At 53.1% G+C, this 278,107-nt stretch overlaps 9 protein-coding genes and 2 long non-coding RNA genes across 26 annotated transcripts in view; 6 read left to right on the forward strand and 5 right to left on the reverse strand.

Annotated features, from left to right (window-relative positions):
* The first annotated feature begins 395 nt into the window (after nt 1–395).
* POLR3H (RNA polymerase III subunit H) lies at nt 396–12,588 on the forward strand. Of its 6 annotated transcripts, none has more exons than XM_045779864.2 (8): nt 396–445; nt 721–850; nt 3,155–3,251; nt 7,334–7,444; nt 9,013–9,099; nt 9,551–9,614; nt 11,056–11,257; nt 12,271–12,588. In XM_045779864.2, exons 2-8 carry the CDS (start codon nt 740–742, stop codon nt 12,322–12,324), a joined length of 726 nt encoding a protein of 241 aa, XP_045635820.2. In that variant the 5' UTR covers nt 396–445; nt 721–739; the 3' UTR covers nt 12,325–12,588. The 6 variants fall into 6 exon arrangements, with proteins under 6 accessions (XP_045635820.2, XP_045635821.2, XP_045635822.2 ...); XM_045779865.2 differs by lacking the exon at nt 396–445 and adding an exon at nt 452–647; XM_045779866.2 differs by lacking the exon at nt 396–445 and adding an exon at nt 452–573.
* Nucleotides 12,589–13,673: 1,085 nt separating this feature from the next.
* Nucleotides 13,674–67,380, reverse strand: ACO2 (aconitase 2). Of its 2 annotated transcripts, XM_045779860.1 has the most exons (19): nt 67,233–67,283; nt 65,038–65,100; nt 36,535–36,671; nt 32,270–32,528; nt 29,154–29,246; nt 25,440–25,598; nt 25,056–25,206; nt 22,826–22,930; nt 21,785–21,876; nt 20,653–20,758; nt 19,332–19,489; nt 19,038–19,111; nt 18,442–18,553; nt 17,335–17,457; nt 16,936–17,091; nt 15,810–16,001; nt 15,263–15,395; nt 14,609–14,730; nt 13,674–14,194 (listed from the first exon to the last, which is right to left on the reverse strand). In XM_045779860.1, exons 1-19 carry the CDS (start codon nt 67,266–67,268, stop codon nt 14,057–14,059), a joined length of 2,409 nt encoding a protein of 802 aa, XP_045635816.1. In that variant the 5' UTR covers nt 67,269–67,283; the 3' UTR covers nt 13,674–14,056. The 2 variants fall into 2 exon arrangements, with proteins under 2 accessions (XP_045635816.1, XP_045635817.1); XM_045779861.2 differs by lacking the exon at nt 65,038–65,100 and having other exon boundaries at nt 67,233–67,380.
* Nucleotides 67,381–67,655: 275 nt separating this feature from the next.
* PHF5A (PHD finger protein 5A) lies at nt 67,656–78,779 on the forward strand. Its single transcript, XM_045779871.2, has 4 exons — nt 67,656–67,809; nt 68,224–68,247; nt 68,764–68,930; nt 78,129–78,779. The coding sequence occupies exons 1-4, from the start codon at nt 67,758–67,760 to the stop codon at nt 78,216–78,218; spliced, it is 333 nt and encodes a 110-aa protein (XP_045635827.1). The 5' UTR covers nt 67,656–67,757; the 3' UTR covers nt 78,219–78,779.
* LOC148108622 (uncharacterized) lies at nt 70,425–88,691 on the reverse strand. 4 transcript variants are annotated; one of them, XR_015727079.1, is made up of 5 exons: nt 88,416–88,691; nt 83,217–83,366; nt 82,490–82,893; nt 72,429–72,533; nt 70,425–72,313 (listed from the first exon to the last, which is right to left on the reverse strand). It is a non-coding gene; the product is annotated as an uncharacterized LOC148108622 (long non-coding RNA). The 4 variants fall into 4 exon arrangements; XR_015727080.1 differs by having other exon boundaries at nt 72,400–72,533; XR_015727078.1 differs by adding an exon at nt 84,293–84,397 and having other exon boundaries at nt 70,425–72,533.
* TOB2 (transducer of ERBB2, 2) lies at nt 86,108–97,769 on the forward strand. The gene is made up of 2 exons (XM_045779863.2): nt 86,108–87,828; nt 93,773–97,769. Exon 2 carries the CDS (start codon nt 93,872–93,874, stop codon nt 94,880–94,882), a length of 1,011 nt encoding a protein of 336 aa, XP_045635819.1. The 5' UTR covers nt 86,108–87,828; nt 93,773–93,871; the 3' UTR covers nt 94,883–97,769.
* A 9,363-nt stretch (nt 97,770–107,132) lies between these two features.
* On the forward strand, nt 107,133–115,969 carry LOC123780768 (uncharacterized). Its single transcript, XR_006776503.2, has 3 exons — nt 107,133–109,571; nt 110,018–110,220; nt 115,002–115,969. It is a non-coding gene; the product is annotated as an uncharacterized LOC123780768 (long non-coding RNA).
* A 2,301-nt stretch (nt 115,970–118,270) lies between these two features.
* On the reverse strand, nt 118,271–143,519 carry TEF (TEF transcription factor, PAR bZIP family member). Of its 4 annotated transcripts, none has more exons than XM_045779575.2 (4): nt 143,286–143,519; nt 128,846–129,163; nt 123,086–123,306; nt 118,271–121,901 (listed from the first exon to the last, which is right to left on the reverse strand). In XM_045779575.2, exons 1-4 carry the CDS (start codon nt 143,350–143,352, stop codon nt 121,686–121,688), a joined length of 822 nt encoding a protein of 273 aa, XP_045635531.1. In that variant the 5' UTR covers nt 143,353–143,519; the 3' UTR covers nt 118,271–121,685. The 4 variants fall into 4 exon arrangements, with proteins under 4 accessions (XP_045635531.1, XP_087724797.1, XP_087724798.1 ...); XM_087868671.1 differs by lacking the exon at nt 143,286–143,519 and adding an exon at nt 133,438–133,591; XM_087868672.1 differs by lacking the exon at nt 143,286–143,519 and adding an exon at nt 133,495–133,586.
* A 4,263-nt stretch (nt 143,520–147,782) lies between these two features.
* ZC3H7B (zinc finger CCCH-type containing 7B) lies at nt 147,783–203,682 on the reverse strand. 3 transcript variants are annotated; one of them, XM_087868674.1, is made up of 24 exons: nt 203,422–203,682; nt 200,868–201,040; nt 181,465–181,523; nt 178,608–178,641; nt 178,277–178,474; nt 177,214–177,372; nt 174,493–174,573; nt 173,622–173,678; nt 167,793–167,835; nt 167,053–167,246; nt 166,386–166,707; nt 165,329–165,387; nt 164,417–164,516; nt 162,827–162,988; nt 160,889–161,094; nt 159,838–159,938; nt 158,260–158,441; nt 155,811–155,896; nt 152,188–152,321; nt 151,941–152,046; nt 151,706–151,814; nt 151,333–151,466; nt 151,037–151,200; nt 147,783–150,671 (listed from the first exon to the last, which is right to left on the reverse strand). In XM_087868674.1, the coding sequence occupies exons 2-24, from the start codon at nt 200,997–200,999 to the stop codon at nt 150,425–150,427; spliced, it is 3,069 nt and encodes a 1,022-aa protein (XP_087724800.1). In that variant the 5' UTR covers nt 201,000–201,040; nt 203,422–203,682; the 3' UTR covers nt 147,783–150,424. The 3 variants fall into 3 exon arrangements, with proteins under 3 accessions (XP_087724800.1, XP_087724799.1, XP_087724801.1); XM_087868673.1 differs by having other exon boundaries at nt 165,329–165,417; XM_087868675.1 differs by lacking the exon at nt 200,868–201,040 and having other exon boundaries at nt 165,329–165,417.
* Nucleotides 203,683–212,653: 8,971 nt separating this feature from the next.
* RANGAP1 (Ran GTPase activating protein 1) lies at nt 212,654–242,475 on the forward strand. Its single transcript, XM_045779725.2, has 16 exons — nt 212,654–212,942; nt 215,672–215,821; nt 220,139–220,266; nt 223,414–223,473; nt 225,940–226,119; nt 228,805–228,939; nt 231,327–231,485; nt 232,486–232,599; nt 233,250–233,349; nt 233,448–233,532; nt 234,530–234,722; nt 235,653–235,772; nt 237,660–237,762; nt 238,945–239,033; nt 239,278–239,399; nt 241,433–242,475. Exons 2-16 carry the CDS (start codon nt 215,710–215,712, stop codon nt 241,500–241,502), a joined length of 1,770 nt encoding a protein of 589 aa, XP_045635681.2. The 5' UTR covers nt 212,654–212,942; nt 215,672–215,709; the 3' UTR covers nt 241,503–242,475.
* A 7,017-nt stretch (nt 242,476–249,492) lies between these two features.
* Nucleotides 249,493–257,173, forward strand: CHADL (chondroadherin like). The gene is made up of 8 exons (XM_087869095.1): nt 249,493–249,513; nt 249,843–249,917; nt 250,008–250,120; nt 251,423–251,600; nt 252,323–254,017; nt 254,542–254,708; nt 255,424–255,622; nt 257,087–257,173. The coding sequence occupies exons 1-8, from the start codon at nt 249,493–249,495 to the stop codon at nt 257,171–257,173; spliced, it is 2,535 nt and encodes an 844-aa protein (XP_087725221.1).
* A 2,742-nt stretch (nt 257,174–259,915) lies between these two features.
* Nucleotides 259,916–278,107, reverse strand: part of L3MBTL2 (L3MBTL histone methyl-lysine binding protein 2) — an 18,328-nt gene continuing 136 nt past the window's right edge. The window contains exons 2-18 of one of the 2 annotated variants that reach the window (XM_045779845.2): nt 276,803–276,887; nt 276,048–276,291; nt 274,628–274,761; nt 271,669–271,792; nt 270,899–270,978; nt 269,282–269,399; nt 268,704–268,838; nt 268,341–268,429; nt 265,066–265,297; nt 264,603–264,679; nt 264,325–264,429; nt 263,465–263,612; nt 262,979–263,061; nt 262,419–262,653; nt 261,866–261,931; nt 260,784–260,903; nt 259,916–260,402 (exon numbers count right to left, since the gene is read on the reverse strand). In XM_045779845.2, coding sequence (XP_045635801.1) covers nt 260,290–260,402; nt 260,784–260,903; nt 261,866–261,931; nt 262,419–262,653; nt 262,979–263,061; nt 263,465–263,612; nt 264,325–264,429; nt 264,603–264,679; nt 265,066–265,297; nt 268,341–268,429; nt 268,704–268,838; nt 269,282–269,399; nt 270,899–270,978; nt 271,669–271,792; nt 274,628–274,761; nt 276,048–276,291; nt 276,803–276,805 — 2,106 coding nt within the window. In that variant the 5' untranslated portion in view covers nt 276,806–276,887 and the 3' untranslated portion in view covers nt 259,916–260,289. The remainder of the gene's footprint in view (nt 260,403–260,783; nt 260,904–261,865; nt 261,932–262,418; nt 262,654–262,978; nt 263,062–263,464; nt 263,613–264,324; nt 264,430–264,602; nt 264,680–265,065; nt 265,298–268,340; nt 268,430–268,703; nt 268,839–269,281; nt 269,400–270,898; nt 270,979–271,668; nt 271,793–274,627; nt 274,762–276,047; nt 276,292–276,802; nt 276,888–278,107) is intronic. The other variant, XM_045779844.2, reaches the window with a different exon arrangement.

A 278,107-nucleotide genomic window follows, 5' to 3' on the forward strand; every position in this document is an offset into this window, starting at 1 on the left:
CAGGATCATGACCTCAGCTGAGGGCAGCCGCTTAACCCACTGAGCCACCCCGGTGCCCCCATACGAAATATTTCTATCACCCCATAAAGGTCCCGCCTGCCCCTTTCCAGTTAATTCTCCCGCCTCCAGGGTACTGAGGGGTCTAAGCATCTTGCGCCGGCTTTTGAGAGGATCCCTCTGGCTGCGGGGCGCAGGGCACACCTGAGACCGGGAAGAAGAGAGTATAGCACTCGCCAGGCGGGTGAAGTCTGGAATGCACCCAGGTCGCCTAGCAACCAGGAAGCGCGGTTGGAGGATTGACGGCTCCGCCCAGGCAGAAGGGGAGGCCCCGCACCTCACCGCTCCGCGTCACGTCAGGGGGCGGGCAAAGGCTTCTTATTGGTCTGTTCTCCGGAAGCGACGGGATTCGGAATCTCGCCCTAAGTCAGCTGCGCGTGGGAGCGTGGTGCGTGGCCCCGGCGCGTGGAGCGCGGCGCGAGGCAGGGCAGCGCGCGGTCGTGCGGCGGGTGCTCTCACCCCTCCCACTGGAGCGAGGGCCTCTCCCGCTGAGCCTCAGTTTCCTCACTTTGCAGGGTCTGAGCACACCCCGCACGGGGTACCCGGCGCCCTACCGCGCAGCCCTGTTCCCGGCCTTGGTGGTGGTGGAGGTGTTTCAGCGATTGGGACGGGGCGGAGGGGGTTCGGCCCCAGACGGTGCGTGACTGACCCTCACATTCCCAGGGCCCCAACGCCGGCCGGGATGTTCGTCCTGGTGGAGATGGTGGACACTGTGCGGATCCCCCCATGGCAGTTTGAGAGGAAGCTCAACGACTCCATTGCCGAGGAGCTGAACAAAAAGTTGGCCAACAAGGTACTGGGCCGACGGGCTCGCTGACAGGCGTTGGCACTGGAGGGCCCAGCACAGCCCATCTGCCCGCTGCAGGCCTGGCCTTGGTCGTGCCAAACCTTGGCCTTGGGCAAGTAGCTTAACGTCTCGGAACTCAGTTTCTTCACCTGTACATGGGATGGGGGTAATCCTCCTGGCCATGGGATGTTAGAGGGAGTTAAAAAAGAAACTGGGTTTGAAAAAGGCCATGGTAACTGGGAAATGCTAGATCCCACACTGCCGGATTACTTTGCAATCTGGGGCAGGTCACTTACCCCCTCTGGGCCTCAGTTTCCATTTGTAAAATGGAAGTAATAATGGCTGTCCAACCGCACACTGTTCTTGTGAAGATGGACAGTGGTTTAGATTAACCTTCAGAAGGTTGATTCATTCATTCCAGCAGAAAAGTATTTGTGCGCTTTTTATATGCTAGCCCTGCATGCCTTAGTGACAGCTAGTCTGTGGTCTTCCCACTGCCTTTTCTATAGTAACCCTCCCTCAGTTACTCTATGTCATATTAGTCTTTCCTTCTTAGATGGTTATGGTTTTTCTTTCCAGCTCCATCATGGCAGGGACCTTTGTCTTCTTCCCCACATGGTACCCTCATATTTAGCCAGAGCCTGGCACACAGCAGATGTTCCATAATTGTTGAATGAATGAAGCAGACAAGGTTCTGCCCTGTAGTGCAGGGGAAAGCAAATATGAATGAGAGGGAGCCGTAGTTGAGTATGTGATGACAAGTTAGGTAGGTGCTGTGAAGGACAGGCATTCACAAGTCTGTGGAATGAAGGAGATCTCTGTCTACAATGAGGTAGAAAGCAGTTTTGTTAGGGATGTGGCATTTGAGCTTGAGCTGAGAGATGATGCTTAAGAGTAACTAGGGGATTCATTTTTGAGGGTGAGAGAGGGCTGTGCAGGGAGAAAAGTGGGTAGGCAAAGGAAACAGCATGTGCAAAGGCCCTGTGGCAGGAGGGAATATTTCACCCATCATAACATGGAAGAAGCTGGCAGAGGAAGAGAGGGGAGGGCAGACTGGAAAGGTGGCAGGAGCCAAGCTGCACGGGGCCTGCAGGATGTCATGGCTGTATTGGTCTTCATCTGTAGAATAGCAGGAGGTGATAGGCTGAGAAGGAGCCAACAAGAGGAAGGTTGGTTGGCTTTAGACAGGAGGCCAGTCCCTTCCATAGAGGCTGAGGTCATAGAAGGGAGGTGTATGGATCTGGGGAGTTGTTGGGTTGTTGGTGGAGAGAATTCATAAAGTCCTTAGTGGATGGCTTCCGGTTACTTTGTGAGGTAGAAGGTCAGGGGGTCTGTGGAGGAATGAAGTGTGAGCATCGTGGAGAAGGTGTGAAAAGTCCAAGAAGGGAATGTAGTCCCTTTGGGTCCTTCAGTGACCTGTTGAGACGAGTTTTCTGTATTTGAGTCATTTGAGAGGAGGCTGCACAGAAGAGGTCCATGGTCCGGCCAAGGGCACAGATCTTGTGCTGCCAAAGCCACCAGACTCTGTGCCTCATTGTGGTGAGGTCTGGCCTGGACCCTGAGTTCTCTGAGCTTCTTGCTAATCCTTGAACAGTCCTGCAGGGTCTGTAATTGGTTGGTGATGACACGGGTGGCAGATAAGGTGACACCATGCAGGCCAGTGTTTGGAGCACTGTGGGGTGGGGATGGGGGCATGGGATGCTGTCTGCCTAGTCTGAGGGCCTTGGCCATGTGTCACTCTGCCAGCCTCAGTCCCTGTGGCCACGGCTGTGTGTCTCAAACTTTGTGAGCAGAATGGGGATTAGCTGGGACTCTGACACTCACTGAGCTGTGATCTCTAGCGTGGACCTGGAGACTCTGCGAAGTGGAGGTTTAAACCAGGGTTCCCTGGTTGTCAATGATCCTGACTAATAGTGATCCATGGTTGACTGTTATTACTTCTAGCATTTGAGCCAGACACTGGCAAGGGACTTCACATCCATTTTCTGTCTTTATTTAACAAACCTGCAGCCTGTTAGGTCCATTTTTGCATAAGAGGGAAACTGAGGCTCGAAGACGCGACCTTGGAGGTCACGCAGTGGATGTTGAAACTGGCACTGTAACCTGGGTCTGCCTTGTCACAAAGGCCCTGCTCTTTCCAGAGCTCCAGATCCTTCAGGGGCCCTGTACGGTGGTTACCTCAGACAGTGCCCCAACTCATTTCTGGCTGTCAGATGGGGATAATTACACCTGCCCTGGGCGGTGAGGGTCTCAGGAGAGCATGCTGGGAAGCCGGGCCTCAGTGTCATGGTGGGGGGGGGGTGCACACAGGTCGTGTACAACGTTGGGCTTTGCATCTGTCTGTTTGACATCACCAAGCTGGAGGATGCCTACGTGTTCCCAGGGGACGGCGCATCGCACACGAAAGGTGGGTGCCCTTTCCTCTTTTTTTATTTTAACATATTTTTATTTATTCATTCGAATAATTTATTCATTGGAGAGAGAATTTATTCATTTGAGAGACAGCACATGTGTGAGCAAAAGCACAGCGGGGGGTGGGGGTCAGAGGGAGAGGGAGAAGCAGCCTGATGCGGGGCTCCATCCCAGGACCCCAAGACCATGACCTGAGCCAAAGGCAGATGCTTAACTGACTAAGCCACCCAGGCGGCCTGCCCTTTCCTCTTTGGCATTGGGTTTCTTGGGGTTTGGTTTTTGGTTGTGGGAATCTTGGTCTAGGGATTGGGAGACCAGAGGCCTAGTCCTGACTCTGCCAGGAATTGACTGGGTGGCAGTGAGCAGAATCTTCCCCCGTCTGGGCCTTGGTTTCCTCATCTATAAGAAACGTGGATGAGGTGATTCTTTTTTTTTTTAACGATTATATTTGTTCATCTATTTGAGAAAGAGCTCGGGAGAGTGTGCATGTGCGAATGCGGGGAGGGGCAAAGGGAGAGGGAAAGGGAGAAAATCTCAGGCCAACTCCTTGCCAAGTGTGGAGCCCGACGCAGGGCTCACTCTCACGACCCTGAGATGAAGAGCTGATTTCAGAGTCTGTCACTACATGACAGGGCCAGGTGCCCTGGACAAGGTGAATCTGGAGGCCTCTCCGGCTCTGAGATTGTGGCAGTCTCGTTTATTGCTGAGCTCTGCTCTGCCTGGCCCTCAGATTGCTCAGTCTGGTTGGGGGGTGGCCAGACAGGTAAGGGCACTTGGAGTCGTCATTGCTGGGTTAAAAGTGGAGAGCAGGGGTGCCTGGCTGGCTCAGTCGGTAGAGTGTGTGACTCTTGATCTCAGGGTTGTGAGCTCAAGACCCCTGTTGGGTGTAGGAATTACTTAAAAATAAAATATTTTGGGGGGTCGTCTGGGTGGCACAGTGGTTAAGCATCTGCCTTCGGCTCAGGGCGTGATCCCGGTGTTCTGGGATCGAGCCCCATATCAGGCTCCTCCACTGTGAGCCTGCTTCTTCCTCTCCCACTCCCCCTGCTTGTGTTCCCTCTCTCTCTGGCTGTCTCTCTCACTGTCAAATAAATAAATAAATAAAATCTTTAAAAAAATTTTTTAAATAAAAATAAAATATTTTTAAGTGTGGAGAGCAGAAGGGAAGTGCATCTGTCGCTTGGGGAGGAGGCTGGTTGAGGGTGGGGGACTTGGAGGGGCACTAGGACATAATGATTAAGTATAGCCTCTGGATTCAAACCCCAGCTTGGCCACTTACTTGCCGTGCCCTGTGCAGAATATGTAATCTCCCCGTGCCTGTTTCCTTGCCTATAAAATGTAGTTAACAGTAGATTTTATATTATAGGACTATTGCGAGAATACTAAACTAATACCTGTGAAGGTCTTAGGATGGGTCCTTGGCACATAGCGAGGGCTCAGTGGCTCGTTGATTTGAACTGTTTCTCCTAATTCTGTGCATCCACTGAACGGGTTCTTTGGGGCTGGCCTATCCAGGGCTGGGTGGGGTCGGATGGCCTCATGTGTCGGGTGGTTGGGAGACTGGTTAGTGGGGAGGAGGGGTCCTCACGGGACGGCTCATCTCTGCTGCACGTGGTCTCATCTCCGCTGGGGAGAGTGGGCACCACAGTGCCGACAGCGTACATGCAACTTTACAAGCCTCTGCTTATATCCCATTGGCCAGAGCAGGTCACATGGCTGAGGCTGGCCTCAAGGGATGGGAAAATAGACTCCCCCTTTTCATGGGAGGAGCTGCAGTCTTCATAGCAAAGGGGTGTGCACCCTGGGAAGAGAAGGGAAGGTTGGTTACCAGACCTGGATGTTTAGAGGGCCGGTCACCTTGGCTAGGATTCTCCGGGAGGGAGTGGGGCATTCTCTCTCCTCCCTGGACCCAGCCAAATCAGAAGCAGAGGGTGGGGGGCGCCTGGGTAGGGCAGTCGTTAAGTGTCTGCCTTTGGCTCAGGGCGTGATCCCGGCATTCCGGGATCGAGTCCCACATCGGGCTCCTCCGCTGGGAGCCTGCTTCTTCCTCTCCCACTCCCCTGCTGTGTTCCCTCTCTCGCTGGCTGTCTCTCTGTCACATAAATAAATAAAATCTTAAAAAAAAAAGAAGAAGAAGCAGAGGGTGGGGTGAGGGGGCACTGAGGTGGTTCAGGGCTAATCAGAGTGTAGGCCTGCAGCTTGCCATCGGCTAGGCACTCAGAGCTGCTGAATCACAGTCTCTGGAGGTGAGCCCGCAGACTGCACTTTAACAAGGAGCCAGGTGCTTCTCGCACAAGGCCAAGTGTGAGGAGCCCTGCGCTAGCCCGTCCTGGTCAGCCTCTGGATACAGAGATGTCGAGCATTCCAGAAGGTGCCACGAGGCTGCCTGGTGTCTGTGTCCAGGAATCCAGAGACTTAATTAGTTCACGGAGATGTTACCACGCTCTGTGGACAGCCCTAGGAAACAGGCTGAATCTGTACGCACTAGGAGCATTTAGCAGAAAAATAAAACGGTGACATGAAAACAAGACCACAGGGCCTCTGTTTACGGAGAAGGTTGCCCTTGAGCTGAGCCCAGTCCCTGCCTTCAGACGGTTGTCCAGAGGACGACTGGTAAGAGGCAGCAGAGCTTCAAGGAAAGCTGGGAGGAAAAAGTTAAAATTAAGGAAATTCCGTTCTTTCATTTGGTTGTTTCTGCCGGTTGGTGTAAGATTTCCACTGTTGGTTTTCATTGTCCCCACATCCCCAGTCCATCCTGGGCCCCTGTTTCCTTGGGAATGAGGTGTGAGGATTAGAGCCCTGGGTGAGGCATGTCACGTGGACCCGGATTTGAATTCTGGCTCTGCCCACCCCCCACCCCCCTGCCAGGGTTTGGACCTTGAGCAGGTAACTCCGCCTGTCTTGGCCTCAGGTTCCTCTTCTGTAAAATGGGGTCAGCACTTGGAGCTGTGAAGCTCGTTGTGGTCTGCAAAGCGCCGTGCAGGCGCGGTGTTCTGTCGTGGGGTTCCATCGCCACGCTTCAAGGCTGATCCTCCACCCTGGGCTCCTCTCCTGCCTCCCCCCTCACCCCACTGCCTCACCCAGGGCTGCGGCCAGGGCGTGCGAAAGGAGGCCTCAGCACCAGGCCTCCCCCTTTGCGATGAGGGCTCTTCGCTTGCTGCACTTCCTTCTCCCCAGGCCGGATCCCTTCACCTCTCTCAGGCATAAGTGCTCTCAAGATGTCAGCTCTGTGACTTGTGACACTGCGCCCAGGTGTCCAGCCTCAGCTCTTGTCACTTAGGGTACTTGGACGTGACACCAGTCCCATGATCCCCTTGCCCCGCAAGCCGGCCGGACCTGGCCTCTCTGGGGAAGCCCCTCTTGATCTGTGCCACCACCCCTGCCCTGCTCGGAGCTCCAGAGCGGACTCTTCATGCCCACCGTTTGCTTTGCTCTGTTTTCATTTTTTTGGTTGCAATAAAATACATGTAACATGAGACTTACCATGTTAACCATTTTTAGTGCCCAGTTCAGTGGCATCAAGTACGGTCATTGCTGTGTAACGCCACCAACCTTTTCATCTTCCCAAACTGAAACTCTGCCCCTCTTAAGCACTCACGCCCCATCTCCGCTGCTCCAGGGCCCTGGAAACCACCGTTGTACTTTCTGTCTCTGAGTGTGATGACTCTGGGTACTTCATATAGGTGGGACCATCTAGCGTCCACCCTTTGTGGAAACTCACTACATCCCGAGGCAGCGCTGCTTCTCCTGGGACAGGTTTGGCCCGAGCCTGCCCCTGAGAGCAGGTCTTCCTCTTACTGGTCCTGCAGACGCATCCTCGTTGGCTTTCCCGGCTCCCGTCTGCCCACCACACACCCCGGAACTTGAGGTGGGGCTCTTGGAAGGTGGCTGCAAATACGGCCCTGGCCTGGCTGGCCCTCCCGCTGGTCTGTGGCCTCCTTTTCGTTTTTAATGGAGATCTCATTTACATGCCATAAAATTCACCCTTTTAAAGCTTACCATTCAGTAGCTTTTAGGATATTCACAGCTCTGCAACTGTCACCACGATCTAATTCCAGAACATTTTCCCCACCTCAGAAGAGCAACCCTGTACCTGTCAGCAGTCGCTCCTCATGCTCCCCGCCCCCAGCCCCTGGCAGCTACCGATCTACTTTCTGGCTCTGGATTTGCCTATTCTAGACATCTTGTGTAAGTGGAATCACACGGTGTGTGGTCCTGTGTAACTGGCTTATTTTACGTAGCGTCCCGTCCCTGAGCTTCGTCCATATTGTGGCGGTGTCTGTACTCCCTTCCTTTTTAAGCCTGCATAATATTCCGTTCCGCGGGCAGACTACGTCGTGCTGACGCATCATCTGCCGATAGCGCCTGCGTTGGCCGCCATGTGTGGTGGTTCCAGACCGGAGCTCCCTGGGAACGAGCCCGCGTGCTATCTGCCCTGGAAGCCCGCTGCCCACACCGGCCCTGGCGCAGACTCGGTAGAGGCTCTGCGGGGATTTGTTAAGTTGAACTGAGCGTTGGGTCATATGGGGGACAGGGTTTTTCCATCCTGTGGATGAGTGACCCTTGGCTGCCCTCATCTGCTCTCCGCAAGGTCAGCATGAGGCTCTGGCCACAGGGAGGGAGGGGATACCAGCTGCCCCCTCTTCCTGCCTCACGCTTCCTGCCCAGTGGGGCCACGGAGAGGCAGCCTGGCAGGGCGCTGGGGGCCCCGTCGGCCCTCCTGGCCGTAGGGCAGTGTTGGCAGAGCAAGCAGCTGAGGGTGCTGGTGACGGAAGCCTGTGTCTAGGGACGACACCTGTCCGAGGAAGGCAGAGTCCACCCTGTGGCCCTGCTTGGGTGTCCAGAAAGACCTGGAGTCTTCCCGTGAGAAAACAGGGCCGAAGAGCTGTGTGGCTGTGAGCAGGTTACGCAGTCCCTCTGAGCCGCTTCCCCATCCTCACAGCTGGGAGGCGTGACGACTGACACGAGTGGGTCGCCATGGGCACCGTGTGACCGGCAGGACGTAGCCTCACGGTTATTTTCTAGCTCTGGCGGTGTTCAGGCCAGTGCTGGTCACCCCTTTGGGGCTGTCAGGGGCAGGAGTGATGAGGTAATGGCTTCTGCCAGGTCTGGGGGTCCATGTGTGATGGGGGCACAAACCTTACCTGATATTTTCCTGGGGGTCTGCTGAGTGGGGACCACCTAGGGCAGGGCCTGAGAATCACAGAGGCATTTTTATTGGCTTCTTGCCTCTGCCTCTCCATGGCCCCCCTCCATTTCAGGACGTTTTTAACATCCTGTTCCAGGTCAGAGCTCTGCCTGGGGCAAACTTTCCCATCAGGGGGAGACGGGCAACTTGTTTCCGAACTGGCTCCCTTTTGCGTTACTTCTGCCCTTTCTAGAACTTAAGGGAGTGAGTCTAGAGGAAGGGTGGAATTGACTTTGGAGTCATCCGTGGCCCAGAATCTGGGTTCAGGAGTGACTTGTCGGGTGGGCTTGGGGGCGAGCCCTCCGTTCCAGGGCCACTGCTGTTGGCCTGTTATGGGGGCTGTGCTGTGGCCTTGCAGGGGACGGGGTGTGGGTCCCTCCAGCTCCGCTGGTGGGTCTGGACCCACGGGGGACTGCGTATGGAGTGCCCAGCAGACTCGGGGGGATAGCTGCAGGGCCTCCGGGTCAGCGGGCTGGCGAGTGCGGTCAACACTGGGAAGCTGGGGCTGCCCCAGAGCAGCCGTCCCTCACGTGCCTGCTCGTCGCTGACTTTCTTCCTTCGCTTCCAGTCCATTTTCGCTATGTGGTGTTCCATCCCTTCCTGGATGAGATTCTGATTGGCAAGATCAAAGGCTGCAGCCCGGAGGGAGTACACGGTAATGGTGGCCCCAGCTCCTCACACGAAGCCTGGGAGCACGTTGGGGCAAGTGGCCAGGCCAGCAGGCCTCCCTTCAGCTTCTGTGCTCGGCCACATGGTCAGGGGAGGGGTCAGATACAGAAGCAGAAGGCCCTGAGCTGTCAGGGAAGCTGGTGAGTGAGGGCAACACACAGCCCCCTCGTGCTCACGGAACAGTGAAGGCCGTGGCCAGCTGTGGGGTTCCCCGGGAGGCCTTAACTCGGGACCTCGGGGCGGGCACAGCAGCTGGTGAGGGGGCTCGGGGTCCCAGGCACCCTCTGGTCCCTGTTTTGTGTGGTGTCCACCCCAGGTTTTGGTGGCTGAGTGGCATAGGCAGAGGTGTGGGGCTCCGAGGTGGGGGTTGGGGGACTCAGATTTCCACGGCGACAACTGCCCTTGTCCCATGCTCTCACTTTCTTCATGTGTTCCAGTCTCTCTAGGGTTCTTCGATGACATTCTCATCCCCCCAGAGTCGCTGCAGCAGCCGGCCAAGTTGTATCCTCCCAAGGTTAAAGTGGGTCACAGGGGAGCTAGGTCTTTCCAAAGGGCAGTCCCTGCTCCTTGGGGTGACCCTGGGGCCTGTGATCTGAAACTGACCTCTGGGTCCGGTCCCCCCCGCCCCCCCGCCTGCACTTGTGCTTCAGAAGTGCTGAGCTGCCCATGCTCCCATGCTGACCGGGGCGTCCCCACGCCTGTGCCTATGTCTGGGTTCTCGTGCTCTGTAGGTGGTGTGCTGTTCACTTTGCTTCGGTTGTCCTCTCAGGGGTCATCTCAGAGATCCCCTCCTTGGAGAGGTTTGCCCTGATTGGCTCGCCTCCCTGCTTCCCTGCTATGCAGACAATACCATTGGCTGACATCTGAGGGCTTGACTGTGCCTGGTCCTGGGCTGGGTTGTTTCCCTCTGCTGGCTATCCCCATTGCCCTGCCCCAGCCCTTGCCTGGTTGCATTGGGGTTGTCTGTTTCTGGGGGTCCTCGCTGAGACTGCTCCCTGGAAGGGACCCTGTCTTGTCAGGACCGTGTCCACGGGGACCAGTGGGGGACGTGGCTCACTGGGTTGAGGCCAGACCCTGCGCGGGAGCGCCACTAGAGGGCGCTGTGCTCCTCAGTGTGGGCTGCTGGAGACTTCCAGAGTGCTGCCCTCACTGGTTCATCAGAGCGCGCTGGCGGGGCCTGTCCCTGGCGCCAGGGCTTGTCAGAAAGCCTGGTCCTGCCCCGCTGGCCTCTCGCTGGCCATGGGCCCTCAGGCAGGTGACCTTGCATCTGCCGGGTCTGTCCTCCTGAACACCGGGCAAGTCCTTGCGCTGCGTGCTGGCCATTTTCATGGGGCACAGGTGGAAGGGGGTGTGGAGTCGCGCTGTGCGGAGAACAGAGCATAGTGTTAGCTAGCCCTCCAGGACCAACGGTGCGGCCCCATGCAGTCCCATGGAAAGCACTTTCCGGGGGCGCTGCTTTAGTACCTCCTCACCACAGCCCTGCAAGGGCAAGGGGACCCGAGACGCAGAGGTTGGGCCTGGCCTGGGTCACGACCGGTGGAGCGGAAGTCTGACCGTGGCAGTTGGCCTGAGAGGACACACAGGCCCAGTCAGAGCTGGCAGGGAGGGGACCCTGGGCAGCAAGAGGCCTTCATCATTCCTGCCTCAGGAGGTGGGGCTCGCTGTGTTCGTGAGCCTTCTTCCTGTTCTGGTGCCCCGAGGATGTGTGTGCCCGCCTGGCTGCCGTGCCAGGCTGGGGGGGGCCTGTGGTCCCCAGCGTTCCCGCTTTTCCCGGTGGGGCCCAGATCTTGCCCGGCCTTGCCTCTTGCACATGGTGGGCTGCTTCTTGACACCCCAGCCAAGGTGATCTCATCCTAGGATCGGATTTTCCTGGGGGCAGGTGCCGGGGGAGGAACCCCCGCCAACCCACTCGGTTGTTGCCTTGACCCCGCGCCCCGCCCAGCGACGAGGCAGAGCAGGTGTGGGTGTGGGAGTACGAGACAGAGGAAGGAGCGCACGACCTGTACATGGACACCGGCGAGGAGATCCGCTTCCGGGTGGTGGATGAGAGCTTTGTGGACACGTCCCCCACGGGGCCCAGCTCGGCCGAGGCCACGTCTTCCAGCGAGGAGCTGCCGAAGAAGGAGGCTCCATACACGCTCGTGGTGAGTTGCGCTGACGCCGCGGCCGAAACCAGGGGCAGCGATGTGGTGGGAGAACTCAGGCAGGGGAGCGGGGGGGGGGGGGCAGCTTCCTAGGGTGTTGACTTGGGCTTCCCTGCCTGGAGCCCCTCATCCCGCAGGTCAGGGCGCATGTCCCTGATGTGTTCTTAGGCCGTCACTTCTCCCTGGGGGGCCTGTTTCGGAGGCCGGGGCATGACAGCGGGCGCTGGGGAGGGAGGGAGTCAGCCTGCTGGCGGCAAGAGGCCTGGAGCCCACGCGGGGGGACCCGGCTGCCAATAAGGGGCTGAGAGAGAAAGCAAGGAAGGGGCTTGGGAGCGGGTCGAAGCCCCGAGCACAAGGATGGGGCTTCGGGGAGGGGCGACCCTTCATCAGGGCTGCTCCCATACCTGATCGGGCGGCGTGTGGGGTGGCAGGGGAGCTGCGACCAGATCTGACTGGGGTTGCCTCTGTCTTCTACCCTCATGAAGGGACTGCGATGCAGGGCAAAGTAGGACACGTTTCCGGGGCTGCTAGTAGGGTCTCCTGGTATAATGTGTGCTGCAGGTGGTGTGCGTGGGGCCGCTGTGCTTTGTCAAAAACCTGCGGCCAAGGGCATCCCCCCTGCATGTATTTGGAGGCTGCGGTGCAGGCACTAGGCCTTCCTGGCAGGACAGAGAGCGTTACCAGCCCTGGCCTGCCGGTGCCCGTGTTTGGGCAGGCCTGGGGGTGAGGAAGGGAACCTGACCTGGCTGAGGCCTTGAGGCAAGGGGCCATGCCCTTAGAGAACCAGCGCTTTCCTCAGAGGCCTCGGGAGAGGGGAGCTGGGCCGTGTGTTCCAGGTGCCAGCTGGGACACTGCTGGGGTGACCCCTGGATTTCCCCACATCCTCTTGGCTGGCGTGTTCTTGCTCCACTATTCCCTTTGCGGGGGGCCCGGAGGGGTGGGCCCCTCTGCCTCCCCAAGATGGCTCAAGCCCTGAAGGCAGATGGAATGTGCTTGTTCTCTCCCCCTGGCAGGGATCCATCAGTGAGCCAGGCCTGGGCCTTCTCTCCTGGTGGACCAGCAGCTAGCCCTGGGCCTCGACGGCGGACCTGGGCCAGTCCAGCAGACCCCACCCCAGCCCTGGGGAAGGTGGTGCAGCTGTCCACGAGGACCACAGCCGCTTCCACAGATGCCGAGGAGCAGAGCGTGTGCCCCACCAGACTGTCCCCTCCTTGCCATCCTGGGCTTGCTCCTGCTGGAGCCACCCCCGAGTCCCAGTGTCCCTCCAGACTTCTGCGTTTCAGCAACAGCACAGACATTGAATAAAGGCAGCATCAGTCAGGGAGGAGCCACCCTTGTCTCCGTGATCTAAGGTCACCGACCTGCCACAGCTGGGACTGCATGTCCTTTCTCTCCCCAGTTCGCTCCTGCAGGTGACCTCCCCCCGTGGCAGGACTTGGAGGCTGAGAGAGTGTTGGCCTCAGGCTGGGCTCTGGGCTAAGCTTGGTGGCTCCCTAAAGTAACTGAGAGTGAGAGGCTGGCCTGGGGTAGCTGCTAGTTGTTGTCAAGTCTTGACTTGACCTTTTAGGGACAACTGCCTTTTTCCCCACCAGCACTTGGAAGGTGGGGCCTGGACTCAGCCAGGCCAGCGCCGTCAGGAAAGTGGAGACGGTGGGCTTAGGTGGCCCAAGGTCTGGGCTGGTGACCAGCTGTGGTGTTCTCCTCCCGTTCCCGGCCCCCAGCAGGACAGTGGTCCCTTTCAGACCCCGGCCACTCCAGGAACACTCTGTGGGCCTGCTGGTGACGTCAGATCCTGGACGAGGGCAAACACCACCTTGCTGATTCAGCAGAAGGGCTTTGCCAGATTCCTCCTGCCTCTTCTTCACTCACTTCCGCAGAACCCGCGGGCTTGTTTTAGGGCGCCCACTGGACACGGTGTTTCTGTCAGGCAAGTCTTGTGCTGAGGAAGGGCCCTCCTCGGAGCCCGCCTCCTGCTCTGGCCTTTTCTGCTCGCACAGGCCCCGGGGCACAGGAGGTGGCGGGGGTAGGTCCTGCCCATGGAGGGTGCTCCAGGGGGAGGGGGCAGCTGCAGGACGATGTGGGCTGTGGGGCAGGGGACGGTGCTCGTCCGGGACAAGCCATGGCCTTGAGCGAGGTGGACTCTAAGAAGCCGTCTGCCCCCCTCCCAGGGTGCCTGGAGGGCTAACTCCATGCCCAGAGGAAGGGAGGTGCCACACGAGGGGAGCTGTGCAGCTGCTGGGGAGCAATGGGGGGGGGCTGCCCTGGGGGCAGGAAGGTGGGGCTGGTAAGATGTGGGAAGGCCACCATCTCACGTGTCCTTCCCGGCGTGGCTAGCGGGAGCCTCTGCCCACTGGCTACAGAGACCCACCCTGAGCCCTGGAGTCGGTAACGGTACAGACACCACCACTCACACAGGGACAGTGACGGAGTTTGGATTCTTATTTTCCTCGCAAGAGCAAAAGTTTCTTTAAAATCCTTGAACCACCAGTGAAATGAGGTGGGAGAAAAACTTTAGATGGGAGTCTTGTCATCAAAAATAAATACAGTTGAATGGAGCTGCTCAAGATCTGAATCAGACTAAAAGTGGGAAGGCAGGGGGCTGGAACATTCTTTTCAGAACCCCCCCCACCCCACCGTGGGTCACTCGGCGGGCTGGGGGCAGGGCGGCCAGGAGGCCCGACGGCACCGTCTCGGAGCAGGAAGCCATGGCTGGATGGGGCGGATCCAGGTCTGACGACGCGCAGACTGCACGGGGACGGGGCGGTCCGAGGAGCAGGCCGCAGGGTGTGGAGCTGGACCCTAGTGCTGCTGCAGCTCCTTCATTCTGTTCAGAGCGCTGCCGGCACGGAACCACTCGATCTGGGTCTCATTGAAGGTGTGGTTCAGGAGGATGGTCTCCTGGGTCCCGTTGGGGTGCTTGATGATGCATTTCAGGGGCTGCAGGGGGTGGGGGGAGGGGAGAGGCTCTTAGGAACATGGTCACGAAGGTGGGGCCCGCTCAGGGTGAAGGTCAGGCCAGCAGGCAAACCAAGCTCTAGCCCAGGTCTGGGCATGGGCGGTCGCAATAAGACCCGGATGGCCTAACTCCAGGGCCAAGAGGGTCCTGCTCTGCATGGGCTGTTGGCCTGAGTGCTAAGCCTGAGCTAATGAGTGGGGCCTGAGCTGGCTCCACCCTTGTCTCTGGGAAGGCACTTCCTTCCCTCCAAGGGGGCTGCCTAGAGAATTTAAGGGCCCTTCCAGCTGAAACAAAGGCTCATGGGAGGAGGAGCAAGTGGGACCAGAAGTGGGTGTAGAAAGAGGGGAAGCAAGGTGGCTGTCCCTGACCCGCCCTCCTTCCCTGGCCCCCCCGACCTTGCCAGGAGTGAAGTCTTGCAGGCCCTGGATGGTCAGTTTGTCCACGGGGTGAATCTTATTGTAGTCGGCTGGGTCAGCGAAGGTGAGGGGCAGCAAGCCCTGCTTCTTCAAGTTGGTTTCTAGAAGGCAGAGGGCACACTGAGTCCCTAGAGGGCAGGGCCAGTACCCCTTTCTCTGCACAGGGAGCCTCATCAGCCTAAGAGCTTCCTTTTCTAAGCCCAGCGAGGGCTCTGGGAGAGGCACCCTGGTCCTGCCTTCTGGAGACAACTCTGAGCAGAACTACAAGGACCAGGGTGGCTACACTCCCAGTAACGGGCTACCTTCTGCCTGAGCCTATGCAAGCATGCTGGTTTGGGTCTCCACTGGCCTTCCCGACAGACATTCACAGTGAGAAAATCCTCTGAGCATGTGCCCTGGATTTCGGCTGCTTAGGTCTGCAAGTTTGGAAGCAAGTTCCCATCTTGGGAAGCTGTGGGCCTCGGACTCAAAGCAACTCAGAAGGGGCAGAGACTGTGGTGGAAAACGGGAGCTGTGGACACGGCCTGGGAGCCAGGCGTGTGGCTCCAGGCCTGACTCGGCCACCAGCAGGTTGGGTGACCGTGGACTGCCAGTGAGGGGAAGTGGATGTGGCTGGACCCGGCTCCACCTTACCATGGATCCTGGCAAAGCTCTTGGTGATGATGGCCCGGCCCCCGAGGTGGCGAGGCTCCAGTGCTGCGTGCTCCCGGCTCGAGCCCTCCCCGTAGTTCTCGTCTCCGATCACCACCCACCGGATGCCGTGTTTCTGTCAGGCAAGTGAGGAGGCTATGAGGGAGAGGACAGTGGCCCCCTGCCTGCTGTCCCTGGGCTTCCTGAGGTTCACAGGTCAAGGGGCTAGAGAGGCCCCTCCTTACCTGTTCCCCAAGGGCTGGTGAAATCAGAGGTGAATCAGGCCCAAATCAGGCCCTGAGGGGATGGAGGGGATCAGACGAGGGCCCTGACTCTCTGCAAGGGGCATGGGGAGCTGCCACCTACCTACCAGTGCTCAGGACAGAGGCAGGCATTGGGGGAAGGCCAGAGTGGGATCAGAACAGGGTATGAGGAGGGTGATACAGGACTGCCCCCATGGCACCAGGGCACCCTTCAACTGCAGAGCTACTGGTGTGGGCTCCTGGGGGGAGAGCACCCCTTCCCTGCGTCCCCACCAACTGGAACCCACCTTGTAGTAGCGGGCAGTGTCGGGCACAGGACCAAACTCCTGAGTGACGGCATTGCGCACGGAGTTGGCCTTGCCATTTTCAATGTTGATGGCGCCAATGAGCAGGTTATTGGAGATGTTGTCCAGGTGCCCACGGAACTTGAGCCAGGGGCCGGCGGCTGAGATGTGGTCGGTGGTACACTTCCCTTTGACCTTGGGTAGGTGAGAGAGGACGGAGGTCAGGGCACAGTGCAGGAAAGGCAGACGAAGGGAGAAGTCCTCTAGAGGCTGGCAGCAGGCCCAGCAACTGCGACCCAGGAAAGGTGACAAGGGCAGCAGGTCTGGCTTTGGACACATAGTCCGCTGCCCCGGCCCTGCCACACTTTGACCACAAGGGCTCAGGCAAGACCGTCCCGCGCCCCTCAAGGGCCCTGGGCTGCTCAGTAAGTTGTCCGGGACAGGACACTCATGGGGCAGAGGCTGGACAGGCAGGTCTGCTCACTCACCCTTCAGAACTAGGCCCCCAGGCTAGTGACGCCCGGGCAGGAAGACCAGCTACAGGCCTCATGCGGAACCCAGAGGAGCCCGAGGATGGGTCCTGATCCTGGCTGGTGACCAGTTTTATCTATCACGTGGGCTTAATACTGGCTGCCACTGCCTGAAAACCCTTAGAAAACAGCAATTCATGCCTGACATGGGTCTGAGGCCTCTGGCCACACCACAAAGGCTGGTTGTTCTAGTCAGCTCCCAAACACGGGCCAGACCAACCAATGCCCAACCGTGGGAGCAGGGGAACCCATGGCTTCTGGAGCCTGTGTGGTCAAGCCAGAGGCGTGGAGACCTGGTGCCCTTCTTGCCCTCCCTGTGCTGCATGCACGGCCCGTGGCCACTGCAGGTGGCCCTCACCAGCAGCTGCCGATGGCCGAGAGCCCCAAACACAGCTGGCCAGATCCAGCTCGGCCTGGCACGGGGCGGAGGCAAAAGGGACACTGGGCTGTGCCTGCCCCGGCTCCTCTACAGCCAGACCTCCCTCCCTGCCCCCGCCGCAGGCCTGACCTTCCCCACTGGCGCCCCAGCCCTTCCTGCTGCTGAGGGCGGGGCCCTGGCAGTCCGGGCAGTTCCGCCCCCCCGCCCCCCGGCTGCTGACCTTGATGAGGATTTGCAGGTCCTCCAGGTCTTTGCCATCCCACTTGTCAAAAGGCTCCAGGAGCTGCAGGCGTTGGCTGGTGGGGCTCACATCTACTCGCTGCCCGCTGCTGTCCTTGGGAGGGTGCTGGTAGGTGTCCTGCCCAGGGTCGAACTCCTGCAGGAGGAGATCGGGACATGCTGGGTGCCCAGTCCTCAGTCCCCACGAGGACAGGCTCTTGTAGAAGGAAGCCCCCCTCCCCCCCACCCCCGCCTTCCTCCAGTGCACGGAGCTGCCTCATTCCCATTCCCAGTGCCATCCCACCTGCCCAGGAGGGGCAGGGGCCGGCCGCGGGCATGCCGGGCAGGAGTGTCGTAGCGCCACAGCGGCTCAGAGCACAGGGTGGCAGCGCCTGCTCACCGCTCGGGGAAGCTCGTCTGCGTCCGGAGCCTCCAGCTTGAATTTCTTGCCATCCTTGCCTGTCAGGAAGTCAGTCTCTGGGTTGAACTTGAGGGTGCCCGCAATGGCCAGGGCTGTGACAATCTGGAATGGAGGTGGCCACTGCTGGTTAGGAGCAAACACCACTCCCATCCCTGCCCCCCACCCCCCAGCAGAAGCCTAGATGGAAACGGACAATGGAGCAGAGGTACAGCTAAGTTCTCCACACGCAAGTCCCCCCCACAGAGGCCAAAGCTGTAAGAACGTCTCTGGGGGTGCAGGCCACTGGCCTAGACCCCCGTGCCTTCCTCAGGGTAGTCTCCTCCCTTCACAGGCATGCGCTGCGGCCCGGCACAGAAACGCTGCTGTGACAAAAATGTTCCTAAATGGGCAGCTGAAGACATGGGAGGAAGCGCCACCTCTTCAGTCATTTTTAGCAAACAAAAGTATTTCTGGAACACTCATTTAAAGTCAAGAAACGGCGCCTGGCCAGCTCAGCAGAAGAGCATGTAACTCTGTCTCGGGGTTGTGAGTTCGAGCCCTGCGCTGCATGTAGAGATTACTTAAAAATAAAAGGTCAAGAAAGACTGGCCGTGTGCTGACAATGGCTGAGGCGGAATCCCCACTGAGCCCCAGAGCACTTGGCACGGGGGGTGTTCCTAACGGAGGCCGCCTTCCGGGCTGAGACGGCGCAAGTGCTTTCCGCCCTCGCTCATGCAATCCTGACAGGATCCTGGGGCACAGAGGAGGACAGGGACTTGGCCAAGCCCATACGACTGGCTAGAGGCAGAGCTGCCCTTTGTCTCGGGCGGAGATTCCAAGCTCCGGCTCGTGACCTAACTGTGGCCAACAAACACCTCAGACTCCTGGGCCGTGAGGGGGCCAGACAGGGAGCACCGAGGGGGCGTGACGCTTGAGGCCTGTGGCTCTTGGTTTCCACCCAGACAACCCCTTGCTCTGCGACACCAACCCTCCCTCAGGAGCCCCATAGAGTCAGACGCCTGCCCCAGGCTCCATTTTCCCCACCGACCAGCCAGGGGCAGGACCCCAGAGGCAGTCCTGGGCCACGGCCTGGCCAGGCAGGCTCACCTCTGGGGACGTAACAAAGGCGTGGGTCTCAGGGTTTGCGTCGTTGCGGCCTGTGAAGTTCCTGTTGTAGGAGGTGACGATTGTGTTCTTCTCCCCCTTCTTGATGTCCTTTCTGCCAGGTCAGAGGAGACAAGGTTAAGCGTGTCTGCCCTTGTCACCAAGCCCGTCCTGCCTGGCTTATGACAGAGGAGGGGGAAATGGAAAGACCCTGGAACAGCCACCTCCTCCCTGGGACTCACGCATACAGAGCAGGAGGGAGCCTGGGAGATCACGAAGGTTTGCTTGGACCGCACATAAGGCAGGTAGAGCCCAGCCCAAGGCCTGAGTTTCCTGACCTGGGGCCACTGCCTCCGTTCAAATGGCTCCATCAGAGCCCCTGGCTGCATCTGGCTTCAGCCAGTTGGCTGCTCCTTCCTCTTTACTTCCAGCCCCACTTTCCAGTCCGTCCTAGAAAAGTCTTCTAGTGTGCAGCAGCCCCTGAAGCTGGAGGCCTGGGGCTGAATCTCTTCTCTCCACCCAGTAACAGTTCCCCTCAATATCTGGGGCTCTGGACCCCAGGCCACAACGGGCTGTCCTATCAAAGGTGCACCTCTTACCTGTCCCACTGGCCAATGCAGGGGCCACAGGCATTGGCCAGGACGATGCCGCCCACTTCCCTTAGGACTTGTGCCTGCAGAGAGGAGGACAGGGAAAGGTCAGGGGTAGGCTGGTGGCTGACTGGCAAGGGTGGGTCAGCAGCTTGAGTGATGAAGAGCCGTTCTGGAACCCTGGGGCAGCTGCGGGGGATCTTGTACCCGCCCCAGCTGACAAGGCTATGGCTTGTCCTGCCCGAAGCCACGTTGCTCAGCGGTGGGGAGGGGGAGCCAGGGGCAGGGCGTGTGGGCACTCACATAGCCGTCCCGCTCAATGGTGGCACGGATCTGCTCAGAGCCTGGTGTGATGGTGAACTGAGACTTGCACTTAAGTCCATGGGCCAGCGCCTGCTTGGCCACGGCTGCCGAGCGCCCCATGTCCTCATAGCTGGAGTTGGTGCAGCTGCCGATCAGACCTGGTGCATTGTGGGCGGTGGGGCCAGGGGTCAGGACCAGAGGTCTCCACCTGACCTCAACTACCCAGACCTGGTCAAGAGTTTGCCAACCGTGCTGGGCCTGGGGCTGTTCTTAACGGACACCAGTTGGAAGCAGTCCAACCTCCTCACAACACAAGATGGGCTGCTCCATGGCCCAGCCGTTCAGGGGAAGACGATGTGGCCAGTGGAGTGAGTCGGAGGGCTCACTCCAGAACACCGACAGTGACCACGGCTGGCTCAGGCCTATTACGAGACAGTAAGTTTCTTCTTTTATACTTTTGAGTATTCTCTCTTTTTTTGACTGCTTTATCATCAGGGAGAAAAAGAATTGTTTTTTTAAAGTCTCTGATACTTATGCAAAACATCAATAAAGACTGGATGACATATTATTGATAGACCTCAAGACAGTCTCACTCATCAGTAGAGCAATTTGCTTCTGATGAAACCACCACCGTTTTTTCACATTTGCTTCAACTGTGGAGGGTGACACACTACGCAGCACTGTTCATGCCGGACACTGCGGAAAGCTCTTTGCGTGCGTTAACTCGCCCCCACCCCCAACATTTACAGGTAAACACAGTATTGCCCTCATTTTCCAGACAGGGAACTGACGCACAGGTGGGTAACGTAACTTGCTCAGGGTCCCCCAGCTCTGTGGTACCCGAGCCAGATTCAAGCCGAGGCCACCTGGCTGCATGGTCCACGTCCAGTCACACTATCCGGTGACAAGAGCGGGTGCCAGTCATAATGACATGTCAGCGTGCCCGTATACGTAAAGCATGTGAACGGAAATCAGGCGACGGGGCTGGGCTGAGGAAATGTTTGTAAAACAAAAGTACCCACGTCAACATGTACACATCCGCAGAAAGAACCCTCCAGGCGCTCCTCGAGCTGGTTTCTGGCTGGGGGTTAAGAAGAGCTTTAAAAATTCATTTGTGAATATTTGCTACAATGAGCACATATTTATTTTTACCAAGAAAAAGTGACTTTTTTAAAAAGCCACAAAGAAGAAACAAACTATTTCAGAAAGCGCCTGGTACCTTTAGGAAGTGGCCCACTGTGAGCGCGGGCAGGCGTGTACAGCCCTGGGCAGGCCCCCCGGTCCCGCAGCCTGTGAAGCCGACAGGGTGGAAGGTACTCACCCACTCGGATGTCCAGAGGCCATCCTTCCTTCTCGGCCACGGCGCCGACTTCTGCCACAGGGTGAGCCAGGTCAGGGGTGAAGGGCCCATTGATGTGCGGCTTCAGCTGAAGAAACAGAAAGGGGAGAGAACAAATTGTAGAGCGTGGAAATCTTAGACTGTTCTCCAGAGGCTCCATGGCTCCCACTCCCCCAGGTCCTCACAGAGGACCCGGGAAGCCAACTTCTAGCTCAAACCCATGAAAGACGTGAGCGGTGGGCACTGTACATGCACCAGCCCCAGGATCCCCCCGACCCCGTGAGGCTCCTGTTGTCTCCACTGTGCAGATGGAGGAGATGGCGTGCCTCGCTCGAGGTCACAGAGTAGGAGATGGCAAGAGCATGGAATGCATGAAGCACATCAGCGTCAAGAGTCCACAGTCTCTGACGCTGTGATGCTCTGTAATCAATCTTAGGACAAAAATAAACTTAAAGCCAGGTGCTTCGTCTGTGGTCATACTTACCAATAAATGCAAAGCACTTAGCAAAGCGCCTGCACACAGCTCTCAACACAAGTGCCCAATTGTTACACGTGAATTAGCACATTCAAGTCCCACGGCCACCTGAGATTTTCCACTTGATGAAGTGAGGCTAAAAGAGGCTGAGGAACTTGCTCAAGGTCACAGGCTTAAGTTGGCAGGGTCAGGAATTAGGATTTGAACTCATGAAGACTGGCTTCAGGGACTAAACCCTCAACCAGTCTACTCGGCTGCTTCCTTTCCTCCAGCCTGCCTTTCCTCCGGCCTTCCAGACACTCACTCTGGTCTGCAGGTCTCAGGGTGCCAAACCCTGCCCAGGCCTGGGAATCTTGGGCCATGACCTCTGAACTCAGACAACAAAGCAAACTCCAGGGCAAAATCTTGGCTTCGGCTAACGCCGAGGTGGAGGCAAACTGCGCCAGTTTCTGAATGACCAGCCCCAGCCGCGTCTCCCACCCAACTGCAACCTGATTTGGGCAGCAGTTTGCAGGAGCACTGGGGAACCAAAGGCCCAACTACCCTGCTGGGTGTGCAGGCAGAGCCCCCTAGAAGTCCCCAAATGCGAACTGGACACCCCACCCTCAGAAATTCCTTGGACCCAACTGCCTTCCTCACCTCGTTGAGGTTAATTTCAATCAGCTGGTCATAATGGCAGCCAGGGTCAGGTACCAAGTGATCCTTATATTCATCAGCTAGTTTGGCAATGTCTGAAACCAATAAGGGAGGGAGATTAAAGCATGTGGGACAGAAATTGGTCATGATACCGACCATCTGACCATCCATCCATCCATCCATCCATCCATCCATCCATCCATCCATCCACACAGCCATCCATCCGAGTCAGTTCCCTGGCACCTGATAAGCTGGGCCATGGGCACTGACCGAGCAAACAAAGGAACAATGGAAACAGCTGCCCTCCGGGAGCACGCAATCTAACGAAGGAGCTATCAAGGAGCTGGAAGTGACAATATGCTACAGGAACAACTGACGTTCAGAGCCAGGGAGGGCTTCCTGAAGGTGAGAAGCACTGCATTTTCAAGGAGAAGGTACCTGACAGAGAGAGGGACGGGACTGCCAGGTAGGACTCCATGTGCTCAGCGCTTGGAAGCTACTGGATAAACTCTCCCCATGACCCCTGGCCTCTGGTTCCACCACCCACCCCTGTTCACCTCCCTTCAGAGGCTCCAATGATCCCTCCCACAGGCCCTGTTTCTTCCTCTGAGCTTCGAAGAAGCCAAGCTGGAACCTCAGGGAAATTGTGGGGGAGAAAGTGGTTCTGGTTCCAAATGTTTTCCTCCTACTGGGCAGGAATAAACAGAAGAACCGTGTCCTTTCTGGAGTTTCCTGTAGGGGGCACCAGGGACCAGACCACAAAAACCCTTTCAGGTGGAACTAAATTCCAATCCCAAGGCAGAAGTATCTCAAACTTAGATGCCAGGCCCTTCGAGAAGCTGTTGGAGCCGCAGACACCCTACTCAGAAACAGTACCACACACACACACACACACGCACACACACACATAACTTTTCACACCCCTTTGGGGGCTTCTCAGGGCCTTTGAAGTCAGTCTGGAAACACGAGATTAAAGACCCCTGCCCCGAAGGGAAAGGTCTAGCTCAAGGGTCTCCACGCAACACGACTGTCCTGCCGGCTCACCCTCCCGGCCTGTCTTGCTCAGGTACTTCTTCATCCTGTGGTTGTAAGGGAACACTGACGTCGTGGCGCCGATTTCTGCCCCCATGTTGCAGATCGTCGCCATACCTGTAGAGAAACAGAGCCTGTGAGGTGGCCAGAGCGGCTGGGCATGGGTCCCACACACACACCCAATGTGTGTGCACACACACCTTCACCCGGCTCACGCAGTCCTCTAGTGGCAGCAGGCAGGCTCGTCCCTCATGGCCCAGGGTTAAAACCAAGGCGGGCAGAGAGAACGCAAGATTCAGCCCCTCCCAGCCCGGTTCCAGTTCTGGGCCTGCGGTCCCGCTCAGCAGACCAGACGGCCACCGTGTACTGAAGGCTGACCCGGCCAGACTGCCCAGCCATTACTATGGCCATTTTGCAGGTGAGCGAACCGGCTCAGGTCCAAGGTCATGCCATAAAGCAAATGCAGGTGCTGGCATTCAGGTCTAGGTCCACCTGCCTGGTGTCCAGGTCTGCCCTCCTTTCAGCCACACCACGGTGCTATGTGGAAATGTTTCTGGGTCTCAGGTTTTCCAGCAATAAGACTGGAAGGACATCCACTGTCTGGACCACAGAGCCTCACACAGAACTGGTAAGGCTTACAGCTGTCCTGACTGTATCGGGACACTAGCTCATGGGGTTGCTGGCGCATGGGACTAGGACTGTTATCAACTTCCAAACTGAGCTGTCCAAAGGTAGTAGGTAAGAGACTGAGCCCCCACCTCTGGAGAGGTACAAGGGCCAGCTGGACAGGGGCCCTGTGGGGCTGCTGTGGAACTGAGGCAGCACCTAGGGAAGCCGGGACTGGACCACCTGGAAGGTTTGTTCCAAGTCTGCACTCCTGAGGGCCCAGGCATTGAAGCCAGGTCACCTGGAGTGATGAGTAGAAGGGGCCGGCTCCTTAACAGACACATGAAAAAATGTTCAAAATCATTAGCCATCAAGGAAATTCAAATCAAAACCACACTGAGATACCACCTTACGCCAGTTAGAATGGCAAAAATAGACAAGGCAAGAAACAACAATTGTTGGAGAGGATGTGGAGAAAGGGGATCCCTCCTACATTGTTGGTGGGAATGCAAGTTGGTACAGCCACTCTGGAAAACAGTGTGGAGGTCCCTTAAAAAGTTAAAAATTGAGCTACCCTATGATCCAGCCATTGCACTACTGGGTGTTTACCCCAAAGATACAGACGTAGTGAAGAGAAGGGCCATATGCACCCCAATGTTCATAGCAGCAATGTCCACAATAGCTAAATCATGGAAGGAGCCGAGATGCCCTTCAACAGATGACTGGATTAAGAAGTTGTGGTCCATATATACAATGGAATATTACTCAGCTATCAGAAAGAACGAGTTCTCAACATTTGCTACAACATGGACGGCACTGGAGGAGATAATGCTAAGTGAAATAAGTCAAGCAGAGAAAGACAACTATCATATGATTTCTCTCATCTATGGAACATAAGAACTAGGATGATCAGTAGGGGAAGAAAGGGATAAGAAAGGGGGGGTAATCAGAAGGGGGAATGAAACATGAGAGACTATGGACTATGAGAAACAAACTGAGGACTTCAGAGGGGAGGGGGGTGGGGGAATGGGATAGACCGGTGATGGGTAGTAAGGAGGGCACGTATTGCACGGTGCACTGGGTGTTATACACAACTAATGAATCATCGAGCCTTACATCGGAAACCGGGGATGTACTGTATGGTGACTAACATAATATAATAAAAAATCATAAAAAAAAAAAAAAAAAAAAGAAGGGGCCGGCTCCTACTTACTTGGTCTTGGAGCCTAGCAGGTGGTGATAAGACTAATTCAAGTGAAATGAGTGAGGTTCTAGGGAAGATGTGGGAATGGGGCTGCTTTGTGAAGGAAGCCCGATTCCCACCACTGCCTCTGTCCTCTCTGGCGTATTCCCTTTCTGGATCACCCAAGGCAGCCCAGTGCCATGACAGCCGAAGCTGGTGCAGCCCCTAACTCTGCATGGCCACAGAGAAGGCACACACCTCCTAGAGGAAGCCACCATCTCTTCCTCTGTTTACTGAGGGCCTTGACTAGATTAATACCCGCCCCCCACCTTTAGGTGTCCATCCAAGCCCCAAACTGCATGGATTCTCAGGGGAAGGCCATTCACTGCTTCCATGGCTCAACTACAGGCCCAGCACAGGCCGAGTGCCACATCACATGCCCGCCCTCCTCACCGGTGCAGGAGATGGAGTCGACACCAGGCCCGTGGTACTCCACGATGGCGCCCGTGCCACCTTTCACCGTGAGGATACCCGCCACCTTTAGGATCACGTCTTTGGGGGAGGTCCAACCGGACAGCGAGCCCGTCAGCTTCACGCCAATCACCTGCAGAGGTGGAGCGAGAGCAATTACAGGCACCGTGTGTCCCGCTCCAACCAGGCAGCCGAAGGGTCTGCCCGCTGGGATTCCCATGCCTGCTTACTCACCCCTGCCTCTCTCTCAAAGAGATCGGAGCCTGAACTATTCCATCATCCCTTCTGGGTCTCGCAGGCTCCCATGTCTCCCCACCAACCACCCCTCTGCAGCCACCCCTGAAAAAGCCCTTCCCTACTCCTCACCTTGGGGCACTTCAGCTCCCAGGGGATCCCGGCCATGACGTCCACTGCATCAGCACCCCCGACTCCAATGCAGATGCCCCCCAGGCCACCGCCATTGGGGGTGTGGGAATCAGTGCCAATCAGAAGAACCCCAGGGTATGCATAGTTTTCCAGAATGATCTGAAAAAGAACCCAAGATCTTCAGCCTGAAAGCCCTCATCAGAGAACGGAGGTAGGGACCAAAAGGGGTCGGCAAAGTTGCTCCCTGGGCCATTCCCAGGCACCCCTCCAGGACAGGGCCTCTCAAGTGTGGCTGGAAGAGAGACAGGGAGCCTGGGCTCCGGACCAGCTCCGACAGTCCTCGACTGTCTGACTTGGGCTTGCAAGTGCTTCCTCGTGCCCCAGTGTCCGTGTCTGCAGCACAGTACTGAGAACACCGGCACTGCCTTGACCCCAGGATCACGGTGAGAACTGGACGAGCAGGCATACAGCGATGTGTCCTGTGACATGTGTGACTGTCTACAGTGCTCACACCACTCCCCATCTCACGTGGCCAACTGCCTAAGGCATGGCACGTGCCTACTGGGCTTCTCAGGGGGGACGAGAGGACCCGGCTCCAGTGTCCGCAAGGAAGCACTGGGGACCCGACAGGAGCACAGGCCGAGCTCTTCTGCTGCTGCACTGAGAGAAGTATGGACGACGCTCCCCCACCCCAGAGGCCTGCAATGGCTCTGAGAACTGAAGTGACTTGCTCGTGTAGATGCGGCCCTGCCTCCTCCTCCCCTTTCCGGTTTCACAGTGGCTCCTTCATCGAGGGCCTCCTCCCAGCTTGGGAAGGTGCTGGCAGTGAGCATTTCCCCAAAACATCTGATTCCGGAGGTACCGCTATCCCAGTGCAGCCCTGCCCCCCATCCAGGTGCCAGAGGCTGCAGGATGTTACTGGAAAAGCTCCGGCCAAGAGGCCCTCAGTCTGAGCCGCAGCCCGACCGCCTGCTAGTAGGTGTGAGACCTCAGGCAAGTCACTTCACCTTCCAGGCCTGTTTCCTCATCGACAGAAGTAGCCAACAGCGCTCACAGTGATAACTCAACGAGATCATGTGTATTAAGCTGTAATCGTGCCCGGGGGAGGCAGTATTTCTGTTTATTATTTTGTAGCACACACTCGGATGTTGGGAAGGGCAAAGGAGGACAGGGAGGTGAAAGGCTCCACGGATGGTCGGGTCTGCCCCTGGTGGACAGGATCCACGGAATATTACAGAAACCCCAGGGCCCCTGCCCTGGGACACACGCCTCTCAGCAGACTCAGCAAGGTGTGAGGGGTCTTGCCTCTCAGGACTGCCCTCAGCTAGAAGGCTGGTTCCTTTGCCAGGAAGACGGCAGCTGGCGGGGAGAAAAGGCCAACAGAGAGGAAATCCTGGACAAACAACTGTTGGACAGGATATTGCTCAACTGTCTCAGTTCTCTGGCCTCCTTGCCCCAGCCACAAACAGAAGTTTAAAACTAGTTAACAGAAGGCTCCTCAAAGTTCTGAAAGTTTGATCCATGAGGACTAGACACACAGAATTCAGTGTAGTCCACACAATGTAGACCACCAATATGGTCCATGTCCAAAAGGAAGGGGTTAGTGCAGACCCGAGGACTGCAGAAAGTGTCACAAAGAAGCTGGGTGACAGTGACCTCCACAGTCAGCTGGATGTGGATAGGGGAGGGGAGGAGAAGTGTACGTTAGCCACCCACCCACCTGACACGTGTACACTGAGGACCTAGTCTGTACCCACCTGCCCCTAGCCCAGAACTACAGAGGAATCAGTAAAGTACGGTCTCTGTCCCCAGAGCACACGGTCTGGTGCAGAAGCACCTGGCACATACGGCGGTCACAATGTGAAGGGGCCCCACAGACGATCACACAAGGGGGCTCTAATGCCCGGCACAAGGGAGGGCAGGGGGGCTTCACAGGGGTAACCAAAAGGCAGAGATGTGGAGGAGGAAGGATATGCCAGGCCTGGGCACAGGACACTCAAGGCAGAGGGAAAGGGGTTAAGGTTTGGTTTGGACATGGTGGATGAAAGCTGCTGATGGCCTGACATCAAGGGGGAGAGAAAATCAAAGTTGCACAGAGATGAGAGGCTTCATGGGAATTTTCTTTTTAAAGGAAACAATAGGAGCACCTGGGTGGCTCAATCAGTTAAGCATCTGACTTCGGCTTAGGTCATGATCCTGGGGTCCTGGGATGGAGCCCCGTGTCGGGCTCCCTGCTCAGTGGGGAGCCTACCTCTCCCTCTCCCCCGCCTCTCCCCCCACGTGTGCGCTTGCTCTCTCTCAAATAAATAAATAAAATCATTTAAAAAATAAAAATAGGGGCACCTGGGTGGCACAGTTAGGCGACCGACTCTTGGTTTTGGCTCAGGTCATGATCTCAGGGTCCTGGGATCAAGCCCCACATTGGGATCCGCACTCAGTGTGGCCTCTGCTTGAGACTCTCTTCTCCCTCTGCCCCTCCCCCCACACTCTCTAAAATAAATAAGATCTTTTAATTAAAAAATAAAAATTAAAAATAATAAAAATAATAAAATAATAATTTAAAATAAAGGAAAAAAGATATCACCCTATACACTTGGCTGGCGGCCAGGGGCAGCTGTGAGCTGCCATCACTCATAGCCCCAAACTTTGGCCCAAGAGCTGCCCAAAAGGCCTGGGTATTTGTAATGGGGTAGAAAGGGAGACACTTAGATTGGGGTGCCCTTTGCAATGGAAGTCCAAAGTTGGGTCTACCTGCCTCCCTACCCTGCCGCTGAGAGAGGCTTTCTACACCCTGCAGACAGATGCGACCTGCCATTCCCAAGCAGTCCCTTCCTGGCAAGGGCAAAGGCTCGAAAGGGCAGAGCAGTGATCCGTGGGCTCTGGTTTCGGAGCGGGGCAGTGCGGGAGCCCATGCAGGGTCAGATTACAGCCTGACTCAGCTCATCGTGAAGGAGGCCTGGGATGGAGGTGGGGGAAGGGTCACCTTGGAGAGGTGCAAAGAGGCAGGTCTCGCACATACAGGATGGACGGCAAATGGACACATGAACCAGTGCACAGCCCACAAACGAGTCACCTTGGATGAAAGTGAAGCACCCATCTCCCTAGAAACACACGCACACACACACACGCACGCACGCGCACTTGCACAGACAAACATCGCCCATCAAAAGATCATCCATCCTTCAGGAGACCCCAGAAGAACTCCTGGCTGACACAGCCATGTGACCCAGGGTACCTCCATCCTACAGAATAAGGTGCCAAAAGGGGCCAGAAAGACCCTGAGGAGTGCTACGTGCACTGAGCGGGGGAGAACCCCTGGTGGGACGGGAGGCGCGCCAGCAGCACACGGTGCAGAGGACTGGCTCTGGGGCCAGACTCCTGGATGCAAACCCTGCCTGTTGTCGTTGAGCAAGTGGATTAACTTCTCTGTGCCTCAGTTTCTTCATCTGTAAGGACAGATAATGAAACCAGCTGCCCCGCAGAGTTGCAGTGAACAACGAGTAGTTGTTATCTGTCAAGTGCTCGGTCTAGTGCCTGCACACAGAACGCGCCCGTCCAATGTCAGCTATCCATGCGACAAGGGGTAACACTATACAAAACAACACAAGCCCTCCACCCTTCTGAGCCTCTGGCTTTCCCCTCCTGTAGGCCAGGAGCTGCTCTCTGGTTCCCTAAGGGCCCTGCCCCAGAAAGGCAGGCCAAGCCCTGCTTTACCTGGTGAATGATTCCAGAGCCAGGCCTCCAGAAGCCCACGCCATACTTGGCACCCGCGGTTGCCAGGAAATTATACACTTCCTGGTTTATGTCCTATTAAGACAAATCAATAACCAGAGCATTAGTAACACAGTGTGTGTCTGGAACGACCCTTGCTCACCCCCCCGCCCCCCCGACTCTGAAATGCTGGCGCTCTCCCGGAGGCCTTCTACAAATAATTCCAAAAGGACCTGGATGTTGGCCCAGTCTCAGCCGGCTAACCTAGGGAGAAAGGCAAGGGAGCAGAGACAGAGCCTCAGTTCCGTGACACCGGGCCAGGGAGTGGGTCTGGCACAAGTCCCTTCTCTACCCTGACCTCAGTTTCCTTATTTGTAGAAGGAGCTTGGCTACATCATCTCCAAGGGTCTCTCTGGCACTCAAGTCCTCAGCCAAGGCCAGCGGTGAGGGGCACACCACCACAGGACCGTCTAACTGGGATATGGTGTTGGGGGAAGGGCGCTGTCAAGGGGAAGCAGTGGGATCAGGCGGGCGCTCCAGTCCCCCTGCAGCTCACGCAAGTTCTGATTCTCCACCTAAGCCTCGACGCTCATCTAAGGATGTCAGTAACCCAGGCTGCTGTTTACGGAACGCCCACTGCACTGCACACCCGCACAATCCGTCCCACGAAAGAGGGAAGGTACTGACATCAAGGTCACCTTACAGAGGCAAAAACAGAGGCTCAAAGGTGAAATAACTTGCTGGAGATCCAGAATTGAATCCCAGGGTTTGACACCAGGCCTGTGCAGCCACATAACCCAAGAGTTACATTCTAGAACAAAACAGAGCTACCTCCCTTATAAGGAAGAGGACATCTGGGAACACCAGCGTCTGGCACGTTCTAGGTGCTCAATATTTGTAATACGTTTCATGGGCCCCAAATGAAAGACCATGTTCTAAAATGCAGACTTCAACAACACAACAGGACGGGCTGTGCCCACTCTAACTGGAATTGGAAGGTGGCTTCCTCAGTGGGCAGGGAAGGCTTCCTAGCACAGCTGATGTGAGGTCAAAGTTTATCTGGAAGACATGGGATCTTCCTGGACAGGGGAGACTCCAGTGACAAAAGGGATGGGGCCAGGGAAGACTACACAGACTCCCAAAGGACGAACCAGGCAGTGAGACGTGCTGGCCTCTGGGCATGGGAGACCCATGCTCCAAGGCAGAGGGGGCTCACTGCCAGCTCCCTGCCCTCAATAAATCACCCTCAAGACCACGCAGACTCCTTCATTTAAACTCCAGATCAACCGTGCGTCCTTCTGAGGCCCACTGGGTACCCCCAGGCAAAAGAAGAGCACACAAAACACTCGGGCCCCCGGAGCGGTCTCTCTGACTAATAATTACTGAGACCGCTCCTTCATTCAGTCAGTCGCTTACAACTTGGCACCAAGGGCAGGGGGCAGTGGTTGTGTGTCTGGGTGTGTGTTCCCGTGTCTGGGCAAGCGGTGGCAGTGGCAGAGGGTGACAGAATGGTGCAGCAGAGTCTCGGCCTGAAGTCAGCCTAGAGCCTTCTCTGGCTATGTGACCCTGGACAGGTCACTCTGCCTCTATGGTCCCCAACCAGAGGGACTCTACAAATATACGTAAATCCGACCATAACCTTCCTCTGCTTAAGCCCTTTGGGGACTCCCAGGATGGTGCCCATGGCCCTTAGGGCCCTGCCTGGGCCTGCCCCCCGTCCACCTCATACCACCCTCTTCCACAGGCCCCCTTTCAACTCCACAAATGCATCAAGTTGCTTCCTGCCTTGGGGTTTTTATATACACTGTTCTGCCTAGAATGTTCTTCCTCCAGTTACTATCAGCTTATCTGCGCCTGTTTCAGCTTACATGTCACATCCTCAAATGGCTGTCCCTCCCCGCCCCGGTCTAAATTAGACGTCTTTCTTATACTCTCACAGAGTCCTACGTCTCCCCTTCATAAGATCTATCCGAATCGGCAACTACCTGCTTGTGCGATGGTTTAGCGTCTGTCTCCTACAGACCCGTCTTGTTCACACTGCGTCCCCAGCGTCCAGCACAGTGCCTAGCACATGATCAGTGTTCAGTAAACACTGAAATCTTACGATCCTGTGAATCTCATCTCCAGAAGGTAGATTCTGAATCCATAAAGTCAAGGGAGGGCGAGACCCTGAAAACGGTGGCCCAGCAGTGGGCAGTCAAGTCACCCGCAGGCCTGGAGAGGACCCTGTTCCTGGCCACGCCCTGCTCCCGGCAGCGCAGGGGCCCCTGTAACACTGCCGCTGCTAACAGGGAAACCTCTGGCCAGCAGGCCGGGCTCTTTCAGCAGAGTAGACAAAAGCTACTGGCAGCCAGGACCCAGACTGACAGGCCAGGGTGGGAAGTGAGGGCTCGAGTGGGAAAACGGAGTGTTTCCCATGGGTCTGAGAGGCTCTGGGAGCTCTGCTGACCCTGGGAGCTGGAGCACGTTCAGTGGCAGCCCAGCCAGCGTTCAGCTCCTGCCAACGGCCCCCCCAAGAGGGGTGCCCACTTCCACGGCAGGGGGTGGAAAGGGCGGAGGTCCCGAGCTGGCCGAGACCCACTGTGGTCGAGAGCAGGCACAAAGGTACCACAGGCAGAGGCTGGGGGAAGGAGCAGGAATCATTTCATAAGGAAGGCTGGGCGGAATTCAAGGAAGAAAACGATTCCACGTGGCACACGGCCACTTCTACCTCATGAAGCAAACTCCCAGAAGAAAGCCCCCCACGGAGGCCAGTCAGTAAGAGAGAGCACTTAAGACAGGGGTCGGCCAACAGCGCGGGTGAGGCAGGCAGGAGGGGAAATTTAAGCTACCCTCTTGTACCGGAACCTGGTGTCTGCATCATTTTTCTAACAGAACAGAAAAATGACCACCAAAAAATGCCTTCAATGTGAGAAGATTAAGGATGATTTGGGGGGTTTTGTTTTGTTTTTAGCCTTTCTCTGTATTTTCTAACATCCTCACAATAGGCAAATGGTATTTTCAAAGTTAGGAAAGAGCAAAAATGTTTAAAACAAGACTACACCAAGAAGCCTAGCTTAAGGCCTCTGCCTCTCGTCCCACGTCACACACACTATAGCCCGATGCCCCCTTCAGCTCACCTTGGCCCGGCGCAGGTCCTTCTCACCCCCGAGCTGGGCCTCGATCAGGTGGTCGCAGTGGATGGTGGACGGCACGGCCACCTTGGGCAGTCCGCTGCTGATGAACTGCAGCATGGCCATCTGGGCCGTGGCGTCCTGCATGGCCACGCGGTCGGGCCGCAGCCGCAGGTACGTCTTGCCCCGCTCGATTTCCTGTTTGGCTGGGTCATCCAGGTGTCCGTATACGATCTTCTCTGAGAGGGTCAGCGGCCGGTTCAATCTGGGGGGAGAGGGAGGGGTGCCGGCTGCAGGATCCCCTGCCCACCCACAGCCACGCCCTCTCCGTCCCACGGCAACCCCGACAGTGGGCAGGGATGGGGGCGCCTGCGTTCCACGAGGGTGGGCACGCATCAGTCCTGCTCGCTGTGGTCCTTCCGGCACGCGGCACTCACCAGGTGCTCCAAAATTACCTGATGAGTAAGTGACAACATCCCAAGAGGTGGGCGGGGTTGTTTTTTCCTAAAGGAAAGCTGCTTCTCCAGCATACTGCCCACTGCCTGAGGGGCAGCTATCGCGCGCACACCTCACGATTTAACCCTCGTCGCACCCTTGTCATTTCATCAAACAAGCAAGAGGGAAGGGAGACAGCAGAGTGGTGGTGACAGCTCGCAGCCAGAGCCTTGCTTTGGATCCTCTAATTCTCTCTGTCCACGGCCACCTCCCCTGTGCCCTCAGCCCCAGGAAGACACAGAGGACCCCACCAGCATGCCCCTCACCCAGCCTGCCCCGCCACCACCCACAACCCTCTGCTGCTCCCACTGTGGTGCTACAGCATTTTCCATCAGCCCTACTTGCTCTCGCCCCCTTCAGACAGGCCTGGCTGTCAGCTCTGAGAACAGAAACCCAGTCACCGCCTCCAGCCCCTCAACGAGACCCTCTTCCCCAGACCCCCTCTCCCTGCAGGTCCCACCCCCTTTCCTCCTCACGGCCAAAGGGGCAGTCCAACCCCAGCTCCTGGGGAGGTGCACCCCTGCCGGGCCTTTGGGGGCCTCCTCCTCACCAGCTGCCCCTCCCCCGCCAGACTGCGCTTGGCACAGCTCACCCCCCAACCGCCCACCCGGAGGCCCCCTGCTGCCACCCACTCACCCTGGCGCCCCCCCCCCCCAGCAGGCTCCCCTCTGTCGGCCGAGACAGCCCGGGCTGGGCCCCACCTGCGCCTCCCAAACCCGAGGCCTCCTGGGAAGGGGTGCAGCGCTCTCACACCCAACCAGCCAGGAAAGAAAAGAAGTACGAAACTAAGGAGCCGGAGGCCCTGCCCCTATCGCTAGCCCCCGGGTGCAGCCGTCCCAGCCGCTGCTCGCTCTCCTCGGGGAGCGCGGCCCCCCACCTCTCAAGCCCGGCGCTCGCACGGGAACGAGGGGACAGCTGGCACTTACATGGCACTTGTTTTTAAACATCTTTGCCGAGGTGTCAGTGGCAGGCCATCAACCGCGCATATCTAACGTACACACTGAGTCCTCACATTGTGTATACACCCGTGACTCAGCGCCGCGCGCAGGACAGTGAACACGTCCGTCAGCCCCGAGAGTTTTCCTGTGCCCCTCGGTCATCCCCCCGCCTGTCCCCATCCCCGGAGCAACCGGTGACCGGCCTTCTGTCACCACAGATTCATTTCCTCACAGCTCGTGCTTTTAGCTCAGCGGGGCTCTAAGCGCTTTAATGTACGCGGGCCCCCGGCTCCTCAGGACACGGACGAGGAGACCGAAGCGAGGTGAAGGGACCCGGCCGGGTCACCAGCCAGCGAGGGGCAGAGCCAGCCTGCGTTCCAGCCCCTCACTCCCCCACGGATCCAATCCCGGGAGCAAGAGCTGCCTGGGCTGCTGGCTCTGCGGACAAGAGCGGAGCAACGGGCAGTTCCGAAAAGCTCTACAGTTCTGCTGTCGTGAGAACCTCGCATAAAAATAGCCCCGGCCTGAGGGACAGCCTGCCCCCTTTCGGGGCCTGCTAGGCGGTGTAGGGGCAGTGACTCACTGCAGAGCCAGCCCCTTTCCCGGCCCCAGGGGAGACGAAAAATAGCACAAAGACCTTGACAGCAAATGCCTGAAGTTGGACCAAAAAGCCTGACAATGACAAAAGCCTCAGGACGAGTTCAGCACCACATTTCCTTCAGGATAAACTGGGGGTGGCAAAATGGGTCCTCTGTGTCCAACTGTCCCTCTGCTTTACTGGATGACAGAGACCTAATTTCCCAAGAACAGAATCGGGCCCCTTCTGTCACGAACACGAGGCGGAGGAAGAGTCCCTCTGCAAGTCCCCTGGCCTTCCACAACATTCTTACATTTTCATCCACTCGTCTCTGTTTTGAAGAGCCTCCCCTGTAACCAGCTCCCAGGGTGCTGCTGACTCATGGACCACATTTTGAGGAGTAAGGCCTACACCAACCGAAATGGAATCGGGGCCCAAGTATTGGTAGTTCTAAAAGTTTCCGAGGTGGGGCGCCTGGCTGGCTCAGTCGGGGGGGGGGGCATGTGACTCTTGATCTCAGAGCTGTGAGCTCAAGCCCCATGTTGGGTGAAGAAATTACTTAAAAATAAAATCTTTTAGGGGCGCCTGGATGGCTCAGTCGGTTAAGCGTCCGACTCCTGGTTTTGGCTCAGGTCCCTATCTCAGGGTCTTAAGATCCAGCCACACATCGGGGTCCCAGCTCAGGGTGGAATCTGCTTGAAATTCTTCCCCCTCTGCTCCTCCCCCTGCTCGTGCATGCGCTCTCTTGCTCTCTCTCTCTCTAAAAATAAAATACATAAATAAAACCTTTAAAAAAATAATAAAATCTTTTAAAAATAGATGAATAAGAGCTTCCAAGGTGGGGCGCCTGGGTGGTTCAGTCGGTTATGCATCTGCCTTCGGCTCAGGGTCCTGGGATCAAGCCCCGCATTGGGCTCCCTGCTCAGCAGGGAGCCTGCTTCTTCCTCTCCCTCTGCCCCAGCTAATGCTCTCTCTCACTCAAATAAATAAATAAAATCTTAAAAAAAAAAAAAAAGCTTCCAAGGTGATTCTAATGTGCAGCCTAGACAAAACCCCCAAGAACGCCAGAACAAACAGTGGGAGGCAATGCAGCCAGACAGACCTGGCTGGAGTTTGTGTCCAACCACTCAACAGATGTGTGACCTCAGACTGGGTACTTTCCCAATCTGACACTCGATTTCCTTGTCTGCAAAATGGGGAGGCAGATATAATAACAACCTACAGGAGTTGCTGAGAAGAAAAGAAACGTGTGTGAAGTGTCTAGCACAAACTGGACACTCAGGCAGCTCCTATCATTAGAGCCACCCTCAACGAACGGACGTCAGTTCTTACTGTAATGAGGTGATGCCAGGCCGGAGGCTGCTGGAGATAAGCCTACGATAGTCCCTCCCCCCTCAAAACTGAAGCAAGGATACCAGTAAAGAGGAAGCCAACTGGCAGCACAGAGGGAGTGTGGGACGAGGGCTAGAGCCCTGGATGAGCGCAGGGAGACAAGGTCCTACTACTTGCTCAGTGTGTAACCTTGGACAAGTTGCTTCTCCACCTGAGCCTGCTCTTTGGCAAAAATGGTATACTGATATTTATTCTTATTCCCAGGGTCATGGTCACCAGGAGGGCAAGTACCCTGTCCAGTCTATAGCCATTCGAGCTCTGGGGGCAGTGCTGGTTGCTATGTACCACTAGCGCCCCCTTCATCCTCCTGTGGCATCCCAGGCATCCCTCCAATGCTAGCATCTAGCCCAGGACCTGGCACACAGGAGAGCAATGCAAAAATGGTCACCATTTTATCAAATGAGGAAAGAGAGGCCCAGAAAAAAAGATATGCTTGAGATCCCACCTGAGCTTTCTTCTGGGTCTCAAGCCTGAGCTCTCCTCTAGGCCTACACACTGAAGAGCAAACACAGCTATTTCTCTAGCCTTTGGGCCTGGTGGATCCCAGGGGGCTGCCTCAGGGTCAGTGGTCTGTCCTGGACAGGGCTGTTGGGAAGTTCAGGCCACAGCACTAAAGAGCATCTGAGACCTTCCCTATGGCCCAAATCACCAGGCTTCTTGATGGTAGATTCTTCCTTGGCAGAGAAGGCCACGGCCCATCACCAATCTGCAGTGCCTTTCCTCGTCAGGGAACTTCGTAGCCCAAAGGCCTTGATCCTACCACCATCACTAGCCATCCTTTGCCAAGCACCTCCTGCGTTGGCTGAAACGGGGCAGGAAGCAGAAGCAGGACCCTGGGGCAGTCTCTACAGCTCCCCCCACAGCCTTACCGTTTGCGGACAATGTCAATGTTCTTCTCTAGCAGGTCATAGCGGATGTACTCATGGGGCTCAAAGTGGCTCATGGCCACCTTGGCCCGTTGGCACAGGACTGAGGCCACATGGTACTGCCGCACACCCAGGGCTTTCTGCAAGAAGAAAGACAACAGCGACTGTCAATGGAGTATTTAGGGTGGTCCTCCCTGGAGGACAGCTCAGTGTGGTGAAAAAAGCGAGGAAGTATCGAGAGCTCCCCAGTGACTGCAGCCTCAGTGTCCTCCCCTGAGGCAGGGGATGATCCAGCAGCCACAGAATACAGCCCGTGGCAGGAGAAAGTGCAAGGGATTTGCAGTTAGAACTGCCGGGATCAAAGTCAAGTTCTATAACTTAAGAAAATCCCCCACATGTGCCCCGGAGGAGACGGGCGGTGGGGCTGCCACTGGCCACAGTAGTCACCCCAGCTTACCGGGAGGGTTAAATACGAACATATGTGGAAGTGCTCATGAGGCGGTCAAGCTCTCATTCTACCTGCACAACACGTTCCTCGAGGGTTGAGATCAGGCCTTATTTGTCTTACATTTCTGTATCTGGACTCCTGGGACTTAGCAGACTTGATGAATAATTACTGAATGGATGGAAAAATGAGGAAAACCCTGTGCACGAGCTCTGAAGTTTCCTCATCCCTTCAAAGGCGGCCCCCTTAAATGTGCAGCACACGGACTTATTTCTAATGACTAGAACGGGCCGTGAGGCAATGTGACCTCCAAGACTGATCATAAAGGATAAAGGATAAAGCCATCATAAAGGATAGCTTCTGGGGGCACCTGAGCTTCTTGGCTCAGTCGGTGAAGTGTCTGCCTTCGGCTCAGGTCATGATCAGGTCCTGGGATCGAGCCCCGTATCGGCTCCCTGCTCCGTGGAGAGCCTGCTTCTCCCCCCGCTCTGCTGCTCCCCCTGCTTGTGCTCTCTTGCTGTCAAATAAATAAATAAAATCTTTAAAAAAAAATAAAGGGTAGCTTCTGCCCAGCCCTCTCTGACTGCTCTGGGAGAAGGCAGTCACGGTGTTGTTAAGGCATTTACGCGGTGCGAGGAGAGTTCCACTCAGAGAGGATCTGAGGCTTCTGGCCAATAACCAGCACCACCTTGCACGTGGTGCTCGAGCCCAAGAGCAAGCCCTCAGGTAACCGCAACCCTGACCAACACCTGAATGCGATTTCTTGAGTGATCCCCAGCGAGAAGCAGCCAGCTAAGCTGCTCCCAAGTTCCCGGTCCACAGAAACTGTGAGTGAGAAATCTTTATTGTTTTAAGTCTTTAAATGAGGGGGCAATTTGTTTTGCAGTAATAGGTAAGTGATTGTTACGATGGGGTCTGTATTAGTTCATTTTAAACTGCGACAACCTTCACAGAGTGCACTGTGATCGGGGAAGAATAAATAACCCCAGAAATGAGAGGGAAAGGGATGGCTGCTTCCGTTCTAGGTGATGCTCCCCGTCTAGAGGGTCATACTGATGGGGAAGGGAAGAGGCAGAGCTCAAGCCACTACCCCAGGTCCCCTCCTTTACATCCCCGGAACATTTAAATCCAAACCCTGCTAACCCCAGCATCTGAACCAGGACGGATGCACTCATTAGTGAGAGCCCACCCTATTAGGAAACGGCGCCCCAACCACCATCCACCTGTCCACCCCAGCAGGCGGGTCCTCCCCAGCGCAGACTGCAGACCCCTTGCCCTCTCCCAGGGGATCCTCACTATCTGCCTCGGGGGGTAGGTGTGAAGAATCCACCAATGGCGCATCAGGACTTCCAGCCGCTGTGCACAGGCAGAACACGGCGGACAGCAGCCGCAGCTCTGCCCACGCCCCTGCAGCCGGGGGCCCATGACAGCAAAGGAACGGGGCTGAAGCCTGGCGGCCAGTGACTATCAAGTCCTCTCGGTCCATTTATCCTAAGCACTTGTCTCCTCACAGAGCTGTTGTGGGGATTAGCAGTTACATAAAGTACTGGCACAGTTTCTATTATTACCCCCGTAAGAGAAACCACACAAGCTGTTCTGCAACTTGCTCTTCTCATTTATCGACACACCTTAGACGCCTTTCCAATGTCCATACGCAGAGCTATCTTGCTTTCTATAAATTAACTGTCCCTAAGCTTCAGGTTCCTTAGAAATAAAAATAAAGGGGCGCCTGGGTGGCTCAATCGGTTAAGCATACAACTCGATTTCAGCTCAGGTTATGATCACAGGGTGATGGGATCGACAAGCCCTATGAGCCCTGCACCGGGTTCTAGGCTCAGTGCGAAGTCTGTTTGTCCCTCTCCCTTTGCCCCTCCCCCTGCTTGCTCTCTAAATAAATAAATAAATAGCAATACCTAGTGTCTGGTCTAGGAAGCTAAACAATTAACTGTAATTATAATTATAGTGTAGAAAAAAGGTAAAGTCCCAAATTCCCTACAGCAAGCAAACACTTAATCCATGGACACACATCAATGTCTAAAAAATAGATTCAGGACGCCTGACTGGCTCAGTCAGTAGAGCAGGTAACTCTTGATGTCCAGGTCGTGAGTTCAAGCTCGACGTTGGGCAGGGAACCTACTTAAAATAAAAAAATAAATAAAAATAAAAAGCTTTAACTACAAAAATAATAATAATAAATAATAGGGTTTTTTAAAGATTTTATTTGAGAGAGAGAGATAGCAAGCAAGCACGTGCACAAGCAGGGGGAGCGGGAGAGAGAGAAGCAAGCTTCTCACTGAGCAGGGAGCCCGTTGTGGGGCTCGATTCCAGGAGCCCAGGATCATGACCTGAGCCGAAAACAGACGCTTAATCAAATGAGCCACCCAGGTGCCCCAATAAATAATAGGTTTAAGAAAGAACGCCAGTTAGGGGGAAAGGGACAAAATAAGATGTTCTCAACTAGACTACAACTTATAGATAAGAGAAAATTATTTATTAACACCCAGTGATGCCAACACTCTGCTAAGTATTTTGCAAGCGTTACATCGTCTCATCCTCACAGCCACCCAGGGAGGGGTCTCCCATGATTAGCCCATTTTCCAGGTGAGAAAACCGAGGCTTGCAGTGAGTGACTAAGGCCAGCGTAGCACGCAGCACTGGAATCCAGCCTGACTGACCCACTTACCTGCCATTGCTCTGGGCATGTTACGTAACTCCCTAAGCTTTCCCTCCGAAACGGAAACAAACTCCGTTGTTAGTAACAGATGAAATCACTGCGTGCTCAACCCTTGATCACCACGCGCTCTGCTTTCCAAACATCTGTGCACAACAGCCAGCACTGGCCAGGAGGACCTCCAGGCACGACGGACGCGTTCTAGAGCTGCACAACCACCACCCTGGCCGCCAGCCACGTGTAGCAGCAGGGCACCCTGGAGTGTGCCGAGTGCGGCTAAGGAGTGTTCAATGTTGTTCAATTTTAATGACCAAAAAATGAAGCTGCCACAGGAGACGGCTCAGGTTTATATACTAATAAGGAGGACAAGTGTTTTTCGGAAGCCCGAACAACTCGCATGTTCATGGGAGCCCTTTTTCTATAAAGGTGCCTTTGTGCTTTCAAGTTCGGAGCACCACCCACACACCTCCCCACGCCAGGAGCTCGTCATCCCGCACCACCACCCAACCCACTTGGGCACGATTTCAGAACTTCTCCTGCACGCTCAGCCACGCTCTGCTTCCCTGCACAGTCTGCTTTCCAGCTGGGGTCCCCCCTCGGGGACACAGCTCTCTTCCTCAGGACAACGGCTCCCAGACCTCAGATACATCACCATCCCCTGAGTCTGTTAAAAATACATAATCCTACACGCTACCCACGTCAGTGACTCTGTCTCCAGGGTGGGGTCCCTCACCTACTTCAAGTCAGCCATGCTCTGTCACCTTCTCTCAAATCCCCTCTCGGCCAAGGGCGTCTCAGAGTTATTTTCAACCATCCCTTTACATGGCAGGCTCCCCAATTCCACAACAGGCCGACGATGCCCTGGGCTGAGGGCAAAGGGATCATCACCTCCTTTGTTTAAGGCTGTTATCAGCCTATGACAGCCCACCTCACCGCGGACATACACGCCACTTCCAGATACCCTAACACCTGCCCAGCCATCTTCCTCATCGACTGTTCTGGAGCCACACTGTACTTGTAGGCTTGGTTTTCTGTGCTAAGCTCTACATTAATCTTGATTTAATCTCATCATTGGTTTCTGTCTGCCTCCTGCCCCTGGAGTCTACAGGAGCCCTGGTCAGTCACCCCCCGTCCTGACAGGCTCGCCCTCCCAGCGTGTGTCAGCCACAAACACAGCACAATTCCCAGGTTGTTCACACCTCAACACCGATGTGACCCATTCCAGGCCGGGCTCCCCAGGGCTGACGTTTGGTCAGGTCAGCAGTGGTCTATTCAGCAACACTCCTGAGGCCCAGGTCTTTCATCTACTGCAACAGCCACCTAACTGTATTTTCTTTCAATTAGGCTCCATGCCCAATGTCGGGCTTGAATTCACGACTTGAGATCAAGTCCATGTTCTATGGACTGAGCCAGCGAGGCACCCCAACAGCCATCTCAGTGCATCGTCATTAAGGGCTTGTCTGTCTTGTTGTTAGGGACAGCCTGACTGACCGGTCGAATGCCCTGCAGAAATCAGTACTCACTCTCACTAATCTAACTACTAATCCCAACAAAAAGTAAAAGATGTGGGGCACCTGGGTGGCTCAGTGGGTTAAGCATCTGCCTTTGGCTCAGGTTGTGATCCCAGGGTCCTGGGATCGAGTCCCACATCTGGCAGACTGCTCAGCGTGGAAACTGCTTCTCCCTCTGCTTGCCATTTCCTCTACTTGTGCCCTCTCTCTTTCTCTGACAAATAGATAAAATCTTAAAAAAAAAAAAGGTAGAAGATGTTAGTTTTGCCGTGAGACCTCAGGCAATTCACTTCATCCCTCAAGGCTTTAGTTTTTCACACCTAGAACAGGTGAAATCTCAGCCTTCCTCCCCCTTCAGTGCTGTGAGAGGCTGACATGCATGAAATGTCCTGTGTAAACTCTGGAGAGTTCCACCACATTATAATATGCTTACCCCAGAGATAGACTTCAAAGGCAAGGACATCATGTATCACTCATTCACGACCCCACAAATCTCACATGTAAAATGAAGACATTATGGGTGATCTCCATACACACCCCCCCAATAAGAATAAAACAGCGGTTACTTATTAAACACCTGCTCTGTGCCAAGCACTTTCTGTGCCTAATTTTGAATTCTGATGACAACAGGGCCAGGTCACTGTTCCGGTCTCACAGATGCGGGAACTGCAGAGCAGGGAGGTTAAGTCAGAAGTCACATACTGGTAAGTGGTGAGCAGGGAATCCAGGATGCAAGTTCAGGTCCGTCTCCTTCTGAGATGGGTCAGTTCCCCTGGCTTCTGCTGCTCTCTCCCTCTCACAGCCCACCCTTTCTCACTGAAGGTGGCACGGTGTGATGGTTGGTCCGGACTGAAGATCTGTACTCAGAGTGCCCCACCCTGCAACACCACTAAGCTGCTATGGCCCTGGACAAGTTATTTAGCCTCCCCGAGCCTTAGTTTCTCCAGAGAGAAAATGGAGATAAACATCACAGTTACTATTCAATAAAATAACCTACGCTGGGTTTTGGCACAGAGCCGGTTCATTACATGTTGTTTTCTGTTATCTTCCTTCACAGAGGAGACAGATGCAGAATGAGATGTGAAGCCATGGTCCTTCTCTGGATGCTGGCAGAAGCAGCAGTTCTCATCTTTTGCTTATTGCAAACACAGCTGGAGACTTAGCTTATCTGGGCCTTTGGCATTCTTGACCCTCTTCTAATGTATTTCAGTGGCTGTATAATTTCTCCTGGTTACTCGCCCTCCAGCCTTCGCCAACTTATTCTAAAAATCTAAGCTGATGTCTTTCGGTGCATCTCTTCCTTCTCTCCTGCAGATGACTTTCAATTTTTCAGAATTTGCCTCAGAAAGCCCCTCATCCCTCTGAAATCCTTCCTGCTTAACCCTTACATTGGGGTCCTGGTGGTGGGATCTCATCTATTTGGTCTCTCAGTCATTCAGAATTTGCCTTTCTCAAAGGTGCCAAACATGCTGAACATCATTGGCCAGTAAAAATTCTAAAGTGATCTGTCACAGGGCCTTTGTACATGCTGTTTGTGCTGCTCAGAATGTTCTCTGCCTACCTTCATTCCCAATCTGCTCTTTGTCTACGTCACTCCTATTGATCCTTCAAATCCTCCCAGCCCAACCAAAGCCTATTATCTATGCCTACTTACTACTTCTTGACATTGATTTGTCAGATGGCATCAGTCTCCACTAGTCTCTAAGTTCCACCCGGGAGGGACGTGGAGGTGCTACGTAAGTACCAACTGAACTAATGACTCCTGCTTCTGCTTGACCAACTAGCTCTTCCATACTGAACAGGGTTAAATACAGAGCAGGTTTGGTTAATCTTGTGAGAGCAAACAGTTAACAAGACAAATCAATAATTTACCAGTCTTGGACGCTCTTGGTTAGAGTATAAACAGGTTCAACATTTCTTTGTCTTAAGTAGGCTCTATGCCCAGCGTGGAGCCCAACACAGGGCTTAAACTCAGGACCCTGAGATCAAGACCTGAGCCAAGATCAAGAGTCAGGTGCTTAGCTGCTTAACCAAGGGAGCCACCCAGGTGCCCCCAGGTTCAACATTTTTGAAAGACAATTAGGTAATATCTATTGAAATGTAAAATATTTGTGCCCTTTAACCAGCTTTCCTCAATTCCAGAAAGCTAGCTCACAAAAAGGCCCACACAAATGAGCACCGAGACACGCAAGGACTCTCTCCGCAGCACCATTCTTAAGAGAACAGCCCAGCTGTCCAAAAATAGGGCACTGACTGGATAAATTCTGGTTCATCTACCAAGGAATGCCATCTTATAGCTGTTTAAAAAGATTAACTCAAAGGGCGCCTGGCGGGCTTGCAACTCTTGATCTCCAGGTTGTGAGTTCAAGCTCCATCCCGGGTGTAGAGCTTACTTAGATAATTAAAAACCAAAAAAAAAAAAAAATTAGAGGTGGTGGTCCCATAACATTGTGAATGTAATTAATGCCACTGAACTGAAAAACATGGTTAAGATGTCAACATTTATGTTATATGTATTTTACCATAATTAAAAAAAAAAAAAAGAAGGTAGATCTTACCTTTAATGGCAGAGAAAAACTTCCATACACATTCAGGGAAAAAAGTAAGTAGCAAGACAGTAGTATAAGAGCTCATTTCTTTCTTTCTTTTTTTTTTTTTTTTAAGATTTTATTTATTTATTTGACAGAGAGAGAGACAGCCAGCGAGAGAGGAAACACAAGCAGGGGGAGTGGGAGAGGAAGAAGCAGGCTTCCAGCAGTGGAGCCTGATGTGGGGCTCGATCCCAGAACGCCGGGATCACGCCCTGAGCCGAAGGCAGACGCTTAACCGCTGTGCCACCCAGGCGCCCCTATAAGAGCTCATTTCTATATAATAATAAATAATAATTCACACATGTAGATATGTTAAAAAATGAAATGATATGTCTGAACTGTGCATAGCAATTATCTCTTGGGATTAGAATTATGGGCACTTTTACTTTCTAGGCCAAGTATTTGTTACTTTTAAATGTGACATGATATACAGGTGTTCCTTTTGTAACCAGGAAAAAAGAATGCGCAAGGCAAACAGGTGCAGAAAGCATGCTGACTGTGCAGTGGTGTAGCACAATTATTTACTGGCAATTTGACGATCAACAATGTTCTGATTTTAAATGTGCAAACTCTTTGTTTCAGCAATTTACAGGAATCTGTCATTAATAAGGAAGAGGGAGGGCCACCTGGGTGGCTCAGTTGGTTAAGCATCTGCCTTCCGCTCAGGTCATGATCCCAGGGTCCTGGGTTCGAGCCCCACATCAGGTTCAATGCTCAGCGGGGAGTCTGCTTCTCCCCCTCCCTCTTCCCCTCCTCCCCATGCTCTCTCTCTCTCTCTCAAATAATAAAATCTTTCTTAAAAAAATAACTTTATACTAGAAGGACCACCATTATCTTAACCCAGAGATCAAACTAGCATCACCAAGAGCAAGACTACCTGACACTCGTGCCCCTGATGGGACAGCATCACCTAGGAAGAATTCTTGTTGGGGCCCCTGGTGGGCTCAGTCAGTGGAGCATGTGAACTTGAACCTGGGGTCGTGAGTTCAAGTCCCACATTGGGTAGAGTTTACTTTAAAAATTAAGAAGGAAAAAAAAAAAGAAGAATTCTTGTCAAAAAATGTTTAACCAGCGTCTAAGCCAGCTTTGGGACCTTAGCCCCAGCTTAAGGGAAAATCATGGAATAAAAGAACAATCAATCAATCTAGGATGTGGATATTCTACAAGAAAACTGGCCTGGTCTCTTTGAAAAGTCAACATGAGGGGAAAACAAGGCGTATGGGGGGTGGGGAATGGAGAGTGTTCCAGAGTAAGAAAGACTAAAAAAGTAAAATCAATGCAATGTGTAAATTTTTTATTACACCCTGATTTGGAAAAAGACCACTACCAAAGACACTTTTGGAAAAACAGGTAATGACACTGCAGTTACACAGCTAAATGACTTATTCTTAAGAAACCAAGTTTTTAGGAATGAGGTGTCACAACGCCTTCAATTTCTTTTCAAATAGTCCAGAAAAAAATAACAATAAATACAAAAAAATAATACATAATAAAGCAAGACAAAAATAAATAATACATAGTAAAGCAAGTAAGACAAAACATTCAGTCTAGATGGTAGGTATATTTATGGATGTTCTTGCTACTATTTTCAACTTTTTATTTTTTTTAAGATTTATTTATTTGAGATAGAGCGAGAGTGAGCGAGAGAGCACACAAGCAGGGGAGGGACAGACGAAGAGAGAGAAGCAGACCCCCCACTGAGCAGTAAGCCTGACACAGGGCTCGATCCCAAGACCCCAGGATCATGACCTGAGACAAAGGCAGGTGTTTAGGCACCCCCAACTTTTCCTTAGGTGTAAAAATTTATAACAAAAAAAATATTTTGAGAAAGACACCAATTATGGTTTAAATTTTTTTTTATAAGTAATCTCTACCCCCCAACTTGGGGCTCGAACTCACGACCCCGAGATCAAGAGTCATGCTCTACCTACTGAGCCAGGCACCCCAATACTTCTTCTAATTAGAAAAAATATAACCAACATTAATTTTTGATTGAAAATTAAATGCTCAAAACTAAAGATTAACACTCTTGCAGACTGCTTGCTGTGGAGTAAAAGCAAGCTGGTCTTTTTGTAAAGCAGCTTATCAATACGAAACCCACATCTATCCTTGAGAAATAATTCTAAACATGAAAATGATACTGTATGTACTGAACAGTTCACTGCATTACTACTTAGAGCCCCCAAAACTAAAAGCAACATGTATAATTTCCACTCCGTAGGAATCATAGTTTTAAGTACTATGTAGCAACGCAGGAAACGGTCTATGATACAATAATATATGAAAAAGCAGGTTAGAAGTTACCTACACGCTGACTACAATGCTATAAAACTCATGTTCACAGGGGGGAAAAGACCAAAAGGAAATGGACTAACAACATAAAAAAATGGGTTAAGACGGAAAATTATTTTCCCCTGTAATCCCCCAAATCTGTATTAAGGTGGTGTATGGCTGAAAAGAGACGGATAGCAAGCTGTTTTCAGAGGGTGTAGAGAGAGCTGAAGTCCCCTAGTGTCGCTGTATTTTTGTCCTTGAACTCCAATTTTGCAATCCAACATTCCGGTGAGGGCACCACGCTCAGATGGCTAAAGAGCCAGGGTGAGCCTGCCCTATGGGCCACTTCCCTTGTGCAGATCGAACAGTGAATGCCCCCATGTGACAAAAGGGAACACTGCGGGCATGGGAGTCCAGAGATCTGACCTGCTAGCTCGGTCACTAGGTACCCTTACAGTAATCTCACCTTTCTGTGCCTCCCTCTCCACTTTCATGAAATGGGACAAGTGGCTCATTCCAGCTGCATCGAAGTCACCTGAGAGGTTCCGGCTTCTAGGCCCTCCCCCTCCCGGACCCTCCACCAGAACCACCCCGGGGGGAGCCTAAGCGTCGGTAAAGACTACCGTGTCACTCTGATGATACGGCCATGCCTGGGAACCGCTGGACTAGATATTCTCCAAAATTCTTTCTCGGAGATTCTATAAATACTCCTCCCCAGCAAGCAGGCTCTCAGATAAACCCGTGTACTCCCCAAAGGCCAGAGGAAAATGTAGCAATGTCAGAACAGACTTATCTGTACCAGGGAAGAAAACCCCCAGAGCTGAGGCTTTTCTGAGCTGGCCGTAGCCTTCGCCTTCGTTTACGCACGGCTGAGGACGCAACGCCCCGTAGGCACGCGCACGTTAAACGCAGCCCCGTGTGGAGACGCAGAAAGCGCAACAGACTCAGAACACTAGCAGCTTATTATAGGCCCCCTGAGCGGCCCAACTGCTTACTCTATTCCAATATATTAATAAAATAAGGGAGAATAACCTCATTTATTATTAAGAACAAAGAGTGCCTCATTTAACAAACGAACACCTTCCTAGGTGCCAAACACGTTACCGCATGGTTCCCAAACCTTTTCAAGTTAAGGCCCCTGAACAAAAGAACTCATTTTGGACATCACAGCTAGGCAGCCAGACCAGGCTGCTGCCGGTCAGGATCTCGGCACACCCGTGTCCCATCTGCTACAGCGCGCCGGAGGACAGCTTAGCTGTACCCACTGAACTCCAGAACACCACCGCGCTGTCCCTACAGGCAGGATCACAGTCTGGTGGGATAAGGCAGACATGGAAACCAAAAGTGTGGTAGTGTCAAAGCTGCTCCTGTAGACATTAGGTCCAAGGTTCAGCGAAGGCATGGAAATAGGAGTGGTCAAGTGAAAAAGAGGCCAAGACTTCAAGATCATGTTTGAGTTCAAGTTCAAAAACATTGGCTATAGATGCAAAAGCCAAATAGAACAACTCGCTTAAAACTGCGTGGCATTTGTGGAGTCATCATGGAAGGAGGAAGTCATTCAAAGCCCACTGTACCCTGGTGTAGCCCCTCAGAGGGACGGTCCTAGCAACTTCCAAATACTGGCCGTAGGATGGTCTGAGCTAACAGGAGCCTTAGAGGGGGCTTTCACATTTTGACTGAGTGCACGCACCCCCCCCCCAACACACACGCAACACTTTTATGTTGTGATCCAGCCCAAAGATACTGCCAGGGTAGTGTAACTAAAACAAGCTTCACTAAACGATACTTGCCATGTGCAATGTACGCTTTTTTTTTTTTTTTAAGCAGGCTCCATGCTCAACGTGGGGTTCAAACTCACAACCCTGTGATCAAAAGTCACATGCTCTACTGATTGAGTCCTAATACTTTGTATTCTATTATTGTCTACACTGTGGTAAGATACACGTAAAATTTACCACCATAACTATCAAAGTGGCCAGCTGGACACATGCACAGTGGAATCACCACTATCTCTAGCCGCAGAATGTCTCATCACCCCAAAGCAAAGCCCATACGCACCCAGCAGTTGCTCCTTATTCCCTTCACTCTCCTTGTCCCAGCTTCTGGCAACCACTAACCTGCTATCTTTCTCTTTTTTTTTTTTTTAAGATTTTATTTATTTATTTGTCAGGGAGAGAGCGCGCAAGCGAGCGAGCACAAGCAGGGGGAGTGGCAGGCTGAGGGAGAAGCAGACTCCCCACTAAGCAAGAAGCCCAAGGCGGGCATGACCCGAGCCGAAGGCAGATGCTTAACCAACTGAGCCACCCCGGCATCCTTAATCTGCTGTTTCTACAGATCTGCCTATTTTAGCTAGTTCATAAAAGTCATACAATAGGTGGCTCTTTATGTCTGGCTTTTTTCCTTTAACATTCTAGATTATCTTTCTTGAAGGCACGTTGCACCCCGTTAATTTCATGATCCGATGATGGGTTAGGACAGGCCATCTGAACAACACCTTACAGAATTTACAATTTAAAAAAAGAGTTACAAATGTCAGAGCCAAACAGCCGTAAGGAATGATTCCCCGCTCACAATCGCCCTGGGCCTTTGCTGAGCAGTATCAGGTCTCTGCAGGTTCAGTTCAGTCCAAGGCGCCAGAGGCACCCAAACCTCAGCCAAGCTTTGGTGCCTCTCTGCACACAGCTGTCCACCAAGAAAACTGGAAAAATAAAGACAACATAGCAAGTTCTTTAAAAAAGTCAAATTTATTAAATTTAAAACATGTCCTTTGTTCTGAATCTTGCCTTCCTATACCTTTCATGTTAAAAAGGCCCTCCTTTCTTTTAAGCAATGATGCTGATAGTGGATAATGGTTTGTGGGACAAGCGGGTTGGGGAGGTGTTGCTCCGGTACCCTTACTTGGAGAGATTTAACACCTGCAACCCCACGGCGATCCGTCAACTCTGTGTGCACATTCTGGTGCTCTCTACCATGCGACTCCTCGAGAACACAACTGTCTGTGCGCGGGAAGGTACAGTCACTGGAGAAGATACGTGGAAGAAAAACTAAGATTTTAGTTTTACCTTTAGAATCTCAGTAGCAGCCAGAAATATGAGAAGTGATGAGCACAGCTGACTGGGGAAAAGCATCTGTCTCCACTGCCGTTCTCTGTCCCTTTTCCCTCCTACCACCTTACTCACTCATCTATTCATTCATCCGTCTGTCCATCAAATAGTTATCGAGTGACTATAGGTCCCAGGCACTGTTCTAGGCAATGGGGATAGAGCAATAACAAAATGATCCTCTTGGGACTGACATTCCCGGGCCTGAGAGGAAGTTGGACAGAGAGACAGACAAACAGAGACAGAGAAAAGAGTAAAACCTCAGCCAGATGTTGATAAGTGTCATGTGAGATAACGAAGGAGGAGCAATGGGGAAAAGAGCCTGGGCAGTGGGAGGAGGTGCCATTTAAAATAGGATAGTTGGGGGGGGGGGGCGTCTGGGTGGCTCAGTCGGTTAAGTGTCTGCCTTCGGCTCAGGTCAGGGTCCTGGAGTCCCGGGATCAAGTCCCCGCATGGGGTTCCCTGCTCAGCGGGGAGCCTGCTTCTCCCTCTGACCCTCCCTCTCTCTCACGGTTTCTCTCTCATTCTCTCTCAAATACATAAATAAAATCTTAAAAAAATATATAGGATAGCTGGGAAAGGCTTCTATGAGAATGAGACATTGAACAATGACCTGACAAAAGGTACAGGCCAACCTACAAAATGAAGAAAAAGCATCCCCTACAGAAAATCTAAGGGGCCTCTAAAGTGAGGTGGTAACTGCTGTGTTCAAAGAACAGCAGAGAGAGAGATCTGTACACCCACACTGATAACAGCACTGTTCACAACAGCCAGACGTGCGAGCAATCCAAGTGTCTACTGACAGCTGAACGGGTAAGCAAAGTGTGATGTACATACAACGGACTATTCCTTGAAAAGGAATTTTGGGGTGCTTGGCTAGCTCAGTGGAATAAATAAAAGATTTTATTTTTTAAGTAATCGCTCCACTCAACGTGGTGCTCGAACTCACAACCCTGAGATTGAGAGTCGCACGCTCCACCGACTGAGCCAGCCAGGCATCCCTGAAAAAGAATTTTAAAAGCCTGAAAAATTCTGACACCTGCTACAACATAGATGAACCTTGAAGGCATGATGCTACGTGGGATAAATCAGTCACAAAATGTCACATACCGTATGAATTCCAGTGATATGTGGTACCGGGAATAATCAAGTTGACAGAGTGGAAAGTAGATGGTGGGGGCGCCTGGGTGGCGCAGTCGTTAAGCGTCTGCCTTCAGCTCAGGTCATGATCCCAGGGTCCTGGGATCGAGCCCCACATCAGGCTCCCTGCTTGGAGGGAAGCCTGCTTCTCCCTCTCTCACTCCCCCTGCTGGTGTTCCCTCTCTCGCTGTGTCTCTATCCAATAAATAAATAAAATCTAAAAAAAAAAAAAAAAAAAAAAAAGGAAAGTAGATGGTAGCTGCCAGGGGCTGGGGGGAGAGGGAAACAGGGAGTTAGTGTCTCACTGACGACAGCTGCAGTATGGGATGAGGAAAATGCTCTGGACATGGATGTGATGGTTGCACGACCATGTGAATGTACTTGATGCCACTGAACTATGTACTGAAAATGGTTAAAATGATAATTTTAAAATTAAAAAAACAAAGAGCAAAGAAGCCAGTGTGGTCAAAGCAGAATAAACAAAGGGGAGTGTGGTAAGAGATAAGATCAAGAGGTAGCAAGGATTCAAACTGTACAGGACCTTGCAGAATTTAGTACAGATTCTGACTTTACTCTAAATAAAAACAGGATTGATTTCTGTCCCTTTTCCCTCCTACCACCTTACCCACTCATCTATTCATTCATCCGTCTGTCCATCAAATAGTTATTGAGTGACTATAGGTGCCAGGTACAAACACAGGAAAAAACAGGAATCAATGCTCCGACTTCTTCACAAGGATCCTCTGGCTGCTCCACGTAGAACAGAAGGCAGCAGGGAGACCAGGGCGTAGGTTAGCGCAACAGCCCGTGAAAGATGGCGGTAATGTGGACCGGAGTCAGTGTGGTGGAGTTAGTGAGAAGGGGCTGGAGTCTGCACATATTCAGAAGGTAGTAACAGTTAAGACTTGTAGACAGATTGGCCAAGGGGTGTCAGAGGAAAGTCAAGAAGGTCACTGGGTTTGGGCCTGGGTACTGGAAGAATGGAGTTGCTACACACTGAAATGGGGAAGGCAACAGAAGAGCAGGTTTGAGGGGTGCCTGGAGGGCTCAAATGGTCAAGCATCTGCCTTCGACTAGGGTCATGATCCCAGGGTCCTGGGATCGAGCCCCACATCAGGGAGTCTGCTTCTCCCTCTCCCTCTACTGCTCCCCTTGCTTGTGCTCTCTCACTCTGTTAAATAAATAAAACCTTAAAAAAAAAAAAGATTTAAAAGAAGAGCAGGCTTGAGGGTGAGATCAGGAGTTTGCTTACAGAGGGGACACTTGGGTGGAGATGTCAACTAGGCACTGGGATTCTTATCTTAGGCCCCACCCCTCTAGAACCCTAATTAAATAATTCATCTAGAATCACAGATTATCAGAAGCCCAGGTAAGCCCAGATCACCAAGTATTTTACTTCATTTGGCGGAGGAAGAAATGAAAGCTCGAAGTCACATACCTAGTTAAGAGCAGTTAGGAGCAGAACTCAAGTTCTCAAGTCAGTGCTTTTTCCACCACACTACTTCCCTAATTTAAACTGTGATACTGATTCATTCAATGAATATTTATCAAGCCCCGGAATTTGTGCTGCTTGAATTAATGAGATAAGAAAGATAGGCACCTCCCTGCCCATGTGGAGTTTACAGTTGGGTGGAGAAGACCGATAAAAAGTAATCAATCGAGGGACCATATATGCAGCTACATCAGAAGGACTATGAAGGGCTATGAAAGAAAAGTTAAATCAGTTACAACAGTGGAAAGCAGGAGAACCTAAGCTAGACTGGGAGAAGGGCTTCTCCAAGAAAGTGGTATTTAATATGAGAACTGAAACATTATAGGGTTAGCCAGGCAAATAAAATGGGGTTTAGGGGAGGGAGTCTAAGGAAACTTGCAGGCACAGAGCAGCATGAATGAAGACAGAGAAGAAGCCAGCTTGGCTGGAGCAAAGTGAGCAAAGTGCAACAGAAATGGCAGAAAATAAGGCTAAGAGGTAAGAGGGAGCCAGGTATCATGAGGGACCTTGTAGGGGTAGGAGAAAAGTACCCTAGCAGCCTTGAACCACAGCTCATCTGAGTCTTGCTGGAACACCTTGCGATCCCCCTGGAACACTAGATGGGAGGCCTCTAAAGGAGCTGCTGTGAGGGTTGCCTCCTCATTTCCCCTGGGAGGCTGCCATGAGACAGTTTCTCCTGTCTCCCAGAATCTGATGTGGTGTGAAGCTTTCTGCCCCCGACCCTTCAGACTAGAGCTGCAGAATGCAAACCCACTGAGCGGCAACAGGGTACCCACAACGTGTACGCAGTCATCAGCTTCTTTAGCTCTGGAGTAGTCCATTTGGTGCGTGGGACTAGGACCGGGGAGCTGGCACCTTTGGCTTGTTCTTCTCGTTGTCTGTGTCAGTAATGAACGGTCTACATATGAAAGCGCCTCACTGTACCTTTACCGATCCAATCATTCAGGCCTTGACCTTGTCTTCTAAGTGTGTGTGAGCTTTACAGCAGGACATATTAAATGTTTAACTTGATCCTAAAAGCAGTGGGAAGCCACAGAAAATTTAAGCAGGATGTGACTGGATCAGATTTGCATTTAAAAAAACAATCACTGTGGCTGCTAAGTAGATAATGCACTCCAGAGCGGCCAAGGGACAACAGGCTGATGGTGGCTTAGGTGTAACCCCTTTCCTTTAGGAAAGCGGTCTGTGTGCACTGTAACACGTGAGCACCTACTAGGTGCCAAGCAATAGCACACAGACACTAAGAAGAGGAAGACAGTCCCTAAGCTAATGTACCTTAGTCTGACCAAGATCAGCACGTAAATGCAACCAACTGTCGCCTGTGCAAAAAGGAAGCACAGGCCAGAGGCGGGAGAGCTGCAGAGGGAACAGGGACCTCGGTTTGGGAGGCCAGGGCAGGGTTTCACTGAGCAGGGCTGTGGAGGATGAACAGGAGGTTGCAAGGCACTCGAAGAGGCCACAGAGTATGTAAAGATACAGAATCATCAAGTCAAGTGTGCAAGAGCTACTGAGCTCTCAGGATGGTGGGACGTAACAGACAAAGCAGGAAACGGGATGGTCAGGCTGGGTGTAGCTCACTACCCTAAACCTGGAATCATAACCTGTGGTTTACAAACAGCACAGTGAAAAGAACTTAGATCTCGCTCCAAAGCCCAGCTCCACCATTTACTAGCTGCGTGACCTCAAGCAGGCTTCACCTTTGAACCCAGTTTCCTCATTTGGAAAAAGGGAATGTAGCTGCAGTATTATGTGAGCTAAGAAGGGGCATGAATGGGCTCCTCTCAAATAGCAATTATTATGTGAAATGCTACAAACAGGTTTTGTAAAAAATAGCATTTACTAGGGTTTTTCCAGCAATTTTAAAGAGCAGAACACATTTCAGAGAGAAAATTTACGAAACACATAAAACACAATTTTACAGACTCCCTGAAGCTCACCCAGGGATATCCACCACTACCACCACTGCTCCCCCCAGACTCCCTGGCCTGACAGCAGGTACCCAGTGGTATTTAATACACGGTGACTCCAAGAGAGGCAGCAAACACCCATTCCATGCCAAATCTACTCCTCCTCACAGTCCCTGATACCACAGTACCCACTATACCCACACTGAACAGGTGTCATGGCTGAGGTTTCTAAGCAGAGACCATTATTAGTAATATCTGTACCAAGTTGCAAGTGCTTTACGTGGATAAAGAGCCCTCTTGCAGTAACACCAGCCCCACATAACAGATGAGGAAACTGAGAGCTGGAGAAGGGTGACAACTCGCCCAAGTTCTCACGGATAACAAATGATATCACCAGCATTCAAACACAGCCTGGCTCTGAAGCCCAAGCACTGAACCCTCCACCCTCCAGGGCCTCCTGGCGATTCTAAGTACAGAGCTGGACACAAATGAATTAAAGACACCAAACAAAATGGAATACAGGCCAAACTGTTACCCGCAGCTCTCCCTGGAGGGCGAAATTATGGAGACATTTTAAGTTTTTTAATTTATGTAAGTCTGAACCTTTAATACTGTATGGACTTTAGTTTTAGGATCAGAAAAATATTTTTAAAGAAACAAATCATTTGTGTATAAGCACCATGCTGTTTCCTACAACTGGCAGTCTACTTTGGATTGTTAAAAAGCAGAAGGAGGCAAATGATTTTAAAGAACATGACCGCTTCCCTCCACCCCCATTATACAAAAGTAATTGGCAAAACTCTCAAAGGCTTACAACATAAAGTGTTGGCAAGGGGTTTGGGGGAAAGAATAACCTTGAATTTTGCTACTAGAGAACACCAGTGAAGTCTTCTCAATGGGAACTGGCAATAGCTACTAAGACTCAGTTCGCTTGTGACTGAGCAAGTCCGCTTCCCCAGACACCCCTGTACCACACACGCACACGTGCGAAGGCAGCTACATGAACGGCCACTGCACCATGAAGCAAAATATTTAAAAAATTAGAAACAGGGGCGCCTGGGTGGCACAGCGGTTAAGCATCTGCCTTCGGCTCAGGGCGTGATCCTGGTGTTATGGGATCGAGCCCCACATCAGGCTCTCCCTCTATGAGCCTGCTTCTTCCTCTCCCACTCCCCCTGCTTGTGTTCCCTCTCTCGCTGGCTGTCTCTATCTCTGTCGAATAAATAAATAAATAAAATCTTTTAAAAAAAAAAAATTAGAAACAACCTAAGGGCGCCTGGCTGGCTCAGGTGGTGGAGCATGAGACTCTGGATCTCCCGGTTGTGAGTTCGAGCCCCACACAGGGTGAAGAGATTACTTCAAAATAAAATCTTTTAAAAATTAGAAACAGTTTAAATGTTCTTTTTTTAAAGTTACATTTTATCCATTTTGTGGAATACTGTAACGCTTTACGAAAAATCTCTAAGCTTCGCTGGTAAATTACAGATAAAACACACAACATACTGCTTTAACACGCTTTCTGTATGTACTGGATGTTCACAGATACACACCTTAGACCACATACCCTGATTTGCTGTTACTCCCAGGAAAGGAGATAAGTTTAGGAAAGGGCTGGTAGAAAAGAAAGATTTTAGCTTTATCAAGAGTGTTCAGGGATGCCTGGCTGGCTCCCTCGGTGGAGCACGCGACTCTTGATCTCTGCGTTCTGAGACTGAGTCCCACGCTGGGTGTAGAGATTACTTGAAAAAAAAAAAGCGTTCAAATGCTTATAAGAATGTCCTCATTATTGGGGCTCCTGGGTGGCTCAGGTCATGATCTCAGGGTCCTGGGATAGAGCCCTACATCAGGGTCCCTACTCAGCGGGGAGTCTGCTTGTCCTTTTCCCTCCCCCCCCCCAGCTCCTGCACTCATGCTCTCTCTCTCAAATAAATAAAATCTCTAGGGAAAAAAAGAATATCCTCATTGTTGCTTTTATGATTATAAATACACTTATTATTATACATGTTTTTAATCTGGATTGTAAAAATTTAAAAATATTGGAAGCAGATACACCAAAATGTTAATGGTAGTTATCTCTGGGTAAAGGTGGAGTATTATATATAATTATAGGTAACTTTTATGATATTCTCTATACCTCTGTATTTTCCAAGTTTCCTACAATGGATAATTACCTTCATAAACAAGAAAAAAGTTAAGAAATTAATTTTACCTTAAAAACAGGTATTACTGAGTCGTATAATATGCCGACCACTGTGGTTGGGGGTTCAGTCTGGATCAGTGTTATTTAAAGAAGGATGATGATTTGTGGGCATACTAAAAAAAAATAACCTTCTAAGATTTTGTTTTTATCTCTTAAATCCGAAAGTAAAACATACTCAGTGCTCAGTTCTACCTGGCCCTGGGACCCAGAAACATTCCTGAGATCACTCGTAAAGCCTACCAACCCAGATGTCGCAACAACTAGGAAATAGGACAATATTTTCCCATACCTGGAGCCCAAGTCTCAGGTCTTGTGAAATTCTCATGGGTCCATACCAGGACCTTATCTAGAAGGGGTACTTTCACTAAGCCCTCACCCTCCACTTCCTCTGGAACAAAGGAGCCTAGAGCAGGGCTGAGCAGAAACCTCTCTTGGGCAACCTCCCTAAGCCCTTGATTCAACAGGATGGGGCCAGGAAGCTCAGTTTCTTCCAGAAAGCCTATTCCGCTCCTGGACAGTTCTGATACTTTCCAACCGCAACAAACGCTTCTTATATTGAACTGAAACATGCGCCCATCACACCAGAACACGAATTCCAGCAGCACCGGAGACTCTGCCCCCAACAAGCCATGGAACCTCGTGCGGCCGCATTTAGCCTACACATCGCCTTCTCTTCTCTAAGGGGGATAACCTTCCCAGGCCGTAGGAAGGGCTCAAAGAGAGCACCTATGGGAAGTACCCAGTCCAGTGCCTGACACACGACAGGCCTCACTCGCTAGCCCTGTCCTTTGGGAACCAGATCAAACGAGCCTAGTCACTCTTCCACACTTCAGCCTTTCAAATCCTTGAAAACCCGAATCTTGTCTTCAACAGTCTAAGCATCCACACGGCATTTCCTCTGCTACAAAACAGCTCCCTAATTTTACACTTGGGTGGGAGTCTCCCATAGTAGCCAGACGCCCACAGATCTGTTTTGGAGTAAACAGCTGTTAGCTGTCACCCTGCTCCGTGCCAGCTACTCTGCTAAACCTTGCTGTACAAAGCTCAGCCTCCCTAACCGGCCTGAAGATGCGCAGGCCCAGAGACAGGAAGTCGCCTGCCCAAGGTCACACAGCTGGGAACCCACAGAGCCCACGGTCTTCTCACTGTGCTACAGAAGGTGTCTCCCAGCCTCGGCTCTGGCCCAACAGCCAGGCGGGCTCAGCCCTCAATGCGGGGCTCTTGGTCCCAACTGCTGAACCAAAGTGTCTTTGTTGGAGTCTGGCTCCCGGGTCCTGGTAGTGCCCCCTCCCTGACTGGATGAGATCCAAATCTCCAGGGCTCCAAGGGAGTAAGGGAGGCTCTGCTGACCCTGTGTTTACTGACACAGAACAAATTCTGAAGGAGGAAACATACCCAAAGTGGACCCCACTGGGGAGCCTGGCGAGAAATGAAAAGAAACAAAACTGTACCAGGCAAGATCACAAAGATTATGTCACGTTCCCAACAAGTGTGCCAAGTGGTATTGTTACAGGTCAGCTTGTCCCTTGTACAGAGAGCCAATCGAGACTCAGGCAGATGAGAAAGTAAATTCCACCACGGTATAAGCTCCCTGAAGGCAGAAAACCCGTCCAGTCAGTTACCAGGCATACTCAGAGCCTAGAACAATGTCTGACACACACAAGTGCAAGAAATATTTGGTGATGAAAGAGATGAAGGCAGAGCTGAAATGTGAACACATGCCTCTTCATCGTGCTTTCAAAGTCACATTGTGAGAGCCTCTAGCGGGGGTGCAGAGCTAGCCGCACCCCTTCACAGAGGCAAAGCACATGGAAAGGGGAACCACCGTGTAGCATGGGTGCGCACCCACTCGAAACTCTGGCCTCCCCAACTGGCCAAGGTCAGACATGCCACTCTGTCTTCCCAAAAGGACACAAGTCTTCCCTTGGGACCACTTGTATCGAGAGAACAGCCCAAACCAAAGAGACTGACATACTCGCGGGCAGGAGGCCAGCCTGACCTTCTGTCCACCCTGTGAGGCATGGCACATGCCAGCACTGCCTTAGGGAACCACGTGTCGCAGAGCACCAGAACTTGGAGCGTGCCAAGCAGCAGAAGTGCCTGAGCTGTCCCAACAGGCGGGGCTCCTGGAAGAGGCCTGGTCTCTTGAGGCAGCTGCTTCAGCAAGAGACAAAGAAGCCACCAGCCCCATTTGGACCTGTCCAGTGCCACTGTGGAAACCTGTCCAGTGCCACTCCAACCCGTGCCAAGTCAAAGAAAGGACATCCGCTCTAGAGCTGGATGGATCTGGCTTACAATCTCAGCTCCCCTAGCCACAGGACCTCAGACAAGATTTTTCACCTCTCTGAGCCTCAGTTTCCTGTTCTGTAAAATGAGGGTAAAAGAGTAGAGATTTTTGTGAGGATTACAAAGAATTTATTGCTTGTAAATGTAGAGAAAAAAAGCACCTAGAATGAAAAAACAGAAAATTCCTATCAGTGTTTGCCTTTGGGGACTGGAATGGAGAGAAAGAGAGTTTTCATGAATACACTACATTCTTTAGGGAAAAAAATATAAGAAAAGCAGAGTTCAGTCTGGATTCCTGAGAGGCATTCAATAAATGTAAGCTATTACTCAGTTCTCCTGGGAGGATATGTTGCTACTAACACCCTGCCTGCCTGTGTGTAACAGGAAGGACTAAGGGGTGCTGTTTCCCACCATGTCTTCTACCCCCTTCCTAGGTCACAAAGACCAGAGGCCCCAGAGCAGCAGGTCCGAAGCACCAGGGCAGCACACTGCAGAACTGAAATGGGACTGAAAAGGTCCCATCTACCCTCTCACGCTACCCGAGCATGCCTAATAACGAAGCCATCTAACCTGTGCCCCCGGGATGGGGGACACGCTACCTTCCGGGGCAGCCCATTTCACCAGCAGGATGACTTCAAGGTCTCAGCAGGGTAAGACCCCTGGTTCCTCTGACCATGACCCCCAGCAGCCTTCAGGCTCACAGCTGTTAGCTTGCAGCTGCCCAGCTATTCCCGGCAGGGAAGCCTCAGGCAGGCTCTGGCTAGGTGGGCCACAAGGAATGCCTGTCAGTCAGCACCCTCCTAAGAAGCAGTATCTTCCCACACCTCGGCTGCTTGGAACAATTCTCTCCCACCCCTGGGAGGCAATGCCTGGCACCTCTCCCGAGAATCCAAAACTAAACAATTCTCTCCCACCAGGAGGCAATCAGCTAGCTTCGTTGCTACGCAACTGGCAGGCACAAAAGGTGATGCAGTCCTTTTCAGAGACTTGGGAAAGGGGGAGGGAGCTGTGTCTCTCCAAGTCAGCCTCTAAATGGGCTCCAAGGCAGTGGGGAGGGGGGGGAGCGGTTCTTTAAGGAATTGGTTAACAGATTCACTCATCTGCCTACTCGTCCTCTGCTGCTGATGTCAGCGCAGAGACCCCAGGCGCGCTGTGAACCGCACAGGAGTCCTGAGCCCTACTCCCGCCCCCGGGGGCAGAGCTCGGCACTAACACACTCAGGAAAGACCGCTTCTGCAAGCTGTGAGGCTGACCCACAGCTCGGACAAGGGATAAAGCTGCCTCTGTGGGACTCAGCCCTCTAGCCTCTCCCTCTCAAATCTGGCTGGTATTTGGGGCAGGAGGCAATCAAGGTCCCAAATAAACATACAACCAAACAGGGCAGGGAGGCAACTGAACTGTGTCCCCTATATCCAGCCTACTCCACAGAGGTCTACTTTCTCCTCTCTACCCCCCGGGGAAGTACTCTGGAGAAACAGCTCAGCTGAGTGGTAAAAACCCTGGGTTCTGCAATCAAACAAATCTGCATTCAAAATCTGGCCCTGCTGCGTGCTAGCTGTGACCTCAGACAAGCCATGTGGCCTCTCTGGTTCTCAGGCTAATGATATCTTAGGGGTGCTGTGAAGGGCAAATGAGGCAGTCTTTGTAAAATAAGACCTAGTTCAGTGACTGGTATCTCTAACACCAGCGATGGTGTGGCACAGACCAAACACGTCCCCAGCACGCCCCTTCCCTCCTTGCTCAGCCCAGCGTATTGTGTAGTTATGCTATAAGCTCATCCACAGGCAGGGCCCGTCTTAAACCAGCTCTACAGCTCTCTCAATGAACAATAAGAACAACAACATAAATGTCCAGCAGAGGTGAAGGAACCCAGCTATGCAGCAGCGAAGTGTTGGGAATAAGAGGGGCTTCTGAGACCTCTTTGGTTCCTCCTGCAACTGGCCTCAGAATTCAAGCTCCCAGTCTCTGCAGGATGGAAGCAGAAATACTCCCACTGGGCCCACTCTCCCCCCAGGACCCAGACTTTGATGATGAAAATACAAATGTGGGGCGCCTGGGTGGCTCAGTCATTTAAGCATCTGACTTCAGCTCGGGTCATGATCTGTGGGGTCCTGGGATCAAGCTCCGCATGGGGCTCCCTGCTCAATGGGGAGTCTGCTTGTCGCTCTCCCTCTGCCCTGCCTTTGCCCCCTCGTGCTCCCATGCTTGCTCTTGCTCTCAAATAAATTAAATCTTAAAAAAAAAAAATACTACAAATGTAATTCTAAAGCTCATTTTCCCAATGTTGCCCTTCAACTTAGAGAATAAAATCAGGATGCCAACAGATTCATTTCTGCCTCTTCTCCCAACTCTTACAGCAGCACACGAAAGGTTTTCCTGAACTACTACACACCCGAAGTCCACGGAGATTAGGGGAGGAACAAGCAGTTTCACCAGAGCCTTTTTCTTTTTTTTTTTTAAATAAAGATTTTATTTATTTACTTGTCAGAGACAGAGAGAGAGCAAGCACAAGCAGGGGGAGCAGCAGACAGAGGGAACAGCAGGCAGGAGAAGCAGGCAGAAGGAAAAGTAGGCAGGGGGAGAAGCAGGCTTCCCGCTGAGCAAGGAGCCCCATAAGGGACTTGATCCCAGTACCCTAGGATCACGACCTGAGCAGATGCTTTATAAGCCAGTCTTTTTTAAACATAAGAGCTCAGGATAGGGGCGCCTGGGTGGCACAGTGGTTAAGCGTCTCCCTTCGGCTCAGGGCGTGATCCCGGGGTTCCGGGATCGAGCCCCACATCAGGCTCCTCCGCTATGAGCCTGCTTCTTCCTCTCCCACTTCCTCTGCTTGTGTTCCCTCTCTTGCTGGCTGTCTCTCTCTCTGTCGAATAAATAAATAAAATCTTTAAAAAAAAAAAAAAAGAGCTCAGGATAAATGCCAAGGCAATGGAGGCTGGAAGCCATCTCCAAGAAGGGAGACCGAGACTAATATTCACCAAGCGCCTGTACCCCTGTACCGCGCACGCACCAGATTTGCCCTGGGCATTTTACATACACAGTCCTACTTAATACAACTATCCTGGGAGGCAAAAGATACTAAGCTCATCTTACAGATGAGGACACTGAGGCTCTAGAATGTTAACTATGTTGTCCATGGCCTCACAGCTAAGGTGGAATTCCAGACCTGGCTCCAAAACTGGTGCCCTTTCCTTTGATCCAAGTTTTGCAGAATGAACCCAAGAAAACCATTATCGATGCCTTTTGGGACCCCCCAAAATAAAGAACAGTGTCTACAGGTCCATTCAGAAACAATCTGAGGAAAAAAATTTGCCCCTGGGGCGCCTGGGTGGCTCAGTCGTTAAGCTCTGCCTTTGGCTCAGGGCGTGATCCCAGGGTCCTGGAATCGAGCCCCACATCGGGCTCCCTGCTCTGCTGGGAGCCTACTTCTTCCTCTCCCATTCCCCCTGCTTGTGTTCCCTCTCTCGCTGGCTGTCTCTCTCTCTGTCAAATAAATAAATAAAATCTTAAAAAAAAAAAAAATTTGCCCCTATTCTCAATGTCAGAAAGGGCCTATTCCTTAAAATAAATAAATAAATAAATAATTCTTTTAAAGGGCCTATTCCTACAATAACATCAAAAACTAATTACAAATTTTTACAGTGTATTAGAGCTTAAAGAACTTTTCAAATATTATTAGGCCTTCAGAACCCTTAATGGGAGGGTAGCAATAGTCCTGTTTTTCAAATGTGTAACCTGAGGGCCACAGAGGGCTGACACCTTGCTTGAAGCCATAAACTAGGATAAGGATAGCTAAGTCCGTAGCAGAGGAAGTCTCTCTCAGGGTCCTGATATTCTTTCTGCTTTTTAAAGGATGCAAGCAGTCTCCCTGTAGTTCCTCCCATCTTGCGTACTAAGAGGCCCAGGGCCTACCACTGCCTTTCAAACCAGGTATAGGAAAAAACAAGTGTGTCAAAGAAAGCTGGAGCCAATGAAGACAGACGGCTCAAGCATCAACACTCACTTGAAGTACTAACCAGATGGCCCTCTGGGAGTTACCAAGTAACAGAAAAAGGCCACAAACAGAAAAGGGCTCAATTCGGAAACGACGTTCATACTCAGTTGAGGGATCCCTGGGCAACACACCTGACCCCATCCAGCTTCCTCACCTGTGAAATACAGGTAGTTGTTGAGAGTTGTTGGAAGGATCAAGAATTTATGAACAGGGGCGCCTGGGTAGCACAGCGGTTAAGCACCTGCCTTCGGCTCAGGGCATGATCCCGGCATTACGGGATCGAGCCCCACATCAGGCTCCTCTGCTATGAGCCTGCTTCTTCCTCTCCCACTCCCCCTGCTTGTGTTCCCTCTCTCGCTGGCTGTCTCTCTCTCTCTGTCAAATAAATAAATAAAATCTTAAAAAAAAAAAATTTATGAACAAACTTTGGCCATGTTACAAGTACTATCCAAACATGTAACTACCAAATTCAAGTTCACCCATCCCTCAGTTGCTTAGGTTTCATCCTTAATTATTCCCTAACCCTCACACTCCATGTCCAACTGATCTGCCTCCAAACTATCTCCACTACCAGAACCCTAGTTCCGGACATCACCACCACTCCCTGGATGATTCCAACAGCCCCCACCGGCCTCCCTACCTCCTCATTTGTCCCACTGTGGTTCATCATCCATGCGGCAACCAGAATGATTTTCTTCAACCATAAATTAGATCCTGTCACTCCCTGGCTTAAAACCTTCCCTTTGGGGGCTAGAGGGACAAAACCTTCCAAGGGATTTTCATTCCACTAGGGGTAAAACCCAAGCCTACACGACCTTGGCCCCCACCTCTTGCTCAGAACTTCCTCTCAATACCTCAGCCACACTAGCCTTATTTTTTCTTTTTTTAAAGATTTTACTTTTAAGGGGTGCCTGGGTGGCTCAGTAGGTTAAGCATCTGCCTTTGGCTCATCAGGTCATGTTCCCAGGGTCCTGGGACTGAGCCCTTGCTTCTCCCTCTCCCTCTGCCTGCCACTTCCCCTGCTTGTCCTCTCTCTGTCAATAACATCTTTAAAAAAAAAAAAAAAAGATTTTAAAGTAATCTCTCTCTCCACCCAACATGAAGCTTGAACCCACAACCCTGAGATCAAGAGTCACACATTCCATCAACTGAGCCAGCCAGGTGCCACAATATGGGCCTTATTTCTTATCTTCGACACACTGAGCTCATACCTACCTACATCCGGTGCTTTGCACATGCTGCTCCTACTTGAAATCTCTCCTCCCAAACACTGAAGGGCTGGGGCGCCTGGGTGGCTCAGTCGGTTGAGCGTCTGCCTATGGCTCAGGTCATGTTCTCAGGGTCCTGGGATGGAGTCCCACATCAGGCCTCTCTGCTCAGGAGGGAGTTGGCTTCCCCCTCTCCCTCTGCCCCTCCCCCACCAGCTCATGCTCTCTCTTTGAAATAAATCAAATCTTTAAAAAAATATATTGAAGGGCTCCCTTCTTATCATTTAAGTATCAGCTCAAATGTCACCTTTTCTGAAGGGCCTTCCCCTACCACCCCAGATGTCACACACACACCCTTCCTCTCTCTACCACAGGATCCTATTTTACCCTTCTCCTAGCACTTAGTAGCTACAATGTTGTCTACTTGTTTATTTTCTGTTTGCCCAGAACTACAATATAAGATCCACTACTTTTGTTCACTGTTGCACTGGTAGGGTCTAGAACAGTGTTAGGCATATAGTAAAGCATTCAATGAACATTCTGGAAACAGCTAGTTCAAAAGGCAACAATGTACTCCCCTAGTTCTCAAGATGGTGACTCTACTCCCTCTGCCAAATTTTAGATTGAAGTTTGTTTACTCATCCATTCAATCATCCATTCATTTACTCAATTCCATTCAACAGCTGACTACAGGATCCCGGAGATGGTACTACAGTGACATGCAACCAGAATGACCCGTTTCCTAATTCCCAAGGTGGTTGCTGTTGTTTTAACATGGCACTTTATAGAGAACTTAACTTCTGCCAAATTTGTCAGACTCCTTTGTAGTTAAGGCCATCTCAGATTTACATGTGAGGTTACAGGACTTCCCCAAGGTCACATGAGAACTCAGCAACCCAGTACCTCAAGGCAAAACCAAAGACCTAAGAAACATATCCGCAAGTGCCCAACCCCTTTTATCTACCATCCAGAGTCATGTGCACACAAATAAAAAATAAACACCAGAGAGTAAATGGGGCTTTTCAAAATGTTCATCTCCATTTTTTTTCACTGTTTCTAATCTTACTAGCTGGTGGCAGGCACTGTTAAACAGTGGAACACTTTCAACTTAAGGAGATCTGTTCTCAGGTTATGAAGCATTAATGGTGCCCTGGTTGATAGGCTGAGTCTTGATGCCAAAGGGAAGCAGTATAGTGCAGGTGCTAGGATCTCAGACTCTGGAATCAAAAAGGTACAGATTCAAATCACACCCACTTATGACTAGTGATAAGGCCCTAGGCAAGTTTATTTCATGTTACTTAACTTAATTATACTTAATTATACAGCACTTATTAGGTATAGGCAGGGCTCTAAATAGTTTGCAGCTGTAATACAATAATTAGATAAGCCAGATGTACTGTCATTATCTGTATCTTACAGATGAGGGAACAGGTACAGAGAGGTCAAGTAATCTGCCCAGTCACAGCTCGGGAATATTAGAGTCAGCTTTCAAGTCCAGATAGTGTGATGCCAGAATCCAGGTTCTTAACCATCATACTGTGTTTCTTCTCTAATCCTGTTTGTCTATTAGACAGAGCCAATAGGTCTGCCTTATCTCACAGGATCATGTGGGATTATTGGCACACAGTAAGGTAAATGTCAGCTACTCTTGATGGCAGTAGTAATTGTCATCATTTTATTACTTACCTTCACCTTTGGTCCAGCCAAGGGTAGAAGAAAAATATTTTGGCTGAGAAAGACTCCAAGGCTCTGCAGTAAAACACATTAGAATATAGTAGAAGTTCCACGAGGATGGGAACTGTCAGCTTTGCTTACCATTGAATTCGAAGCAAGTGGTGGTTACTCAATAAACATGCAGTGAATGAGGTAGGAATAAACTGAACGCATGGACAGGGTTCTGCAGAGATGACAACTAAGGCAGTACCATCACTTCTCAAATGTAGCTAAACACAAAAGAGGTAAATTTACAAGGTTCTCAGAGGACAGTATTAGCTGGCCATTACTTAAGACAGCCTGGCTGTTGTGGAGGCAGTGTGGTATACTGCTATTCATTCATCTTAGCTGCATGAACAAACGAGGACACCTGGATTTTAACCATGACTCTGCTACTGGAAGTCACCCAGGCTCCCAAGGTCTTAGACTATCCATCTGTAAAAGAGGAGGTTGGACCACACGATGATCGAAACAAATATATTCCATTTTCTTATCACTTCATAACAATCTGAATGGAAGCCTACTACCAAGTACTCAGTAAGCATTTATTGGTATCCCTAACTGACAGATGAGGAAACTAGAATCCAAAATAATTTGCTCAAGGTCACAGGGTCAGGGAAGATCATGAACTATGGCCCAGATCTCTTTCTATACTAGTCTAACACTACTGCTTTCCAAAATCCTTTTTCAGTTCAAAAATACTGTGATATTAGTCCTCTCTTCCAAGATCACTAAATCTGTAATCATTTAACCATCAAATAATATTGCCTGACTTCACTAGATCATGGGACAGCAGAATTAGGAAAAAACAACTACCTTTCTTTCTACATTATTAACCTAGAAAATCAAAATTTTAAAGAGATAATTAGGGCAAACCCCTTATCTTTGCACAGAATTGAAGGATCAGAAGTATTTAAGACAAATGATGATTTCATTTTAAACCATATGGTCTAAATTTAAGCAACGTGATTAAAAAAAAAAACAAAACCCTAGTAACACAATGTTTCCTGAGAGTATAGCACATAACTTCTTTAATTTTATAATCAAAGCTGTGCCACTTGATTCAAAGCAGATTCACAAAGTGAAATATAAAAGGTTGTCAGAGATGTCTACTTTATTGCTTGCTTTATTTTTATTAACAAAATACATGCTTGACATTGAAACCTTCCATATAACACCTTCCTAGTGTTGTCAAGTTAAAAGTGAAGAAAACCATCTGGCAGTCACAGTCAATTTTCTAGATGGTTCATAACAGGAGAGTCAAGGTCAAACTGTTGAGTCTCTTTAACCTCCCACCTAGTAATTGAAAAGCAACTAACTGAGCTCAAAATACTCTATACTGGTACCCTCACAAATACAAATGTCAGCTCAAGGATCACACGCTGGCTCGCAGAAGACAGGATGACATGAACAAGAACAAAAGGGTAAGTAGGGCAGATGCTCTGGCCACAGGACCTCGGTGACACTCAAGAGAGCACAAACTTTCATCTACTTTCTAGCAGTTTTGTCACCTATAGAATGAGAATTATCATCTCACCAAATGATTACATGAATCAAATGACATGATGAGAAATTAGGAGTCTTGCAATCTTGCAAAGATGAGAGACTACTGTTATGATTACTATTTACTATGTCTAGGCCAGGAAAGTCCCCTTGCTTTCTTGGCTCTATGTTCCGCAGGATACTTTTAAAATGGAACAGGGTACTAATCTCTTCTACAGTCTCCAGGCCTGTCAATCGTAGATGCACCTGGCTAGCAGGACTCTGCTGCCGAGAGATGAGAAGTGAGGCCTTCAGATTCTGGGCCTAGCGGGCTCCACAACGACCGCGCCCCCCAGTCACCTTGTCCTCACCTTGAGGAACGGAAAGACACCCTACAAGAAAGGGGAGGGCAGTCCTCAGAACGGGGTGCCTTCACGCTTCACCTGACAACCGCTGCTTGGACCTACGCTTCCCACGGGGAGGGGACAGGACTAGGAGAGCCGAGCCGGGGACGCCTTGACCTCGGGCGCGGGAGGAGCGGGCACCGGCGCTGGGCCCGCGGCCGGGACAGGTACACGAAAAGTCGGCGGGAGGTCGGGCCCGCCTCGCCTTGCCTCGCCCACAGCCGCAGGCACAGCAGGAGGCACCCCGCCCTCGTGAACCCAGAGGGCCCTGAGCTCGCTCACCTGCAGCCGGGTCACCAGTAGGCTGTAAGGCGCCATTTTGTGCACTGACAAAGATGAGGTCGCGTGAAAATGACGTGAACCACTGCGCATTTAAAGCTTTGGGGCAGAGGCGTGGCCTGAAGAGAAACGCATAACGGTGAAGGCGGGGCCTTGGTAGAGAGGCCGGAGCCCGGCGAGCGCAGTGGGCGGAGCTCCCGTGTTAGAAACGGAAACCTGAAAGGAAAAGAGCTCCATAAAAACACTTGCGGAAGTAAATACGGGACACACAGGTGTGTTATCGAAGGGCAAATTTCAGTTGTCTCTTCCATCCAAATCTGGCAAAGGCATTTCTTTTTAATGACTTCCATGCATCTGCCAGGACCTGGCTCCCAAGCCACGACGGAAACACCTATTTTTTCACGCGAGAGCGAGCGGGTCTTGTTGAAGCCTGGAGGACCAATCACGACGACCGGGAGGCTGGGAAATGGAGGTTAAAGGTCGAACGGAAGTTCTTTAAGCTTCCGGTGGCCGGCCTGCGTTGGAACTATGGCTAAACATCATCCGGATTTAATCTTTTGCCGCAAGCAGGCTGGTGTTGGTGAGGCAGCTTCCTGCTCCCAGCTCTGGGTGGGGATGGTATTAGGAGCTGGGGGGTGGTCAGAGGTTCCCATCTAATTCTTAGGGTTTTGCCTGGGAGGCGCCACGTTTCCCGCCTTACGGTTGGTAGCACGGGAGCGCGCGGGTTTGTGGGCTCTGATGCAAAGAGGGCGGGGGCGCGCGTCCTGGGAGCCAGAGACTGGCGGCCAAAGTGATGTCCGGAGAAACTCAGATTGCCCAGGACCTGGGAGTGGCCTCAGAAGGGTGTGGGTTTGCTTTGGATGGAAGCTTATGTTGAGGGTAAAATGGATAAGAACCTTTAGAGCTCACTGCAGTCCCTGCTGTGTCGCCACCCCAAACTGCTCATCGTCAGAACCAATTCTAATTGTACTCTTTACTATCTTTGATCTTGCAGCCATCGGAAGACTGTGTGAAAAATGTGAGTGGAACATGCCCTCCAAACACCCCACACCTTCCCTTCACTTTTTGTGTAAAGCCAGCAATCGGGCATCCAGCAGTGCCACAAAGAGGGCTTTGAATAGGTGTGCCTGGAAGTATGTGAGTTGAGTACCAGGCTGCAACCAAAGCCCTCTGCATCTCCCCGCTCCAACTTGCACATTTTAAACATTATGTTTAGGTTTCGAGAAAATCTCTAGCTTTGGGCAGGAGATAGCCTGCCCCTGTCCCCAAAACACACATACACAGTTCTTTACCAGTAATGATATAGACTTCTCGTCTATAAGGCAATGTTCTAAGCTCTTTATATATTCGTTGGTTAACTTGCGTGTTGAGGGGATTGAGATGGACACTGGGTTAGCTGAGTTTTGTGATACCAAAATAGAGGGTCCTAAAGTCACTATCAGGTGGAGACCACTGTATTTCCCCATAGCAGAAAGAGGGCAGTAGACTTAAGGAGGTACTTGCATATGGGAATAATGCCAGTCTCTCTTCACAGGTGATGGCAAATGTGTGATCTGTGACTCCTACGTGCGTCCCTGCACTCTGGTGCGCATATGTGATGAGTGTAATTATGGCTCTTACCAGGGGCGCTGTGTGATCTGTGGAGGCCCTGGAGTCTCTGATGCCTATTATTGTAAGGAGTGCACCATCCAGGAGAAGGATGTGAGTGTGTACTAAGCTTTCCATCTGATCTTTGCTGCTTTTATTGAGTAACTCTTCGCCAACCACGGCAAAGAGTGGCCTGTGGAGATTACTATGTTCAGCTAGTCACATAGGTTGTAATTTCCTCAAGTTCTGTGAGGTGAGCTGGGTGTAGTCCAATAAAAGGCAGTTATTTTGCATCAAGGACTAAAATGCAAAAGAAGCAAATCTTTGTCTACGTCAGCAATTTGGAGAGCCCTCTCTCTACTCCTTTGATGTTTCTCTCTGATTCTTCTTACTCAGAAACAACATCCTGCACTTTGTGAGTCCTGGCTCAGTGCGTAGTATGTAATAGCTACTCAGTCATTTTCTCTACCATCATTAAAGATTGTTTGAGTGGATGTGGTGACAGTTGAATCTGGGACAACTCAAGTTGATTCCCACTTTAACTGGCTAAAGAATGCCTTTGGTCTGATATTGCAGGATTGCGATTCTGTCTCGTGACATTTTTGCCCCTGACATCGTGTGGTGGCAGTGGCTAGTTATTCAGTTCCTGTAGTCAAATGCCAGGATGGAGGGCTTGTAGATCTCCAGCAAAAGCAGGTTTTACTGTTTTTGTTTAGGTTGGAAGCAGGAGCCTTCTTAGGGGGTGGGGACTGTGAATCTGCTTGTTTTCTTCTCCTTATGTATGACACAGTAAAAAGAAGTGTCAGGATGCCTGGGTGGCTCAGTCGGTTAAGTGACTGCTTTTGGCTCAGGTCCCGCATTGGGCTCCTTGCTCAGCAAGGAGCCTGCTTCTCTCTCTGCCTGCTGTGCCACTCCCCCTGCTTGTGCTCTCTCTCTCTGACAAATAAATAAAATATTTTTAAAAATTTCAAAAGAAGTGTCATAATAGTACTACTAAGCTAATAGAAGGTACATGGTTACCTAATCTAGAGTAAGACGAAAGATACATGAGGGACGCCTGGGTGGCTCAGTAGGTTGAGCAGCCAACTCTTGGTTTCAGCTCTGGTCATGATCTCAGGGTCTGGGATCAAGCCCAGGGTTAGGCTTTGAGCTCAGCAGGGAGTCGACTTGAGGATTCTCTCCCCCTGCTCCTCCCCCCTCTCACAGGTGCATGCTCTCTGTCAAGTAAATAAATCTTTTGTTTTTAGATCTTTTCGTTTTAAGATTTTGTCTTTGACACAGAGACAGCATGTGCATGCATGCACAGCAGCACCAGCACGGGGAGCTGCAGAGGGAGAGGGAGAAGCAGGCTCCCAGATGAGAAGGAGCCTGATGCGGGGCTGGATCCCAGGATCCCAGGATCCCAGGATCATGACCTGAGCTGAAGGCAGACGCTCAACTGACTGAGCCACCCAGGTACCTCTCAAATAAATCTTAAAAGAAAAAAAGATACATGATTCTTAATGTTCCCGTATGCAGAGTAGGTGATTTATAGAGGTAATCCCTCATTCTCCAGAATAACTTTTGTTAAATAGGGATTATTGTTATCCCCATTTTATTTTATTTTATTTTAAGATTTTTTTTTTTTAAGATTTTATTTATTTAATTGACAGAGAGACAGACAGCCAGCGAGAGAGGGAATGCAGGCAGGGGGCATGGGAGAGGAAGAAGCAGGCTTCCAGTGGAGGAGCCTGATGTGGGGCTCGATCCCAGGACTCTGGGATCACGCCCTGAGCTGAAGGCAGATGCCCAACGACTGAGCTACCCAGGCGCCCCTGTTTTAAGATTTTATTCATTTGTCAGAGAGAGCAAGCACAAGCAGGGGGAGCGGCAGGCAGAGGGAGAAGCAGGGTCCCTGCTGAGCAAGGAGCCCAATGTAGGACTCCATCCCAGAACTGTGGGATCATGACCTGAGCCAAAAGCAGACGCTTAACCGACTGAGCCACCCAGGCGTCCCATGTTATCCCCGTTTTATAGTCTTGTCACCCAGCTAATAGGTGGCAAGCGCAGAAGGTCTGACTAAAGCTAGTGATGTCCCCATTACACCTTGTCATTCTTTCGTAAGTCCTTCTGGTAGGATGTGCCCATGGTGAGTAGAAATACCCAGCCTCCTCAGTCTCTGTATTTGGAGCCTGTCTAGCCCCAGGAAGTGGGACATATCTGGCCAGATGAGACTGTTTCTTACACCATTATGTCTTCTAATTTTTTAGGGAGGTGAGAAAGGTCATAGATAAAATGCCAGAAACGTAATTTCAGTTGGTGATTTGAACATTATCCTGTCCTGAACTCTGATTTGCATTTATCTTTTTGTGTCAGAGCATATCCTTATCTATCCGATGCCCCAGCTAGGTTGCATCCCTTTGGAGAAAGACCCTTGGTTCGCTATCTCTCTCTCTTTTTCCTGAATTCTTGGTATAGTGCCCGGTATGTATTATAAGCATGGTCCATATATTGGTACTTCCCCTGTAAGCCGTCCATAGTAGTGCCTCATATAAAGTGTCTAGTATATAGTAAGTATTTGGTAATTAATTATGATCTATAAGCATTGAAACTATGGGAAGGCAACACCAATGATGAGAAAATATGAACAGGTCTTAAACTAGCTACAGAGTCCATAAAGACAACATTTTTTTGAACTTCTGCGTGGTTGTAGCTAGAGTTCTTGTCTGGAATAAGCTTGTAACCAGAGTGCTTAGTAAATGTTAATTACCGTCGGGCTTGTCTGCATGTGATGCGTGAACTGATACCTTTGGATCTTTGTGCTTCGTTCCATTCCCGAGAACTATTCCAGACATCACTCCGCCTAGTTCACACTGTACAGGAATGTTCTGAGGATCCTTGAGCTGGCATCTAGCTTACATTTACTCAGCAATAGTTTCCAGGGGACACAAAGCAGTCCAGTGACATGATCCAGCCTCTCACCCTTACAGATCGTCATGCAGATTAAGTCCCTCAGACTTTTTCCTAGGCAGAAATCCTCCTGCAAACAAAGCAAGCCCAGTTCTCATACTCTTCTTCCTGCCATTTTCATAATTTATAAGGGAATTAGACCAGTGAACTAAACAGGTGTTCTCACTTCGTTTTTCATCAAGAATGCTCAGGCGTCCTATCTGTGGGTGCTGCTGCTGGAGGTCTCATTTGTAGTTTCCTACAGCGCGCATCATACTGATCTGATGTCCCCTTACCCCTCGATTTATTCCTTTTACTTACATTTTCTTCAGCTCTCCCAACCAGAAGACAAGAATAGCCACTAACATTTATAGAGCTCTTGCTGTGTGCCCCAAACTGCTGAACATTCTTTTCCGAAAGTTCTTTGTGATACAAATGAGAAAACGAAGGCTTCCAGATGTTAAGCGACTTGGCCCGAGGTCACGTGGCTAATCAGGAGCAGATCCAGGACTAGAACCCAAGTTGTCTGACTCTCTGTTTCGCATGTTTTTCATTTCATTATTGCCCCCCTAAAGAGAAAATTAAATTATATTTTCTAATGAGAGAAATTAAGTACTACGGAATAAGATTTTATTGAGTGAGGATAAACACAAACCATGGTAATATTGAAGATGGTTTCATCACCTTTAAGAATGGGTGGTCAAAGTCAGGCACTTCCTCAAACCACTTCACATGCTCTTCTCAGGGTGGTTAAGGGCTCCCTCCGCTATTTCTACCATTCTCTTCTCCCTGTTTAGTGAACAGCGGAGCCATTAGACTGAAAAGAAATATATTTGGTACTTTTCAAAATTAATTCCTTAAATTTACCTCCGTTACAACTTTTTTTAAGATTTTATTCATTTGAGAGAGAGAGAGACAGAGCAGAAGTAGGGGGAAGACAGACGGAGAGGGAGAAGCAGACTCCCCACCAAGTGGGGAGCCTGACTTGGGACTCGATCCCAGGACCTGGAGATCATGACCTTAGCTGAAGGCAGATGCTCAACCATCTGAGCCACCCAGGCGCCCCTCCTTTACAACTTCTTAAACCAGGGGAAAATTTTGGTTTTTACCTCTGGGAAGCCCAAGTAGTAAAAACACCAGACTAGGAGGCAGAAAGCCCATGTTCAAGTCTTTGCTTTGCTGTGAACATGTGGGTAGCTTTAGGGCATTCTCTCCAGAAAGGAAGTAATAACCCCTGTTATTTCGTGGATGCATTTATCGAGAGCTTGAAGGCCTTTCAGGTGGAAAACAGGATACTATTGTTAAGGTCCCAAACCAGTGTACACTCCTGTTTTCACATTACTGTTATTCACTAAACATTTGTCAAAAGAATGAACAATATTTGGGGTGCCTGGCTGTCTCAGTAAAGTATATGACTCTTGATCTCGGGGTCTTAAATTTGAGCTCCATATTGGGCAGTAGAGTTCACTTTAAAAAAACAAAACATGGGCACCTGGGTGGCTCAGTCAGTTTAAGTGGCTGACTCTTGATTTCAGCTCAGGTCATGATCTCAGGGTCCTGGGACTGAGCCCCACGTCAGCAGACTCCACCCTCAGTGAGGAGTCTGAGGATTCTCACTCCCTCTCCCCCTCCACCCCACTCCTGCTCACTTCCCCCCCCCAAAATAAAGATAATTTTTTTTTAATTAAAAAAAACAAAAAACAAAAAAACGAGCACCTGGCTGGGCTCAGTCAGTAGAGCATGTGACTTGATCTCTGGGTTGTAAGTTTGAGCCCCAACTTGGGCATAGAGATTACTTAAAACAATAAAATCTTAAAAAATAATAATAATTAATTTCTGTTAATAAAGCAGGTCTTCCACTAGTACCCATTTCATAATTCTTTACTATCATTTGTAAGAAATAAAGATGTGGGGGCACCTGGGTGGCTCAGTAGGTTAAGCGTCTGCCTTCAGCTCAGGTCATGATCCCAGGGTCCTGTGATCAAGCCCCGCATCAGGCTCCTTGCTCTGCAGGGAGCCAGCTTCTCCCTCTGCCTACTGCTCCCCCTGCTTGTGCTCTCTCTTTTGCTCGCTCGCTCTCTCTCTCTCAAATAAATAAATATATAAATATTAAGGGAAAAAAAGAAATGTGGGTCCATTTTCAGTAATTATGTTTTTCTTGTCTTTTTTTTTTTTTTTTTTTAAGATTTTATTTATTTATTTGAGGGAGGGGGAGAAGCAGACTCCCTACTGAACAGGAAGCCAACATGGGGCTCTATCTGAGGACCCCAGGATCATGACCTGGGCTAAAGGCAGAACCTAACTGACTGAGCCACCCAGGCACCCCAGTAATTGTTTTTCTGATCTCAAAAATGTTTTAATTGCCTTCTCCTGCATTTCAGTTTTGTATGGCTTTCCATTTGGTATGTTATGCTTGGTAATGATTAGTGTTGGATTTAAAATATTACTTTGGGTGCCTGGGTGGCTCAGTCGGTTAAGCTTCAGCTCTAGATTTTGGCTCAGGTCATGATCTGAGTCTTGGTATTGAGCCCCGCATCGGGCTCCCTGCTCACTGGGGAGTCTGCTCCTCTCCCTCTGCCCCTGCCCCTCCCCCTGCTTGCTCTAGAGCACGCACGCGAGCATGCTCTCTCTCTTAAATAAATAAATCTTTAAAAAAAAACAAAATATTACTTGTGAGGGGGCAGCCGGGTGACAAGTCCTTAAGTGTCCAGCTCTTGCTTTTGGCTCAGGTCATGATCTGAAGTGAGACCAAGGCCCCCGTCAGGTTCTGTGCTCAGCCGGGAGTCTGCTTGAGACTCTCCTCTTCCTCTCCCCCCTCACGCACGCGCACGCACACACACACTCTCTCTCATGTAAATAAATAAATCTTTAAAAAATAAAGTAAAATAAAATATTACTTGAGGGGCACCTGGCTGGCTCCTTCGGTGAAGCATGTAACCCTTAATATCGGGCTTGTGAGTTCAAGCCCCATGCTGGGTGTAGAGATTACTTAAAAATAAAATCTTTTAAATAATAATAAATAAGGTATTACTTGAAAGTCCTGGGTTTTTGTCACTGGCTCAGGGTGGTTTTTGTAGCTTGCTTTCCTGCCAGAGAAATAGACTGGAAATACAGTCCTCCTGAGGAAGGGCTGCAGGGGCCCAGCCCAGGGCTCTCCGGGGTTGTTTTAGTGCACTTGTTCAGTATAATTGAAACAAGCACTTGGCATTCTGCTGTCCTTTTTTAAGTAAGCCCTATACTCACCGTGAGGCTCAAGCTCACGATCCTGAAATCAAGAGTCCGCGCTCTGCTGACAGCCAGCCAGGTGCCCCTGGTGTCTACTAAAGTGAAGTTTTAGAAAGTAAGTGGCTGTAAGATGTGTTTACTGGGCGCCTTTAATTCAGACTACAGCTGCCTAAAATAAAACAAAAGCCCCTGTGCTAGAAATGGAGAGACCTACCCATCCTCTGGGAGGACTGAGAAAGGATGAAATGTCTGGTGTTCAGACGTGCAGTTGCTAAAAGAGCTACTATCATGAGGTGGACTTTTGCAGGTAGTTTTTAAAATACCCTCTAGTTCAGCTCACAAATACTCGTAACATACTCCAAGGTTTCTTTTTTTTTTTTTTCCTTAATATTTTAGTATTTATTTGAGAGAGAGCGTAAGCAGGGAGAGCGGGAAAGGTAGGAGAAGCAAGCTCCCCGCTGAGCAGGGAGCCCCACATGGGACTGGATCCCAGGACCCTGGGATCATGACCTGAGCCAAAGGCAGACACTCAACCAACTGAGCCACCCAGCCATCCCTTTTTTTTTTTTTTTAAGATTTTTTATTTGTAAGTAATCTTTGTACCCTACGTGGGGCTCGAACTTAAAACCTTGAGATCAAAAATCTCATGCTCTATCGACTGAGCCAGCCAGGCACCCCCGTCCTCCAAGGATTCTTTTCTTTTTTTTCTTTCTTTTTTTAAGATTTTATTTATTTGAGAGTGAGAGCACAAGAGGGGGAGGGTCAGAGGGAGAAGCGGACTCCCCACCGAGCAGGGAGCCTGATGCTAAACCCGATGCCAATGCCAGGCTTAATCCAGGACCCCGGGATCATGACCTGAGCCAAAGGCAGACGCTTAACGGACTGACCCACCCAGGTGCCCCATTCTCCAGGGTTTCTTAACAGTCCTTGCATCTTCTTTATCGTGCTGTCCATTCGTAGGCATATTCAGCAAAAGCCAGCCAGTTCCAGAGAGCACATTCTCACCTCATACAGCATTGGCAGAATTTGGGAACAACAATTAGACCCTTGGGAAATGTGTAAAAAATAAAAAGCAGGAGTGTTTAGGCAAGAAAATAGGAAACCTGCGAGTCTGTGAGAGAAAATGGCATAAAAACCAAAAGTCTCATAATCCAATACATTGGTTTTCCAACTGTTTTTAAATATGTAGAGTCCTATCTTCAGGAAGTATCTCACAGGGCGCCTGAGTGGCTCAGTTGGTTAAGCGTCTGCCTTGGCCTCAGGTCATGATCCCAGAGTCCTGGGATCGAATCCCACGTTGGGCTCCTTGCTCAGTGGGGAGCTTGCTTTTCTCCCTCTCCTCTGCCCCTCCTCCCTGCTTGTGCTCTCTCTCTCTTTCTGTCAAGTAAATAAAATCTTTAAAAAAAAAAAAAAATGTCTTACACAGGGGCACCTGGCTGGCTCCGTGTGTAGGGCATGCAGCTCTTAATCTCGGGGTTACTTGTAAATTTGAGCTCCACGTTGGGTGTAGAAATTACCTAAAAAAATTTTTTTTTAATTTTCAGGTTTCTTACACAGAAGCCCTGTGTGTGTGTGTGTGTGTGTGTGTGTGTGTGTGTGAACTTATTAAGCCTGATTATATACCATGCACTGTTTTAAGTAAGTATTGGTTCTTACATTTTCTTAAATAGGGAAATCCATTTATTTAAATATTTATGGATTTGTAATTATGTAGATAGGTTCTACCATTGTAATTTTATATGTGACTAAAAAGAGACACAAAGAGTTTAATAACACCCAAAGTCGGGTGGCCTGACTCCACAGCCTACCATCTTAACCGAAGCTGTGAGCGAGAACGGAGCTGCCCAGTTTGGAGGATGGGTGCTTGTATCACCTGGCACCTCGCAGGATTCTCCAGGGCTCTCTACAGTTTGTACACATGGACCTGATCTGGTCCACTTTACAATTAGGGACTAGGAGTCCAAAGAGAAGTGATTTGCCCACAGTCTTGTAAGTCAGTAAGGCACAGTAAGCCTAAACAGGCTCTCATAGCCCAAAACTTCATAGCATCTCTGAAGATAAAGAGCTTAGAGCACAGTCATGTTTAGCATCAGGCACCTTCACCGTAAGAGGCAGGAGCTCCCTCATTTGTCCCAGGACTTTCGATACAGATTACACAGCCTGAGTTCACATCGGGAGCTGCTGGTGGGGCTGGGCCCACTCCCTGACTCCCTCAACACACTGAGCCCTCAGATGACGGTTCTCGAGGTAACATATACTACGTGTTTTTTAGAAAGTAATGAGATGTTAGTGTTGGCTTTGTGTGTTTTTAGAGACTTTTGTGCAATGTTGATATTGATCCCCCAAAAGAGAAATCAGCTTAAATTAGAAATGAGATGTCTAAGGACTTGATCAGTTCGTTCATTCTAAAGCTCAGTGTCTCAGGGAGCAGCCTCCGTTGATTCCGGCGTCTAGTAAAATCAGACCTGTGAAGGTTTTCTCTGGTAGCATCTTCCCCAGTTTTCCTCCATCATCCCAGATCAACTGATGGAGTCATCATTTCTGCAGAACACAGCTTCCCAGGGGCTTCAGTGAAACCACTCAAGCTCGCACAGTGGCCAGGGGAACATGTCAGTACAAATCAGAGTACAGACCTTCAGCGTCCGTGACCAGCACAGGAGCACCCTTCCCCCAAGACCATGGGTCAGATTAAGTGAGTTGATAAGCACACATCAAGCCCAGTTTCTCTGGTGGTATTTAGCATGTAAAGTACTATTTCCTGAAGCCTGTAGGTTTTTGCCTTGGTGGGACTCTTCCTTTTCCTGAGACAGTGGAGGAGAGCTAGAGGGCTTGATCTGTAGGTGATCGTTATGGGTTTACCTCTCACTTGGAGAAAACCGTTTGGATATCTTACGAATTAAATTCTGCCTCAGCTGTGTCATATCAGCAACAGAAGTGGGCTGAGAATCCAACATTCTAAGCTCAGGCCACCCTGGCTAAAGAGTGTACAGGCCCTGGGCACATTCTAGGTGCTCAGTAAATTCTTGGTGAACGACTGAATAGATAACTGAATGGATAAGGTAAATGGCTAAACCCACTGATCCAAAGGTTATTTTTATCTTCAATCCCTCTCAATTCAGGCTCAGAGACTTGTAACAACTTCTCTATCCTGTTTTCCAGAGAGATGGTTGCCCAAAGATTGTCAATTTGGGGAGCTCTAAGACAGATCTCTTCTATGAACGCAAAAAATACGGCTTCAAGAAGAGGTGATTGGTGGGTGGCCTCTTCCTCCCACCAAGCTGCGGCAGCTGCCAGAAAAGATGCCTACACCGTCAGCACAGAGGGAGTCGAGCGCCGAGCACCGCCTGAGTGCCTGTTGGTACACGGGCCCCTCTCCACCTCTGCTCTTACCCGGACACATGATAGCAATGGAAAAGGAATCTTCACAGAACGCTCTGGCCAACCATAGCAGAAAAATTGATAGATTGGTTCATGATTTTTCTCGAATTCAAGAAACAAGCCTGTTTTCCAAATTGCTGTGTTCTCTGTACACCGAGAGCTTCTGACACGAATAACATCATCTCAGTCTTCTGTTAGAGGAATTGACTGTGAAGCTGCCGCAGTGAGAAACCTGTTCCTGGCAGCAGCTCCGACGGCAGCTGTCCTGGATGAGACATCTGCAGTGTGGTGGGGCGCTCAGAACCATCAGTGTGGGCACTGAATCTTGTATCACTTAGCAGGTGGTGCCTGTTCATGTTATTTTTCTTCTAAGAACTTGGAAACCCTTTCTGTTGCTGTCGTATTAATAAAGCAGGTGTTTCTTTTCTGGTTCTCGGTCACAGTCCCAATTTAAGTTTGACTCTAGGAATTTATTTTAGTCACCCAGGAATTTGTGATTCAGGATAGACGTATTGGGATTCATCAAGCAGCTTTTTCTCTTCTTATTGCTGGAAGGAATTCTAAACCATCGATGCCTTTCATTATAGATAAATCAAGGTGGTTTTTAGAAACTTACTGTTCTTTTCTTCCTGTTCAACTTTAACTTGAACTGAAGAAAGGACTTCCAATAATGGTCACAGGAATAAGACAAAATGTGTTCAAACTGATGAGTTCAGAGAACGGAACTTGATTTGTTTCACGAAGTGGACATAAATATTTACATTAAGTATATGTTTCCCACTTTTTTTTTAAGTAGATACACAGAGTAAGAGCAAATTCAGACTTCACCCTAACATGGCTATCTACTTTTTGCCTGCTAGAGGTGATCAGCAGGTTATCCTAAAGAGGCACGACCATAATTTGAGACCCAAGTCAAGATGTCTGTTTTTGTTTTTTTTTTTTTTAAGATTTTATTTATTTATTTGACAGAGCCAGCCAGCGAGAGAGGGAACACAAGCAGGGGGAGTGGGAGAGGAAGAAGCAGGCTCCTAGCGGAGAAGCCTGATGTGGGGCTCGATCCCAGAACGCCGGGATCAGGCCCTGAGCCGAAGGCAGACGCTTAACGACTGCGCCACCCGGGCGCCCCCAAAGTCAAGATGTCTTTGACGCCATGGATTTGAAACAGGTTTTGAGTCCTCAGGAATACAGGGGCTTGGCCCAACTTACACTGAAATTTAGCAGCAAAGCCAAGGAAAAAAAATGATAGTCTTCTGATCAACAGACTGCTTGATTAATTAGGATATATCGAGGGTCAAAAATTGAATTAAAATATAAAATAATCTCTGCCTTCAAGAAATTTGATAATGAAGGCTGCCAGAAACAGGTTGAATAACCCAGGGAGGATGCACAAAGGAAGGTTCGTGGCCTAGGTTGGGGGCACCTCGGGAAGGCCAGTGGAAGGTCACAGTCACAGGGTCACGATCCTCCTCAAAGCTGTCCCATCTCATCTCCTACCACTCCTCACACTCTAGCCACTGGGGCTCATTTCAGTTCCTCAGCTGCTGGTTTCCTTCCTGCTCGGTGCTTTTTACACATCCTTCAGACCTTAATATTTCCTGACCCCCAGTCTAAGTTCATTCCTCGTGTTGTGATCCCACATGGACTACAGCACTTTGTTCGTAGGGTTTGGTGGTTACTGACAGTCCTCCATTAGGCTGGCTCCGGGGTGGCAGGAGCCAAGTCTCTTGGGCCCAGCAGGCAGCAGCTCCTCAGTATTAAAGGAATAATTCAAGTCAAACTGGATAATAAACTGGGCTTTGAAGGATATATTGGAATCTACAGGCAAAGAGGGTGGGGTGGGCAGATAAGGACATTTGTGTGGGGGAAGCAATCTGAGCGGGCAATGTGTTCAGGGAGCTCTCTGAGCAATTCTAAAGCATGGCTCAGGAGGATTATGGTGTGTCAAAATTGTAGAGACCAGATAATTTTCGGATTGTAATTAGAATTTCTCACTGACCCTGTAGTAGTTTTAGTTTTAATGTGTACTGTAAGTCAGAATGTTTTGTCCAGATGAAGACAAATCAACTTTTAAAATTTGCTTATTAACCACCCTGGTCCACGTAACATCTTGCATTTACAAATACATCAAAAGCTGCTCCTTAGTTTCAGCAAAACTCTGCTCCATCAGCCTCAGCGAGCATACCTCTGAAAGGTATTGCAAGCGAATTCAAGATGAATGCCCAGGCGACTTGAAGAGCATGCCCCCTTCATGTTCCATTGCTGAATGGAGCAAGTTGAACCTCAACCCAGTGAATCCTGCTACACTCTGCTCCTCTGTCACCTACTTTCATAATCCCATTCTTGGTTTGTCCTTTCCAAGGCCAAGAGAACAATGCAGTTAATGAGTTAGGAACACCTGAGATCAAGTGAATGGCCTTGAAGTTCAAATCCTTAATTATTGTCTATTTTGGAATTTCAAGTTCAGTCATCTTCAATTTTAAAAATTAGGATGATGATAGTACCAAATTCTCTGTTGTTGAGAAAAGATAACTTACAACTGAATTTTAACCTCTTACAATATACTGTTCTGTGGAGAGAATTAGAAAATGATTTCAGCCAACTGTGTATGTCTAGACAAAATCAGAGTGGTCTTCTAGAAAAAATCAGAATGGTCTTAAAAATTATTAAGTGTTTTTCTCCATTGTTAAATAAGCACTACCCGGGGTGCCTGGGTGGCGCACGTGGTTAAGCATCAGCCTTGATTTCAACTCAGGTCATGATCTCAGGGGTGTGGGATCAAGCCCCATGTTAGGCTCCACGCTGGGCATGGAGCCTGCTTAAAATTCTCTCCCTCTGCTCCTCCCCGCCTCTAAAAAAAACCAAACAAACAAACAAAAACCCACTATCTGAAAGCAAACAAACAAGCACTACCTACATAGGTCCGGTTGAAATCACTGTATTCATCCTGGTCAGCCTGAGAAAGTGGTGCCCTTTCCTGGATTTATAGCATTATTATTGTTTATTAAGTACTCAGTATTTGATACTCATTTCTAGGTTTTAAAAAGGGTGGGTGTCTTCTAGTTTCTCAAGTATAGTATACTTGAGAAATATACACACATAGTAATTTAATTTCCTTTAAACATTGCACTTAGTCCATGGGTTCTTGCTTAAAAAAAAACAAAACAAAACAGTAGAAATGTGTGGGCTGGGGCGCCTGGGTGACTCAGTCAGTTAACATGTGCCTTCAGCTCAGGTCATGACCCCAGTGTCCTGGGATCGAGCCCCACATCAGGCACTCTACTCAGCAGGCAGCCGGCTTCTCCCTCTCCCTCTGCCTGCTGCTCCCCTTGCTTGTGCTCTCTCTCTCTGTCAAATGAATAAAATCTTAAAAAAAAAAAAAAAAAGGAAGAAAGAAAGAAAAAGAAAGGAAAAAAAGAAAGGGAAAGAAGGAAGGAAATGGGGGCGCCTGGGTGGCTCAGTCATTAAGCGTCTGCCTTTGGCTCAGGGCGTGATCCCGGTGTTCTGGGATCGAGCCCCTTGTCGGGCTCCTCCTGGGAGCCTGCTTCTTCCTCTCCCACTCCCCTGCTTGTTTCCCCTCTCTCACTGGCTGTCTCTCTCTTTGTCAAATAAATAAATGAAATCTTAAAAAAAAAAAGGAAATGTGTGGGCTTGGGGTGCCTGGGTGGCTCAGTCGGTTAAGTGCCTGCCTTCAGCTCAGGTCATGATGCCAGGGTCCTGGGATCGAGCCCCACATCAGGCTCCCTGCTCAGCAAGGAGCCTCCTTCTCCCTCTCCCTCTGCCACTCTCCCTGCTTATGCTCTCTCACTCTCTGTCAAATAAATAAAATCTTTTTTTTTTAAATGTATGGGCTCTATAATCAGACCTTTATTTGAATTCTGCCTGCTGTTGACCTTTATTGAGTCATTTAGCCTCTCTGCTTCTTTTTTCTTATCTATTACATAAGGATAGGGGAGCCTGGATGGCTCAGTCAAGTGTCTGCCTTCGGCTCCCGTCATGATCTCAGGGTCCTGGGATTGAGCCCCGAGTCCAGCTCTCTGCTTGGCCGGGAGTCTGCTTCTCCCTCTCCCTCTATGCTCGTTTTTTTCTCTCTCTCTCTCAAATAAATACACTCTTAAAAAAAAAATAAAGATAACAAGACTTACCTCTTCAGGTTGTAAGGATTAAATTTGAAGTTGTTAAGTTCCTTACCCTTACAGGGAAGTGTTTACACAAACGGTAGCTCTTTTATAGTGTGTTCCTACTTTTTCACAGATAAACATTGAAGTCCTGGCATGGAAGGTCCTCAAAATGGTTTGCTCTTCCCTACCCCCAGGATTTTCCTTTATGCACTTCTCTCTGTGCTCTTCATCAGGCACTTAAAGGGACATTCCTTGCGCATACCCTGTCTTCTTGGCTCTCTATTTGCTTTGTTCGAAACAGCCTCCCACGTTCACGTGAGCCAGCCAGCTGGGTACCTCTTCCTTGTAAGCTGCTGACATCTCATGAATGCTTCCAGAGGCACCATACTCCACAACAATCTCACACGTGGACTATTCAGGCCTAGTACCTATTGAACAGAAATAAGTTTCATGAAACAATGTTTACTACGTAAACACATTCCAATATTTTCACTTTATTCCATCCTATTCTAAAATTTGTCTGCAATCCACTAAGCCAAATGACCCCACTGACAGATCTTGAATCACAACCCAGAGTTTAACAACAATGAACTAGGTAAGATCCTTGAACTCCTCCCCCCCCCCACTCTGCTGCAGGGCAATCACTCAATTATTTATTACATTAAACTGAAAAATGGGTCACAAATTCAAGAGTCTGAGTGAGCAATATAATTGATTGAAAAAAGAGAGGTGTAAGAAGAATAGCCCAAACCTGATGATAAATGGTATGTGACCCTTGGCCTCCGTGTCTGGGACACAATAGAGAGTGGTGAGGACTTGGGGTACCCCAGAGTACAGGCTTGGCCTAAAGGAGGCAGCTGCCATTCAACTCCAGACAATCGCCAGCTTGGATGCCCAGATCCTTTGAAATTAGGAGAAGTGACAAATTAAGCTATCTTTGTGCAATCTCCCAATTTTTAAATATCAACTGATTTTAAAGATTTTAAAAAATTATTTATCTGTCAGAGAGAGAGCAGGAGCGAGCACAAGCAGGGGAAGTGGCAGACAGAGGGAGAAGCAGGCTCCCCGCTGATCAGAGCCCTCCCCCGATCATGACCTGAGCAGAAGGCAGTTGCTTAACCAACTGAGGCCACCCAGGCATCCCTGATTTTAAAATTTTTAATGTGTCAATACATCCACCAGGTGTGGACCTTGGCCTGCCAATTAGCAGCTTCTAAATTAAGATTAGGGGTGCCTGGGTGTGCCGGTGGTTGAGCAGCCCACTCTTGATTTCAGCTAGGGTCATGATCTCAGGGTTGTGAGATCGAGCCCCCCATCAGGTTCTGTGCGAAGCAGAGTGTGCTTGGGATTCTCTCTCCCCCTCTCCCTCGGGCCCCTCTCCCCCACCCCCACCCTCTCACTCTCTCAAATAAATAAATAAATAAATAAATAAATAAATAAATAAATAAATAAAATCTTTAAATTAAGAAGATTAACCAGTATGTTAACTATACTGGAAGTAAAAAGAAAAGAAAAAAAGAAAATTAACTCCATAGGGAAATCAAGCTCAACTGACTACATTTCAGAAAAAGGAGGTCACTCTATCCTGACCTGCAGCTCTTCAGTACTAGTTTGAAGCTAGGCATAAAGGTGAAAGATTATTCGCCTTGATTGACATTTTCTTGCCTTAAAAAAAAAAAGACTCCAATTCCCATCTTTTCCCAGTTACTTGGTTGCTTATCAACTCCATCCCCAAGTGGCCTGCTACACCAAGGCTAAAATGTTACTGTCTTTGAACACCGCAGTTTCAGTGTCTTAGCAAACCTTTAGTGAGGTCTGTTCTCTTACATTGCTGGTGAATAAATAGCAAATCATTTGCCCTGCATCCAATTACTTCCCTGAAGCCAGTTTTGTTCGGGTTGTCTTTGCTCCTGCCCAGCTGGAGCAGTGGATCTGAAAAATCAAATACGAGGAGCTATTTTCTTAGATAACATAAAAGTAACTACAAAATGTTTTCCCCTAGCATGTGTGTATGAGAGAGTGACTCATCCCGGAGAGTTAATTGGGGTTAATTATTACCAGCCTGACTTGTCAAGGCAACAAAACGTCTGGCATAACTTGCTTACACTCAGACGGGGGAGTTTCTTCTGAGTGAAGCTTACCGTTTTGAAAACATGGTGTGTACCTTTCAACGTATGGTTATTTAAAACGGGAGGGGACTGTGGAATGTTCAAGTGGAATTAAGCTCACAATTAAGCCCTGGCAAGATGAAGTGACACACCAAGGAGAGAAAACGTCCTCTCTCCTCCTCGCCACATGACAAATGGAGACATCAGCAGTTAAGAATGGCGATTACCTCTTGCCCCTCTGTGTTATCCCTTCCTATTTCTCTGCCAGCCCTTTACCCAGAGCTCCCAACTGCCAAGGAGGCTGGATTTCTCAGCTTTGTTTTAGTTAAGTTGCTCAGGCCTGGTGTGTTTCCAGCACTGCAGGGAAGATTAGAACAAAAGCACGAACACGCAAAAATCCTATGCCTTCTGTCCAGGGATCCTGTGCGCGCCCTCCCTCCGCCTGCACTAAATAGTAGGTGTCTACCCTTTATCTACTCCTTCTCGAGATGCCCTAGGAGAATTTGTTGCAGCTCACCCTAACCTTTCTTTCTCATCATTCTGTATAGTAAGGTTTCTTGTTGGGGAATTCACACCGAACCGTGCACAGGCTATGTAGGATGCAATCTGGCCTGAATGGTTACCTTTAAATTAAGGATACCAACTATGAGCGAGGCTTTACATACTGTATCATATTTAACCCTCACACGATCTCCATTTTAAGAACAAGAAAGCAGGTTTGACGATGTAAAGAGATTTGTTACCCTTAAATCAAGACAACACAGATGGTGGACGCAATTGGGATTCAAACCCATTGCTGCCTTTAATATATAACTTCAAATACCAGCATCCTTTGCAATGCCCCATTGCGCAAACGCACACTCTTCCCAAAAGCCCGGCGCCTGGGTTTCTGGCCCCCATTCTTAATCCTAGCGGTTGGATGGGAAGCCCAATCAGAAGCCGCCTCTCCCTGCTCCTCGACCAATGGGAAGGCTGTTGCTAACACACCGGTTATATTTTTAGCTCTTCTGCGCTCTGGCACCCTGTGGGTCGGCCGGGTCTCACTGCTCGCGTGGAACGCGCTGGGGGAGTGCAAGGGAGGAGTGGGGAGAGATGGGGAGGGGAGGGAGGAAAAGAAGGGGAGGAGTGGAGTGGGGCAAAGCGGAGGGGGGCGTATATGTGACGCTTTGCCACTCGCTGACGCAGAAGGCAAGTAGTCCCTGGAGGTGTCCCAGGGGCTGAAGCGCTCAGTGTGTGGGGGATGGGGGAATTTCGGGCTCAGGCTCCCTCCCGCCTCCCTATCCCCTTGGAGTTTGCCCTCCAGTCCGGCGTTTTTCTGCTGCAGTCAAGGAAGGCGCTTTTAAACCCTCACACTACCGTTGCTCTCTGCCCTTGCCAAAAAAAGTGATCAAGGAAAAAACAAATGCAAACTGTTCGTAGCTGGAAACTTTCGGATTTTGCCACCCCACGTGGGTTCGGCGACTGCCGATGGGCTGGAACCGTCTGGAATGAGAATAAAGGTCGGGGATTGGGGAGAGAATTGGGGAAGGGGCGACTGGGCAGAAGCCTTAACGCGCAAGCTCCCGGGGGCTCCGCTCCTCGCTATCTGGCAGTCCGGTCCGCCTGTGACCTCACCTGGGTACAGGCCTCCCTACCCTCAACTCCGCGCCCCGCAGTCGCAAAGTGGCCGAGCGCGCGGACATGGCGCGCCCGTCCAGGGCCAGTGAGCCTTGGTCTGCAACCCCATGGACCGTCGGGTGCTGAGCCCGGGGCCGCTGGCACGGGCTCTTGTATAGAAAAAATGTTGCGCTCTCTAGGCCCCCGTACGGGGATCGCCAGCTGGGAGAGCAAACTGGAGGATCTGCAGCAGGCCTGAGCCCCGCCCCGGGCGGGCCGGGGGCGCGCTTTCGCGCCTGCGCGGAGCGGGCGCTGGCCTTCTCCGGCCTCGAGGTAATTGGGGGGCCGGAGGCTGCAAGTGGAAGGTTTATGTGGCGCTAGGCACCTTTTGACGGCCGGCCTCTCCTCGCCTCCCCTTCCTCCCGCACAGCGTGTCCAGACCCCGGTTTCCCCTTCGCCCTTCTGTCGACGTTAGCATCCCCCGCCGAGGCACGGGGCGCTCGGAAGACTCGAGCCAACCCGAGTTAATAAAGGAGCGAAACGTCTCCCAAGCTCGCGCCATCCCCTTAGCTCCCCCTCCCGCCAAAAGACGGGAACTGGGGCGGAGCGAGAGCCGTGGAGGTGGTCGGCGAGTCATACGCCCCGACCCGGAGGGACTCGCGGAGGTGGCCTGGGGAACGGGTCGTAAGAACAGTCCTGCGGTGGGGCAGGTGCAGGGCCCAAGCCACGGGAGCTGGGGGAGGGAGCTCCCCTCCCCGCGACATCCATTCATCCCACACATCTAAAGTGAAGCACCCGGTTCCGGCCCAGGACCCCAGGACCCTGCCCTCCCAGAGCTCGCTGTCTACCTGGGGAAACATGGTACCCGATGAGCACGCTTCCAGAGTGGTTTGGGGCGTGAAAAAAATAAATGGCACGGCGCTGTGATGGAGAGGGGAGGCGGGCATCTTTAAACCGGCTAAAGGCGGCCTTGCTGGCGTTACGCCGGGATCTGAGTGAGAAGAGGCCGTCCACGGGAGGGCTGGCGGAAGGGGGTACCGGGGAACCCCCGTGGGGCACGCGAAGCCGGGGACCGCGCGGCACGAGGGGCTAAGCCGCCGGGCGGGCTGGGAAGTAGTCCCGGCCCGGCACCCGGCCCCGCCCCTGCAGGGCGGAGGGACGCATCACGCAGGGGTGGGGAAGCCGGATCCGTGCGCAGGGTTGCTAAGGGTGAAACTTTTCATTGACTTTGCTCACTTCGGGCCGGGGCGCGGGAAGGTGCGGGTCGCCGCCGGAGAGAAGCGACTGGCTCGGGCGACGCGGGGCCAAAAGGGCAGGACCGCCCGCTGGCCAGAGCCCGGACCGTCCTCCGCCCCGCTACACGAGCCGCCCTCCGGTCCGACATCCCCGCGCCGTCGCCGCCGGCCGGCCCGCCCGCCTTCCGTCCCCTCTCCGCCGAGACTGACCTCCAAAAAGCTCAAAGAATTATTATTGAGAGTCCTAGCCCAAAACTCCCTCACTTGCCCCCCAACCCTCAACGAAGAAAAGGACCCATCAGCCTCCGGCCCCGGCGGCGCTCAGAAAAGAAGGAAGAGCAACCTCCGCCCCGCGCCCAAGACCACCCTGGAGGGAGAAGCCGCCCTGCGGCCGGCAGACCGCCCCGCCACCGCGGAGACCCGAGTGAGTGAGCGGGGGGCGTGCGGGCGGCGGGGACCCCTAAGAAGCCTTCTCCCACCCCCGTCCCACTCCTGCTCTTCGCTTTGCTGGACGCTGCACGTTGCTGTCGTGCCCCCACCCCGAGGACTGGCCAACATCTTCCTTTCCTCTTCCACCTACCCTATAGAACCACCCCCCCCTTTCCCCGGTGCTCCTCTCCGCTCCGTGTTCTGAGTGTGGCCCCCTCCTGGGTGGGGTGCATTTCCTCCCCTCTCCGCCCCCCTCAGTTCTTCGTATCGTAGAGACTCGCCAGATTTTTCCCTGCCCCCCCCCATGCCGAAAACATAACTTCCACCACCATTAAATAAATCTGAGGAAGGAAGGGGATCCAGGCCTTGTTTTTCTTCTTCTCCCGTGTGCGGGTAAGGGGATGGTAATATTTAATAGGGTTTATTTCTGGCTCTGTGGAGCTGAGGGATAGAAGGTAGACATCCCCTTTTGGACCGGTCAGTGGTGACTGTCCTCCGGCCGCTGAATCAGAATTTACCATTTTGGCTTGTATTCTCTTTAGTGTTTTAAGGGAAAACTGCGGGGGTAGGGGGGAGTAGTACCTTTGCAGCAATACCAGTGAGTGGATTCTGGTTGATCCCGGTGAGATGCCTGGGAGGAAGAGCCCTACTTCTAAGCTCGTTCCCCTCCTGCCCAGAGGATGGACTGTGCCCTTGACCAGAGAGGGAGGGGAGGAAGGGAGCAGAAAGAGGAGGGGCAGCTGGCAGGATTTTTCCCACCCCGCAGAGGAACCAGAACCCTACACAGCAGGCTTCAGCTTGGTCCAGCGGAGGGTCGGTCTCGGGTGCCTGCCCAGTGTCTAACCTTTCTTTTTCTCCTTCCCATCCACCCTACCTTGGGAGTGAGTCTCTCATCTTTGATTTTCCAGCAGAAAAACACTCCTATTGCTGTCTTGGGCGCCTGCCCCCATCCCCCTCTTAAGCAGTGGGGGAAAGAAGCTTGTGTGGGAGGAAGGATTAGGGAGGTTTAACACCGTGTAGGGGAGCTCTGCCGAGGATCTGGTAAGTCTGGTCGTAGAACAGGCCTTGCAATGGGAGGAGACTCACAAACAATTTCAAGCATTAGAATATGTTGTTCGGGTGTCAGATGCACAGTTTTTCAAAACTTCCCTGCCCGGAACCTTTTCCCATTTCCCTAGCAGGGTCTAGTTACTCGGACTTGGATTAGAAGAGGGGAGAGGCTTGGGCCCTGTTGGCTTTGGGCCTTCTGATTTTCGGCCCGGCCCCTCCCCGCAGCTTAACTGGGAATTTCTTTGGCTGAGAGGAGAGGAGAACTGGGTTTAGTTCCTGCCTTTTCTGGCTGTGGGGGTGCTGGAGCTGAGCCCACCGGGCATTAAGTGAAAAGGCTTTCTTCCTCTTTGAATTCACGGTCTCTACAGCAACTCCAGACAGAGACCACCCAGACCAAGGAATACAGATTAAGCGGCAGGGGCGGGGGGGGGGGGCGACGGCGGAGGGATGTGTGACCTTTATCTGTCCCAGCCCACCGTGTTCACCCAGAAAAAACTCATTAGAAGGAGATCCTTAATTGAACAGTCCAGGGAAGCTGTGAAGGGCGGGGGGGGGGGCAGTTCAGCCTTTCTTGAGACCAAGATGTGAATACGGTGGGGCGGTACAATACGGGGAATAGGCCTTATGGGTAAATTTATATAAAATGTATTAGGCGGTGGGCGGGGGTCGGAGTGGTGGTGGTGGGGGCGTCCACCACAGCGCGCATGTGCATCGGAAACTTTTCCTCGGTTCTTCGGACCTCGGCCAGCTCCCCTCACCGGGCATGCGTAATTCGCTGGCTGAACCTTCGCAAAGCACGCAGGGAAGTGTAGTGTGCAGAGAAAGTAGGTCACTTGCTCCAATCTGAGTGTGAGGTGTCTGGGGACTACAGTTCCCAGGGTGCAGAGCGCGCCTTCACTGCCGGCCTACGTTGGGGTTCAGTGAAGTCTTCCTGGCTTCGCAGGAATCGAGTGCCCCAAAAAGGGCCTTCTTAGTCGGGAGAGCTGGGCTTGCACAGCCCATGTTTGAGGGACATGGTGGAGATTCTGGGCGGGGTGTTGCAGTCCGTCAGTACAAGTCCTGGAAGGCCTTCAAAGCACACCCGCCAGTCTGGGTCGCCGCGTCTGGGACTGGCGGGGTGGGGCCAGGCTGTCCCACGGAACCTGGCTCTCTCACTCCCTGGGATCCGGTTTATGACACTTGCCGGCCTTGTCAACATTGAGGACCCTTTCTCCCCGACTGCTCTTTCCAGACTCGTTTGAGTCTGATAGTGCTCGTCAGTAGGGTCGTTTGGATAAGGCTTCAAGCGCCTGATACTCCTATAGGTCCTCATGGTTTGGGGACCCGAGGGGTTCCCTCACCGTTATCCCTCCCTTTCCCCTTTAAAATATAATTGATTTTCTTTTTAAAAACCTTCCTTCGCATTTTTGCCATTAGCTCTTTCTGGAAACTGCAGCAGCCACGTTTCTTTCTTTCTTTCTTTTTTTTTTTTTTTTTTAAGATTTTAGTTATTTATTCGACAGGATAGAGACAGCCAGCGAGAGAGGGAACACAAGCAGGGGAAGTGGGAGAGGAAGAAGCAGGCTCATAGCAGAGGAGCCTGATGTGGGGCTCGATCCCATCACGCCGGGATCACGCCCTGAGCCGAAGGCAGACGCCTAACCGCTGTGCCACCCAGGCGCCCCAGCAGCCACCTTTCTTACCCTATTTTTGTCCATCTCTTAAGCACTCTTTAAAACCCAAGTCAGCACAAGGGCTCTAAATCCCACATTAATTTTGCTGTTGGGGATAGAGTGAAGGAGGATTAGATTCTAAATGAAATTGGACAGAATTTACTCTCACATTAGCAACTTTTTAATATATCGACAAAAGGTAGATGTTGCTATTGTTAAACACTTTGGTTTTCTTTGGTGTGTGTGGGGGGAACTGGTTGGTTGGTTTTTATTTTGGTTTTACTTTTTGCCACCTTTCTGGCCTTTTGCACCAGAGTCAGGGTCAGAGAAGATCTTAGAGTCCTCTCTTTCCTCTTAACTTGAATCTACTTGTTACTTGTACTGAAGAGTAGTTATTACTAAGCTTTCTAATCTTACCACATTCTATGAATATTTCATATATAAGTCTAGAATTTGTAGCCTTAAAAAAATGAACAAGCTCATCTAAGTGGTCACTTCTATCTTTAGTTAAAGACAAGAAGCACCAGTGCTTTAATCCTCTGCTCCATAAGCTTCTTGAAGTCAAAATTAGAGCCTGAGCTGATAGAGCAGAAAATCTCTTTCTGGTTGTCCAGCATTTTTGAAAGGTTCCACCCCACAGCCATCTGGCCTGGCCTGGCCTCCACTTAAAGAGGCAGCGACGGCATTCTATACTTCCTTCTTTGTGTGGCAGCATCGCTGAGGTGTAAATTGGTGTGCAGCTTTAGTTGCTTATGCTGCAGAAAATGGTTAGCGAGGCAGGGCTGATGACAGTGGTTCTATTGTATTTTGGGGTGGGAGGCCAATGACTTTGGCCTGCATTTAAAATGCTCCCATTTTGAAAAGAAAAAAGGAGAGAGGGAAACAAGCCATAAGAGACTCTTCACCATAGAGAACAAACAGGGTTGATGGAGGGAGGTGGGTGATGGGGACGAAGGAGGGCACTTGTTGTGATGAGCCCTGGGTGTTGTATGTGAGTGATGAACCATTGAATTCTACTACTGAACCCAATATTGCACTGTATGTTAACTAAGGAAAATTTAATCAAAAACATAGATAAAAATGCTCTCATTTTGAGGCTGAACGGTTCAGGGGAGGTTAACTCGGAAGGCATGTATACAGCAAAGTTTGAGGAGGCCTAGAAAGGTGTAGGAGCCCTTTGGTGTGAGTGGTGCACCAAGAGGCCATGCGGTGCTTTGGGGAAGTGTCATGTCATATTTAAGTCTGTTTTACTTTTCAAAAACACTTTGAAAACATTGTCTTTAACTCCAGGCCCATCCTTGGGAACTAGTGCCAACTTTCTTCACAACTTTTTAATTTCCTTCATGTTGGACACCTCTGGTGGGCTGCTGTGCCCCTTATAGACTTCCTCTTGGGGGAGGCCTGCAGCCCTCGAGGCTAGCCTTGCATCTGGTGGTGAACCCAATCCTTATAAACAGAAAGCCCCCTATCTTTACCTTTTTTGTTGTTATTGTTCTCTTTAAACCTTCTGGAATTGACCTGTGCTCATGGCACCTCTGTTGACTCCCCATGTGACCCTCTGCTCAGACCTGAAATGAGGGTGGGACTAGACCTAGCCAGTGTCATATGATGCTCCAGATTGACCCAGTGCTTCTTCTCTGATATTCACCCAAGAGAGCTTTGCCCAAGGATCCAGTCCTAAAAATAACCCCTAGGAGCCACAGCCCCAGTCCAAAGAATTATAAGAAAGTGAGCTGAAGCAAGTATTCAAAAAACTCAAGATCCTCAAGCCTAGAATTAGCACCTGAATACTCTATGCTGGACCCAGCAGGGATTTTAATCAAAAGCCAGCCCCAGATCTATCACAGAGCAGAAGATGCCCTTGATGGATCACGGATTAGTCTTGTCTCTGCACTGAGCTCAGCAGCACATTCCCACCCAGAGGCCTGGCTGGGAACAAGCTCCAGCCCTGCTGACCCTTGAAGGTGGTCCTTCTCAGTCTTCCCACAGCATGACCCTGGAGCTACCCTTTCGGAGAAAGTAAGGAGATGAGGATCACTGGCTCTCAGGACTTTATAGATCATCTTCCTGAGACATGAGCCTGGCCCAGACCTCAGGAATAAACCTTGTTGACCTCTGTGGGAGCTGGCTGTGAGAGAATCCCAAAATAACAGTCTGAGTGTTTCTCTTGGGCTGTCTCCTCTCCGGGGATCTCCAAACACTTGATAAGTCTGATCTGGTGCCAAGGACAGGTGGTCAGACGGTCCCCAGGAGACTGAGTGATGATGGGTCTGCAGCTGGAGGCTGCAGGGTGATGGAAAATTTCTTCTCGTTGCCACCCTCATCGCCTACACTCTAGCCAAAAGCTAGAGATTTCCTCGGGCCACACCAGTGCTGCTCTTAAGGACTTTTTGGCCTACGGGGCCTCGCCTCCGTTTAATTTCCTCTGCTTCCCCGAGACAGCCCCTGGTCAGCGGTCCCTTGTTGGCCCACACCTCTGGCTGTAACAGGTCTTGACTTCTTGGGGATCGTGTTCTTGGAGGCTGCCTGGATGGAAACGCACCCTTTGGTTGCGCTGAGTTCTTACATCAGTTCTGCAAACCCAGAGTGAGCCAGAGAGCCTGTACACCGATGGGGCCCAGGATGACAAATTGGATGTGACTGGAGTCCAAGCCCCTAGTGAAAAGTTGGCAGTGCTGCTTCTGTTCAGTGATCTGTATCCCTTTCCATTTAAGGAAAAAAACTAAGGATTTTAAACTTATATCTTGGCCCGTGACCGTTTTGGGAGCGCGACTTCACCAGGACGCTACGGAGATTAGTTAGCAAGAGCCTCCCCTTCTCCAGCTGAATTAGGGGCTCGTGTTTTTTGTGGGTTTTGTTTTGTTTTTTGTTTGATAGCAGTCGTATAGTGATTTGGATTCCAAAATAGTGGAAACCACAGCGCTCCTGTTTCTTTAGAATTACTCGAAGAACCATAGCTCATTTTATCAAGTGCCTTCCAAAGAGCAGATTCCGTGTGAGGCAGTTTCCACCCTTGAGCTCACTTACAGTCCACGAGAGCCCTATGTCACTGGTGAACCTAAGGCTCCGAAGAGAGTGGCTCGCCCCCAGCCACACGATCAAGCCAGTCACCAGTGGAGCAGAAAGGGGCCGAGTCTGCGTGATCTAAAGCTGGTGCTCCTCTATCCTTTGCCCCCCCCCCCCCGGCCCCGGCTTGCTGCACATCTACTCATGATAGCTTTCGTTCTTACTTCGCAGAGCTGTCTGGGGCCCGAGGCCGCCTACCTTCCGTCACCTGCCACTGCCCTCGACTTGTACACACGTGCCCGGAGCTGATTCACCGCCTTGGAAAGGACCATGCAGCTGGAGATCAAAGTGGCCCTGAACTTCATCATCTCCTACTTGTACAACAAGCTGCCCCGGCGCCGGGCAGACCTGTTCGGGGAGGAGCTGGAGCGGCTCCTGAAAAAGAAATACGAAGGCCACTGGTACCCTGACAAGCCCCTGAAGGGCTCCGGCTTCCGCTGTGTTCACATCGGGGAGATCGTGGACCCTGTGGTGGAGCTGGCGGCCAGGCGGAGCGGCCTGGCAGTGGAGGATGTGCGGGCCAACGTGCCCGAGGAGCTGAGCGTCTGGATCGACCCGTTCGAAGTGTCCTACCAGATCGGCGAGAAGGGGGCGGTGAAAGTGCTGTACCTGGATGACAGCGAGGGCTGTGTCGCCCCAGAGCTGGACAAGGAGTTCAAGAGCAGTTTCAACCCGGATGCGCAGGTCTTCGTGCCCATCGGCAGCCAGGACAGCTCCCTGTCCAACTCCCCCTCGCCCTCCTTCGGCCAGTCGCCCAGCCCCACCTTCATCCCCCGCTCTGCCCAGCCCATCACCTTCACCACCGCCTCCTTCGCCGCCACCAAGTTTGGCTCCACCAAGATGAAGAAGGGGGGTGGGGCCGCAGGTGGCGGGGGTGTGGCGGGCGGAGGGGCCAGCGGCCCCCAGCCTCCCCAGCCACAGCCCCGCCTGGCCCGCTCCCCCACCAATGGCCTGCTGAAGCACAGGAGCCTCTCTCTGTCTCTGCACTCACTGAACTTCATCGCGGCCGCCCCGGCCCCTCAGTCCCAGCTCTCACCCAATGCCAAGGAGTTCGTGTACAACGGTGGGGGCTCGCCCAGCCTCTTCTTTGATGGGGCCGACGGCGGGGGCAGTGGGGCCGGCTCGTGCAACGGCAGCAGCTTCGACGTGGCCCAGGTGTTTGGGGGCGGCGCCAACAGCCTCTTCCTGGAGAAGACGCCCTTCGTGGAAGGCCTCAGCTACAACCTGAACACCATGCAGTATCCCAGCCAGCCCTTCCAGCCCGTCGTGCTGGCCAACTGACCGCCCACCGGCCACGGGGCCAGGACCGCCCAAGACCACAAAAAGAGAAAGGAAAAGAAAGGCCAAAAAAAGAGGAAAAGAAAAATACACAAAAAGATTTCCAGTCTTCTCACTCTGGCTTCTAGAAAAAAAGATCCAGCCCAGGCATGGAGTGGGAGGGGGCTCCTGAAGCACCGAATCGCGTTTAACTCAACCCCCTGCTGTTTTCCTGCCTGCCTCTGATTTATTTGGTTGGTTTGGGTTTTATATTTTTTCTTTTTTTTCTTTCTTTCTTTTTTTTTTTTCACATGTAGTTTTCTATATAACATCTTTAATTAGTGGCTTCCTTTGCTAAGAATGGTCCAGATGTGAATTGCTGCTCCCTGCTCCCTCCCTCCCTCCCTCCTTCACACGCCTGGTTTCGGATTGATGTGTCCAAGCTCACAGGGAAGGAAGAGCCACAGCTGGGGCCTGACCCTGCCCAGAGCAGGGAGAGGCTGCCCCATGTCACTGCCTCTGTCCCCTAGCTCTGCTTTCACTCAAAGCCATCCAACCTCAGCAGGCCGCCTTGGGCCCTGCCACCCAAATAGGTCTGACCCCAGCCCCCGCTCCCTCTCAGGCCTGAGCCACGGGGAGTTGCTGGCTGGCTACTTGACACCCTCCCGCTAGAGCTGATGTCTGCGACTCCAGGGAGGTTAGCACTCTGTCTAGTGGAATTGCTTTCATCTCTGTCCTGTGGCCCCACACCACTGTCCCCACCCGGCCCACACCACCACCATGGCCCTGGAGACCCAGCCGCTGACACATGTGGCCTCTCGTGCAGCCCCTTCTTCCCTGGGCCTGAGGTTGTGGGGAAGGAGGTGTGGCAAGTGTGTGTGTGTGTGTGTGTGTGTGTGTGTGTGTGCGCGCGCGTGCGTGCGCCTGTGTGCGTGGTTTGCTGTCCTGTTTTAAAGGATTCCAAGCCATGTGAACCCCACCCCCCACCCCCAACATGATTCCAGGTTGTGGCAAGTGCTTATTTATGTAGGAGGTTGGGGAATGCGCCGGGCGGGTTGTCAGTCCTTTTGTAGGGTGGGTCACGTGTTGGGGTGAGACTGCGGCTGAGCCTAAGACACTCCCAGGGGAAAATACTGCAGAAGGAACTGGTTTCCAGACTGCGGAGGGATCTGCACTTTTGTTTTTGACCAAAAAAAGGGGGGGGGTAGCTGTGAGGGGCTGAGGGAATACCAGCCTACCAGCCCCTGATGCCTAAGAGAAGTCCCTGGACTCAGATCCTGCTGTTTCATGACCTTAACCCAGGGTGGGAGCTGCTTACCTGAGCACCCTGGGAGTGGGAGTTTTGGGTCAGTGCCTAGAGTGGGCAGTCCTGAGCCTTGAATTGAGACTTCTTAGCCCTTTGGTTGTAGATGTTATTTTAGTATGTGTCTGCCCCTGCCTGAGAACTTCTTGGTACCTCTTGCCATCCCCTCTCACTGCCCGACCCAATCCCACTGGGCTTCGATGCTGTGAGGAGTGGTCTCCTGGGCAGGCCGGCTTGGACAGGCGTTTGGCCATTGCAGGTGGGGCGTGGGGATTATAGGAGAGCCCCAGCTCTTGTCTCTGCCGGAAGAGAAGTTGTTTCTCCCACCCAGCCCTAGTGAGCCAGCTTCCATGCATGCCGTGATGCTTTGGCTGGTGGGCCACGTGGCATCAGGGCCCCCATCACCAAAAAGTACCAAAGCCCTTGGCACCCCACCCTACCCTCCTCAGTGACCCCACGTGGGGCAACCGCCGTGGCAGTGGGTCCGGCCCAGACAGACACTGCCAGCCTCCTCCCCCTGCAACGGGCACCAGCTCTACCTCCCCCAGCGGGGCAATGCCCTGGCTCCTCAGCCCAGTATCATCTGTCCCCTAGATTTCTCAGGGGCCAGCCCAGTCTGGGCTACCCTCTTCCTAGCCCTCAGCTTCCACAGGTGACAGGCCCAGGCGGATAGCCGCTCTCTGGGCAAGGTTGGATGCTGCCTTATTTATGCTCTCTTCCAGCCCTCTTTCCCCTACACTCACGTACACAGGTACCCACCACCCCCGGTCGGCTTGTTTCTCACCACATCTAGGGAGAGGGGGAGACCAACTCCTTAGTGTCTTTTGAAATACGAAGAAAAATGTATGTTCAGGAGCATGACTCCAGTGCTGGACTCTTGGGCCCAGTTCAGTCTGTCTCGTCTCAAATCTAGGCATTTTTGCTTCAATTTTATTTTTTTTAAGGAGACAAAAACAAAAACCTGCACTAATTTACCTGGTTTCGTAGGAAAACTTTTTTTTTTATTTTTTACATTTTTTGGTGTCCGTTTGTATTGAATAATTTGCTACATTTGTAAAATGTAAGAGGTATATATAATATATGTATATTTCTAACGTAAAAAACGTAATTTTTTTTCTTTTCAAGATTTTTTCTTAAAAAGAGGAGAGAAACAGATATTTTTTCAGGAAAAACAAACTTTAAAATAAAAAAAGAATTAAACCTATTTCTCCCCTTCCCCCATCCTCTCTCTGTCTGCCCCTCTTTCCCAGGAACAAATCAAAAGGTGGATTGTCTTGTAAAGAATGTAAACTTTTAGTCCAGAATGATGTATTTTTCTCAATGCAGTGAGCTATAGATTCTCTAGTTTGACCCCTAGGGATGGGAAGGAGGGCATTGAGGCGATGTGGAGAGGAGCTTGGGGGAGCAGGGTAATGAACTTGTTTTCTTTAGTGAAGGAGGAATACAATCAAGCGTTTTGTATTCAGAATGTTGTGCAATATTTTGGAATGGGACATTGGTGTGTTTAGAGATTTAGTTTAAAAACAAAACAAAAAGATTGATCAAATCTGTACAGTTTATATTGTTCCAGATTTTTTTAAGTTTGTATTAAAAGCATGATATATAATAGCCTGCTGCCTGTTCCTGGCTTGTTTTACTTGGGGCCCCTGTCGGCTTCCAGAGACTGTCGGTCCTCCTCACCTCACCCCTCGGGGTGCCTGCCTCAGTGCCACAGGCCCCTTTATACCCCCTGTCGCATCACCACAGGACACAGAGTTCCCACTTCGAGGGGTTCTTTTCCACACTGGAAACCGGTTCCCCGAGGTTGGGAACTGCCCAAGCTCCCTCTGCTGATAGGTCGTGGAGCCAGTGCTGGAAGCAGAGCCTTGCGAACAGGAGCACTTCGGGGCTTTTTTAGGAACGGCCTATTCCTTGGAGGCCAATTGAGGGATCAGCCTCCCGCCTGCTCTACCTCTAGTATTTGCCTACCTCAGACTGCTACCCCCTGCGAAGCGGGTGAGGACTGGAAGAGCCCACCCAAGTCAGGTTCTGTGCCAAAACCTGGTGCTTGGATTCTCGGCCCTTCTCTTGGCCGGGCAGTTGCAGGGCTGCCGTAGGGGCCAGAGGGCCCTGGCCTGTTAATGCTGCTCATGACTGGGGAGACTACTCGTGCACCTTCTCCCTGGCAGTGGTTCACATGAGCCCCGCGGGCCCGGGGTTGAAGAGGGCAGCCAGGTATTCAAGGACTCTTCTTTGCCCCTCACAGCAACCTAGTGACAGAGGTGTTATCTCCACACTACAGCTGAGTACAGGGCTCCAGGTCTGGACGCACACGACTGCTAAAGGGCGAAGCTGAGCTTCTGCGTGTGACGTTTTGAGTACAGAGTGGCGGTAACTGCTGCAGAAGAGTGACGCCGCCCTGGTGGGGATGGGAGGGCTGACCCAGCCACCTCCAGGCTGGCACAGGGGGCAGGTGGCTCTTTGGGGGCATCAGTGCAATGGAGGTCTCCTCAGGCCCCTCACTTCCCAAACAGGCCAACATCGCATCCAAGAGTGTGAATGAGGCCTAGAAGCCCTCTGCACAGAGTCCCAGGAGCTCTTGACGCCTGGCCCCTCTGTGGGCCACTTCCTCCATGGAGCCCATCAAACACAGGGAGGCCCCTGTGGAGGATGCCCAGGCCTTTGCCTGACACACACAAGGCCAATCCCAGGGGTCTCCCTTTCCTCTGTCCTGCCAAGGAGACGCCCACCCTGTCCCTGTGACCCTGTGTCCCGGCTGCCGGCCTACCTGCCGGACCCACTCACTCCTACTTGCGCGAATATAAGCAAAGTATCTAGCGCAGGTCCTGTCACAACAGGTGCCCATGGTCCCCCAGTCCCACTCCCTGTGCACGTGCCGGAGAGCCGGAAGGCCTGGGGGAACCCCAGCTCGGGGCTGAGACCACCTTCCCGGTTAGCCTTTCTGGCTGAAAGGTTTGGAACGCCAGGTGTGAACGAACCCCCCAAATTCTCCACAGCACAGGCACAGAAATGATCTGTTCATACATTCATGCTTTCATTTAGTCACTAAACGCTCCCCGGCTCTGAAGGGGTGAAGGGATGCCTGGGGCCCTCGCCCTGCCAGAGGAAGAAAGAGCATTCTGGTAGACTCAGCTCCTCAGAAAAAAATCTCATTTATTCACTCGACACACCATCCGTGAACACCCGCGGTCTGCCCCGGGAGCACAGGTGAGACGGCCGTTACAGGACAGGCATGCAGGACAGGAGTGCACCGGGGGCCTGAGGGCCTGGGGATCAGGAGGCAGAGAAAGCCCCAGTTGTCAGGGAGGGAGAAAAGCACGGCCAGGGCCCTCCCCAGGGGAGCCATCAGGGAAGAGACTCCTCTACCCCCAGAGGGGACGCGGGTTCCAATCCCGGCCCTGCTGCTTCTTCGCTGGGGGGCCTCAAGCAAACCACCTCACCTACGCTGGCCCCTCCGTCCCCTCACTTCTCAAATGGGGACAATAACTGTACTCGTGAAAATTACACGAAATAGTGACTGGAAAATGCTGCACACAGGGGCCGGCCCAGAGCGAGGAACAAGTGTCACCTTCACCGGGGCTGTTCCTGTCCGTCCTCAAATACCACCAGCCAGCCTGCTCCCGGAGGCTTCCTTGCATCAGCCAACAGCCCGAAACCCAACCCTGCCGGCAGCAGGACCAGGCTGGGCACAAAAGGAGACTCCATCCTCGAGCAAAGGCTGGGCTGGCCCTGCCCTGCCCTCAGCCAAGGTGGGAGGCTGCTTGTCCCCAGCAATGCCCCACCCCCCATGCAACAAAGTATGCTCATTGCCCTTGTCCTCTTCAGAGGCCCAGGCTTCAGCCTTGGGATGGGACGGGCCCTTGACCCGCGCCCCGAAACCTCCTGGGAGTTTCCCTCTAGAGCAAAGATGGGCGGGTGGGTGTGAGTCACGGTGGCAGGAGAACCCTGCTCCGTTGGTCACTGCCTGCCTGAGTCAGGACCCGCCCAGAGGCCAAGGGGATGCCACCGTCTGGTCCTCTGAGTGAGTCAGGGGCGGAGGGGCACACTCTCGCCCTCCCTCCTCCTCCCCTTGGGCCTGGCCAGTTTGGCCCAGTCCTGCCTGGGCAGGGCCTAAGGACAGGCTGGAACCAGCCAGGAAGTCTCCAAGCCCCCCGGCAATAGGAAGGAACCTACTGATCCCCCGGTTTTTAATTTGGGGAATGTCCCTGCCAGCAAGAGAAGAGAGCTCTTGGTCCTCACAGCTGCTCACTTTCTGTGTAACCTTGAACACCCCTCTTCCCTCTTGACATTTGTCCCACTTGTACAAGGGCCCCTGGCCAGCTAGACCACTCCCTGGGCCAACACTTCCTCTTGTCTCAATGGCTCCCAAGACTTGGTGAGGACCCTGTGCTATAGCACCTTTCCCAGGGAGGGGAGGGAAGAGTGATAGGCTAGGCCCTGGGCAGGACCACATGGCTACTGGCTGAGACCCCCCCACCCCTGCCCAAGGCACGAGGACCTGATCAGAATACTGCTGGGATGTGGCCGGCTGAGTAAGGAGAAGGGCTGTGGCGAAGAAGAGGCCTGGGCCAGCCACTCAGACAGCTGGGTCCTCTGGCTAGCTCTGCCCTGATTGGCTCTACTCAATATTCAATATTCACCATACAACACGGAGCCCCCATAAGTGCTGTATACTGTTCCAGGCATGAGGGAAACAAGGGTGAACAGCAGGGGAAAAAATCCCTGCTCCCCTAAAGACCATGTTCGATTAACCACAAATAAATGAGAAAACGTCAGACAGTGAGGATGGGTCTTTAAGACAATTATAACCAACGACAGTAACTAGTGACCAAGTGGCTCCTTTAGATTGGTCAGGGAAAGAAGGGACCTTCCCAAGGAGGGGGCTCTCAATCTACGACCTGAATTACAAGAGAATTAGCAGAGTGAGCAGCAGATGGGTCAGCCCCTTCCAAGGGCAAGGCAGGGACAAGCCTGGTGTGCTTAAGGAACGAAAAGGCCAGCAGTGAACAAGAGCCAGTAGCACAAGATCAGGTCAGAGAGGTCCTCGGGGCCACCTCATGGGCCCCAGAGCCCAGATGGGGAGTTGGGATTTGATCTTAAACGTGAGATTTGTCTCTCTCTCACCCCCAGGTTGCCCCGTCTGTGGCTAGCAGAGAGACTGAGACACTGTTCTCTTACACAGTCAACAAACCTTCCTGGAACCCCTCCTTTGTGCCAGGCCCTGAGCTGGACACAGGAGAGGCCCAGCACATGGGCTTGCTGGAGGAAGTGGGGGATACGTCTGGTGATGGAAGACAGACCCAGGTTGTTATGACTTTAACCCCTTGATCAGGTCCATGCCAGAAGGAAGCCCAGGGAGACACAAGTGCCCAGAGGAGGCTCCCACCCAGCCCAGGAAGGCCCTTCAGAGCATTGACAGAAGCTGGTGAGTGAGGAGTTAGGCACAGAACACAGGCCAAGTGCTCCAGCGTGGGTTGGTAAGATGACACCCAGACTGAGCACTGGGGGGCTCCAGGCAGTCAGCAGAGAGGCGAGGAGAGGAACAAAACTCAGAAGTGGACGAGTGAGAGCCAGGGGCATAGCAAGTAAGGATGACCCCTTCGAGAAGCCACAGAGATATCCCAAGGACAGAAATATACAACTAAAACTAAAAACGTCTAAAAGAAAACAGAAGAGAAAACCTTTGTGATCTTGAGTTAGGCAGAGAGTTCTTAGATATGACTCCTGAAAAATGATCCATAAAAGAAAAAACTGGTACCCTGAACTTTAGCAAAATAATAATAATAAAATCTCCCTTAGACACTTGTAAGAGAAAAAAAGAAGCCACAGACTTGGAGAAAATATTCGCAAATTATATGTATCTGATCAAAGTGTTTTATACAGAATCTATAAAGAACTTTCAAAACAAACTCAATTATATCATTTTGCAATATATACAAATATCAAATCATTATGTTATACACCTGAAACTAATATAATGTTATAGGCCAATTATATCTGAAAACAAAACAGGGATGCCTGGGTGGCTCAGTCGGTTAAGCGTCTACCTTCGGCTCAGGTCATGATCACAGGGTCCTGGGATTGAGCCCAGCATCTGGCTCCCTGCTCGGCACGCTCCCCACTGGGAGCCTGCTTCTCCCTCTGCTTGTGCTCTCTCTCTCTCTAATAAATAAATAAAATCTTAAAAAAAAAAAAAAGAATCACTTAAAAAAACAATTAAGTAATAAAAAAAACCAAAACACCTCTCAATTGTAAGAAAACAACGTAATACAAAACTGGGCAAAAGATCTGAACAGACACTTCACAAAAAAGATACATGAATGCGGGGTGCCTGGGTGGCTCAGTCAGTTGGGTGTTTGACTCTTGATTTCAGCTCAGGTTGTGATCTCGGGGTCATGGCATTGAGCCCCATGTCAGGCTCTGTGCTCGGCTTGGAGTCTACTTAAGATTTCTCTCTCCCCCCTCCCCCTACTCTCTTTCTCTAAATAAATAAATGAATAAAATCTTTAAAAAAAGATACATGAGGGGGCGCCTGGGTAGCGCAGTCGTTAGGCGTCTGCCTTCGGCTCGGGGCGTGATCCCGGCGTTCCGGGATAGAGTCCCACATCGGGCTCCTCCGCTGGGAGCCTGCTTCTTCCTCTCCCACTCCCCCTGCTGTGTCCCCTCTCTCACTGGCTGTCTCTCTGTCAAATAAATAAATAAAATCTTTAAAAATAAATAAATAAAAAATAAAAAAATTAAAAAAGATACATGAGTGGTAAATAAGCACATGAAAAACTGTTCAGTAGTCATTAGAAAAATGCAAACTAACACCACAATAAACACACCTATTAAAGCAGCTAAAATTTTAAAAACTGACAATACCAAGTGTTAACGATGATGTGGAGGAATTAGCAACTTTCATACACTGCTGGTGGGAATGCAAAATGTTATAACCGCTTCATAGAATAATTTGGAAGATTCTTTAGAAGTTAAACACACACAGACAATGGGATCCAGCCATTCTGTTCCTAATTATTTGCCCATAAGGAAATGAATGTCCATACAAAGACCTGTACACAAATGTTCACAGCAGCTTTATGTGTTAGCCCCACAGGGGAAACAACCCAAATGTCCTTTGAGGGGTGAAGGGTTGAACAAACTCCAGGACACCGCACTATGGAATACTCCACAACAATAAAAAGAAATGAGCTTCTGATACATGAATCAATCTCAAAATATTAAAATGAGTGAAAGACCAAAACAAACAAAAAACCCCAACATATTATTTGAATCCATTTATAGAAAATTCTAGAAAATGCAAACTCATCCTGTAGCGACAGAAAGCAGATTAGTAGTTGCCTGAGACAGGAGAGGAGGAGGGAAAGAGACTGGAGAAAGGGATTAAAAATGGGAACAAGGAAACTTTTAGGGGTGACGGATATATTCCTTTTTTTGATTCTGGACACTAAAAGGCACAGCCAATACTCGATTGTCCGTTCCACAAATATAGATTGACCTACTCTGTGCAAAACCCTGTGTTCTTGGCTTTGGAGATGCAGCAGGGACAACACGGTCCCTGCCCTCACCAGGCTCCTGTTCTCATGGGCAAGATCAACAATACAGCTGATACGCAAACAAAAGCCATGTGGAGAAATATGCTCAGGGAAACAAAACCGGTGACAAAGGCAGAAGCACTAGGTGGGGGGAAGTGAGGGAAAGGGGCTCGGAGCCAGGGGCAGTTCAACTAAAATCAGAGGGGTGCCCCCGCCCCTCGGAGACGGCCCCTCCCAGGTGCTGCTGCCCTTCAGCCCCTTCCTGTCCACGTGGGGCAGCCTCAGCTGTGTTGTGTGGCTTTTCCAGATTTGGGGCCTCTTCTCTGCAGCTCAGCTTCCTTGGCCATAGGTGTGGAAACAGTGTTGAGCCCAGCTCACACGGGCACTGAGCACCCCCCCACAGTCATCGCTCTGCCCGAGGGGGCCGCTCACCTCGGCTCAGCTGGATTTGGGGACAGGAAGAGCAGAAAGGCCCAGGGCAGGAAAACGGGTTTCTCAGGAGCCCACCTGGCTTCTCCTGATAGGCCCCCTAGGGAGCCCACCCCTCTGGAATTAGGGCTGCCTTCCAAGGAGAGGGCCCGGGTTGCAGCAGGGGCACCCCTCTTAAGCAGGGCTCGCAGGGTGGCAGGAGGTGGTGAGGCACTGTCCTGGCTTCTGGGAGGGCAGCTCTGGCCTCCCGCTTGTGCCAGGGCGGGGGAGAGGCCAGGCTGGCCTGAGGCCCAGAGGGGCAGGGCGGGAGGTCATCGGCCACCGGTAGGGGGGCCTGCTTGGCCCTCTCTCTGGACACAATGTCCTGGACTGCTTCACGGCTTGGCTGGCCGACAGGGAACAGTAGCTGGCAGAGGGCACGGGCAGCCGGCCGACTGGGGGCGGGGAGCTTCCTGGCCTGAGCAAAGGGCCTGTCTGTACAACCTGACATGCCACCTTGGGCAAGGAGAGGAACAGCTTGTCTGGGAGGGAGACAAGGGGGGCTGGCGCCCTGCGAGGGCCTCAGCAATCCTTCCCTAATGTATGCCTTAGTTTCCCCCGGAACACTCCTGGCTGCCACCACTTGAGCTAAGTTCTGTGAGTTCCCAGCCCCTGCAAATGCTGGCCCTGCCCCCTGCCGCCATGCCCTTCGGCTGGTCACAACCTCTCTGAAACTCAGATCTTCACCTGAAAGATGGCACCTCCTTCTTTGGGCTTGAATGCATGGAGGGTATTTAAGACAGTTCCCCTCACGGAGGACGTGCTTGTTGGAGTAGTTGGCTATAATTACCACATTAATAAGCAGCAGTAACGTTGCTGTAGAGGGCTTCCTTTGTGCCAGGAGCTTTACCTACATTTCCCCGAATTCCTGCAGCAACCGAAGGCAGGTTTTATCTCCCTCATTTTATAGGTGAGGACTGAACTTCAGCAAGCAAAGTGACACGGCTGGTATTAGGGGCAAGTGGTTCCTCACCCCTGTAGGAAAAAGGGTAAGAGCCCCGTGCGGCAGACCCTGCGGGTTCCCTCAGGTCAAGGTGAACCAGGGAGGGCCTGAGGGGGATCCTAGAAACCCAGCAGCTGAACCCAGAGACCATACTCACTTCCCCCAGGACACTTCCGGCAGAGTCCAAACTGTATCCCGATATATGAGCCAAGGTGCCCAGCAAAGGCTGAGGGACAGTTGTGGGGAGGGATGTATTCATTCATTTAGCACATACTGATAGAGGGAAATACAGTCTGGAGCCAGACTGCCAGACTTCGGACTCAGATACGGTACCTTGTGAGGTGTGTGTCCTGGAGGCCGGTGACTCCCAGTTTTCCCAGTAAAAGTGCTGTGTCCCAGGAAACCCCTCAGTCTGAGGCAAACCGCGACAGTTGGTCACCCTACCTGGAGGAGTTGCTCCACCTCTCCGTTTTCTCAACTGTAAAAGGACACCAATTCTAACCTGTTGGAACGTAGAATGAGCATAAAGCCCTGGACTCACGGTCCCGGCCCAGAAACTGGTGGGGTGGGGGGTGATCGTCCCTGTTTGGCGATGAAGAGACAGGGGCTCCCACTGAGTCTGAGCAGCACACAGAGGGCCTGAGTAGATACTTCTCTAATCCCAAAATCTGCTCTTAGAAGGTACCAGGCAAGGCCCCTTGTGCTGCATGGCCCTCCAGGACCAGCCCTGCCTGCAGCTGTGGGCCAGGCCACAGGGCAGGCCTGGACCATGTGCTCGCTGGGCATAGGCCAAGGTCCACGGGGAGCGGACTGGCCCAATGGAGCCCAGGCTGGGCTTGGGTCCTGCACTGGGCCAGATCCTGGGAGGGGATTAGGGGAGAATTAGGACAGTTCACAGTTACCTTGCTAAGTACTCAGCCCGTGCTGACATGCCTCCGTTCTTCCCTACAACACTAGAAGGAGGGCCCATGCGCAGTCCGTGTTTAAAAGTGGGGATACTGATGCTTGGGTGGCACAGCGGTTAAACCTCTGCCTTTGGCTCAGGGTGTGATCCTGGCGTTATGGGATCAAGGCCCACATCAGGCTCCTCCGCTATGAGCCTGCTTCTTCCTCTCCCACTCCCCCTGCTTGTGTTCCCTCTCCCGCTGGCTGTCTCTATCTCTGTCGAATAAATAAATAATCTTAAAAAAAAAAAAAAAAGTGGGGATATTGAGGCTCTGAGAGGCAAAGTCTACCCAAGGTCACCCGTTGGGGTAGAGGGAGGAACCAGTCACCACTGAGTACCACTGCCTGACTAGAATTCAGGATACACTGTGGCCCAGGCACAGTGGAGTGGGGGGAGCAGCCGTGGAAGGCTCCCGCAGCCCGGGGGCTCCGCGGGCCCTAAGGTCCCGGCCGGGGAGGGAAGCTTAGCACAGAGCAGGAAGTCGTGACCCGAGGCGGTGCTTAGGCTCCCATCACAGTCTTGGCTCCCTTCCGCGCAGGGACCCACCTCACTGAGCCCCGCCAGACAACGACCTCAGTTTCCCCTTGGGCGTTAAGCAGCAGGAGAGGTTGCTGAGCCACTCAGGACCGCGCCCAGGGAGGGGCCGGGACCTCTTGTTTCCTGGCCCCCAACCCCAGCGGAAGCGGGAGGGGGCAGAGGGGGAAGGGTTACGTAACGGACGGCGCGGGGGGCGGGGCGGGGGAGGGCAGCCGATGGGGGCGGCCCCTCCTAGGAAGAGCCGGGCTGTTCCGTCCTCCGACGCCAGTACTGCCCCCTCCGCGCCCGCCGAGCCGCGGGTGCTGGCCGGGGAGGTAGGGGGGCCGGGGGAGCTGGGCGCGAGCGCACACAAGGACAGAGCGAGGCTCAGAGCGGACGGGGCGTGCGCGGGGCCGAGGCCGCTCATGGGTGGCGAGCCTCCCAGGCCAGAGCCCCTGGTCGGCTCCCCAGGGCCGGCGTTGGGCGCCTCGAGCCTCCGGGCCAGGCCCCGGCCCTGGCCCCCCGCGGCGCCCCTGCGCTCCCGCGGGCGGGCCGACGTCACACCTCCGGGCCCGGAGCCCCCGCCCTCCTCCTCCAAGGTCACCCGGGCCGGCGCCGCCCCTTTCCCGCCGCGCGCGTCTGCCTCCCCCGCTCCCCGGCGGCGGTTCCTGCCTCCCTCCGCTCGCACTTACTTCATCCGGCCTGGCCTCGCTGTTATTTATATCCGCGTCTGGCTCCCCAGCAGACGGCTCTGAAGGGAGGCGGTGGCGGGGCCGGCCTGGGGGCCCGCACGCACACCGTGTGCGGCGGGCGCTGGCCGCCCCGGGCTCCGCCTTTGGCCGGTAGGCCGAGGAAGCCCCTTGCCCAAGCCCCTAGCTTAGGGCCTGCTCGCCTCGCCCTGGAAAATGGAGGAAAGGCTACAGGCAGCTACCAGCCGAGATCGTTCCCGGCCCCCAGCCCCTCCATGATGGCACTGGCTCTCCCTCCCTGCCCCAGGTCAGGGCAGCATCTTGGGCTTCCATGCTGCACTCAGGAGGCTCCTAAAGCTGGGTCGGGGCCACCGGGCGGTTGCTTAACAGGGCTGATTCTGGAATTCCACATCAGGCCCCTCTGAGTGGGCCTTCTGGTGATGAGGCCTGGGACTCAGCATTTGAAACAGGTTCCTTAGGGGAATCTTGGGCTTTCTGAGGTTTGGGAACTGTCTTGGGGTTGCTTTGGGGGGAGGGAGCAAGAAAGCAGCAAGAGGATGGCAGGTTGGGACTGCCCCTGCTTTGATTTGATGGGCAGGGTGGAAAGACCCGCCAGAGCAAGTGGGGGCCTACCCTGGGGGGGACGTTAGACTGGGGTTTGTGGCCACAGACTGACTGAATTGTGGCCATTGAACAATAGCCCCCACACCGGTGAAGCCCTTTAATGCCTACTAAGGGGCACAGGAGATCCCACCATTCTCCAACACCTTGCCAAGTGATCCTTGTCCCCACCTTACAAGGCTCAGAGAGAGGATGTGACTTGAACAAAGTCCCTGGCGTTCTGAAACGAGCAGGCTCAGGACCCAGTTGAATTCCTTCATCCAAGCACCAGCTAGACACTGGCACAGAAAGGGAATGTAATACAGTTCCTGCCCTAAAAGAGTTGGGGGTCTAGGAGAGAGGTGGGCAGCAAACAGCAATCCGTCAGGATGAGGGTGGTGGTCTGATGGGCACGGACAGCTCAGAGCTGAACTGCGCAGGGTGAATAGGAGTTCCCCAGGAAGACACAGGAGGGGCCATTCCAGGCGGCAGGAACAGCTTGTTCAACTGCTCAGAGGCCTGAAATAGCAATCGCTGTAGGGATCTAGAAGCAGTTTGAGGCTGAGGCTTAGAGTGTGTCAAGTACGTGATGTGATGAGAGACGAGGCTGGATATGCAGGGAAAGCCTTGACCAAGCAAGGCCTGACTTTGCCCTGAGTGCAAGGGGGCAGGAAGCCCATAGAGGAGGGGTGAGGAGAGAGAGCGATGGGAGGGAGGCCCAACAGATGGGGCCCCCCAACAGTGGAGGCAGCAGGGTCTCCTCTCCAGCCCTTCCCTGTAACCTCACGGCAGCCCCTTTCCCCCAGCCCCTACACCCACCCTGGCTCCACCTTAGCTTCCTCCCTATTAGCATCTCAAGCTGGGGACTGCCAGGGGATACTGGACCCCGTCCCAGATGGCCATGATATGCTGGCTGTGAGGACTAGAGTATGTGATTCCATCTCCTGGATCTCAGTTTCCTCATCTATAAAATGGGGACAGCACTAATCCCTGCCAGTCCCTCCTCAGGGTCCGAGGAAGACGCAGAGGCAAAGGATGGTCAGGAGGAACTTGTTCGTTCTGAACAATGTCAAGTACTGTGCTAGGCATTTGGTCATTCTGTGCCTCCCCTGCCCTTCATCCAAGTGAGACCTCTCCCCGAATGGTCCCCCGTCCCATGCTCACCAGACTTCAAGAAGCACTACCTGAGAGCTAGCGCTGCTGGCCTCAAGTTCTGGACCTGCCAAATCTCTCCAAGTTGGGGCCTCAGTTTTCTCAGATGCAAAAGGGAATGCTCTCAATTGTTGGGTGAGGAGGGATCCCCAGCAGCCCCTCTTGTCCGGGACAACCCAGGCTGGCTCCCCCCAAACACAAATAACAGAAAGGGCAAATCAGGACCCCCTCCGCCCCCGCCTTGCCACCCCCAGGCCCTGCCAAGGACATCCTGTGCCCTGGTGATGTCACCAGGACCTGGAAGCTGGGGCTGGCTGGACCTAACAGCCCTCAGACAGGATTTATTTTTAAACTCTCAGGGCATGGTTAGCTCCTTGCCCCCTCTCCACCCCACCTCACCTCATCCTAGCTGTTTCCCACATCCCAGCTGAGTCCCCAGGCGGGTCCTTGAAGGTTTTCTCCACACACACTCTGTCACTGCACCCACCAGGCTTCTGAGGGGCTGTGAGGAGCCAGGTCATCGGCCACGTGTCTCTGATCACCAACTCCAGACCTGCTGAGGTAAACAGATGGGCCCCTGGAGGTGGATCCCAGCCTCCTGTGCCTTCTAAAGCCCAAAGAGGGCAAGGGATGTGCCCAGGGTCCCACAGCCAGGGCCGGGGGTCATCAGATGGGCTCTGTAGACCCCTGGGACCCCTAGCTGGGCTGTACAACTGTCACCAGAGCTTAATTTAAATTCATTTTTTTTAAATGTTTTTTTGCCTCAGGCCTCAAGGCTTCCTTGATGCTGTGTAGGTCAGACAAGCTGCAGGAAGAGACTGGGTGCTGGGGTAGCTCCCAGCACCACGGCCCTCCCCAACACCCCAAGCAGGATGTGTGTCCCATCACAAGTGTCACACACTTACCCTCTCAAGTGACTTTAGACTAAGGACCTGTCAGCACCCTGACCTTAGAAATGGATGCTGACGAAACACCCCTTTTATCAGTTTCATATGTTGGTCTTCCAGGTAATATTGTAGTTGAAAATGAAGTTCTACTGGAAAAATCCATTTGACAATGGCAGCCTTGACTCCATCCTCACAGCTGCCCTGGGAGGCCGAGCAAGGCCAGAGGCCTCCTTCAGCAAATGGGAAAACTGAGGCTCAAAGTGGAAGAGTGACTTGTGCAGTGGCTGGAATCCAGGGTGCTTCTGTCCTCCAGTCCACATGAGGTGAGATGGACCTACCTTGCCCAGCCCAGCGCAGCCTGGGGTTGGTGCTCTAAGACACCTCTGCAGCCCACAGCGACTAGGGGGGACAAGCCCTTAGAATATCCATTTCTTGACTGTTCACTTCAGGGCGACACAGACTCTAGACCCAGATAGACTCAGTTTGAAACCTGCCCAAGGCATTTCTTAGCTGTGTGATCTTGGGTAAGTCACTTCACCTCTCTGTGCCTCAGTTTCTTCCCCTGAAAAAAGGGGATAATAATAAGATGCAATTCTAGTTGCTGGAAATATTGCTTTGAGAGACTGCCTGAAAAGCACTCAGCACAGTCTGGAACTTAGTGAATATTCAACTCATGGCAGATATTATTATTATTATTATTATTATTATTATTATTATTATTATTATTATTATTATTCCTAAGCAAGCAGTCACTGAGTCTTCACCTTGAAGCTGGACCTGGAAGGTTGGCCTCTTCAGACAGTGTCTGGGCTGGGCCATCAGGAGTTGGGGGTTAGTTAGCTCAGCTGGTCTGGGAGAAAGAATTGTAGAGAAACCCTCGAGCTGGACAGGGGTGAGTGTGTGGAGAGAGGCCAGAACCAGCTCAGGAACCCCCACAACCTCAGCAGCCCCTTTGTCTTCTGCCATTACGACCACCACCACCACCACCCTCATCTCCCCAGCGGTCACTTGAGTGAAAAGACCAAGAGCCAGGTGGCAAGGCAGGTGGCTTGTCACCAGGAGCGTAGGGAGCCAAGAAAGAGAGCCTGTGTCCCCCCTTCCCATACCCACACCCCAGTGTCTGCAGAAAGCCCGTCAGAGCTGACTTCCAGTCCCACTTACTGTGGGATCTGAGCCAAATCACTTCGTTTTTCTGAGCCTCAATTTTCTCTTCTGTAAAATGGGCATAGAGATACCTTAAAGTGAAGATGTAATGAACAGGTGTATAAAGCATCTGCACACGGTGAGTGCTTAATAACTCTATCTCTCAAGAGGGGAAGAGCCAGGCTGACTCTCCATGAAGAAGTGGGCAGGCCGGGGACAGGCCCCCTCCAACATAAGCCTTGGCCCCTCACCCACAGGAAGTCCGCAGCCTCCGTGACCGTGACCGACCGTGACCGTGACCGGGCTGCCAGGAATGAGAATGACACCATGATCTGAGGGAAGGAGGGCCTGGGGGGTCTGAATGCAAGTGAATGCAAATCAGGCAGCGCAGGTGCTCTTGGGGGGAGAGAGAGACACACACACATGATGCCTGGGGGCTGGAACAGAAGTGGGGTCCCTAGTGTCCTCTTAGGGCACCATCCCTGGTACCGACTGAGCAGGCGCTCCAGGCCCTGAGGGTCCCTCTTGGCAGGGAGGTGAAAACCCCTGGTTCCCTGGAATTCCTGAGCCTCCTCTGCCAAGGTGAGAGGCTGACCATCCTCACCCATGGGCTCCTAGGTGTGGACACAGTCATACTCACACTCACCTAGACATCTGGGGACTCACACACACACACACACTCTCTCTCTTTCTCTTTGTCTCTCTCTCTCTCTCTCTCTCACACACACACACACACACACACACACACACACACACACACACACACAAGCAAGGGAGGCCCTAGAGACTTTCCCCAGGAGATACAGCAGGAGGTGGAGGCCCCCGGGGGCAGCCAGTTTCCTGTCCACCTTCCTCTCCCCCAGATGCACACACCATCCACTCACCCATCACTGGGAGGTCCCCCCAAAAGCCCCTCCACCTCAGTCTGATAGAGCAGCCCACCTCGGCTCCCTGACACAGGGTTTCAGTCCCTGCTCACACTTTATTCCCTGCCGACAGATGAGGAAGCTGAGGCTCAGAGACAGGACCAGGCTTGTCAGAAGCAGCCAGAAGACTAGAGGAGAGGGGGATACAAACCCAGAACTCATCCCAGACACCTTGCTCTGGCTGAGCCCCCCCCCCCCCCCCGTTCTCCCACCCCACCCCCTCATGTACTCCCTCCCCAGAAAGAGCCTGAAGTACAGGCCATGGGAGGCAGCCAGGCCTCCCTCCCTCCCTCCCTCCCAGGCTTCTGTGGATCCCCCTGCCCTCGTCTGCCCGTAGCCACTGGAAGAAAGGCAGGGCGGGGGCCGGGTCAGCTGGTGCCCCACAGCACCGCCTGGCACCGGAGGGAGGCGGGGAGGCTTTGCTGACTGAACAAATCTGGAGGCTGGACAGGAGGTCACGGCCCAGGGACGTGTCTGCAGCACCACCTGGTGGTGACACAGCACTCCCGCCAACACCCGGCCCTGTTCCTGTCGCCGTATCCCAGCATGGTCGGCAGCCATTTAGTGAGCTGCTGCCAGGTGCCAAGGATTGGGCAGGCCAGGCACTGAGAATGGCCTGGGGGGCAGCACTCCAGCGGATGGGAGAGCAACGGACTGGCTCTGAGATGGGAAGGAGCTGGGCGTGACCCAGGAGGAGCCCAAGGGCAAAGAGGCTAGAGCCTGGTGGTGGGGGGAGTCCAGAGGGGGCAGGTCAAAGGTTGTGGTGAGGAGTTTGGATTTGTTTCTGAGCGTGATGGGAGCCATGGGATATGGTAGGTGGTTGAAAGGGTGTCTTGAGAAGGACAGACTGTGGAGCAAAAACAGGAAATTGGAGGGGGGGGGATGCTGCCACTATCCAGGCAGGACACAGAAGCAGCTCAGACACCAGGGGTGGCCGTGGGGGTAGTAAGGAGCCGCTGGATTCTAGAACTGATAGGATTTGTGGACGGACTGGATGGGGCTGGGAGATAAAGCAGGGAATCGGGCTTTGATTTGAGCATCTGAGGGATGGTGGGGCCCTTTACCATGAGGGGAAGACTGAGAAGGAGCAGGTTTGGGGGAGACCAGGAGCCTCTGGGCAGGTTAAGGTGAAATGCCTGTGAGACCTCCCAGGGGATGGTGCCAGGTAAGCGTCAGGAGCTCGGGGAGAGGGTGGGGCTGGAGACACACAGGGCAGGTTGCCAGGGTATTGATTGGGACATATGGCTGCTTGCTCTGCGCCTGGTGCTGTTCTAAGGGTTTCATGTGTTGTAATTCATTGGCTCCTCACCCTCAAGTGTGAGGGCGGGACTGGGCTTGGCTGGACACCTACAGAAGAAGGTGTGGAATCATACAAGAGAGGCAACTTGTCCCCAAGAGTGTTGGTGAGGCCTTCCTGGCAGAGGTGACAGCTGACTGGGGCCTGGAGGGATGACTAGGGGTTTGTGAGGCAGAGAAGAGAGGGAAGGGAAGGCTGGGCTTGCCCAAGCATGGACAAAGGCCTGGTGGTGTTATGGAGTCTGAACATCAGTACTGAGACCCACACTTCCAGTGTCCTTGGGCAGATGGGGAAACTGATGCCCAGAGCAAAGAGGGCTGCAGTGAGTCACTGGTAGGCTGGACACTGGCTCCTGGCCCAGGACTCCAGTCCCAGCTTTGGGTGCCTCCCCTTGCTCTGGTCATACCCCTGAGGCTCGCACTTGGGGCCTCAGCAAGGCTCTTGGGTAGGGTGATTTGAGCTCAATCCATCAGCTTCTCAGACAGAGTAATGGGATTGGGGGTGTGGCCCAGCTCTGCCACAGACATGAGTCAAAGCAGTTCTGGACTCAGACCCCAGGAGGACAGCCATGCTCTTCAGCCCTGACTGGCCTGGCCCTGCTGACTTCCAGCCCCATTTTCTGCCTCTACATACCTCTCTCTCTGCCCTCCATCCACTTTTCTAATGGTAAAATTGCAGGCAGTGGCAAGTCTGTGAGGAAGGTGATGGCACTGATGAAGAAGAAGGGACTCAGAGAGGGATGAGTCTTGCAGGAGGACACACAGCAAGTTGGAGATGGACCTGGGATGAGGCTGGTTCCATGTGAGCCCAGGTTTTTGCGAATAGCTCATGGTCCAGGTAGGAGTAGGAACAGCCAGTGCCTTCCCTGAGTGAAGGGCCGCCCAGCTTCCATGTGACTTCAGGGAGATAGGAAACATAGAGATGCATGATCCCTTAGTCCGAATTTCATTTTGCTGTGTGACCTTGGATAGCTCCTTTCCGTCTCTGGGCCTCTCTCCCATCCATTCCAGGAGGGCCTAGAGGTGATAGCTTCTAAGGTCCTTGTTGTCCGAAGCCTCTGGCCCTGGCACCCAGGAGGAGAGGACATGCTATGAGGGAGGGAGAGAGACATTGGTCCAGGGTTAGATGTGGACCAAGGAAGAGGTTGGGAGGAGGGTGGGGAGGGGAGGCAGTATGGCCTGGAGGAAGTCACGTGCCCTCTCTGAACCTCAGTTAACACATCTGACCAGTGGGAGTCACTGTGAAGGTTCTGGCTCTGTGTGTGGGACAAAGATCAGTCTTTTCCTGGCCCACGCCAGCAGCTGGGCCTGGCCTCCTTGCTGCTGGTCAGGGTGGCTTGGACGGTTCATGGGAAGATGTCAGACTGGCCTTGGTGTGGCTGCTCTGGCTGGCTGACCCCTGCTGGCCCAGGGGAGGTGGAAGGTGGGGGTATACTTCCCATGTGGACGGGCCAAGGCAGCGCCAGCACCTTGGCCAGGAGATGACTGACACGGCAGAAGAGCTTGGGCTTAGGACCCACCAGGTCTGGGCTGTAATCTCAGATTTGCTACTTAGTAGCTGTGAAATCTTGGACAAGTCACCTATGACTTTGCTGAGCCTCAGTGTCCTCCTCTGTAAAATGGGACACACATCCTAGGTGCAGGGAGGCTGAGATGACGGGACAGCAGTGAGGAACAGTGCCCCTGGCTTGGGCTCAGACAACTGACTGAGATTCTTCCTTCCTCTGCTTTCTCTGCAGCCCACATGGGACCAGCTACAGTCAGCCTGGAATCCAAGCCTGACTGGATGTCCCCCCGCCCCCAGCTTGGAGACACCTGCAGCCTCGGAGCTGGAGGAGGCCGAGCGCGGCGTGCTGCACGGCCCCGGCTCTCGCTGCGGAGAGGCAGTGGCTCACGATCGGAGGCTCCTGCTCCACCACGTCCAGGCATCAGCCTGTGGGGTTGGGAGGGTTTGCTGAAGAAGCGATGAGAGCACAGGAAGGGCTGGCTGGGGGCTGGGGGCACCCACCTCCAGACCTGTTTTCCATCTCCTTTGCCGTTCGTCCCTATCTCTGGCTGGCAGCTTTCCCGGATTAGCAGCTGACATCAGGAGCTGCCAGCTGGGCCGGCCTGGCACAGCCTCAGGGAGGTGCATGAGGGCTGTCTGGTAGTTGGGTACAGTCAAGGAAGGAGGCATGTGTCCAGCTTTGGAGGTTTGTCCTCCAGAGACGTGGGAGGGAGAGGTGCCTTGTGTGAGGCACTCACACATGATCCGTGTAGCCCATTCACCTTGTAGGGAGAGAGGAATCACTGCAGGAGGTGGAGTAACTCACCCAGGCAACGCAGCTGGTCGGAGCCTGGCTGCATCCCACACCATCCAGCTGCGAAGCCTGGAGGGGCTCATCTCTGTGTAGCTCCTTCTACCCCATGACCTCAGTGCATCAGCCGAGTGCTGAGCACCCACCCCATCTTAGAAACTTGTGGGGCGCCTGGGTAGCGCAGTCCTTAAGTGTCTGCCTTCGGCTCAGGGTGTGATCCCGGCGTTCCGGGATCGAGTCCCACATAGGGCTCCTCCGCTGGGAGCCTGCTTCTTCCTCTCCCACTCCCCTGCTGTGTTCCCTCTCTCACTGGCTATCTCTCTGTCACATAAATAAATAAAATATTAAAAAAAAAAAAAGAAACTTGTGAAGCTGGTGTCCCATTCTAGAGATTAAAAAAATAGAAGCCCAGATAGGGACAGTGACTTGCCCAAGATCACACCCTGAATTGGTGATGGAGGCAAGGTTTGAACCCAGGAGGAACTCCAAAGCCTGTGTTCTTACCTGCCACAGCCTTGGCAAAGATCTTGTAGCTTTGACATATTTTGAGCCCAAATCCCCTATGCTCGCATAGCTGCACAAAGTTCTGCTTTGGGTGGGAGCATCTGTGTGCAGAGTAGAAAATGCAGGGTTAGAGCAGGTCACTTCCAGGGAGAAACAGACCTCAAGTTGATGAATTTCAGGGAAGGACCTTATAGGCCCAGTTCAGTCACATGTTCACTCCTTGACCAATCAACAGCACCTACGGCTAGGGTCAGTAACCCTGTAGCAGCCCCCTGGAGACCCCAAGGGGGCTTAGGGGGTGGGGTAGGGCCGACACAAAGCCTTTGCCTAAAGATTCGACAGCTGGGCCAAAGGCTCTGTTCAAATTACCTCTGCTTTTCCTGGCTTCTTGGCGTCCTAGTCTCAACCTCAGTGACAAGAGGGTGGGAGTGTCAAGATTCCACTCACGCTGGGTCCTCTCATAACTGCTCGCCTTGTGCCTCACCTCTCTGGCCAGAGGGATGGGCCGTGTCTGCCTGGGGAACTGAGGCATGTGGACAGAGGTCACAAGCCACCTGGAGGACTCAGCTGTGAGCCCAACTTGTGTGTAAGCCTTAAGGGCAAGTCACATCCGTTTACTCTTCTGGTCTCAGCTTAAATGCCACCTGCAGACAGGTCTTCCCTGATCCCTCCACTCGTGTCTCTCCCAGTTCCCCAGTCTTTTCAGTCACATGACTTAGTATGATCCATCATTTTCTATTTTTGTCTGTGGAATGTTTGTCTTTCCTAGCAGATTGGGAGGGCAGGAGGCACAGCTGACACAGAATAGACACTTAATAAATATTTGCTGAATGAAGTTTCTCTAAACTTTGGTTTCCCCATCTGTACAATGGGGTTAACATTTCCCCTCCACCTCCGTGAAGTTCAAATAAGATAATATCTCAAAGCACCCAGCCCAAGCCGAGGATACAGAAGGTACTCAAGATACTGGGAGCTAGAATGAGTGGCAGGCTGGGCTGCAAGGCCTCTGTAAGCTGTGGGGAGGTGGGAAGACCCAAGCGTTTGGTTGGTTAAAAGACAGAATATGTGGCACTATCCTGACCCCAGGGCCAAGGACGGTCCGCCTGCTTTTACTGTTCAGGGAATTCGAACTTAAAATTTGAAACCTATTCTGAATTTCAGCTCTGCTGCTGTTATTTGGGGCATATCACTTTGCTTTTCTGAGCCTGTTTATTTGTAAAATAGCCTTAAAAACTTTTTTCAAAAATCTTCATTTTAAGTAGGCTCCACACCCCAAGTGGGGCTCTAACTCACAACCCTGAGATCAAGAATCACATGCCCCACCGACGGAGCCAGCCAGGTGCCCTGTAAAGTGGCCATTTTTAAAAGCCCACCTTGCCAGCCAGTCTGCAAACTCTAAATGAGTGCTCTTCCCCTTTGAAACAAAATTAGGGACGGTTCCTGGTCCCTCAAGCCACAGGGACCCTGAGCATGAGGACATGCGACTTGGGGAGGCAGGACAGGACAGTCTTGGTTGTGAACAGGCAGCTCCAGGTCTCGCTGGGCCGGCAGGCACCACCAGATCCGCACAGAGGGAGCAGAGGGAGAAGGGCAAAGATAGGGTGCAGGTGGGGGAGGAGGGGGTGGATTTGAGTTGGCTCTGCCGAGGGTGGTGCACCCTATTCTGCCCCCACCCCCGATGAAAGCCCCCAGGGACCCCAGGCCAGCCCTGAGCAGGGGACGTGGGGACACCAATGATGAGTAAATCAGTAGCTACGACACGGGCGCCCTGCAAGTGGCTGCACCCTTGTGTATAAACGTATCTTCTAATTGCGGGGGTCTCCTGGCCACAGACAGAAAACTTGGCCAAAGGAGAAAAGGAAAGCCCCTGAATCCCACCTCCAGGACCCCAGTCTTAGTCTTTGTACTTTCTCCCTTTTACATAGTTGCCGTCCAGGGTTCCCTGTCTGGGAACTCTTTTCCTGAGAAGTTCCCCGTCTTTCTAGCATTTGTACCTCACTTTTTCTTGTTCCAGCTGCTTTGGATATGATATTTGTCCTTCCTCAATACACTGTAAAGTAAGCACGCAGAATTACTCCCATTGGACGGATGAGGAAACCAAGGCACAGAGTGGCCCAGACAACCCAGCTGGTGATGCAGGGGTGCCTGGGACACACACAGAGGAAACATGGGAAGAGGGGAGGAGGACAGAAAAGACAGTCCCACAATTCTCATCTCAAAATATTTAATTTTGTTTTGAAAAGGACACATTCCCAGCTTCCCTCCCTGCCACATCACTCCAGCCCACCAGCAGCGACACATTCGCACGCACACACGCACATAAGGCCAATGGGCTACAGTCTGCTTCTGCCCTCTCCGGCTGCGAAGAAGGGGTTTTCTCCTTGCCTCCTTCGCCCAACAAGGGTAAAGGGGAGAGGGGCCCGCTGGAATGCCGGCTCCCAGGGGGGACGCAGAGCCCCACACACTCTTATCACATGCACTTAGAAAAATAAAACCAAGTGGTGTTCTGGCATCCCCAACACCGTAAGATAGCAATATCCACCTGGAAGTCATCTTTGCCATTTTCTAGAAAAATTTATTGCACTTAATTAACAGATGTTAAAGGAGCTCTGGGGTGGGGCTTTGCCACGAAACCAGGGGTTCCTGGCCCTTTGTGTTACAGGGAGCAGAGCTCCCAGGGCCATGGATGGAGAGCTGCCCATCACAAAGGGGCCCTCCTCTGCCCATCACAAAGGTTCCCAGGCCTGCCACCCCACCTCAGCCTGGAGGACTGTATGAGCTGCCTGCCCAGGGCCCCAGCAGCCCCCCTCAGCAGGGCGGTGCTTACCCAGAGTCAAGGGTCACTGCCCAGTGCCGTCCCCAACCTCAGGACCCGGACAGGCAAACCCCTTCCTTTGGCCAAGGGTAAGAGTTACCCAGGTCCTCCACAAGGTGCTAGCCATCATGAAAGCTCTCTCTAAATATATATATATATATATGTCTATATCTAGATATACATTTATTATATGTATATTCTCTCAACATTCTAGCTCATTCATGATTTGTCTGTTCTGAGGTTGCAACGAGGCTGCCACGAAGCTGAAGACAGGGAGCTTCAGAAGGCATGTGCTTCCCAAACAATCAGAAACCGACAACGGCAGCCATTTCTGCTGGCTTCCCAGCCTCCAGTGCTCCTTAGAAGATGTCAAAGATCTGAGCACCAGAGCTGTGCTCTTTGGCTGTCAGCCCCAAGGAGGGAGTCAAGGAGACTCCCAATTCCTGATGGATACTGAGCAGGCAGCAGCCCTCTCCTGCTCCAAGCACCCATTTCTTAGGCCTGGGAAGGAGACACGCTTTATCTGAGCGCTCCTCTTCCCCAACATGTCAACCTCCGTGGACCCTTCCTTCCTGTCCCTGCCAGACTTCTGACTCAAAGGAGCTCTTCTGAAAGGGGCCAGCAGCCACACTCTTTCCAAGTAAGCACTTTGGGAAGGAACCAGACACTCACTGCCTGGCGGGGAGGAAAAGGAGGGCACCAAGCAGGCAGAAGGTGAGACAGAGAGGAGACAGCAGGCCATCATTCCACCCACTGGGTGTGGGGGCGGGGGACATGGACACCAACCAGAGATTAAATGTCCATCCTTAAAACAAAACAAAACACAACACAAACCGTATACTTTCTGGCCAAAGAAAATGAAGAGCGCTGAAGTTGGAGGCTCTTCTACCAATTACAAAATGAGAACTGCCCTCTTGGTGGGTAGCCAGACCAGAGAGAGAGCGCCCGGGAGGGCGAGCTGCCCAGGGCAGGACACTAACATGCCGGATGCAACGGCCCTGTTGTGGTTACAATAGAGTGAGAGTGAACACGGTTTTTAGAGAACCACAAAGTCAAAATCAGGAGGGAGGGGGTGGCCTCCCTTGGCCTCAGGGACCCTTGTCAAGTACCCTGGAAGGGCAGGTGTGCAGGTCCCTGGAGGGCCGTGGCATTCCCCTGGGGTGTGGTCCATGGCCAGTGCATGGTTTCCCCCGGTCTTAACATCTGCTGTGAAAAGTCTTTCAGGGTCAGGGCCTGGGACTCGGAGCCACCACTTTAAATAAAGCCAGTGGTAAGCACGACAAAGTGTGCCTGTCGCCTCTGACCCCTTTTTACCACAGGCTACCTGCCCTGAGCAAATAAATACACCCATCTCCAGGTGCCCCAGCGGACCACAGTGAGCAGAGGGTTCCACGGCTTTCCACAACGAATCTTCTAGGTACAGCAAAAGGACGACTGAGTCCATCGACACAAGAGAAAGGAGCAGCTGTGAGGCAGTGGAGCCACAGCTGCAAGGACCTCTCCCCTCCACACGACAGCCAGGCTTGTGTAGGCGGCCGGTGTCTCCTGGGACGCAGACTGAGGGGCCCCTAGCCCGAAGGAATGGCCCAAGAGCTGAGCTGTGACCCCTGCAACCCCTTACCGGGTCCTGCGGGCTGACACTCTGGGCAGCTCACACGTGGGAGGGATCCTGAATCAAGAACTGGGAAGCCCTCTTCTGTTTTTAGGGAAAGTGGACTCTGGCCTGGCCCACACTGGAGAGCAGAGCAAGAAAAAAGGGGAACTTCTTGGGAAACATGCCCCAGCTCTCCGCCCACAGTGTATGGGGCCGTGGAGGCCGGTTTTCTAAACACCATGCGAAGGGGCATCCTGCCTCCAGGAAGTTAAGCTTCCTAGGCTGGGGGGGGGGGGTTCCTTTTAAATCCAAGATCTGAGCATGGTCACTGGGTGAAAAGAAACAGTAGGCTCCAAGGCCCAGTGTGGTGGGACAAAGAAGTTTCAGGTGGCCTCCACGAGTGCACTAGAGAAGAGGAGATGAAAAGGCCTCCCTCTGCACTGTGGTCAAAACTCGGAGACCAGCCGCCCTGGGAGTCCCTCCCCCAAAGCAGATGAAACATGGGGAGAGCCCTTCACCAGGACCTCCTCCCTGGCTTCCAGGCCTCAGAGCCACAGGAGAAAAGGGGTGTGGGAGCTAAGAACAGCTGGGTGCACTTCTGCTGCAGGCCCCAGACCCACACCCCATCCCAGGCCGTGCAGAGACCCTGCTCCTGTGGCCTGGGCCCCGGCGAGCCACTCCGGAGGAGCTGCTTTGTCTACCTCTGAGGGAGATGGGAACAGATATGTGTCTCTCAAAGACTTTCTGGGGAGGACGAGGTGGGTGACAGACACGCCCCACCTGGAAATGCGCCCCGCTACCTGAGAAGACGTCGGGCGACAAGGATCACGACTCATTCTGTGGAGACAGGCTCAATGGCCCAGGCCGGAGACCAAGGGAGAGTCAGGGAAGCCTGAGCCCCCTGTGAAAGGAGATCTGTACCCCAGAGGTCCCCTTCCGATTCAAGTGGGACATCCAAGAATAGAAACTAAGGCTGATTCACCCATCTACGTAGATTCTCTCGCACCCCCACTGATGAGGAGGCCGGCCCCCCAGAGAAGTCGCCACATGCGCTGGCCATGTGATAATGAAGCTTGAACGTGAACGCTCCTGGAGCAGGTGTGCTACCATTCGACCATGACGAGTCATAAGTCTCCACGCGTGTGTGGGGTTTCAGGGAGCCCCCAGGCAGAGGTCTGAGGTGCAGGCAGCGCTGCCCGAGCGGGGGCACGGGTTACAAGGGCCCGTACTTGGTCTCATACTTGGACACGATGGTCTTGCACTTGCCCACCTCCTTGCGCAGCTCAGCCACCTCCGTCCGCAGCGCCGTGTTCTCCTTCTCCAGGAAGGCCGCCCGGATGGTGATCTGGTTCTCCTTCAGGCGCCGGGCATCCCGGGACCGTTTGGCCGCTACGTTGTTCTTCTTGCGTCTCGTCCAGTACTTTTCGTCCTGTGGGGAAGGGTCCTCTGTGGGTCTCTCCTCTTTCCCTATGAGGAAACCCAACCTTTCCCCTCCTGCCAGCACCCCACACCCCAGATTCCTCTTGAAACTCATCTGGTGCAGCCAGCCAAAAGCTTGGACCCCAGGGAAGGAGCTGCATGTGCCAAGGACACCGAGGGGCCCCAACCTTTCCCCAGGAAGGTGGAATAAGACACAAAGTCCTTGGGTGCGATGTGCAGCAGAGGGAAGGGGATTCGCTGGTCGCTGGCTCCAGGCTACTTCAAGATAAACCACTGTCCATGCCCGTGCCTCACTGTGGCATTTTGGTTGTGGCTAAAGGCCTGCACCCTGTGTCCAGTTCCCGGAGTTTAAATCTTGGCTCTGCCACTTACTCACGTGTAGAACTGTGTGAGCCCCTTAGCCTCTCACCGTCTCCTGTCCCTCATCTTTACGACGCGGGATAGTAACAGTGACTCCGGCACAGAGCTGTCTGGGGACTGAACAAGCTACCAGGTACAAGGGGCCTATACCAGTGCCCGGTGTAGGGTAAGGACCATACAGACGTTGACCGTCTCCACCGTCACTGTTACTGAAGCCTCAGAAGCCTCCTGAGGTGGGTATGGTTATTCCCACTCTACAGATGAGGCATCTGAGGCCCGGCGAGCTCTAGGTGGCAAAGTGGAGTTTGAACCCAGGTCTGCCTGATGCCAAAGCTTGGGTGAAATAGGTTCCTTTGAGTTTTTCCTAAGAAAGGATGGAAAGACTACAAAATCCTCCTCTCCCTCCCACTCTCCAAGTTCCTACAAAAGCATCAGCTTGAAAGCTGCTTGCTCCTCCCTGGGGATGGCAACATACAACTATCTTTTGTCCTTCAAAGCAAGGGCTTGTTCAACCCCAGTTCCTGTGGTCTACTGAGCTCTTGCCCGAAGGCTGGGCCAGAGCCAGGAAGCGGGAACATCACCACGGTGGCGGCCAGGAAGAAAAGACAAAAGCTGCAGGGAGTCACACTGGGGCCAAATGTTACCTGACTCCCTTTCTTTCTACCAACTGCTGCAGGATAGGGCTCTGTGTTCTGAACTCATGCCTTTCTAAATGGTGTCCACAAGGAGAGAGGGTCCTCCACATAAAACCAAACAGGAGGAAGCACAGCCTCTCGGCTCTTGAACCTTCATTTTTAAGAGATATCAGGTTACCTTCTGCTCATCGGGGACAAAGACCTTCTTGGCCTTTTTGATCATGGGCTGGGGCTTCAGGTCCTCCTCTGCAAACTTGTGCTTCCGAGGGTTGAAGAGCTCCCCGCCGGGGACACTGGAGAGGACCAGGTCAGCAGGGTCGGGGTTGAAGTTCACATCCACCTCCACGCAGTTGGGGTCAATGGGGCTGGGTGTCTCCCTCTCCTTTTCCAGGGAGGATTCTGAAAGACACAGAGGCAGGTGGTCCTGAAGCGGCCCACGGGACAGCAAAGACTCACATCCCACACCCAGACAGCTGCCTGAATCTCAAGGATGCACCAGCCACTGCCACTTGGAGGGAAGAAACACAGCAACAGCATTGGCCCCCAAGCTGGCGTAAGCGATTCCGCTCAAGAACACAAAGACGGAAACAATTCTTTCCTGTAGGAACAAAATGCTCAAAAGGAAACAGAGGCCCTCGAATAAGACAGGATTTTCCGATTATTTCCCCCCCCAGAAATGTTAAGCAAAACATTAAATCATTATACCCCCTTAACTTCCTGTGGTTTCAAGTTCTCAAATAATAAGAAACAGCTGAATTTCTCTGTGAACTATTATGGGCTAGGGACACAGACTGAACAGCGAAATGGCTTCCATTTTTGAATCCCTCGAGACGTATCAGTTGAGGTGCTCATTCAGTCTTAGGACAACTCCAAAAGGCAAAGAGGTGTTAACCTTATTTTACAGATGAAGAAACTGAGGCTCAGAGACACAACCTGGTTGTCCCAGGGTCACACAGATGGGAAGTGACTGAACTACAATTTGAGTCTGGGTCTGGCTGACTGAATCCTTGTTCTTTGCCACCCTTTCCGGCTGCCACTTTGTAGTGGACATTTGGTTAAAGGCACTTTCAGAATTCAAAGGTTATGCACGCCCAGAGATAAGTTATACAAAAAACAAAACAAAACATACCTTTGGCCTGCTCATTCAGTGCTGTTGATAGGAGTACACAAAATTTCAGTCAGCAGATATTTGTTAAATATCAACCACATTCCAGGGACTGTCCTTGCAAAGACAGAGCAGTGCACAAAACAAGTAAAAATCCTTGCCTTCGTGGAATGTTATTCTAGCGGGGGAAGGCTGACATTACACAAGATAAATTAAAAATATCTATAGGAGTGTTGGGTGCCATGTGGCTATTTGGGAGGAGAACATTTCAGAGAGAGCGAACATCAAGTGCACCAGGATGTGCACAGGCAGACTGTGGCGTTCAAGAAACAGGGAGGCAGCCAACGGAGCTCGCGTGAAAGGATGGGAGGAAAGAGTAAGAGGACAGGTCCAGAACACAAAACATAGAGCTCTGAATCCCCAGAAAGCAGTGGTTTTCAACAGGGGATGATTCTGTCCTGCAGGAGACATGTGACCCCACAAGGAAGGGGGGTTCTGCTGGCACCTCGTGGGTAGAAGCCAAGAATGCTACTAAACATCCTGTGATGCACAGACAGCCCCTCCCCCCACCCCAACAAAAAAATTATCTGGTCCAAATGTCAATAGTTCCAGTGCCTTTGACTTCTACCCTGAGACGGAAGCAGCCCCTGGAGAGTTCTGAACAGAGGGGTGACATGACAGGTTTTCACCGCATTGTGAGCATAAACTCAGTGGACCCTATTAGAGGGGGTTAATTACAAAAAGGGCTGAACATCAGGAGAGTGAATGACCAGGGACCAATGTGGTAACTGTGGGAGCACCGCAGCTGCCAAACCCTACACCCGCAAGACACACAGCCAGGGTGCCAAAGCCTGACAACTAGGACTCCCACACGCTGCTGGGATGGGCAGCCAGGGCTGCAGCCACTTCGTACACTGTGTGGTGGAACCTACAAAGGCTGAACGCATCCGTGTCTGATGACCCAGCCCCACAGAAATGCACAGATGTAGTCGCCAAAAGACACGCACATAAATGACCACAGCAGCGCTGTGCAGAACTTAAAACTAGAAGTGCCATCCACCGTAGAATGGATAAACGTGGTATGATCGTACGATGGAATCGTTCAAGCAAAGAGAATGAACAAACTGCTAGAGGTATGATATAAATTTTCCTCACAAATTTGAGGAAAAACAGCTAGACAGAGCATACATATGACTTACGTCTTTTAACAGAAGGAACTGAACAATTAAGAGAGGGAATTCTCCTTTCATTTCTACCATGTATACAATTCTTCAATATAAAACTTACTTTACCTGTATTGTGGTTTGCTTCTGCCACAGGAATATTTCGTAAGTATGTTTTGTAAATATATTTTGTTAGTGTAAAGAGATTCTGATGCCCATATAATTTATATGTGTATTATAATGTTAGCTATAGGCACCTACAAATGTCAGACTATAAACATAGTTAACTTATAATAGGCAAAAACAAGAATATATAATATACATACATAGAATTAATATACAATTCCATGTATCTTTGGTGATGGAAATAAGGACAGTCATTACCTCTGGGTAGTAATGACTGAACTGGGGTCACAAGGTATTTCTGGGATACCAACAGTGTTCTATATCCTGATTTGTGTGGTAGTTACATGGGTGGGTTCACTTTGTGAAGATTCATCGAGCTGTGAAATGGGCATTCCTGTATGCCATACTTCATTAAGAAGGCTTACTTAGAAAACAAAATGAGGGCGCCTGGGTGACTCTTTTGGCTGAACTTCCCACTCCTGGTTTTGGCTCAGGTCATGATCTCAGGGTCGTGGAATTGAGCCCCATGTCTGGCTCCATGCTCAGCTCAGAGTCTGCTTGATATTCTCTCTTTCCCTTTCCCTCCGCCCACCCCCTGTGCTATCTAAAATAAATAAATAAATCTTATAACAACAACAAATCAAAGACAAATGCCACCTAGATTGCCTAAGGTATAAAACGAGGACTCATTTCCAGCTCTGCCCCCTACCCCCCACACAGACCCAGCCTTCTGGGACAACCCGATGAGCGCAGAAATGAGCTGCCTTCAAACAAGAATTCAGCTGGAATCAGCTGAAGCCTCCAGATCTAATCAGTTTACATGAGAAAAACAAGGGGCAGAGGAACGTGTTAAATGGCACTACAGGGGTATGGTCAGAAAAATCTAGCATGTGTGGGGGCGCCTGCGTGGCGCAGTCGTTGAGCGTCTGCCTTCGGCTCAGGGCGTGATCCCGGCGTTCCGGGATCGAGTCCCACATCAGGCTCCTCTGCTATGAGCCTGCTTCTTCCTCTCCCACTCCCCCTGCTGTGTTCCCTCTCTCGCTGGCTGTCTCTCTGTCACATAATAAAGTCTTTAAAAAAAAAAAGTTTATAAAAAAGAAAAATCTAGCATGTGTGAAACCCTACAGGATCAATGATCAGCTTCTTCAACAAATAAATTGCAAAGAAAAAAAGGAGAGGGGATCCTACAGATTACAAGGGATTTAAGAGAAATAACTAAGTGAAATCTGTGCGTCTTGGTTGGATCCTGATTCAAACAAACTGTAAAACAGTAACATTTTTTTCCAAAGATTTATTTATTTATTTATTTGAGAGAGAGTATGTGTGTGTGCTTACGGAGGTGGGCAGAGAGAGAATCTCAAGCAGACTCCCCAGTGAGCACAGGGCCCAATATGGGGCTTGATCTCATGACCCTGAGATTGTGACCTGAGCCAAAATCAAGAGTGAGACACTTGGGGCGCCTGGGTGGCTCAGTCGGTGAAGCATCTGCCTATGGCTCAGGTCATGATCTCAGGGTTCTGGGATTGAGCCCCGCATCAGGCTCCCTGCTCAGTGGGGAGCCTGCTTCCTCCTCTCCCTCTGCAGGTGCTCATCCTGCTTGTGCGCACGCTCTCTCACTCTCTCTGTCAAATAAATAAATAAATAAATATTGGGGCGCCTGGGTGGCACAGCGGTTAAGCGTCTGCCTTCGGCTCAGGGCGTGATCCCGGCGTTCTGGGATCGAGCCCCGCATCAGGCTCCTCCACTGTGAGCCTGCTTCTTCCTCTCCCACTCCCCCTACTTGTGTTCCCTCTCTCGCTGGCTGTCTCTATCTCTGTCAAATAAATAAATAAAATCTTTAAAAAAAATAAAAAAAAATAAAAATAAATAAAATCTTAAAAAAAAAAAAGAGTCAGACACTTAACCAACTGAGGCACCCAGACACCCCTCTAAACAGTAACATTTCTGAGACAACTTTTTGGAAATTTGAATACTGATAGATATTGTCAATTTCTTATGTAAAACTGGTATTTTTGTTATGCTTCTTAGAAGAACCTTTACATTTTACATACATATTGAAATATGTACAGATGAAATAATATAGTATCTAGGAATTTATTTCTTTTTTAAAGAATTTATTTATTTGAGAGACAGTGAGAGAACACAAGCGGCGGGGGGGAGGGACAGAGGGAGAGGGAGAAAGAAGTAGGCTCCGCACTGAGCAGGGAGCCCGACTCAGGGCTCGATCCCAGGACACTGAGAGAGATCATGACCTGAGCCAAAGGCAGACGCTTAACTGACTGAACCAACCAGGAGCCCCTGGGATTTGATTTTAAATAATGAGGTGAGAGCCTGGAAGAGGTTATGGAAACCAAGATTGATTATGAGTTAAGAATTATGAAAGGTGAGTGATGGTTACATGAAAGTTCATATAGTAGTCTCTTATTTTTGTATCTGAAAGTGCTTCCATAATAAAAAGTTAAATAATAAATAAAAATAGAGCATGAGAATTCCTTGGGTTGGGGGGGGTCCCCTGGGTTCCATACCAGCTCCTGGGATCCTTCCTGGGAGCCATCAGCCTGTGTGCCTGTAACTGAGCCTGCAAAAAACTTTGTAAGGGGGACGCCTGGGTGGCTCAGTCGGTTAAGTGTCTGCCTTTGACTTAGGTCATGATCCCAGGGTCCTGGGATCGAGTCCCGCATCCAGCTCCTTGCTCAGCAGGGAGCCTACTTCTCCCTCTGCCTGCGGCTCCCCCTGCTTGTGCTCTCACTCTCTCTGATAAATAAATAAAATCTTAAAAAAAAAAAAATTGTAGGGCTCCCTGAGACAGCAGCTATGCCTCCTCTGAAGGGTTCATGTCCAAGCATGAAAATAAACCCACCCACCCACCCCAAGCGATAAAAACAGAAAAAGGACAAGAGGATAAAGGAAGAGTCCCGGAGATGATGCTTGTCCTGGCAACATAATGCCTTCCTCATGCCAGTGCCTAAGCAGTACCCGGCCATGGGTACATCCTGGCTTCAAGTGCTGCCTCCACTACCTACCAGCTGTGTGACCTTGGGCAAGTTACTTCTAGTTTCCTCACCTGTAAAACAGGTATTAGAATATCAGTGTCATAAGGTTCTTGTGAGGACTGTGTGTTAGCGCCTGGCATGGAGTAAGTGCTAAATAAATGCTAGCTGGTGGTATTATTATTATTATTATTACTATTACTACTGCCTGAGCTGCCCAATAAGCTGTGGCAAAGAGCACGCAGAGGGAAAGAGCAGTGCTGAGGAAAAGCAGCATGGGATTTCTGTCCGTAAAGCCTCAGACTGGAAGGGCTCACTCCACTGTCCCAGGCATCTGCAGCACGCCAACCCACAGAAAGGCCCGACTGCGCTGATGTGGTTGCTATTTTCATCTCCAGCCTCAAGGGACTGTGCTCAACGGTGGGGTGCAGAGGATTTCTCCACACGGCAGGCCCACCAGGACCTCCTCTGAAAGGCCTCACTGGGTGTGTGGACTCAGCAGCCCTCCGTGGGAACTGGGCTTCCCTGGATGGGCCAGGTGGCCAGACACCCACCTGTGCTGGACGCGGTTTCAGAGGGCTGAAAGACGGCAGTGGAGGAGGATGGTGGGGATGCCGTGGAAGAGCTGGCTGACTCCTTCCCTTCTAGCTCGGCCACAGGCAGCAGCAGGTTCTGGGCCAGGTGGGTGGGGCTGGCGGGGATGCCATTCTCCAGCAGGAACTCGTCCAGGTCCATGTACTCCAGGTGGAAAGACTCGCCGTCGTAAGGGATGGTCTTGTCCCAGATGGGCGGCATGAGGGAGGCTGAGACAGCCATGGTGCTGGCTGCCGCAGCCTCGTCTTCCTCCAGCTTCTCCTTCCCTTTTTCTTTATCTGCAGACACAAAATCTGTGATGAGCCACCACACAAGAGGGTAATTCAATCTCAGGAGGTGAGCTGTGGGCCTCTCGGGGCTGACTCCTCTGCATCTGAACCCTGATCCATCCCATCAATTTCAAGAGCCCACTCTGCTCTCCAGTTATAACCTGTTGTTTGACGCAGGCCCAGTGGTCTCCTTCAGAGATGGCAGCGCGGCCTCACCCATGCCTCGGCCTCCCAGAATGTTCTCCACAAGTTCTGGGGCCTGATGTGGTCCCAGGATTAATTCAGAATAGGCTGTGGGATTGGCATCTGCAGAAGAGAGGCTTCGGGGAGGAAATGGAGTTTCTGATATCTTAGTAATATTTTAGGAAAGGATATTTTAGGAGTCTTCAGACCAAGAACTTTTGTGTTCTCCTGTCCTGTTCCCTCCAGCCAAGCTTCACAGCAATCCAGCCTAGGGCTTGAATCCCAGCTTTGCCCCCCATCTGCTATGATGTGTGATTTTAGCCATGTTACTTAACCTCTCCGGGCCTCAGTGTACTCCACCGTAAATAAGGATAAAGCAACTCTTTGGTGAAGACTAGAGATAACATTTTTTTTTTCAAGATTTTTATTTTTAAGTCATCTCTACACCCAATGTGGGGCTCAAATTTATACCCTCGGATCAAGATTCGCATGCTCCATCGACTCAGCCAGCCAGGTGCCCTTAGAGATAACATTTGTAACTGTCCTGTAGGGTTCCTGGCACACAGCAGGCATTCTCTATGACTGTAAGCTCACTGAGGGCAGAAACTGTCTGATTCACTTCTACATCTCAAGGACCACTACAGGAGCAAGCCAAGGGAAAATGTGCATACTGAATGAAAAATGCTGGGTTTGCAAATTGACTCCCTTTAGGTTTATTGGATAGAGAGGGCTTGGAGCTGTCTTTTCAGGACCCTTTTCAGAGCAACCATTTCAAGAGACCTCTAGCCTTGAATAAGTAGAGAAGGCTGAAGGCAGGATTTCTGGGAAGAAGGACAGGGGTGGAGCTGAAGAAGAAAAGCTTGTTCCAAAAAAAAAAAAAAAAAAAAAAGCTTGTTCCCATTCAAAGGAAAATTAATCAGTTAGTGGGGATGGTTCCCACCTAATTGTCTCAGCCCAAAAGCTATGCACGGAGGTATCCAAGAAAGGGCAAATTAAGAAAAAAAGATGAAAGAAATGTGACAAGGTTAGAAGGAAATCAAAATGACAGGGAGGCTAATCAGGGAAGTGGGAGATAAAATCATGACAAGTTCATAATGGGCTTTCAAATTGAGGGAGACAACTTTGAACTCTGGATTCTGAAGTGAAAAAGAGAAATCAAATATGATTATGTTGGAAATAAACCAGTCATGCATGGACTCCTAGACCACAGTCAGCCAAAAATCAGCCTGTTGGTCCAATAAAAATGGACACACCCAGTGTGTTAAAAAGGTGGAGGTTTTAACAAACAGAATTTGGTCACGGCTTCTAACCTGAATTGTTGCAACTGCCTTCTGTACCAAGCTTTGGTTTAAACCAAATGGGAAGTAAGAAAGCCAAGCTTTGGTGGGCTGGGTGGGCCAGATGGCCTCCCTGTTCTCCTCCTCTGAGATCCTGACTCTACATTCTGTTCAGAAATGACTGTGACCCATGTTGGGTGAGATCATGGGGCTCAAAGGAGGCAGGAAAAGGGAAGAGACAGAAAAACAGCCATACTGAAGGACAAGTAAAAATAAGTTCCAGGTTTTACCTGGTGTAAGCAATTAAAAAATATATTTTTAAATTTTTTATTCTTTTGTTTTAATTTCTTTTAAAAATGTATGTATGTGTGTATGTATTTTTAATGATTTATTTTAGAGAGAGAAAGAGAGCACCAGCAGGAGGGGCAGAGGGAGAGGGAGAGAGACTCTCGAGCAGACTCCATGCTGAGCGTGGAGCCCAACACCAGGCTCAATCTCAGGACCCTGAGATCATGACCTCAGCTGAAACCAAGAGTCACACACTTAACCGACTGCACCACCCAGGCACCTCTAAATTTATTTTTAAGTAAGCTCTACGCCCAATGTGGGGCTTGAACTCAAGATTCCAAGATCAAGAGTTGCATTTTCTAGTGACTGAGCCAGTCAGGCACCCCAAGAATATTTTTAATCATGTTTTCATAATTTTTTTAATAAATTATAATCAGAGTTTTAATTTTAAGTAGTGATAAAGGACTAGGCCCATCACTCAGGTCACAGGGACCAGGTCAGGTCGGTGGTTGCCAGTGATACAGTAAAATGCACCAGACCAGGCTGAGAGCTGCAAGGCCTAGTTAGGTGACCTTGAGGAAGCATCTTCAGCTTCTGAGCCTCAGCTTTCCTCATCTGGGAAGTGGGGATAATATCTTATAGGACTGCTACAGGAGACGAAATAAGACTATGTCAAAGTGCTTTGTAAGCACTGTGCAAATGTAAGGCAGAATCGTTGTTATCGATGGTTGCTACTTGGTACTCTTGAATAAGAACCTGAGAGATGTGTACACCTGTCCCAGCAGCTTGTCTCATCCCTACATCTGGAACAAAGCACTGCCTTCAAAACAAAGAAAAGAGTCTGTGCAGATAAGGTTCCAAAGCAGGAGGGGAGAGCCTGGCCTTACCTGATGTGCTGAAGCTATTTATAACTCAACAGTGACAGCCACAGAGATGGGAACCTCAGAACACATCCAGGAAAAGAAGAGAAATAGCATTTTTAAAAAGAAAATTAATTCCTCAAGACAGCTAATTCACAGAAGGCTTATTCTTTCCCAAATCCTTGGACTACACTGACGGTTCTTAGAAATTCAAAGATCTCATACTGAAAGCATACCTCAGTGCACCTAAAACCTCACAATAGGTGGCACTCCTCCTGTGCCCTCAACCTCATGTTCTCAAGCCAAAAAACAGGGCCAAACCTGCTTTCCACACAGGCTCCAGGGACCTTTGTGGCCTAGGAAACAAGAAGCAGCCCAGCCCTGCTACAGTGGTCCCAAAGTCTAGGGTCAGCCCCAAACAACGGGGTGAAAGTGCCACCGTGGCCTCATTCTGACCCTCATCCCTCTACCTGCCTCGCCCCAACCTCCCCCTGGGAAGGCGCCTCGCATCCCTTTGCCTGACACCCCTCCCCCACCTCAGCAGCAGAAATATCTCCTGGGTGTACCTAGTAGCTGGGGATACGCACACGCAGGGATGAAGAGAGGTCCTCCTCCCAGGAGCGGGGAAGTCCATATACAAAGACAAACCGCCACCGTGTATCAGCGCTTCTCAAACTTTAGTGGACTTTGGAATCACAGCGGTGGGGTGCTCCTTCAAATGCAGATTCCTGTCCCAGTAGCCGCAGATTCGGTGGGTGAAGGGTGGGGCCCAGGAACCAGCATTTTAAACTAGCATCCCAAGTGATTCTGATGCAGGCATCCCCAGAGAAGGAGCCCTGGAGCGTCCTTTAAGTGGCAGCTACGACCCCCACTGGCCACTTCAGTAACCCCTACACGTCGCGCGCGCAGTGAGGCTGCCCGAATGAATCTCCTCACCGCGACCCCCACCCCGCCCTCTGCCTCCAGCCCCGTCCCCTCCAACCCCCATCTGACCTAGCCTCTCTCCAGTCGCCCCTACCTTCTCTTCCCAACCCCCTTGCCTCGCCCTCCAGGCCCCTCCGCAGGACAACTACACCCTGACCTCCGACCTCCCCGGCCCCGCCCTCGCAAGGCCCCGCCCCTGCAGGAACCCCGCCCCCAGGCGCGCGCAGACCCCCTCCCCTCACCGAGGCGCGCCTCCCGCGGGGGGTTCTCCATCAGCTTCTTCAGGACCAGTGGGAAGGAGCCCGGCAGGCCCCTCTCCCCAGCTGCGCGCCCGGGTCCCGGTCCCGGCCCCGCCTGCGGCTCCACAGGCGGCTTCTTTCCGCCGCCCGCGTCCGACATCGTGCCCCGCGCTCTGCTCGCGCGCCTCGCCTCCCCCGCCCGCCCCCCGAGATGGGCCGGAGCCGTGCGACCCGCAGCAGCTGCCGACACGGGCAGCTACTGCGCAGGCGCCCAGCGGCACCCCCACCTCCCTCCATCCCTACCCCGCCTGCGGACAGACTCTGGCACATTAATTATTCATGAGGCCAGGCCAGCTTCCCCAGATCGCGGCTTTGGATTGGTGCGCCCGGTAAGGAGGGCAGGCGCAGCCTTCCGGGCCGTGATTGGTTAGGCCGCCGGGTCTTAGCGCGGCACGTGTGGGGCCAGGTGAGGAGCAACGCCGGAGGCCCCGCCCTGTCCGCCCCTGGGTCACCTGATTGGCGCCTGCTGGAGTCGGTGTCATGGGCCCTCTTCGGCCGCAGCCCCTTACCCTCAACCCGCGGTTTCACCTTCGCCTCCCTCTTCATAACCCCCGCCCTCTTCCCAGACCACCGCAGCCGTTCCCCCTTCCCTCTCATCTCAATCTCGCCACCTCCCGGACGCGCCACTGAAGGGAAGCTGGGCTGGGCGTGGCCACGCCGGCCGGAGGAGCCTATCAAATCGCCGGCTCGGGCCGCTCGGCCGTCCCCCTGCAGATCACGTGGAGCCGCAGCCGAGTCTAGTAGCGGGGGGGAGGGGAAGAGGAGGAAGGCGCGGTGCAGCCAATGGGGGGCGGGGGCGGGGCCCCGGGGCGGTGCACGAGGCTTAGCACGTGCGGGGCTGCGGCGGGAGGGGAGGGGTGGGCCTTTTTGTTCTGGGGACTCTGCTCAGGGTCGTGGGACAGGAACGCAAAACCCAGCGAGCTCCCCTCCTCCCCCGCGACCCAGAGGTTGGCTGAGGGCAGGGCCGCAGACGGCGACCTGCCCGGCCCGTTGGGTTGGCCCGAGCTAGCTTGGCCGCTGCTGCGGGGGGAGGGGAGGGTGTCAAGTTTCCCGCTGATCCCGGTTTCTGGTGCGGGTGTGGCAGCCAGATAAACACTAGCGTGGAGGGAGCATTCTTGAGGCCCGCGGGTGGAGAGAAAGGGCCGGCCCTGTGCCAGGGCTCGGGTACACGCTTCCGTCCTCCCACTTACTAGTTTATGACCTTGGGAAAGTCCAGTGGCTTCACTTGCGCCTGCTTCCTCATCCATAAAATGAAGGGGTTGGACTAATCTGTAAAGTCCTAAACAGCTCTGCAATTCTGTTCCTCTCTAGGACTTACCCTTCCTTTTCCTAGGGAAAAACGAAACAAATCAAAATTCCTTTACACAGGGTACCGATTACACACTGTGTGGGAGAACGTTCTCTTAAAACACAAATACTCCCTGGGGATTCCTCAGGAAACCTGTAAACGTGTAAGATGTGAGAGGGTACACAAATCTGGAGACGGTAGAGGAAGCTAATCCCAAACAGCGCCCAGAACTTTGTACCTCATTAGAGCACAAATCACACTCCGCATTGCACCCGAACAGTACTAGACTCTCCCTGTCTAAATTCCCCGGGGTGGGGGGGCCGGGGCTTTGGCCTGTTTATCTGGTTTCTCACCAAGAGCCTGGGCTTCCAGTGTTCAGGCTGGGAAATGGCGGAGTGCAGGCCTTGGTGCATGGGATAGGTGCGTGACCACCAACACCCGCCTAGCTGGAACCTGTCCAGCTGATGCAATCAGAATTTTGCTGGGAGTTGAGGAGGAAAGAGAAGGTGGGCTCCTAAGCAGGCCTGGTTCGAAGGGATTCTGGGAGATGGCTGGGACAGGGTGATGGCATCTGACTCCAAATTCAAGTTCTTACTGCCACGCGCGTTGCACTTTGGGCGCATTCTGGCTCATACCTCCAGCCAATGGCTTCACATCTCCAGGCCTCCTTTCCTGGTATATCAAATGGAGGTAGGACAGGGTCTACCTTTGGGGTTTCCATAAGCCAATGCACTGCACAATTGTAAACCTGCAACGAATGGTAGTTTTCATAATTTTACTAAAACTCATGGGTACACATCCACTGCTTGTGGTGTATGCCAATTCTCTGTTCAGTAGAAATACTAAATTGTGCACAGAAAATCTGTTGACTTGTTGGTGGGAATTATGTATGTGGCTAAACAAAGATATCTTTAGGGGGCGCCTGGCTGGCTCGGTCAGTGGAGCATGGGACTCTTGATCTCAGGGTTGTGAGTTTGAGTGCCACATTGGAAATAGAGATTACTTAAAAATAAAATCTTAAAAAAAAAAAAAAAGATATGTTTAGGAGAAACTGACCTAGAGGTTTTCAGAAACAAATTTCAAAGGGTAGCCCAAAGAAACGGACTTGAAGCTTTTTTAAAAAATGGCTGTCGTGGCCATGGAGAGACTTGCTGCATTGGAGCTGAATGTCTATTTTCTTGGCTAATGTGACATTACTGAAGGGGAAAACAAACGATTTTCAAGGTATTAGAGGAGGATTTGCGATAATTTAACGGTGAAAGTTATAACACTTTATTTATAACAAGGGTGGGTGTAGTAAGAAGGAGTAAAGATTCACATTTCTTCGTAAGCTACAGTTATCCAAAAGGCGTAATGCCAACTCCATTTACCACCCAGCCTGGAGCAACTAACCTAACAGGCAAGCGGCACTTTCGAGGAGCAAGACAAGCAGCTTGGGACTTTAAAACTCAGTTTTGAGGGGCACCTGGGTGGCTCAGTCGGTTAAGTGTCTGCCGTTGGCTCAGGTCATGATCCTGGAGTCCTGGGATCGGGCCCCGCTCGTGCTCCCTGTTCAGCGGGGAGCCTGCTTCTCCCTCTCCCTCTGCCCCTCCACCTGCTTGTGCTTTGTCTCTGCCTCTCTCAAAAAATAAAATAAAATAATATCTTAAAAAAGAAAACCCGGGGCACCTGGGTGGCACAGCGGTTGGGCGTCTGCCTTCGGCTCAGGGCGTGATCCCGGCGTTCTGGGATCAAGCCCCACATCAGGCTCCTCCGCTGTGAGCCTGCTTCTTCCTCTCCCACTCCCCCTGCTTGTGTTCCCTCTTTCGCTGGCTGTCTCTATCTATCTCTGCTGAATAAATAAATAAAATCTAAAAACAAAAAAACAAAAACAAAACAAACCCCAAAACTCAGTTTTGATTCCATTCTCTTTTCGTGTCCTGACACTCCCCAGAAAGGTTTTTTTTTTTTTTTTCCCCTTTCTTTTCTCCTGAATAACCACAGGGTAAATGGTGTGTCACAAACAGTGCAGGAACATTACAAACATGTCCTCTCTCGTGCTTGCTTGCAGGCTAGGAGGTTAGCTACGTTGTGAACTGGCAGCATTTAACAGCACCACCCTGGAGGCGGGGTGAGAGCCATTACATTCTGGGCTGACATTACATTCTGGGTAACAGCCTCTGTCTACCCCGGCTCCTATCAATCAGTAAAGTGGGAATAACAGCGGGGCCTCACCCCTTCACACAGTGGAGGAATGGATGTTGTGAGAACTAGCTGATTTCCATAGTGTGTATGAGCCCTATGAAGAAAAAAACTCCCTAAGAAGAACATGTCATTACAGTTAAGACTTTCAAGGTATGAGGTGTTACCTCAGTGTTCTTTAGTGGTAGGGTTTCAACGCAATGACTTTTGAGGGAAGCGTTTGTTCTGGGGGACAGTGGTGAATTTGTGGGCTCGGGGGCAGGCATGGGTTGGGTCTCCCCTCAGCTGCTGACTAGCCACACGGCCTTGGGCAAGTGACTTCTCCTAAGCCTATTTGTCTCTCAGAAACCGAGGTGGATATGCTTACCTCACAGAGCGGTTATGAGGATAATGCGTGAGAAGCAATCTCAAGTGCCCACCCGAACAGCATGCGTCATGGAGTGGGTGGGCCGCCACCCTTCCCCTTCATTCAGGCTGTGCTGGGTCAGGAGTAGAATTATTTTGGGAGGCTGGGTTCTACAGCAGAGACACGGATCTGAAATCCATCTTCCTGAACGAGACTGGCTTGAAATTCTCTTTTATGTTTCAGAAACCTGCTAACCGACCCAAATTAAAAACTTGAGGGGTGCCCGGGTGGCTCAGTTGGTTAAGCATCAGTCAGACTTGATCTCAGCTCAGGTCCTGATCTGGGGTTCATGAGTTCAAGCCCTGCATAGAGCTCCACACTGGGCGTGGAGCCTACTTAAAAAAAAAACTTGCTAACAAAACAAATAACAAAAAACAACTTAATTGAGCATATGCAGAACAAGTGCCTCACATTAAGCCATGATGCCGATTTGGAGTATTATTATTTACATTTGAATTTCAGAGGAGCTACAACTCTAGCCGGGGAGCCTTTGGCCAGATACCCCACAAAGATCCATTTGGCCACATTGTCAGTATCCAGTAGGACAGCACCTCTTCCAATCTTCTGACTTTAGTGAGCATGGGGTGTGTAAGAACAGGACAATAAGAAGGTTTCCACTGAGCTCTCACAAAGCCCAGTTATCTGTGGGCTTTGCCAGTACCCAGGGAAGGAGAGCACAAAACTTGGTTCAGGGTAGTAACTCAGTAAATATTTGTTGGCTCGCTTTGTTGGCAGGGCTGGTAGGAAGGTTGACAAGATCTTTCAGAGCCAAGTCCTATACATTTGGAACATTATTAACATTGACTGACTTCGTGTTGGTTCACAGTGGAACCTGGAATAACAAATGTGAGCCATCCTTAGAGGCAAGTCCCCCAGCACAAGCCTGGCCCACAACTCGCATACCTGTGGCTGCATAGTTCTGGGCTGTGGTTTGCACCTTGGTCTCCGTGTGTTCTAGGGGAGAAGTGGTGGGTGGAGGCTCTTCACTAACTCTTGCCCATCTCTTCAGCATGAGTTTCCTGTTTGGCTTGCCTCTTGTCCACTCCCAGGGTTCAGATTACAGATGGAGAGCTGCCCCGAGAGTGCCATTTCCAGAGAAGCTATCACCTCCAGCCTCTGCCACGTCTCCACAGCCCCTGACACCCACAGTTTCTCCAGTGCAAGCTGCGTTGATGGTGCAGTGGTAGGGTGTGGGCTCTGGAGTCAGACCATCTGGGTTTAATTCCTACTTTGACAACTTCCCTAACTGTGTGATCTTGAGCAAGTTACTTAACCTCTCTGTGCCTGGATGTCAAAAGTAAACAATTCGGGCATGCTGCTGAGAACAGTACTTGGCACCTAGCAAGTGCTCAGTTGAAGTTAACTCAGCCTAATTGCATTTTGGGTTGTTCTGGGAACACCTCATTCCTCCCCGCCTGCTGCTTCCCCAAGAATAGTCGGGGGAGGGGGGCAGGACTTGCAGGCAGGATAGAGCAGCTTCACTTTCCTTTAGGATCTTCAAGACCCTGCAGGTTCTCCCCTCCACGGGTCTCTCCAACCTCCCCTCTTCCTTCTCTCCCCCCTTGCTCACCTTCTGCAGCCACAGTGGCCTTTTATTCCTCAGATACATGTCTTTCCTGACCCAGGAAAGGGCCTTTGCAGGTGCTGTTCCCTCAGCCTGGAAGTTCTCGGTGTTGCTTCTCCCCTTCACTCTCCTGGCCTCTGCTCCAATGTCACCCCCTCAAAGAGGCTGGCCCTGACCCTCCTCACTGCTGACTGTCGGTCTCTCCCCACTGGAATGCAAACACAGGCAAAGGGGCAATGTTTGGGTCGTTCACCCCCGAGCCACAAGTGTAGGCAATGCTCACTAAGCGCCTGGATGACTGAAGAGATCCTGGGGGATCTGGTGGGAAAGGAGGAGCCCGGCAGCAGGCAGAGCTGGGTTGGAAGCCTTGAGAAGTACGGGCCTTCCCTCTCCTGAGCACCCGTCTCCTCGTCGTGGAGTGGATAACGATACCTCCCTTGCAAAGCCACTTCACAAATGGACACGAGAAAGCTCACACTCGAGAACCGGTGGCTCTTAGAAGCAGGATTCATTCCTGTGGCAGCCTAGACTTGGGTCAGGCTCGTGGAGATGCAAAACCCTGTACAAGGGGCACTCCTGGACATGACTGTCAGTTTCTGGCACTCGACAGGAATGAATGGATCACATATCTCAGATGGGTGATGGTGGGGAACAAATAGAAAAGAAGGCTCCGAGTCCCTAATGTGGGAGGCAAGAAGAGAGGCTGGTCTGCACAGTGGCCTGGAGGGGAGCTGGTCCCTCCGAGTGCATGTCCTCACCATTTACAAGCGGTAGGATTAAAGGAGCTAACATGCCCAGTCACCTTGAAGACCCCCCCTCTGCTTCCTTCTCCCTGAAAGCAAACTTCACGATTTCTTAGTTTCTCTCTGGTTCCGCCGGGCTGCGAGTGGAGGCGACCACACGGACTTTCCCTGAGGCCAAGCTCGGGACAGCCCAGGCTGCAGAGTCTAGCTCTTCGCCCGCTTAACTCAGTCCTCCAAGGGGAGGATGCCCAGGCCCTTCCTGCGCACCCCTGCCTCTGCCCTAGCAAGTCCCACTGGATTGCAGCCTATTATTCATCGAGCCCTTGCTCTGGCCAGCACAGCGGGCACGGGTGGGTGCAGACAATGTCACCATGCCCCAGGAGCCTCAGCACGCGTTTCCAAGGAGACAGCAGTGTGTGTGCATGTGTGTGCGTGTGTGTGCGTGTGTGTGTGCGCGCACACAAATTTGCAACATCCAGTTCTTTCAAGGAGAATCTCCGCAGGTTGGAGGGTAGAAAGAGGGGAACGGAGGGTCTGATTACAAATGTGATGTTGGTGGAGGGAGCATAATGCCAGGCCCAGCGGCTCTTTGTCTCTCACAGAGAAAGCAGTGTAGCACTTCACAGTTTGCAAAAGCTTTCCCATAGGATAAGTCATCGAATCCTGGCAACACACCTGTGAAGCAGGTCTGCTTTGTACTTTGTACAGATTGGGGGTGGGGGGTGGGGGCCTGTCAAGGATACCCTGCTGGGTGGCCCACAAGTGATTCTAGTCAGAAGCTCCCTGAGGCGGGTACCCTGCCTGCCCAGCTCCAAGTGAGGGCCTTGTTCAACCTCCAGGTGTGGGTTCATGCCACATAGCTCCCTGCAAAGGAGGCTTAAGCAACCAAAGCTGGCAGAAAAGTGGAGGGCCAGCCTCTGAGCACAGCTGAGGCCCCATGGGAGGAGGGAAGGATAGGGTGTAAAGATCTAACAGTGTGGTTGAGAGAAACACGGTCTTTCCAGAAGCTGGAGAAGAAAGTGAGAGAATGCACAACCTGGAACAGAATCACCTCTTGGAAGAGGGTCCTCCAGGGAAAGAGCAGGAGTGAAAACAAGAATCATCCTTAGGGATCAGAGACCAGAGGCAGAGGGGAAACGGAGTCAGGACTCGGGGTACAGACCCCCTCTTTTGCCAGACATGGATTTGTCTGCCCTCAGGAAAGTCAAACTGGTGACCAGAGTGAGGGGCCACCAGGTGACCATTGTGACCTGAAGCCAAGGGAGGCTCGAGCCTGGTCAGCTCTGCTAGAGGAAGTCTGCTTGACTAGGGACAGGAAGGAAGTGGAGGTCTGCGCAGGCTGGTGGGAGAGGCCCAGGGGCAGCAAGAGGCAGAGGGACCCCAAGGCTGACTCTCGGGGAGCATCTCTGAACTAGAACACGGAGTGAGAGGCTGCAGGGAGAGCAGGGTCTCAGGAGAGCACACCTGCGATTTCTCACACTCTGCACGGGTTGCTTCTAAAATTCCCTCGCACCAGACCCAGGATATGCTCTGCACGTGACCCAGATGTGTGCTGAAGCAGTCCCTGGACTGGAGAAAGTGGGGAGTTTGTAAATAGCCTTCATTCCCCTGTGCAGAAACCACCCCTTTCACACCAAAGCGAAGGGTGAAGAACAATCCTGAGGGCAGGCCTGCTTTCTGGGGCAACTAGCTGTTTCTTTCATCTTCCTCCCATTGAGGTCAGAGGCCAGGGTCGGGGGACACAGGGGGAGAGACCTTATAAAGTACTTGCTACATGACTGCTGGAAATTCTAGTTCTGTGTGGTATTCTTTTTACCAAAGGATATTGGTTTTCAGGTAGATACATTTATTTTTATAAAAGATATGAAGAGGGAAACCTGGCTGGCTTAGTTGGTGGAGCATACGACCCTTGACCTTGGGGTTGTGAGTCGGAGCCCCACGTTGGGTGTAGAGATTACTTAAAAATAAAACCTTAAAAAAAGAAAAAAAGCTGGGGTGCCTGGGTGGCTCAGTCATTAAGCGTCTGCCTTTGGCTTGGGTCATGATCCCAGGGTCCTGGGATTGAGCCCCGCATCGGGCTCCCTGCTCAGTGGGAAGCCTGCTTCTCCTTCTCCCACTCCCCCTGCTTCTGTCCCCTCTCTTGCTGTGTGTGTGTGTGTGTGTGTGTGTGTGTCTCTCTGTCAAATAAATAAAATCTTTAAAAATAAAAAGCTGTGGAGAGTCTGGGAGCTTTGGAAAGTTGGGGGCAGTCACGAGTGAGGTCTTTGTGGGGTGCACTAATCCCTTTAGCTCTTCAACCTTCATCTCCTCATCTTATCTACCCATTGGCATCTGTCATTCCCATGGGACCTCATGCTTCTGACCCTCAGCGAGATACCACACGGGGAAATGATAAGAGGTGGCATGAAGCTCTGGTTCATGACCCTTGGACCAACCCAGCCATACCAGACAAACCGATCTTTAGTCAGAACTCGCCAGCTCTTGGAAAAGCTCTGCCTCAGAACCTGGGCAAGTCCCCTCAGCTCTGGACCCCAGCTTTGCCCATCCGCAGTAAGCAATGGGGGACTTCCCGGCAGTCTCCGGGACCAGCTGGGAGCCAGTGGCCAGCAGCTGCTGCCACATTTCAAAAGCTCTGTTATCCTGGTCCAAGGAGCAGCGCCCTGAGTTGCCCTGAGAAATTTTCTGCCCCGCTGAGCGCTGTCCCTGCAGAGCTGCTGGCCACCCAGCTGCTCCCTGTGCAGGCACTGGGCCATCCTAAGATACCCTACCTTCCTTGGGTGCCTGGACCAAAAAGGGAACCCTTTATCTCTAGCTTTTGGAAGGACTTCTAGCTTCACCCACCCACATGGCCCTTCAGAGATGGCAAGAAAGTCAGCTGCGGCTTATCTGCCAGGCTGAGTTGAGGGTTCCCTGAGAAGATGGGTTTCTCCTGGTTAGCAGCTGGGGGCCTGAGGCTACGAAGGCATAGGAACTCCTTCTAGGATGCCCATCTCTGGGGGTGGCCTGGACGGCCCCAGTGTTCAAACCACAGGCTGTGGTCTGAGGGACCTGGGCCCAGAGCTCTGTGAGAGAGCCCGCAGGGACCCTGCCCGGAGCTCAGGGAGCCACCTTCTCCCCTTGGGGTGAGAAAGAGGGCAGAGCCTGTGGTGTCTGTCCTCAGGTCCCAGGGTTTGGGAATGGCTGAGTCCTTCAGAAGTCCTGCGGGGACAACTGGGCTCTGGTGATGAGATAGATCAGGTGCCAGCACAGTAGGATGAGGGAGAGCCCGAGAAAGGTCCCCTGTGGGGACACGTGGGGCTCCTAAGTCAGACTCCGGCAGCCGCAGCCAAGGACAGCCGGGCTCCTTTACAGGCGCATGTGAATTTTAAGCCCTGAGGACCTGGGCGTGAGCCCCTGACATCTTAGAACAGGAGAGATTTGGAGAAATATGTATCAGGAGGGAGCACGGTGAGCAGGCTGGCCCCCAGATCTAGCCATGGGCTTGTTTCACAGGCGGAACTCAGGAGACACCTGGTGCTGGCGGCTGGCTCTGCCCCTCTGTCCACGCCCTCCTCTGCGGGCTCCCCAGCCCCGTGTTTGCCTGTGTCTCCTAGGAACCGGGGCTGCGAGCCTGTGGTCCTGTTACATAACAGCTTCCATCCCATCCAGGGGTTTAGCCCTCCAGCGAGCGGGAGCTGAAGCCGGCGAATGGAGGAAGGAGGAAAGCCTCTTTTCCAGACACAGGAGACTGCCCCAATCGGCAGTGGCTGCCAGCCCGCCGCCACCCCAACACGCAGAGGGAGGGAACTTGATCAACAGCGGTCAGGGCATTCTCTCAGCAGGGCGCTCTGGTCCTGCCCTGGCCCCACGTGAGCACAGCACCTGTCAGTGGCCACACGCTGGCCACAGCTTCCCAAAGCGAGCAGGCCTAGGAAGCAGCCCCGGAGTTACCGTGGCGCTCCTCGCTGTGTCCCGCTCTGCACCCAGCCCTCCTCCTGCCCAGGAAGGGGCCAGGGGCAGACCCCTCCCGGGGACCCTCCGCAGCTTGGAGATGCCTGTCCTGCCACTGTACCTGTGACTGCCCCCCCCCCCCCCCGGCACATGGGCAGCCAGCCAATGCAGGCCACCCCCGTTCCTACCTGTCCTCTTCTCTGGCCAAGGCAGAGAGTGCTCCAGCAGCGACTTGAGGACCTCAGGCATGTCCATGGCAGGGCCACTCCAATCCGGTCACAGCTCGACACGGCCTGGCAGGAGGTGCTTGCTTGGGGAGTTCAGAAGCAGCTAGAGAGGCAGGAGCTGGCCCGGGAGCCGCAGGCTCTGGAGGCGGGCGGGGCGGGAGCCCGAGGCAACCAATGGGCAGTAGGGGCGCCGGCCCACCCGTCCACCCCCGGCTCGGCCACCCGCCAGCTCCGGCTGCAGCCAGGCCTTCCCTTCCCGCTGCCTGGCAGGGCGGGCCTGGCCGTGCGCCAGCCGCAGCACGTGGAGCCACCGCGCCAATCCTCTGACAGAGAGCCCGGCCTGTTATCTAACTTTGCAAAGGGAAGTTCTTCCCCAGGCTGGGAGCCATAACCAGGGCCTGCCAGGTGAGAACAGTGAGATGGCTCCACGCCCACAGCAAGCGTGCACTGCACACTCAGGCACACTCGGCCGAGGGGCCGTGGTGGCCCAGTGCAGCAGAGGGCAGGGCGGGTCGTGGAAATCAGTGTGGGCCGGGACCTGAGACCCGGCACCCCAGGCAGCTCAGTACAAAGGACATACTATGTGTCGGCACACACAAGCACAGGAAGGGAACTCACACATTCACCTGCAAGCTGGTGAGCCTCGAGGGGTGCTGGGCATGTTTCGACGCTGATACCTATACGCTAGGCACTTGCGTCCCGCAAGGCACGCAGGTTTGCATGTGGTGTGGGTAAGTGCGGCTTTGCACCGTCTGCAGAGCCTGAAGCCTGCTCTCCTAAGAGAAGTGAGAAAACCTGCAGCCTGGGATTCCTTTGGTCTTCCGGGGAGGGGGACAGAGGCAGGTGCCTAGCAGACAAGCCCTGGGTGGGCAGGCAGAGCAGGCACCCCTGAAAGGGAGGAGCTCTGCAAACCTGGCTTAGACTTGTCTTGGGGGACGTCCTGCTTCCTAGCCCGTCCTGTGGACCGTGGTGGCAATTGGCTGTTTGCTCTCTGGCCCTCTCACCAGGACATTGGCCTCTGTGATCCCCAGGCCACCTGAATGTGTGGTCAAAGCCAAGGTTCTGTGTCCCGGCTCCACTGAAGACCGACATCAGACTTGGCTGGCGGGGTGGGGGTGGGGGGAAGGTGTCAGGCTCTTGATTCTGCCACATACTGATGTGGGATCTTGCACAAGCCGCACGGCTCTTCTCAGTTCCCCAAATCTTAGTTCCCAAACTCCTGTGCGGCGACCTCTAAAGTTCCCCTCAGCTCTGGCTCCATGTCTCTAACGCTCCAAATTTGATGCAATAAGCATTTGGTTCCCCGCATGTAGATGATTTCTAGGCAGTTCTTCACTGCCTTCCAAAACTCTATTTTGTACAGAAGCAAAAAATTCTCCAGGAACCTCTCTGGCCTCTCTCTTCCCAACAGCTCTCTGCCTCTCCTCTAATTACTCTCCCTTCCTCCCTAATAGCCCTCCCCAAACTATGCTCTTTCCCCCGATTAATTAAAAAATAATTTCAAGTTTTGAATACAAAAAACATTATGTGGCACAAAGCTCAACACTTTTGATTTCTATTCCTGTCCTTCCTCCCCATTCCTCTTTCTCATAAGCATATTTAGTTTCTTATTTATCCTTCCAGTGCCCTTTGCTTCCGAGACCCTGGATGCTAAGGGTGAGGTGGGCCTGGTGTGCTGGTTGCCTCAAGCTGACCTGGGATTTGCAGGCTGGGGCTGACTGAACCGCTCCTTGGCCCAAGAACGCACTCAAGTGCTAGACTGGCTTACCACAAAGGTGGAGTGGGAAGGTGACCACAGAGCACGATTCCAGAGGCAACAGGAAATGCCCTACGTGTCTCAAAAACACCCACCTGCCGAATACCATTTCATCCTTGGAGATCCATTCCTGTGAACTCTCTGCAGAACTTTCTTTCTTCCTTCCTTCCTTCCTTCCTTCCTTCCTTCCTTCCTTCCTTCCTTCCTTCCTTCCCTTTCCCTTTCCCTTCCCTTTCCTCCCTCCCTCCGTCCCTCTCTCGTTCTTTCAGATTTTATTTATTTATTTGAGAGAGAGAGAAAAAGCATGAGTGGGGGGGAGGGGCAGAGGGAGAGGGACAAGCAGACTCCCCGCTGAGCAGGGAGCCCAACCTGGGGGTCCATCCCAGGACTCCGAGATCATGACCTGAGCGGAAGGCAGACGCTTCACCGGCTGAGCCACCAAGTGCCCCTCTGAAGAACCCTTTCATTGTACAAATGAACTAAGCGTCTAAGACCGTAAGTGCGTGCTTAGTGTGTACCGGGCACCAGCTTAGACCTTGTGAGGGATTCAAAGTTAAGTACCAAACCCGGCCAGGCAGGTCCCTACCCTTAGGGGATTTTCATGCAAGTCAGTCCACGTGGCACCCCTACTCTGCACCTGGGGTGTCCAGCTGGCAGTGTCACCTATGGTCACACAGGAGCCGCATCAGCGGGTTGATGGGTCAAGTGGCAAGAGATAGGGAGAGGGGAGGCCGCATAGAAACCTGGAGATATTTGGAAGGGGCCTCAAGGCGGCCATGTTGGGACTGTCTGCACTTCTTGCGTTTCCTGGCTCCTAGGTCTGACGCTGGCTGCATATGGCTCCCCGGTGGGGGGTATTATGTGGACCCAGTTTCTGGCAGAGCCCTCAAGGGTTTTCTCTAGAGAGGTGCAGAGCTTCCCCCCACCCACCTGCAGGTCCCTGACAGCCACCCAACCTGCCCAGGTGGCCCTCAGAAGCAGCTTCCCCAGACGCAGGGAGGAGCCTGCTGGGGCCCCATGGTGGTGGCGTGCTCACTGCGGCCCTTCCCACAGGAGTGACGACCAGAAACGGACATGTGCTCACTAACTGGAGGCTGCTCAAGCCAGCTCTGGCCCCTTGAGGGACGAAGTGTCGGCCACTGACCGTAAATACCTAGCTTGCCTCAGGGCTTAGAGACGCACATGTGAAATACAATAGAAAAAGAAAGATGCAGGACAGTAAGTGCACATTGCAGACAGTGATACAATCTTTCTAAGCCTCTAGTCCAGTTTCACCTCCTTCAGGAAGCCCTCCCTGGATCTGGCACCTGGAGTACCCCCCCGCCACTGTGCCTGCCCTACCTTCCTACACTCCCCACGTAGGTCTGTATGGCCAAGGGAAGCCACGTTTCTTCAGTAACCGTGTCCCCAGGACCTGAGGTGGCGTGGGTGCTCAGTGACTATTTAGCAACCTGAGCTGAAGGAGGACCAGAAGAGAATTTAGGTGAATGTAGAGAATTTAAGAATTTCGTCCACCAGGTCCACTGAGGTCCTGCTTATCTTACTTTCCTTGATTTTTCTGACTTCAAGGGAGGTCCGGATGCAGGTTCTCGATCTCTCCAGCCTGAGGACGGGTCTGCATTTTTCCTTTGGGAGTGGTACCTTGCCATGCCGCTCTGGTTTTTCACGGTGCTGCCAAGGGTGCCGAGAACCCCAGAGCATCAGTGCTGAAGAGACCTTTACCAGTCACTCAGTTCCCAGTGGTCCTTGTTTCATTGTCTCCTTTCTGAGGGTCCTCGGAGCCTCTGCTGAATGGAAGAGGTGGACGTCAGACGTTCGGGTTGTCGTAGAGCACAGACACGCCGTATCCAGTGCCTGATGCACGGAAGGTGCTCAGTCAAGTTGGTGGTTTCTCTTGCTCTTCTGGTCATTTATCAACACCCGAGCCCCTGCGCATATCTGGCCCAGATGACTCCGCCCGTGGAGAATTCATAGGCCTTGAACCCCTGTTCCTAGTGCCACTCCACACTGCAGTTGCAAGCCTTCCGGGGAGAGCTCGCTCCTGAACACACGCAGCCCCTCCCATCAGGATTCCCCTCCATCACCTGCAACACGCATGATGCAAGAGATCTGGAAAAGTACCTCTCACCCCAGCAGATATGGGCTTCCCCGATCGAGAATTCCCAATCTAATATACTCTCTCCTTCTAAAGATGAGAATTCTGGGCCCAGACGAGTCCAGGGTGCAGCCAGAATCCTATCCCGAAGCATGGCATGGCCCCTTACTTTTCTGGAAAAGCCACACCCAGAAAGGGCACAGAGCCAGCCCTCTGGAACTCAAGACAGTGCCCTTGATCGAAGCAGGGAGGTGCGGGCACCTCTGGACAGCCCCATGCGGAGGGCTGTGAGTGGGCAGGCTGCAGCAGGCGAAGGGTGGCTGCTGGGCCCACTTGTACACAGTACAGCCTGTCCCCGCCAGCCGAGGTGCTGCTGGAGCTGGGGTCAGCTGGGTTGCCCTGTTTACACAGGGACACAGACCTTCTGCCCCTCACCCCTTGGAATGTCCGCCTTTAGGCATGCCCAGCAGCCGGCAGCTCTGCCCCACGGGTACAGAGCAGCCCAGGCCCCCAGGCACAAGTGCCAGACAGGGAGGAACAGGAGCGACACCTCGGGGAAAGAGGTCAAAGCACACACGTTTATTTTCTAGAACAAAGGCTAAAAGAATCAAGTTTCTTTCATTTTATTTAAAGAAGGACAAAAATTGTTATTAAAACATCTACATTATTATCAAGATACTAGACCTTATGAATATTTAATATTAAAGTGTGGTATTCTTAAATTTTTAATACACAGACATTTTAAAAGGACCATTAAATTGATTACTGCCCAGCTGAGAAATGCAGCATCCCTCTTTCCCCCACCCCAAAGGGACACACACATCGGGGGCACCTGCCCCCCCCACCACGTTCGAAGTCTTGTCTCTGCCTGCTGGCAGTGGGCATAGGCCCCTGATTCAACTCTCCAAGCCTCCCAGTCGGGGTCGCGACTGAAATAATCACCCTCATCATTCAAAGTGGACTCCTGTCCCCCCGCCCCCTGCCTCTTGCTCTCTTCCCAACTGTGGGGGACCCAGCTCTGGCCAGGCCAGGGAGCCCCAGATTCCAAGGGCCCCTGGACAGATAACAGGTTGAAGAAGAAAAATCTGGACTCTAATCCTATTCTGGGTGGGAGACAAACACCAAGCATTTTCTTTCCTGGAGCACCACTGCTCTCTCCCGGTGAGGCCGAGTGGTCTGGAAACTGGGCCCAGGCAGGGCCACTCCTGCCCCTGCTGCCAAACCACCTCCAACCCGCGGCTCCAAGTCCCTGCATCTGAAAAATCCCTCTTAATTACACCAGGATGGCTGCATTTTCTGGCCAAATTCTTTATCTTTAGCCCTCATTAGAAGTGATTCCTTGGATACCACACACATATATAATATTATATAGAGCGATATATTTAATACCTGTGTATATATGCATCACGGGGGCGACATATATACACACTAAAAACGAGGCTGGTGACGACAGACTGCAACACCACGGATCAGGGAAAACAAGTGTCATCGACATTCACAGCCACGGCCCCCACCTTGGGTGTGGTCTCTCCTCCCCTCCAGTCATGCCACCAGCACCACGGTGCCGGCCTGCTGGGGGAAGGGGGCAGGGAGAGGAAAGGGTGCATGCCACAATTACTGGGGAAGGCTGGGCAGTGACGGCAAGAGGAACAGTGTTCTCTGTGCCCGGGGTGCCCAGAATCAAATCATCGCTCACTATCGATCCTTGCATGAGGAGAAATGAGGGGGATTCCATTCTCTCTGTCTCACCCCCACCCCCAACTTCAGCTGTGGTCCCTGGTTCCTTCCGGGGGGCCCCACTCCTTGTGCCAACCACGTGGGACATTCTGGAATGTCTCGGGAACCAGGGGAGGCTGGGTCTGCCCACAGGGGGTGGGATGGAGAGGAGGGGGTGCACGCAGACAGGTCAGACGAGAGGGATGGGAGAGGGCTTGGCGGCTGGGGGCAGGGGCTGGGGGTCGGCTGAGGTGCCAGGCAGCTGGCAGGGCCGGGAGTCAGGGAGGGCTAGGACAGACAGGCGCAACTGTACGTCTAGGTCTGGGGAGAAGGGGGAGAGGGCCATGCTGGGTCCCCAAGAAAGAGGGGCTGTGTCCGATCCTAGAATGGCCCCTGGTGCCCAGCATCATCTCCCTTCTCTCCATATTCCCTGACCCCCACCCTTCCCCTTCCTTCCAGTTCATCCTGCAGAAGCGAGCCCATGGGTGCCCTGCCCGTTACCACCACCTGAAGTGGGCATGGGCAGTAACATGCTGCTACACTCCCCATAACCACCCTCAGGAGGGGAAGTCCCTCTACAAAGTGCTGACACGACCAACCCCCTGAGCCTCCCTTCCTCAGCCCACAGGGGGCACTGCCTGGGACCCCAATGCATACCGATTCAGAGACTGTCATATTCCTGCTAAGAGCCCGGAGGCTCCGGCAGACAACTGGCCCTTAGCCTTTTGACTAGTTTGCCTCCTGGCTCTACTTTGTGCCTTGGGCTGGAGACCCTGGGCAGGTCACCCATCCCTTCCAGGCCTTAGTCTCCCTCTCTGCAATAAGGGCATTTGGGCTGAGTCATCTCTAAGGACTCTGAGCACCTACAGTCTATATTCAGTGGCCCACAAGGAAGAGGGCTGGGCTGGTGGCCTGACTGGAGAGGCTCCAGAGATCATCAAGCCCAGCCCCTCCCACTCTGCCAACCAGAGGGGAAACTGAGGCCCCAGTGGGCGAGCGACCAGGACTGTGTTCCCAGCTCCATCCTGGGGCTGCATTTTAAAGCTAATTGGGGCCTCCAGCCCTCTGTTGTGTCCTGATCTGCCCCCTGGGGGAGGTGGGGGAGGGTGGGGGAGGGTGGGGGTGAGGCATGGAAAGGAATCCCGCTGAAGATTCAAGTGGGGACCCCAGGCTCCCCAGCCCTGAGCTCTGGGCCCCCTTTAGGACCAGACAGAAGTTAAAGCTGTAGGCTGAAGCTGGAGGGGTCAGTCAGGCCTCTCCCTCCCCAACCAGGAGAGCCGGGGGGTGGGGGGTATCTGCCCAGGGTTCCAGCAGGATGAGGACCCTGGGACCGCTTCGGGCTGCAGCACGTGCACCTGGGTATGCACACAGGTGGTGGGGGCAGAGAGGATGGACAGGGCCCCAGGGGGCCGGGGGCTGCCTGAGGAGGGCGGCCCCCCACCCCCAGCCCTGGCCTGCCCTGGCCCTCCTATCAGGCCCTCTGTCCCCACCCCCGCCCGACCCTAGGACTTCACCCGAGGCCCAGAGCTGGCCCTACTCCCCAGTGACAGCGGCGGCCACAGGGGCTTCTGGGGTGGCACCAGCGGCACTCCCATCCTCTTGCAGCAGGAAGTTGTATTTGCCAAAGTCGTCATCCCGTGGGCACAGAAGCATATCCTTACGGGCCTTGGCCAGCTTCTGCTTCAGCACTTCACGCCGGTCCAGCCACTCGGTGAGCTCCTCCTGCCCGTGAGCGCAGCGGCACTTGTCCCCATCTGGGCAGGCCTTGCCCTTCTGGAGCCTGTGGGCAGCAGGAGGCTCACTGCCCAAGCCCCGGTGCCCTTTGCACCACGGGCTGCGGACCTGGGGCCGGCCGCTTAACCTCCCCCCAGCCTTTCCCCGGGCGGCCTCAGTCCGGGTGAAAGTTGGCACATCCCAGCCTTCTCTAGGACCTGCCACAGGGCTGCAGGTGGGGGTCTGGCAGTTCTGAGCCCACCCCATCCCACCCCGCCCTGCCCCCATGCTCGTCACATTCAGGAGCAGCTGCTTGAGGACACCCCCCTCTGCATGCTACTCCAGGCCAAGGGGAGCCAGGGCTGGCGCCCACCCTGCTGCCCACCGGGTCCCACCGTGCCCACCCCACGGCCCCGGCCTCCCCAGGAGCACCTGTCGCAGAGCCGGAACTCGCCCATGGGGAAGCGGTAGGCCCAGCCGCTGGCGTCGCTGTCGGACGTGAAGACCTTCTCCTTGTGCTTCTCGGACTGGATGTGCTGCTGCCACTGCTTCTTGCTGTTGCTGTTTTTGCCGCAGAGCCAGCAGTGGTAGCCCATCTGGGGGCACAGTCGCCATGGGTGCCCATTCCTCACCCCTCGGCCCGGACCGTCCCCCCGGGGAGGCCGGGCCCTCCCCACGCCCTCCCAGAGCAGGCTCAGACCCGGGCCGAGCGTGTTCGAGGCCGTTACCATGATGTCAGCGTAGTCCGTGGGCATCTGGATCTGCTTCTCTCCTTCCCGAGAACTGATTGGGGTCCCTTCCCCTGGCTTCCCTGGGTTGTGTTTCTTCAGCCACATGTCATAGGTCTGCTGCATGTCCAGGACTGGTAGGAAGGAGAGGACAGGGTGCTCGGTGGGAGGGGATCCTCCCTCCATTCTGCCCCCTCCCCCTCCCCCCAACCCCAGACTTGGGAGCTGGGGGCACCCCAGGCCTTGCTGTCAGGAGGACGCAGAGAGGGTATGGTCTGGGGTGGCAGAGGGAGAGGGAGCAGGAGCTCTTGGGCCTGCTGATGGGTGGCGGTGTCTGGCAATACAGGGTCACTGGGCCTGCCCTTGCACTCACTCTTGTTCTCTTTCATGAAGGTCCACATGTCCCTCTCCTCCGGGCTGTGTGCAAAGGAGCAGTTCCCCACGTACTGGCACTTGCGGCCGCTCTGCGCGTGGATGCAGAGCTGCAGGGTGGGCATGGGGAGAGCCGGCTGAGTCCCACCGGATTCTGGTATAGCACCAGCTTGGGGCCCCTCAGCCGCCACATCTGAGCTCCCACCACCACCCTGCACCCCATTCCCGGCGCTCACATCGTATTGCTGTGGGAAGTTGCGAATGGAAGGCAGGGGCCTCACCGACACCCATTTCCTCTTGGCCTTTGACATCACCAGAAGGACCCGCCGCTCCTTGGTCCAGCTGTAGGACAGAGGAGGGGCTTGTTGGGGGCAGCCCGGGGCAGGGCCTTGGCTGTGTGACGTCCACAGAGCGCCCCGGCCTCCTTATTCGTGCTGCTCGGGTGGGCCCCCCCAGCCCATCCCCGCCTGGCGCCTGGCTCACCAGTGCCGGGCCTTGGCACTGCAGTACTTGAGGTCTTTGTCAGGCTCTACCACCTGCCCGTTCCTCCAGCACTGGCCACACACAAACTTCATCTGCAGGTCAAAGGTGCTGGGTCCATGCGTCCGAGGAGCGCCCTGTTGGGGAAAGAGGCTGGTGAATCCAAAGGCATTAGAGCTGAGGCCTGGGGTCTGTCATGCAGGTGGCATGCACGAGTGTTACAGCCCTAGAATGAGCGAGCCCATTACCGCTTCCCAGAGGGAAATAACTCTAGGGCCCCTGGCCTCTCAGTGTGGGAGCCAGGCCTGGGACGGGGCTCCCGATTCCCAATCAGCTACTCTCCGCCTTGTCTGGCTAGTCCCCAGTGGTCTGCTCTTTGGAGCTGCTGGCATGTCCCTGAGCATGGCATGCTTTTGCACATGCTGTTCCCTCTGCCTGGAATGCCCTTCCTCTGTAATTCATCAGGCTGATTCTGGAAACTTTCCAAACTCAGCTTGAGCACCACCGCCTTTAGGAAGCCTTCGCTCGCGCTCTCCTAGGTGGCAGCTGCCCATTCTAGGAGCTCCCACAGTACCTGAGAAACCCAGCTCGTTATGAGGGCTGGGCCTGGTGGACAGCAGGGCCCAGGTGGGAAGCCTGCCTTGGGTGGTGGCACAGGCTTCTGGGCGGCCCCGGACTCCTGAAGGCCTCACCGTGTTCATTCCCCATTCTCTGCTCTAGCCTTTCCTTTGCAGGCAGGAGGGCCTGCTCTTCTGCACCCTGGGATGGGGTGGGGGATGAAAGGTGGGAAACATGCCCACGCACCCTTGTCTTCTGCCACTTTCAACCCCCTCACCCAGCTGTGTTGGCTAACCTACTGACTCTCCTGTTACCTAGAGTCTCCCTGTCCTCCCTGGAGCCTCAGACGTGGGGTCACCCCTCCAGGCGGCTCTCTCTCCTCCAGGCTGTCCCCCACCATGGGAGTACCCTATGTGCTTGTCACTACCTAGCTCAGGGCCTGTCCTTGAGAGGAAGGGGTTCTGTCCACGTGTGTTCACTGACGCCTGGCCCGGTGCTGGATGACTCGCAGCTTGGCTCGGCCCCAGGATGACCCCCACGTCACCTCAGTGACAAGGTAAAAGCAGACCTTTGTAACTGGGGCACGGCCTGTGCTAGAGCGGGCAGGAGGTTCTCCACATCACTCCTGATTTCCAGGTGTTCTACTGGATTCTCACAGAAGCCTGAGGGGACCCATTTCACAGGTGAGGTATGTGGGGACGGCTCTCATGAACAGCCATGCCGGTTCACTGAACTTCCCTTTTCACCAACCCCTTGCTGCAGCCCTGGGGGGTAGATGGGTTCATTCCCACTTGACTGGATAGAAGCGGAGGCTCAGAGAGGTCACTAATCCACCCTCGGGTAAGTGGCCCGAGGACAGGAAGCTGGTGAGAGGCGGGTGCTCGTGCCTCTCTGTGGGATGGCACAGCTGCGTTGCCATGGGCACTGCGCCCGAGCAGCTTCGACCCTGGCACCTCATCCTCGGCCTCACGGTGGCGCCGGCCCCGCCCTCAGACGGCAGACAAGCAGGACGCCTTAGGCCCTGGTCGTGGCCAGGCCAGGCACAGTAGCCCTGTTCCTGAGCCAGGCCCAAGAGTGACATCTTGGGTGGGCTGGGGGGGTGGGGGGGCTCTGGCAGCAAGAGGAGGTGTCATGGCACCTGGGGACCCTGGCGGTAGCCCTGAGGAGGAAGAAGGGGTAGGAGGTGGTGAGGACTCCGAGTTCTCTTAGAAGATAACACTGCAGGTCCAACCCAAGCCCCTCACTGCCTTCCAGCCGGGATCCTGGCCAGGAACAAAAAACAAACCACATGGCAGGGAGGGGGAAGGGAGAAGAGGACAGCACAGGAAGGGACAGGGAGGGGAGCAATCAGGAAGCGGGGAGAGAAAGAAAAAGTAGCAGAAAGATGGGCTAGGGAGAGAGAGGGGAAGTCCCAAGGGGATCAGGCAGCCCTGTGGGCCAGCCTGCCCTGCTCCCTGGCTCACTGCCACACCCACGCCGGCCTCAGGAGGGGCCAGGGACCCAGCCTTCTCCCAAAGCGACCAGTAGGTGGGCCTGGGGAGGGGGTCGTCCCTCATGTGTGGATGGCACGGAGGCCTCACCTCACCCTATCTCTTGGGCCTGAGACCACCCCTCTGTCCCCGCGGTCACCCAGGGCCACAATGGTCCCTACCTCTTGGGGAGGATGTGAGGACTGGGGAAGGCACGGGGCCCAGTGCAGAGCAGGAACTCAGCAAGCTGCAGCCTAGTCAGCTTCTGTGACCCTCATGCCCACCCTGGGAGATGGCAGACAGGATTACGATCCCCATTTTATGGGTGAGGAATCCTCAGGAGTGGCAGGAATGGTGCCGGGTGTGGGGGAGCAGAGCGAGCTCTGGACAAGATGTCAGAGAACCAGGCATTTACTCCAGTAAGTGTGCCCCTGGGTTAGTCTCTAGCATGCTCTGAGACTCAGTTTCCCTATCTGCACACGCTACAATGCCACAGCTCACTTCTCCAGGAGCAGGGTGAGGATCAGGAGAGATGGGAGACGACACGGTCAGTGGGGAGGAGCACCAGGATATGTACACGGTCTCAAGGACCCTCCCTAGAAGATACTTATTCATTACAAAGGGGGAAAAACGTAACTTCACAGGAGAGAAACATTTATAGTGGAGGTGCCTTTAACCAAGTGATCACCAGTAAAGGGACACATCGAGATGATGAGCCTCCTGACGAGTGAGCCGAGAACGTAACATCCCCTCTGGGATTTGAGGAACCATCAGACAATCCCAAACGGATGATGGGCCTTTCACAGGACAACTGCTCCGCAACACCATCAGCGTCATGCAAAACAAGAAAGACTGGGGTCTGCTCTAGATTAAAAGAGACTAGACAGGGGCGCCGGGGCGGCTCAGTTGGTAAAGCCTCTGCCTTCGGCTCAGGTCATGATCTTAGGGTCCTGGGATCGAGTCCCGAGTCGGGCTCCCTGCTCAGCGGGGACTCTGCTTCTCCTTCTCCCTCTGCCCCTCCTCCCCACTTGTGCTCTCTCTGTCCCTCTCTCTTTCTCAAATAAATAAATAAAATCTTTAAAAAAGAGAGAGAGAGAGAGAGACTAGACAACACATGAATGCAGCGTCCCTTGGGATTTAGGGACGAGTCACAAAAACTAAATAATAGGACACCATAATCTGAAAAATTACACCAATGTTAGTTCTGTGATGCTGATAATTGTCTTGTGGTTATTTGTAAGACAGTGTCCTTATTTTTAGGAAACAGATACTGAAGTATTTCGGGGTGATGAGGCATCATGTCTACTACTTACTCTCAAATGGTTCAGAAGAAGATACGTATATAATTGTATACAAATGTCTATGTGTGGATGTCCACACACACACACACACACACACACACACACACACACACAGGACGAAGTGAGTGTGGAATGTGGTAAAATAGTTACTAACTGGGGAATCCAGAAACGGGTATACACTAATTCTTCGTACTATTCTGATAATTTTCTGGTAAGTCTGAAATTAGGTTCCGTTAAAGGGATGGGGAATGGGCCTCGGGGACCCGATCCCACCCCCAACACCGATCGAGGGCCTCACCAAGCCGCTGCTGGCCTTCCCTGCATGGGCCTCCATCTGCTGCCAGTACTTCTTGGATTCCTGGACGATGTCTTCGTGGGTCATGCCTGTGGAGGGCGGGACCAGACACGGGCGTCCATGAAGGAGCTCAGCGAGGAGGGAGGTGGGAGATCTGCAGGGAGCCACCCAGGCCCAGGCGAAGGAGCCCCAGTCCCCAGCCAGGCCCTACCACAGAAAGACATGGGGAGCAGGGGAAGCACTCATCCTCTCTCGGCCTGTTTGTTCACCTGCAGCTGGGAATGGAGGACCTGCTCCAAGCCCTCATGGGGGACAGGAGAATCAAATGCAGCCAAGAGTGGGGAAATGCAGGAGAAAGGTGTTGGCCCTGCAGCATGGCACAGTGACTCCCCTGCCTTCATGCCAGGGTCCCCCCAGCTGCTCAGCACCCTTCTTGACCCCCACCTCCCTCAGTGGGGTCTCAGGCCTGACTCCTGCTTGGCAGCCTCTAGCCCACTGTTCTTAGGGCTCTGGGCCTGGCCTCGCCTGGCTCACTAGCTCACTGAGGGGCCGCTGTTCTTTACTGCAGGTCCGCAAAGGGGCAGACACCCGAACCTGGTGGCCCAGACCTTCCCAATCTGACTGACTACGGAACCCACCCTCTGAGGTACAGCTTAAAGCCTCTCCCATCTCCTCCAGGCCCTTTCGCAGGATGATTTCTTTTCGACCTTGTCCTGTGGATACTGCTCCACGGTGACCGCTTGTCACTGGGGGCTTACTCTGGGCCAGGCACTGTGTTGACACCCATTTTCTTGCTGAGGATTCCCAAATACAGATCGCCAGCCCAGACCTCTCCTGTGAACTTCCAGACTTCCACATCTGGCTGCCCACTCGACATCTCCACTTGCAGTCCAAGAGGCAGCTCCCCACGTCCCACACTGAGCCCTGATGGGAGCCCCCCAAACCTGGTCCTCCTACAGCCTCCCCTTCTGAGAACACAGCAACCCCATCCTTCCAGTTACTCTGGTCAAAAACCTTGCAGGTGACCTTGATGCCATCCTTTGTCTCATACTTCACAGCTGGTCCATCAACCACTCCTGTTGGCTTCACCATCAACATATCCCCAGAATCTGATCACTCCTTCCAACCCCGCCACTATCACCCTGGCTGGAGCCACACCTTCCCTGGTCCCCCTCTGTCCGCCCTCACCCCTCTATCCTCCACCCAGTAGCCAGAGATAGTTTTAAAAAATATTGATCAGATCGTATACCTCCACCCACTTAAACCCTCCAGATCTTGCACATTATATTTAGAACGATCCTGACTCTACGTATGACCTAGAGACTTCTACACACTCGGGTCTCTACCAACCTCTCAGGCCCCCTTCCCACCATGCACTAAGCTGCTCCACTCTCACGGACAGTGTTTCTGTACCAAGCTTGCTCCCACCTCAGGGCCTCCAGCCTTGCTCTTCCCTCTGCCTGGCATGCTCTCCCTATCCTTCCTTGCTCAAATGCCACGTCCTCACAGAGGCCCTCCCTGACCATCTTATCCCAAATGCCCCTGCCTGAGTCCCTCCCCATCCTATTGCTCTGCCTTACTTTCCTCTCAGCACTGAGCATGTCTGAAGTTACATAACCCTATTTCACCAACTCTAAGACATCAATTGTTAGATGCACCAGTATTTTATGTTACATCCAAAACAATGCTGCTAAATTACATCACGATACGCAGTGAGGGAAACGTGTGTCCTAGAACAGATTACCTACTTGCTACACTGTCTGTCTTGCCCTTGCTTATAGATCTCAGATGTTCTCAGAGAGCAAGGACCTCGAGTAGTTCTTGCTTGGGACCTGACACACGGCAGGTGTACTCGTCACCCTATTAGATGAACGAGTAAGTATCTTTTAATCTCCTCAGCTCTGAGGTGGAGTTTTTTTTTTTAAAGATTTTTTAAATTTATTTTTGAGAGACAGAAAGGGAGAACAAGCAGGGAGGAGGGGCAGAGGGAGAAGCAGACTCCCTGCTGAGCAGGGCATCAGATGGGGGACTCGATCCCAGGGTCCTGGGATCATGACCTGAGCCGAAGGCAGACACTTAACCGACTGAGCCACCCAGGCGCCCTGAGATGGAGATTATGATCACCAGTTCACAGGTGGGCAAATGGAGGCTCAGCGAGGGGAAGTGACCTGCTGGTGACCAACCAGGCAGCCTGGCTCTGCCCCCTCTCCCTTTTCCCGGTGTGTTCCCCTGGCAGTGCCTGGCTAGGGATAAACCCAGGACATTTTAAGTCTGGAAGCTTCCTGAGAGCAGAGCCTTTGTGTCCTCCGTGATGTCTAGGGGACAGGGGCTCCTGCAGACACCCCCCCCCCCGAACCCGCCCCTCTGAACTCCCTCTGCCACCTGCCGCGGGCTGGCCCATCTGCCCTCAGCCAATCCCGCATCCCCCGCCCCCCCACCCCCGCCCCCTCACCTGAGTACTGCTGCAGCAGCCAGACTTTGAGCTCGATGAAGCTGTGGGCGAAGTGGCAGCTGTCTTCCCGCAGGCAGCCATAGCGCACCTCGTGGCGGCACACGTCGAACTGGAAATGCTCCTGGAACTGGCGGATCTTGGAGTACTTGAGGGAGGTGGAGCGGACGATGTGCACCAGGCACCTGGCGGGCAGAGGGCGGGGCGCGATGTAGTCTGCGGGCCCCCTCCCCTTCCCCACCATTCCCGCCGGGGCTGCTATCCCTGGTACTGCGCCAGCCTGAGGGGAGGGGCTTCGCCCTCGGTGTTCCTGCCCTATCAAGACGCTTCTAGAACAAGAGAGCACAGTAGGCAAGAGGTGGGGGTCCTACACTTAGGCCGTCCCAGCTGTAAGCTCCTCCCCTGGCCTCAATCCAGGGCCAGCTCAAAGGTGGCGCTGCCCGCAGGAGGGCACAGATCCCACCTGCTAGGAGGCTGGGAGAAGGGGGTGCGCGTGGGTGGGAGAAGGAGGTTTCCCATCTTGATGCTCCAGGGCTGCTCCTGCATCCATAATAATAATCGAGCACCTCCTCTGGGACGGCAATTTTATTTTATTTTATTTTACTATTTGTTGTCGTTTTTAGTTCGTATTTCCTAATCATAAACTTAACTCTGCAGATTGTGATCTCGGGGTCGTGGGATTGAGCCTGGGTGTGGGGCTCCGCATTCAGCATGGAGTCTGCTTGAGATTCTCTCTCCCTTTGCCCTTCCTGCTCATGCTCCCTCCCTCCCTCTGAAATAAATAAGTAAATCTTGAAAAAAAAAAAAAAACCAAAACCCATAATTCTGCAATCCAGCTAGATTTGGAGGGGAGTAAGGAAAATATGGAACCCACAGAACTGCAGCGAGAGCACAAAGATGACAGGGTATTTTGAGCCGCTGGGGGGAAGGGGTGCTCTCCTGGGCTACAGAAGGAATGGTCTGGTAGGTAGGATAAAACACAAGTCAAATATATCAGATTTGTGGGACAGGATTTTAATTATGCTCGCGGAAACCCTGGGAGACTGGGATCATTGTCAACTTCACAGGCAGGAAAACCAAGGGCCACAAGACATGAAACAGGCATTGACCAGGCTGGATGTGGACCCAGGTTTGTCTGACCCAGGGCCTGGGCTCTAACATCCATGCGGGGGCATGGGGGGTCAGAGGGAGCAAAGGTGGGGGCCAGGCCTGACCCAGGCCCTCCCACTCATTGTCTGACGCCGATGTCATGATAGTGGAGGGCGCCAGATGGAAGTCAGAGGCGTGGCCACGTAGATGTTGAGTGAGCTACTTCTAAGCCCATCGGTACAAAAGAGACTGTAACTTCTCCTTACGGGACCGTGGAGATCGTTAAAATACCCAAGAAAAAGCTTGGAATACAGATCTCGATAAATGTGATTCCATCCTTTCCAGGTAGATGCTGGATCTGAGCCCTATATTCCGCCCCTCGCCTTGACACCCTGGGTCCGCCCCCCGGCGTCTGTGGCTCCCCAGGCATCTAGAGTACCCCGGCTCTCTGTGGGCCCCTGTTCCCAGGCCCAGGCCGTGGGTCCCACTCACTTGTTGTTGTAGAAGCTGTGCTTGGCAGCCAGGTTGGAGCAGACAGACGGGGAGTCCTTGGTGCCTTTGCTGATGATCCGGGGCTTACTGTCAAAGCAGATCTTCCCGGGGAAGGGATGGGCTGGGACCCAGCACGGCCGCCCACGGAGGGGCAGACCGGGTCCCTGCCAGCCCTGCTCTAAGTCAGGGGAGTGAGAGATAGGGCACCTCGGGCTCCGTGGTCATCACTCTCTGGCTCTAGCTCCCGGATAACCTGGGCTTTGGCTCTCTCTGGTCCCACCACTCCAGACGCCTGGGGCGGGGGGTAACTCCAAGTCTCTGAGCCTGAGTTTCCTCAATGGGAAACTGGGGTGACCACACCTGCTGTCCCACAGGCTCACTGTGAAGCTCAGAAAGGACATAACAGAACCGCAAGTGCTTTGTAAAGTACACGCAGCTGCTGGCTGGGAGCTCCGAAGGGAGCGGCCAGTTCACCTGCTCTGAGAGTTGGGGGGAAGGGCTGGCTGTGCAACGGGTCAAGGTTGGGCTGAGCCGCACCAACCCTGCCAGCAACCCGGGTCCAGAGCTCTGGCTCCACGGAGAGGGACCTGACGCCATTACTGCCCTCACCATGCTCTGATCAGGCAGGGAAGCAGGGGGCCAGCAGGGTCTGCTGTGGCAGCTCCAGGGAAGGAATTAAGGACAACTTGCTGGAGCTGCTGGGATCAGAGCTGAGCTGCAGAGGGCCCAAGATGCAGAAACACAGGGAAGTGGGCAGGAAGGCGTACTGGGCATCAGAGCCAGCACAGCTAGACAAGGAGGCGTGGGGGGGATGAGTACCCACAGAGCCTCTGATGGCCATCCGGAAAGAGTGGGAATGATTTTCTCTCTTTCTTTAGCAAGATAGGGCCTATGGCCCTTGCTGGCAGTCTAAGGACCTACTGATTCTAAAGTCAGGCCTCCCAAACCCCCAGGTGCCAGGACTGACATTTGATAAGGGAGCCCCTCCCCCAGCCCCAACTGTGCCATCGCCCGTGAAGGTGGCAGGTGAGTGGGGCGGGGGCGCGGGTACCTCACAGAGGAAAGTGAAGATGCCCTGGTGCTCCTTAAGGAGCTTGGCGATGGTGAGGCTGCCGCGCTTGACGCCCCCCAGCGGGTCAAAGAGCAGGTCGCGGTTGAGGGTACCCTTCCGCTCCTCTGTCCACACGTCGATCTCCTCCTGATGGTAGGCGAAGGTGCAGTTATCCCCGTACTTACAGTCCTGCTTGTTAATCATGTCTGCAAAGAGGCAACAGGACACACGTTCTGCCAGGCGGGACGGCAGCCTGCAGAGCCCCCAGGACCTCCACTGCAGCAGGCCTGCTCCTCGGGACTCAGGAGGGGCCGAGTGGCCAAGTTGGGGAAAGCCCTTCCCAGGCCAGGACCCTTCTTTGCTCTACACCTGTGTTGAAGGGGGCACCTGCATTTTCCATCTACAAAGCATGCAGTCATCCCACTCGACCACCCCACGAAGCCGCCTTGGCCTCATCCTTGGTCAGGCAGGATGAGAAGTGGGACGAAGGGCTTTGTAGATGAATACAAGCCTCCACATAAACATAAGGGGTTTTATTCTTATTATTCACCAGGAAAATAGCATTGGTTAAGGGCCTGGGCCTCGGAATCCAGCAGTCCTGGGCTAGGATTCCCCGTTATTCCTCAGCTGTCTGTCCCATAAACAGAGAACACTGGGCTGTTGTGGGGATTAAGTGAAATAATAAATGAAACCCCTGGGGACCAGGGGCGCCTGGCTGGCTCAGTCAGTAGAGCAGGCAACTCTTGATCTTGGGGCTGTGAGTACAAACCCCATGTTGGGTGTGGAACCTACTTTAAAACAAAACAAAACAAAAAAAACCCAAAACAAAAAACCCCTGGGGACCAGGGAGTTGGGAGGGCAGCAGGCTCACAACCCTGAGCCCTGCCATCTCCTGGTGGTGGAAACTGTTTTTCTTTCTCTCCCCTGCTCACACTCTCTCTAGGTCTGCCCTGCCCCATCCCTCTGCCAGGCTGCTGGCACACAAGGACAAGGGGGCCCATGCACAGACGATCACCACCGACTGCTCTGTGCGAGAACCAGCTCTGCACCCAGCGGGGAACCCTGTAGGGAATGGCTTCCCAAGATCTGGGTGCCACTTGATCAAGTTCAAAGGAGTGTGCGAAGGAGTCCGAGTTCTGCGTATTTGGGGAGTGGTGAGGGCAGACGGGGGGCTTGTAAGCCTCACAGAATTTGGACTTCATCCACACTGGCCAGGGGAGAGCTGAGACCTTCAAGCCCAGAGGCAACATGTCCTTAAGATCCTGCTGGGAAAACAGCGAGCTGTTCCAGAGAGCCTGGGGCTACTGCCACCGGCTGGGTGGGGGGACAAAGGCGGAGCCTCCCGAAGGCTCAGTTTCATAGCCCGGAGTTGTGAGGATGCGTGATGGTGGGTACAGAAAGGCAACACCATAAAGCACTTAACAATGTCCTGTTTGCATAGAGCCATGAAGACTACACCAAGACGCTTGCTTGGGGAAATCAAAGCTGGCAAATAAGGTACGTGACAAATGACCATTAAATACTGGCCACATTGACGGGAGCCAGAAGTGGGGACAACAATAACACAATAATATTTAAAAACTAATATTTATCAAGACTTTTACTATCCTATGTACCCGTCTTATGTGCTTTACACGGATTCTCCCCACACCTTTCCCACAGCCCTTCGGGACCCTGCAGCCCCGACAGCAACTGCTCTCCGCGCACCGCCCGACCCTCACACTTGGTAAGGGCTTCAGCTGGAATAGAACATCCCGAATGTTCCAGCCCCCCCGCCCCTGGGTCTGTGGAGCGGTCAAGGGAGCTAGATGCTCCTTCTGACGTGGGATTCATCCTCGATGAATGTCCCCCTCCTTCTACCGGTGACAAAGAGCAGAGCCACAGCTGAGAGGAGCTCGGCCCCGGCCACGCTGCCCGCCCCTGCCGCAGCCCACCCACCTTTGCACAGGTAGTAGGAGCCCACAAAGCTGGTCTTGGTGGGCCGGGGCCGGATCCGCTTCCAGGTCTGGTCCTCAGAGCTCCGGAGCCGGCCAAGCAGTATGTCCCGCTTGCACTTGTGCTCAAGGCCCTCGCGGTAGGTGTAGTCGCCCGCCCTGGGCCCTGTGGGGATGCGTGGACAGAGACAGGTTTCAGGTGGAGGGCTGAAGGGTGACAGCTAGGCACCCAAGCAGTGGGCCCTACCTCCATCAGCCAGGCCTCCCGCCGGCTCCTGCCACACCCTTCCTAGCCAAGTGCTCCCTAGAGACAGGGGGCCCGGGTTGAGGGGAAGCCCCCTCTACCTACCCCTTCCATCACCACTCTGACTCTCCAGGGAGCCAGACATTTTAGTGTTTCCCTAGAAGGAATGAGGAAGATAGCTCCTGGCAGAGAGCAGGCCCGCCCCTTTCTTGTCCTGCCTGGAAGGGCGCTATTTGGATTCACCCTCCCAGCCCCGCTCCTGCCAAGTGTCTGACCCAGGGCCTCCTTCCCACTGACGATGGGGAAATAGCCCTGTGGGGACCCCGTATGACAATGCTGTTCCAGCACCAGCTGCACGGCAGTTCATAGGGCATACGAGGCAGCGGGCGTGTGGACTGGGGAAGCAGTCTGAGGTCCGTGTGAGGAAGAACTTCATCACGGGCACAGCCACCCAACAAGATGGCGCCCTGCTCCCCGCCCCTGCAAGTCCATGAGTGCTTTGGTGGGATAACTCTCGGGTGACATGCATGTGCCCGGGGAATGAAGGGGAGGCCCTGAAGTGGACGACAACTAGACAACCTCTAAGGTCCTGTCAACTCTAATAGCCCTGAGATGGAGAATTCTAGACTGCTAGGATTTTTAACCCCAGCATCCCAAGGCAATATCACACTAACTCTTCAGGGATTCTGGCCAAGGAGTCTTAGACTAGAATTCTGAGATTCCAGGTGTGCTGAAAATTGTCTCCCAGCATTGGGCATCATTCTGAACTGTTTCTGTTGCCTCCCTTGGATCTGGGGGCTGGGACTCTAGGAACTACATTTCCCAGACTCCTTTGCCATCTGGGCTCCAGGCTAGGTTTGCATTCACCCAGGGAGATGCACTCATGGGAGAAGTGGACTGTGAGGGAAAGGTGGCACGAGGTGTGGGGGCTACATTTCCTCTGGCTAATGTGTTCCTGCAGCAGCCAGCTGGACTCCACTCCATGGCCGGGCACCAGCCTCTGGGCTGTGGGCGGCTGTCATACAGGCCAGAGGGTCCAGCAGCCCCTGACCCCGGTGTGAGAGCAGCACAACCCAACTCTGGTCCTTGGCTTCTGGAGGAGCAGCCTAGAGGCCAGTGGAGACTCCTGGCTTCTGCTCCTCTAGCCTTTCTGGCAATTTTGAAAGCCCCCAAACCCCATGTTCTACACCTCCCCACCTCCCACCTGCTCAAAATACCCGGAGGGGCTCCTTTTTTCCCACACTTATCTCTGACTGGTACACTACGGTTCTGTCATCCTGGGAGGCTACACTCTTGGATTCCTAGTATCTCTGGGCAGAGGAGTAGAGGAGTATGAAGGTGTGACATTACCTGTTTTGGGGTAGCAGAGCTGGCAGGCCTGCTTGAACTCATGGGTGGCAGCCAAGGGGTTCTTGATGAGCAAGGCAGTGTTGGGCATGGAGGGCTCTGGCTGCAATGGGAGGACGTTGGCCATCTTGGGCACTGGACCATGGCTGGAGTCACCAGAGCCAGCCTGGGCACCAGAGGCTGGGGGGCTCTATGACCCCCCCATCCTATCCGAGAGCAGAACTGTAGCCCAGCACCCTCCCCTTTCTCCTACCCTCCTGGCCAGGGAATTCCTTATAACATGATCCAAGAATGTATAACATGGGGATTGAACGAGCCTAGTGGGGGTGCATGGGTGACAGTGATCTTGGCCCAGAACCTTCCCTTGAGCAAAAGCCCGACATGAAAGCAGAGAAACAGGAATGGCTCCAACTGAGGCCAATGCACATGCCCTCCCCACTCCCAGCCTCCATCTCCCAAGCCCCCAAGGCATCAGCAGATGGGGACAAAGGCAAGACTCAGAGAGGTTAGGTTACTTCCCCAGGGCCACCTAGCTAGTGTCTAGGCTGAGGCCAGAGTGCAGGCTGCCTGCCACCCGCCCAAGGGCTCTCCTAAACTCAGAACCCAGCTGAGTCCCAAGAACAGGGATGTTACTGACCCTGGAGAAGTCACTTAACCCCTCTGAGCCTCAATGTCCTCTTCTGTCAGACAGGGGCTGGGCCATGTCCTCAGCTCACCCTCCCAGCATGTGGCTCCATTTGGAAGGGCTAGGGAGAGACCATCTCTGGCCCATCCACTCTGAGGGTGCCTCTCCTTGGGGAATGCCGCACCTCATCCCACGCAGAAGGCCCACCTCTACTCTGGAGCCCACAGCTACTTCCCTTCCACCCGAGAGGGCACAGGGTACCCGGTCACGGACCTGCGCCAAGTACTCACCGAGGGGGCTGGTTTCTGAGTACCACTCGGGGGACGATGGTCCTGTGAGTTGGTTTCCTCTGGGCAAGAAGATACAGGGGTCACCTGCCCTGCTCGGAAGGGGTGAGAAGTCCTCTGAGGACGTTCTCGTATGCATTTATAACTCGTACAGACCACCCAGGCCACACATCCTCTACTCCTTGTGCTGACCCCCTGACTCTACCCTCAAGGCCTCTGCCCAGGGACAGGGCAATGTCCCAGCCTGAGCATGTGTGCCCTGTCCTTATACCTGCTGCAGCCCCCACTGCCCCTGGAAGAAAGCCCAAGCTCTCAGGGTGGCTCAAAGGTCCTCTGACACTGGCTTCAGGTCTTCAAGGCCCCCAACCCATGCTCCCCTCTGGCTGACGACTTTGCTCATTGGCCAGTCCCTCCGCCGTGCAAGCCTGTGTCATACTGCTTCCCCCAGCAGCAGAGGACTTCTCCTTTAAGACCTCTTCTCAGCCACCGGCTCCTCCAGGAAGTCTCCCTTTGGCTCCAGGGCTGAGTGAGGCACATCTGTGCTCCTGCGGCCTTGTGAATCCCCCTGAGCCACGACAGCCATGGGCTAGGTCTGACTGTCTGAAAGCTGGTCCTGCAAGGGCCCAGACAGGTCTGCTTCCTCTCTGGGTTCCCAGCACCCCGCTCAGAGTGGTGCTGAAGGAGCTTGTGGCCTGGCAACCCCTTCCCCCAGCCTCAGGATCATCCCTCTGGGACCCTTCCAGCGTGGCGACCCCAGGGCCCCAGAAGGCTGGGCAGAGAGCACCACACGGCAAGTCCAGAGTCCCGGACTATCCCAGCTCTGCTGTTTGATCTTGAACAAGACACCCAGCCCCTCTGGCCTCAGCCCCACGCTATGCTGAGCACTGCAGGAGACACGGCAACTCAGAGACGGTGGCCTTCGACCACAGTGGGGAGAGAGGGCCCGGACCTTGGCTGAATAGAGCTGGAATCCCAACTCCACTCCCCAGAGACTGGAGATGCGGTGGTACTTTGAAAACTGTCAAGGGGGTGGGGGTGAACGTGCCCACCCAGGCCTTACCCACAAAGGAGTTGGGCTTGTCCAGGGCACCACGGGTCGACCCAAAGCTGTCGAGGGCATCCAGCCGCGTATCCGAGTACGGCAGCAGGTCGAGGGAGTCCAGTGCCGAGCCTGGAGGGTCGAGGGCATCCAGCACAGAGGCGGCCAGCTTCTTGGAGGGGTCCATGACGAGACCAAAGGAGGCCGGGGGCAGTGGGCTGGAGACGGGGATGGACCCACCCACTACAGGTGGCAGCAGTGGGGTCCCACCGGGGAACACGGGTATCAGCTGGGGCAACTCGCTGGGCACACCGCTGCCGGGCAGGCCACCCTGGACCAGGGACTGTGAGGTGGGGAACAGAAGGAGGGGTTGGAGGAGAACTTGACCACCCAGGCCTGGGCAGGGGCAGGCACTGCAGGCCCCAGGCAAGCCAACCCCTCTGTGCCTCAGCCCCCACCCGTCCCGCGCGTGGAGCCAGGGATCTTTATGGTCCCTCTGGCTGTACATTCTAGAGCTCCGTGTTTGTACCCCAAGCAGGTCCCTTTCCCTCCGCGGGCCTCAGTTTCTCCAACTGTGACACGGGGATGGAACCTTCCCTCCACACCTTGTGGGACAGGAGGATGAATGTGCTGGGGTCCTAGGTGGGGGAGGGGTTCAGGGGAGCTGAAGGGTGGCAACACGTCTCACCAGTGAGTCCAGTAGGGTGTCCAGCTCTGGCCCAAAGACATCCCCGTCAGAAAAGTCGTCCAGGCTCTCAGTGCCAGGGAGGGCCCTGCTGCTACTGTCCAGGGGGGCCAGCAGGTCCAGAACATGAGGGAACAGGGGCATCGTGGGGGTTGAGGGGAGAGGGGCTGGGGAGCCTCGCAGGTCCACGTAGCAGTCTGTGGATGGGAGGGTGGGATCAGTAGCCACAGGGAGTCCTGCTTGGTGATGGGGGAGCTAGGGTCCTCATACAACACCTTCCTTCCTTTCTCTAGCTCGTTGTCAGGAACCCTGTCTGTTCCGCTGGCCTGACTCCATGGCTGGAGGCCCAGGCACAGTGAAGGATGGCCACTGCAGAGCAGGAGAGGGTCCCTCAGTCCTGCGATATCTCTCGAATGAACGTGGCTCAGTGCCTGAATATCCTACCTGGGCAGAAGCAATGCCCTCTCTAAGGGACACTTGGTAAGTGTGACTCTTCCTGGAAGCCAGTGAGGAAGAGAAGGGGACTCCAAGTTGGGGGAGGTGCTGGCCTGGAGCGGAGGACGACACGAGGTCAGCGCTACCCTACTGTGTGGCAGACCCCCACCCTTTCCTTCCTGAGAGGGAGTGGGGTTTCCTAGACCCAATATTTTCTTTCATGCTTCAGGGAGTCGCTAGGGCAGGGAGCCCTCAGGCTCGGGCTGGGGACCCATCTCCGCACTGTGCCCTCAAATCAGGGATATTACCTGTTTCTATGTCATCTATGGACCCCAATCCATTGGAAGTTCCCTGTGGAGAGGAAGGACACAGAGGGTCAGGCAGACATGGGCCAGGAAGGCCATGGTGCCCGTCCCACCCCCAGAACTATTGTCCATGGAATTAAGCACAGGGCTGGACGGGGAGGGGCCAGGAGGCAGGGGGAGTGGGGTCAGATAAATCTCCCATCTGCCTCTTGCTGGAGGGGTACCCTGGGAGGAAAGAGACAGAACCTCTGAGCCTCAGTTTCCTTATCCATCATAGGATAGGGTCCATACCCTGGGGAGGATAGCTCGCAGCTCAAAGACAAAAGTGCCATTTCCCAAATCACCAGTGTCCCTATCCGACCCCCCCCCCATTACAGCCCCAGGCTGCATGAACCCAGGTGGGATCCCACTGCTGCAGGTGGACCTGTTGTTGGAGGGAAAGCTGGGCCGGAGCTCATCCTCCCTGGGCCCACTCCCTTACCTGTAGAGTAAGGATGGCACGGTCACCCGCATTCTAGGACTGTTTCAGGTTTGAAATCACTCGACATTTGCGTAGAACTTAGAAAGTGCTTTCTGTGTCTGTTAGGAGGTTGACCTGGATGGACTGGGCACTTTTGTCACTAGCCTCCACATTCTGGCCCCACAGACTCGCCTGCCACCTCTCCCCCACCTCGTGTCCCCCTCTGGCTGGGGCCTGACTCATTCCTCCATCCTGGCACATCCTCCCCTTCTCTGAGTCCTGCATGGTCCAGCTGAAGTCCTCCTTCCCTGGCAGGGCCCCAGGTGAGCCCATTTCCTCTGTGCGCCCGCCGAGGGCGGCAGGAGGACCAGAGCCTCCCTCCTAGCCCTCCCATCCCGTGGATCGCAGGGGGATCCTGGGGCCCTGCCTCTTGCCACCCGGGCCAGCACTTCGTGGCCAATCACGTTCGGCCCTTGGTCCAGGTGCCCTGCAAGGTGTTGTCCCCCCACCCCCCCACCACTGCAGAGAGGAGATGTCGGTCCAGGGGTCCAGGGAGGCTGCCACTCCTGGGCCAGAGAGGGGCTGTCTGACTCGGGACTCCGGAGTCAGCCCCAACCCCAGCCCCAGGCCTCTGCACTCCCTACCCCACCTGCACAGAACCCCTTCTCAGGCCTGGCATGGCAAAGATGGGCAGTTCAGTGTCTCGGGGCTGTTTGGCTGCACAAACCAAGGCTGCCGTGCTGGGTCAGAACTGCTGCTCTCTCGGTGAGCACATAAACCATGTGAGGCGGGAGAAGAGGTACCAGATGAACAACGCCAGGGACAGCTGTGCATCTCCCTGCCCAGTGTGTCCATGGCTCACAGGTCCCCTGCCCACCACCCAGCTCCAGCCCATCTTGCTAGGCTCGTCCGTCCCTGCCCTTCCCTGCTAGGGACACGCACATAGCAACAAGGTTGATGGAGCACCCCCTCTGATGGGCCTCATGCCGGTGGCTTTCCTAGAGGACCCACTGTCTCCCTACAGCCACCACAACGTGGCAGGGACCAGCGGCTCCCCGAGAGGTGGCGGGGCCACCTCAGATAAGGGTGCACTCAAGACCCGTCCCAGAACACACGCCCGGCTCCAGAGCCCAGGCTCTTCCAAACCCCATGGGGAGAACTAGTCTCGGGGTCTAGGGTACGCCTTTCCCTCTCCTGCCTCTCGGCCTGCGCTCCAGCTGTTTCTCTGGCTTTGAGCTCTGCTCCCTCCTCTCCACCCGCCCGAATCCTGCCACGCGGGCCCTGTGAAGTCCTCTCCAAACAAGGCTACCTCAGGTTCTATCTGTTCCTTGAACTCACAGCCTTCCTCCTGTCTTGCCCCTCACACTGCCAAGCCCTGGCACGGACACCATGCCTGCCCGTCTCATCTCTGGGTCCCACGAAGCTCCCTGTGGGTACAGCTCAGGAGTCTCCACGACCAGGCACACACGTGGAATGACCGGTTGGCTGAATGATGGGGACTCAGGTGCTGGAGAGTCCCGCAGGGGTGCCTGCGGCCAGGCTCACACGCGATGTCTGTGTAAAACTTCCAGGGCAGGGGATCTGGCTGGCACGCTCCCCTCAGCCCACTCCGTGTATCCTTAGGCCACTGTGTGTGTGTGCGTGCGTGTGTGTGTGAGTGTGTGTGTGTGTGTGTGCAGGTGTGCAGCACCATGCTGGACCCCGAAGCAGGATCTGATCTGATCTCCACTGTGGAGCCCACTCTGCTTGGGCTCCTCACGGATCCCCAGCCCCATGACCAGCCCTGGCCCTATGCACGTGGTGGGGGCTCCAGCATGGTTGCAGGGGTGGGTGAATGGTTTGGCCGTGGCCAGGGTGCCCAGTGCCATGTGTGGCACCATCTGTGGTCCCCTGGCGGCAGACTCAGTGGACACCGAGGGGTGGCCCTTGTGGAGCCGGGCATCCCAGCCACAGCTGCTGCGGCCCTGCCTGCTGCGAGGAGCGGCGGATTCCTTGTACACTCAGGCACTGGCCTGGGAGGAGCCTGGAGGCTCCCCCATCCCTGACCCTGAGGAAAGACTTGTGGGCTGGGCTGGAACGGGACGGGGAGGGGCCCCAACCCTGCCCGGGGTGCCAGGCTGCTGGCTTCCCAGGCTGCCTTCATGTCATCCACACAAGCACCCTGGGAACTGAGCACAATCATTGGTTTTACAGAGGGGGACCCAAAGCTTAGAGACAGACCATTTCCTCTAGGTCACGGCACCAGTGAGCAGAGACCTGACCTATCTGACTCCAAAGGGTGCCACGTGGAGGCACAGGACAGAGGAACCCACAGTCCTGCTCTCGGAGGAGCTTGTCACAGAGCCCGGCAGAAATGCACGCACACAGTCCAGGGCATGAGTAGGAGGTGCGGACGGGGAGGGGCGTCGGAACTAGACTGTCGGGGAGCCTAAATGCCAGGCAAGAGCATCCGGAGTTGATTAATTTTAAACAGACACTTTAATTAATAACCGCTGAGGGTCTCTATGCTGGGGAGAGACCTAGAGGTCTGACTGTCAGAGCTCACCTTGGGGTACAGGAAGGGGAGGCTAGCCCAAGTGGGATGTGGCTTTAACCAGGGCAGTCACTGTGGGAAGGGAAGGAAGGAACAGGGACATCCCATCACATACTCAGCCAGGGTCACCCCTGCATAGTCTTATGAGGCGCAGTCATACCACTATCAGCAGAAAACGGAAGGGAACCCCAGTTTCTTCAGCTCCAGGACTGAGGCAAGAGCCCTTGATAACCAAGAACTCTAAGATCTGCCTGAGTAACTCCCTGCCTCCCTATCACCTATGGCAAGAAGAAAGAGGAGCCCTGCACCCTGGCCTCTAGCTGCCCCCGCCTCCTGGCTGTTCTCCCCACATACTGGGCACACCCCTGCCTCAGGGCCTTTGCACTGGCCATTCCCTCTGCCTGCTCCCCTAGACCTCCTCAAGGCATATCCCTCATCTTCAGGTCTTTGCTCCAGCGTCTCCTTCTCATTGAGGTCTTCTCTGCTCACTGTTTAAAACTGCAACCGCCCCCCCCCCACTGCCCCAGCATTCCCCAGCCCCCGTCTCCACAGCACTGATCACGTTTGTTGTCTCTTCCAGTTACACTGCAAGTTCCACGAGGATGGGGCTCCTTGGCTGTTTGTCCCTCTGCTGTACATCCAGTGCCTCAATCAACTCTATGCTGGGTACATAGGAGCCCTCAATAAATCCCTTCTGAATTAATCAACAGAATCAATACTCTTCCCTTTCAATGCCTTCCCAACACTCCTATGATAAAGACTCAGCTCCTCCCCAGGGGTGAGGTGGTCTGGCTTCTATCTACCGTTCCAGCCCCACTAGGGCCCTGCCTCCCCTCCACCTGGTTCCTCCCATTCTCTGAGCTCCTCCTAGCCTCAGGGCCTTTGCACATACGATCCCCTGTCTGAAATGCAGTTTTACCAGCACCCCGTCCCCCTACTCCTCAACATTCAGGTCTCATTTGAAGTCACTGATGACCAATCTAAATCAGGCCTCCCTATTTCAGTGGCCCTGTGGCTCCCCATACTTTGCCTTTACTGCTCTCATGATGGTTTGTAACCAGAAATTATCAGGTTGGTATCCATTTGCCCTGGACTGTGAACCCTTTGAGGGCAGGAACCACGAATGTGTTGTTTACCACGTTCCAAGCCCCAGGCTCAGTGAACTCAGGCAAGTCATCTAACTTCTTGGGCCTTGGTTTCTTCTTTGTAATAGGGGTAAGTAGTACCTCCCTTGAGGCATTGTGGAATTATCTGCAGTTCTTCAGTCATTCATTCACTGCTACAGTCTGAATATTTGCCAAATCTTCAACATATGTCAAATTCATGTTGAAATCCAACCCCCCAAGGAGATAGTATTAGGAGGTGTGGCCTTTGGGAGGTGATTAGGTCATGAGGGTGAAGCCCTTATAAAAGAGACACCAGAGAGCTCCCTCAGCCCTTCCGCCATGTGAAGGTGCCATCTGTGAGCCAGGAAGCAGGTCCTCACCAGATACCAAACTTGCCAGCACCTTGATCTTAGACTTCCCAGTCTCCAGAACTGCCGGAAATGAATTTGTTGTTTACAAGCTGCCCAGTCCATGGCACTTTGTTATAGCAAAATGTGTTTGTTTAGTTTTGAGCATGTAATATGTGCCAGGCCCCCAAATTTCTGGTTACAATCCATGAGGAGATCCACACCTGCCTCCCGTGGCACCCGGAAGTCCCCAAGGACAAGGCCGTGCCTGCCTGACCCAGCCCAAGGCCAAGAAGGGGTTCCCTGGGAGTTTGCTGAGTGAGTGAATAAAAGCCTCGTACACTCGGAAGGCAGCCAGGCCTGCCGCCGCCTTGCTCTGTGATGTGGGCCAAGTCCCCTCCTTGCTCTGTGCCTCAGTCTCCCCTTATGTACAACAAGGAGAAAGGACCCCAGCCTTCATCAGTGCTCCTAGAACCTGTCCCCTGTCTTCCAAAAAGCCTCAAAGTCCAGCTGAGCATGTGTGGTGAGCAGTGGGGGAGTCCAGTGTGTGCGCTGGGTCCTGCCACCACCCCCAAGATGAGCCAGGGTTGTACAAGGGTCTTGGCCCTGGGAGTGGGGACATGCAAAACCTAGGATAATGCTGAACTATCAGCAGTTACTGCTCCTCACGGCTCCCGCGGGCGCCACACTTCTCAGGGCATGTTCCCTTGTTCTGGCTGATGGACAGAACACCCTCATTTCACAGGTTCGAAATCTGAGGCTCAGAGGTGAAGGTTCTGCTCAAGAACAGCCTGCACAGAGACAAGCTGGGCTCCTCTCTATGGGAGCCCCCACTTCTGCGCCTCTCCCCAGCAGTCATTTGGGCAGGGGTCCCAGGAAGGGCCTTGGTAGGGGTGTGTGCTTTAGCTGGGTCTTGAAAATGGAAAAGCAGAGAAAGTACAGTAGGTTGGAGGGAGGACCTTAGAGCCCTGGGGGCCTAGATGCAGAAAGGCCATTGGGGAGGAAAGCAATAACAGCAGGAAGGGTAGGGGTGAGGAAGCAGAAAGGTCATCGGGACTAGGCCACCTGCCCGTCAACAGCGGCCACAGCCTGTCCCCACACTTTGCCCCTGTGGTCACAGGAGGTCCCTCTTAAGAGGTGGAGGTGCTGTGCGTCCCAGAGCTATCCTTGAGTCTGGCCCAGGCCCAGGGTGTCAGTCACCCCTCTTCCCAGGGCAGGTGCCTGGCTCACAGGGGTGCAGACTAGGACAGATTGAGCCCAACCCTCAGTCTGATGGCCCTGGACCCACTGCTGGGGTCGTTGTGCCCCACAGAGTGAATCCAAAGCTCTCACGACAGGTTGGTACTGGAGGCAGAAAGGGTGCTTGGGGTCCAGGCCCCATCCTACCTGATCTGCCCCGCCAGCCGCAGTGCCATTACTGAGCAGAGAAAATGTTTCCAATTCCTGCAGAGATTAGAGAAGTGGGAGGAGATGAGGATTCTGGAAAGACGCTCCGGGTCCCATCAGCCAGGGCAGCAGAGGGGCCCCGACACAAGCAGTTGGGGTCTGTAGTACACTAAGGCTCCCTGCCCCTGGCCTGCCCGAAGTTACCTGCCCTGTCTCTGGGTCAGATTCGGGCATTTTCTTCCTGTAACTGGGACCCAGGCAGAGGACTTCCACATACATGCTCCTACTGTGTGCCAGGCACTGTGCCAGGTTTCACACCAAACATTCCTTCATTTCGATCCTCCCGCAAACCCCGAGGTGGGCATAATTATCCCGATGTCCCAGATGTAGAGACCCCAGGCGAGGGAGACCGAAGCTGTGCAAGGTCGCTGACTCTGGGGCCACACTCTCTCTCCCATGCAGCTTTCTGACACAAAAGAGGTGCCAAATGAATAAAAGTGGCTCTGAAAGATGCCAAGGTCTCCAACACGCGCCTACAGAGGTTGTTTGAGAACATAAGGCCGAAGGACACCAGTGTCAACTCAGGCCACCTCTGGGGCGCTGAAGTCGGCCAGAGCACGGGAGGGAACAGGCTTCAGCAGCTGGCGTCTAAGGTGAACTGAAAGCTTTGGCTGTTCTTTCCTTTTCCAAAAGGTTCTGGAAGTCAGTCCAGGGCTTCCAGCCAACAGAGAGAGAAGATCACCTGTTATCATTCCCCTCTGTCCTGACCCGGCCCTGGCCACCCCCCCCCACTTCTGCCTGAGGGTGCCTGGTCCCCCATCAGACCTCCCCATCTCCACCCCCGCCCCCTCAGCGCCCAGAGCCCACCGACCTGGGGCCTCTTATATGCTTTCCGAACTCGAAGCCCAAGCTTCTGAGCCAGCTCCTGACCGAGCTGAGTTACGCTTTCATCCTGGAAAGGCAAGACACGGGGCGGGGGGAGGGTGTTAGTTTGCCCTAGCTCCCAGGGCTCTGCTCCGGAGACCCTGAGCAGCCTTTCCGGGGGGTTGTGCAGGGTATATGTGTGTGTGTGTGGGGGGGATGTCCACTGCTACCCCATGTTACTGGGGAGTGAGGTCCCAGGAGGGGTCGCTGCTGCCCAGGTCACACAGCTTGTGCATGGTGGGGCTGAACCAGAACTCATTCTTCTCTTTGTCCTTTTACTGTGGGGAGGGGAAAGGAACAATTTTTATTTTGGAATTTAGTTAAGATGATCTTTTTATTTCTAGAACTCAGCAAGTCGTAGTGTCACTGTAGAGAGCTAAAATGTTGCAGAGAGAGCAAGCACTCCCCTGGATCACCCCCCTCCCCACCCTCACCCTAGGCTCCTCCCCGGGGGGAGCAGGCCTTGCGTTCTGATCTGCTTCCTTACTGATCTTTTCTAGGAATTTACATATGTTCCCATAGACCTACAAAGGATGCTCGGTTTTGCTTTGTGAGGATCTTCTCCTTTTTTTTACATAAGTCAGATCACATCGTACCTATTGTTCTACAACTGGCTTCTTTCACCACGCAGCGTCTTGGAACTCTTTGCAAGAGAGGACATGTGGGTGGTGCCCAGGCCCATAGGAGTAAGAATGTGGGAAGTTTGGAACATGGCTGGCCCACGGTTAGTGCTCAGTACCAGCACCCAACATTCCTTCCTCCCTCCAAGGCTGTATCACTGTATGCACATTATGTGCCAGGCAAGGGCTAGGAGCCAGGGACACCACCGTCACAGGGAAGACAGGGCCTGGGCCTCATGGAGGCTCCAGTCCAGTGAGGGACACCCACCAATAAACAAAGAAACGGTGCCTATAGTCCAGGCACCTAAGGGGCAATGAGGATGCTGTTAACAACCTGTGCCTCGGTCCACCTCCCTAGCTGATGAGCTCCTGGAGCCCGGGGCCGGAGCCTTAGTCATCTCTGGTCCCCAGCACCCAGCGCAGAGCAGGGCTCAGCCAGAATTTGCCAACAAAGACTGAAAAACGGGGGAGTCCCCCAACTGAGAGTCAGAAGTCCTCATCTGAGACCTTTCTTTAGGCAAGCTAGCAGCCTCGCTGGGCCCCGGCGTCCTCACCCATACAGTGGGGTAAACGCCAACCTGCCTGCCCATGAACAGCAGACATGAGACTTGGATGTGACCCACTACAGACACTAGAAAATGCTGTACAGCTCAGGGACTATTATCATGGGAGAGGATCTCATTTATGAACTAAACTGAATTAGAGGGATGCCTGGGTGGCTCAGTTGGTTAAGAGTCTGCCTTTAGTTCAGGTCATGATCCCAGGGTGCTGGGATCGAATCCTGCACCGGGCTCCTTGCTCAGCGGGAAGTCTGCTTCTCCCTCTGCCTGCCGCTGCCCCTGCTTGTGCGCACATGCTCTCTCTCTCTCTCTGACAAACAGATAAATAAAATCTTTAACCTGAATTGGAGAAGCATGAATAATAAACAAAAAGCATAGTAACAGTGAATGTTTTCTGAACTTATTGTGCCTGGCCATTGTGCCAACTGCCTTGTATGATTTTCGGATTCCATTCTCATAGCCCAATGATGCATGGCATATTATCACCCCTGTTTGACAGGGGTACAAACCAAGGCTCAGAGAGACTAAGCAATGTGTGCCCAAGGTCACATGGCTAGTAGATGGCTGATTCAAGATTAGAATCCAAACCCAGCTCTCTGACACCAACATCCTGGACCACTATGCACATGGCCTCCCCTCCGTTCTGACCACGCAGATCCTTCCTGTATCTTCTGGCTCCACTCAAGCCCACCTTCCTCCAGGGAGGGAGCCCTCCAAGATCCTGATCACTCCTGGGAAGAACTGAGCCTTTTCTGAGCCCTTTTATACTCATTATTTCAGGGATAAAGTAGGAGGGGTGCGTTCTAGACATGGAGCTGATGTGCAGAGAGGGGAAGTGTTTTGTCCAAGGTCATGCTGGGGGTCAGTGGTCGAGCCAGGCCTAGACCCCAAGGCTGTTTCCATGTCTCCCAGTGGATTGTTGGGTCCCTGAAGGGCACAGATCTGGGCATTTCGTGGGTGCTTAGTATATACTTAGTAAAGACTCTGGCCTGGGGCTCCAAGAGCTCATCAGCTAGGGAAGTGGGGCACAGGTCGTGTGTGGGCCAGGGCGAACGAGGCTCCCTACTGGTCAATTCCCCCGCTCTCCTCCACCTAGGGACAGGCTGGACATCAGGATCCTGGCACGTGTGGTACCCCTTTTAGTCCCACTGCAACCCTGTACCGTCCTAGGACAGAGGTTAAGATGCCAAGTCTAGAATCAGACTGCCTGCGTTCAAGGGTGAGCTCTGCCACCCCCAGCTGTGATGTTGGGTAAGTTTCTATCTCTCTATGCCTCTCTCCTCATCTTTAATATGGGGACAGTAACAGTATTTTCCTCACAGGGCTGACGCAAGGATTAAGTGAGTTAACACACACAGTGTGTTTTCAGCAGTGCCTGAAACATAGCCAGAGCTCAGGGTCCGTATCAGTATGTGCGAGTCCATGTCCCGGGGAGGAAGCTGGCTTGGAAGCACCGGGACACAGGGCGCGGGGACGCAGGGCACTCACGTGGGGCCGTGCGAGGGAGCACCGGCTGCTGCACTCGTACGCCTCCTTGTGGCGCCCCAGCTCACTGAGGGCCCGTGCCTTGCGGAACAGTGCCCGGATGTTCTCGCCATCCAGGCCCAGCGCTTTCTCGCTGTCCTCCAGCGCCTTCTCATACAGGCCCTGCGGAGAGGAGCGGGCGGCTCAGCGAGCGGCACCTGTTACCCCCTCCCCCCCCAGGCCTCCTGCCCCTTTCCCTGCAGAGATGGAGGATGCTGGAGAACCAGGGTCAGGGAGGGGGGTTCCAGAGCTCCAGGAAACCGCTCTGGCGTTCCTACTCTGGTCAAGGGCATCCACAAGTCCAGCTGACGGGGCTGCCCATGGGCGCTGGCAGGCTACTGGGGCCGCGGGGCCTTCAAACTGTACAGTGATGAGCGTGGTGTTTCAGACACATCTACTTCCACATCTGCCTTCGGCTCAGAGCGCCATGGATCGAGAGTAATAAAGGCACCTCTGAGAGGAAGGGAAATCGTGTGGGCAGCTCAGGGTACAGAAAAGGGTGTGACCAGGCACCTGGTAGACGCGCTGATCCAGAAGAGTCCACCCTGCACTGCACAGGTGTTACCGGGTCCTCTACGGAGCTCACAGCAGAGCCTCCCAAAGGATCCGGCAAGTGACTGAGTTCAGGAGCAAGAGGCCAGAGCTTTAAGGGGGCAGGGGAGACAGGAGGGAGGGAGGGAGCCCAGGAGGGAGGAACAGGAGAGGCCTGGGGTTGAGGCTGGCGGTTCTGAGCCCTGACTGCCCACAGACTCCCGCCAATGCCCAGGCCACCCTGACAGTCTAACTTAACTCCACTGGGGCAGGGCTTAGTATCATCACAAACCGTTTTGTGTATCATGTGTTAGTACTTTGAAGGCTCTCCAGGGGCATGGGCTTGAGGGCCACGGAGTAGACGGTGAGACTCGCACAGGAGGTGGAGGAGCCGGCCCTGCAGCAGCTCGCTGGGGGACCAGCCTGCCTTGGCCTGGGGGTCATGGTGGTCAGGGCCCGGGGGGTAGAGGAGAGGAAGGGAGGGCGTCAGGCTCACCATGGTGAAGTAGCAGGCGGCCCTGTTGACATGCAGTTTGCACAGCAGCTCCTGGGGCAGGGCCACCTGGTCGGAGGCGGCGTAGTCGGCCACGTTCAGCCCCTCCATGTACTGCACCAGGGCCTGCTTATAGTCCTTCTCCCGGAACAGGTCATTGCCCTCAGCAAACAGGTTCTGCACCAGCTTGAGCAGAAAGGCCTGCCAGGGAGAGGGTGCAGAGGGGGCTCAAGGGTCTTCATGCAGCCCGAGGCCTGGCACCTGGCCTCTACACGCCCCACCTCCTGGACGCCCCTGCCCTTCACCTTCCCGCAGCCCAGCACCTGACACTCACCTCATATTCTTCTTGCTTTAGGGGTAGTGTCGACCTAGCAGGAAAAGGAGAGGGGTACGAAGTCTGGGTGAGCCCAGGGGTCTCAGACTCATGGAGGCCCCAGGAGCCTGAGCCAAAGGCCACAGATCATGCCAGGAATGGATTTCTGTAGCTCGGACCTCAGATGTCACCTTGCAGATTGGGATAAGGGGACAGCAGTTTTTTCTCCCTAAACCAACACCATGTTCGTCTTCCATTTCTGATGGAAGGGTTGGAGGAAGGCCTTGTGTTTGCCCCAGGGCCACAGCCAGGCTCTCCCGGGTGCAGATGCTGAGAAAGAACAGGCCAGCTCCAGCTCCAGTCAGCTGTCCTCTTCCCAAGAAACCAGTTCTCTGGGAACGACCACACCTTGACACACCAAACCTGCAGATGCAGGCCCCAGGCAGCACCGAGAGGCCAGCCCAGGTCCCCCTGGTTGGGGAGCCTCTGCCCTTCTCGCATCCCTTCCCACAAAACATGCAGGACCCCAGACAATGCAGGTACGCTCACAGCCTGACCCTGCCAGCCTCAACAAAGCGGATGTGGCTGTGGGTACCCTCTCCTCTGCCGGGGCCAACGAAATGCCAGCTCAGTACAGAAGAAAACGTCAGCCCAGGAGGATGGAGGCACATCTGTCAGGCTAAATGGCTGAGCTAGAAGGGCAGTCTCCCAGTCCTTCATGTCACAGAGGGGAAAACAGACACTCGGAGGGGGTAGTGACTTGTTCAAGGTCACACAGCAGGTCGGCGGCAGAGCCAGGGCCAGAGAGCAGGGCTGGGGCTCTTTCTGTTGCCCGGAGCTGCCGCCATCTGGGTAAGAAAGAGCAGCCTGAGCCAGTAAGTGAGAAATGGTGAGAGGAGATGCTGAGGTCCCCTGTGTGTGGGGGAGGGGGTGTCCCTGATTGGGACGGTGGGGCTCGCATCCTGCTCTCTCACTTGCCTCTCTACTGTCAGGGACCGGGGCCCATCACTGTTCCCTGTACTGACCAGCCAGGCCCCACTGCTACCCTCCCTCCTGGCTTCCCACCTCTAGCACCAGCTCCCTGTCCAGCAGGTCACACCCTGACTTAAAGGTCACCTCATCCTGGTGTTCAAGGCTCCACACAGGCCAGCACCACCCCACCTGTGCAAACCACTTTATGGTCCTACAGTACTCTGTGCCCAGAGGTGTCTAATAAATGCTTAGTGCACAACGTCTGTATGTGAAAACACAGTTAATTTTAAAAGAAGCAGGTCCTACTGTGTTATCTCGTAAAGCAATCCCTTAGGAGACTACCATATGTGTTCCCAGGAGGCTGTCCTATTGCTAAACCTTCTTGCAACTCCCCTTGGAACCATTTACCCCAAGCACAATGACTCTGTGAGGGAAGGGGCTGATCTCATTTCACAGGTATGGGAAGCACCCAGGAAGTGGGGGAACCAGGATGCAGGACTCAAAGGTCCAGCTCCAGTGACTTAAGAAATCAGTGACTTAAAGACAGAATTCTTAGGAAAGACAGTATTTGCAAGGTTCACTTTGTTCGTCAAACGGGCCTCTGAATAAATTTTGAGCAGTCCCCCCAAATCAAAGCCCTCCCCCAAATGGGAGGAGACTGGCCCAGAGAGGAGTGAAAAGTGGCCACAGCTCTCACGGCGGCCTGAGCAGGCTGAGGAAGGACAGTGTGCAAACGTCGGCACGCGCTCCGTCAGAGCCATGCGGACACCGCGTGCGTGGCAAGGGGCCCAGCCTGTGGGGAAGAGGCATGCCGTGTTCTCTGGGTCTCTGTGAGAGAACAAAACTGGAGAGTTGATATGAGGGCATATAGGTGTAAATCCTAGTTTTGTGGGGATTCCCATTTAAGAAAAAAGACCCATTAAAAAAAAAACCCACAAAATTAGAAACAAAGAATTGCTCAGGGAGCCTTCCATGGCTTCGGAAAGGAACCACATAAGTGAGGGGCCCTGCAGCTAACACTTCAGCACTGTCATGATAAATGTGCCTCTGGGGATCTACTTAAGAGAAATAAAAGAAAAAAGTAAAAATACTTCGTGTGTAAAGAAAAAAAAAATGGAGGGTAGGGGACTGGGCGAGGCCGGATGGGTATTAAGAAGGGCACATATTGCATGGTGCACTGGGTGTTACACGCAAATAATGAATCATGGAACATTACATCAAAAACTAAGGATGTACTGTATGGTGACTAACATCACATAATAAAAAATTATTATTAAAAAAAAAAGGAAAAAAATGGAAAAAAGTCCCCATACATGGCATGTGGGTACTCGGGGGGCAAATAATGGAAAGGAACGTGGGTTTGGGGTCAGCCAGACCTGGGTTAGAATCCTATCACTTTACAGCTGTGTGACCTTAAACAAGTTTCTTAACCTCTCTGAGCCTCAGCAAAATAGAAATAAGAGCACCTACTTCACTGGGCTGTTGTGAGGATTAAGAAGATGATGGATGTGAAGGGCCCAGCACAGAGCCTGAGAGGTGTGCTTAATAAGTGGAAACTGACTTATTGATTGATTGGTTATAAGACGTACACAGACCAGCAGGAGAATTAACAGGAAGTGTGCCAGTATACGTGGAGGGTGAGGGTAAAATGGTATACGGAGCAGGACTGAAGGGTACCCAGGGCCAGGGAGTGTGTGTGCACAGGGAGTTCAAGGTCTACTCTCCCCCAGAACCCCCAGCCCCTTCCTAGCACGTCCCACCTCCTCACTCCCCCGCACACATGGGAGCCTGAGCAGCAAAGGCTTAGCGAGAAGAGAAGGGGGAGCTGAGGAGGCCTGTGCGGGCCTCAGGCATTGCCGTCAGACGACCCCCCCTGCCCAGCCTGCCGAGCCTGCCCCACACTCACTGAATGAACTGCAGCCCCTTCTCGATGTCCGCCTTCCGTCTCTGCCTCTCCATCAGTCTCTGGGGGAGAGAGCAGTCTATCGGTTAGTCAGCAGGGGCTGGTGGCTGGTCACAGTCCCCACCCCACTGTTTGCTCTCTCTCATTCACACGCTCATCCCATTTCATAGGTGCCACTGAGAGTAGTGGCCCATCTCACAGCCTACAAAGACCTTCTGAACCCAGCCACACGGTTCCCATCCTCCACGCCCACGCCCCACTGGACTCTGGTTTTGTGCGGTGACTTCGATGGGCCGGGGGCTGCCTGGAGGCCACCTGCCTTTTCTCACACATGGCTTGGGCAGCAGTTCTGCACCAGACACCCCAAGTTCAAGAAGACAACCTTGTTTTACCAGCAAACTCAGTCCAAGGAGAAGAGACACAAAATGCAAGATGATGCCAATGATTATGGCTACAGCGTAGCCCCACACACTGGGCCGGGCACTTTGTATACGAATCTCTTTGAGGGGCGCCTGGGTGGCTCAGGCGTTAAGCGTCTGCCTTCGGCTCAGGGCGTGATCCCAGAGTCCTGGAATCAAGCCCCATATTGGGCTCCTCCGCTATGAGCCTGCTTCTTCCTCTCCCACTCCCCCTGCTTGTGTTCCCTCTCTCGCTGGCTGTCTCTCTCTCTGTCAAATAAATAAATAAAATCTTAAAAAAAAAAAAAAAAGAATCTCTTTGAATCTTTCAACAATGCCACGAGGCAGGTGTCATTTTGTCTCCATTTTACCAAGGTGGAAACAAACTCAGGGAGCCCCAGCCATGAGCTGGCAAGCAGGTTCCCGAGGCCGGATTTGAACCCAGGCCATCCTCTTTTACCACCAACAGTCCCTCCGCACAGCCCACATACGCCCAGAGCCGGCGTGGCCGGGTGGCATAGTGTGTGTCCCATTTTGGCAAGATGGAGGGAATGTCCCAATTCCCACGTTCTGGATGAGGAAGACAAAGGCTCAGCAAGGCTGAGGACTGGCCTGATGACACACAGCAAGTGGACGCTATTGAATGTGCGCAGGGAACCTGCTCAGGAGAGGCAGGGAGTGAAAACTGCCTAAGAAGGGAGGCTCAGGCAGAGTAGCTTGGGGTCAGGTACCTTTAGGGCAAGCCCTTCCCCCCCCCCGCCCGGGGGGGCCAGGAGCTCCTGGCCAGATCCAGACAGCCCACCCGGCTTCCGCAGCACCATATACGGATTAGAAGGCCCACTGAAGGTCAGCTTGTCCCACCCAGTGGCAGCCCAGAAGGGATGCGGGCCTTCCCCTGGGTCAGAACCTGAGCCTGGGGCTCCCACCACCTAGCGGGAAGGGGGCGGGAAGCTGCCTGGTCTCAAGCCAGCACTTTCTGTCCAGGCCACTCACAGGCCCCTGCTATGCTCTGCCCCACAGTGTGGCCCTCGCTCTCTCCCCCACCAGATGGTCCCAAAGAGAGGACTGCGGGCTGTGCCGGGGAACGGGGAGCGCCACCAGCAGAGGGCTGGAGTGCAGACACAGGCGGGGTTACCAAGATGTAAAAAGGTGTGAAAAACACCCAGCTACTTTGGGGAGGGAGCAAGTGTGTCAAATTAATACCGTCCCAGACTTCCTTATTTCCTTGTTCTTTTTTTTTTTTTTTAAGATTTTATTTATTTGAGAGATAGAGACAGAAATAGCGAGAGAGCAAGAGCAGGGAGGAGGGGGAGAAGCAGGCTCCCCGCCGAGCAGGAAGCCTGATGCGGGGCTTGATCCCAGGACCCCAGGCTCATGACCTGAGCTGAAGGCAGACGCTTCACCGACTGAGCCACCCAGGCACCCCGCTTCCTTGTTCTTTATTTCCATCTGCATCAACCATGTCTTCACAATCCTGTCTCGTAAGAAGGGCAGGGGTCACTAACCCATTTTACAAATGAGGACAGTGAGGCACAAAGTATGATGTTTCTTTCCCAAGATCACTCGACCAGTGAGCAGGCAAACAGCCCCGACAGACCACATGCCATGTCCTCGGCCACACTCAGAGCTGTGCAATGCCGTGTGGTCAGGGCTGGCCATCGTGTTGCTCTGGGCCTCACTTTCCTCCTCTGTGCAGCTTGTCAGGTGACAAGCCCCACCTGGAAGCATGGCTGTGAGGCTCTAGAGAAAAGAATGTGGGATCAGGGGAGCTCAGTACCCTGCATCTTGTTCTTCCCGTGAGTCCTTCCCAGGGAGGGGTGAAGCCACTCTGAGTCTTCAGGCTCCCAGAACAGTGCTCTTCACACCAGAGCCTCACCCTGGGCAGGGCCTGGGCCATCGCCATGTGCCCACTACACATCTGCTTGCCCTGCCGGGGCCTGGGGTCAGGGCTCTGGACTCAGACAGACCTGGGTGCGAATGCCAGCACTTACACTTGCCGTGTGACTGTGTGACTTTGGGCCTCGGTCTCCTGATGGGGAAAATGGGGCCGATGGCAGCTGCGGCTGTCGTGAGCATTCACGAGACAACAGGGGTAGAGCCCCTAGAGCGGAGCAACAGTCCAACCACCACGGGAACACGTGTCATCAACCCTGCTCTTCCCTCTTGCAAAAACCTGCAAGTGTTTCCTGGGATGGACACAGCTATGACCCTGTTCTCCCGCAGGAGGCAGGCGGTGAGGGCCCTGGGCTGCCTGGGCCTTGCCAAGCACGCCTTTTGGTTAGTCTCTCTGTCCTCAGCTTCCCTGTCTGGGAAACAAGGGCTCATCCCCCTCACACCGACACGCTCCTCTGGGCCCCCATGCAGAACCGGCTGTGGTGGCCTTCCTGACCCCCGGCTTTTGCCTTTAGAGGATGCCACATCCTCTAAAGGAAACTCCATCCTTCCTTCCAAGCCTGGCTCCTCCACGGAGTCTCTCCCCTCCCTTCAACGGGACCATCATATGCTCATCCATCCTATTTCCTGGGAGCCTGGGGAGCCATGGATGGCTGAGACCCAGTCCTGGCCCTGCAAGGGAGTCTCACCTGGTGGGAGAGACAAGGGTGCACCTATCACCATGCAGTGTGGCCCAGCAAGCGCAGGGGCCTATGAGAGGGGGGCAGACCCCCACAGGCTTAGACAGCCAGCACCACAGGGTCATGACCGCTAAGCCCTGTCACTCTGACCTGGGTCAGAGTGCCGCCCCATCCCTCCCCACCACCTGAAGTGTTTCCAGCACCCAGACAAGCAGACCAGCCTCCTCACTGCCTCCCACCTCCCTGAGGCCATCACAGCAGGGGTGGGGGCACAGCAGGCTCTTGAGCCCTCCAATCAGACCCTGCCCTCCCCCACCTCGAGCCTCTTGATGACTCGTTTTTATTTCGGCTGGCCATGGTTCCCCGCACCAGCTCAGGCCTGTGGGAACAGCTGGCCTATCACCGTCCCGAAGCCCAGCTCGGCCTGTAGCTCTCTCAGAAAACCGCAGCGGTCAGAGCAGTGCTTCCAGTCCCCTCTCAGCCCTGCAGTCCGAGCAGACTTCACAGAAACAAGCACTGCCCACATCCATCCCAAGAGGTGATTCTGAAGTCTGAACCTGAAGCCAAGGGAAAAGCATTCCCTGCGCCAGGCGGTATGAAGAAGGCTCCTCACGCGGCCTGGCGTGAATCGCCCTCTCTGACCACCAAAATCCCAAAGCCGCAGCACTGCTGTGTGCATGCACGATGGAGAGGGTTCGGAGCCCAGAGCAGACTACTCTGCCCCCACCCCCGCCCCGATTTGCGGTTTCCTGCTTTGCACAGCGGAGATTACAGATAGCACCTACCGACAGGATTAGGACAGAGAAGGCACTGGTTTTAGGGCTGGGATATTGCAGGCACTTAGCAAATAGTGACTTTTGGATCAGAATTCCTATGCTGGGCATTCAATTCAATATCCGCTCTATGCCCAGTAGACACAGGTGAGAAGGCCGGGGTGCCCACCCTCCACACAGCTCTTCCCACCTGCTTAGAGACGTGGAAAGGATATCCTGGCACCTCCACCCCACACCAGACCAGACTGCTGTGGTAGAGGCTGGGATGAGGTACAACAAAGTGGAAACACTTGGAAAACAAAGAGGACCCCATTTGAATTGGGCTTTGAAGGGTGAATAGGAGTTGGCTCACTGGTGTCAGGGAAGGAGGGCGTTCTGGCAGGCTGCATTCAATCGTTTATGAAACCCCTGTCATCTCCCACATTTTATCTGATCCTGACTGACGCCCCTGGGGCTGGGCCGTTCTGGGACCCACATCTGAGAGACCAGGAAAGCGAGGCTCAGCCAGCACGAGGGGCCCAGGCCTGGAGCTACTGACTTTATGTCAGTAAAAATTCTGCTGTTCTCCCTCCTCAAAGGCGCGGTAGAGATGGAACCACTTGGTAGACTTCCTAGGCCCCTAAGGCTGTGCCTGGTGCTCGTGAATACTCGCGGCCCAGAAAATGCAGGTGTGTCTGTGAGGCGATTCAGGGGAAGTCGTGAAATTCACACAGAAGTCGTGAAAATATTATGCTTCTTCCCATGTCCTGTTCTAGGGTCTAGTATCCACCATGCTAGGGTCATTCTCTTGAGCATAAAGGCCCTAGGCCAGGGTGGGCAAATAGACTTCATCTCGTAAGCAATGCTGCCAGGCTGGTAGGTTGGTAGGGCTGCCCCCCCCCCCGGGGCTGGGCCCCAGCGGGGCTTAAAGAAAGAGTGCCGCCGAGGGCAAGATTGGCCATGATAAACTAGGGATACCCAGTAGAGCAGTGTATGCCTCAGGCCTTCAAACACGCCCTCTCCAGTGAGTATAGCCACTGCTAAAATTCACCTTAACGCCAAGTAACGCCAAGCTGGAGGCCCAGGTCTTACTGGGGCCCAGGATGGAGAGGAAACCTCCATGGCCCCTCCTCGGGGAAGATTTTTCTGACTCGCGCAACATACTGTTGAGTTAGTCTCCTCTGTGCCAAGGGCAGAGAGAGCTCCAGGACGCGAGGGCGTAATTCGGTCCAATCAACATCCATGACCTTCCTACTCGGTGTGAGGCATGGGCGCTGGGGAGATAGAGAGTGAATTGGTGGCTCAGCCCCAGCCCCGCCCTCAAGGAACTCCTGGTCCAGTAGGAGGGAAAAGACAGGTGAGCCGCCAGCTGCAGCACGGGCTAGCTGTGGGTGCAAAGCGCCTGGGAACGGAGAGGAAGGAGAGGTGGGTCCGCTGGGGGAAGCCAGGCAAGGCTCTGCAGGAGGTGCTCCTTGAGCTGGATGTGAAGGAGAATGACAAGCTTCTTGGGTACCTCGGGAGAGAAGGGACAGTCCTTACAGGACACCTGTCCAAAAACGTGCACTGAGCCTGACCTGAACCCCCCAATTCCCTGTGGCATCCCACAATCTGCCCAGCTACGATGATGGGGAAGCCCAGGCCCCAATCCGCTCCGAGGCTGCCAACAGGGGTCGGCCAGTAGGCCTGGCCCACAGCCAAGAGAAAGCCAGAGGGTCACGTGGCAGCAGGGGAAGGAAGCCCACATTTCCTGGGTGCCTACCATGCACCGGATACTGGGCTTACCTCCCTCTGATTGAAGGGCCTTCTGCTGGTAGCTCCAGTGGTCCTTGCTAATGACAGGAGGGGCGCAGACCAGCCCAAGAGCTGCGTAGTCTGGTACCATATCTGGCTTTGCCCAGCTGTGCCCATCCCAGGAAACAAGCTACAGAGCACCTGCTAAGTGCCAGATACCCAGATGGAAGGGCAGGTAAAGTAGAAAGCACACCGCCTGGAAAGGAAAACCAGAGAGGCTGCCAGACAGTGGCCCTGGGTGAGCTGGGGGAAGTGGGCAAAGCACAACCACGCCCTCAATTCTGTCATTAAATGTGAGTGGCTCTTCCATCGTGCCAAGTCCTGCTCTGGGTGCAGGGACTCGGCCATGACAGAAACAAAATCCCTGCCCTCGAAGGGCTCACCGTCTAGCAGGGAAACCAGGTTGCAGGGACACTGTTACAACATGGAAGAAAAAGAAGCTTCAATGGAGCCAGCCAGCCATCCACCTGTGCCGAGCCCTTAAGGGATTCCTTCAATGTTCTAGGCCCTGGGTATTAGCAACTAACAAAGGTGACAAAATCTCTCCTCTTTCAGAGTGTCTGTTCTGGTGGAGGAGAGGTACGACAAATAAATGCATAATGGAACACAGGAAGGATACACACGGAGAAGGAAAAAATTAGGTGATAGAGTGACAGGTGCTATAATTATATGGAGGACTCAGGGAAGGGCTTTTTGACATTTGAACAGAGATCAAAATGATGGAAGGGAGCAAGCCATGTGGGGAAAAGTGTTCGGGCAGAAGGAACAGTGAGTGCAAAGGTCCTGAGGTAGAGACTGGTGTATTTGAGGAAGAGCAGCGAGGCCAGTGTGGATGGCGCAGCATGGGTGTGCAGTGCGGAGAGTGGAGAACGGGACGTTCAGAGAGATTAGCAGGGAAGACCATACATGAGGTCTCGTCGGCGGGGCAAGGACTGTAAGATGAGAAGGCACAGGAGGTTTTGCACAAAAAAGCAGCTTTCTGTCTGGCTTTGTCCTACATGAAAATGAGTCATCATTAAATAAACGCGATTTATTTAAGTTTCGCCACAACCCTGTCAGGCAGGAAAATAGTGCTCCAAGAGGCTAGGAAACTTCTTCAAGGCCACATAGTGATCCCGGAGCCCGGGTTCAAAGGGCCTGGGGAGACGGGCATCGGACAGCCTCATTAACAATGTGCCAAGTAGGGGCGCCTAGGTGGCTCAGTCAGTGAAGCATTTTACTTCGGCTCAGGTCGTGATCCCAGGGTCCTGGGATCGAGCCCCACCTCGGGCTTCCTGCCTGCTTCTCTCTCCCCCTCTGCTGTTCCCCCCTCTTGTGCTTTCTGGCGCTCTCTCTCTCTGTCGATAAATAAAATCTTAAAACAACAACAACAACTTGCCAAGTGAGCAAGAGCCCCCAACCTCAGCAAGCACCTAACGCTCACACCCTTCCCACCTTGTCAGTTTCCTTCCTCCGGAAGGAACGTTTTAATACGTGGTTGTCAGGAACTGAATGTTTTGTCTCCCCCCAAGTGCATACGTTGAAGCCCTACCCCCAACAGTACTATACGTGGAGATGGAGCCTCTAAGAAGTCAAGTTAAATGAGGTCATAAGGGTGGGGCTCCGATCCTGTATTTTGTTCCCACAGCCTGAGGAGACTAGTACAGCTTTTGGCCAAGAGGTGGGATGCTGCTGCAAGAAATACCGAAACATATGGAGGTGGCTTTGGAGCTGCACGATGGGCGGAGGCTGAGGGAGATTTGAGGTGCAGCTAGAAAAACCCGATTGCCATGAAGGGATGGCTGTAGAAATAAGGAAGTTAAAGGCAGTTCCTATGAGGCCTCAGATGGAAATGAAGAACAGGTTATTGGAACTGGAGGAAAGGTGATCCTTGTCATAAAGTGGCAAAGAACTTGGCTAAATTGTGCTCTAGTGGGGCGCCTGGCTGGCTCAGTCAATAAAGCTTGCGGCACTTTTTTTTTTTAAGATTTATTTATTTGTTTATTTTAGAGAGAAGGGGGAGGGGCAGAGGGAGAGGGAGAGTGTCTCAAGCAGACTGTGCTGAGCACAGAGCCTGATGTGGGGCTTGAGTCCTTGACTCTGAGATCATGACCTGAGCTGAAACCAAGAGTCGGACGCCCAACCAACTGTGCCACCCAGGTGCCCCAAGCATGCGACTCTTGATCTTGGGGTTGTGAGTTTGAGCCCCATGTTGGGTATAGAGATTATAAATAAATAAACTTTAAAAAATTAATTAATTGTGTTCCATTTTCTTGTGAGAGGTAGAATTTGCAAGCAATGAAAATGGTTACTTAGCAGAGGAGATTTCTTTTTTTTTTTTTTTTAAGAGATTTTATTTATTTCAGACAGAGAGAGAGTGAGCACAAGTGGGGGTAGGGGCAGAGGGAGAGGCAGAGAGAGACTCTCAAGCAGACTCCATGTTGTGTCCAGAGCCCAACGCGGGGCTCGACGCAGGACTCCATTCCATGACCCTGAGATCATGGCCTGAAACAAAACCAAGAGTCGGACACTTAACTAACTGAGCTATCCAGGCGCCCCTAAGCAGAGGAGATTTCTAAGCCAAGTATGGAAGGTGTGGCATGGGTCCTCCTTACTGCTTATAGTAAAATTTGAGAGAAAAGAGATGAATTGAAGAAGGAATTGTTAAACAAAAGGAACTAGAACTTGAAGAATTGGAAAATTCTCAGCCTATCCATATTGCAAAAAATGAGGAAGCGCGTCCTGACGAGAACATTAAGGATGTGGCTGAACAACCATTGGATAAGGAGATGAGTATGGGTATGAACCACATATCGAATCAGCTAGCAGCAGAAGTCAGAAATAGAGATGGGATTATACCAGCAGACACACTACCACTTAGAATCAGAGGGGACAGAGAAAACTGGATGACAGAACGCAGGAACGCTGCTGGACTTCCCGAATTCTACAGGACCGGACCATAGAGCTATTTAGAAGCAAACATGCTTTATCCTTCAAGAAAAGGGAAGTCTGACCCTGAGTCACAGATCATCAGAACTGCCTTTGTAGGGGCCACCGATTCCTTTTCAGAGCTGTGAGGGTGTGCTGTACCCTGATGGGCCAGCGAGGAGGAACAGCAAGTCAAAGAAGATGATTCTCAAGCCTTTAAATCAAATGGAATTCGCCACATTGGGTTTTAGACTTGCTCGGCCCGTCACCGCTCTCCTCTTCCTGACTGATCCCTTTTGGAATGGGAATGTCAATCCTATGCCTGTCCCGCCACTGCTTTTCAGGAGCACATAACCTGTCTGGTTTCACAGGCTCACAGCTGGAGAGGAATTTACTCTGGATGAATCTGCCTCCAGTCTCACCCAGACCTGATTCAGATACTTAGATGAGACTTGGGACTTAAGACTTTAGAGTTGATGCTGGAATGAGTTAAGACTTTGGGATGGAATGAATGCATTTTGCATATTATAAGAACATGAATTTGAGGGGGCAAGGGGCAGAATTTATACACTAAATGTTTGTGTCCCCCCAAAATCATATGTTGAAGCCCTAACCCCCATTATGACTGTTTGGGAAATAGGACCTCTAAGGAGGTAATTAATATTAAATGAGGTCATAGGGTGGGGCCATGGTCTGATAGGGTTAATGTTTTTATTAGAAGAGACACCAGAGAGCTCTTCCTTTCTCCCTGCCCACACAGGGAGGAAAGGTCAGATGAGGCCACAAGGAGAAGGCAGCCATCTGCAAGCCAGGAAGAGAGTTCCCATCAGAAATTGAATCTGCCAGCACCTTGATCCTGACCTTCTAGCTTCCTGAACTGTGAGAAAATAAGTTTCTGTTGTTGAAGCCACTCAGTCTACGGTATTTTGTTGTGGCAGCCCCAGCAGACTGAGACAGTGGTTAAGAGAGCATTTGTTCTCAGCTGAAGAGGGAGATGAGTTCCTTGAGGGTGAGGATAGGGATGGGGCATGCTTGGTCAGGGCACATGGGAGAAGAGCAAGAAGCATGTGAGTCAAACAAAATTTATCTCTTTTTAAAGAAAAAAGTGCAAGAAAATGAAGGAAGGGAGGGAGGGAGGGAGGGAAGGAGGGAGGGAGGGAGGGAGGGAGGGAGGGAGGGAGGAAGGAAGGAAGGAAGGAAGGAAGGAAGGAAGGAAGGAAGGAAGGAAATTGTCCAAGGAGAAAACAGGCCAGAGTCTCCCCAGGATTCCACCACCAAGCAGGGCAGTCCCCTCTCCCCTACTCTAGGTCCATATTCTTATAATTTGGGAATTTCAAGCTGAACTTACCTCAAATGGCTCTTCCCAGAAATAGCCATGAATTAAGGAACCAACAGGAAACAATCCCCTCAGCACGTCAGCACAGTATGTCACCACATACCCAGGTTCACAAGCGAGTTCAAATCCAAGCCCTGTTCCTTATTAACTGTATACAAGTCGCTACATTTCTAGTGTTTCACTTCCCTCATTTCTAAAACAGGGACACTAGTACCTTCTTTTACTTCCTTTTTTTTCTTTTTTTAAGATTTTACTTATTTATTTATTTGATAGAGAGCAAGAGTGGGCCTGAGCACGTGAATGGGGGAGTAGCAAGGGAAGAAGCAGACACCCCACTGAGTGGGGACTCCCAACTCAGCGCTTGATCCCACCACCCCGAGCTCATGACCCCGGCGGAAATCAAGAGTCCCATGCCTAACTGACTGAGCCACCCAGGCGCCCCAAGGATACTAATACCTTCTTTACAGCATTGTTGTGAAGAGTCAATGAGACGTCAGGCACAGAATAAGCATTTAATATCAACCATGGCTATTGTATGATCATTATGATAACTTAACAAGAGGGGCAAAGAACATACACAGGAAATCCACAGGAACTGTGAATCATGAAGAAAAGACATTCGAACTCACTGAACCGCAGGATAAACAAGACTCCACTTGGCATCTCTGCGACTACTGTGAGAGGAAAGCCTGCTTAATGCAGGCCGAGGAATGGGCACTCTCCAATGCGGCAAGCACACAGAGAGCGCGGACTGCCAACATCTACCAAAAAGAACAAGGCACCCAGTTGCCCTTCATTCTCCCCAGTACAGCCCCCAGCCTGTTCCTTTCCCAGTCACTCAGGTGGCCCTGCACTGGACTCAGCCAATCATAATGGTCCTTTTACTTGCCGGTGATTGGATTAGGCAAGGGCACGCGACATCATCCTGACCAATGAGAGAGGAGAGGAAGTCAGCAAAGGGGTTTCTGGGAATGGTTTTCTTCACACTTAAAAAGGGACAGAAGCCATCATTCCTTTCCTGCCACTGTATGACAGCGAGTAGTGAGATGCACGCACTGGGGATGGCGGAGCGGAAAGACAGACCAAAGGTGTTGAATGACATTTCTGACCCCTCAGTTAGCTGATCCTGGGACTGCTCCGCCTCATTTATCACCTGAGATTGTAATAAACGCCCGTTATGAGGTAGCAATTCTGTTACTTGCAGCCAAAAGCCTTCTACATGATAAAGCGCCCTTTCCTTTGACCCAGAAACTTCACTTCCAAGAATTTAATCTACTAAAATCCTTGTACAAGCACTCAGTTATATTTGTACGGGATGTATTTTTTTGAGTGAAAAACTAGAAGGAACTTTAACGTCCACCAGTAGAGAATCAATCCATTGAGTTAAAGTACACCCTTCCATGGAATACAATGCAGCTACTGAATCTATTTATATGCCTTGTCATCGGGATGCCACCATTCATAGTTGAGAAAGAAAAAAAAGCAGATTCCAGAACATTCTGTATTGTATGATCACATCTGTGTGCAATGTGTGTTTACATCAAGAGGAAGTCTGAAAGATATTCTCCAATTTAACTGGTTCTCTCTGGGGACTGGGGTCTGCCAAGGGGCAACGGGACACAGAACACTTTCTGCTTTATGGACCTCAGCATTATTTGGACTTTTTGCACAGAGCATGTATTAACCTTGTAATCTAAAATACAAAATGAGATGACTAACTTGAGACCAACCTGGTAGGGCAGAGGCCAAGTGGGAACCAGTAGCCTGTTTTCAAACCCAGTGTTCCCAGGTCTGCCCAAGTGTCATGGGCTGTTCTTCCCAAGAGAAAGACCAAACCATTGACCTGCAAACCATGAAGGAAGCACACTTTTTCTTTTTCTCCCCCCGCCCCCCACTTTTGAGAAGAGTTTGATTTTGACAGGATTTCAGAGATTCAGATCTTCATCAGACCAGGCAGAGACTGTGCCAGCCTCTTCAAAATCTCAATGCCTGGCCCTGTGCTTGGTGCAGAACCAAGTGCTCCGTAAATGGTGGTAAAAGAAACGGACCAATGAATCAATTCACCCAACCCAGGCATTATATAGATAAGAATGAATGAGTTGAATAAATGAGAAAAATGGACACTGAAATAATCAAGTAATAATATTAACATTTGCTGAGGGGTTACCATGTGCCAGGGGCTGGCATGATCTCTCTCTCTCTCTCTCTCTCTCTCTCGGCATGTCATGATCTCTTTATACATAATACTTTTCAGCACACCCTGTGAGACAGCCTGTCATCCTCATTTTGCAGAAGAGAAAAGAGAAGCACAGAGAAGTTACATGACTTCCCCAAGGTCACACAGCCGGCACAAGATAGAGCTGGGATTTAAATCCTGGCAGCCTGGCCCTGGGGCCCACACGCATCACCATCTCTGTTGCCCATTAAGCAACCAGACTCAGCCTTAGGACTCCTCAACCTGTCCTCATGCTCCAGTCTGCCCCACCCCCAAATAATTCCCTCCCCTGATCCTGAATCCCCTTCTGAATAATGTACAACCTCTCTTCCTTTTCTTGGTCACGTTTCATGAAACAGTAGTCTACACTGTCTCTACATCCTCACCTCCCACTCCACTCCCCAAATCTCAGCAACCCCCCTTCCACTCCACCAAAGGTGCTTGCCAAGGGTCCTCTCCATCCCAGAGACCTCCTGGTTGCTGAGTCCAGAAGAGGGACAGTTTGTCACTCGCCTTTTTCAGGACTCTCAGCTGCAACTGCCAGGTCCTTCTCACACCTCTCTGATCGGTCCTGTTCTGTCTGTTAGGGGCTCCTCTTCCTCTGCCCAGGTCTCAAGACCAATGCATTCGAGCTTCCGTTTAAGGGACAGTGCTCCTGCTCTCCTCACTCTGCATGCTCTCCCCAGATGAGCTCTTACATTTCATGATCTCATGAGTCATGTCGATGACTCACAAATCTGTTCCTCCCGCCAGGCTCGCCCCCTCCCCAATATTTCAGATTCATGTCTCTTACTCTCTGAGTGGTGCTACCTAGATGTCCAACACCCAGGCTGCTTAGGACCTCTATGCTTTTCCAAATCCTGAGCCCTCTACCTGGAATGCCCTCTCCCCACACACGCACCTAGCCAACTCCTATTCATCCGTTAAGACCCAGCCTGAATACTTCTGTGCCCAGAAAGTTCTCCCGGGTGCCCATCCCAGTTGGGTGCTCCTCCAACTTCCCAGGTTCCAAACTTAACTCAGCAGCATCTCTCGTGCTCCTCCTCCTCCTCCATTTCCCCCGAACTCCAGTGACAGCTCCAACTGCCATCCTGTTCTCAGTCGCCAGTTCCTTCCACCATTACCTCCGAAACAGTTCTCCACTCTGCAGCTCCTCCCACCACCTCCATGACCACGGCTCTCAGGCCCTCAGCATCTCCTGCCAACAGCCTCCGACAAGCCCCCTCCAATCTGCTGCCACTTGCTGGTCGAAGATGTTTGTCCAGCACGTATGTCAATGTCACTCCCCTGCTCAAAACCCTTCCAGGTGCACACGTGCGCACACACTGATGAATGCGGCTTTTTCTTTTTTAAAGATGAAAACTGAGTAAGGGCTATAGGCTCCTAAGTACCAATACCAACTTTCTGGTTTTGATCCCGTACAACCACTATATGCCATCATCAGGGGAAGCTGGGTGAAGGGAACTCTTTGTACTATTTTTGCTACTTCCCGTGGATAAAAGTTGAAAAACAAACAAAACCTTCATGACACCCACTACCAGAAGGACAAAGGCCAAGCTGCTCATCGCGGGCACGCAGCACTGTAGGGAGCGCCTGGCCTCCCCTCCAGCCCCATGGCTGGCCTGGAAGGTTACACTCTGATAATGTCAGACCCAAGCTGCCCACTCTGTCTGGAACAACCCTCACACCCACTGCTTCCTGCCCACCCTGGCTAGCGCCTGGTGCTTCTTTAAAGCCCAGCTGAGGTAGCTCCTCTAGCCGGAAGACTCTTTCCCCAACCCCCACCCTAACGCAGCACCCGAGGCTCACCACAACCATTGCACTCGCCCTAGTTCACCGATGGTGTGTGCTTACGGCCCCATCTCTCCCGGAACTACGAGCTCTGTGAAGGCAGAAGCTGCATGTGAATCATCTCTGGGCAGCACACGGGGACTGTAAAGATGCTGATTTTAGTCCTTTATTAAGCTTTTTCTCCTACCAGGCATAGTTCAAAGAGCTTTAAATATAATACTTAATTCTCTGGGCCCCTGGGTGGCGCAGTCAGTGAAGCGTGGTTTTGGCTCAGGTCATGATCTCAGGGTTGTGAGATCGAACCCTGCACCCGGCTCTGAGTACGGCGAGGCGTCTGCTAAAGTTTCCTTCTCCTTCTGCCCCTCCTCATGCATTCTCTCTCTCTCTCTCAAATAAATCAATAAATCTTTAAAAAATCTCACAACACCCCATAAGAAAGTACTATTATCATGCCCATATTACAGACGGGGAGACCAAGGCACAAGGAGGTAAACTAACCTCCAAGGGTCACACAGATTGTAAGTGACAGAGTGGGGACTTGAGCCCTGGCACTTGGGCTCTGGAGCCCACACACTCTCACCTCCCAACTCAAAGGTGCTTCCTCCCCCATCCCCACCAGCTGCCTCCAGCCTCATCCCACACTCCACCTGCCTGGCCCTCACCTACCCCAGGTTTTATGGAAAAGGAACAGTCAGTGTGGACTGCAGACTTGCCACACACTGCATGAACACTACCTGAGGTTACGTCATATCCAAAGATGGCTGACACATCTCCTGACTCACAAGGCCCTCGACAGCTTGCTCAGAGACCAGCAAAGATTCCATTTTGCTGTCCTTGACCTCACTTGTCAGAATCCCAGGTCAGCATTTATCCCTTACCCCACAGGCTTGGTACACCCTGTCTGTCCACCTAAGAACTCTAATCCAAGGAGGTCGAGGGAGGGTCTTGGCTCATTTCTGGAGCTTATGTGTTGGGTATCATGCACCTCTTACGGCAACGGTTTTGAATCTGTGGACCATGGCAAGAACTCAGGGGGCCATGAACTTGGATAGGAAAAAACACTTACAAGTTCTTTTCACTAACCCCTACCTGGTACTTAGCATTCCCTTTAATTACGAATGCAAGCCATAGGCTGCAGGAGTGTCGTGCTAGAAATCGTAGCTCTTTCCCTGTCACATTTCAGCTACTGTCCGCACAACAAAATATTGTTCACGCTCATTACAACTTCAAAATCATGGTGCTTGTATTAGACTCACTGCCAGATCTTGTTTTATAGTGCACTGATAGAAGAGCCCAGCCACGGTTCAGGAGAACTGGTTTCCTCCGCAATCCTGTGTATTTTACTTTATGCATTTAAAAACAGGATTCTGGGGCACCTGGGTGGCTCAGTCAGTGAAGCGTCCAACCCTTGATTTCGGCTCAGGTCATGATCTCAGCATCCTGGGATCTAGCCCCATGTCCTTGTTATCGGGCTCTGGGCTCAGCGGGGAGTCTGTTTAACCCTCTGTCCCTCCCCCTGCTCATGCCCCCTCTCTCTCAAATAAATAAAATCTCTTAAATAAATAAATAAATAAGCAAATAATAAAACCAGTATTCTGAGAGGCTGTTCCTGGGCTCCCCCAGGCTGCCCAATGGGTCTGCAGTGCAGAGACAATTTAGAAGCCCGGTCCTAAGGAATCATGTTATATCCCCACCATAATCTCAAAGGCAGGTGCTATTATCCCCACTTTCCACAGAAAAGCTAGGCTTGAAAATAAATAAATAGATAAAGTCTTAAACAGAAGTGAGGCTTGGAGAGTCTCTGACCTGCCCAAGGCCACCCAGCTGCTGAGGAAGAAAGCTAGAGGCCCTAGGCACCAGGTCAGGCTCCACCAGAAACCACCTGTCAAGGAATGAACACAAGAAATGGACCGCCCACAGGCCTCGGCAACTTGCAGATTGTTTGTTTTTAGCTACCTTGAACAGAAACTAAAGTTCAGGAAACTTCCCTCAGCCCCCCCCCCCCCCCACGGCCCCACTCTAAGCCAAGCCAAGAGTAAGCGGCAGAGCATAACCCTCCCGCCTGCAGCCCTCTGGTTACAAACCGCTTTTACTTTGTCTTCTGCTCATAGCTACTTGGGGGCCGCAATGCATGGGAATTGTTCACACCCACAACTCTGTCTCCAGGGGTTCTGGGGGACCTGGTTCCAATCCCAGCACAGCCCCACCCTAGCTTTGAGGGCACCTCTCTGAGCCTTGGATTTGTCATTCGGGGGATGGAGCTCATGATATACCCGCCTTGCAAGATGATTTTGCAGATTTCTATAGTGGGCCCCTAACCCCCATATCCAAGAGATCAGACATTTGCTTTTCTCCTGCACCCGTACTGTTAGAGAGCACCTGGCAACTTACAAAAGTACCCCGTAACTGCTTTTTGATCAGTCAACACCAATTCCTTTGCAGTTTTTATCTATCTAGGCCACTCTTTTTTGGCAAGGGCTGCTCCGGACCACCCTGCTACTATTATTCATTTATTCAACAAATAACCACAGAGCACCTTTATGTGCCAGGGGCTCTGCCAGATGCTGGGGGAACGAAGTTAATAAAGTCCCTGACCTTGTAGAACAAGAGGTCCAGGCGTGGGAAGACACATAAACAGGCCAAAGTTAAATGCACACGGCAAGTAAAGCTACAGAGAAGAGTTAGGACCAAACTGAAATCGGAAATGTGGCAGGGAGTGACAGCCCTTCGGGGAGGGAGCATTTAAGAGAAACAGGAAGGAGCCAGCCATGGGAACACAGAAGGTAGGTAAGTGCGCACCAGCAAAGCGTCCAGCAAAGGTAAGGGCCCTGAGGTGCGAACAAGCTCGGAATGTTCGAGGAAGAGACAGAAAGCCAGTGTGACTGCAGCGCTAGAGTGAGGGCAAGCCAAGTAGGAAGCAAGTTTCGAGAGGACGAGTAAGGCTGGTTAGAAAGCTATGTGCAGGCCGGACTGGGGAGCCAGCACTGCGTTGTGTGTGTGTGAAGAAGCCACTGGAAGCTTTACAGTAGAGGAGGGACAAGGTCCCATTTAAATCTTGAGAAGATCCATCAGGCTGCTGCATTGAGGGCAGATGACAAGAGGGGAAGCTGGAAGATGAGTTAGCAAACTACTGCAGTGGTCCTGGCCGGATCAAGGTAGGCAGTGGGGAAGATTCAGGAACATTCTGGAGGTTATAGCCACCACAACCATGCTGTCACACCAGTGGTCTTAATATATTGTTTTCAAATTCTTTTCATTTCAGTCTCTCAGCACACCCAGGGAAGATGGGACTGAATTGGTGAGGCCATTTCACAGAATGAGACACTGAGGCCAAGAGTGACAATATGATTGTGCCCCCAGAACACGCAGCTAGTGTGTGCTGGAGTTGAGAATGAAATTCAGGACTTTGGACTCCCTGCCCTAAGTTCCTCTGCCTGCCAGGGGGACAGGGCATGACATGGAATGCTCCAGAGAACAAGAGCACAGATGAACCTCTGTAAACCCCGGAAGGGTCACAGCTTCCACCTCCCCTGCAGCCCTCACAGCAGGTGATCAATGGATCTCACTGGCTGACCCCAGCACTTTGGAAGACAAGGCTCTCCCAGGGAACGTAACACCCTGTTCCCTTTCCAAGTCACAGCGTGGAAAGGATAGGAAGAGCTGGAGGGCCGGTGACCCCTCCATTTTCTTCTTCTGCAAAATAAGGGCTTCTTACCTTTTAAAGGAGTGTCAAGAGGATTCATGAGAATATGGCCCAAAGCACAATACAAACAATAGATAATTGAGATTTCTGGATAGATAAGAGCTTCAAGGAGACTAAAAGAACTTGTGGGGCGCCTGGCTGACTCAGTCGGTAGAGCACGCGACCCTTGATCTCGGAGTCGGGAGTTTGAGCCCCACATTGGGTGTAGAGATTACTAACTAACTAACTAACTAACTAAACAAAATAACTTGAAGGCACCTCTCTTGCAGAGCAGCTAAGACCCTGGGCTCGGGAGGGCAAACTGCCTGGCTCCCTCTGACCCCGACTCCCGCCTCTACGGTAGCCCAGTGATCTTGGACCCCGTTTCCTCATCTGCAAGATGGGGCTGCGAAAACTCGTTCCTGCCTCAAGGAGTTGTTGAGCGGATTCAGTAAGAGAAGGCCCAGACAGCGCCAAGCACAGGGCTGGCGCACGGCAGCCTTCAGTACGTGGTGGCTGGGGTCCCGAACGGCCGCTGCTGCCATCAAGCCCGTGGGTCAGGCTCCGAGGTGGGGCTCGGCCCCGCGGCTGCCCGAAGTCGCCTCCGGCTGGGTTCTGAACGCAGCAGTGGCCCCACAGCCTGATGGGGAAACCGCTCACGCACCTGCAGAAGCCATCAGGGCGAGAGCCGAGAAACAGACCTCCTAGGGAAATAAATAAGGCAGGAAGGAGCCCCATAGCTGGTGATGACAGAGAAAGGAAAGCGAGCCCGTTTTCTATGGGCCATTAAATGTGATGAAAGGAGCTGGCTTCCGTGGAGGCTCCCGGGAGCTGACACGTAGCAGTCACTTCATCAGGCCAGGCCGAGGCTCCAGCTTCGGCTTGCAGCCAGACTTCCCCAGAGGACACCTGCACCTCTGCCCTCTGGAGCTACCACTGCCCGCCCCGTCGCTCTCTCCGCCCGTCCCTCCCAGTCCCTAGTCCCACTCGGAGCCAGGTCAGGAGCCAGGCTGCCTGGGTCTGCTCTCCAGCTCTGCCGTTGCACCTCCCTTGACAGTTTCTTCATCTGTAAAATGGGGACAGTTATAGTGCTTACCTGTAGGGCTGTTACAAAGATTAAGTAAATTCATCTAGGAAAAAGCACTCACAACAGGGCCGGACTATAGGAAATGCTGGCTTGGGTAATGGCTACAGGATTAAAAATTTTAAAAACCTACCACGCGTAGTTCTCACCTGACTCTCCTGCCCTGTTCCCCGGGGCACTGGGCTTCTCCCCACAGGCTACTATCACACACCATCAAACCTCAGGGCTCGTTTTCAGAAAGGGAGATTTCGTCCCAGAGAACCCCAGGGACATGAACTCACACCTGCACCCCACATCGTGTCTGGACCAGGTGGCCTGCCGCTTCCTTCTTCACACTGCCCTGCCTTTGCCCGGCTCAGTGCTTCTCCTCAGGATGCCTTCTCTGGCCTTTCTGAACCCACCTCCCAAATGTTCAAGTGGTAGTTCTTCTAGGAAGACTTCCACCCCGGGGCAAAAAGCAAACCCTTCCTCCTCTACAAGGGGGTATAATTCAATATGACAACACATTGGCTGAATGTGTCCTTCTGTCACCTCCACTGGGGCCTGGGGCACAGGGGGTGAATCAGACCCAGTGTCTGCCCTTGGGAAGCTCAGGTTAATCCCCCGTATCTTTCTCCTTTCCAAACGACAAACTCCTTCAAGGTGTCGAGCCAGGCACCCGCAGGCACTGAGGAAGTGAACTTAGATTCCACACTCAGAGCCCAGTCCTCCTTCACCACCATTCTGCCTTCTCCAGGCATGCTTCCAGAAATCTCCTAAGTACTTTCACTGGGCCAGCCCCTTGAGTCCCTGGGATATAAGGGAGTTCAGTAAAACTCCCCAGCCTTGGGGAGCCTGCTGGTCTTTGGGCTTAAGGCCCCACCCCCAATGCATTTACCAAATCAGACTGTCCTGGTCTCTGTTCTTCGTCTACACATTTGAAATGGAGGAAAGCCAATTCTGACACCAATCTCCACATAGCACCCTCGACAGTCACATAAGCCTGGGCTCCAATCCAGGTGGCGGACATCGGGCCAGCCACATGAATCCTGCATTCCTCAGTTTTTCCATCTGTGAAATGGAGACAAAAATGCCCCCCCCCCCATTGGAACCACCGTAAGAGTCAGAATGTCCATCAGCCTCCCGGCACAGAAGCAACTGTGGCCAGCCCAGGAATTCCCTTCCTCTTCTCTCCCCCAGCCAAACCTCCCCATTCGGTCAAGCTCAAGATCCAGTTCCTGGAGGAAGCCTCCCCTAACTTTCCCAGGTTACCTTGAGAGCTCTCTCTTCTGCTTCCTCCCACTGCATTGACTCCAGTATTGAGCACGTCTTGGTCTTCTCATGGGTTCTACTAGGGTTGACTTTCTTTCCAGCCAGACTCTAAATGACAAACTCAACCCCAAGCCTGCCCCACAGCATCTCACCATGCTCACAGAAGGCATTCAAAAACTAACTTGCTAAGGTGGCCCAGGCCTCTGGGAAAGGCTGAAGACTGGAGTCCGAAAACTAAGTGGGAATGCTAGCTCTGCTATGTGACTTTCCAGGGGGACGTTCGATTCTAGAAGCCTCAGGTTTCTCATCTGGAAAATGAGGATTGAATAATGTCTACCTGACATGGTTGCTATGGAGCACAGACGAGCTAGCATATGTGAAAGCCCTTTTGTTATAAACGAAAAAGTTCTATTTAAGGGATTATTATTTTCAGAGTCTCAAATCCAAACCTACTGACGCCTTAACTTTCTTATACCTAGAGACTAGCTCATCCCACAGAGCTTCTTAGCCCCAAATAATCCACCCACACCCGCATTCTTAATTGTCCATCCCAAACAAAAAGCCAACAGCCTAGAATTCAGAGGATCCGTGGGACACAAACCTGGTTCCTGCTCAGGGACCACAAAATCTCTGATCCTCAGATCTCATCCCTCCTCAACACGGGTTTCTCCTTCCCAGCTTGAGGTACCTCGTGCCTCAAACCTGCCCCAATAGCATTTTGACCAGGCATCATTCTACCCCGCAGTCCAATTTCTATGGGAAGTCAAAATGGGGAAAGAAGACTTTGGGGGGTACAGTTGTCTGTGGGGAGGGGGGCAGTAGTAGCCTTGGTAGTAGAACAAAGATGCCGCTGGAATTTTGTGTCCAACAGTTGCTAAATGTACTATAATTATTCCATTTGTGTGAAAATCCAAGGATCTGCATTCTGCTATTTTCATGGGACTGGATGAATTGCAGATGCTGAGGAAAATGGTAAGAAGTTGGGGTTCGAAGTCTGGTACCTAGATACCAAAGTCTCTGTGAGCAGCCCCAGAGAAATGAAATCCCCGACAAAGCTGCTGTGGGCCCCCAGTCCCCCAGTCCAGGCCCAGCCTCCTTCACTAGCCCCAGACTCCCCCTTTCCTGGCCCCAGCCCCTACTCTTCCCCATTGATGCCATGTTGGCACCACAGCCATCAGGGGCAAAGGGAACGTTCCTACGTTTTTTGTTTTTTGTTTTTTCCTCCTGGGAAAACTGCTTTGTCTCTGCGAAAGACCCCAAACCAGGCACCTTATAAACATCTGAGCCAGAGAGATTTTAAAGGGAAAGAGGGGAAAGGAGGGAGCAGGCCCGGGGAGGGGGGGGTTCCCTGAGGCCCGCTGAGGGTGGGAGGAGGGTCCGAGGCCCGGATCAGTGACTCTGGGACGCCCATCTCCGGGGGGCGCCCCCAGGCGCTGGGGCTGCCCCCCTCTCCCCCGCAGTCCCCGCGCGCTCCCGGCCCAGCGACCCGCCCCGCTCAGGCCTCCCAGCCTAGGGACGGATCTCGCGACCGGAAATGCCCCCCTGCCCAGACCGCGCCCCCCTTTCCTGCCGCCCCCTCCCCCCGGGCCGGGCCGCAGGCCCCGGATCCCCGGGCTCGCGTGGCCGCCGCAGCCGGCAGAGGCGACCCGTCGGCGGCCGCAATCCTCGGCCCTTGCTGCGGTCCCTTCAACTCTTGGCGCTGCGGGGCCAAGGCGCACACAAAAGGAAGGGGTGCGCTGCCAGAATCGCCCCTGCCAGCCCCCTCGACCCTCTTCGCGGGGGCCGGCAAAGCATCCGCGCACCCCAAAGCTCCGGATGCCGGGGCGGGAGCCCCCAAGGAAGAAAATTCCAAGGCATCCCCCTGGGAGCTGCAGGGGCGGCCAAATCACCCAGCGGCAGGTGCCCCCGGCCGCACAACTTTGAAACTTTGGGCAGGGCACGGGGACGGGGAGGGAGAGCCCCAAAAAAGAGGAAATGAAGATTTGGCGGCTCTTTCTTTATTTCTGCAAAATGCACTTTGCGGGTGGCCCGGCGCAGCTCCGGCCTGGCCAGGGCTCCCCGCGCCTCCTCCCGGCCCGGCGCGGCCCCCGGGCGCCCCCGAGCCCTCCCGCGCCCGCCGCTGGTACGCGGTCGGGCCCCGGCCTCTGCCCCGCCGAGCTCGGGCCGCGCGCAGCACTCACCTCGGCCGGGCTGCGCTCCCCGCGGGCCTGCGCCGAGCCCGATAAATGGTATGCTATGACTAGAGGTATGATTACGTTATTATTATTAGTAATAATAAGAGTAAATGCTATTTAATTACGGGCGGCCGCATCCTGCTCCCGGCGCCGCCGCCCCGGCAGCTCCGTCCATGTGGCTCCGGAGCGCTTTACTTTCATTTCCAGCCCCCTCGGCCGGCCGCTCGCGGCTGCACCCGCTGGAGGCACCCTCTCCCTGCAGCTCTTCCTCCTCGGGTCCTAGAGCGCGGCTTCCCTCGCCTCGCGCCCGGGGTGGGCGGCGCGGGCTGCGCACCTGGGGGCGGGGAAGTCCCCCTGCCCCGTGGAAAGCTCATGCCTGGAATCCACCTTTATTTTCTTTAAACGTGGCCTTCCCTTGTAGGGCTTTTTCGGTGGGCAAGTCTGTATTTGTGGGCTGATGCTGGTCAAGCTCAGCACCTCGGCCCTTCCCCATCGGTGTAAAAAGCCCCCGCGGTGCCAGGTGCTTTCACAGAAAGCTCCCCCCAAAACCCTAGCTGTTTTGTGCCCTAAGCAAGGATGAGGACCGGAGGCTCAGAGAGGCATCAGACCTTCAGTCGACTGGTGTTTTATGTTTGAGATCTTTCCAGAAAGGATTTGAAGCTACTTAGACCCAGTAGGTAAAGGGAGATGAACCAGAGAGACTGGCTGTATGGCATCCCTGGCACTGGCTCAGAGCGGGTCGGGCCCGGACTGGATTTGAATCCAGAGCTTCTGATTCCAAATACGGCGTCATCCTCGCTACCACTACCGGCTCCAATGATTCCAGAGGACTCCCCCATCCCATGAGAGTTCTCTCAAATGTCCTTCTTTCCCTCTTTTAATTTTGTGCACACACACGCATGCACTTACACACACACACACACACACACACAGGTATGTGTGTGTGTATATATCCACGTACATATGTGTGTATTTAATTTATTGAGGATCAGCTGTGAGCCCGGCAGACTTTATGTTATCTCTTCCCCAAACCTTTGCAGCAGACACATCTTAGGAGCTGGGGATATATTGGTGGGACAAAAATTTTTTTTAAGATTTTATTTATCTGGGGCTCCTTGGCTCAGTCGTTAAGCGTCTGCCTTCCGCTCAAGTGTGATCCCAGAGTCCTGGGTCCAAGCCCCTGCATTGCATGGGGCTTCCTGCTCAGCGGGGAGTCTGCTTCTCCCTCTCCCTCTGCCTGCTGCTCTCCCTGCTTGTGCTCTCTCATTCTTTCTCTGTCAAATAGAGAAAGGGGAAGCAGCAGGCAGAGGGAGAGGGAGAAGCAGGCTCTCCGCTGAGCAGAGAGCCTGACTTGGGGCTCAATCCCACAGGACCTGAGCCAAAGGCAGACACTTCATGACTGAGCCACACAGGTGCCCCGTGGGACAAATTTTTAACGTTTAAACACACCACAGTAAGTGCTAGGAGGGCAAGCACCTGGAGATGTGTCTACTTATTTAATTCTCACAATGATCTTGGAAGGTTTGTTTTGTTGGTTGATTGATTGATTTAGATTTATTTATTTATTTTAGAGAGAGGGAGAGGATGAGCAGGGGGAGGGGCAGAGGGAAAGAACAGACTCCCCTCTGAGTGAGGAGCCCTGGGAGAGGAGACTTGTTCTTAGGACCCCAAGATCATGACCTGAGCCGAAATCAAGAGTCAGATGCTTAGGGGCGCCTGGGTGGCTCAGTCGTAAAGTGTGCGCCTTCGGCTCAGGTCATGATCCCACCGTCCTGGGATTGAGCCCCGCATCAGGCAGCAGGGAGACTGCTTCTTCCTCTCCTACTCCCCCTTCTTGTGTTCCCTCTCTCACTTGCTGGCTGTCAAATAAGTAAATAAAATCTTAAAAAAAAAAAAAAAAGGAGTCAGATGCTTAACTGACTGAGCCACCCAGGTGCCCCTGGAAGGTTGATTTTAGCATGCCCATTTTATAGACAGAACACTAAGGCTGGGAGATTCATTTGTCCCAGGTGGCAATTCAGACTCCAGAGCCTATGTGTTTTATATGACCTCCCACGATTTTCTACTCTCTCTGCCTTAAGGAAGCCTTGAGATGGGGGGGAATACACCTGCACCATCAGATGTTCTCAGACTCCTTTTTCTGTGAATGCTTTCTGTCTCCTCGATACTCTAAGAAATAAAAACGGCAGCCTCTGGCATGAAGAGGATGGGCATTTATGTCCAGAAATGAAAAGCAGAGTGCAGAGGCTCTCGGACTTACCGCAGAGCAGGGTTTGCTTAAAATGCGGATTTCTAATCACCTGCTCTCAAGAGATTCTAAGTCAGCATTTCTAACAAGCACCCCTTGGGGATTCTGATATTTTGTGGGAAATCAATCCCTGGGTTACCTGGGATAGACCCAGGATCATGGATTAAAGGCAGCCACAGGCAGAGCCTGACAATTTAGGGAGGCTGGGTAACATGGTGTGATTAGGAAGACCAGGGCGGGGGGGGGGGGGGTCGGAGTCCCAGCTCCCACCTCTTGCTAGCTGGGTGATCTGGTGTGGGCAATCTCACAGCATCAATTTCCTCACTTGTAAAATAAGGATAAGAGTATCTGATAAATATGCCCCCTGTACAATTTACAGTGAAACACTCTTGAAAATTGATCAGATTAGGCACCACTCTTGCTATCACCCCCGTGTTATGGAGGAGGACACTGAGGCCAGTTGGATCCCCACATCTTGCCTCAAATGAACTAGCTGGCAAATGATGTGATTCCACCATCCCCAGCGGCCAGGAAGAGAACACATATCCTTAAAAGACTGTCCATCATTTAAAAGGGATTCAGCTGGACATCAACCCCCCCCTTCGATCTGACATCAACTAATGAAACTGTCCATGCTGCCTGAGATGGTAAATGGGCCTTTACAAGATGTCAACCCTATGTGGTGGCGTTTTTGAGAGAAAACCCTCGAGGCTGGCACCAGTAGGCTGCGTTTGGGGAAGGCCAATGTCATTGGGCAGCAAATGCCCTATGTCCACACACTGAAGCCTAAATAGCAACAGCCGGCACGTCTTATTTACTATGAGCCAAGGACTTTGTACATGTTGATTCTCTTACACCCTCCCCCCTAAAACCCTATAAGGCAGGGATTGTTTTGACCCAGTTTTGGATGAAAAAAACAGGCACAAAGCAGTTAAGTAATTTGGTTGAGGCCACACAGCTAAGAAAGAGGCAGAGACGGAATTCAGACTCAGGCCTGTCTACCTATAAAGCCTGCCCCCTGCCCCCATGATGTGGACATCTAAAGTCTGGATGCATCCCTGATCACCCCTAAGGACCAGTCCCCTGAGAGGGTTGCCAGAGAATGGGAGTCAGACACTCATGCTCTCACCTTTGAGGAACTGACAGTTATGTCGCTAGGTTATCCCTTCTGCAGGGAGCACCTCCTCTGCTGAGCTCAGGGCTGCCGGGGTCCGGCCCTCAGAGATGCCTTGTTATCTCCTGGGGGGGGGGGGCTCTAAGTGCATGGCAGCCTTTGCCGCAAGCATGTGCAATGTTCATTCAGTCACTCAACAAACGTTCATTGCCAGGCCCCATGCTGGGTCCTAGACTCCAGAGGAACCCCATGTCCCCACAGCTCTAGCATGGTTCCATGTTCCAGCCCTCCAGCAAGGGATCTTAACTTGGGGTTTAGGGAAGGGCCCTGAAGATGCGACGCACAACTTGAGGCTCAGGTCGGTGATAATAAGAGCACTTTCCCCACAGGGTCATTGTGAGGATTAAACGAGTCCTCGCATGCAAAACGTTGAGAACTGTGTGATGAACTAAAAATAAATAATAAATTCTTCTGGGAAGTAGTCCGGAGAATTCAGATTCTCAAAGGTGAGAGTGACTTAAAAAGAGAGAAAGGGAGGGCACTGAGATAGGCTAGTCCCCAGACTAGCATACAGGGGAGGAAATGCAGGCAATAAAACGTGGTTACATTGTTCCCAATGTGTCATTATGAAAATGTGCAAGCATACGGAAAGGTGAAAGGACTGGGCAGTGAATATTCACACGCCCTAGCTCGTGCTACAATTGTTAGCATTTTGCTCTGTTGCTTGATCACCTACTCATTCAGCCATCCAACCACTCATCAAGCCACATAACATTTCTGTTCAAAAAAACCCAAAACAGGTAATTTTTAACTTCTTCTTTTTTTTTTTTTTAAAGTAAACTCTACACCCAACGTGGGGCTTGAACTCACGACTCTGAGATCAAGAGGCACATACTCCACTGACTGAGCCAGCCAGGTGCCCCTTAACTTTATCTTTTTTTTTTTAAGATTTTATTTATTTATTTGTCAGAGAGAGCACAAGCAGGGGATCAGCAGGCAGAGGCAACTCCCTTAATTTTATTCTTTTTTTTTTTTAAGATTATTTATTTATTTATTTATTTAACAGAGATAGACAGCCAGCGAGAGAGGGAACACAAGCAGGGGGAGTGGAAGAGGAAGAAGCAGGCTCCCAGCGGAGGAGCCTGATGTGGGGCTCGATCCTAGGACCCCGGGATCATGCCCTGAGCCGAAGGCAGACGTTTAACAACTGAGCCACCCAGGAGCCCCATAATTTTATTCTTAATACTCTTTTGCATTTATACTATTTTTTAAAAATTTCTGTATTTATTTTAAAAATCATTTCCATTTTGGAACAAAATAATTCTTTTTTTAAAAGATTTATTTGGGGTGCCTGGGTGGCTCAGTCGGTTAAGCATCCACTTTTAGCTCAGGTCATGATCCCAGGGTCCTGGGATTGAGCCCCGAGTAGGGATCCCCGCTCAGTGGGAAGTCTGCTTCTCTCTCTCCCTCTGCCCCTCCCCCTGCTTGTGTTCTCTCCCTCTCTCTCTCAAATAAATAAATGTAATCTTTTTTTTTTTAAGGATTTTATTTATTTATTTGACAGAGATAGAGACAGCCAGCGAGAGAGGGAACACAAGCAGGGGGAGTGGGAGAGGAAGAAGCAGGCTCATAGTGGAGGAGCCTGATGTGGGGCTCGATCCCATAACGCCGGGATCACGCCCTGAGCCGAAGGCAGATGCTTAACCGCTGTGCCACCCAGGCGCCCCACAAATAAATAAATGTAATCTTAGGAAAAAGATTTATTTATTTATTTGAGAGAGAGACAGCACACGGGGTAGGGGACAGAGGAAGAGGGAGAAAGAATTCTAAGCAGACTCCATGCAGGGCGTGGAGCCTCATACGGGGCTTGATCCCAGGACCCCGAGATCATCACCTGAGCCAAAACCAAGAGTTGGACATTTAACTGACTATGCCACCTGGGCGCCCCTAGGAACAAAAGAATTCCTTTTTTTTTTTTTTAAGATTTTATTTATTTATTTGAGAGAGAGAGAGCACAAGCAGGGGGAGCGGCAGAGGGAGGAGCAGACTCCCCACTGAGCAGGGAGCCCAATGCGGGACTGGATCCCAGGACTCTCGGACCTGAGCCAAAGGCAGATGCTTAACCAACTGAGCCACCTAGGTGCCTTGGAACAAAATAATTCTTAAAAGAGGAAATAATCTATCAAAAGCATTTGGTATCAGGAAACTCCAGAAACATTAGACCAGATTTTAAGCTCCTCCACAGACGACATCCTTTTCTGTCTCACTCACCTTTGGATTCCCAGAGCCGGAACAGTGCCTGGTACATAGCAGATACTCAATTACCATTTGTGGAGGGAATGAATTATTTTAATTATGGTTATTTATCAAAGTTTAAAAAGGTCACGTATTCTGATGGGGAGCCCTGGGCTTGAACCCAGGGGAGAATGTGGTTTGAGTGGTCTTTAACAGATGATGTAGCAACCGCTTCCCAACAGGGGAGGCGACACTGGGGGTGAGGGGACAGGCTCCCCTGCAATGATGGGAGGCCAGGCCCACCACCTTTCCCTAGGAGCCCTAAGCACCCGCACCCGGATGGATCTTGGGAATTTCTCTCCACATTCCTCACATGTCTGGCATAATTCAGGCATTTGTTTTTGATCTTACTAAATGGCAAGTCTGCAGCCTTAGTAGCTCTTAGTACCAGTATAAATATTGTTATTTATTCCATTTACGATTAGCATTTAAGTTTGTTTTCAGGCACCACAATGGAATTTAAAACACTCAGTTAAAGTAAACCAAACTAATCAGAGGCAGCCTGCTTTTCTCTTCAAAACATTCTTTAAAAGAAAAGAGAAAAAAGCTGTGTAACAGAGAAAGGTCTGAAACATTCCTCTTTCCCCTTATACCCACCTCATACTCACAAAATGACTTGTTTTGCATGTGTGTCGAAAAGGACCCCAGAGATCTGGCTTCTGCTGTCTCTTATCTTGGGGTGCCTGGCTGACTCAGTTGGTAGAGCATGACACTCTTGATTAGGGGGTTATGAGTTCAAGCCCCATGTTGGGCATAGAGCTAACTTTAAAAAAAAAATCTACTGTCTCTTGTCTAAATTTCTGTGTAATTTGAGCAGGTTACTTAACCTATCTGGTCCTCAATTCTTTGTGTTGAAAAGAAGAAAGGGGTGGCTTGAGATGGCTCTATCCATCTGTCAAAGTCTATGATTCCATTTACTGGGCATGGCAAACTAGCTCTCAGGTGATAACTTGAAAGGGAGAGAGAGAGTTGGAGAAGGAGAAGGAGAGACAAATGTGTTGCTTGGAAACACTGATGGCTCTGGACTCCTCTGACAGTGTGTACCATTGGGTAACCTCCTTCTCCTTTTTAAACCCCAGTCTTCCCATTTTAAAGTGGTTTGAGATAGAATCTAGACTCAGGAGTAACAAACAGAATCTGGATCGCTAAGGGGAGATGTCTGGCTGGTTTGGTGATTTTGAGCTTTGAATGTGAACATATTCAGGCAGAACATTTACTCTCCAGTTCTCCACAAGCTCCACCAGGCTCCCATTACCTCCTAATACCTCTCTAGCCCTTGAAGGCCATTGTTTCTTTTTCTTTCTTTTTAAATTAAGTAGGCTCCACACCCAGCACGGGGCTTGAACTCACAACCCTGAAATCAAGAGTCCCATGCTCTACCAACTGAGCCAGCCAGGCACCCTGAAGGGCATTGTTTCTTGCTAAGAATTCCCTTCCAATCCTGAAAACCCTATGATCCATCAGCTAGGCGAGGACAGGAAGATCACCTAAGATGTTCTACCATCTGCCCTTCTCTTCCCTTTGGAAGGTTTTGTCAGAGGGTCAAGGAAGGCCTCAGGAAGGAAAACTGGAAAAGTGAGGCTGGGGATCACCCCAAGGGAAATCCAGACTGATTTGATCAGTCCTAGCTGTAATCAGCACAGGAATAGCATCAGGCCTAATTGGGAGCATCTCAGCCTTCTCAGAGGATGACTCATTTTAAGCAAACATCCAGTGGCCCTGACTGGAATCCAGTTCAAATGAGGAAACGTGTAGCACTTACGACAGGTGAATCCCGGAAAAGATGCTGCCAAGATGGGCACAGTACCTGCCCTGAAGCTCTCCCAGGTTGACAAGGACGCTGCCAATAACACTATTAATGTTGTGAAAAAGCCCTCAGAGCTGCAGATCAACCACGGTGGGGACTTGTAGCTTGCTGTAGGGCCCAGAGGAAGGTGACTCATTCTGGACAGGGGGGCGTAGAAAAGCTTCCCGGAGGTGATGGCATTTGACATGGGGCTTGTAGGCAGAGGAGGAGAGGGAGGGTGGAAAGAGGACCTACATCTCAGTAGTGGTGTGAACCAGGGTATGGAGTTTGTTTTCTCATCTCTGTGTTGGAAGGGGTGGCAATGATGCCCACTTCCTTTGTGGTTGTAAAGATTAAATTAACTGTGTGTGAAAAGATCTGGCACATAATATATTTAACTTTCAATTGCAGGTAAACCAAAAGCATGTGTGTGGGCCGAGTTGTGAGAGGTGACTTTGGAGAAGGCTGCATATGTTGATGGTGATTATCTCTGGGTGCTAGAGTTTCTCGGGTAATGTTTACTTTTCTCTTTATCCTGTTCTATGTTGGTTGAAGTATTTATGGCAAACACATGTTATTTATGTAATGGATAAAATGTTCTTTGCGAAGAGAAAAAAAGAAAAGCTATTTGTGTTCTGATACCTAAAAAATTCAAACCTACAGAAAAGTGGCAAAAGTATTTTAAAAAGCTCCCATATACTCCCTCACCCAGATTCACTTATTTTGAACATCTGGCCACATTTGTGCGCTCTCTCTCTATGTATATACACATTTTTTTGAACCATTGGCAAGTCAGTTGCTGGTATCACACCCCTAATTATTTCAGCATGCATTCCCAAGAACAAAGGCAGTCTCTTACATAACCCACCACAATAATAAAAATCAATAAATTTAATATTGCTACAATACTGTCATCTAATATACGGTCAGGTTTTGCTAATTGTCTCCACATTGCCCTTTACGGTAATTTCCTCACCAGTCCAGGATCCAACCCACGACCATTGATTGCATTTAGTTCTCATGTCTTTTTAGTCTCCTTTAATCTGCAACAGTTCCTCAGAGTTTCTTTGTCTTTCATGACACAGACATTTTTGCAAGAGCACAGACCAGTTATTCTGTAGCAGAAGAAATTGTAACACAGTTTGGGTTTGGCTGATGCTTCCTCAGGATTAGATTAATTTTATGCACTGCTGACTGCATGGTGACGCTGTGTCCTTCTCACTGCATCACATCAGCAGGTGTGCAATGAACGTCGGTTTGTCGTGTTACTGATGTTAACGTGAACCATTTGGTTAAGATGGTGTCTCAGCTTCTTTACTCTAGGGTTAACTATTTCCCCTTTTTAATTATCAAATAATTTGCGGCTCTTTATGTGAAAGGCTTCGAATGGCCTTTCAATTTCATAGGAGAAAAAGGCGAGGCTTTCCTTAGAAGAAATGGATACCTATTTCTTGCTGAACAGATCCAACAGCTCGCCTTCGGTAGTACCAGCCTTTGTCAATAAAGTTACGTGAGCGTGAACCTTTCCGGAAGGGCTGAGTCGGATGGACCGCAAGGCATCAAGGGAATTGTAGTCTCCCTGGGCGTCCGGGGTTACACGCCTCCCTGTGGCCTGCTGGAGAAAGAGCCAGAAGCCGAAAAGGGAGGGCTCAGAGGGAGCAGGCGGAGGAGCGCTTGGGACGCGATGCATCACGGGACTAGTAGTTTGCGGGCCCGCTCTTGCCGCGGCCGCCGCGCCCCGCGCAGAAGAACTAGACTACCACACCCGGTAGGCCACGCGCGCGGGGGAAGGGGAACCTGGCCTGGGCCTCGAACAAATCAAATCGAAGGAAAGAAACTGCCGGCTTTCAAAATCCTCCTCCTCCGCCATCATCAGCCGCCGTGCGGGGAGCAGGTGGTGTCGGGCACGCGAGTGGCGAGAACTGCCGGGAGAGCTGACGGAAGAGCGGGCCGGGTATCGGGACAGCTGGGCTCCGAGGCGGCGACCCCGACCTGACCTGACCCGGACCCTAAATCATTCCCCGCCCCTGCCGGGCGGCCGCGCGCGCTCAGGTCGACCCACGCGGCGGCGCCGCCTGTTTACGGTAAGGGTCGGGGTCCCTTCCCTTTCCCCGTCACCTGCCTGGGATGGGGCGGGGGGTGGCGCGGCCCTGCAACTGGGCGAGGAAGGTATGGCGCCCCTGAGCGCCTTGTGGGTGTCTTCTCAGCCTTCTCCCCTCGCTTCGACGGCCAAACGCGAAGGGGCTGAGAGAGGGGGTGCTGGGGGGCGCAGGCCCCTTTCCCAGATGGGGAAACTGAGGCTTGGAGGGGGCGTCTGGCGCAGCTGCCAGCAGTGGCGTATGCTCTTGGCGTCGGTGACAACTGGGGGCGGTGCGCGTCCGCCGGGGATCCGGATGGGGCTCCCGCGCCGCCCGCCTGTCATTTGCGGCCCGCACTCGAGCGTCGCTCCCCTGCCGCCGCCTCCCAGTAGTCCCACGCCCGCGGAGGGCCTGGGCTGGCGCTGTAGCCCCTGGGATCGCCATGAGTCACTGCTGACGCCTCGCAGGAGCGATAGATGTGCACCTGAGAAAATCTGCGACTTTCCTGCCCAGAAAGGAGAGGATTGTTCGTGTATTTACTGTTTGTCTTTGCCGCCGACCCTTTGCAGACCTTGGGCAAATCAAGTACCTCTCTGTGCTTCGGTTTCGTAGTCTTTAAAGTGGATGGTGCGTATGTGTATTGGACTGAGCAATAGGCCCTTTTCTAGCTGAGAAGTTCTGTGTTCCAATAGGAACATATCTGGGAGCCCCACCACCATTTTTCTTGCCTCAAATTGTCCCATCCCAGAAGTGCAAGTGGTGGCGGGGTTTCAGGCTAATCTTTATTTAGTTTCAGCTCTTCATTCTTGGAGCATCTTCTAGATGCCAGGCTTTAGGTTGCAAATAAGTGATCATGTCAAAACATCTATCAGAGCCTGCTCTTCTCTGTGAGAAATCCACCAGTGACTCTCCTTTTCACTCAGAGTACAAGCCACGTTCTTTAAATGGCCTTTGTGACTTGGGCCTCTTGCTGATTCTCTTTTCTCATTGCTTGCTTTCTTTCTCCTTCCCTCTCCGCACTCCACCCCCACTGGTCTCCTTGCAGTTCCTGTAATCTGCCCCTCCAACCCCCCGCCCCCACAAGAGCCTCTGCTCTTCCCCCAGATATCTCTCTGGCCCAATCCTTGATATGCTTCAAGTCTTTGTTTCTTTCGTAATAATATTTTCTCTAACCATTCTGGTTTGGTGTGTGTGTGTGTGTGTGTGTGTGTGTGTGTGTGTGTGTGTTGTTGTTGTTGTTGTTTGTTTTGTTTTGTTTTTTTAAGTAGGCTGTATGCCCAGTGTAGAGCCCAGCATGGGGCTTGAACCCATGACCCTGAGAGCAAAACCTGAGCTGAGATCAATAGTCGGACAGTTAACCAACTGACCCACCAGGCGCTCCTCTAACCAAATCTGTTTTAAATTGCAACCCCCAGAAAACTCCTTACCCTCTTCTCTGTTTTTCTTCTTATCACTGTTTTAAGATACTACATATCTTGTTTAGATCACATGTTCTAGGGGGTGCCTGGCTGGCTCAGTTGGTAGAGCTTGCGACTCTTGATCTGGGTGTTGTGGGTTTGTGCTCACGTTGGGCATAGAGATTACTTAAAAAAGTAAAATCTTAAAAAAAAAGAGAGAACACTTACTTTAAGAGGGCAGGATTTTTGTTTCATTCGTTGCTGTGCTCCCGGTACCTGGAACAATGTCCAGAACACAGTAGTACACGATAAGTGTTTGTTGAATGAGTAGACGCCTCCTTACCCAGAAGAATAATTCATGCTTACAGGTAAAGCTAGGCAAACCAGGGTGATCAGGGTTAAGATAAGGACAACGAGGTGGGAAGCGCACTATAGGAGCCCAGAGGAAGCCTGGGGCGAATAAGATGGGGGGGCCATCACAATTGTATCTTGAGGATGAATAGATTGGGGAAGAACATGTTCTGGATAAGGAGTCTCTGTGGGCACCTGCTAGTTCTGTCCCCCATATCAGTCTTCCTTGGTCTCTCCTGATTACCTGCCATTTCCTCATTGGGGAAATGGAGTAGTCCTTTCTGCCAGTCCGCTGAGTTCTGCCAGGCTGGAAGCTCCTTTCTTCAGCAACTCTGCCCTTGATCTATTGTGATGGTGGCTGTTGTGATGTAGAGACCTCTGGTCTCCTAGGAACCTCTGAGGTCTGGCCACCATGGGTTGCCCAGTCTCCTGGGCAAGGTTGAAACTGGACGTGCAGTGGGCTGACCCCTGTGCCCCACCCCCAGAGACATGCCAGCGTGGGTGGTGGGGCATTTCCTGGGATGGATGACCTGGATCCCATAGCCATCTTAGTCCTGTTTGAGGAATGGGACCCTCAAACAGAGAGCAGCCAAGATGATCAGGCAGGTGTGTGCTTGGGGCTCTTTGCAGCTATTGGTCTGGGACTCAACTGCTGTTCACTGGGGGCCCAGAAAATGGACAACTCACATGGCTATGCTTGGTGTCCCAGCTGGGGCATTTGAGCAGGGGAAGAGTTAAAGTGAGATAGTGACTCTCCAGAGGCTAAAATGATTTTATTACATTCTTGCCACTTTCTCCACCTTTCTAGAATTGTTCCTTCCGTAATGCTGTTTTCATTTCTCCCAGTAGTTTAGCTGTTGGAGTTTCCATAGTAGGGGGTGAAGGGGTCAAGCCCCTGAAGTGGCTGATGTCCTACCCTGCCCTCCCCAACCGGGGGCGGGGAGAGCAGGAGACTCCTCTCTCTTAATGAAACTTTGTCCTGCTCAGTTTGCAGATTTCCAGGGGAGCCCAGCAACGTGGCCAGCATGGCCTCTGAAGACATTGCCAAGCTAGCAGAGACGCTTGCCAAAACCCAGGTGGCCGGGGGACAGCTGAGTTTCAAGGGCAAGAGCCTCAAACTCAACACTGCAGAAGATGGTGAGTTCCTGCTTGGGCTGGCCCCCTCGGAGGAAAGGGAGTGTGCGAATGACCACTTACTCTTACTCGGGTTCGGGCTTGTTGAGCTGCATTATCACGTTGTTTGTCCTAGTAGCTCTGTGAGATATCTTTGGGCCCATCCCGCAGTGAGGCTCAGAGATGATGTGTCCACAGCACGTATAGATTTCCCTGCTGGTGGTCATGTTTTTGGAGGCCATCCTTGCTGGTGACTGCTTAGGTTGGCAGGTGGAAAGGGCCCCTTTATGTCCTAGAGGGAGGGGATAATAAACACTGAGGGACCATGACAGCCGTCTTAGGATATAGTCCCTGACTTCTTACTTCAGACCATTAGCACCATGATCCCAGGCTGGTCTGAGAATACTGGTTGCCTTCCCCAGAGGTAAGTCTCTCTCGGGAGGTCTGGTCCATGCAGCTGAATGCCCCTGGGAGAGGGATGGATGTTAATGTCTGTGTGTAGGAACCAGGACTGGAGGGAATTAGGAACCAGAATGCGGGCCCTGTCTTTTCATCCCTAGCCAAAGCATGGCTAACACTGGTCAACCCCGAATCCCCTGGCGTTTGGAAGTGAAGGCACCTACGTCAGTATTTGCACGGCCTCTTGAGGTTCTGGCCCAACCAGGGAAATTGGTCTGGGCTAGGCTGGTTGTCATGGAGTGCAGGCAGGCTTGCTCTCCTGCACCGGCTCAGAAACTGCCTGAGTCCTCAGGTTGCTGGGAGCGTGGCCGTGCACATTCGTTGTATCTCTAAAGGGCCTTAAAATTTACAGAGCTCCTCCCTGTGCCCTTGTCCCTTCCGATCATTCATCATTCCGGAAGGAGGGAGGGAGAAATGTTACCATTTTATAAATAAGGAAAAAAGATCTGAAGACCTAACTTGCCCAAGGTCATACAGCTGGTACATAGCAGAGGCCAGGATTTTAACAGAGGTCCAGCTGAATCCCTGTTCCTGTGTTTCTCAGTAGACAGTCAGCTCAGTTCAGTAAATGTGAATTTGCTATTAAATTCCATTCACTGAACGCTGAGTCAGGCAGTCTTAAGTGCCATGCAAGTTGTGTCTCAGTTTATCTTCACAAAAGTCCTTGAGGTGGGTTTCATCCCCGTTTTGTAGATTGGAAAATGAAAGCCCAGGGAAGTGATAGGACTTGCCTAAGGGCGCAGCTAGAAGCCGCGAAGCTGGGGTTAGAACTCAGGCTTGTCTAGCCTTAAAATCCATGCAGATCACCACTTCACCAGCTCAGGCTGGACATGCTGCCTCCATTTGGTAGGTCACCAGGGATGCCCAACTTACAGCCCCAGCCTCTGAGGAGCTCCTAACCTGGAGGAGAAAGGAGGCACTCAAATAACTACCGGGGGCAGAAGGTGAAGCATACTCTGAGCGACGTGAACAGAAAGCTGTGGGAAGTATGGCGAGGGAAAGGGGTCACTTCTAGTTTAGGGGGGCCCCGGAAGTCTCCATGGGTGAGGTGGTATTTGAACTGTCCTTGAGGGGGAACGGGCACTAGAGGCAGGGAGGACCACATGAGTTAGGCACAGGGGCTGAGACGCGTAGGGTGGGCTTGGAAGAGAAGAAATCAGGATGCCACAGGAAGCCTAGTGCAGAGCCCCTTGAATGCTGTGCGGAGGAGCCCGGCGGCTGAATCCTGGGCCCAGAAAGGGCCTCCATCTTGGCTGCAAGTGAGCTGGCACCGTCAGGAGAGGGCAAGGGCCTGTGTGAGGAAGCCACAAAACTGATGATGGGAACAGGGCTCTTTTCTCTCCCTAATAAGCATTTAAGAACCAAAGAAAGGCCTTTCTGCTTTCCATGGCTGCGTGGTGAATACCTGGAACCTGTTACCGTGTGAGGTGGGGGAGGCTGAAGAGCAGGCCCTGCGCTCAGCCTCCTGACAGCTGGTTAGCCGGCGGTAGTTGGGACGCAGCCCTGACCAGCGTTCGAGTTACATAGAACTCCGTTTGGGATTGGAAACCAGTGCGAGAGGCCACCCAGCAGTGATCCTCCCTGCTCCTGTCCCTGCTCTTCCCATGTCGGTGCTTTTTCTTCCCGGCTCGTGTTGTGCCTGTGACTCTCCTCGGAGCTGAACTCGTGCACAGTCCCCGTGTATCTCTGTGCTCGCAGCACTTGTACGACAGAAGTCTTTCCTCGGGGCCCTGGCATCGCTGTCGCCTGGCTCTCAAGGACTGCATAAACATTCTTGTGAGCCGCTGTCCTCCCTCCTTGTTCACCTGGCCAGTCCCTGGGTGTTCGAGGGGCTCCGTTTTGGAGCAGGTCTTCCAAAGGCCTGAGAGATTATCTCAGCCCTCGCACAGCGCACTGTGTGCCAGGTACAGAAGACGCCTGGGCAACTGGGACCCAGGGGAGGGGGGGAGGGATTTAGGGGCTTCCTGCGGAAATGGGGTGTGGGGGAGTGCTGCATAAAATCCATGATTGTGCACGGAAGCAAGGATTTGGGGAGGAGCACATGGGTGGAGTTTTAGAAGGCCAGTCTGAAGCCTAGCTCTGCCCTTTTCCTGAATTCCTGGGCAGAGTTGCTTCATTCCTTGAACCCTCAGCTTCCCCTTCTAGAAAATGGGAGGTTCATACCTGTCCAGCCGTCCTGATTGTGAAATGAGAAAAGGAAAATGAATGCTGGTCACCACTTTCTGGCTGTGTGACCTCAGCAGGCATGTACGTCCTGTCTCTGTGTCTCGACTCACTCGGTTGTGAAATAGACGTAACAGTAACTATTAGGTGCGGGGGAAAATGCTAAGTATTCCTCTCTGCGGGGCATGGTAGTGAGCTGAGGCAAAGTCCCGGCTGGAGCTCGTGACCCAGCGAGGAAGGGGGTATGAACAAAGTCTCCACGTAATGATCAGGTAATCACTTAGAAGAGGGTAAAATTGTAGCAGGCAGCGTCTGTGGGGAGACCAGGGCTGTGAAACCTGCCAAGCAGGATCTGATCTGCTTGGGAGTTCAGCAGGGTTCCTGAGGAAGTTTTGCTGGCGGCTGGGGGAGGGAGGCATGTGCAGAGGCCCCCACTGGGACAGCTTCTCTGGGAGCTCCTTACAGGTTGCAAATCACCACCTTTCTGAAACCCTTTCTGTGGCCTTTCTCACCTAAACGGTCAAATCCAACTGTTCTCTCCTGCACACATCTCCATCTCTTCCCCACCCCCCCCACTCCGTCTTGTGCCAGCTAGGCTGGCTGGGTGTTGTCTCGTGCATCTTGTGTGTTTTTGTTCGGATTGTAAACACATGGTCACTATGGTATATAGAAACATTGAAGGAAAGCAAAAAAACCCACATTTTGGTTATCTCACACCCTAGGGTACAACTTCTATTAATTTTGGTGTGTTTTCTTTCTAGCTTTTTTCCTAACCATAGCTGAGTTCCCTTTTTCTTCTTTCTTTTTCTTTCTTTGGACCATAATTAGAGATACTTTAAAAACCTGGTTTGTAACCTGATACATTAGGAATAAATTGAGCAGATGGTGGAAAAACACAGAATCACCCATAATCACAGCACCTAGAGATAACTGTTTTAACATTGGGTTTCTATCCTTTTAGACCTTGTGGGGGGTGTGTGTGTGTGTGTGTGTGTATGTGTGCGTGTAAGATAGAATATCTAGCATTTTATTTTTTTATTTTTACTTATTTATGTATTTTTTAATAGGTGTAACATTTTAAAAGTGTGATCAGACCAAACACCTGTGGAAAACCTCCTTTTTCATTTGTCACTATGACATGAATATTTTCCAAGTCAGGTAAACACCTGTGTCACCATTCATAATGACGTCAGTGTAACTGTATAATGTACTTCGGTGAATTAACCTGTTCTTTGTTGATAGATGTTTAGCTTGTTTGGAATTTTTCATCATAACAAAAACAATACAGTGATGAACGCCCCACGCATGAATCATGTAACACTAAGAGCCTTTATGCTATTGTACCTGCTGGTCCTCTCACTTGGACGCCATTTCCCTGCTTGGCCTCGTGCACTCCCTGCGCAGGGAGGCTCCACACTCACCACCATAAGGGTGCCAAGCCTCTTCTTTGCCCCACGTGGCTAGTTTCTTTCCTCCTTTGGCTCCCAAGCCTTCTATCCGAGCCCTTTTTAACACTCAGTACAGAGGAATTTTCTTTGTAGTCGTGTCCCTGCTGGACTGTGAACTCGTCTGATTCTCCTTCACAAGCCAGGGCCCAGCACACAGCAGGCATACTATTGCTGCTGGAATTGTGAGTGACGCGGTAGTGGCCGGACTCTCTTCTGCCTCAGCTGTTCATGACTCCCAAAATCTAAGTGTCTGTTCTTTGGTCCTTGGCAGCCAAAGACGTGATTAAAGAGATTGAAGACTTTGATGGTTTAGAAGCTCTGCGCCTGGAGGGCAACACGGTGGGCGTGGAGGCAGCCAGGGTCATCGCCAAGGCCTTGGAAAAGAAGTCAGAGTTGAAGGTGAGATCTGCATGGTGAGCAGGCCCTGCCTGGTTGGGGACAAACTTCCACTCACGGCACCGCAGCCCCTGCCTATGTCCTGCGTTGTTGGCAGTCACCATGAACAGCTCCTCTTGTGCTGGCCTCCCCAGAGGGCAGAGCACTGGCCGGGGCCCCTCTCCCTGTGTCATGTGTCCATCTGGATCCCCCAGTAGCAGACAGAGTGTCAGAGGTGTATCAGGTAATATGCCTGAAAGATAAAGGGGGAGGAAGTGGGACTGGACAGGGAGAGCCTTCAGCTAGCATTGGAGATTTGGCATCTGTGAGGAGGGAAGGGCACAGAATTGGGCCACGAGAGCCTTGGACTATGGGGCCATTCTGGCATGCACTGAGCCTCCCCAGCAGGGACCTCCAGAGCAAAGATTGCCCAAAGAAGACTCGCGTGTTGGGCAGAAGTGGCCAGACCTCAGTTCAGATGCTGTGGTGGGTTTGGGAAGGTGCTGCACTCATCACAGCTGAATGGCGAGTTCGTTTTTAACGGTTAGATTCAAGTGGTGCTCCTCTTTGGCCAACACGGAGCTCCTTCTGTTTCATTGTGTCCTAAAGGGGGGTCCCACGAAACACCGTTCCTTCGAAATGCTCTGTGAGACCTCTCTGGGATATCAGGTGTTTAAAATGTCAGGAGGGTGTCCCTGCATGCTCTCCATTCCTGGGAATCCTACTGTGTATCAGCACATTAAAGCCTCTGCAGAGTCATGAGGGAGAGACCTGCTTTTCTGACTACAAATGGTGCTCAGTCCTTGCAGGGCCAGGCTAGTGCTGGGCTCTTCTGCACGTGTCGTTAGTCCTTGGGCACCCCAGGTAATAAAGATGGCGTCCATGTTGTAAGTCAAGGGAATTGAGGCTCGGAGAAGCTGAGTAAACAGCTGAGGATCCTAATGCCATGAGTAAGCCACACGGCACACTCTGAAGCCCGGTGCTCTTTCCTGGCCCCACTGTGCTTGCTCAAGGGAAAGAGTGCAGGGCAGCGCAAACGGAGTGGATTTGCCCACTGGGGACCTGGAGCTGGCTCGTGAGGTGGTCCTTGCTGTTTTCTCAGGAAGATCGTGGTCAAGGTTAATAGCCAAGGCGATGGTTGTTTCTTCTCTTCTGCCCAGGGCCTCTCGTTTCCCTGAGCAGAAGCTGGGACGTTTTCCTATGAAAAAACTCAACCCTCCCCAGTGGCCAGTGAGGGACAGGAATGGAGGAGATGTGGCCCCGGGCCTGGAAGCTGTAGGAACTGCGCTTTGTCATCTGAAGGTCTGGGTTCAAGGACTACTACCTTGTGTTCTGTGGCCTTGCACCGATCTCCGCTCTGAGTCTGGGCTCCTTTATAAAAATTTTTTCTTCCCTATGAGGCTGCCGTGGTGAGCAGATGCAGGCTTGTGTCATGAGAGAGCAGGAGTGCCTCGTGCATCATGTCATCCCACGTGCAGGCCTAGTGCCTTGTGTCACCCCACCCTAGTGGGGTCAGGGCCGCGGCAGGTGGGAGCTGCCCTTGACCCCAGTAGTGCTCTGGCCAAGGTGCTGGTGTGAGAGATGTTACCTCTCCTGTTGGAACACAGGCACAAGTTAGGTCTTGACAGATGAGGGAAGTGAGGTCCAGGGCCACACATGCCAGGAGGGGGCTGGGCCTGGGGCCCGGATAACAGCCCAGGCTCACAACTGCTCTGCAGTAACTACTGCTCATTTAGAGATTGTTGAGGCCAGGAGCTCTATTTCAGAGATGACATACCAGGGCTCAGAGGTGGGGAGTGGGGAGTGGCAGGCCTAGAGTCCGGTTAAATCAGAATTGGAACCTAGTCCTTGTGTCCCAAATCCCCTTGCTGAGCCTTGGCCCATCAGAGTTGGGTTGGGGAAGCTTCAGGGTGAGGAGCCAGTTGCTAGAGGTTCCGGTGCTCAGGCTGTGGCCGCCTGTCCTGGCCCTGGGCACCTGCATTCAGGCGTAACTCACTGAGTAGACCCATGTGGACTGTCTCCTAAGGCTCCACGTGTGTTGGTAATTTGCGTTACTGGAGGCCTTGAGAATTCTACAAAAATCAGTTTGCCTAGTACTTAAGGTTGGATTTAGTTCATACATTTCAAGGACTGGATTTTCAGAGGAAAGTGCTTTCTCTGGGTTTCATCATTCCCAGGTTTGGCCCAGGAAAGACTGGGGCTGCCAGAGTTGATATTTTGGGTGGACACAGCGACCAGAGTTGGAGGGTGGCTGTGTGCTTAGAGACTAAATTCTGCTGGCCTGCGAGGTAACACGATCTAGTTGTAGGACCACCACCTTTGTGGCTTTACCTAGTATTTTCTTTAAATCAGCTCATTTTGATATAATTTAAAAGAAAACATGATCTCTTCTGTAAATGGAAGGCGGTATTCCTTACCATAAAGATAACAAAATAGTGTTACTGAATTCTAGTTTCCTAAAGGTTGTCACCTAAAAGTTCTGAGCATGAGGCCTGCTCACCCTTTGTTCAAAAGGCAGACGAGCAAGAAGTGGAGAGTTGGGCAGGATCCACCAGCCCCAACGAAGACCACCTTCTGGAGGTGATCAGAAGGGTTGGAAAGAGTCTCGAAGGGTGCCTGGCTGGCTCAGTCAGTAGAGCCTGAGACTCTTGATCTCGGGGTCATGAGTTTGAGCCCCATGTTGGGCATAGAGGTTCCCTTAACAACAACAACAACAAACACCTTAAACGAGTAACTTCCAAGCTGCTGGATCCTGTATTGCTTACTTTCTGCCTCTGCCACTCAAATCCTGTCACCTGTCACTTGGACCCACAGTGTATGGGGAAACCGGTATTAGAAACAAGGAGTCTGGCATATTGGCCCTGGTCCTGCCACTGCTGTGCCTTGGCGCCTGGGGCCAGTCTCTTCCTTCTCAGAGAGCCTGATTCTCTCCTAGAAAACCAGAAGGTTGGGCAGATCAGCATTCCCCTACATTTCCGCTGAGCCCTGTATGGCCTTTGGTGGCCTTCAGGTACCTCCAGCTTCAGCCAGAGCTGGACCAGCTTTTCGTTGAGGAAACCCAACTTTAGAAGTATTGTAATGCTCAGCAGTCCATGGCCACAAGGATGAGGCGTTGTCTGCAGGCCACCTCGAGGGGCTCCACTGACCCTTCTCTTCCTCTTCCTTCCAAAGCGATGCCACTGGAGCGACATGTTCACTGGGAGGCTGCGGTCCGAGATCCCACCAGCTTTGGTGAGTGCACCAGGCCACTGTTCCCCTCCCCTGGGCACAGGGACCCCTTTGGCAATTCCCAGGACTATTTTCACACTGTGTTCACGCTGTGGGTGACTGAGTTGCTCAACGGAAGCCAGGCAAGTGCAGCATCTGCCCGTGTCCTGATGGGCTCAGCCTCTGGGAGACTTGAGACCCAGTCACTGGAGATGCAGCAGAGCCCCAGGATCCCCGGGTTCATTCCTGAGCTTTGTGCTTCACCCCCACTGTGGATCTCGCTCCCTTCACTCTTATCCCTCTTCTCTTTGCACTTCCCTGTTCTGCTCCCTCACCCGCTTCTGTGGGCCCCCCTCTCCCTCCGGGCCCTCCCTTTCTCCATACCACTCTTTTTGCTTTGCTTCTCGTGGGTGGCTTCCATCCACTCTGTTTTCCATTTCCCCATTCCTGGGGCTCAGCTTGGCTTGGGTCAAGTTCCCAGCCTGGGATTGGGTGGCTGGAGTGGCAGGGGGCGTCACTGAGCAGAATGTGGCTCGCCTGGGGCTCAAAGGAAGGAGGCAGGGCTGGTAATAGGCAGCCTTTCAGTAACATGGGGCCCAGCCCATGAGGTGCCTTCAGGATGAGGCTCTTCGTCAGTTATTGGCATGACTGTGTTACTGGGTCTCTCACCCTGTTTGAGCTGGGCTGTCTTCTTAGACCTCCATGCGTCTAGCCAGCACTGTGGTTTTTGAGGTGCCCAGGGACCACCCTCATTTCTAAAGCACCTCAGTCTGGGGGCACCTGGCTGGCTACGTTGGTAGAGCAAAAGACTCCATCTCAGCATCGAGTTCAAGCCCCATGTTGGGTGTAGAGCTTACATTTAAATGAATGAATGAATATATTAATTAGTAAGTTATTAAGTTAGTATAATAATGATGATGACGATGCACGTTAGTCCGGTAAACAACTAAGGGTCATTCAGGGAGTGACAGATGCCCTAATGGGAACCCCAGGGGGAGGGCTCCTCCGTTGGGGGATTGAGGAAGCCCTTGGGGAGCTGGTTCCATTAGTTACCAGCCTCAAAGGGTGAACAAGAACCAGGTGAAGGGAACATTTAGAGTGTAGGTTAAGGAAATTCATTTGGGGGTTTGCAAGTAAAAGGATTTAAAGTTAGAAGAGGGGGTGAAGAAAATGTACTTGGGAGATAGGAACTTTGGGCCCTGTGTGCATTGTTTTACCTGAAGTTTAGCATTTAAGTTTCTCAGTGTTTGAGGGAGGTGTTCTTATCTCCATATTACTGATGACCAGAGTGAGTCTTAGAAAGGGGGACAAGAGAATTTGGGGTCAGGGAAAGGCATGAGATGCAGGGAAGGTAGAGCAAACACAGAGGGTTTCAGCAGCTCTGGCTGCGGGAGGGCTGGAGGCCAGTGGGGCCAGGTGACAGGGGCTGGGCCTTCTGTGGGCAGGGGCAGCCAGAAAATGGCCCTCCATTGCTGAGTCATGGTGGGGAGGACAGTGGAAACTGCCTCAGCTATCCTGTCTGAGGCCTAGGCAGGGAGAGTGTCTCCCCTCCCCAACTCTGTCCCCTGGGAACCCCGTGCAGGATGCATGCCTGGCCCTGTTTCGGCCCCCAGTCTCTGGCAGAGCCTCCTCTCCTCAGCTGTCTCTCCTGGGGAAGTGTAGGTATCCCCAGCCCAGCAGGTTCCCAGGAGAGCTTAGCATCTTGCCGCGTGGTCTTGGGCTGTGGCTCGGAGATAGGCACCCATCTCCAGGAGCCCTGGAGTCAGCACCAGGAGCCCCGGAGGCCTCAGTGGTGCCTGTCTCCTTCCTGCACATCTGCTGAACGTGCCACTTCTGCAGGTCTCCCTCCCTCTGTGGGACCGAGAACTGGCCTGAGGCTCTGTTTGCTCTCTTCTGTCTCCCACACACTGGCCAGCCAGCTTCCTCCTCTGCTGCCTGGATCACTGTCTCACACTCCTGAGCGGGCTCTCGGCCTCCAGTATGCCCTCCTCAGGTTTGGGGGATGTGTGTTCTATATCCCTCACCCACGTCAAAGCCCTCAGAGCTCTCAGGCTCAGGTTCATGGTCCTTGGCCTGATGTTCAGGGCTCTAGCCTGATTTGATTCCTCTCTTTCCTTCCAGCCTCAGCCTCTTCTGGAGTCCACTGCTTGTCTCTAGACACACAGTATGCTGCTTCACGCTATGTCTCTTTGTTCATGTTTGTACTGTTGGCTGGAATCTCATGTTTGGTTGATTCTCATTCAGCCTGAGCTCAAGTGCCCTCTCCTATAGGAAGCTTTCCCTGACCACCCCCACGTATACCGCACCCTACGCCCCACCTGACTTGGGAGACCTCTTAAGGGTTTTGGGTCCTGGGTATAAAATAGGGACAGCTCTGTAGCGAAATGGTCTGTGTCTCTGCCTGGGTGCCCCCTGAGGGCAGGGGGGGCCTGGCATAGAAGCTGCCCCTGGGAGGTATCTGAAACTGAGCTGAACCCTCTCTGTGTCCAGACCTCACTAGGGGAGGGACTCATCACAGCCGGGGCGCAGCTGGTGGAGCTGGACCTGAGCGACAACGCATTCGGGCCCGACGGCGTGCGAGGCTTTGAGGCCCTGCTCAAGAGCTCTGCCTGCTTCACCCTTCATGAGCTGAAGCTCAACAACTGTGGCATGGGCATCGGCGGTGGCAAGGTGGGTGCGGCGGCCCTCCCCCGCATCCCCATCGTCCCTACCCTCCCTCCCGCCCTGCCCGGTCTCTTGCTGTGCTGGAGCAGGAAGGATGTGCTCTTGGCCACCATCTGGGATGGCTGGCCTGTTGTTTTTCTCTTCAGAGGAGAACGGCCTCAAAGGCAGCAGCCTGTGGCCAGTGGGGAGAGGAGGTGGAGGCCTGGAGGGCGGGGTTGCCAAGCAACCATCCCCAGTTCTCGTGTTGTCTTGGCAACACAGAGGCAGCTTCGCATACATGCGCTGACCTGCTGGCTCTGCAGAGCGCTGGGCTTGGGCATCCCAGACGCGCTGTGCCCTCAGAACAGCTGGCAGAGCCACGTGAGGCCCGTGTGGGGGTGTGGGGGAGGGAGCCCAGAAAGGGAAACGGCTCAGGCCTGGGCACAGCTTACCTTTTTCCTGGACTGGCCTTGCCGGAGGTGCCTTCCCCATCCTGCCAGTCAGTCAGGCCAGTCAGTGCAGAAAGGCGTCTCTTTCCTTCCTGGAACCTGCACTGAGGGAGCTCAGCCTTGTTTATTCTTTTTTTTTGACCCGTTCTCACTCCTTTCGGCCCAGACACCAGAAAGGCCAATTCCCATCCTCCCTATCCCCACTTACGTTCTGACCAAAAGGAGAAAAGGGCTGGGACACAGGGACCTACAGTGACTAAGGATGTCATCTCTTTGAAGATGGGTTAAATGCCTTACCCTAATTCTCCCACCCACACCAAAAAGGGGGTGATGTTATTCCCAGTGTTCCACCTAACCGGACTGGGGTTAGAGACCTTGGGTCAAGTCCCCAGATGGCATCGCTGGGGTGGGACTAACGTGGGATTTGAACCTGCTTCCGTGCCTGTCAAAGCAGCAAGAGGAGCCTGTGTGATGCTCACGCAGGCTGAGGAGCCAGAGTGGCTTCCCCTACAAGGGGTGCCTGTTGCCTCTTGCCCCGTGGGAGGGAGAGCTGGGGTGTGCTCCTGGGTGGCTCAGCCAGCCCCTGCCCCCCCCCAGTCTAATTGGGCAGTAAGCCGTGCACGTGTGTGAAAACATTAAAATGTTGGCATCAGCACAGAATATAGGTCCAGCCCAACCTAGAGCGAGGTGTGCTGAGGGAGCTGGAGATGCACCTGGGAAATGCCCCAGCTTTCCATTGGCTCTCCTCTGCTGCGTGGCTGGCCAGGGAAACTGAGGCTCCTAGAGCTGCCTGGGGCTGGTGGTAGACCTCGCCTTTACTCGAGTGTGTGGCATGGCTCAGGGACGAAGATGGTGTGAACCCTGTAGCCAGAGGGTCTCCCTGGCAGCCCAGCTCCATGCTGGAATTTGGCCTGTACTTGTCTTTACCTCCCTCAGTCTGATTCAGTGAGACCTTTTTGTCGAATCTTGTGGGTGCTGGCCTTGCTGACCTGCACCTCCTGGGAGCTGCGAGCGCCAGGGTCTCTGGGTCCTGTGGCATCTGTTCCCTCCAGCCAGGATGTATTCACTCTGACCCATGTGCCACACACGTGGGAATTGGAGGGGCCCGAAAGATTCACTGGGAGTGAGATGTAGCCCTGTGCTTGGAGCTTTCCAGACCCAGGGTCCCCAGGTTGGACTCTTGTAGGAGCTGTGGCCTCACCATGGTGGCCCCAGAGGGAATTGGGAAGAATGGGATGCACTGGTATGGTTGGTTCCCACCTCCTCAAAGTTCCTCAGGAGGCTGGTTTACGGCGGAAGTCCACAGTCTCTGTGCTGAGCACGTGCCCGATCCCCCAAGGAGTCAGGCTGGTGGTGGCCCTTCTGTCTCCCAAGGACAGAGAGCTATGCAGTCAGGCTGACCTGGCTGCCACTTGTGGCTCCCCTGCACATTTGCTGGGGGACCTTGGCCAGCGCAGTTACCTCTCTGAGCCTTGGCCGCCTTCTTTATAGAGTCAAACCAATACCACCTTCCTCCTAGGCTTAATTTGTGGTTGAAATGAGAAGGTGTGAAAGTACCTTTCTTGAGAGTGCCGGTGATGTAGGAGAGGCTCTACAAACATTGCTTCTTTCCTGCTGCTCTTCTTGGGAATCTTTTATGTTTTATTTGCCGGGGTCTTTCTGACTCCCAGCAACAAGCCAGCATTTTTAAACTCTTGGTCTGTTGGTATCACCCGGGTGGAAGCTACCTGCTGGCACCACCCCAGCCGTATGGTGTGTGTCCGATGAGTGTGACAGGGCCATGGTCTCGGCCAGCTCCCCTTAGGCGCTGGGCAACATGAAAGAGATGCCAGAAGATTTGGGTTCTGGTCCAGAGTCTTCCACTTGTTTAGCAACCATAGGAATGTCTCTGTGCCTCTCTCAGCTGCGGTTTTCAGCTGGAAAGTGGGCATCACCATAGCTCCCCCCTGACAGAGGGCTTCCGGCAGCACAGTGAGCTGACTCTGACGCCCCTTCCCCAGGAGCTGTCTTTCAGTTGACCTCTCCGTGTTGGTGTCCCCCGTCCTTCCGGGTGTCTGTCCCGTCTCTCACACGAGGCTAGACCCCACAGGGTAGTGGGACACACACATGAAGCAAGCTGTAAGGTGCTGGCTGCATGTGCAGCATGACCGTGGTGCCTGTGAGCCGTTCTTTGTCCCCAGGTCTGCCACCAGTAGGCGGCATGGGATGTCGAAGACCAGGGCTTCCTGCCTCAGGGCTGGGCCTCTTGCCTTTTCCCCCACAGATCCTGGCAGCGGCTCTGACTGAGTGTCACCGGAAATCCAGTGCCCATGGCAAGCCACTGGGCCTGAAGGTCTTCGTGGCCGGCAGAAACCGTCTGGAGAACGACGGAGCCACTGCCTTGGCAGAAGCTTTTGGGGTGAGTGGTTTCTGCACACCCTGCCCCGCCGTGCCCCGAGGCAGCAAAGCTGGTGTGCATCCAGCTCTGGAGTTGAGGTGCGAGACCCAGGGCGAGTTGCTGCCCGCCCCCCGGCACCTGCTGGCTCATTCTGCAGCGGGGCACAATTCCAGCCACGTGTCTGAAAAGTTGCGTGACCCACCACTGCAGGTGCCTTGGTGGCGGCTCCCTGGAGTGCTGTTCGAGAAGATGTGAGGTTGCTCCGGTCCGTGGGTGAGGTCTGCCAGGCTCGAAGTGGGAGCAGGGGTGCCAGAGCAGTTAGCGGGATGACAGCCTGGCACGGCGTTGGCCTGGGCTCACAGAGGGTCGGTGTCTGTGTACTGGGTGGCACAGAGATGGAGTGGTTAGCCTTACCTTTGAGATGGGGAGGGAGGGGAGCAGTGGTTCAGGTGCACTTCTGCCCTACTTCTCTCCTCCCACTCTCCTCTCCCTTCACAGCTGCCCCAGTGCCCCCCAGGACACTGCTGAGACCCTGACCGTGAGTTCCATGAGAGGGCCACACCTGCCCCAGGATGCTGGGAACTTTGGAGTCCATCTTTCTTTTCTCTTAATTTAAATGTTTCCTTTGGCAAACCGTATTCTAGCAGCATTAACCACACTCAGGCCAGAGCGGCACTCCCCGCCGTCTCCCTGCCGGGACTCCTCTACCTCAGGCAGAGAGTGAACGTAGCAGGGGAGAAGTGCCTGTGTCTTGCTGGACCCCTGGCTGCAGGGAGCTCCTGCTGCCTCCAGAGCGGGGGGAGCCTAGTTGCCATCCTCGTAAACACCGTGCTGTTGAAGGTTCTGCCTTCTCTGTGTCCCTCAATCAGCTTGCTGTCCCCAGTGCACTGTGTCTGTGCTAGGCCTCCCACAGATGTCCTCCAGTGCTCTTGGAGTGGGGTTCTTCAGTCGGGGTCCCTGGGATGTCTCTAGTCTGTGGATAGAATTCAAGGAGTCTTTGAACGTGAACGGGGGAAGATTGCATGATTATTACCACTAAAGTAACTAAAATGTAGTGTTACCTTAAATTGTGAACGTGGGCTGTAAACCTCAGCAACTTTTGAAATGCCCGTGATTGTGGTAAGTATAGAAATCCCAGATATTTTCACGTCGAGTTACAGTTGTTACAGAGACGTAGAAACCTCTGTTTCTCACGCATCAGTGTGATGGTAGCTGTGGACTTGCCTCCAGGTCCTGTTGTTCGGCGCCTTGGTACTAAGGAGTGCGTGTACTACTGCAGCACACATTTGGGGTTTTTCTAAATATTTTGCGGACTCTCTTCCAATTGAATGGATTTCCTTTGTGGTCGTATATGATTTATCTTAAAATTTTGAAATATACTCAGAAGGGAGCCAGGGTCTTTACCAGACTTCCCAAAGGGTCTGGTATCAGAAGATACTGAGAAGCCTTGACTGGTAATATTCCTCAGTTGGCCTGCCTGCATTTACTCTTGAACCCCCTGTGCTGTTCTGGGCACTGTGGAACTATAAAAGGTACCTAGGTGGAGAGTTCTCACAGGCCTGGCCTCAGTCCTTGGTAACAGTAGAGGCGGGGACATGGCTCTCTTTGGAGCTCAGAGGCCGGTGGGATATAGACAGGAAGGCGACACTGATAGTCCAGGTTGATGAACACCACGGTAGAGGAAAGACAGTGCTCTGGCGGCATAGAGGAAAAGCACTGGACTGGGCCTGGTGGGAGGATCCTGGAAGCCCTCCTGGGGGAGGAGGTGTCCAAAATGAGAGGTATATAGAAAGACAACATAGGAGTCAAATCTACCAAGAAAATGCCAACAAATAAGGACAGAGTGTCCCAAGCAGAGAGAAGGAGGTGTCAGAACGTTGGGATGATAAAGGGCTAGGTGGTTGGAGAAGACCCCACCCCCCAGAAAAGAAGGGAATGTTGGGCACCAGTTGTACTGTGTAAATAGCACAGGAGAGCCCCAAGAAAGACAGGCACAGTGGAGCTGCATGCAGTATGCAAGGAAGGACTGTGGCTGACCCCTGGGCCAGCGCCCACAGTCCTTGCAGGGTTGAGGACACCAGATGCAGGAACCTGTGTTCTGAGCTGTGTGACCCTGCATAAGTTACTTAGCCTTTCTGATCCCTAGTCCTCTCTATCTGGTGGAGTTCCTAATCCCAGGTAGGTCTCCTCATGAGATTGTGGAGGGGATCAGATACAGCCCTGCCCAAAGTTCTGCTTTGAGATCTGTGCCCCTTGATAGCCACGGATGAGCCTAGGCCCAAGCTGATGGCAGCCTCTCCCCGTGTCTCGTGTGGTGCCCCCTTCCTGCCTGCTGGATATTGTTGGCACTGGGCCTATCCCTGGACTCGGGAGCCTACCACCCTGCTCTGTCCCTCCTGCCCTTACAGATCATTGGGACTCTGGAGGAGGTCCACATGCCACAGAATGGCATCAATCACCCGGGTGTCACAGCCCTGGCCCAGGCTTTCGCCATCAACCCCCTGCTGCGTGTCATCAACTTGAACGACAACACCTTCACTGAGAAGGGTGCCGTGGCTATGGCCAAGGTAAGGCGGGAGTGGCGGCGTCAGGGTGGAAACAGGCAGGGTCTGGCTGCTGCCTTTTTGACACACCCATCGACAGGTGAACTCCTCTGCCCATCCACCAGGTGTGTGCCCTGGCTCTTTTGAACATTCCAGAACAGGGCACATGTCACAGGCTTGCCTGTGCCCTTTTTGGGCGTGTGCATACTGCCTTCCTCTGAGCTGCCTCTGTACGCCCAGCTGTTGGTGCTGGATTTGTTCTCAGAGGCTGCATGGAAGGCTGCTCCAGCCTGGTTTTCTCACTGATTCTTTCATCAGCTGTTTATTGAGACCTGTGCCTAGTGCAGGCCACGAGGAGTTGAATCAGACTCTGCCTCCAAGGAGCCCCTAGTTCGGGGCGGGGGGGGGGGGGCAGCGACAGTGCAGGTACTGAGTCTGGCTGGCTGGCGAGACCTCACAGGGCCCCAAGCCCCACGAAAGGCTAGTCCTGCTGCTGTGGGGTGTTTGCAGAAGTGTGTGCAAGTGTGGGGGAACACACAGGAGGTTCAAATCAGACTTAGGGCAGGCCAAGTTGTATAGGACAAATGGACTTTGAACAGAGAGGGGTGTTTGGGCAGAGGTATCAGCAGCATGGGAGAGGCCCAGAGGTGGGAGGGAGCCTTGTTCCATTGGTCCTGGTTTGAAACGACCAGGGTTCAGCATGTGTCTGAGGACTGGAGGAGAGGAGAAGGGGACAAGACCTTGTGAGCTTGCTAACTCTGAGGCTCTCCCATGAGTAATAGGCAGCCGTGTAGGCTTTTAAGTTGGGGGTTTGACTTGGTCAGATCTATGCTTCAAGAAGGTTCTGGCTGTAGCATAGAAGCAGGGTAGAGGGAGGTTTGCCAGAGGCGGGGAGGGGACAAGAGCTGGTGAAGTACTGAGAAGGCCAGGCTAGAGGGAGGGTGATGGTGTGGCGACTGACGGGGTGTGCCGTGGGCTCTCGGAGGCCTGCACCCTCACCCTGGCCTTTGCCTCCTCCCCGCAGACACTGAAGACCTTGCGGCAGGTGGAGGCGATCAACTTCGGGGACTGCCTGGTGCGCTCCAAGGGCGCCGTAGCCATCGCGGAGGCCGTGCGTGGGGGCCTGCCCAAGCTGAAGGTGCCTGCGCTCACCCGTGTCTTCCTCGTGGGTCTGGGCTTGCCCCACACTTGGGGTTGCTGCTGTGGGGGCAGGGGTAGGGTGGTCTCGAAGGCCAGGTGGGCCTCAATGCGTGGCTTAGTCCTTCCACACCTTCCTTCTGATGTTGTGCAATTCCTTTCACCTATGTGACGTGAGCCGGTTTCTTCATTTTCGAAATGGGAGGAGGGAGCAATGAGGTCATTAGGGTATAGTGTGAGAGAACATTCTGAGCATCTGGCACGTCGCGAGGTAAATGGCAGTATTTTTTTTTTTTTTTGAAGAGAACTCTTTTTTTTTTTTTTTTAAGATTTTATTTATTTATTCGATAGAGATGGAGACAGCCAGCGAGAGAGGGAACACAAGCAGGGGGAGTGGGAGAGGAAGAAGCAGGCTCATAGCGGAAGAGCCTGATGTGGGGCTCGATCCCATAACGCCGGGATCACGCCCTGAGCCGAAGACAGACGCTTAACCGCCAGGCGCCCCAAATGGCAGTATTTTTATTATGTTACTATGCCTGGCTGGAGGACAGCCTGCCTTACCCTCCCTTGGGGAAAACAGAGGCTTCGGAGTAGGCCCCAATCCCCTGGCCTGTGGTTCTGCTTGCCTCTACTCCTTCCTCTTATTTTTAGGAGCTGAACTTGTCGTTCTGTGAAATCAAGAGAGATGCTGCTTTGGCTGTTGCCGAGGCCGTGGCGGACAAGACCGAGCTGGAGAAGCTGGACCTCAACGGTAATAGGGGTGGTGGCCTTTTCCCAGACCTGCCACGCGGGCCCTGCTATCCCTCTTGACCTTCCTTCCTTCCCCCACGCCCTCCTGCTTATGAACAGGCAACACGCTGGGAGAAGAAGGCTGCGAGCAGCTCCAGGAGGTGCTGGACAGCTTCAACATGGCCAAGGTGCTGGCCTCCCTCAGGTAGGGAGCTGTGAGCCAGTGGCGCCTACGGTTATACTGTGTGAGGCATTAGGGATGCTAGGAGAAGGCAGTGAAGGTTTCTGACCCGTGGGACTTCATTCCGGCAGGACGGGTGGGCAAGGATAATCAGGTTACTGTATGTTCAGCAAAGGGGCAATAAGGGTCTGAGAACAGTCACCCTTTGGAGTGGGTGAGTGGGGGAGGCTTCTGAAGGGATGACCTTTGATCCGAGCTGACAGGTAGGTAGGGGAGCAGTGAGGTCAGGGTGGCAGTGGGGGTGGGCTCAGTCAGGATTAGAAAGGAGTCTGGAAAGGAAGAGGTTGATGCAAGAGAGCGGGGAGTTCTGGGTTTGCGGAGCCCACGTGGAGCGGGAGCAGGGGCTGGGGTGGCGGTGGGGCTGCCGCCTCTGTCTGGATGGGAGTCGGTTTGGGCCATCAGCATCCATCCAGTTCCCTCTGCCCTTCTAGCCCTCAGGTCATCTTCATTCACCTGTCAGCCTCTCAGTTGTGTCCCCTCAGGGCTAGGCCTGTGCTCCTGCTAGGAACTGGGGGCTCAGAGATGGCCCCAAGAGGCTCACGGTCCCAGAAACCCACATACCCCTGCCCCCCACAACTGCAGCTTCCTGTGGGCAGTGAGATACAGGCGGCCCAGTCTTGGCGTCTCAGCCTGGGCAGTGTTCCTGCCAAGCCCTGGGCCTCAGCTGTGACAGATCGTTGTCTTCCTTTTCTCTGTTTCCCCAAGGGGACTGGGGGCCCATTTGGGACAGGGATGATATCTGGTTCTTCCGTGTTCACAACATGGGCTTCTCTGGGTGATGAGAGATGAATGATGGGCTCCCTGGTGACCCACATGCCCCCACCCTGAGAGCAGCTGCTCCCCCGCCCTCTGCAGGCTCCCTCCCACCTGCCCGGGGTCTGTGGGTTTGTGGAGCCAGTCTTCGGAGCCAACATAGGCCACTGGGTAGGGAGGGTCTGCTTTAGCCAACTCCCCTCTGCAGTGATGATGAGGGCGAGGATGACGAGGAGGAGGAGGAGGAAGAGGAGGAGGAAGAGGAAGGAGAGGAGGAGGAGGAGGAGGAAGAAGATGAAGAGGAAGAGGAGGAGGAGGAAGAGGAGGAGGAAGAGCCACAGACAGGGCAAGGAGAGGCGGCATCCACACCATCAAGGAAGATTCTGGACCCAAACAGTGGAGTGAGTTCCTTGTCGTTTGCCAGGATCAGAGCCCTGGCCCTTGAATGTGAAATCCTGAGACATCTTCCCGGGGGTGGTAGGGGTACTTAAGTACCTTGGGTGCAGACTGTTTTTGAATGCACACTCCTGTAAGTAAAAAAAGAAAAGTTTTCCAGTGTGGCTATACTTATCTTTATTTATACTTACCTCAGCACAGACGTGTTTATTCATTTGTGCGCTGTGGTGGGATAATAGCACGTATTACGCGGCTGCACTGTTTATTATGAAACACGTATAAATGTCTCTGAAAGAATAGGGTAAAAATCAGCATAAATAGAAATTCTTTTTCTACCCATCTTGGTGACCTGTACGGACAGCCCCCCGTTCTGGAGACTGTGGCCCAACCGGGACACTCGGTGTCGCCTGGCTTCACTGAGAGGCTGGTGTCGTCAGGACGGACATGTCTGTTCCCTCATAGACTCCCAAGCTTCTGGAGAGCTACGGGTTGGACAAGGACCCCCACGCTCATGTTGAATTTCAGTTTTTTTTCCAGTTTAGGAAAGCATTTCCAAATGGGTGGGCACCCCTCGGGTTCAGTTGTTCTCTGGGCACCTCTGGTGCTCGCTAGCAGTGCTTCTCCCGGCTAGATGCGAGCTCCTGCTGGGGTCCCCTTTGGCCCCCACATGCCTTACTGCATCATTTCTGGGTCATCGTGTCACGGGGAGGAGCCCCTTGGCCTGAGGAGATGGCTTGCCCCCACCCCAGAAGCTCCTGCAGTAGGAGCCAGCCAGGGCACCATCTGCGGGCCCCTCACCCTTTGGGGACTGCCCGTGAGTGGGAGGGACAATACTGAACTCCGAGCCTTGGCCTCCTGGAGTGAGGGGTGCGTGTTCTGGGTGAGGCGTCTGGGTTCGGACCTCTGCAGAGCCACCTGTGCCACCTGTCCCTCAGGAGCCAGCTCCCGTGCTGTCCACCGCGCCTCCTACAGACGTCTCCACTTTCCTGGCTTTCCCCTCTCCGGAGAAGCTTCTGCGCCTCGGGCCCAAGAGCTCCGTGCTGATAGCCCAGCAGGTGGGTGACAGCGCCGCCAATTCCAAGCCGGCGGGTGCTGCAGCTTCGGGAGCTGCAGGGGGACAAGCAGAGCATGGATTGGGAGCGGCCGCTGTCGATGGGAGTGGGGGGCTGACCGGTGTCTGTGTGTGTTTTAGTTGCAGGCGTAGAATTTAGTGATTCGTCAGTTGCATTTAACACCTAGTGCTCGTTACATGACGTGCCGTCCTTAATGCCCATCCCCCAGTTACCCCATCCCCCACCCACCTGACTCCGGCAACGCGCAGTTTGTTCCCTGTAGTTAAGAGTCATGGTTTGCCTCTCTGTGTCGTTACCTTATTTTTCTTTCCCTTCCCTTACGTTCATCTGTTTTGTTTCTTAAATTCCAAATATGAGTGAAATCGTATTTGTCTTCTCTGACTTATTTCACTTAGCATAGTACCCTCTAGTTCCATCCACATCATTGCAAATGGTAAGGTTTCATTTTTTTTGATGGCTGAGTAGTATTCCATTGTGTATATGTCCCACGTCTTTATCCATTCATCTGGCCGTGGACATCTGCGCTCTTTCCATGGTTTGGCTCTTGTGAGCATTGCTGCTATAAACGCTGGGGTGCAGGGGCCCCTTTGGATCACTGTGTTTGTATCTTTTGGATAAATACCTAGACTTTTTTTTTTTTTTTAAAGATTTTATTTATTTATTTAACACAGATAGAGACAGCCAGCAAGAGAGGGAACACAAGCAGGGGGAGTGGGAGAGGAAGAAGCAGGCTCATAGCGGAGGAGCCTGATGTGGGGCTCGATCCCATAACGCTGGGATCACGCCCTGAGCTGAAGGCAGACGCTCAACTGCTGTGCCACCCAGGCGCCCCTAGACGTTTGTTTTTTAAATCCACGGACACATGAGTGAGTGTGACCCGGGTATCTGTCAGACCTCTGCAGGCTGCAGATGACGTGCCACTGGGAGCGCACGTGGGCTGCCGGACTAGTGACGACTGGGGAGTTAGGGAGCTTTCCCAGGATTCACTCATGTGCACACCTCGACTTCCCTCCCAGGTTCTGCAGGACCGGCTGTTCTAGAACACCTGTCCTGCCCAGGGCTCCCACGGAGGCCACATGCCTACCGTGCCCTTGCTCCGGGCTTGCTTGCTTGCTGGTCGTTTGCTCACCCAGCGGTTCGCTCTGAGGTGGCTGTCAGGCGCCTGCTGTCTGCAAGGCACTGTCCCGAGTATTCGGACACAGTTCTGGTCTTTAAGCCTTTTGGCAACCCGCCGTGTAGACTGCGTGACCCTGTGTTACAGATGAGAAAACAGTTTTGATGAACAAAAGTGATAAATATAGAGAAATTAAATGGGTCCGCTCTCAGAGCTGGCTTGGCATTTTGGCTGATGTCCTTTTTATGTTTTATCTGTGTTCTTTTTTTTTCTTCCTGTGATACATGAGATGAAAGGCCCACTTTTTCCTGTAATACCATTTGTCATCTCCTGTGTCAGTAAAACTGTTGTCGTGCTCTCCGTCCCCATGAGTGGAGGTCGCACTTAGGCAGTGCACTGTGTCTGCCCACTCGCACCGTTTCCCCTTGTCTCCACCTCGGTGAAGTTAAGCTTCCTCGCACGTGAATGTTGTCTGTACTCTGGGTTATTCAGGTTAGATTGCAAGAAGGGGGTCATGGGGTCATGGGAATAACCGTGCTTAATGCTGACTCACTTACTCTGTATGTACTGCATACCACTCTGGGCCAGGCACATGCCTAGCCCCAAGGGGACCGTGTGGGGTAAGGCAGGACCCATCCTTGCCCACTAGAGGCCTTGGCGAGACACAGGCCTCTTCCAGCCAGCAGCAGAGTGCAGGGACGTCTTCACTGCGGCTCTGGCCCCTGGTGACCAGCCATTGTCTCTTGTGTCCTCAGACTGACACATCCGACCCAGAAAAGGTGGTCTCTGCCTTCTTGAAGGTGTCCTCTGTGTTTAAGGATGAAGCCACAGTGAGGACAGCCGTGCAGGATGCAGTAGGTAACGCGGGATGGGTGGGGCGTGGCTGGGTCTGCGTCCTTGCTGCGTCAGGGCTCAGATGATGTTTATAGTTGCAGGAGCCCCTTGTCTTCTCACTAATGTATGTACTGCTCTCCGCCGCCTCCTGCCTGTTCTTCTGTTGGGTTCTTGCCATGGAGTAGGCTGGCTGTTCTCTTATTTTTTACAGATGGGGAAACTGAGGCCTTTCCAAAGCCATACAGTTATGTCTAGTTAGAACTCATCCAGCTGGCATGTGCCATAGGAAGACCAGATAGTCACAGCCCCAAGGCCCTTATGGGGGTGGTCCTCTCAGAGGAGAGGTCATGAGAGCTGAGCTTTTGTCCTCATCTGAGCCTCTGCACACAGTCCCCTCCACCTGGAACCCTGGAGGATGCTTGCTTTCCCCATAGTGTTCCCAGGGCTTCCTGAGATTTCCTGGTCCCGTCGTGACCCTCCCTCGCTACCCCATTCCCTCCACTGCTTCCGTTGTAGCACCTGTCACCTTCCAGCTTGAGTGCGCATGTCTCGGCCCCGCTGTGCGGGCCAGGCTCGGTCAGGCAGGGAGGGAGGAAGGGCTGGGCGTGTGGAAAAGGGCAGAGAGGAGTAGAGATCCGTGTGGTGCTTTGTCCTGGATTGGCGCGCCATGGGTGGCATTGAGGCAAGAGGGCCGGTGGGGCGTGAGGCCGGGTAGGCTGGCGAGGGTGGGGTGGAGCCTCTAAGTCTGCTCCCTGAGGTCCCAGCCCTGTGGGTACTGATGGGAACAAGTTACCTGAATTCTGTTTCCCTGAACAGCCTAGCATGGAAGCACGTAGCCCCACAGTGCCTGTAGGCCCTCTGCCCCACCTTTCCCTCCCTTCTCTGCTCATCCCTCGCCCCCACAGAGTACCTGAACCCTCCTCCAGGGCGATCTGCCTCACTTCATCTCCACACGCACCCCCACCCCCTGGTTGTTCAAGGTCCCCAGGCCACTTCTCAGTGTGTGAGGTCAGGACGAGAAGGGCAAGGGGTCACGGCTGGCAGGTTGAGCCTTTCCCCTGGTGCCGGCCGTCCCCTCAGCCTGGGACCTGGGACTCATGTAGAAGGCAGGCCCAGCCCGTGTGTGCCAGGGCTGCATGCCTGTGGCTTGCGAGCAGCCATTCGCTGCCATAAACTCCCTGCCCCCTGGCCATTTCTGCCTTGCAGATGCCTTGATGAAGAAGGCCTTCAGCTCACCGTCCTTCAACTCCAACGCCTTCCTCACCCGGCTCCTTGTCCACATGGGTCTGCTCAAGGTGCGGCTGCGGGGGAGGGAGGACACCAGGGACGGTTTAGGCCACGCCTGCCCACCTACCCCATCCCACCCCTGAGCCCTGCTGGGGCCTGGGTCTGCTTAAGCAGCCTTCCTTCATGGTGGGATTCAGCTTCGCCTCGGCCGGGGGGCTCTTGGAGCCGGGGCTGGGTGGTGGAGACCTAGGGCTTCCCAGCCCAGGGGGCCTTGTGGCTCACCCCGCCTCGTGCTGTGTGTTCCCTTCACAGAGTGAAGACAAGATCAAGGCCATTGCCAACTTGTACGGCCCTCTGATGGCGTTGAACCACATGGTGCAGCAGGACTACTTCCCCAAGGCCCTTGTACCCCTGCTGCTGGCGTTCGTGACCAAGTGAGTGTGCTCTCGTCGGCTCGCGTGGCAGCCGCATCACGCGTATGCAGACGCCTAGTCCCTGGAGGTTTCCCTGGCCTGCTCGTTCAGGCTTGTGAGCGGCTCTCCGCATCCGTGCTTGCGTCTCTCCCTCGCTGTGCCAAGCTGAGGACGTGGGGCTCAGGAACGGTGTCTTTTCCTGAGAGACAGAGGACATGGAATGGCCTCCCGTTTCCTAATGAGGAAGCAGCACCGGATAGTTAAGGGGTTTGTCTACACTCGCTGTGCTGATCAAGGTCCCGTCCTCAGGGATGTCTCTGGGAACAGTTCTGTGTCCATTCCCTCAGCCACAGGGCTGCGGCCAGAAGGGCCTGTCACACCGCCTGCCACAGCTACAGGCCCCTCCCCTGCAGATGCTGGATGCTCAGAGACTTGGAAACCTTGGCCTTGTCCTAGAGGAGGGTCCTGGGCCATGGTGGGGCAGTGGCCACAGTTGGGTAGCAAGGAGTCTTCAGACCTAGCACCTATGAGGGGTGGGTTGGAAGGCCTGTTTCCCTGTCCTCACTGAGGTTCTCTGTGGCCCCAGCCAACTCCTGGCCTTCCTCAGGCCTTAGGCTCCCTATTTGCCCCACCAGGCTGTTGAGTGAGGCTGTCTCTGGTGATTCTGACCATCCACACTTCCTGTGAATCCAGTGCCTTCGGGGAAAGTGGGAATAGGGCAGGGGAGAGAGAACGTAGTCCTTGCCTGGGGGACGCGAACAAGTGTTGTGGGGTAGTCTGGCTCAGGGCATGGTGAGGAACACCGGCCAGCTTCGGGGACTGTTGGCGCCACGGCCTCTTTGGCGCCACGACATCTTGCAGTCCCCTGTGCTCACTGGGCTTGTGCTCTTGCATGTCTGCCCACCTGCCTTCCACCACACCACCCCTTCCACTGCAGTTAGACTGGCCCTTGTGAAAGGTTGAGCTCTGGGGCGCCTAGCTGGCTCAGTCGGTGGAGCCTACGACTCTCGATCTTGGGGTCATGAGTTCGAGCCCCATGGTGGCTGAAGAGCTGTGCTTGGCCCCTCTGCCTGAGTCCAGGGCAAGCCCTCACCCTGGCCACAGATCTCATGGCCCTGCCACCCCACAAGGTACACTGTCTCCGTGCCTGTTCCCACAGTAGGGGACATTGCCTTGACCCCAGGGCTTAGCTTACTGGAGCATCTCCGTACAGTGGCCCCAGCCCCTGCCTGCCACCCCCTGACAAAGCCCGGCTCCTTTTGTCTCCTTCAGCCTTTAGTTAGAATTGTTCCCTTTGCCTTTTTGTCTTTCTCTGCATTGCCCTTGAAAAGAAACCCTCGCCCTTGCCCTTGTTGGTCAGTGACAGGCTGCTTGTCTGCCCCCAGCACAGGCCTCAGTCTATACCACTTTAAAAGAGAGGGATTGGTAAAAAGCTGTCCCTTCGGCCTGCTTTGAGGTGACTGAGGGACCACAGAGTGACAGGTACATTCCCCCTCCTTCAACTCCTGGCCAAATGGTCTAGGATCCCAGGGCGATGCTAGACCAGGTCAGATGTCTGTGGGCTGCAGATCCTGGCTGCACCCTATACCCGCCCAGCCTCCTTTCTTCCTCTGTAGTGAGATTCATGATCTTGATGGTGACAATGACCAGCCCGTTAACACGTGAGGACCCAGGTGGGACTCCCGTGGCTGTGAGGACGCCGTGGCCCTGTGCCCACTGGAAGGGCCCTCGGAGAGGCTGCTGGGTGGAGAGCAGGGGCCTGGGTTCCTGGCTGCACGGGCCTGCGTTCTGGCCGGCTCTGGGCCGTGTGGCCTGGGGTGCATTGCTGCCCCTCTGAGCTTCACACACGCCCCACCCCACAGTGTGCAGAAGGCGAGGCTCCTAACATCTCCCTCGCAGAGTCATCGTAATCGTCAGAGAAACGGAGTCTGGCCCATTTCTAGCCTCAGAAATGGCCCCCAGCCCCTCTCCATAGTGAGGAAAGTGCCCTTGCTGCAGTCTGAGCTGTGTGGTGTTCCCTCCCACCCCCTACACCGACTGTTCTTTCCTCACAGGCCCAATGGTGCTCTGGAGTCCTGCTCCTTTGCCCGCCACAATCTGCTGCAGACGCTGTACAAGGTCTAGATGCGAAGCCGGCCTCTCCCCACCCCTTGGCCTGGACCAGTGACTTGGGAAGGGACTCGGATGAAGGACTCTGGCCAGAGGCAGGGAGGGTCTTTGTCACTTGTGTCATGTCGGTCCCCGAGTGTGCGTGTCGGTGTGGTGCGTGTGCAGGTGTGCGCTTCCTGTCAGGGTTGGGGTTTTTAATGTCTCCCTGCTGGACTGGCTCTGGTCCCACTGGAGGGGAGCTGGCCCCCCTGAAAGGGCTGCAGGCTGCTCTGCCATTAAACTCATTGCCATCTGAGGGCACTCTGCTGATCCATGCCTCAAGCTCGAGGCCCTGGTGGCTGTCCCCTCCCACCTTGCCTTCCCTACCCTTCTGGGCTGCACCAAAGCCTGGGGAGTTGCTGTCTGTATGCCGTCCCCTCCCTCTGTGTTGTGGCTGGGCTGCGTTTCCCGCCCTGCCTAGGGCTGCTCACCTAGTGGCTGACTTTGCTTCCTGTCACTAAGCCCTGGTCCTGTAGCCACTGCCGTCCCCACCATCCATCCCTGCTGGGCTGACCTCTACGGCCTGTAGGGCAGAGACATGGACATGGGGCCATGGGACAGTCAGCAGAAGGCAAGACCCTGGTTCCCATGCCGTGTGGACAGGAAAAGCCAGTGGCAGACACTGGGGGTCTAGGAGCAGGGATTGCTGGGTAGATGGTGCTGGCTTCAGATCCAGTGGGGCCTGCCCCTTGCTGCTGAGATGTCTGACTGGCCTGGGGGCCAAGCTGGAGGGGGCTCTTTGGCAGGCCCAAACCTGTCCTCCGGCCCAGGGGGTAGGGGCAGGGCCGACGGAGCCTGAGCTGCAGCTCGGGGTACTCTTAAAGGACCTGGACAGGGTGGGGACTGCGCTGGAGCTGCCCCCTGATGCTCTGTGCTTTCCCCTTTGTGCTCTTTGTGTGTCTGGGCTGTGCCCAGGGCTTCACAAATAAAGTCATGTGTGGCAAGTGGGGACTGAGAAATCTTTCACCTTATTAAGTGGGCAGTTCTTGGGGCTTGGTACCTGGAGTCCCACCTCAGTCTGTACGGGCTCGTCCGTCTGCAGAAGAGCCCCTGCGCCAACCTTGTATCGTCCCACGGGGCAGCCTCTCCTGCCTAGGCCCAGATGTGTCTGGATGTGCCAGCTCCCCTTCAGTAGCAGTTCGTGCCCAGGAGCGGGCAGCGACTCCTGGGGGTCAGGGAGGGTGGAAGGATCTCCTTCTCTGGGCACTGAGGGTCCTGAGTTGGGCCTGTGTCATGTCTCCAGCTTTATTACCCTTTCCTTAGCCTTTGGGCTGCAATTCCGCTAGCCCCTACATTGCTCCATTTATGGACCTGGCTAAGATGGACACTGTCTGGATTTTGCCACGAGCCCCACTGGCTGCACAGTCAGGAACCCCCCTGGGTCTGGCTAGCAAGGTCACTTCACAGGGTTGAGCTTGGCTGGGAAGCCACCACGGGGTATCTGGCCGTAGGGCCCGGAGTGGAGGTACCTCCGTCAGGGTCCTTCCTTCCCTTTGCCACATGTGGTGTGAAGACAGCTAAGCAGACCCTCCTTACTGCCTACCTTACACAGCAGGCACACTTGGGGAGACCGTGTCTCCCATAGAACTGAAGAGGTCCCTCCAAGCTTTCTTGGGGGCAGTGTTTCCTTATTGGCTGTGGACCACTCAGCCAACAGGCACCGTCTGTCTTGGCCAGGTGGTGGCAGAGATGCCCATGCCTTGCCCTCTAACCCCCACCCTTTCACCAGGCCCTGTTTTGAGCTCTGGGCCACAGGCACAGCTTTTGAGGGGCTCCCAGTCTGGTGCAGGAGACTAACAGTCATGGCCCAGTGTAAGGGACAGTGGGCAGTGAGGTCAGGGAAGTACAAAGTGGTGCAGGAGGGGGGGGCGCCTGGGTGGCTCAGTTAAGCATCCAACTCTTGATTTCGGCTCAGGTCATGATATCAGGGTCGTGAGATCGAGCCCATCATTGGACTCTGCACTCAGCTGGGAGTCCGCTTGAGATTCCCTCTCCCTCTTCCTCTGCCCCTCCCCCTCCCTGTTCCTGTGCACGTGCTCTTTCTCAAATAGATCTTAAAATAGAAGGGATGCAAGAGCTGAGTCTGGAGATTCAAGTAGAACTTCTCACAGGTTATAATTTAACAGATGGAGAAATAGGTTCAGGGCTGAGTTAGGGGCCTGCTCAAGGTTCTCTAGCCCGGCTCTTTCTTCCAGGCTGCCTGGTGCTGGCCCCTGTCGCCTCCTAGGTTATGAAGGCAGAAGCTTCAGTTCATACTGAGAAGTACACCACGGGATCTTATTTAACCTTGCAACAGGCCAGCACTGCCTGGCTCCTTGGACCCGCACACTGAGAAGGGTCCTGTTGGTCTCGGGTGTACGCCCTGTCCCCTACTCAGTCCTTCAGACCGGCTCAGAGTTCAAGACTCCTGACCAGCTGCAGGTGCAGGGAAGGGCCTGAGGCTCAGTCTCTAACTCAGCTGCTTACTGAGAGAGCTGTGTAGCCTTTGGAACTTGCCCTGACTCCAAACGCTCCCAAGAACGACAGTCAACCCTGAGATTACAGAGGCTTCGGGTCCATGAGTGCCATGACTTGGGGTCTGCAAGATCAGAGATGCCTTGGCCTAGACGGCATGTAGCCCCCAACTCCGAAAGGCCTGCTCAGCACCAGGCTGTTCTCACTAAAGGGAGTCCAACCATGGGCTTAGGGCTAAACCAGCAATAATTTCATTCTGAAGCTCAGATGAGAAAACCCCAGGATGCATGGCCAAGCGTGCTCCCAAGCAGCACTTCCTGATCACAAGAACCTAGAAGCAACTCAGGCCAGTATCAGGAAAGGAGATCAAATGTAAAGCTATACAGCGTAACATCGCACAACCATGAAAACGCATCAACTCTGGCTACGTGCATACCGTGGATGAATCAGGAAGGATGTTGAGTGAAGAAAATCTCAGTACCATACCCTGGGTTCAAAAGCAACTGTGTTTAGGCATATGCATGTATGTGGGAAACCCAGCGTTCGAGATAGGAGTTAGTCTGGGGAAGGCCGGGGACAGAATGGAGTGGAAGGACAATCACACCACAGCCGTCCACCAAACGTTCAAAGTGATCCAGATCCATCCAAGAGCCATATTTTTTTAAATAGAGGAGGTAAAGTACAAGAGCATTTTTCGATGTCGCCAAAAGCACAAGGCATAAGGAAATTTGCCTGTCAAGATAAAAAGTGAAAAACAATGACCAAAAACCCCCCAAGAATTTGCAAGGTGATAGAATACAAGAAGACTGCAACATAACGTTGGTTGCATGAGGATTAGTGTTGAAAATAGTACATCCAGTTGAAAGTTGGGCAAAGGATATGAACAGGCAGTTCACAGAGGATGCAACCTGAGAAGAAAAAATATGTTCCCCTTTACTGGAAATCAAGGAAATGTAAAATAAAACCACAGAGATGCCATTGGACCAGACTGACAGATGTCATTGAGAGGTGACCCCAGGAAAGAGCTGAATCTCTTACATTCCGCCTGTTGCTGGAGGGATATCAGACTAATAAAACCACTTTAGAGGGCGATCCGGCAGGTACTCAGGTGAAGATCGTGTTGCCTGTGACCCCAAATTCCATTTCTAAGGATCTGCTTTAGAGAAACCGATGTACACATGCACCGGGTGACAAGTTACAAGGGCGGTTTCATAAAAGATTCCAGAAAACTAATAACCTACATGTCCATCGGGGGGAAAATGGTTAATTACAGCGTGTACAGCATGCACTGAGATAATATGCCGCAGTTACGGGGTGCCTGGTTGACTCAGTTGAAAGAGCATGTGACTCTTTTTTTTTTTTTTTTAAAGATATTATTTATTTGACAGAGACAGCCAGTGAGAGAGGGAACACAGGCAGGGGGAGTGGGAGAGGAAGAAGCAGGCTCCTAACGGAGAAGCCCGATGTGGGGCTCGATCCCGGAAAGCCGGGATCACGCCCTGAGCCGAAGGCAGACGCTTAACAACTGCGCCACCCAGGCGCCCCAAAAAGAGCATGTGACTCTTGATCTCAGGGTTGTGAGTTCGACCCCTACGGTGGGTGTAGAGATTACTTAAATAAAAACCTGTAAAAAAATTTTTTTGAAGATCTTATTCATTTATTAAGCACGAGCAAGGGAGAGGGAGAAGCAGACTCCCCGCGGAGCAGGGAGCCCGATGTGGCTCGATCCCAGGACCCTGAGATCATGACCTGAGTCGAAGGCAGACGCTTAACCAACTGAGCCACCCAGGCGCCCCTAAAAAAATTTTTTTAATGCAGCAGTTAAAGAGAATACAGGAGATGCAGGAACTGTCTGCATTCATGTGAATAAACCTTGAAAATGTTGAGTGAAAAAAAAACCAAGTTTGCAGAACAGTATGTACTGTTGATAGCTTAAAGGTTTTAATGCCATATATTATAGTGAAGTTATACTACCTCAGGAAAGTGGTTGCCTCTGGGGGGAGAGAGAGAAGAGAATGAGACAAGGTGGAGAAAAGGGGTCTTCTGACTGCCTGCACTCCCACTTCCAGTGTATGTGCACCCAAAAGAAAGGAAAGCGGGGACCCCAGCAGATGCCTGCATGCCCGTGTGCACAGCAGCATTACAATAGCAAGAGGTGGAAGCAGTCTAGAGTCCATTAACAGGCAAGCAGGTTAAAATGTGGTCAATATACACACGTACTGGGTGCGCAGTCGGTTGAGCGTCCACCTCTTGGTTTCAGCTCAGATCTGATCTCAGGGTCATGAGATCGAGCCCCGTATTGGGCTCCATGCTCAGCAGCGAGTCTGCTTGAGTTTCTCTCTCCCTCTTCCTCTGCCCCCACCCCCTGCTCACTCTCTCTCACCAAAATAAATATATCTTTAAAAATACACACACACACACACACAGTGGAGTACTGTTCATTCATAAGAAGGGCTGAACTTCGGACACGTGCTACAACATGGATGACCCTTGAAGCAGTGTGCTCGTTGCAAGAAGCCAGACACAACAAGTAATGTGACTGCACTGGTAAGAGGCAGCTCGAAGAGAGGTTGCTAGGGGCTGGGTGAAGACACAGTTACTGTCTCTTGGGTGTAGAATTTTTCTGTTTGGGATGACGAGAAGGTTCTGGAAATGGGTTGTAATGGTTTGCACAGCATTGTGAATGCATTTAATGCCACTAAATTGTACAGCTACAGGGTTAAAATTGTAAATTTCATGTAATGTACATTTTATGTAAAATGTAAAAGACCAAACTACTGATCTTTTAGGAGTTCGTGTAGGTGAATACCTTAAAGACCTTGGGAGTATAAAAAGATTAATATATAAATCTGCATTTAACCTCCTTGGTTTGCCATTGTAGGGTATTCACACAATGGATACTGTGTAGCAATGAGAACAGAATTTTGTTTATCAAAAGGCATCATAGGGGGTCTGGGTGGCACTGTTAGTTAAGGATCCACCTCTTGGTGTCTGCTCAGGTCATCTCAGGGTCCTGAGATAGAGCCCTGCATCGGGCTTCGTGCTCAGTGTGGAGTCTGCTTGACATTCTCTCTCCCTCTGCCACTGCCCTTCCTGCTCATACTCTCATACATGCTCACTCTCTCTCTAAAATAAATAACTCTTGGGGGCGCCTGGGTGGCACAGCGGTTGGCGTCTGCCTTCGGCTCAGGGCGTGATCCCGGCGTGATGGGATCAAGCCCCACATCAGGCTCCTCCGCTGGAAGCCTGCTTCTTCCTCTCCCACTCCCCCTGCTTGTGTTCCCTCTCTCGCTGGCTGTCTCTCTGTCACATAAATAAATAAAATCTTAAAAAAAAAATAAAATAAAATAAATAACTCTTAAAAAAAAAAAGGCATCATAGGGGCACCTGGCTGGCTCAGTCGGTAGAGCTTGCCACTCTTTATCTTGGAGTCATGAGTTCAAGCCCCACATTGGGTGTAGAGATAACTTTAAATACTTAAAAAATAAAATATTGGGGGCACCTGGGTGACTCAGTTGGTTAAGCATCTGCTTACGTCTCAGGTCATGGTCTCGGGGTCCTGGTATCAAGCCCCGAGTTGGGCTTCCTGCTCAGTGGGGAGTCTGCATCTTCTCCCTCTGCCCCTCCCCCACTTGTAATCTCTCTCTCTCTCTCAAAATCTTCTAAAAAAATAGTATATATTGCAATTATTTTCTCTCTGTGACTTGCCTTTTTACTCCCTTATTGATGTTTTTTTTTCTTAGTTTTTGTTTTTAAGTAATTGCTACACCCAGTGTGGGACCTGAACTCGTGACCCTGAGATCAAGAGTCACATGCTTCACTGACTGAGCCAGCCAGGTGCCCCTGCAGTATATATTTTTAAATAATTTGGAATATATAGAGTCTCTACAAGTTAATAAGACAACTCATTAGAAGAATGAACAAAAAGTTTTGAATGGGGACTTCAGGAAAAGCATATAAAAAGCTGCTTACTCTGTTAGTCTTCAGAGAAACGCACATTAGAATCGTGTGGTGCTCCCGTACCTCAGTAGGACGGCAAAAGCGCAAGACCGACGATACCAAGCATTGGTGAGGCTGGAGCAAAGGAGCTCCGACACTGCTGGGGAAAGTGTAAATTCCTACAAACACTCCGAAAAGCTGTTTGGCAATATCCACGGAAGCTGAAAATAAGCATACTCTATGGCCATAGGTCTATCCCAACAGAGATGGGTTGGGCTATGTTCTCCAAAAGACGTGCAAATGGAGCACCTGGGTGGCTCAGTCAGTGAAGCGTCTGCCTTCGGCTCAGGTCATGATCTCAGGATCCTGGGATCAAGCCCCACATTGGGCTCCCTGCTTCTCCCTCTGCCCCCTCCCCTTGCTTGTGCACGGTCACTCTCTTTTGCTCTCTCTAAAATAAAATCTTTGAAAAAACAAACGTAACGTCGCCAGCAACCCTTTTCGTGATAGCCCCACCCTGGAAACAACTGAAATGTCCGTCAAGAGTGGAATGGATTCATTGCACCATGTGGTACCAAGAAGGTGGAGGTGAGAACGGTCCACCCAAGCAGGGAGGAATATTTTAGCATCAGTGTTGTTTAGAATCACCAGCGTGTGATGACAATAAAGAGCAAGCCAACTGGGTCCCATTGCATTTAAGTTCCCTCCCGACCGCACACCCCCTTATTGCCTGCATCAGGCAGGCAGATGGCTCTCCCGCTTCCCCCCATGCCACCGTTGTGGAATATTTATGGAATGGAGTGCTGAAATGCTGTATAAAAATTAAACAATTTTTAAAAATATGCATCACAGATGAAGTTCACAAACACAATGTTGAATGGAAAAAAACAGGAGTACACACATTGCCATGTCACTGACATGAAACTGGCGGAGTGAAATAAAGCACAAGCACAAGCCTGTGGTATGGCACTATTTCTGGTTTAAAAAAAAGAAAAAATCCAAGCAAACTGAATAACGACAGATATAAATCCACCAGAAACATGGATCTGAACAATCACAGGATGTATAAAAGTTTGCTATGGTTTACATGAACTGTTGCATTAAAAATTTTTGTTTTGTTTCAGTGGGCTCCACGCCCAGCCCACTGCAGGGCTTGAATTCATGACCCTGAAATCAAGACCTGAGCTGCATCAGAGGTTCAACCGAGCCACCCAGGCGCCCCTGTTGCATTTTTTCTAAATGTACATGTGCCCAGGAAGATAAGTATTTGGATGTTGTTTTGCAATATTATTTGTAATAAGATGGAGGCCAAAAAAAAAAAAAAGTTGGAGGCAACCAAAATCTCCAAGATTAACGGATAAGTAGAGTTGCCACCTGTATACAATGGAATATTACACAGCAGTTAAAATGAACATGACTAAGAAGAATCAACCAGGATCACTCGATAATTTCATGTTGAGTGAAAAAAAATTGTAGAATATCGTGTGTAGAGTGTTAGAGAATGTATGTCAATGTGTAATAATCAGGACACAGTGAACCATTCTTGGGCACCTGCTATGTTCCAGGTGCCGACATGGACCCCCACAGCAACACTGTGAGCTAGTTCCTAATACTGCTTTTTCAGAGTAGGAAATGGAGGCTCAGGGACAGGCAGTCCCACCCGACATCCCACAGCTGGGAGGGAGCCCAGGTCTGGGACCTACAAGTTGGCCCCGAGACCCCCCTGCCTGCCAGCAGGCCCGGGACCCAGCTCTCCAGGCTGGGCTCTCAGGCCTGGCCCACGATCCTGAGCCCTGAACTGGCGCCAGGCAGGAGGCCCTGTAACTCCAGCCGCCTCTCCCGCCCCCGCCTGCCCCTCCTTCACCTCAGCCTCCGTCTGGGCTGCCCACAATGCCTCCCATTCAGCCCCGTCCCTGCTGCCAGGCCTGCGGGCCCAACAGGGGGGCTCCCGCGGCATCCAGGCTGGACTGGCAGCGCGAGGCGAGGCGGCATGGAGGGGTGAGTCTTTGGGCCTTGGGGAGTACCGGGGGGTCTAGAGAAGCGGAGGGGCTGCAGGCAAGCCCCTGGCCCTCTCTGGGCCTCTGACAGGTTGGGGGACAGGGGCTCTGGGATCTGTTGGGGGAGAGATACTCCAAGGGTGTCTCCGAAGTGGTTTCTGAGGAAGGTGGTAAAGGGGAGGGCGGCTGCTTCAGCAAGCCTCCGTGAGCGCGTCCCTTGGGACTTGTCTGAGAGCTCAGCAGGCCTCTGAACCTGGACACTTGTCCCTAAGGGCTCTGTCCCCACGGGTCCCCCTTCCCCGGTCCACCCTGAGCCTCAGGAGGATGCCAGCAGCCCCGGCCTTCAAGAGGACTGGGACCTAAAGGAGACTGAACAGTTGACGGCGACGAGCAGTGAGGAGGCTGAGGGTGGGGGCACAGCCCAGGGACCAGCAAGGGCTGCCCGGAGGCCGCGATGAGGGCTGAGAACAGCAGGAAGAGCCGGGGGACTTAGGTGTCACAGGCGGCAAGAAGGAAGCTCTGTCGTGTGTGCTTAAGATTGGAGAGCCAAGGGTGACCCTGGAGAATTTGAGCACGTTCCAGGTGGGATCAGGAGTCAGGACTTTCCACCAACGGCAGGGGAAGATGCTGGAGGGTTTTAAGTTGGCGGTGTCGGAAGCCCGTCTGTATTTTGGAAAGTTCCCTAAGGTTGTTGGTGGTGAGCAGTGTGGGGGAGTCAGGAAAACCCCGGTGGCAGCAGTCACCCCTAAGAGGCAACAGGCAGTGGTTGTTGTTGTGAGGTGAAGGGGTCCCACTGGCTGATGGATGGATAAGTTGGGGGAAGATGGACAGGGAAGGGGATGGAGCTGCCCAAAGCGCAGCCCAAGGCCATCCCCCAGCTCTCCCATCCCAGTCCGGGCTGGTGGGGTGGCATCAGAAGGACAAAAGGGGAATAAACAGAGGCCTAAGCCTCCTGCTTACCTGCCAATGTGACTCTGACCAGCCAGTAAGGCTCCTTGAGCCTCTCGGACCCCATAATACCTGGTCCCCCAAACCTTGCCTTACACACTCGGGCCCGGCCTGGGCACCCCTCTGGCTGCAGGCCATCTTCTCACAGTGGGTGCCATTATGCTCCCTGCCACCGTGTCTGTCTGGGGACTGGTTGCTTCTCTCTCTGCCACCCTCACACTGGGAGGTCCAGGCCTCCCCCTGGACCCAGGAGCCTCACCACAGCCCGGGCACACCCTTGGAGCCTTCATGTCATCCTTGGCATTCAGCAAGGCCTCACTGAGCTGCTGGGCAGGCAGTCAAAGAGACTTGCCAGGTTGCCTTTCTGAGCCTCAGTTTCCCCCAGTGTTAAAGCTCACAATAGAACCTTTGCTGCATGGGACTCAGGGCAATGACGCCTTCCCTGGGGCCAAAGGAGGAAGACACCTGAGGGGCTCTGTAAACAGGAGCTGGGCTCAGTGAGTGCACAGCGTGGGACACTTGCCCCTGTGAACAACTGACCCTTCCTCCCTCTCCCAGGCCCCAGAGCGTCTCATTGGTGCTGCTGCTTCCTCTGCTGCTACCACTGGGACCAGCTTGGCATACAGCTGCCCAGCGCTGCCCACAGACATGTGTTTGCGACAATCCCAGGCGGCATGTTGCCTGTCGGCACCAGAACCTCACTGAGGTGCCAAACGCCGTCCCTGAGGTCAGCAGGGTGAGGGGGGCAGGGAGGACAGCAGGAAGAGCCTGGGTTGGCACAGGTGGATCTGCCACTGCCTGGTTGGGAGACCTTGGCACGTCACTTTTCCTCTCCAAGCCTCAGTCTTCACATCTGTAAAATGGGAATAACAACCCCCACTAGGGAGACATCTACTTAAAATTCTATGTGATTGGAACAAGTGGATGACCTATAAGATAAATATGGAATTGGGACACCTGGGTGGCTCAGTTGGTTAAGGGTCTGCCTTCAGCTGAGGTCATGATCCCAAGGTCCTGGAATTGATTCCCGCATCGGGCTCCCTGCTCAGCACAGAGCCTGCTTCTTCCTCTGCCCCTCCCCCTGCTTGTGCACATGCTTGTGCGCCCTCTCTCTCTGATAAATAAACAAAAAATCTTTTAAAAAAAAGATAAATATTGAATTAATTATAAACCCTGTGGGAGAGAACTACAACAGGGGATATAGTAGAGTAAGATAAGGTCTCTCCTCTGTGGCATCAAGAGCTGGGGGGGAAGAGAGAAGGTAAATGTGCAGCGACAGTTCAATGTGAAAAGTGTCCAGGTGGCTAGGGAGGAAGACTTCCTGGAGGAGGTGTCGGGGAGCAGGATGAAGAGAATGAGGAAAAGGTGAGGGGGAGAAGAGTGTCCAGGTGAGGAAACAGCACGTGCAAAGGCTGTAGTCCTCCGCTACTCAGCCTCCCCCTACCTCTCCCCGCTCAGCTGACTCAGCGGCTGGACCTCCAAGGCAACATGCTGAAGGTGATCCCCCCAGCTGCCTTCCAGGATCTGCCTTATCTGACACATCTGGACCTGCGGCACTGCCAGGTGGAGCTGGTGGCCGAGGGCGCCTTCCGTGGCCTGGGCCGCCTGCTCCTCCTCAACCTGGCCTCCAACCGCCTGAGCTCGCTGCCGCAGGAGGCCCTGGACGGGCTGGGCTCGCTGCGGCGGCTGGAGCTGGAGGGGAACATGCTGGAGGAGCTGCGGCCGGGGACGTTCGGGGCGCTGGGTGCGCTGGCCACCGTGAACCTGGCCCACAACGCCCTCGTCTACCTGCCAGCCATGGCCTTCCAGGGGCTGACGCGCACGCGCCGCCTGCAGCTGTCCCACAATGCGCTCAGCGTGCTGGCCCCTGAGGCCCTGGCCGGCCTGCCCGCCCTGCGCCGGCTCAGCCTGCACCACAACGAGCTGCAGGCCCTGCCGGGGCCGGCCCTGTCCCAGGCCGGCGGCCTGGCTCGCCTCGAGCTGGGCCACAACCCCTTCACCTACGTGGGCGAGGAGGATGGGCTGGCGCTGCCTGGCCTTCGGGAGCTGATGCTGGACCACGGCGCCCTGCAGGCCCTGGACCCCAGGGCCTTCGCCCACTGCCCACGCCTGCACACGCTGGACCTCCGTGGGAACCAGCTGGCCGCCCTGCCGCCGCTGCAGGGCCCCGGGCAGCTGCGCCGCCTGCGGCTGCAGGGGAACCCTCTGTGGTGTGGCTGTCAGGCCCGGCCATTGCTCGAGTGGCTGGCGCGTGCGCGCGTGCGCGCGGACGGCACGTGCCGGGGGCCGCGGCGCCTCGGAGGGGAGGCCCTGGACGCCCTGAGGCCCGCAGACCTGCGCTGCCCTGGGGACAGGGCGGAGGAGGAGGAAGAGCGGCGGGCCGCCGCGCGGCCCCGCGCCCCCACCGGCGCCCCCCAGGAGGCTGACGGGGCAGCCCAGCCCTGCCCGCGCGCCTGCGTGTGTGCCCCCGAGTCCCGGCACAGCGGCTGCGAGAGCCGGGGCCTGCGGGCCGTGCCCCGCGGCTTCCCCAACGACACCCAGCTCCTGGACCTGAGGCGGAACCACTTCCCCTCGGTACCCGGTGCGGCCTTCCCGGGCCTGGGCCGGCTGGTGTCGCTGCACCTGCAGCACTGCGGCATCACGGAGCTGGAGGCTGGCGCCCTGGCGGGGCTGAGTAGCCTGATCTACCTCTACCTCTCGGACAACCAGCTCTCCGGCCTCAGCGCCGCTGCCTTGGAGGGGGCCCCCCGCCTGGGCTACCTGTACCTGGAGCGCAACCGCTTCCTGCAAGTGCCCGGGGCCGCCCTGCGCGCCCTGCCCAGCCTCTTTTCCCTGCACCTGCAGAACAACGCGGTGGACCGCCTGGAACCTGGGGACCTGACAGGCCTGCGAACCTTGCGCTGGCTCTACCTGAGCGGCAACCGCATCACCCAGGTGTCCCCTGGAGCAATAGGCCCAGCTCCGGAGCTGGAGAAGCTGCACCTGGACAGGAACCAGCTGCAAGGGGTGCCCACTGGGGCCTTAGAGGGGCTGCCTGCCCTCTTGGAGCTGCAGCTCTCGGGGAACCCGCTCAAAACCCTGCCAGATGGGGCCTTCCGGCCCGTGGGCCGCTCCCTGCAGCACCTCTTCCTTAACAGCAGTGGCCTGGAGCAGGTGGGCACCGCAGCTTAGGGGTGGGGGAGGCAGCAGGAGGCCCCTTGCAGCATGCACTCACTCAACAAACACTGCTGCCCCCACAGTCAGGCCTGAGGCTGGGCTTGGTGGCCCTGGGATAAGCCAGAGACTATGCCTGCCCCCAGGGAGCTCAGGTGTGGTGACAGACCAGGTGGATTCCAGTGCCACACAGCGCGGCCAGCCAGGGAGGGTACTGCCAGAGCATGGAAGAAGGAGGAAGTGGGTCCATGGGGTTCTTGTGCACGTTGAGGGTGGGGCCGGAGCCACCAAGGGGATTTGCCATTATGCGGGCATGTTCAGGCATAGCAGAAAGAACCATGAACTGGGAGTCCAGGTGAAGGTGCTTTGGGATCAGACCAAGCAGGGTTTCCATCCCTGCACTGCGCTTTCTGCCTGGGCCATCTTGGGCTCTCTACTTCCCTTCTGCATGGGGCTAGCGCCCAGGCCTAGGGATGAGACGGGCCTGGCAGGAGCTCACACCAAAGCTTGGCATCTTCTTGCAGATTTCTCCCAGGGCCTTTTCTGGCCTGGGGCCCTGGCTCCAGAGCCTGCACCTGCAGAAGAACCAGCTGCGGGCCATGCCTGCCTTGCCCCATCTCAGCCAGCTGGAGCTCATTGACCTCAGCGGCAATCCCCTCCACTGTGACTGCCAGCTGCTCCCACTGCACAGGTGGGAGCCTTCACCAGCACTCTCAGCTGGGGACCCACCAGCTGTCAGTCAAGCCCCACCCTCTCCCCAGGGCACCACGCTGTGCCAGCTGAGCATCTTTGGAGGGGAGGGTCCTGCCAGAACCGGCTACTGTGCCTGAGGGAGCCAAAGTACATGGGCTTGGGGTGGACTTCTCTGGGCCTGGATTCCCTCACCCGTAACATGGGAATGCGATTGTCCCAGCCTGGTGGGTGGGACCTAATAAATATTTGTGGGCTCTTCATTAATTTCATAAGAAAATAACAACAACCCTAGACTCCGGCAGAGCTGGGCTCCAGTCCTGCTCTGTGACTGACTAACTTTGGGCCCCATGACTTCTCTGTGCCATTCCCTCATCTGTAAAGGGGATGGAAGGAACTGTATCCACCTCACGGGGGTTCTTCGTGAGGATGACACGGTCAGCTCGCATATATAGGTTGATTTGAACAGTGTCTGGAGCACCATAAGCTCCCTGCAACTATTTATTACTATTACTACCCCCTTTATACAGAAAAAAGATCTGAGGATTGAAGTGACTCACTCAGAGTCCCCTAACTGGTGAGGGGCTGCGCCAGGATTCCCTCCAGAGTCTGCCCTCACCCACCAGGCTCCCCTGCCCTCCAGTTCCCGAGGACCTCCTTGCTCCCCTCAGGAAGGCTCAGCACAGTGGGTTCCCTGAACTCTCTCCTCTCCTCAGATGGCTCATGGGGCTGAACCTGCGTGTGGGGGCCACCTGTGCCACCCCTCCCAGTGCCCGTGGCCAGAGGGTGAAGGCTGCAACTGCTGTCTTTGAAACCTGCCCGGGCTGGGCTGCCAGGAAGGCCAAGCGGATGTCTGCCCCCAGGCCCAGTGCCAGGAGAACCCCCATGAAGGGACGACGGTGGACAGCAGACAAGGTTGGCCTGGGGGCAGGTTTCAGGGAGGCCTCGGTGGGTGGGTCAGGTTCCAAAGAGCCCAAGGTATCAGGGATCTGACTTCTCTTGGTCCTAATTCACGTAGTTCCAGATCTGGACAATGACTATTGCTTCCATTCGTAATATCTGTCCCTGTTCTTCGCTTCCTCCACCTCTGGCTGGGCCCAGGTGGGTTTGTGAGGAAATGACTACACCTCTCATCCTGTGGGACAGTGGCCTTTCCGAGAAGCCACAGAATACCTGGACCCAACGTGTTCCTAAAAGCCATGCTGCCGTTACTGTATTTGCTGGATCATTGTTGATTCCACCCCTTCCTGGCCTCAAGGGCCTGGCTCGGCCCTGGGACGGAAGGAGCAGAGGCGCAGGTGCTGTTGCCGCTGCCTCCCGCTGCTCGTCAGCCACACGCTGGCCCCTGCTCTGTGTTGTTCCGTCACCCGCCTGACATTTATGTTCGCGTACTTGAGCCCTCGGTTGTAGCAAAATTGTGCAGCACACAGTGAAGGGTGAGCAGGATATGGGGGCCCTTGCATGTGGGAACCCCTGCTGTGTGGCGAGGGCACAGGGAGGGTCTTTAGGAGAAAGGTCAGTCCTGAGAAGGAAAATGAGAACAGAAGGGGGGTCCTGGTAAGACAGAGGGCTCAGCCTGCCTCTGGACTGGCGTTCGCAGGACTTGGAGGCCTGGGGACCATGAGATGGTGTATTAGCTCTCAGGGGCTGCTGTAAAAGCGTACCACAAATGGGAAGGCTTTGGACGACAGATATTTTTGTCTCACTGTTCTCAGAAGTCGGAGATCAAGGTGTTCACAGGGCTGTGCTCCCTCTGGAGCTGTAGGGGAGATCCTTCTGAGCCCCTTCCAGCTTCCGGTGGCCTCGAATGGTCCTTGGCTTGTGGTCGCACAACTGTAATCTCTGCCTGACTTCACTGGCATCTCCCCATCCCTTCACATCTTCCTGCTGGATTGGAGTCCAAATTCCCCTTCTAGAAGGTTATGAGTCATATTGGATTAGGCCCCACACTAATGACCTTGTTCTAACTTGATTACCTCTGTGAAGACCCTATTTGCAAGTAAGGCTTCATTCTGAGGTATATCTTCTTTGGGGGGAACACAGTTCTCTTCATAAGTGTTGTCAGGTAGGCTGGGAGGAAGGAACCCTTAGAAAGACCCCAAGCTGAGGGTGATCAGTTGTGCCTTAGAGGTCAGATCTGGAACTAGCATTCATGACAACGGCGTTAATCTCTGCAGACTGTGGCGCCGACTTCCTGCCAGGTGGCCTGTTGAAGAGCGTCAGTCAGTGCCCTCCCCCTGCAGCAGCCCTGGGGAGCTCCTGCGGATGCTGGACTTGGCGTGGCCGCAGCAGGTCTGATGGCTCCAGCCGCAGGTCTGGGCTTTTGTTAAAAGGGAAGACCCTGCATCCTGACTCCCGCCCGTGTAATGGTGGTTGCAGCAGGAACTGGTACATCTGAGACCATTCCACCCAGCCACCCTTTCGGACATGGAGATCTTCCACCAAATGTTAGCCCTGGAGCTATAGGTCTTACATTCTTGTTGAAAGTGGCAGTTTAGTTTCCTCCCAGGAATACAAAGGAATTGAAAGATAGGGGCCCTGGGAGGCCTGGCTGGCTCAGCTGGTAGAGCGTGTGACTTTTTTTGAGCATGAGACTATTGAGCTCAACTCCCATGTTGGGCATGGAGCCTTAATACTTAAAAAAGAAAAAAAAAAAAAAAAGGAAAAAGAGAAAGAGAAGGACCCTGACCTTGAGGATCAGACAGGGCCCTGAGCCCTGTTCTGGGCGGGCTCACCTTGCTCACGGCCACAGCTGGACCATGCATGCATCACGCTTTTGAGGCCCAACCTCTAGCATGCTGTCTGGCATGTGGAAAATGCTACAGAAAGGACACTGAATGAATGAATGAATGAATGAGAGTACTTACTGGTGGTAATATGGCAGACCACCCTGGGTTTAATCTCCCTGCTGTCATTTAACAGCTGTGAATTTAAGCAAACAAGTTACGCAACTCTGATAAGCCTTTTTCTCCCCCATAATATGAAGTCAAGGTGTACCTCAGGGTTCCTGTGAAGATGGACTGTGTAAACGTGTGTTTACCCTCATACTCGGCGGATGAGGCTGTTACAGATGGCAGTTGCCTCGCTTCCCCCGCCCCTGGAGCAGAGTGTCTAGACTGGGGAACAGTAAAAGAATGGTGTGTGCATTTGCACTTGGTCTAATCTACACTGGGGAGCCACTGCAGGTCATGGAGCAGGAGGCACGGGGAGTAGAAACAGTTCTTCAGGTCTCACAGACAGCAGCCCCCCCCTCCCGCTGCTGGACTCCAAGGTCTCCGGTTCTCCCCAAGGGCAAGTGAGGTACAGAGTTGGTCCTGTGCCTGGAGTGAAAACCTCTCAGAAGCCCACATTCCATCTGTGATGAATCAAGTGGATCTTTCGGCCCCAGCAGCACGAGTCACGTATTTTCAGGTCACACTCATGGGGGGGGGGGGTTAGTACCAGGCTCCTGCAGCAGACAAGGTGCAGTCTCGGCCTCTGGGGAGCTCAGGGTCTTGCAGGAGAGGAACAGCAGAAACGTAAAGAAGAGTAACCCAGCGTGTGGTTGCTATGGAGATGGGGTGCTTAAATGAGGACATTTATTCTTTGTGCTCATGTGTGAACCCAGCTTTCATAATTGATCCCATGAGGTGACAGATGAGAATACACTCCTCTCTAAGAGACAGAAACCGGACAAACGACTTCAGGAAGTCTGGGGCGGCCAGTCGAGGGCTGGAATGACAGCTGGCCTGCCCGCCGACCCCGCCGTCCTTAGCACAGCACATGCAGGAATCACTTCATTAAGAAGGAACTGAAGGTACAGTGCCGTTCAAGTCCAGTTTTCCCAGAAGCTCCACAGTCAGAGCTGGACCCCCGAACCGCAAGGCGTGCAGGGAGGAGGCACCAGCTTCAGCTGGGAGCAGGAGCCTCCAGAGTTCCACGGGGACACCGCGAGCCCAAATGCATACCCAGGCCATCTTTCTCCCCTGGGGGCTGAGGCTACTGACCTGTCATCGCCCAGGTCTGGGGTGTGTGCGTGAACGACAGCGGGGGAAGAAATGGCCCCTGTCGTTGATCTTCACTGTGTTCCAAATCTAGTGACTTTTTGGGGGAATTCAGGCTGCACCAACCAGCCACTTTCTGGGCCTGGTTTCTACACCATGTGGGGCTTTCTAGTGCCTTTAGCAAAGGAGTGGGCATCAAGTTCTCTATGGAAGAAATGGCTGGAAATCAGCTTCCCTTGGGCTGGTCACCCCATCTCTGGATAACACCAAATAGCCCAGGTCCTGAGCAATTGCACGGCCAGCACCCTACCCAGCAAGCACGGGCAGTGGCAGCCTGACAGACCAGCTTGGAGAATGTAGCTGGACACCCACAGCAGCACAGCTGCACCCCCTAAAGGACAATATGGGGACCCACCTGCAGTACATCTCCACCCAAAGACAAGAAATAAAGGTTAGCCTGCCTCCACCGTACATTCCAAGAAGAGTTATTGAAGAGATGGAGAGAGGAGACCGCTTCCAAGGAAACTAACTGGGAAAAATAAAAGCAACTGAAATTTGGGCAGATACTAGGGGAGCTTCTAGAATGTAATTTCAGAAAGGAGGATGGACAGTAAAGGACAGAGAGCCAGGAACCATGACCTGTTATCCTCTTCTCCCTTCCTCCAGGGGCTCCCTTAGGGCCACCTCAGCCAGCAGGGCTGACTACTCCCCTGCCCCATGACTCTCGGGCAGGGCCGCATCTGACCTGGTTAACATGGAGAAGGCGGGGGGGGGGTGGTGGTGGTGAAAGGACAGGTCCTAGCTAAGCTGGGCTCAGAGTAGGTTAGGCGCAAAGCTGGCGGTGGTCTCCCGCCCAGCTGGGGCCTCCTCATAGCACGGGCCGGCTCGCCTTCCAGTTCTGCTGCTTCTGCAGTCCCCTCTGCCACCAAGCCTCCCCAAGTGGTGCAACAGGCGCAGGCCCCACCTCCACTCCACTGTTCCTTTTAGGAAATGAGGGGTCAGTACTCTTGCCAACAGAGAAAACAGGTTAGGGCCGCCTCACAAGTCACCAGAACCTTCCTCGTTGTCACTGCTGCTTAGCTGCCTGCCAGAGGTGGGTGCCTGCATGGGGTTCCCTGCCCACCCCAGGCTGCTGGGAGGAGCACAGCGCCATCCCCAGAGGGGAGAGGCTGCTCTACTTGGCTGCTTTCAGGCACCCACCACACCACTCACCACCAACCACAGCTGCCTCCCCCTCAGAGAGCTGCTCCAGGCCTTTATTACAGGACTTGCTTGGACACACGCACATGCACGGACTTGTCTTGCACTATGCCTGGGGGCAGCCCTCTACCCCACGGCAGGTGCGGGGTATGTGGGTGTGGGCGGAGGTTACTGTGAGGAAGAGCTTTGGGAACTGTAGCTGGAGGAGGAGTCGCTCACAGACAAATCTGGAGGCCTCGGGCAGCCCCAGTCACGCAGGCCTCTCCCGGGGTCCTTTGGCGCCCGGCCCTCACAGCACCTGCCAGAACTTAGGCAGAAAGGCTCAGTCTCCGAACTAAAGCGGTGGGGGGTGGGGGGTGGGTAGCAACAGTGGAGCCCCGGACTGGTAGTAGGGAAGGCTCAGTTGTCTGTCTCCTGTTTGATGTTCTCAATGGCAACAGGCAGCTCCGGACTCGGGGCTTTGTCAGGCGCGGCCATGTCTAGATGTTCTTCCTTCACGCGCACAGCAATGACTAAAGAGGAAGGGAGGGAAGCGGGGAGGGTGGGAGAACAGAGTGAGTATAGGTGAAACTCTGGGAAGGGCAGGGGGCTCTGACTCCCTATGAATGGGGGCCCTTGGGATGTGGCGGGGAGGTGGGAATGGCACCCTCCCCCCGGGGGGCAGGCGGCAGAGATGGAAAGGGCCCGGCTGGAGATGTGCGGCTACGTCAAATTGGTGGTGGGCGTTTGGGAAGCTCTCCAGGCCGAGTGGTCCAAGGAGGACTGCCTGGTGCCCAGAAAAGTCCCTTCACACTGGACTCTCCTCTTTTGTGCCCAGGTGGGGAAGGAGAAGGGCCGCCTCTGAGCACTGCAGCAGGCTGGCCCTGGTTTGACCCCGCCCGAGAGGCTCTTACTCTCTTCAGGAACAGGATCCGATGAGACCTTCTCTGCGCCGGCCGGCAGGTCATCCTCCAGCAGGGCCTTCTTGGACCCCTGTCTGAGGGGCCGGGTCTTGGTTGGTGGTATTCTTTTCCCTTTGAATAAAAACAGAATGAAACCCAGCACAGGCCTATCTCCATGGGAGGCTCGAAGGCTGGGGGTCTAGCGGTGAGCAGAGGGGCAGGTGCCGACGTGGGGGAACAGAGTGTGAACTCTGACACTGCCCCTCAGGGCTGTGTGCCCGAGCCTCAGAGAGCTTCTCTCCGGGAGGGGGTAACTACCAGCTGCTCCCAACCCCCCCCCAACCAGGTGTGCTTGCTGAGCTTCCTTCCTTTCTTCACCTGTGAAGTGACTTTCCCAGCCCCACCACTATGGACAGCGCAGGGTCTTCCCACATGATCAACTCCATACCCTCACACGACCCTGATCCTGCCCAGGGACTGCATCTGCTTCCTCCTTGTCCTGTTTCTGGACAACCTCTTCTCTGTGTGGTGCCACCTCACGGAGACCATCTCGCTGCCACAGGCCGGCAGCTCTAAAGGACGGCTTTACCCCCCCTCCCTCCCCACCCCACCTGCCGTCCCCCCAGGCTGAGCACGCATACGGCTGAGGATCTGTTCAGAGTGGGGCCCCGCCTAAGAAAATGATATCGAAGCTCCCACCCAAGGGTCCCAAGGGAGGAATGACAGGCTTGAGGAGAAACTGCCACCCCCCCAAATATCCTACTTTCAAACAGCAGTTGTGCACTGCCGATGGGGCCAACGGGGTTGTGCTGACTTCTGACCACAGGCCAGCAGGGATGGGGGATCCCTCCCCCTTTTCTCTCATAAATACCATCTTTGGCCTTTTCTCCTCGGGATCCTGAAGAGACTGAAGGCTCCCTATTTGTGCTTGCGTCCCTTAAGACACAGGCTGACAGGCCCGTTGGAGCCGAAGGGCAAAAGAGAGGAGATGGAGGGACCACGAAGAGCGCTACCTACGTGGTGACCCCCCCGCCCCAGAGGCCCAGCTGATCCCAAGTCCCACACCAGCCCAGCCGCTTGAGAGAAACACTTACTTTTCTTCCCAAACTGCTTCTTTTTCTTCTTTGTGGCCTCTTTGGCCTTCAGAGGTGTGGTTGGCTCTGTTGTTGAAAGATGAGGGGAAGAGGTAAGAAGAGTTTGAAGAGGACACAGTATAGACACATCCCGAGACCCCCTGCCCACACTTCACTAGCCTCCCTTACACAAGGGACACCCCAAGAAGGAAAGCCAAAGTTGGGCAATGAGAATGGGGGACGGACTGGAGAGCAGCTGTCCCTTCTTCCCACCCTCGTCACCGGGGCTGCTCCGAAGGGCCTGGGTGGTTTACCTGGGTGCACAAGGGCACGAGCATATGACAGAGTGGGCAAGATCAAGGAAGGCGCTCTGCAGGCCAGAGGGAGAGGGAGACAGACAAGTCAGGAGTGGGAGGGGGGGACACGAGGGCCACTCTTTCATTAGAAGTGGTCCAGGAGACTTCTCGGTCTCATGCCAAAGAATGAGGTAGGCATGGGGCAGGGGGAGTGGTTGGCAGGAAGGAAAAAGGAAAAAGAAAAGCCAAGAGGCCCTGGGGGCCGCGAGAGCCCAGACCTGCGGCCACAGGTGGCTGGAGCTGGTAGCCGGTGAGCTCACACCAGCCGACGGGGTAGATGTCCGGGGACTCGCAGTCCACCCACTGGTCATACTCGCTGTCCCAGCCATCGAAGTGGATGCTGAGAAGCCTGTGCACCACCCGCTTCACCGTGGCCACGCAGATGAGCCGGGGTTCCATCAGGTCCACGGCCTCCAGCTTCATGCCCACCTTGAAGCCATGGTTGGGGCAGTCCTGGGGAGGGGGACGAAGCAGTGACCATGGCAGCCAGATCCCTGCCCGAGTGGGGCTGAACCGGGGAGAGGGAGTGGGCCGGGAGTGTCTGTGGGGAAGGGTCCCCTAACAGTGATCCCATTGCTCTCTGTTCCCAACACCAGCCCCTCTGGGAAAGGGAGCAGGCTGGACTGTTTGGCAGAAGCCCTGTGGCAGAGTCTGGGACTTGTACCCTGAAGTGGCTGGTCTCCATAGTACAGACTCAAGGAAGGAGAAGGGGCTGGGAATTAACACTGACGACAGTGGCAGGGCCGCCCCAGGCCCCATGCCTCCTCGCTCTCCTCACCATGTTAAAGAGTCTCGATGGGGCTGCTTTCGACTTGGTCTTCTCCAAGTAGGTGTCCCAGCAGAAAGTGTGTGCCTCGTAGCCTGGTGGGGCAGAAACACAGATGTGGAGGGACAGGAGGGGAGGTGGGAGGGAGTCTAGGAGAGGAGCACAGACCAAACAGGCACCTGAAGCTGGGTCAGGACCCAGCCCGGAGTCTCCCCAGCAGCCTTCTTCCCTCCTCCCCAGGCTGGTATCTGCTCTAGGACCCTGGTCCTATCGTATAGGTTGCTCACTGCCTAAAGGAAGAAGTGGGAGCTCTGCTCACCACGACACCCATCAGCCACGGAGCCAAGTCAGCCCAGTGTACGGGCTGGTAGTGCTGACTAGGCTGGCTCTGACAGCTCTCCAATCCACTCTGAGACTCCAAGCCCCCGGGTCTGGCCTGGCCAGGAACCTGGGCCTGTGGGCACACTTTGCCCTTTCCCACTGTGAGGACCGTCTTACCTTTTGGGGGTGTGAGCTCAATGTCATTCTTTTGGCAGAAGGTGGCTGGGAAGATGGCGTGGGAGGAGGCATGATAACAGAACCAGTCTGAGCCATCTGTGGAGGGCCCCCCATCCACACAGATCATCAGGTAGCCGTCTAGGAGAACCTAGTGGGGGGGGGGCAGGTAGATACCATGGTATCATGAGCTGCACCCCCCATCCCAGGGTAAGGTGGCTATGGGTGGGACACAAGGTGGATGGTTCCAACTGGAGTTAGATCTCAGCCTTCCCTGAACTTCTGCTTCTAAGTACTCAGCCCCCCTGGAACCCATTCTTGTGAGGTTCTTTATCTTCCGCACTAGACAGCAAATGCTGTTCCCAGAGGGATTAAATCTGTCTTTTTCCAGTGTTTTGGGTGGTGAGCACATGGGACCAGCCTGGAGAAGACTGGCTAGATGCACAAATCAGCATGTCCCCGGCGGGGGGGGGGGGGGGGGACCAAGGTGGAGTCGTGAGCTGCTCAGGCTGCAGTAATAACGGAGGCGGTGTGCAGAGAAGTCAGCACAGCTACGGCTCCGGGCTAGGAGGGCGTGTGGCAGTGGGAAGCCCCCAGGGAGGCTGACAGGGCGGGGCCTACACCTGACACAGGACCAGGCTCAGGCCAGGTGTTCAATAAGCACCTCTCCAACGTGCCTCGGGCCTGACACGAAAGCAGGTTCTGAGCAAGGAGCAGGTTAACACCCCTACTCACAGAAGCGTGGCACTCCTGGAGCAGCCAGAGTGGGGAAGGGAGGATGGACGGGGAGTGCAGGGCTCTGCGCCACCTTGCCACCTCCCGGAAAGCCACCTTAGAGGCTGCAGGGCCAGGCCCAGGCTCACCTTGCAGATGGTTGCCACGCAGATGTTGCCCAGATTCAGGGGGTCAATGGCTTCCAGTTTCATGCCCTCCTCAAACCAACCACCTTCCGTGTAGACAGCTCGAACCTTAAAGGAACGGGACAGCTGGGGAATCTGGGTGGCCCAGGTGGAGGGTGGGGGGAGCTGGCCTCATTCACAGGCCTGGGAAGGAAACAGGGAGGGAAAGCAACACCCCGGGGTCGTGAGGCCTGGAATGGGCCTATGGGCAAGATGAGGAGTGCCTGAGGGCTGTGCCTCACCTTCTTGAACAGGTAAGGAACAGCGTCACAGTAGATTTTCCGGAAGGTGGGATGGTGGGCCATGTCGCTGCGCCTCTCTTTTGGGGCAATGGCAGGGGGAGCAAGGGAGAGAAGGGAGTTGCAGGCTGCTCACAGGGCCATCCCCCTCCCCTCCCCGGAAATGTGGGGACTGCCCTACATGTGCTGTAATCTGTATCTCGGCACCCCATGCCTCCCTGCCTAGACCAGAAGACAGAACACGTCGGGAGTGCTCTGTAGGAACTCCTGAACCTCCAGATGCTTCCCACATCATGTAGCCTCCAGGTTCGAATCGGTGAAACCCTTAGGGACTGAGTGACCTTGGTCAAATACGCAACCTCTCTGGACCTCGGTACCACCATGCACATGCTGGCGATGGTCACCCCCACCACACGGTGGTGCTATGGGGTGCAGAGGTGCTCCCACCCCGGTCCCAACAGCGGACCTGACAGCTTGATGCCGTGGCCGACTCGCCGTGACCAGCCCACTGGGTGGATCAGGGGGCTCCACATGTGGCACCAGAAGTCGTCATCACTATCGCCGTCCTCATAGAGGAGCCGAAGGCGACCCCCGATTACTGTGTCCACCACGGCCATGCGGGTCCGGGACACCTGGGACTTGTCCACCACCTCCAGCCGCATGCCTTGCCGGAAGGGGTACTTCATGCTCTCCACCATCTGCAACACCAGAGCACAGGCCTGCTGTGGTCCTGGGGCTCCCTGCCCCACCTCCCTGTGTCATCTCTTACCGTGCCCAGCACCGAGTCAGGAAATGGGCAGATGAGCCCTCCTGTCCCACCAGGTTCGACCCCAGCCCCCAATTCCCCAGGATGATGTGGGAAGACAGCACACAGCTTACAAGGTGGGCACCAAAATGCCAGCCAGTCAGTATGATGGGAAGTACAAAACCCATTTCAGACAAAGGAAACAGGTGCCCCAAAGGGCTCAAGTGACTTGCCCACACTCACCCAGATTCATTAGTGCCAGAGCTGGACCTTGAAACTGGTCCCAGCGTTCAGCCTTGTGCGCTTTCCTGCTGCCCTCCACCTCCCGGCTGATGGCACATACTACACTCATGGCCAGAGAGCTGAGGGCCCCGGGGCCTCCACGTGTCTAATTACAGCTGTGAACCCACTAGGCTGCAGCTCTGAACAGCTACCCTACTCTGACCCAGCAAGGGACAGTGACTGAGATGCCCACAAGCTGTTCTAGAGAGCCTTGATGACAGGCCACGGGATGAGGGGGTAGGAGAGTCTTTCAGGTCACTGTGATCTCAGTGCCGTCCTGCCTGGGGTAGGGAAATGGGAACAGTGAGCTCTGTAGGGCTTTCCAGCCCAGGGAAAACCAGCCCCAGCCTAGGCACGGTGGGGACTAAGCCGTGCTATTTTTTTTTTTTTTTTTTAAGATTTATTTGTCAGAGAGAGAGAGGGAAAGAGAGCGTGCACACGCACAAGCAGGGGGAGAGGCAGGCAGAGGGAGAAGCAGGCTCCCTGCTGAGCAAGGAGCCTGATGTGGACTAGATCCCAGGACTCTGGGATCCTTAACCGACTGAGCCACCCAGGCGTCGCTAAGCCATGCTATTTCAAAGCCCACCAGGATGGGGAGCATCTCCAAGGTCACAAAGCAGCTATCAGACAAAGCTGATAAGAGTCCTACACCACAGTCAGACATCAGCTCAAAACTGACTGCCTGATTGGCCCATTTAGGAGAAAGACACAGGGTGAGGCCTGGGTTGGGGTCCCTCCGGGCCACCTTCCCCTCCTAGCCTTTCCTGACTCATTCCTTTCTTTTACGAACACCCAGGGCAGCCCACAGTCCAACACTACTTTTGTGGCCTCTGTTCAGTCACACCCAGAACCTGAGCTCCATAGTGGTAGAAGCCAGGTTTGGGAGGATTCATTTCTACTATCTCAGCTCCAAGCACAGAACTAGGCACAGAGTTAGTGCTCAATCAATGTTTTTTCTCACCTGACAAACACATAGTACACCCCTGACCTTGGCTGATGGGTCATTCATTCAAAACATTTTACTCAGCACTTATCACACTGTAGGCATCAAAGGAACTAGACTGGATTTGGATTAGAGCTTCCTTTACAAACCTACCCCTCTTTACCCTCCCTACCCCCAATCCTCAGACGCAGCTGCTTTTGTATCCACTGCAGGACTGGGTATATGACAGTGAGTCATCGTGTGCTTGCTGACTGGTTCACACGGAACCAGAATCAAGCTTTTTTCTTTTTTAAAGTAGGCCCCATGCAGAGTGTAGAGCCCAACTCAGGGCTTGAACTCACGACCCTGAGATCAAGACCTCAGCTGAGATCAAGAGTTGGACGCTTAACTGACTGAGCCACCCAGGGGCCCCAGAATCAAGCTCATTTTAATTTAAGCAGTAGAGAGGTCGGCTTGATGATGCTGGTGGCCTGCACCCCCCACAATCACCTGCCTTCGCTTCAGACAAGTCCTGGCTGAGGACGAGTGAGCACTCGTTTTCAACTGCTGAATCTGCCCGCTGTGCGAGCTGCTATGAGTGCAGGAGAAAGAGCTTACAGGTTTGTTGGAGAGTATGTTGGAGAGTATGGGGCGCCTGGGTGGCTCAGTCGGTGAAGCGTCTGCCTTCGGATCAGGTAACGATCTCAGGGTTCTGGGATCGAGCCCTGTGTCGGACTCCCTGCTCAGGAGGGAGTTTGCTTCTCCCTCTCCCCCCTGCTTATGCTCTATCACGATCGCTCTCAAATAAATAAAATCTTTTTTTAAAAAAAAGTATAAAAAGAAAAATTAGCAAAATACAGAGAAATAAAGAGCAAATGAACAGTACCCAGCAAGTTCAAATAAAGCAAAAATCATTTCTACTTTAGGGAAAAAAGCCAGGGAAAGCTTCCTCGAGGTGCTAGAACCATTCCTTTCCATAGGCCCACTCTCCACCAGCTAAGACTCACGGTGGCAACCTCCTCACCAGGTGTCCGGTGCCTTGGATGAGAGGGCCCCAGCTTCTAGTCCATCCTTACTTTCCACTCTTGGCTTCCAGACCACCCCTACCCCACCCATCAGGGTAGAATTCAAAGGCCATTTTCTCCAAGAAGCCCTCCTTGACAGCTGCTCCCCTTCAGGCCACAGGACCCGTTCAACCATCTGCCACAGCTGCAGCTGCTCGGCATCCCCTGGTCGCTGCTGTGCCGCTTACAGAGGCAATGTGGAAAGCACACCTGTGCGCATGCGGGTCAGCAGTCCAGGCCCCCATGCAAGCGAGCCCCACAACAGAGGCTCTGGCATACAGAAGTGGCAGAAACGAAATCTTCACTATGTATCCTTGTATTCCCTTTGAATTTTTACCATGTGCGTGATTCTTTAAGTTAAAGAACTAAATTTTATAAAATTAAAATTAAAAGCCACAGAGATAATTCGGAGGCACACCCCTGGTTCAGAACCCAGACCGGAGATTCCTGAACACAGGGTCTGTATTCCCACAGTTCCCTGTACACAAGTACCTAATAAAATCTATGGAACGAATGCTCCTGAAAAATGCTATGAGCAAAGGTAAGGCTCTGGAGACAAAGCAATGTGATCAACATGGCTGGATCAGAGTCTGGGTTGGCACGGCTAGTCTGCCAGCTAAAGACTGGCAAACAAGGGAGTCTTTGAGAAATGAGTGGCATGGACAGAGAAAATGGAAAAGGGGCAGGAAGGAGATCAGTTAAGAGACCCAAAGTGCTCACTGCCAGACCTTGATATGGAAATCCACGGGAAGTGTCCTGGAGCCCACCAACCGTTTCATGAGGTACCCCTTCCAGTCGGTGAACTTGGCATGGATGGCTGTGGAGACACAGCAGAATCCTGGTTATACAGACTGACAACGCTCCCACCAACAGGGGGTGCCAGAGAAACTTATTTCTGCGTCTTCAGGCCAGCCATCACATCTTACAAAACCCGCTGTACAACCTGGATCTGCCATGGGGCTTCTGAGACTGGGGAGGACAGGAAGCAGGCTGGCAAGTGGGTTCTGTTCTGGTCTAACCTAAGACAAAGGGTGCCCCTTTTACCAAGGGCTCTGCAGGAACCACGACAGGGAATGTTCTCATCAACTCACTCCGTGGGGGCACCAGGATCTTGCTGTTGATGGCACACCAGCCAATGGGGTGGACGTCCACCGTTCCCAGGTTACACCAGAAGTCATGGCTGGCATCATTTTCAAAGCCCTCGTACCGGAGCAGTACCCGGTACCCTGAAAGAAGGAGGGCACCAGTGAGCAAGGGCGGGATGGGGAAAGGTATATTCTCAGGCCTTCTTTCTTCTCAAGCCTAAACTCGACTCTTATTCTAAGAACTCCTTCTGGGCAAGTGGGGTCCCTGTTGTTCACAAAGTCACAGCCAAAATAAACCCATGCCACATACTTGGAAAGCAGTATGGCATAGCAGGAAGAATTAAGTTTCTGCAGCCTGGTCATTCCTGGAAAAAGCCTTAAAAGGGGGAGTTTCCAAACTTGCCATGCTTTGCAGCCTCTTCGAAGCCAGGGAAGGTAGGAGAATCCCAAGAACGGACGGGCAGAAACTCCAGCGGGTGGTCTTTTTGTTTGCTCTATGAAGCCAATTTCTGCCTGCGACACTGCCCATCTGTGCGATGTCACTCTCCGAACCTGGACCCTGTCTTGGCCAGAGGAGTACCCACCTGCGGCCTGGATGACAGAGGCGATCCAGTACACCCGGCTGGGGAGCACGGCGTCGCTGTTGAGCACCTCCACCTTCATCCCCTTCATCACATCTTCCCACTGGTCATAGAGTGGAACCTGTGTGGGCATGAGAGCATTCGGGGGGACGGTGAGCAGCCTGAGCGGACAGGGGAGAGTGGCTGGCCTCATGAGCCGTCGCGTCCTTCTCTGCACCTCAGTGCACATGACTCACGGCGTGTGGCAAGCCAGGCATGGGACTAGGGATGAAGAGATGAGCAAGACGAGTCCACTGTCCCTGAAGAGCTGAGGCAGGACTATGGGGGTGGGGGAATGGGACGGGAGGGTGGGTGTAACAGCCAGACATCCAGTCAGCCAGCCAAGTGCTCATCTTTACAGGACCAGCTCCTCACTCTATCGTCCTGGGCATATCACACCTGTGCCGTTTGTGCACCAGTGACAACACCCAACATCGCCTGGTGCTCGCCATGTACCAGGGACTGTCCGTGGCACAAATACCACCTCTTTCAATTGTCACTCAAGCCTGGGCAGTAGTCTCCTAGCTATCACCATGCTGGCTCTCACACACTACATTCTTTCTCCACTTCTCCAACTGGTCTCCTCTTCAGATACTCTCCAGCAGCAGTGGACCCTTCCTGCTTGCCTTCCCTGTATCTAATCCTCACTTTGCACCAACAGCACCTTGATTCTCTGGAGAAACTCACCCTTTTATTCATTCTCACCCTGGCTTAAGCTAATTGGGGTATCCCATTCCACCTCTCTGGCCAGAGAGTGGGTCTCTCAGAGAACCTAGAAATGTTTATGCTACCCAGGCACACAAGGGCTGGCTTGGCAGAGCTTATGAAATCAGGTATGCTGAATGCAAGTATGACATAACTCCCCTGCAAGTGAAAACTCAGGGCAAAAGAACTTCCCACTAGGAAAGCTGTGCGCCTGCAACAGCGATGCAGAGAAACTTCCCAACTTTCCACTGTCCACGGCACTGCCAGAGTTCAGCGGCTACCAGGAGGGGATCCTGGTCAGACGACTCCAAGAGTAAAGAGGCCTCCTCTTCCACTTCCTGGCTTGGAAGACCGAACAGGGGTGCTGCTTTAGGCGGCTCCCTGGCCCACAGACAAGACAGCGGGCAGCATCTCTGCTTGTCCTTTCACTCCAGGCCCAGCCCCCCAGGGCCTCACTCTTCTGTGCTCTCTGGGCAGAAGTGGGCTCCAGGAGGATTCCCATCTGCCTCCCACGGACCAGGGGGCCCAGGGCAGTTCAGAACAAGCTTTCAGTGGGAAAACACAGAACAACGGGGAAGAAAGAAGAAAAGGATTTCTAGTACAAAGTTCCATTATGTAAATAAGCAGAGTGAGGACCTCAGAGGGAAGCATGGTGCTAGAAGGCCTTGATAAGGCTTTGTAGGAAGATGCTGAAAAAAGGTGGACAGAAAGGTAATCGAGCAAGTGGCAAAGCTGGACTGCGCCCACCCAGACCTCACCACTGTTCTCTTCCTGGTGCTAATGCCCAGCTTGGAATGCCTGGGAAGCTGGCAGGTGAGAGGGGCGGCGAGCGCCCGGGTTCCCAGCTCTTCCCTCCCTCATCTCCAGGGCACTCACATGCTTGAAACAGCTGACAGGAGCAGCTTTGTAACTGTGATCCTTCAGGAACTTCCCCCAGTCGAAACCCAAGACCAGCGCTGCAGAAAGAGGAAGAGTTGAAAGTCAGCAGCCCTGCTAGGAACCTGGCCCCCAGGAGCCTGTAGAAGCAGGTCCTTCCCCACCCGGGCGGCCCCATACCTGCCCCACTAGTGGCCATTAGAACAGGGCTGGACCTTATCCAAAAGGTGACAGACTCTCAGAAGTGGAGGAAACATTCAAGGGAAATGTCTGATCTTTCTTCCCCGGAAAAGAGAAGGGAATCCAAAGACCCTGAGGCTTAAATTCCTTTGACCTCCCCCAACCTCTCGTTGCTTATCTGAACAGGTGGGAGGGGCACAGTCAGAACTCAGACCACCTAGCGCTTTTATGCTTAGAACCTGCTATACACACTCAGGGAGAGAGGTTCTTTCCTTACCCCACCACCCCTCTCCAAACCAGAGGGGGTCTCCGCTGCCCGGGAAATAAAAGCCACAGGGCCAAAAGCAATACAAGAGAAAAGAAGCTAATTCTTGGCTTCTAAATTCCTGGCACTTCAGGAGTGACTAAAGGGATTTTCTGGGGTAATTTCCACATGACCTACCAATGGGGAAGATGGAATCCACAGTGAGCCTGGGCCAAGCTGCCCCATCTTTCCCATTCCTGGCTCCTAGGCAGGCCACCCCAGAACAGGCACCCCACTCCCACCGACCGCCAGCAGCTTCCTGAGCACCAGTGCCCTGCTGTCTTACCGTCTTGCCCTGTTGGTGTCCCATCTGCTAGCTGTCCTGTCCCTTGCGAGTGGAGGAAGGCTCCGATTTTGGCAGACCAGGCTGCCTTGTGCAGGACTTTGGCTTTCTTGGTTGGTGGTTTACCCTGAAGGGAGGAGAACAGGTGTGTCGCCCAATGGCTGAGACTGCCTAGGTTCAAATTCTGCTATTCAGCCAGTTACTTAACCTCTCCAGTTTCATTTGTAAATCAAGTGGATAACAATAACAATCTTAACTCAGAGGGGGTGGCAAGGATGAGAGTTCCGGTATTAGGCCCAGCACTCAGTAAGTGCTTAGCTATTGTTCAGGGAGGACTGGGGTCTGCAAGCTACAGGACAGGGAGGGACACTTGTTCTATCTTTTCTTTTAAGCCTTTGATTGCTCCAGGAAATTTTCCCTCCCGGCTTCAACTCTCAGACATCTCCGCTGTCTCCTTCCTCTGGTGCTCCCACAGACTTACAGCAGAGAGTGGGCTTCGGACGTCCGTAAACTGAGTCAGGAGGCAGTATTTTGTACAAATACATGAATGTTTTGGAGCAGGTCTGTGGCTTTCATCAGGTGCTCCAAGGGGGCATCCCAAAATGTGAAAGGCCACTAATCTGGTCTATAATTTGTAACTTAAGCACTGCTCAGAAAGGCCCAGAGAATTTTTATTTTTTTATTTTTATTTTTAGAGAGGGAAGGAGGGAAAGAGAGGGGGAGAATGAAGGTGGGGAGGGTACAGAAGGAGAGGGAAAATCTTTTTTTTTTTTTTTTTTTTTTTTTTTGAGAGAGAATCTTAAGTAGATTCCACGCTCAGCTTGGAGCCTGACACGGGCGCCATCTCACAACGCTGAGATCATGACCTGAACCGAAATCAAGAGTCAAATGCTCAACTGACTGAGCCACCCTGCCAGATAATTTATTTAAAAAGATCAGTGAAGTAAAAGTGTGAGTTTAAAGCCCACACAGACCTGAGGTCAAAGCCTGGCTCTTAAATTTCATTTGTATACCTCTATAGTAAGTTACTAAAAATGTTTGAGCCTTTAAAATTGGAATTTAAGGGGCACCTGGGAAGCACAGTCAATGGAGCATGCAACTCTTGCTCTTGGGGTTTTAAGTTCAAGCCCCATGTTTGGTGTAGAAATTTCTTTAGGAAAAAAACCTTAAATAAAATAGGAATTAAAAAAACTCATTTTTAAGAGATCATTGGTTGGACTCAGTCCAAATGCTTAGCAAGTACTCCCAAACTGTAGCTATTAACAATACTATTATTAGCTCACCGAGGAGAGAGATTTTTCCACACCGACTAAAATCTGCACTACGAGGGAAACAACAAACAGCAATTATCTCACAAAAGTGAGAGATAAATTGTAGGAAGTACTAAGCAGAAGACCTGGCACATTGTGACTTTCAATAAATGTCAGAGCAGTGGGTCTCAAGCTTTGCTACGCATTACAGTCACCTGGGGGGGGGAGCGTCTTTAAAGTCCCTATGTTCAGGTGGCAACTGGCTGGCTCAGTCGATGGAGTGTGTGCCTCTTAAGACTATTTATTTATTTGACAGAGAATGAGTATGAGGCGAGGAGGGGGAGGCAGACTTCCTGCAGGGAGCCTGGCACAGGGCTTGATCCCAGGACCCTGAGATCATGACCTGAGTTGAAGGCAGATACTTAACCGACTGAGCCACCCAGGCACCCCGAGTGTGTGACTGTTGATCTCGGGGTTATGAATTCGAGCCCCACGTTGGGTATATATATTTATGTGTATATATATAAATATACACATTTATATATATATATTTATTACATATAAAATTATATATATTAGATTTATAATTTACATAAATACACACACACACACACACACACACATATATATAAAATATATATATAATAGTAAAAAATAAAGCCCAGGCCACAATCCATCCTAATTAAATCAGAACCTAGGGAGTAAGACTAAGCATCGATATTTTATTTTATTATTATTTTTTAAAAGTTTTTTTTTTTTTTTTTTTTGGTAATCTCTACACCCAACATGGGGCTCGAGCTCACAGCCTAAGATCAAGAGTCTCAGTATTTTGAACACTCTCCAGGTGATCCCAACGTGCAGGGAAGTTTGTAAACCAGTGTTGTGGATGGTGTCCATAGTTACCAGGAAACCACAAAGTCAGGCACCTGAGATCACAGTCCAGTTCCAGCTCTGCTGCTCTTCCAACAGAACTACCTTAGGTAAGTCATTCTTCCTCTCTGGACCTCAGCACACTTCTCAACTAATGTGTGGGTTAGACAACATATCTCTTTAAGAATCCTTCCATTTACAGGGGTGTCTGGTGGCTCAGTCCATGGAATGTCCGACTCTTGATTTTGGCTCAGGTTATGATCTCAGGGTCATGAGACTGAGCCCCAAGTTGGGCTCCACGCTGGGTGTGGAGCCTGCTTAAGTAAGATTCTCTCTCTCCCACTCACTCTGCACCGCTCACGATTGCTCTCTCTCAAAAAAAAAAAAAAAAAAAAAGTAAGACTTTCTAGGTGGCTGCCTGTGACATGGAGGCAGAGACAAGTTATCAACTTCCCAAACCTACACTGTGGTTGGTGAAACATATGCCTGTCTTCTAGCTTCCTTTCAGAGCATTTATAAAAGTATGGGGGGGGGGGCAAAGACCAAGGGTATCAGGCTCCCCCAAGGCTCTTGTTTAAAACATACTAAACACATCAGACTATGCAGGAGGTGAAGGTGGGGAATGAGAGCAGCTCTAGAAATCTGCAATTTAACAAGCTCCATAAATGGATTCCTCTGCCCTTTAAATTTCAGAGCACAATAAATAGCAGGAAACTTACAACCTCAGATGGCCACAAGCAAGCTCCTCCCCAGCCCTCTTGGCCTCTTGCCATCAGCCAGTTGGTTGCTCCTGTCTCTGCTCCCAGGACCCCAGAAGGGCCTTCCAAGTGACTGCCTCTCACCTGTAATCTGGCCAAGATACTGGCTTTCTTGGAGTTGGAGGAGTAGCTCCTGGAACAGGAAACGCTGCAGAATCTCTTAGTCTTGGAGAAGAAGGCTTCCCTTGTACCCACGATACCACACATCTCACAGACAGCTGGGAAGAGAACTTAGCACGTGACCCACCTAATATGATCACCCCAAATCAAACAAAACGATGGGCTCTTCAAAACCTAGAACGGTGCATTAACCAGGTGAGTCCCAGCCCCTAGTCAGACTGACACGACTGGAACAGGAGCAGGAGGTTTGTGTACAGCTGAATCTGTTTTGTCTAAGATAAGCTGCCTGGCATCCCCTGGCTATATGTCAACAGTGGAGCGAAGGAAAATCCACAGGGCAACACGTGAGTGTTGGAAAGTCTGTAAAGAGGAAAACGAGAAGAAAAAAAGTGCCTACATACCTAACTTCTGTGGATTTTCTTCTCATCTATAAAGAGACTGAACTAGATCAGTGTTTCCATCCTGACATCATATTAGAATCACCTGAGGAGCTTAAAAACTACCTAAGCCTGAGATTCTCATTAACTGGTCTATGGCGGGACATAGGCATCTGTAGTCTGTTAAAAGCTCCCCAGGTGATCCTAATGCACAGCCATGATAGAGAACCCCTGGACTCAATGGTCTCTAATGGTTCTAGTTCCGGAGTTCTAAGATTCTAAGAGAAAGGCTGGAAGAAGATAGAAGAGAGAAAGATTTTTAAAAAAAGGGGGGGGGGAGAAGACAGGTAGATGGAAAGGAAGAGGCAAGTGGCAGAGTATTAGATCACTGTTCTAAAGAGTGCAGGCACTAGGGGACAGGAGTATCCTCACAGACATCTAGCCCCTCCTTCTTCACGGGCAGTCCATACACTGGGGCCCCTGACACAGGGATCCAGCAGCTGTCCAAGTAGCACAGCTTGGAAATTAACTGGCTTCCAGATGCTCTATGGGGATTCTCATCAGTAATCCTCTCCCCAGGAAGTCACTTTATTCTGTATTTTCCACACCCCCATCCCAACCAAAGTCCAATCCACAAGCTATTTCTTGTCCTTTCCCGGATAGTAAATCAGAACATTTTAGGTGTCCTTCTCAACATCCAGGCTTAAAAATCAACCAGCTATTCACAAAAATGTAAAAGCAGCACCACATTAATGACTGGCATCTAATGTGTGCCACATAAATATTACTCGTATGAAAGACCAAAGGAAATCGCAATTTGAAATCAGATTGCAGCAGAGGAAATGCCCCTTGGGGCTACTTGGGGCACTTCTGTCTCTTTCAGAGGCCCTTAGACATCAGGTCAAGCAACTTTTACACCTGGACAGCTCTGCCCACATGGCCTATATCCCCCTCTTCCTCTATAGCCTCCTGAAACCGCCCATCTTCAGGGGACACTCTGAAAGCACCTGGCTCAGAACCACTGCCATCCAAGGAGCGGGGAGTCCCAGGGCTGAGCAAATGCAGGGGGGAGGTAGGCAGCTCCCCTGCTTCCCGATCCTCATTTTCTGCTTCACTTGACTCCTCCAGATAGGAGCTGCTCTCGCTGCCCGCACTGCTGTTATAGCTCCGGAAACTGTCATAGCCACCAAAGAGCTCCAAGTCGTCCTCCTCTTCCTCTTCTTCTTCCATACGTTCTGAAGATGGAGTCTCCTAGTGGAAGGATGACACAAACCAGGCAGGAAGAATCAGGTCTGACATAGTGTATGGACAAGGATGCAGGTGTGTGTCAACTCCCTTTTTAATTCTTGGTCAACACCTTTGGGCCAAGTGGCAGGCAGAATCAAATACCCCTTTTGCAAACACCAGGATCATTACTCTTGTTTATACAGTTCTTAACTGCAACTCATCAGAATAGCTTAACGAGACAGAAAATATGTATTAGGAATTCACCGAGCCCCTCCTGTGGATTTGTAAATGATGACATTTTAGCATGATTTACATAGAATACAATGATGTGAAAATACTCTTAAGTTATCTCATAAAGACTTTCTGGGGAAGATGTATATTAGAATATCATTCTTCCCCCTTTAGCATATGTACACCAAAACAATCTCAATTCAGAAACAATTTCAGCCACAGAAAAGTTAATTTGGGACACAGACTGCCCTAAGGAGGATTTGGGAAAGAGAAGACACAGTAGTTAGAACATAGTGGGATGTACCATAGCTCTGGACTCAGCTCCGATCCTAACTAGCTGTGGGTCTTTGTGCAAGTCATTTAACCACTCTGGGTCTCAACTTTCTCATCTATGAAATAAGAAAAGTAGTTAGTTCACAGGATGTGAAATGTAAATGAGATATTGTGTATCAGTCTAACTGGCACTTAGTAGAAAAGGTCCCAGACCAGGGCTCAAATACCATCTCTACTCCTGACTAGCTGTATGATCTGCAGCAAATCAGTCTCTTGGTGCATTAGTTCCCACATCTGTAAATGAGGATATCACCGCTTTCAGAAGCTTTGAGGGAGAAATAAGGATTAATACAAGTATAGCACTCAAAACAGTGACTTGCATGTAGCAAGTGTTCGGTACATGTTGGCAATTATTACTGGTTAAAACCATGGGCTTTCAAACCAGATTTGCCTGGGTTTGAATCCTGGCTCTACCACTTAACTGTGATTTTGTGCAAGATATCGAACCTCGCTGCTCTCAGTTTCTTCATCAGTACAACGGAGATAATAGCAAGCTTTCTTTAGATGACTAGAATGAAGACTGAGATATAAAGCCTAGTTCTGTTTCCAGCAGTTCGTGACAGCTCTAAAAGCATGAGCTATTATTCTTATTCTCCTTTACTCTTATAGAATTTTTGAGCTATTCCATTTTATGTTTACAACTACATACTCAAATGTATGACCGAATTTAAATACAAGGTGACCAGAAGCCAAATGACGCAAGGATGAGTGGGTGACAGGTTGTAGGAGAGTGGGGGAAAGTTTTGGAGCCTGCAAGACTGAGTGTCCATCTCCTTCACTTTACAGCTGTGTGGCCTTCCTGGGGAGTCACCACCTGTCTGTAAGCCTCAGCTACTTTAACCATAACAACGAAACAGTGACACAGGATTGTTGTGAGTATACTGGGCGATAATGCACGTGAACGCTCCAGACACGTAGTTTTATGAAACTTTAATCTCCCCCACGTCCCACCAGGATGTCGCTGGCCTCCTAATCCCCAAAGAAACGACCACGAGAGAGGAAGGACAAAGGAGATTCAGGAGCTCTCAGATCCTGAACCCAGTTCCCTTTTCCCCAGGCCAGGGAGCTGTTCCGCCCTGAACCACTCGCCGGACGTCGGCCCCAGCAGTATGGGCGCAAATGGCAACGCCAATCGCCTCTGGCCCTGCTCAGCCTAACTACCTCAGTTTATCCATCCTTCTACTCTCCACCCTCCAGGCGTCGCTAAAAGGCCTAAAGAACGGTCCCGCGTGAGAGGTTCTCGGGGCTCCCTTTCCCAGTCACGATAAATCCTCTC

This window comes from Ursus americanus, chromosome 17 (genome assembly GCF_024610735.1).
Source record: "Ursus americanus isolate L20-20 chromosome 17, mUrsAme1.1.p, whole genome shotgun sequence".
NCBI lineage: Eukaryota > Metazoa > Chordata > Mammalia > Carnivora > Ursidae > Ursus > Ursus americanus.

What these genes read in the sequence shown, in the direction of transcription:
- PHF5A (XM_045779871.2), top strand. Translation starts at nt 67,758, where the DNA reads ATGGCTAAACATCATCCGGATTTAATCTTTTGCCGCAAGCAGGCTGGT. An exon ending in CGGAAGACTGTGTGAAAAAT is followed by an intron (nt 68,248 to 68,763) that starts GTGAGTGGAACA and finishes CTCTCTTCACAG; the next exon opens with GTGATGGCAAATGTGTGATC. An exon ending in GCACCATCCAGGAGAAGGAT is followed by an intron (nt 68,931 to 78,128) that starts GTGAGTGTGTAC and finishes CCTGTTTTCCAG; the next exon opens with AGAGATGGTTGCCCAAAGAT.
- TOB2 (XM_045779863.2), top strand. Translation starts at nt 93,872, where the DNA reads ATGCAGCTGGAGATCAAAGTGGCCCTGAACTTCATCATCTCCTACTTG.
- TEF (XM_045779574.2), bottom strand. Translation starts at nt 133,085, where the DNA reads ATGTCGGACGCGGGCGGCGGAAAGAAGCCGCCTGTGGAGCCGCAGGCG. An exon ending in CCCGCGGGAGGCGCGCCTCG is followed by an intron (nt 129,164 to 132,928) that starts GTGAGGGGAGGG and finishes TTGTGTCTGCAG; the next exon opens with ATAAAGAAAAAGGGAAGGAG. An exon ending in TGAAACCGCGTCCAGCACAG is followed by an intron (nt 123,307 to 128,845) that starts GTGGGTGTCTGG and finishes TGTGTCTTTCAG; the next exon opens with AATCCTCCCTGGAAAAGGAG.
- POLR3H (XM_045779864.2), top strand. Translation starts at nt 740, where the DNA reads ATGTTCGTCCTGGTGGAGATGGTGGACACTGTGCGGATCCCCCCATGG. An exon ending in GCCTATTCTAGACATCTTGT is followed by an intron (nt 7,445 to 9,012) that starts GTAAGTGGAATC and finishes CTTCGCTTCCAG; the next exon opens with TCCATTTTCGCTATGTGGTG. An exon ending in AGGCTCCATACACGCTCGTG is followed by an intron (nt 11,258 to 12,270) that starts GTGAGTTGCGCT and finishes TCCCCCTGGCAG; the next exon opens with GGATCCATCAGTGAGCCAGG.
- CHADL (XM_087869095.1), top strand. Translation starts at nt 249,493, where the DNA reads ATGGACCCCCACAGCAACACT. An exon ending in TGGACCCCCACAGCAACACT is followed by an intron (nt 249,514 to 249,842) that starts GTGAGCTAGTTC and finishes CCCTGCTGCCAG; the next exon opens with GCCTGCGGGCCCAACAGGGG. An exon ending in GACGGTGGACAGCAGACAAG is followed by an intron (nt 255,623 to 257,086) that starts GTTGGCCTGGGG and finishes TGGTGGTTGCAG; the next exon opens with CAGGAACTGGTACATCTGAG.
- ACO2 (XM_045779860.1), bottom strand. Translation starts at nt 67,268, where the DNA reads ATGGCGCCTTACAGCCTACTGGTGACCCGGCTGCAG. An exon ending in GCTCTGGAATCATTCACCAG is followed by an intron (nt 25,599 to 29,153) that starts GTAAAGCAGGGC and finishes GTTCTTTTTCAG; the next exon opens with ATCATTCTGGAAAACTATGC. An exon ending in GCCTCTGGACATCCGAGTGG is followed by an intron (nt 19,490 to 20,652) that starts GTGAGTACCTTC and finishes ACAATGCACCAG; the next exon opens with GTCTGATCGGCAGCTGCACC.
- RANGAP1 (XM_045779725.2), top strand. Translation starts at nt 215,710, where the DNA reads ATGGCCTCTGAAGACATTGCCAAGCTAGCAGAGACGCTTGCCAAAACC. An exon ending in CCTTGGCAGAAGCTTTTGGG is followed by an intron (nt 228,940 to 231,326) that starts GTGAGTGGTTTC and finishes CTGCCCTTACAG; the next exon opens with ATCATTGGGACTCTGGAGGA. An exon ending in CCGTGCTGATAGCCCAGCAG is followed by an intron (nt 235,773 to 237,659) that starts GTGGGTGACAGC and finishes TTGTGTCCTCAG; the next exon opens with ACTGACACATCCGACCCAGA.
- ZC3H7B (XM_087868673.1), bottom strand. Translation starts at nt 200,999, where the DNA reads ATGTCCGCCACCTGGATTGGAGCCCAGGCTTATGTGACTGTCGAGGGT. An exon ending in AAGGGGCTGCAGTTCATTCA is followed by an intron (nt 178,642 to 181,464) that starts GTGAGTGTGGGG and finishes TTTTCCTGCTAG; the next exon opens with GTCGACACTACCCCTAAAGC. An exon ending in TCTTCACTTTCCTCTGTGAG is followed by an intron (nt 159,939 to 160,888) that starts GTACCCGCGCCC and finishes TTCCCCGGGAAG; the next exon opens with ATCTGCTTTGACAGTAAGCC.